The sequence below is a fragment of the Colletes latitarsis genome, chromosome 1 (genome assembly GCF_051014445.1).
Source record: "Colletes latitarsis isolate SP2378_abdomen chromosome 1, iyColLati1, whole genome shotgun sequence".
Lineage (NCBI taxonomy): Eukaryota > Metazoa > Arthropoda > Insecta > Hymenoptera > Colletidae > Colletes > Colletes latitarsis.
Genome location: NC_135134.1, coordinates 15,274,820 through 15,563,177, shown reverse-complemented (window position 1 = coordinate 15,563,177; position 288,358 = coordinate 15,274,820).

Below are 288,358 nucleotides of genomic sequence, written 5' to 3'. Positions count from 1 at the left end.
CAGAATGAAACAGTCAATTAAAGCTGGATTCGATGAATATTTTAGAGGATCACACCGGTTAGGTTTGTGTTAGGTCTTGTATTTGCTATGATCTGCCTGATACTTTCGCATTCTTCGCATACCTGTTGGCCTAATCCTGGGCTTTTTCCGGTTTGGATCACGCAGCAATGTGGTACCAGAATGAAGCAGTCAATTAATCCTGGATTCGATCAATATTTTGGATGATTGGACCGTTTAGGTTTGTGTTAGGTTTGGTATTTACAATCATCTGGCTCATACTTTCGCATTCTTCGCACACTTGTTGGCCCAATCCAGGACATTTTCTCATTTGGATCTCGTAGTAATGTGGTTCCACACTGAAACAGTCAATTCAACTTGGTTTCGATCAATATTTTAGAGGATAGCACCGTTTAGGTTTGTGCTAGGTCTTGTATTTGCTATCATCTGGCTTATACCTTCGCATTTCTCGCATGCTTGTTGGCCAGGTCCTGTGCTTTTTCTGGTTTGTATCACATAGTAATGCGGTTCCACACTGAAGCAGCCACTTGATCCTGATTTCCATTAACAGTTTAAGGGATAACTCCGGTTGGGTACCTCGCCTAGGACTGGTATATGCAATCATCTGGCTCATACTTTCGCATTTTTCGCATACTTCTTGGCCAGATCCTGGGCTTTTTCTGGTATGGATCACGTAGTAATATGGTACCTGAATGAAACAGTCAATTGAAGCTGGTTTCGATGAATATTTTAGAGGATCACACCGTTTAGGTTAGTGTTAGGTCTGGTATTTGCAATCATCTGGATCATACTTTCGCATTCTTCCCATACTTGTTGGCCAGGTCCTGTCTTTCTTTCTGGTTTGGGTCACGCAGTAATGCGGTAACAGGCTGAAACAGTCAATTAAACCTGGATTCGATCAATATTTTAGAGGATCACACCGTTTAGGTTTGTGTTAGGCCTGGAATTTGCAATCATCTGGCTCATACTTTCGCACTCTTCGCATACTTGTTGGCCAGATCCTGTGTTTTTTTCTGGTTGGAATGACGTAGTAATATGGTACCGGAATGAAACAGTCAACTAAACCTGGATTCGATCAATATTTTAGAGGATCACACCGGTTAGGCTAGTGTTGGGCCTGGTATTTGCAATCATCTGGCTCATACTTTCGCACTCTTCGCATACTTGTTTGCCAGATCCTGTGTTTTTTTCTGGTTGGGATCACGTAGTAATGTGGTACCAGACTGAAACAGTCAATTCAACTTGGTTTCGATCAATACTTTAGTGGATAACACCGTTTAGGTTTGTGTTAGGTCTGGTATTTGCAATCATCTGGCTCATACTTTCTCATTTCTCGCATGCTTGTTGGCCAAATCCTGGGCTCTTTCTGGTTGGGATTGTGTAGTAATGTGGTGCCACACTAAACAGTCAATTAACCTCTTAGGCAGGGCTGAATTTTGCGCGGAGCTGTTACTGTGTACGTCAGAGTTCAACGCGAATTACGTGTAAATGATACAGCACTGCAATATGTGACGGATAATGCTGTTCTTTACACGAGTACATTGGAATGAAGTGTTTGATGATTAAATTATAGTTTTTCTTAAAGATATGATACACGCATTTTAACTTTAACAATTTGTTCTAATAATTAATAATACAATTCAGTATGATACGTCTTAAAACACGGTACAACACAAAGGCCAACATCACAGTCTTCACATTCGTAGCGCGATCGTCGTCTTTTATCGTTTTTTGAACATACGACACAATTTCGTAGCATCTTTTTAGATTTCTTAGACTTACAGTAGGATGGGAAATGTTTGTCGGTTAGTCTAAACGGGTAATCAACCGTAGATTTCCTGCAGATAATGTTATTGTTCATGTCCCTGTACTTTTTAAAAATTTCTTTTAGCAATTTAAGATGAAAGGCTCGCATTGTAACGTCCGGTTTTTTTCAAACCTGTACAAACAGTATGCATTCCAAATAGCGACATCAAGCAAATGAAAAAAAAATTTCTTATACCATTGGATGCTCTTTCGGATAGACTGCACACTAGATATTACTTTATCTCTATTGTCGACTGCTCCCATATTGGTAGTGTAATCGACAATGCAAGATGGTTTTTGTACTCTTTCTCCTGTCCGATAATTTATTTTTTTCGTAGTTATGTAATCCGCGGAGTGGCAAGTTGATAATACGTATACATCGCGTTTGTCTTTCCATTTGACGGCGAGAATATTGGACGACGATCGGAAAGATAACTCACCACTTTCTAATTTTTCACTCATAACGGGCATATCTTTTCTTCGCGGTTTTACGGTGCCGCACGCGTTCGTTTTGTTATTATACAAGTAACTAAATAAGGTTGGGCTGGTATACCAGTTATCGACAAATAATGTATGCCCCTTTCCTAAATAAGACTTAAGTAATGTCAGTACCACCTCAGCCGATTTTCCTAAATATCTATCGTCCATTTTTGTGATATCGGAATCACTTCCGGCATATACAACAAAATTTAACACAAATCCCGTCTTGCAGTCACATAATACAAAGGATTTTATACCAAACCTATTGCGTTTGGATAGGATATATTGCTTGAGTGAGAGACGTCCTTTGTATAACAATAAGCTTTCGTCGATGCATAAATTGCGAAACGGAGTAAAACAATTTGTAAACGAACTGCAAAGCTTATCGCAAAGTTCTCTAATTTTTGTCAATCTATTGGATTTTTCTGACTGAACTTCAGTAAAATAAAGGTTGCGTAACAAAAACGCGTATCTATCTCTACTCATTATTTTGCCGAAAACATCAGTTCGAAGAAATTTATCTTTTGTCCAATACGCTGAAAAATGTAGTTTCTTTATCCGCGACATTAACAAACGAATTACAAACAAATTATACATTTCACTTAATGTGACTTTTCCTTCGTGAGCTTTTATAAAAGAGCGCCTGGAAGTGTTCTTCTTGAACTTCCTATATTCATTAGTTTTTTCCACAATAAATAAAACCAAATCTTCTGAGAAGAATAGCTGGAAATAATCGATCGGTGTTGCCGATCGATTGAGCCGAGTCCTCATGCCAGAATTTCGGGAATCAAATACATGTACTTGCGGCTCCAAATTTTCCTGTGACCAGATTATTCTTCTGACGGTTTCCCTTCTGGGCACATCGAAATCATCTGAGTCGGAAGAACTGGGTATTCTAAATCTTTTTATATTTTTCCTGCCACGCATGTTCTAGTTCATATTATTTTCTATTTGCGAGTCGCTTCCTGAATTGTAATAAATTGATCTTCGTTTTCTACCTTGAACCGGTATTTTAAGGTTATAGATTCTAACAAATCATAAGGATGTGTTAAAAAGGCATAATAAAAGGAGAATCAGCTATATTAAGATCAAATGGTATATTTATTTAAATAAAAAGCAACAATTCATACTTGACACGGGTAGATAAAGAACAGGCTGTATATTGTGAAAACAATTAACAATCGATATGAATGCAAAACAATATGTAAAAATGATTACTTTATTCAAACGGTGAGCGAGTGTGCCAGTAGAGTGCGCCACTATAGTGGCGCGTCGTACAGACAGATGACATCCGCGAAAGCCACTATAGAGGCGCGCCGTACAGAAAGATGATATCCGCGAAAGCCACTATAGTGACGCATAGAGCCTAAGAGGTTAAACCTGACCTCGATCAATATTTTAAAGAATAACGCCGATTGGTTCACGTTTAGGTCTGGGATTTGCCTTCATCTGTCTTATACTTTCGCATTCTTCGCATACCTGTTGGCCTGATGCTGGGCTTTTTCTGGTATGGATCACGCAGTAATGTGGTACCAGAATGAAACAGTCAATTAAACCTGGATTCCATCAATATTTTGGAGGATAACACCGTTTTGGTTTGTGTTAAGTCTGGTACTTGCAATCATATGGCTCATACTTTCGCATCCTTCGCATACTTGTTGGCCAGATCCTGGGCTTTTTCTGGTTTGGATCACGTAGTAATGTGGTACCAGAATGAAACGGTCAATTAAACCTGGATTCGATCAATATTTTAGAGGATCACAACGGTTAGGTATGTGTTAGGCCTCGTATTTGCAATCATCTGGCTCATACTTTCGCATTCTTCGCATACTTGTTGGCCAGATCCTGTATTTCGATCTGGTTTGGATCACGTAGTAATATGGTACCAGACTGAAACAGTCAATTCAACTTGGTTTCGATCAATACTTTAGTGGATAACACCGTTTAGGTTTGTGTTAGGTTTGGTATTTGCAATCATCTGGCTCATACTTTCGCATTTTTCGCATACTTGTTGGCCAGATCCTGGGCTTTTTCTGGTTTGGATCACGTAGTAAAGTGGTACAAGAATGAAACGGTCAATTAAACCTGGATTCGATCAATATTTTAGAGAATCGCTACGGTTAGGCTTGTGTTAGGCCTGGTATTTGCAACCATCTGGCCCATACTTTCGCACTCTTCGCATACTTGTTTGCCAGATCCTGTGTTTTTTTCTGGTTGGGATCACGTAGTAATGTGGTACCAGAATGAAACTGTCAATTAAACCTGGATTCGATCAATATTTTAGAGGATCACACCGGTTAGGTTTGTGTTCGGCCTGGTGTTTCCAATCATCTGGGTCATAGTTTCGCGTTCATCGCACACTTGTTGGCCAGATCCTGGTCTTTTTCTGATTTGGATCACGTAGTAGTGTTGTACCAGACTGAAACAGCCAATTCAACTTGGTTTCGATCAATTTATAAGAGGATAACACCGTTTAGGTTTGTGTTAGGTCTGGTATTTGCAATCATCTGGCTCATACTTTCGCATTTCTCGCATGCTTGTTGGCCAGATCCTGGGCCCTTTCTGGTTGGGATTGTGTAATAATGTGGTGCCACACTAAACAGTCAATTAAATCTGACCTCGATCAATATTTTAAAGACTAACGCCGATTGGTTCACGTTTAGGTCTGGTATTTGCAATCATCTGGCTCGTACTTTCGCATTTTTCACATACTTGTTGGCCAGATCCGGCGCTTTTTCTGGTTTGGATCACGCAGTAACGCGGTAACAGGCTGAAACAGCCAATTCAACTCGGTTTCTATCAAGATTTAAGAGGATAACAACGTTTAGGTTTGTGCTCGGTCTGGTATTTGCTATCATCTGGCTCATGCTTTCGCATTTCTCGCATGCTTGTTGGCCAGATCCTGGGCTTTTTTTGGTTTATATCACGTAGTAATATGGTACCAGAATGAAACAGTCAACTAAACCTGGATTCCATCAATATTTTAGAGGATCACACCGTTTAGGTTTGTGATAGGCCTGGTAGTTGCAATCATCTGGCTCATACTTCCGCATTCTTCCCATACTTGTTGGCCAGATCCTGTGTTTCTTTCTGGTTTGGGTCACGCAGTAATGTGGCTCCAGACTGAAAAAGTCAATTCAACTTGGTTTCTATCAATATTTAAGAGGATAACAACGTTTAGGTTTGTGCTCGGTTTGGTATTTGCTATCATCAGGCTCATACTTTCGCATTTCTCGCATGCTTGTTGGTCAGATCCTGGGCTATTTGTGGTTGGGATCTCGTAGTAATGTGGTACCAGAATGAAACGATCAATTAAACCTGGATTCGATCAATATTTTAGAGGATCACAACGGTTAGGTATGTGTTAGGCCTCGTATTTGCAATCATCTGGCTCATACTTTCGCATTCTTCGCATACTTGTTGGCCAGATCCTGTATTTCGATCTGGTTTGGATCACGTAGTAATATGGTACCAGACTGAAACAGTCAATTCAACTTGGTTTCGATCAATACTTTAGTGGATAACACCGTTTAGGTTTGTGTTAGGTTTGGTATTTGCAATCATCTGGCTCATACTTTCGCATTTTTCGCATACTTGTTGGCCAGATCCTGGGCTTTTTCTGGTTTGGATCACGTAGTAATGTGGTACAAGAATGAAACGGTCAATTAAACCTGGATTCGATCAATATTTTAGAGGATCGCTACGGTTAGGTTTGTGTTAGGCCTGGTATTTGCAATCATCTGGCTCATACTATCGCATTTTTCGCATGCTTGTTGGTCAGATTCTGGGCTTTTTCTGGTTTGGATCACGTAGTAATGTGGTACCAGAAAAAAAACTGTCAATTAAACCTGGATTCGATCAATATTTTAGAGGATCACACCGGTTAGGTTTGTGTTAGGCCTGGTGTTTGCAATCATCTGGGTCATGCTTTCCTGTTCATCGCACACTTGTTTGCCAGAACCTGGACTTTTTCTGGTTGGGTATCGTAGTAATGGGGTACCATACTGAAACAGTCAATTAAACGTGGCCTCGATCATTATTTTGAAGGATAACTCCGGTTGGGTCTCGTCAAGGTCTGGTGTTTACACGCATCTGGCTCATACATTCGCATTCTTCGCATACTTGTTGGCCAGATCCTGTGTTTCTTTCTGGTTTGGATCACGTAGTAATGTGGCTCCAGACTGAAAAAGTCAATTCAACTTGGTTTCTATCAATATTTAAGAGGATAACAACGTTTAGGTTTATGCTCGGTTTGGTATTTGCTATCATCTGGCTCATACTTTCGCATTTCTCGCATGCTTGTTGGTCAGATCCTGGGCTTTTTCTGGTTTGGATCACGTAGTAATGTGGTACCAGAAAAAAACTGTCAATTAAACCTGGATTCGATCAATATTTTAGAGGATCACACCGGTTAGGTTTGTGTTAGGCCTGGTGTTTGCAATCATCTGGGTCATGCTTTCGCGTTCATCGCACACTTGTTTGCCAGATCCTGGACTTTTTCTGGTTGGGTATCGTAGTAATGGGGTACCATACTGAAACAGTCAATTAAACGTGGCCTCGATCATTATTTTGAAGGATAACTCCGGTTGGGTCTCGTCTAGGTCTGGTATTTACCCGCATCTGGCTCATACATTCGCATTCTTCGCATACTTGTTGGCCAGATCCTGTGTTTCTTTCTGGTTTGGATCACGCAGTAATGTGGCTCCAGACTGAAAAAGTCAATTCAACTTGGTTTCTATCAATATTTAAGAGGATAACAACGTTTAGGTTTGTGCTCGGTTTGGTATTTGCTATCATCTGGCTCATACTTTCGCATTTCTCGCATGCTTGTTGGTCAGATCCTGGGCTATTTGTGGTTGGGATCTCGTAGTAATGTGGTACCAGAATGAAACGATCAATTAATCCTGGATTCGGTCAATATTTTAGAGGATCACACGGGTTAGGTTTGTGTTAGCCTGGTATTTGCAATCATCTGGCTCATACTATCGCATTTTTCGCATACTTGTTGGCCAGATCCTGGGCTTTTTCTGGTTTGTATCACGTAGTAATGTGGTACCAGAATGAAACGGTCAATTCAACTTGGATTCGATGAATATTTTAGAGGCTAACACCGTTTAGGTTTGTGTAGGTCTGGTATTTGCAACCATCTGGCTCATACTTTCGCACTCTTCGCACACTTGTTTGCCAGATCCTGTGTTTTTTTCTGGTTTGGATCACGTAGTAATGTGGTACCAGAATGAAACTGTCAATCCAACTTGGTTTCGATCAATACTTTAGTGGATAACACCGTTTAGGTTTGTGTTAGGTCTGGTATTTGCAATCATCTGGCTCATACTTTCGCATTTTTCGCATACTTGTTGGCCAGATCCTGGGATTTTTTGGTTTGTATCACGTAGTAATGTGATACCAGAATGAAACTGTCAATTATACCTGGATTCGATCAATATTTTAGAGGATCACACCGATTAGGTTTGCGTTAGGCCTGGTATTAGCAATCATCTGGCTCATACTTTCGCACTCTTCGCCTACTTGTTGGCCAGATCCTGTATTTTTTTCTGGTTGGGATCACGTAGTATTGTGGTACCAGACTGAAACAGTCAATTCAACTTGGCTTCGATCAATATTTAAGAGGATAACACCGTTTAGGTTTGCAATCATCTGGATCATACTTTCGCATTCTTCCCATACTTGTTGGCCAGATACTGTCTTTCTTTCTGGTTTGGGTCACGCAGTAATGCGGTAACAGTCTGAAACAGTCAATTAAGCCTGGATTCGATCAATATTTTAGAGTATCACACCGTTTAGGTTGGTGGTAGGTCTGGTATTTGCAATCATCTGCCTCATACTTTCGCATTTTTCGCATACCTGTCGGCCAGAACCTGGTCTTTTTCTGGTTTGTATCACGCAGTAATGTGGTACCAGAATAAAACAGTCAATTAAACCTGGATTCGATCAATATTTTAGAGGATCACACCGTTTAGGTTTGTGTTAGGCCTGGAATTTGCAATCATCTGGCTCATACTTTCGCACTCTTCGCATACTTGTTGGCCAGATCCTGTGTTTTTTTCTGGTTGGGATCACGTAGTAATATGGTACCGTAATGAAACAGTCAACTAAACCTGGATTCGATCAATATTTTAGAGGATCACACCGGTTAGGCTAGTGTTGGGCCTGGTATTTGCAATCATCTGGCTCATACTTTCGCACTCTTCGCATACTTGTTTGCCAGATCCTGTGTTTTTTTCTGGTTGGGATCACGTAGTAATGTGGTACCAGACTGAAACAGTCAATTCAACTTGGTTTCGATCAATACTTTAGTGGATAACACCGTTTAGGTTTGTGTTAGGTCTGGTATTTGCAATCATCTGGCTCATACTTTCTCATTTCTCGCATGCTTGTTGGCCAAATCCTGGGCTCTTTCTGGTTGGGATTGTGTAGTAATGTGGTGCCACACTAAACAGTCAATTAACCTCTTAGGCAGGGCTGAATTTTGCGCGGAGCTGTTACTGTGTACGTCAGAGTTCAACGCGAATTACGTGTAAATGATACAGCACTGCAATATGTGACGGATAATGCTGTTCTTTACACGAGTACATTGGAATGAAGTGTTTGATGATTAAATTATAGTTTTTCTTAAAGATATGATACACGCATTTTAACTTTAACAATTTGTTCTAATAATTAATAATACAATTCAGTATGATACGTCTTAAAACACGGTACAACACAAAGGCCAACATCACAGTCTTCACATTCGTAGCGCGATCGTCGTCTTTTATCGTTTTTTGAACATACGACACAATTTCGTAGCATCTTTTTAGATTTCTTAGACTTACAGTAGGATGGGAAATGTTTGTCGGTTAGTCTAAACGGGTAATCAACCGTAGATTTCCTGCAGATAATGTTATTGTTCATGTCCCTGTACTTTTTAAAAATTTCTTTTAGCAATTTAAGATGAAAGGCTCGCATTGTAACGTCCGGTTTTTTTCAAACCTGTACAAACAGTATGCATTCCAAATAGCGACATCAAGCAAATGAAAAAAAAATTTCTTATACCATTGGATGCTCTTTCGGATAGACTGCACACTAGATATTACTTTATCTCTATTGTCGACTGCTCCCATATTGGTAGTGTAATCGACAATGCAAGATGGTTTTTGTACTCTTTCTCCTGTCCGATAATTTATTTTTTTCGTAGTTATGTAATCCGCGGAGTGGCAAGTTGATAATACGTATACATCGCGTTTGTCTTTCCATTTGACGGCGAGAATATTGGACGACGATCGGAAAGATAACTCACCACTTTCTAATTTTTCACTCATAACGGGCATATCTTTTCTTCGCGGTTTTACGGTGCCGCACGCGTTCGTTTTGTTATTATACAAGTAACTAAATAAGGTTGGGCTGGTATACCAGTTATCGACAAATAATGTATGCCCCTTTCCTAAATAAGACTTAAGTAATGTCAGTACCACCTCAGCCGATTTTCCTAAATATCTATCGTCCATTTTTGTGATATCGGAATCACTTCCGGCATATACAACAAAATTTAACACAAATCCCGTCTTGCAGTCACATAATACAAAGGATTTTATACCAAACCTATTGCGTTTGGATAGGATATATTGCTTGAGTGAGAGACGTCCTTTGTATAACAATAAGCTTTCGTCGATGCATAAATTGCGAAACGGAGTAAAACAATTTGTAAACGAACTGCAAAGCTTATCGCAAAGTTCTCTAATTTTTGTCAATCTATTGGATTTTTCTGACTGAACTTCAGTAAAATAAAGGTTGCGTAACAAAAACGCGTATCTATCTCTACTCATTATTTTGCCGAAAACATCAGTTCGAAGAAATTTATCTTTTGTCCAATACGCTGAAAAATGTAGTTTCTTTATCCGCGACATTAACAAACGAATTACAAACAAATTATACATTTCACTTAATGTGACTTTTCCTTCGTGAGCTTTTATAAAAGAGCGCCTGGAAGTGTTCTTCTTGAACTTCCTATATTCATTAGTTTTTTCCACAATAAATAAAACCAAATCTTCTGAGAAGAATAGCTGGAAATAATCGATCGGTGTTGCCGATCGATTGAGCCGAGTCCTCATGCCAGAATTTCGGGAATCAAATACATGTACTTGCGGCTCCAAATTTTCCTGTGACCAGATTATTCTTCTGACGGTTTCCCTTCTGGGCACATCGAAATCATCTGAGTCGGAAGAACTGGGTATTCTAAATCTTTTTATATTTTTCCTGCCACGCATGTTCTAGTTCATATTATTTTCTATTTGCGAGTCGCTTCCTGAATTGTAATAAATTGATCTTCGTTTTCTACCTTGAACCGGTATTTTAAGGTTATAGATTCTAACAAATCATAAGGATGTGTTAAAAAGGCATAATAAAAGGAGAATCAGCTATATTAAGATCAAATGGTATATTTATTTAAATAAAAAGCAACAATTCATACTTGACACGGGTAGATAAAGAACAGGCTGTATATTGTGAAAACAATTAACAATCGATATGAATGCAAAACAATATGTAAAAATGATTACTTTATTCAAACGGTGAGCGAGTGTGCCAGTAGAGTGCGCCACTATAGTGGCGCGTCGTACAGACAGATGACATCCGCGAAAGCCACTATAGAGGCGCGCCGTACAGAAAGATGATATCCGCGAAAGCCACTATAGTGACGCATAGAGCCTAAGAGGTTAAACCTGACCTCGATCAATATTTTAAAGAATAACGCCGATTGGTTCACGTTTAGGTCTGGGATTTGCCTTCATCTGTCTTATACTTTCGCATTCTTCGCATACCTGTTGGCCTGATGCTGGGCTTTTTCTGGTATGGATCACGCAGTAATGTGGTACCAGAATGAAACAGTCAATTAAACCTGGATTCCATCAATATTTTGGAGGATAACACCGTTTTGGTTTGTGTTAAGTCTGGTACTTGCAATCATATGGCTCATACTTTCGCATCCTTCGCATACTTGTTGGCCAGATCCTGGGCTTTTTCTGGTTTGGATCACGTAGTAATGTGGTACCAGAATGAAACGGTCAATTAAACCTGGATTCGATCAATATTTTAGAGGATCACAACGGTTAGGTATGTGTTAGGCCTCGTATTTGCAATCATCTGGCTCATACTTTCGCATTCTTCGCATACTTGTTGGCCAGATCCTGTATTTCGATCTGGTTTGGATCACGTAGTAATATGGTACCAGACTGAAACAGTCAATTCAACTTGGTTTCGATCAATACTTTAGTGGATAACACCGTTTAGGTTTGTGTTAGGTTTGGTATTTGCAATCATCTGGCTCATACTTTCGCATTTTTCGCATACTTGTTGGCCAGATCCTGGGCTTTTTCTGGTTTGGATCACGTAGTAAAGTGGTACAAGAATGAAACGGTCAATTAAACCTGGATTCGATCAATATTTTAGAGAATCGCTACGGTTAGGCTTGTGTTAGGCCTGGTATTTGCAACCATCTGGCCCATACTTTCGCACTCTTCGCATACTTGTTTGCCAGATCCTGTGTTTTTTTCTGGTTGGGATCACGTAGTAATGTGGTACCAGAATGAAACTGTCAATTAAACCTGGATTCGATCAATATTTTAGAGGATCACACCGGTTAGGTTTGTGTTCGGCCTGGTGTTTCCAATCATCTGGGTCATAGTTTCGCGTTCATCGCACACTTGTTGGCCAGATCCTGGTCTTTTTCTGATTTGGATCACGTAGTAGTGTTGTACCAGACTGAAACAGCCAATTCAACTTGGTTTCGATCAATTTATAAGAGGATAACACCGTTTAGGTTTGTGTTAGGTCTGGTATTTGCAATCATCTGGCTCATACTTTCGCATTTCTCGCATGCTTGTTGGCCAGATCCTGGGCCCTTTCTGGTTGGGATTGTGTAATAATGTGGTGCCACACTAAACAGTCAATTAAATCTGACCTCGATCAATATTTTAAAGACTAACGCCGATTGGTTCACGTTTAGGTCTGGTATTTGCAATCATCTGGCTCGTACTTTCGCATTTTTCACATACTTGTTGGCCAGATCCGGCGCTTTTTCTGGTTTGGATCACGCAGTAACGCGGTAACAGGCTGAAACAGCCAATTCAACTCGGTTTCTATCAAGATTTAAGAGGATAACAACGTTTAGGTTTGTGCTCGGTCTGGTATTTGCTATCATCTGGCTCATGCTTTCGCATTTCTCGCATGCTTGTTGGCCAGATCCTGGGCTTTTTTTGGTTTATATCACGTAGTAATATGGTACCAGAATGAAACAGTCAACTAAACCTGGATTCCATCAATATTTTAGAGGATCACACCGTTTAGGTTTGTGATAGGCCTGGTAGTTGCAATCATCTGGCTCATACTTCCGCATTCTTCCCATACTTGTTGGCCAGATCCTGTGTTTCTTTCTGGTTTGGGTCACGCAGTAATGTGGCTCCAGACTGAAAAAGTCAATTCAACTTGGTTTCTATCAATATTTAAGAGGATAACAACGTTTAGGTTTGTGCTCGGTTTGGTATTTGCTATCATCAGGCTCATACTTTCGCATTTCTCGCATGCTTGTTGGTCAGATCCTGGGCTATTTGTGGTTGGGATCTCGTAGTAATGTGGTACCAGAATGAAACGATCAATTAAACCTGGATTCGATCAATATTTTAGAGGATCACAACGGTTAGGTATGTGTTAGGCCTCGTATTTGCAATCATCTGGCTCATACTTTCGCATTCTTCGCATACTTGTTGGCCAGATCCTGTATTTCGATCTGGTTTGGATCACGTAGTAATATGGTACCAGACTGAAACAGTCAATTCAACTTGGTTTCGATCAATACTTTAGTGGATAACACCGTTTAGGTTTGTGTTAGGTTTGGTATTTGCAATCATCTGGCTCATACTTTCGCATTTTTCGCATACTTGTTGGCCAGATCCTGGGCTTTTTCTGGTTTGGATCACGTAGTAATGTGGTACAAGAATGAAACGGTCAATTAAACCTGGATTCGATCAATATTTTAGAGGATCGCTACGGTTAGGTTTGTGTTAGGCCTGGTATTTGCAATCATCTGGCTCATACTATCGCATTTTTCGCATGCTTGTTGGTCAGATTCTGGGCTTTTTCTGGTTTGGATCACGTAGTAATGTGGTACCAGAAAAAAAACTGTCAATTAAACCTGGATTCGATCAATATTTTAGAGGATCACACCGGTTAGGTTTGTGTTAGGCCTGGTGTTTGCAATCATCTGGGTCATGCTTTCCTGTTCATCGCACACTTGTTTGCCAGAACCTGGACTTTTTCTGGTTGGGTATCGTAGTAATGGGGTACCATACTGAAACAGTCAATTAAACGTGGCCTCGATCATTATTTTGAAGGATAACTCCGGTTGGGTCTCGTCAAGGTCTGGTGTTTACACGCATCTGGCTCATACATTCGCATTCTTCGCATACTTGTTGGCCAGATCCTGTGTTTCTTTCTGGTTTGGATCACGTAGTAATGTGGCTCCAGACTGAAAAAGTCAATTCAACTTGGTTTCTATCAATATTTAAGAGGATAACAACGTTTAGGTTTATGCTCGGTTTGGTATTTGCTATCATCTGGCTCATACCTTCGCATTTCTCGCATGCTTGTTGGTCAGATCCTGGGCTTTTTCTGGTTTGGATCACGTAGTAATGTGGTACCAGAAAAAAACTGTCAATTAAACCTGGATTCGATCAATATTTTAGAGGATCACACCGGTTAGGTTTGTGTTAGGCCTGGTGTTTGCAATCATCTGGGTCATGCTTTCGCGTTCATCGCACACTTGTTTGCCAGATCCTGGACTTTTTCTGGTTGGGTATCGTAGTAATGGGGTACCATACTGAAACAGTCAATTAAACGTGGCCTCGATCATTATTTTGAAGGATAACTCCGGTTGGGTCTCGTCTAGGTCTGGTATTTACCCGCATCTGGCTCATACATTCGCATTCTTCGCATACTTGTTGGCCAGATCCTGTGTTTCTTTCTGGTTTGGATCACGCAGTAATGTGGCTCCAGACTGAAAAAGTCAATTCAACTTGGTTTCTATCAATATTTAAGAGGATAACAACGTTTAGGTTTGTGCTCGGTTTGGTATTTGCTATCATCTGGCTCATACTTTCGCATTTCTCGCATGCTTGTTGGTCAGATCCTGGGCTATTTGTGGTTGGGATCTCGTAGTAATGTGGTACCAGAATGAAACGATCAATTAATCCTGGATTCGGTCAATATTTTAGAGGATCACACGGGTTAGGTTTGTGTTAGCCTGGTATTTGCAATCATCTGGCTCATACTATCGCATTTTTCGCATACTTGTTGGCCAGATCCTGGGCTTTTTCTGGTTTGTATCACGTAGTAATGTGGTACCAGAATGAAACGGTCAATTCAACTTGGATTCGATGAATATTTTAGAGGCTAACACCGTTTAGGTTTGTGTAGGTCTGGTATTTGCAACCATCTGGCTCATACTTTCGCACTCTTCGCACACTTGTTTGCCAGATCCTGTGTTTTTTTCTGGTTTGGATCACGTAGTAATGTGGTACCAGAATGAAACTGTCAATCCAACTTGGTTTCGATCAATACTTTAGTGGATAACACCGTTTAGGTTTGTGTTAGGTCTGGTATTTGCAATCATCTGGCTCATACTTTCGCATTTTTCGCATACTTGTTGGCCAGATCCTGGGATTTTTTGGTTTGTATCACGTAGTAATGTGATACCAGAATGAAACTGTCAATTATACCTGGATTCGATCAATATTTTAGAGGATCACACCGATTAGGTTTGCGTTAGGCCTGGTATTAGCAATCATCTGGCTCATACTTTCGCACTCTTCGCCTACTTGTTGGCCAGATCCTGTATTTTTTTCTGGTTGGGATCACGTAGTATTGTGGTACCAGACTGAAACAGTCAATTCAACTTGGCTTCGATCAATATTTAAGAGGATAACACCGTTTAGGTTTGCAATCATCTGGATCATACTTTCGCATTCTTCCCATACTTGTTGGCCAGATACTGTCTTTCTTTCTGGTTTGGGTCACGCAGTAATGCGGTAACAGTCTGAAACAGTCAATTAAGCCTGGATTCGATCAATATTTTAGAGTATCACACCGTTTAGGTTGGTGGTAGGTCTGGTATTTGCAATCATCTGCCTCATACTTTCGCATTTTTCGCATACCTGTCGGCCAGAACCTGGTCTTTTTCTGGTTTGTATCACGCAGTAATGTGGTACCAGAATAAAACAGTCAATTAAACCTGGATTCGATCAATATTTTAGAGGATCACACCGTTTAGGTTTGTGTTAGGCCTGGAATTTGCAATCATCTGGCTCATACTTTCGCACTCTTCGCATACTTGTTGGCCAGATCCTGTGTTTTTTTCTGGTTGGGATCACGTAGTAATATGGTACCGTAATGAAACAGTCAACTAAACCTGGATTCGATCAATATTTTAGAGGATCACACCGGTTAGGCTAGTGTTGGGCCTGGTATTTGCAATCATCTGGCTCATACTTTCGCACTCTTCGCATACTTGTTTGCCAGATCCTGTGTTTTTTTCTGGTTGGGATCACGTAGTAATGTGGTACCAGACTGAAACAGTCAATTCAACTTGGTTTCGATCAATACTTTAGTGGATAACACCGTTTAGGTTTGTGTTAGGTCTGGTATTTGCAATCATCTGGCTCATACTTTCTCATTTCTCGCATGCTTGTTGGCCAAATCCTGGGCTCTTTCTGGTTGGGATTGTGTAGTAATGTGGTGCCACACTAAACAGTCAATTAACCTCTTAGGCAGGGCTGAATTTTGCGCGGAGCTGTTACTGTGTACGTCAGAGTTCAACGCGAATTACGTGTAAGTGATACAGCACTGCAATATGTGACGGATAATGCTGTTCTTTACACGAGTACATTGGAATGAAGTGTTTGATGATTAAATTATAGTTTTTCTTAAAGATATGATACACGCATTTTAACTTTAACAATTTATTCTAATAATTAATAATACAATTCAGTATGATACGTCTTAAAACACGGTACAACACAAAGGCCAACATCACAGTCTTCACATTCGTAGCGCGATCGTCGTCTTTTATCGTTTTTTGAACATACGACACAATTTCGTAGCATCTTTTTAGATTTCTTAGACTTACAGTAGGATGGGAAATGTTTGTCGGTTAGTCTAAACGGGTAATCAACCGTAGATTTCCTGCAGATAATGTTATTGTTCATGTCCCTGTACTTTTTAAAAATTTCTTTTAGCAATTTAAGATGAAAGGCTCGCATTGTAACGTCCGGTTTTTTTCAAACCTGTACAAACAGTATGCATTCCAAATAGCGACATCAAGCAAATGAAAAAAAAATTTCTTATACCATTGGATGCTCTTTCGGATAGACTGCACACTAGATATTACTTTATCTCTATTGTCGACTGCTCCCATATTGGTAGTGTAATCGACAATGCAAGATGGTTTTTGTACTCTTTCTCCTGTCCGATAATTTATTTTTTTCGTAGTTATGTAATCCGCGGAGTGGCAAGTTGATAATACGTATACATCGCGTTTGTCTTTCCATTTGACGGCGAGAATATTGGACGACGATCGGAAAGATAACTCACCACTTTCTAATTTTTCACTCATAACGGGCATATCTTTTCTTCGCGGTTTTACGGTGCCGCACGCGTTCGTTTTGTTATTATACAAGTAACTAAATAAGGTTGGGCTGGTATACCAGTTATCGACAAATAATGTATGCCCCTTTCCTAAATAAGACTTAAGTAATGTCAGTACCACCTCAGCCGATTTTCCTAAATATCTATCGTCCATTTTTGTGATATCGGAATCACTTCCGGCATATACAACAAAATTTAACACAAATCCCGTCTTGCAGTCACATAATACAAAGGATTTTATACCAAACCTATTGCGTTTGGATGGGATATATTGCTTGACTGAGAGACGTCCTTTGTATAACAATAAGCTTTCGTCGATGCATAAATTGCGAAACGGAGTAAAACAATTTGCAAACGAACTGCAAAGCTTATCGCAAAGTTCTCTAATTTTTGTCAATCTATTGGATTTTTCTGACTGAACTTCAGTAAAATAAAGGTTGCGTAACAAAAACGCGTATCTATCTCTACTCATTATTTTGCCGAAAACATCAGTTCGAAGAAATTTATCTTTTGTCCAATACGCTGAAAAATGTAGTTTCTTTATCCGCGACATTAACAAACGAATTACAAACAAATTATACATTTCACTTAATGTGACTTTTCCTTCGTGAGCTTTTATAAAAGAGCGCCTGGAAGTGTTCTTCTTGAACTTCCTATATTCATTAGTTTTTTCCACAATAAATAAAACCAAATCTTCTGAGAAGAATAGCTGGAAATAATCGATCGGTGTTGCCGATCGATTGAGCCGAGTCCTCATGCCAGAATTTCGGGAATCAAATACATGTACTTGCGGCTCCAAATTTTCGTGTGACCAGATTATTCTTCTGACGGTTTCCCTTCTGGGCACATCGAAATCATCTGAGTCGGAAGAACTGGGTATTCTAAATCTTTTTATATTTTTCCTGCCACGCATGTTCTAGTTCATATTATTTTCTATTTGCGAGTCGCTTCCTGAATTGTAATAAATTGATCTTCGTTTTCTACCTTGAAGCGGCATTTTAAGGTTATAGATTCTAACAAATCATAAGGATGTGTTAAAAAGGCATAATAAAAGGAGAATCAGCTATATTAAGATCAAATGGTATATTTATTTAAATAAAAAGCAACAATTCATACTTGACACGGGTAGATAAAGAACAGGCTGTATATTGTGAAAACAATTAACAATCGATATGAATGCAAAACAATATGTAAAAATGATTACTTTATTCAAACGGTGAGCGAGTGTGCCAGTAGAGTGCGCCACTATAGTGGCGCGTCGTACAGACAGATGACATCCGCGAAAGCCACTATAGAGGCGCGCCGTACAGAAAGATGATATCCGCGAAAGCCACTATAGTGACGCATAGAGCCTAAGAGGTTAAACCTGACCTCGATCAATATTTTAAAGAATAACGCCGATTGGTTCACGTTTAGGTCTGGGATTTGCCTTCATCTGTCTTATACTTTCGCATTCTTCGCATACCTGTTGGCCTGATGCTGGGCTTTTTCTGGTATGGATCACGCAGTAATGTGGTACCAGAATGAAACAGTCAATTAAACCTGGATTCCATCAATATTTTGGAGGATAACACCGTTTTGGTTTGTGTTAAGTCTGGTACTTGCAATCATATGGCTCATACTTTCGCATCCTTCGCATACTTGTTGGCCAGATCCTGGGCTTTTTCTGGTTTGGATCACGTAGTAATGTGGTACCAGAATGAAACGGTCAATTAAACCTGGATTCGATCAATATTTTAGAGGATCACAACGGTTAGGTATGTGTTAGGCCTCGTATTTGCAATCATCTGGCTCATACTTTCGCATTCTTCGCATACTTGTTGGCCAGATCCTGTATTTCGATCTGGTTTGGATCACGTAGTAATATGGTACCAGACTGAAACAGTCAATTCAACTTGGTTTCGATCAATACTTTAGTGGATAACACCGTTTAGGTTTGTGTTAGGTTTGGTATTTGCAATCATCTGGCTCATACTTTCGCATTTTTCGCATACTTGTTGGCCAGATCCTGGGCTTTTTCTGGTTTTGATCACGTAGTAATGTGGTACAAGAATGAAACGGTCAATTAAACCTGGATTCGATCAATATTTTAGAGGATCGCTACGGTTAGGTTTGTGTTAGGCCTGGTATTTGCAACCATCTGGCCCATACTTTCGCACTCTTCGCATACTTGTTTGCCAGATCCTGTGTTTTTTTCTGGTTGGGATCACGTAGTAATGTGGTACCAGAATGAAACTGTCAATTAAACCTGGATTCGATCAATATTTTAGAGGATCACACCGGTAGGTTTGTGTTAGGCTTGGTGTTTGCAATCATCTGGGTCATACTTTCGCGTTCATCGCACACTTGTTGGCCAGATCCTGGACTTTTTCTGGTTTGGATCTCGTAGTAATGCGGTACCATACTGATGCAGTCAATTAAACGTGGCCTCGATCAATATTTTAAAGGATAACTCCGGTTGCGTCTCGTTTAGGTCTGGTATTTACCCGCATCAGGCTCATACATTCGCATTCTTCGCATACTTGTTGGCCAGATCCTGAGTTTTTTTCTGGTTGGGATCACGTAGTAATGTGGTACCAGAATGAGACTGTCAATGAAACCTGGATTCGGTCAATATTTAAGAGGATAACACCGTTTAGGTTCGTGTTAGGCCTGGTATTTGCAATCATCTGGCTCATACTTTAGCATTCTTCCCATACTTGATGGCCAGATCCTGTGTTTCTTTCTGGTTTGTGCCACGCAGTAATGCGGTAACAGGCTGAAACAGCCAATTCAACTCGGTTTCTATCAATATTTAAGAGGGTAACAACGTTTAGGTTTGTGCTCAGTCTGGTATTCGCTATCATCTGGCTCATACTTTCGCATTTCTCGCATGCTTGTTGGCCAGATCCTGGGCTTTTCCTGGTTGGGATCTCGTAGTAATGTGGTACCAGAATGAAACTGTAAATTAAACCTGTATTCGATCAATATTTAAGAAAATAACACCGTTTAGGTTTGTGTTAGGCCTGGTATTTGCAATCATCTGGCTCATACTTTAGCATTCTTCCCATACTTGTTGGTCAGATCCTGTGTTTCTTTCTGGTTTGTGTCACGCAGTAATGCGGTAACAGGCTGAAGCAGCCAATTCAACTCGGTTTCTATGAGTATATAAGAGGATAACAACGTTTAGGTTTGTGCTCGGTCTGGTATTCGCTATCATCTGGCTCATACTTTCGCATTTCTCGCATGCTTGTTGGCCAGATCCTGGGCTTTTTCTGGTTGGGATCTCGTAGTAATGTGGTACCAGAATGAAACGGTTAATTAATCCTGGATTCGGTCAATATTTTAGAGGATCACACCGGTTAGGTTTGTGTTAGCCTGGTATTTGCAATCATCTGGCTCATACTATCGCGTTTTTCGCATACTTGTTGGCCAGATCCTGAGCTTTTTCTGGTTGGGATCTCGTAGTAATGTGGTACCAGAATGAAACTGTAAATTAAACCTGTATTCGATCAATATTTAAGAGAATAACACCGTTTAGGTTTGTGTTAGGCCTGGTGTTTGGAATCACCTGGGTCATACTTTCGCGTTCATCGCACACTTGTTGGCCAGATCCCGGACTTTTTCTAGTTTGGATCTCGTAGTAATGCGGTACCATACTGAAACAGTCAATTAAACGTGGCCTCGATCAATATTTTAAAGGATAACTCCGGTTGCGTCTCGTTTAGGTCTGTTATTTACCCGCATCGAGCTCATACATACGCATTCTTCGCATACCTGTTGGCCAGGACTGTGTTTCTTTCTGGTTTGGATCACGTAGTAATGTGATACCAGACTGAAAAAGTCAATTCAACTTGGATTCGCTCAATATTTTAGAGGCTAACACCGTTTAGGTTTGTGTTAGGTCTGGTATTTGCAATCATCTGCCTCATACTTTCGCATTATTCGCATACATGTTGGCCAGATCCTGGGCTTTTCTGACTTGGATCACGTAGTAATGTGGTACCACACCGAAACAGTCAATTAAACCTGGATTCGATCAACACTTTAGAGGATAACGCCGGTTATATCTGGGTTAGATCTGGTATTTGCAACCATCTGCCTCATACTTTTGCATTTACGCATACCTGTTGGCCAGATCCTGGGTTTTTTCTGGGGTGGGTCACGTAGTAATGTGATACCACACCGAAACTGTCAACTAAATCTGGTTACGATTAATATTTTAGAGGACAACGCTGGTTATGTCTGGGTTAGGTCTGGTATTTGCCATCATCTAGCTCATACTTTCGCATTTTTCGCATACTTCAATGGCCAGTTCCTGGGTTTTTTTTCTGATTAGGATCACGTATTAATGTGGCACCACACTGAAATAGTCAATAAAACCTGGTTCCGATTAATATTTTAGTGGAGCACGCAAGCTATGCCTGGGTTAGGTCTGGTATTTGCCATCATCTAGGTCATACTTTCGCATTTTTCGCATACTTGTTGGCCAGATCCTGAGCTTTTTCTGGTTGGGATCACGTAGTAATGCGGTACCACACAGAAATAGTCCATTCAACCTGGATTCGATGAATATTTTAGAGGATAACACCGTTTATGTCTGGGTTACGTCTGGTATTTGCAATCATCTTGCTCATACATTCGCATTCTTCCCATACTTGTTGGCCAGATCCTGTGTTTCTTTCTGGTTTGTGTCACGCAGTAATGCGGTAACAGGCTGAAGCAGCCAATTCAACTCGGTTTCTATCAATATTTAAGAGGATAACAACGTTTAGGTTTGTGCTCGGTCTGGTATTCGCTATCATCTGGCTCATACTTTCGCATTTCTCGCATGCTTGTTGGCCAGATCCTGGGCTTTTTCTGGTTGGGATCTCGTAGTAATGTGGTACCAGAATGAAACGGTCAATTAATCCTGGATTCGATCAATATTTAAGAGGATAACACCGTTTAGGTTTGTGTTAGGCCTGGTGTTTGCAATCATCTTCCTCACACTTTCGCATTTTTCGCATACTTGTAGGCCAGATCCTGGGCTTTTTCTGATTTGGATCACGTAGTAATGTGGTACCACACCGAAACAGTCAATTAAATCTGAATTCGATCAATATTTTGGAGGAGAACGCCGGTTATGTCTGGGTTAGGTCTAGTATTTGCCATCATCTAGCTCATACTTTCGCATTTTTCGCATACTTGAATGGTCAGATCCTGGGCTTTTTCTGGTTTGTATCACGTAGTAATGTGGTACCAGAATGAAACTGTAAATTAAACCTGTATTCGATGAATATTTAATAGGATAACACCGTTTAGGTTTGTGTTAGGCCTGGTGTTTGCAATCATCTTCCTCATACTTTCGCATTTTTCGCATACTTGTAGGCCAGATCCCGGGCTTTTTCTGATTTGGATCACGTAGTAATGTGGTACCACACCGAAACAGTCAATTAAATCTGAATTCGATCAATATTTTGGAGGAGAACGCCGGTTATGGCTGGGTTAGGTCTAGTATTTGCCATCATCTAGCTCATACTTTCGCATTTTTCGCATACTTGAATGGTCAGATCCTGGGCTTTTTCTGGTTTGTATCACGTAGTAATGTGGTACCAGAATGAAACTGTAAATTAAACCTGTATTCGATCAATATTTAAGAGGATAACACCGTTTAGGCTTGTGTTAGGCCTGGTGTTTGCAATCATCTTCCTCATACTTTCGCATTTCTCGCATGCTTGTTGGCCAGATCCTGGGCTTTTTCTGGTTGGGATCTCGTAGTAGTGTGGTACCAGAATGAAACGGTCAATTAATCCTGGATTCGATCAATATTTAAGAGGATAACACCGTTTAGGTTTGTGTTAGCCTGGTATTTGCAATCATCTGGCTCATACTATCGCATTTTTCGTATACTTGTTGGCCAGATCCTGGGCTTTTTCTGGTTTGTATCACGTAGTAATGTGGTACCAGAATGAAACTGTAAATTAAACCTGTATTCGATCAATATTTAAGAGGATAACACCATTTAGGTATGTGTTAGGCCTGGTGTTTGCAATCATCTTCCTCATACTTTCGCATTTTTCGCATACTTGTAGGCCAGATCCTGGGCTTTTTCTGATTTGGATCACGTAGTAATGTGGTACCACACCGAAACAGTCAATTACATCTGAATTCGATCAATATTTTGGAGGAGAACGCCGGTTATGTCTGGGTTAGGTCTAGTATTTGCCATCATCTAGCTCATACTTTCGCATTTTTCGCATACTTGAATGGCCAGATCCTGGGCTTTTTCTGGTATGAATCACGTAGTAATGTGGTGCCACACTGAAATAATCAATTAAAGCTGCTTTCGATCAATATTTTATAGGATAACACCGGTTATGTCTGGGTTACGTTTGGTATTCGCAATCATCTGGCTCGTACTTTCGCATATTACGCATTCTTCTTGGCCAGATCCTGGGTTTTTATCTGGTTCGGATCCCGTATTAATGTGGTGCCACACAGAAAGAGTCCATTCAACCTGGATTCGATCAATATTTTGGAGGATGACATCGGTTAGGTCGGGGTAGCGTCTGGTATTTGCGATCATCTAGGTCATACTTTTGCATTTTTCGCATACTTCTAGGCCAGATCCTGGGCTTTTTCTGATTCGGATCACGTACTAATGTGCTACCACACCAAAACAGTCACTTAAACCTGGATTCGATCAACACTTTAGAGGATAACACCGGTTAGGTTTGTGTTAGGTCTGGTATTTGCAATCATCTGCCTCATACTTTCGCATGTTTTGCATTCTTGTTGGCCAGATCCTGGCTCTTTTCAGGTTAGGATCACGTATTAATGTGGTACCACACCGAAACAGTCAATTAAACTTGGTTGCGATATATATTTTAGAGTATCACGCCGGTTATGTCTGGGTTAGTTCAGATATTTGCAATCATCTGGCCCATACTTTCGCATTTTTCACATACGTGTTGGCGAGATCCTGCGTTTTTTCTGGTTTGGATCACGTAGTAATGTGGTACCAAACCGAAACAGTCAATTAAACCTGGTTGCGAATAATATTTTAGAGGATAACGCCGGTTATGCCTGGGTGAGGCCTGGTATTTACAATCATCTGCCTCATACTTTCGGATTTTTCGCATACCTATAGGGCAGATCCTGGGCTTATTCTGATTTGGATCACGTAGTAATGCGGTACCACACCGAAACAGTCAATTATACCTGGTTGCCATTAATATTTTAGAGGATAACGCCAGTTATGTCTGTGTTACGTCTGGTGTTTGCAATCATCTTCCTCATACTTTCGCATTTTTCGCACACTAGTTGGCCAGGTCCTGCGTTTTTTCTGGTTTGGATCACGTAGTAATGTGGTACCACACTCTAACAGTCAACTAAATCTGGTTCCGACTAATATTTTAGAGGATAACGCCGGTTAAGTCTGGGTATGTTCTGGTATTTGCAATCATCTGCCTCATACTTTCGCATCTTTCGCATACTTGTTGGCCAGATCCTGGGCTTTTTCTGGTTTGGATCACGCAGTAATGTGGTACCAGAATGAAACTGTCAATTAAACCTGGATTCGATCAATATTTTAGAGGACCACACCGTTTAGGTTCGTGCTCGGTCTGGTATTTGCTATCATCTAGCTCATACTTTCGCATTTCTCGCATGCTTGATGGCCAGATCCTGGGCTTTTTCTGGTTGGGATTGTGTAGGAATGTGGTACAGCAATAAACAGTCAATTAAACCTGACCTCGATCAATATTTTAAAGACTAACACCGGTTGGTTCACGTTTAGGTCTGGGTTTTGCCCGCATCTGTCTCATACTTTCGCACTTTTCGCATACTTGTTGGCCAGATCCTGGACTTTTTCAGGTTTGGATCTCGTAGTAATGTGGTACCACACTGACACAGTCAATTCTACTTGGTTTCGATCAATATTTTAGAGGCTAACACCGTTTAGGTTTGTGTTAGCCTGGTATTTGCAATCATCTGGCTCATACTATCGCATTTTTCGCATACTTGTTGGCCAGATCCTAGGCTTTTTCTGGTTGGGGTCTCGTAGTAATGTGGTACCAGAATGAAACTGTCAATTAAACCTGGATTCGATCAATATTTTAGAGGATCACACCGGTTAGGTTTGTGTTAGGCCTGGTGTTTGGAATCACCTGGGTCATACTTTCGCGTTCATCGCACACTTGGCCAGATCCTGGACTTTTTCTGGTTTGGCTCTCGTAGTAATGCGGTACCATACTGGAACGGTCAATTAAACGTGGCCTCGATCAATATTTTAAAGGATAACACTGGTTGCGTCTCGTTTAGGTCTGGTATTTACGCACATCTGGCTCATACATTCGCATTCTTCGCATACCTGTTGGCCAGGTCCTGTGTTTCTTTCTGGTTTGGATCACGTAGTAATGTGATACCAGACTGAAAAAGTCAATTGAACTTGGATTCGATCAATATTTTAGAGGCTAACACCGTTTAGGTTTGTGTTGGGTCTGGTATTTGCACTCATCTACCTCATACTTTCGCATTATTCGCATACTTGTTGGCCAGATCCTGCGTTTTTTCTGGTTTGTATCACGTAGTAATGTGGTACCAGAATGAAACTGTAAATTAAACCTGTATTCGATCAATATTTAGAGGATAACACCGTTTAGGTTTGTGTTAGGCCTGGTATTTGCAATCACCTGGCTCATACTTTCGCATTCTTCGCATACTTGTTGGCCAGATCCTGTGTTTCTTTCTGGTATGGATCACGTAGTAATGTGGTACCAGAATGAAACTGTCAATTAAACCTGGATTCGATGAATATTTTAGAGGATCACACCGGTTAGGTTTGTGTTAGCCTGGTATTTGCAATCATCTGGCTCACACCATCACATTTTTCGCATACTTGTTGGCCAGATCCTGGGCTGTTTCTGGTTTGTATCACGTAGTAATGTGTTACCAGAATGAAACTGTCAATTAAACCTGGATTCGATCAATAGTTTAGAGGATCACACCGGTTAGGTTTGTGTTAGGCCTGGTGTTTGGAATCACCTGGGTCATACTTTCGCGTTCATCGCACACTTGTTGGCCAGATCCCGGACTTTTTCTGGTTTGGATCTCGTAGTAATGCGGTACCATACTGAAACAGTCAATTAAACGTGGCTTCGATCAATATTTTAAAGGATAACTACGATTGCGTCTCGTTTAGGTCTGTTATTTACCCACATCGGGCTCATACATACGCATTCTTCGCATACCTGTTGGCCAGGTCCTGTGTATCATTCTGGTTTGGATCACGTAGTAATGTGATACCAGACTGAAAAAGTCAATTCAACTTGGATTCGCTCAATATTTTAGAGGCTATCACCGTTTAGGTTTGTGTTAGGTCTGGTATTTGCAATCATCTGCCTCATACTTTCGCATTATTCGCATACGTGTTGGCCAGATCCGGGGCTTTTTCTGGTTCGTATCACGTAGAAATGTGGTACCAGAATGAAACGGTCAATTAAACCTGTATTCGGACAATATTTTAGAGGATGATACCGGTTAGGTCTGGGTTGCGTCTGGTATTTGCAATCATCTGCCTCATACTTTTGCATTTTTCGCATACTTGTAGGCCAGATCCTGGGCTTTTTCTGGTTTGGGTCACGTAGTAATGTGATTCCACACCGAAACTGTCAATTAAATCTGGTTACGATTAATATTTTAGAGGACAACGCTGGTTATGTCTGGGGTAGGTCTGGTATTTGCCATCATCTAGCTCATACATTCGCATTTTTCGCATACTTGAATGGCCAGTTCCTAGGTTTTTTTCTGATTAGGATCACGGATTAATGTGGCACCACACTGAAATAGTCAATAAAACCTGGTTCCGATTAATATTTTAGAGGAGCACGCAAGTTATGCCTGGGTTAGGTCTGGTATTTGCCATCATCTAGGTCATACTTTCGCATTTTTCGCTTACTTGAATGGCCAGATCCTGGGCTTTTTCTGGTATGGATCACGTAGCAATGTGGTGCCACACTGAAATAATCAATGAAAGCTGCTTTCGATCAATATTTTATAGGATAACACCGGTTAGGTTTGTGTTAGGTCTGGTATTTGCAATCATCTGCCTCATACTTTCGCATGTTTTGCATTCTTGTTGGCCAGATCCTGGCTTTTTTCAGGTTTGGATCACGTAGTAATGTGGTACCAAAACGAAACACTCAATTAAACCTGGTTGCGAATAATATTTTAGAGGATAACGCCGGTTATGCCTGGGTGAGGTCTGGTATTTGCAATCATCTGCCTCATACTTTCGGACTTTTCGCATACCTATAGGGCAGATCCTGGGCTTATTCTGATTTGGATCACGTAGTAATGTGGTACCACACAGAAACAGTCAATTAAACCTGGTTGCGAATAATATTTTAGAGGATAACGCCGGTTATTTCTGGGTTAGGTCTGGTATTTGCAATCATCTGGCTCATACTTTTGCATTTTTCCCATACTTGTTGGCAAAATCCTGGGTTTTCCTCTGGTTAGGATCGCGTATTAATGTGGTGCCACACTGAAATAATCAATTAGAGCTGCTTTCGATCAATATTTAATAGGATAACAAACGTTAGGTTTGTGTTAGTTCTGGTACTTGTAATCATCTGCCTCATACTTTCGCATGTTTTGCATTCTTGTTGGCCAGATCCAGCGTTTTTTCTGGTTTGGATCACGTTGTAATGTGGTACCACACCGAAACAGTCAATTAAACCTGGTTGCGAATAATATTTTAGAGGATAACGCCGGTTATTTCTGGGTTAGGTCTGGTATTTGCAATCATCTGGCTCATACTTTTGCATTTTTCGCATACTTGTTGGCAAAATCCTGGGTTTTTCTCTGGTTCGGATCCCGTATTAATGTGGTGCCACACAGAAAGAGTCCATTCAACCTGGATTCGATCAATATTTTGGAGGATGACATCGGTTAGGTCGGGGTAGCGTCTGGTATTTGCGATCATCTAGGTCATACTTTTGCATTTTTCGCATACTTCTAGGCCAGATCCTGGGCTTTTTCTGATTCGGATCACGTACTAATGTGCTACCACACCAAAACAGTCACTTAAACCTGGATTCGATCAACACTTTAGAGGATAACACCGGTTAGGTTTGTGTTAGGTCTGGTATTTGCAATCATCTGCCTCATACTTTCGCATGTTTTGCATTCTTGTTGGCCAGATCCTGGCTCTTTTCAGGTTAGGATCACGTATTAATGTGGTACCACACCGAAACAGTCAATTAAACTTGGTTGCGATATATATTTTAGAGTATCACGCCGGTTATGTCTGGGTTAGTTCAGATATTTGCAATCATCTGGCCCATACTTTCGCATTTTTCACATACGTGTTGGCGAGATCCTGCGTTTTTTCTGGTTTGGATCACGTAGTAATGTGGTACCAAACCGAAACAGTCAATTAAACCTGGTTGCGAATAATATTTTAGAGGATAACGCCGGTTATGCCTGGGTGAGGCCTGGTATTTACAATCATCTGCCTCATACTTTCGGATTTTTCGCATACCTATAGGGCAGATCCTGGGCTTATTCTGATTTGGATCACGTAGTAATGCGGTACCACACCGAAACAGTCAATTATACCTGGTTGCCATTAATATTTTAGAGGATAACGCCAGTTATGTCTGTGTTACGTCTGGTGTTTGCAATCATCTTCCTCATACTTTCGCATTTTTCGCACACTAGTTGGCCAGGTCCTGCGTTTTTTCTGGTTTGGATCACGTAGTAATGTGGTACCACACTCTAACAGTCAACTAAATCTGGTTCCGACTAATATTTTAGAGGATAACGCCGGTTAAGTCTGGGTATGTTCTGGTATTTGCAATCATCTGCCTCATACTTTCGCATCTTTCGCATACTTGTTGGCCAGATCCTGGGCTTTTTCTGGTTTGGATCACGCAGTAATGTGGTACCAGAATGAAACTGTCAATTAAACCTGGATTCGATCAATATTTTAGAGGACCACACCGTTTAGGTTCGTGCTCGGTCTGGTATTTGCTATCATCTAGCTCATACTTTCGCATTTCTCGCATGCTTGATGGCCAGATCCTGGGCTTTTTCTGGTTGGGATTGTGTAGGAATGTGGTACAGCAATAAACAGTCAATTAAACCTGACCTCGATCAATATTTTAAAGACTAACACCGGTTGGTTCACGTTTAGGTCTGGGTTTTGCCCGCATCTGTCTCATACTTTCGCACTTTTCGCATACTTGTTGGCCAGATCCTGGACTTTTTCAGGTTTGGATCTCGTAGTAATGTGGTACCACACTGACACAGTCAATTCTACTTGGTTTCGATCAATATTTTAGAGGCTAACACCGTTTAGGTTTGTGTTAGCCTGGTATTTGCAATCATCTGGCTCATACTATCGCATTTTTCGCATACTTGTTGGCCAGATCCTAGGCTTTTTCTGGTTGGGGTCTCGTAGTAATGTGGTACCAGAATGAAACTGTCAATTAAACCTGGATTCGATCAATATTTTAGAGGATCACACCGGTTAGGTTTGTGTTAGGCCTGGTGTTTGGAATCACCTGGGTCATACTTTCGCGTTCATCGCACACTTGGCCAGATCCTGGACTTTTTCTGGTTTGGCTCTCGTAGTAATGCGGTACCATACTGGAACGGTCAATTAAACGTGGCCTCGATCAATATTTTAAAGGATAACACTGGTTGCGTCTCGTTTAGGTCTGGTATTTACGCACATCTGGCTCATACATTCGCATTCTTCGCATACCTGTTGGCCAGGTCCTGTGTTTCTTTCTGGTTTGGATCACGTAGTAATGTGATACCAGACTGAAAAAGTCAATTGAACTTGGATTCGATCAATATTTTAGAGGCTAACACCGTTTAGGTTTGTGTTGGGTCTGGTATTTGCACTCATCTACCTCATACTTTCGCATTATTCGCATACTTGTTGGCCAGATCCTGCGTTTTTTCTGGTTTGTATCACGTAGTAATGTGGTACCAGAATGAAACTGTAAATTAAACCTGTATTCGATCAATATTTAGAGGATAACACCGTTTAGGTTTGTGTTAGGCCTGGTATTTGCAATCACCTGGCTCATACTTTCGCATTCTTCGCATACTTGTTGGCCAGATCCTGTGTTTCTTTCTGGTATGGATCACGTAGTAATGTGGTACCAGAATGAAACTGTCAATTAAACCTGGATTCGATGAATATTTTAGAGGATCACACCGGTTAGGTTTGTGTTAGCCTGGTATTTGCAATCATCTGGCTCACACCATCACATTTTTCGCATACTTGTTGGCCAGATCCTGGGCTGTTTCTGGTTTGTATCACGTAGTAATGTGTTACCAGAATGAAACTGTCAATTAAACCTGGATTCGATCAATAGTTTAGAGGATCACACCGGTTAGGTTTGTGTTAGGCCTGGTGTTTGGAATCACCTGGGTCATACTTTCGCGTTCATCGCACACTTGTTGGCCAGATCCCGGACTTTTTCTGGTTTGGATCTCGTAGTAATGCGGTACCATACTGAAACAGTCAATTAAACGTGGCTTCGATCAATATTTTAAAGGATAACTACGATTGCGTCTCGTTTAGGTCTGTTATTTACCCACATCGGGCTCATACATACGCATTCTTCGCATACCTGTTGGCCAGGTCCTGTGTATCATTCTGGTTTGGATCACGTAGTAATGTGATACCAGACTGAAAAAGTCAATTCAACTTGGATTCGCTCAATATTTTAGAGGCTATCACCGTTTAGGTTTGTGTTAGGTCTGGTATTTGCAATCATCTGCCTCATACTTTCGCATTATTCGCATACGTGTTGGCCAGATCCGGGGCTTTTTCTGGTTCGTATCACGTAGAAATGTGGTACCAGAATGAAACGGTCAATTAAACCTGTATTCGGACAATATTTTAGAGGATGATACCGGTTAGGTCTGGGTTGCGTCTGGTATTTGCAATCATCTGCCTCATACTTTTGCATTTTTCGCATACTTGTAGGCCAGATCCTGGGCTTTTTCTGGTTTGGGTCACGTAGTAATGTGATTCCACACCGAAACTGTCAATTAAATCTGGTTACGATTAATATTTTAGAGGACAACGCTGGTTATGTCTGGGGTAGGTCTGGTATTTGCCATCATCTAGCTCATACATTCGCATTTTTCGCATACTTGAATGGCCAGTTCCTAGGTTTTTTTCTGATTAGGATCACGGATTAATGTGGCACCACACTGAAATAGTCAATAAAACCTGGTTCCGATTAATATTTTAGAGGAGCACGCAAGTTATGCCTGGGTTAGGTCTGGTATTTGCCATCATCTAGGTCATACTTTCGCATTTTTCGCTTACTTGAATGGCCAGATCCTGGGCTTTTTCTGGTATGGATCACGTAGCAATGTGGTGCCACACTGAAATAATCAATGAAAGCTGCTTTCGATCAATATTTTATAGGATAACACCGGTTAGGTTTGTGTTAGGTCTGGTATTTGCAATCATCTGCCTCATACTTTCGCATGTTTTGCATTCTTGTTGGCCAGATCCTGGCTTTTTTCAGGTTTGGATCACGTAGTAATGTGGTACCAAAACGAAACACTCAATTAAACCTGGTTGCGAATAATATTTTAGAGGATAACGCCGGTTATGCCTGGGTGAGGTCTGGTATTTGCAATCATCTGCCTCATACTTTCGGACTTTTCGCATACCTATAGGGCAGATCCTGGGCTTATTCTGATTTGGATCACGTAGTAATGTGGTACCACACAGAAACAGTCAATTAAACCTGGTTGCGAATAATATTTTAGAGGATAACGCCGGTTATTTCTGGGTTAGGTCTGGTATTTGCAATCATCTGGCTCATACTTTTGCATTTTTCCCATACTTGTTGGCAAAATCCTGGGTTTTCCTCTGGTTAGGATCGCGTATTAATGTGGTGCCACACTGAAATAATCAATTAGAGCTGCTTTCGATCAATATTTAATAGGATAACAAACGTTAGGTTTGTGTTAGTTCTGGTACTTGTAATCATCTGCCTCATACTTTCGCATGTTTTGCATTCTTGTTGGCCAGATCCAGCGTTTTTTCTGGTTTGGATCACGTTGTAATGTGGTACCACACCGAAACAGTCAATTAAACCTGGTTGCGAATAATATTTTAGAGGATAACGCCGGTTATTTCTGGGTTAGGTCTGGTATTTGCAATCATCTGGCTCATACTTTTGCATTTTTCGCATACTTGTTGGCAAAATCCTGGGTTTTTCTCTGGTTAGGATAGCGTATTAATGTGGTGCCACACTGAAATAATCAATTAAAGCTGCTTTCGATCAATATTTTATAGGATAACACCGGTTAGGTTCCAGTTAGGTCTGGTATTTGCAATCATCTGCCTCATACTTTCGCATGTTTTGCATTCTTGTTGGCCAGATCCTGGCCTTTTTCTAGCTTGGACCACGTAGTAATGCGGTACCACACCGAAACAGTCAATTATACCTGGTTGCCATTAATATTTTAGAGGATAACGCCAGTTATGTCTGGGTTACGTCTGGTGTTTGCAATCATCTTCCTCATACTTTCGCATTTTTCGCATACTAGTTGGCCAGATCCTGCGTTTTTTCTGGTTTGGATCACGTAGTAATGTGGTACCACACTGTAACAGTCAATTATATTTGGTTCCGACTATTACATTAGAGGATAACGCCGGTTAAGTCTGGGTATGTTCTGGTATTTGCAATCATCTGCCTCATACTTTCGCATCTTTCGCATACTTGTTGGCCAGATCCTGGGCTTTTTCTGGTTTGGATCACGCAGTAATGTGGTACCAGAATGAAACTGTCAATTAAACCTGGATTCGATCAATATTTTAGCGGATCACACCGGTTAGGTTTGTGTTTGGCCTGGTGTTTGCAATCATCTGGGTCATACTTTCGCGTTCATCGCACACTTGTTGGCCATATCCTGGGCTTTTTCTGGTTCTAATGACGTAGAAATGTGGTACCAGAATGAAACGGTCAATTAAACCTGTATTCGGACAATATTTTAGAGGATCACACCGGTTAGGTTTGTGTTAGGTCTGGTATTTCCAATCATCTGGCTCATACTTTCGCATTTTTCGCATACTTGTTGGCCAGATCCTGGGCTTTTTCTGGTTGGGGTCTCGTAGTAATGTGGTACCAGAATGAAACTGTAAATTAAACCTGTATTCGATCAATATTTTGGAGGAGAACGCCGGTTATGTCTGGGTTAAGTCTAGTATTTGCCATCATCTAGCTCATACTTTCGCATTTTTCGCATACTTGAATGGTCAGATCCTGGCCTTTTCCTGGCTTGGACCAGGTAGTAATGTGATACCACACCGAAACTGTCAATTCTACTTGGTTTCGATCAATATTTTAGAGGCTAACACCGTTTAGGTTTGTGTTAGCCTGGTATTTGCAATCATCTGGCTCATACTATCGCATTTTTCGCATACTTGTTGGCCAGATCCTGGGCTTTTTCTGGTTGGGGTCCCGTAGTAATGTGGTACCAGAATGAAACTGTAAATTAAACCTGTATTCGATCAATATTTTGGAGGAGAACGCCGGTTATGTCTGGGTTAGGTCGAGTATTTGCCATCATCTAGCTCATACTTTCGCATTTTTCGCATACTTGAATGGTCAGATCCTGGCCTTTTCCTGGCTTGGACCAGGTAGTAATGCGGTACCACACCGAAACAGTCAATTATACCTGGTTGCCACTAATATTTTAGAGGATAACGCCGGTTATGTCTGGGTTACGTCTGGTGTTTGCAATCATCTTCCACATACTTTCGCATTTTTCGCATACTAGTTGGCCAGATCCTGCGTTTTTTCTGGTTTGTATTACGTAGTAATGTGGTACCAGAATGAAACTGTCAATTAAACCTGGATTCGATCAATATTTTAGAGGATCACACCGGTTAGGTTTGTGTTAGGCCTGGTGTTTGGAATCACCTGGGTCATACTTTCGCGCTCATCGCACACTTGTTGGCCAGATCCTGGACTTTTTCTGGTTTGGCTCTCGTAGTAATGCGGTACCAAACTGGAACGGTCAATTAAACGTGGCCTCGATCAATATTTTAAAGGATAACACTGGTTGCGTCTCGTTTAGGTCTGGTATTTACGCACATCTGGCTCATACATTCGCATTCTTCGCATACCTGTTGGCCAGGTCCTGTGTTTCTTTCTGGTTTGGATCACGTAGTAATGTGATACCAGACTGAAAAAGTCAATTCAACTTGGATTCGATCAATATTTTAGAGGCTAACACCGTTTAGGTTTGTGTTGGGTCTGGTATTTGCACTCATCTGCCTCATACTTTCGCATTATTCGCATACTTGTTGGCCAGATCCTGCGTTTTTTCTGGTTTGGATCACGTAGTAATGTGGTACCACACTGTAACAGTCAATTATATCTGGTTCCGACTATTACATTAGAGGATAACGCCGGTTAAGTCTGGGTATGTTCTGGTATTTGCAATCATCTGCCTCATACTTTCGCATTATTCGCATACTTGTTGGCCAGATCCTGGGCTTTTTCTGGTTTGGATCACGCAGTAATGTGGTACCAGAATGAAACTGTCAATTAAACCTGGATTCGATCAATATTTTAGCGGATCACACCGGTTAGGTTTGTGTTAGGTCTGGTATTTCCAATCATCTGGCTCATACTTTCGCATTTTTCGCATACTTGTTGGCCAGATCCAGGGCTTTTTCTGGTTTGGATCACGTAGTAATGTGATACCACACCGAAACTGTCATTTAAATCTGGTTACGATCAACACTTTAGAGGATAACGCCGGTTATGTCAGGGTTAGATCTGGTATTTGCAACCATCTGCCTCATACTTTTGCATTTTTCGCATATCAGTTGGCCAGATCCTGGGTTTTTTCTGGTTTGCGTCACGTAGTAATGTGATACCACACCGAAACAGTCAATTAAACCTGGATTCGATCAACACTTTAGAGGATAACGCCGGTTATGTCTGGGTTAGATCTGGTATTTGCAACCATCTGCCTCATACTTTTGCATTTTTCGCATACCTGTTGGACAGATCCTGGGTTTTTTCTGGTTTGCGTCACGTAGTAATGTGATACCACACCGAAACAGTCAATTAAACCTGGATTCGATCAACACTTTAGAGGATAACGCCGGTTATGTCGGGGTTAGTTCTGGAATTTGCATTCATCTGGCTCATACTTTCGAATTTTTCGCAAACTTGTTGGCCAGATCCTGGGTTTTTTATGGTTTGGATCACGTAGTAATGTGGTACCACACTGTAACAGTCAATTAAACATGGTTGCGATTAATGTTTTAGAGGATAACGCCGGTTATGTCTGGTTTAGGCCTGGTATTAGCAACCATCTGGCTCATACTTTCGCATTTTTCGCATATCAGTTGGCCAGATCCTGGGTTTTTTCTGGTTTGCGTCACGTAGTAATGTGATACCACACCGAAACAGTCAATTAAACCTGGATTCGATCAACACTTTAGAGGATAACGCCGGTTATGTCTGGGTTAGATCTGGTATTTGCAACCATCTGCCTCATACTTTTGCATTTTTCGCATACCTGTTGGACAGATCCTGGGTTTTTCTCTGGTTAGGATCACGTATTAATGTGGTGCCACACTGGAATAATCAATTAAAGCAGCTTTCGATCAATATTTTATAGGATAACACCGGTTATGTCAGGGTTACTTCTGGTATTCGCAATCATCTGGCTCCTACTTTCGCATATTTCGCATTCTTCATGGTCAGATCCTGGGTTTTTATCTGGTTCGGATCACGTATTAATGTGGTGCCCCACAGAAATAGTCCATTCAACCTGGATTCGATCAATAATTTAGAGGATGACACCGGTTAGGTCGGGGTTGCGTCTGGAATTCGCAATCATCTGGCTCATACTTTCGCATTTTTCGCATACTTGATGGTCAGATCCTGTATTTCTTTCTGGTTAGGGTCATGTATTAATGTGGTGCCACACTGAAACAGTCAATGAAACCTGGTTTCGATCAATATTTTGGATGATAACGCCGGTTGTGTCAGGGTTAGTTCTGGTATTTGCAATCATCTGCCTCATACTTTCGCATTTTTCGCATACTTGTTGGCCAGATCCTGGGTTGATTCTGGTTTGGATCAGGTAGTAATGTGGTACCGCACCGGAACAGTCAATTAAACCTGGTTCCGACTAATATTTTAGAGGATAACGCCGGTTAAGTCTGGGTATGGTCTGGTATTTGCAATCATCCGGCTCATACTTTCGCATGTTTTGCATTCTTGTTGGCCAGATGCTGGCTTTTTTCAGGATAGCATCACGTATTAATGTGGTATCACACCGAAACAGTCAATTAAACTTGGTTGCGATATATATTTTAGAGTATCACGCCGGTTATGTCTGGGTTAGTTCAGGTATATGCAATCATCTGGCCCATACCTTCGCATTTTTCACATACTTGTTGGCGAGATCCTGCTTTTTTTCTGGTTTGGATCACGTAGTAGTGTGGTGCCACACTGAAATAGTCCATTCAACCTGGATTCGATCAATATTTTAGAGGATGACACCGGTTAGGTCGGGGTTGCGTCTGGTATTTGCGATCATCTGCCTCATACTTTCGCATTTTTCGCATTCTTGTTGGCCAGATGCTGGCTTTTTTCAGGATAGCATCACGTATTAATGTGGTACCACACCGAAACAGTCAATTAAACTTGGTTGCGATATATATTTTAGAGTATCACGCCGGTTATGTCTGTGTTAGTTCAGGTATATGCAATCATCTGCCTCATACTTTCGCATTTTTCGTATTCTTGTTTGCCAGATCCTGGGATTTTTCTTGTTTGGATCACGTAGTAATGTGGTACCACACTGTAACAGTCAATTAAACCTGGTTCCGATTAATATTATGGGGGATAACGCCGGTTATGTCTGGGTGAGGTCTGGTATTTGCAATCATCTGCCTCATACTTTCGCATTTTTCGCATAGTTGTAGGCCAGATCCTGGGCTTTTTCTGGTTTGTGTCACGCAGTAATGCGGTACCACACCGAGACAGTTAATTAAACCTGGTTGCGATTAATATTTTAAAGGACAACGCCGGTTATGTCTGGGGTAGGTCTGGTATTTGCCCTCATCTGGCTCGTACGTTCACGTTTTTCGCATACTTGTTCGCCAGATCCTGGGTTTTTTCTGGTTTGGATCACGTAGTAATGTGGTACCACACTGTAACAGTCAATTAAACCTGGTTCCGATTAATATTATGGGGGATAACGCCGGTTATGTCTGGGTGAGGTCTGGTATATGCCCTCATCTGGCTCATACTTTCGCATTTTTCGCATACTTGTTGGCCAGATCCGGGGTTGTTTCTTGTTTGGATCCCGTAGTAATGTGGTTCCTGAACGGAACAGTCAATTAAACCTGGTGCGATTAATATTTTAGAGGATAACGCCGGTTATGTCTGTGTTAGGTCTGGTATTTGCCCTCATATGGCTCGTACTTTCGCATTTTTCGCATTCTTCTTGGCCAGATCCTGGCTTTTTTCACGTTAGGATCACGTGTTAATGTGGTACCACACCGAAACAGACAATTAAACTTGGTTGCGATATATATTTTAGAGTATCACGCCGGTTATGTCTGGGTTAGTTCTGGTATTTCCAATCATCTGGCCCATACTTTCGCATTTTTCGCATACTTGTTCGAGAGATCCTGCGTTTTCTCTGGTTTGTATCACGTAGTAATGTCGTACCACACCGAAACAGTCAATTTAACCTGGTTGCGGTTAATATTTTAGAGGATAACGCCGGTTATGTCTGGGTGAGGTCTGGTATTTGCCCTCATATGGCTCGTACTTTCGCATTTTTCGCATTCTTGTTGGCCAGGTCCTGGCTTATTTCAGGTTAGGATCCCGTAGTAATGTGGTTCCACACCGAAATAGTCAATTTAACCTGGTTGCGGTTAACATTTTAGAGGATAACGCCGGTTATGTCTGGGTTAGGTCTGGTACTTGCCCGCATCTGGCTCGTACTTTCGCATTTTTCACATACTTGTTGGCCAGATCCGGGGCTTTTTCTGGTTTGGATCACGTAGTAATGCGGTACCACACCTAAACAGTCAATTAAACCTGGTTGCGAATAATATTCTAGAGGATAACGCTGGATATGTCTCGGTTATGTCTGGTATTTGCCCTCATATGGCTCGTACTTTCGCATTTTTCGCATTCTTGTTGGCCAGATCCCGGCTTTTTTCAGGTTAGGATCCCGTAGTAATGTGGTCCCACACCGAAATAGTCAATTAAACCTGGTTGCGATTAATATTTTAGAGGATAACGCCGGTTATGTCTCGGTTAGGTGTTGTATTTGCCCTCATCTGGCTCGTATTTTCGCATTTTTCGCATACTTGTTGGCAAGATCCTGGGCTTTTTCTGGTTTGTGTCACGCAGTAATGCGGTACCACACCGAAACAGTCAATTAAACCTGGTTGCGAATAATATTTTAGAGGATAACGCCGGTTATGTTTGGGTTAGTTCTGGTAATTGCAATCATCTGGCTCGTACTTTCGCATTTTTCTCACACTTGTTGGACAGAGCCTGGCCTTTTTCTGGTTTGGATCACGCAGTAATGTGGTTCCACACCGGAAGAGTCAATTAAACCTGGTTGCGATTAATATTTTAGAGGATAACGCCGGTTATGTCTGGGTTAGTTCAGGTATTTGCAATCGTCTGGCTCATACTTTCGCGTTTTTCGCATACTTGTTGGCCAGATCCTGGGTTTTTTCTGGTTTGGATCCCGTAGTATTGTGACTCCACTGAAACAGTCAATTAAACCTGGTTGCGAATAATATTTTAGAGGATAACGCCGGTTATGTATCGGTCAGGACTGGTATTTGCCCTCATATGGCTCGTACTTTCGCATTTTTGGCATTCTTGTTGGCCAGATCCCGGCTTTTTTCAGGTTAGGATCCCGTAGTAATGTGGTCCCACACCGAAATAGTCAATTTAACCTGGTTGCGGTTAATATTTTAGAGGATAACGCCGGTTATGTCTGGGTTAGGTCTGGTACTTGCCCGCATCTGGCTCGTACTTTCGCATTTTTCACATACTTGTTGGCCAGATCCAGGGCTTTTTCTGGTTTGGATCACGTAGTAATGCGGTGCCACACCAAAACTGTCAATTAAACCTTGTTGCGATTAATATTTTAGAGGATTACGCCGGTTATGTCTCGGTTAGGTCTGGTATTTGCCCTCATCTGGCTCGTAGTTTCGCATTTTTCGCATATTTGTTGGCCGGATCCAGGGCCAATACTGGTTTGGATCACGTTGTAATGCGGTACCACACCTAAACAGTCAATTAAACCTGGTTGCGAATAATATTCTAGAGGATAACGCTGGATATGTCTCGGTTATGTCTGGTATTTCCAATCATCTGGCTCATACTTTCGAGTTTTTCGCATACTTGATGGCCAGATCCTGGGTTTTTTCTGGTTTGGAGCCCGTAGTAATGTGACTCCACACTGAAACAGTCAATTAAACCTGGTGCGGTTAATATTTTAGAGGATAACGCCGGCTATGTCTGGGTTAGGTCTGGTATTTGCCCTCATCTGTCTCGTACTTTCGCATTTTTTGCATACTTGTTGGCAAGATCCTGGGTTTCTTCTGGTTTGGATCACGTAGTAATGTGGTACCACACTGAAACGGTCAATGAATGCTGGTTCCGATTAGTATTTAAGAGGATAACGCTGGTTATGTTTGGGTTAGTTCTGGTATTTGCAATCATCTGGCTCGGACAATCGCATTTTTCGCATACTTCTTGGCCAGATCTTGGCCTTCTTCCGCTTTGGATCACGTAGTAATGCGGTACCACTCCGAAACAGTCAATTAAACATGGTTGCGATTAATATTTTAGAGGATAACGCCGGTTATGTCTCGGTTAGGTGTTGTATTTGCCCTCATCTGGCTCGTATTTTCGCATTTTTCGCATACTTGTTGGCAAGATCCTGGGCTTTTTCTGGTTTGGATCCCGTAGTAATGTGGTTCCACACCGAAACAGACAACTAAACATGGTTGCGATAAATATTTTGGACGATAACGCTGGTTATGTTTGGGTTAGTTCTGGTATTTGCAATCATCTGGCACATACTTTCGCATTTTTCGCATACTTGTTGGCCAGAGCCTGGACTTTTTCTGGTTTGGATCACGTAGTAATGCGGTACCACACAGAAACAGTCAATTAAACCTGGTTGCGATTAATATTTTTGAGGATAACGCCGGTTATGTCTGGGTTAGTTCTGGTATTTGCAATCATCTGACTCATACTTTCGCGTTTGTCGCATACTAGTTGGCCAGATCCAGGGTTTTTTTCTGTTTGGATCCCGTAGTAATGTGGTTCCACACCGAAACGGACAATTAAACCTGGTTGCGATTAATATTTTGGACGATAACGCTGGTTATGTTTGGGTTAGTTCTGGTATTAGCAATCATCTGGCACATACTTTCGCATTTTTCTCATACTTGTTGGACAGATCCTGGGCTTGTTCTGATTTGGATCACGTAGTAATGTAGTACCACACAGAAACAGTCAATTAAACCTGTTTCCGATTAATATTTTAGGAGGGTAACACCAGGTAGGTCTGGGTTATGTCTGGTATTTGCAATCATCTGGCACATACTTTCGCATTTTTCGCATTCTTGAATGGCCAGATCCTGGACGTTTTCAGTTTTGGATGACGTCGTGATGTGGTTCCACACTGAAACAGTCAGTTAAACCTGGATTTGATCAATACTTTAGAGGATAACACAGGTTAGGTACCTGTGCGGTCTGGTATTTGCAATCATCTGCCACATACTTTCGCATTTTTCGCATACTTGAATGGCCAGATCCTGGGCTTTTTCTGGTTCGGATCACGTAGTAATGTGGTGCCACACAGAAGCAGTCAATTCAACCTGGATTCGATCAATATTTTAGAGGATAACACCGGTTATGTCTGGGATACGTCTGGAATTCGCAATCATCTGGCTCATACTTTCGCATTTTTCGCATACTTGATGGTCATATCCTGGATTTGTTTCTGGTTTGTGTCACGCAGTAATGCGGTACCACACCGAGACAGTTAATTAAACCTGGTTGCGATTAATATTTTAAAGGACAACGCCGGTTATGTCTGGGGTAGGTCTGGTATTTGCCCTCATCTGGCTCGTACGTTCACGTTTTTCGCATACTTGTTCGCCAGATCCTGGGTTTTTTCTGGTTTGGATCACGTAGTAATGTGGTACCACACTGTAACAGTCAATTAAACCTGGTGCGATTAATATTTTAGAGGATAACGCCGGTTATGTCTGTGTTAGGTCTGGTATTTGCCCTCATATGGCTCGTACTTTCGCATTTTTCGCATTCTTCTTGGCCAGATCCTGGCTTTTTTCAGGTTAGGATCACGTGTTAATGTGGTACCACACCGAAACAGACAATTAAACTTGGTTGCGATATATATTTTAGAGTATCACGCCGGTTATGTCTGGGTTAGTTCTGGTATTTCCAATCATCTGGCCCATACTTTCGCATTTTTCGCATACTTGTTCGAGAGATCCTGCGTTTTCTCTGGTTTGTATCACGTAGTAATGTCGTACCACACCGAAACAGTCAATTTAACCTGGTTGCGGTTAATATTTTAGAGGATAACGCCGGTTATGTCTGGGTGAGGTCTGGTATTTGCCCTCATATGGCTCGTACTTTCGCATTTTTCGCATTCTTGTTGGCCAGGTCCTGGCTTATTTCAGGTTAGGATCCCGTAGTAATGTGGTTCCACACCGAAATAGTCAATTTAACCTGGTTGCGGTTAACATTTTAGAGGATAACGCCGGTTATGTCTGGGTTAGGTCTGGTACTTGCCCGCATCTGGCTCGTACTTTCGCATTTTTCACATACTTGTTGGCCAGATCCGGGGCTTTTTCTGGTTTGGATCACGTAGTAATGCGGTACCACACCTAAACAGTCAATTAAACCTGGTTGCGAATAATATTCTAGAGGATAACGCTGGATATGTCTCGGTTATGTCTGGTATTTGCCCTCATATGGCTCGTACTTTCGCATTTTTCGCATTCTTGTTGGCCAGATCCCGGCTTTTTTCAGGTTAGGATCCCGTAGTAATGTGGTCCCACACCGAAATAGTCAATTAAACCTGGTTGCGATTAATATTTTAGAGGATAACGCCGGTTATGTCTCGGTTAGGTGTTGTATTTGCCCTCATCTGGCTCGTATTTTCGCATTTTTCGCATACTTGTTGGCAAGATCCTGGGCTTTTTCTGGTTTGTGTCACGCAGTAATGCGGTACCACACCGAAACAGTCAATTAAACCTGGTTGCGATTAATATTTTAGAGGATAACGCCGGTTATGTCTGGGTTAGTTCAGGTATTTGCAATCGTCTGGCTCATACTTTCGCGTTTGTCGCATACTTGTTGGCCAGATCCTGGGTTTTTTCTGGTTTGGATCCCGTAGTAATGTGACTCCACTGAAACAGTCAATTAAACCTGGTTGCGAATAATATTTTAGAGGATAACGCCGGTTATGTATCGGTCAGGTCTGGTATTTGCCCTCATATGGCTCGTACTTTCGCATTTTTGGCATTCTTGTTGGCCAGATCCCGGCTTTTTTCAGGTTAGGATCCCGTAGTAATGTGGTCCCACACCGAAATAGTCAATTTAACCTGGTTGCGGTTAATATTTTAGAGGATAACGCCGGTTATGTCTGGGTTAGGTCTGGTACTTGCCCGCATCTGGCTCGTACTTTCGCATTTTTCACATACTTGTTGGCCAGATCCAGGGCTTTTTCTGGTTTGGATCACGTAGTAATGCGGTGCCACACCAAAACTGTCAATTAAACCTTGTTGCGATTAATATTTTAGAGGATTACGCCGGTTATGTCTCGGTTAGGTCTGGTATTTGCCCTCATCTGGCTCGTAGTTTCGCATTTTTCGCATATTTGTTGGCCGGATCCAGGGCCAATACTGGTTTGGATCACGTTGTAATGCGGTACCACACCTAAACAGTCAATTAAACCTGGTTGCGAATAATATTCTAGAGGATAACGCTGGATATGTCTCGGTTATGTCTGGTATTTCCAATCATCTGGCTCATACTTTCGAGTTTTTCGCATACTTGATGGCCAGATCCTGGGTTTTTTCTGGTTTGGAGCCCGTAGTAATGTGACTCCACACTGAAACAGTCAATTAAACCTGGTGCGGTTAATATTTTAGAGGATAACGCCGGCTATGTCTGGGTTAGGTCTGGTATTTGCCCTCATCTGTCTCGTACTTTCGCATTTTTCGCATACTTGTTGGCAAGATCCTGGGTTTCTTCTGGTTTGGATCACGTAGTAATGTGGTACCACACTGAAACAGTCAATGAAAGCTGGTTCCGATTAGTATTTAAGAGGATAACGCTGGATATGTCTGGGCTAGTTCTGGTATTTGCAATCATCTGGCTCGTACTTTTGCATTTTTCCCATACTTGTTGGCCAGATCCTGGGTCTTTTCTGGTTTGGATCACGTAGTAATGCGGTACCACACCGACACAGTTAATTAAACCTGGTTGCGATTAATATTTTAAAGGATAACGCCGGTTATGTCTGGGTTAGGTCTGGTATTTGCCCTCATCTGACTCGTACGTTCACGTTTTTCGCATACTTGTTCGCCAGATCCTGCGTTTTTTCTGGTTTGGATCACGCAGTAGTGTGGTACCACAGCGAAACAGCCAATTAAACCTGGTTGCGAATAATATTTTAGAGGATAACGCCGGTTATGTCTCGGTTATGTCTGGGATTTGCCCTCATCTGGCTCGTACATTTGCATTTTTCACATACTCGTTGGCCAGATCCTGGGTGGTTTCTGGTTTGGATCACGTATTAATGTGGTACCACACTGAAATAGTCAATTAAACCTGGTTGCGAATAATATTCTAGAGTATAACGCTGGATATGTCTCGGTTATGTCTGGTATTTGCAATCATCTGGCTCATACTTTCGAGTTTTTCGCATACTTGCTGGCCAGATCCTGGGTTTTTTCTGGTTTGGATCCCGTAGTAACGTGACTCCACACTGAAACAGTCAATTAAACCTGGTTGCGATTAATATTTTAGAGAATAACGCCGGCTATGTCTGGGTTAGGTCTGATATTTGCCCTCATCTGTCTCGTACTTTCGCATTTTTTGCATACTTGTTGGCAAGATCCTGGGTTTCTTCTGGTTTGGATCACGTAGTAATGTGGTACCACACTGAAACGGTCAATGAATGCTGGTTCCGATTAGTATTTAAGAGGATAACGCTGGTTATGTTTGGGTTAGTTCTGGTATTTGCAATCATCTGGCTCGGACAATCGCATTTTTCGCATACTTCTTGGCCAGATCTTGGCCTTTTTCCGCTTTGGATCACGTGGTAATGCGGTACCACTCCGAAACAGTCAATTAAACATGGTTGCGATTAATATTTTAGAGGATAACGCCGGTTATGTCTCGGTTAGGTGTTGTATTTGCCCTCATCTGGCTCGTATTTTCGCATTTTTCGCATACTTGTTGGCAAGATCCTGGGCTTTTTCTGGTTTGGATCCCGTAGTAATGTGGTTCCACACCGAAACAGACAACTAAACATGGTTGCGATTAATATTTTGGACGATAACGCTGGTTATGTTTGGGTTAGTTCTGGTATTTGCAATCATCTGGCACATACTTTCGCATTTTTCGCATACTTGTTGGCCAGAGCCTGGCCTTTTTCTGGTTTGGATCACGTAGTAATGCGGTACCACACAGAAACAGTCAATTAAACCTGGTTGCGATTAATATTTTAGAGGATAACGCCGGTTATGTCTGGGTTAGTTCTGGTATTTGCAATCATCTGACTCATACTTTCGCGTTTGTCGCATACTAGTTGGCCAGATCCAGGGTTTTTTTCTGTTTGGATCCCGTAGTAATGTGGTTCCACACCGAAACGGACAATTAAACCTGGTTGCGATTAATATTTTGGACGATAACGCTGGTTATGTTTGGGTTAGTTCTGGTATTAGCAATCATCTGGCACATACTTTCGCATTTTTCTCATACTTGTTAGACAGATCCTGGGCTTGTTCTGATTTGGATCACGTAGTAATGTAGTACCACACAGAAACAGTCAATTAAACCTGTTTCCGATTAATATTTTGGAGGGTAACACCAGGTAGGTCTGGGTTATGTCTGGTATTTGCAATCATCTGGCACATACTTTCGCATTTTTCGCATTCTTGAATGGCCAGATCCTGGACGTTTTCAGTTTTGGATGACGTCGTGATGTGGTTCCACACTGAAACAGTCAGTTAAACCTGGATTTGATCAATACTTTAGAGGATAACACAGGTTAGGTACCTGTGCGGTCTGGTATTTGCAATCATCTGCCACATGCTTTCGCATTTTTCGCATACTTGAATGGCCAGATCCTGGGCTTTTTCTGGTTCGGATCACGTAGTAATGTGGTGCCACACAGAAGCAGTCAATTCAACCTGGATTCGATCAATATTTTAGAGGATAACACCGGTTATGTCTGGGATACGTCTGGAATTCGCAATCATCTGCCACATACTTTCGCATTTTTCGCATACTTGAATGGCCAGATCCTGGGCTTTTTCTGGTTCGGATCACGTAGTAATGTGGTGCCACACAGAAGCAGTCAATTCAACCTGGATTCGATCAATATTTTAGAGGATAACACCGGTTATGTCTGGGATACGTCTGGAATTCGCAATCATCTGGCTCATACTTTCGCATTTTTCGCATACTTGATGGTCAGATCCTGGATTTGTTTCTGGTTAGGGTCACGTATTAATGTGGTGACACACTGAAACAGTCAATGAAACCTGGTGTCGATCAATATTTTGGATGATAACGCCGGTTATGTCAGGGTTAGTTCTGGTATTTACAATCATCTGGCTCATACTTTCGCATTTTTCGCATACTAGTTGGCCAGATCCTAGGTTTTTTCTGGTTTGGATCACGGAGTAACGTGGTACCACACCGAAACAGCCAAACAAACCTGGTTGCGATTAATGTTTTAGAAGATAACGCCGGTTATGTCTGCGTTAGGCCTGGTACTTGCGATCATCTGGCTCATACTTTTTTTTTTTTTTTTTTTTTTTTGTCGTGGGGAAAATCTTCGAAAGACTCCCTTCCACCTCCTTGGGGAGAGGTGGGAGGGGTGTGTGGGATTCCCCGCGCCCGTACAACGACAGGCGCGGGACCTACCCACTAAAAACCCCACGGTGACCCTTCGGCACGCTTTGGGAGGATACCGGGAATCGCTCGAAGCATTCTTCCGGTATCCTCCCCGTGCCCGCGCTTTCGCGCCCATCCCCCGGGGGGACAATCGGTCCCCCCAGTAGACACACTGCCTCATAGCGGCGGGACGGGGCCACTCCATCCCGCCGCTATCCGTCCCGGGGCCGCGTTTAGTGGCGGCTGCGAGCCCCAACTCGCAACCGCCCGCGACCCCGTTTCCACCCCTCGGCGGCCGGGCGTTCATTGCCGCACCAGACCGCCGAGGGTGCCTCCCCTTGCGTCGGACCGGTAGGGGGAGGCACTCCTACCCCCAACCGGTCCGACCCGGCGCCGCCTGGCGGGAGGAGGGTCCCCTCAGGACCCCCCTCCCAGCCTAGGTCATCCGCCACGCCGAGGCGGCCGTCCGCGACGCCTCGCGACCGGGCGACGACCACGGGCCACCGCACGAGCGCGAGCTTCAGCGCGCCGCTGAAGCTCGCGCTCCCTCCCCGCGGCCTCCTTCTGCAACATTACGTTCTCGCAGAAGGAGGCCACGGCCCTCCACTTCTCCTCGCTGCCGAGCATGGCGCGCACCACGCCCGGCAGCGAGACATCCCGCCCGACGACGCCGACCAGGACACGGCGCTCCCCCTCCCACGCGGGGCATACCTCCAGGGTATGATCCGCCGTGTCCTGCTCAGCGTCGCAGTGGCAGCAACGCGCCGTCGGCTCCTTCCCTATCCGGCACAGGTATCTTCCGAAGCTGCCATGCCCGGAAAATACCTGTGCCAGCCGGTAGGTGAGGCTGCCATGGTCTCTGTCCAGCCACTCCTTCAGGAGTGGCCGAACAGCCCCGACAGTCCGGTGCCCCGCGGTTGGCAGAGCCAGCCTCTCCTGCCACGCGAGCAACACGGACTGCCGGGCCTGGCGCTTCAAATCGCCCCAAGCAGGTTCCTGCCCGCCCGGGACCGCCCCCACCCCCGCGCGACGGTCGACGCGGTGCCGGTACATCACCGCGTGCGACCGCGCGAGCAGGTCCATGGCCGGCATCCCCGCTAGAACCGTCGCCGCCTCATGTGACATGGTCCGATACCCGCGGACGACCCTGAGCGCCATGCGCCTCTGCACCCGACGCAGCATAGTCATGCTGCGCCGGGAGGCAGCCAGGTCGTCCGCCCAGACGGGGGCCCCGTATAGGGCCACCGACTGGACCATTGCCACATAGAGGCGACGAACTCGGCCCGCCGGGCCCCCCAGGTTGGGCAGGATCCGGCCCAGAGCCGCAACCATCCTTTCCAACCGGGGGACCAGGCAGCGGAAATGCTTCTCGAAACGCCAGTGGCTATCGAGGATCAGCCCCAGATACCTGATCTGGGGCTTCACCTCGATGTCAGCCCCACCCACCCGAATCAGAGGGGGTGGCGGATCCTGCCGAGGTGAATGAAACGCAATCACCTCGGTCTTATGGACCGCCACCGTCATCCCCATCCCCCTGATCCGGTCGACGACGCGTTGCGACCCCTCCTCCGCGCGACGCATGGCCCTCCACCAGTGCGCCCCGACGGACAGCACCAGTGTGTCATCCGCATAACACACCGTGCTGACGCCGTCGGGGAGGCCGGCCCGCAACACCGAGTCGTACGCGATGTTCCACAGGAGTGGCCCGAGGACCGACCCCTGCGGAACACCGCAGTACACCTCCCTCCGCATATCACCATCCCGGCCCGGATACTCGATCCACCTGCCGCGGAGATAATCCCCGACGACCGCCCTGAGACAAGGGGGGACTCGATGATATTCGAGTCCCCTCCTTATCTCTTCCCAGGGGAGGGTGTTAAAGGCATTGGCAATATCCAAGGATATTGCCAATGCCACCCCTCCCCGGGAGACGGCCGCCTCCGAGAGGGCCCTCACACGACCTATCGCGTCGATAGTCGATCGGCCCCCCCCGGAAACCGAACTGGCGGTCGGCCAGACCGGGATCACCCCGCGACAGGTGCTCGACGAGGCGGGCAGCAATCACACGCTCGAAGAGCTTGCCCACCTCGTCGAGGAGACAAATGGGCCGGTATGCGGAGGGAGACTCCGCGGGCCGACCCTCCTTCCGGAGGAGGACCATCCTCGCCACCTTCCAACTGGGGGGGAATCGCCCGTCCCTCAGGCAGCGGTCGAACAACCGCCTGAGGTCGGCCCCAAGGACGCCCTGGGTCAAGACCCAAACCCGGCCGGGCACACCATCCGGACCCGGGGCCGTGTTACGAACCCCGAGCCGTCTGATGGCCGCTGCCAGCTCCTCCTGCGTGACCCCCAGCTCGGCCGTCCACTCCACTGGGACAGCCGCCGCCGCCGGAGGACGCGGTCCCCTCTCCCCAATTGGGAAGAGTGTATTGACCACGTCCTCCAGCAGCCGGGGGTCAAGACCCTCGGTGACGGGGGGCGCCCACGGGCGGAGCTTATTCAGCACCACCTTATATGGGCGCCCCCATGGATCGTCATCAAGGGTCTGGAGGAGCTCCTTCCATGCCTGGGTCTTGGCCCGTTTGATGGCGACCTGCAGAGCAACCCGCGCCACGCGGTATGCTCCATACAGGTCATCAGCTGCCCTCGCTCGCGCCACGCCGTCGCCTGTACGTTGACGACGGCGCGCGCGGGTGTACTGGCGTCGGGCGCGGACAGTCGCGACTCGCAACTCCGCGATCGCGTCCGACCACCAGTACACCGCCCGGCGAGGAGAAGCCCGCCCGACCCGAGGCATCGCCGCGTCGCAAATACCCGCGACCAATGCTCCGAGCCGGGCGACCTCCTCCTCTATGCTCGGCAACTCGGCCGCTCCCTGCGGCCAAGTTGCAGCGAGGGCAGCTGCCATCAGGGCGTCCTTGTCCAGGCGCCGAAGCGCCCAGCGGCGTGGTGGGGTGCCACGCAGGCGGCCGTGTCGGGATGCACCCGCGGCGGCAGAGACCTCCATCCGGATGTACCGGTGATCGGAGAGTGTCTCTGCCCCCGCGACCACGTGCCAACCCGACACCATGCGCACGGCGTTGGGGGTCGCGAATCCAACATCCACGATGGACCCCCCATATCGCCGCACGCATGTGTGCTCCGACCCCCGGTTCAATACCCGGAGGTCGAGCCCCGCCGCCCAATCGCCCAGGATCCCGCCGCGAACGGAGGTCCTGGGGGATCCCCAAGCCACCGACTTGGCATTAAAATCCCCCAGGACCAGCACCGGCCGGGCCGCGTAGCGCTGCACGCATGCCGCGACCTCGACCAAGTACAGCTCGAACGCAGCGTGACCGCTACGGGGCGAAATATAGCACCCCACCACAGCGACTCCCCCCCAGTCCATGGCGACGAATCCCCGACCGCGCTCCAACAAGGAGAACGGTGGGGACCCGTCGCCCCCTCCCCATACCGTCGCCACCAAGCCGTCCGCGTCGCCCACCCAATGAGGGTGATCAGGGACGCGGTACGGCTCGGCGGCGACCGCCAGGCCAACCCCCCACTCCGCGAGGACTTGGGACATCAAGTCCTGTGCCGCGCGGCAGTGGTTGAGGTTGGCCTGGAGGAGGAGGCGGGGCGGCATTAATTAATGGCCGCGCCAGCCTCCTCCCGGCCGTCCGTCCCCGTAGCACCGTCCACCTCCATGGAGGACGATGCCACCGCCCTCGGCACCGGAGCCGGTGCAGCCCGCCTCTTCCTCTCCTTCCGGGAGGGGGGGGGAGCACTTCTTGCTCCCCACCCTGTGATCGGCTGGCTTCCCCATGTCCGCACACAGCGGGCAGTGGGGGGCCGCCGAGCACTGGCTATCTGGCTCATACTTTCGCATTTTTCGCATACCTGTTGGCCAGATCCTGGGTTTTTTCTGGTTTGGATCACGTAGTAATGTGGTACTACACTGAAATAGTCGATTAAACCTGGTTCCGATTAATATTTTGGAGGATAACGCCGGTTATGTCTGGGTTAGTTCTAGTATTTGCAATCATCTGGCTCATACTTTCGCATTTTTCGCATACTTGTTGGCCAGATCCTGGGTTTTTCCTGGTTTGGATCCCGTATTAATGTGGTTCCACACCGAAATAGTCAATTTGACCTGGTTGCGGTTAATATTTTAGAGGATAACGCCGGTTATGTTTGGGTTAGTTCTGGTATTTGCAATCATCTGGCACATACTTTCGCATTTTTCTCATACTTGTTGGACAGAGCCTGGCCTTTTTCTGGTTTGGATCACGTAGTAATGTGGTTCCACACCGAAACAGTCAATTAAACCTGGCCGCGATTATTATTTTAGAGGATGACGCCGGTTATGTCTCGGTCAGGTCTGGTATTTGCCTTCATATGGCTCGTAATTTCGCATTTTTCGCATTCTTGTTGGCCAGATCCTGGCTTTTTTCAGGTTAGGATCACGTATTAATGTGGTACCACACCGAAACAGTCAATTAAACTTGGTTGCGATCTATATTTTAGAGTATCACGCCAGTTATGTCTGGGTTAGTTCTGCTATTTGCAATCATCTGGCCCGTACTTTCGCATTTTTCCATACTAGTTGGCGAGATCCTGCGTTTTTTCTTGTTTGGATCACGTAGTAATGTCGTACCACACCGAAACAGTCAATTAAACCTGGTTGCGAATAATATTCTAGAGGATAACGCTGGATATGTCTCGGTTATGTCAGGTATTTGCAATCATCTGGCTCATACTTTCGCGTTTTTCGCATACTTGTTGGCCATATCCAGGCTTTTTTTTGGTTTGGATCCCGTAGTAATGTGGTTCCACACCGAAACAGACAACTAAACCTGGTTGCGATTAATATTTTGGAGGATAACGCTGGTTACGTATGGGCTAGTTCTGGTATTTGCAATTATCTGGCACATACTTTCGCATTTGCTCATACTTGTTGGACAGAGCCTGGCCTTTTTCTGGTTTGGATCACGTAGTAATGCGGTACCACTCCGAAACAGTCAATTAAGCCTGGTTGCGATTAATATTTTAGAGGATAACGCCGGTTATGTCTCGGTTAGGTCTGGGATTTGCTCTCATGTGGCTGGTACTTTCGCATTTTTCGCATATTTGTTGGCCGGATCCAGGGCCAATCCTGGTTTGGATCACGTAGTAATGCGGTACCACACCGAAACAGTCAATTAAACCTGGTTGCGAATAATATTCTAGAGGATAACGCTGGATATGTCTCGGTTATGTCTGGTATTTGCAATCATCTGGCTCATACTTTCGAGTTTTTCGCATACTTGTTGGCCAGATCCTGGGTTTTTTCTGGTTTGGATCCCGTAGTAATGTGACTCCACACTGAAACAGTCAATTAAACCTGGTTGCGATTAATATTTTAGAGGATAACGCCGGCTATGTCTGGGTTAGGTCTGGTATTTGCCCTCATCTGTCTCGTACTTTCGCATTTTTCGCATACTTGTTGGCAAGATCCTGGGTTTCTTCTGGTTTGGATCACGTAGTAATGTGGTACCACACTGAAGCAGTCAATGAAACCTGGTTCCGATTAGTATTTAAGAGGATAACGCTGGATATGTCTGGGTTAGTTCTGGTATTTGCAATCATCTGGCTCATACTTTCGCGTTTTTCGCATACTTGTTGGCCATATCCAGGGTTTTTTTTGGTTTGGATCCCGTAGTAATGTGGTTCCACACCGAAACAGACAATTAAACCTGGTTGCGATTAATATTTTGGAGGATAACGCTGGTTACGTATGGGTTAGTTCTGGTATTTGCAATTATCTGGCACATACTTTCGCATTTGCTCATACTTGTGGGACAGAGCCTGGCCTTTTTCTGGTTTGGATCACGTAGTAATGCGGTACCACACCGATACGGTCAATTAAACCTGGTTGCGAATAATATTCTAGAGGATAACGCTGGATACGTCTCGGTTATGTCTGGTATTTGCAATCATCTGGCTCATACTTTCGAGTTTTTCGCATACTTGTTGGCCAGATCCTGGGTTTTTTCTGGTTTGGATCCCGTAGTAATGTGACTCCACACTGAAACAGTCAATTAAACCTGGTTGCGATTAATATTTTAGAGGATAACGCCGGCTATGTCTGGGTTAGGTCTGGTATTTGCCCTTATCTGGATCGTATGTTCACGTTTTTCGCACACCTGTTGTCCAGATCCTGGGTTTTTTCTCGTTTGGATCACGTAGTAATGTGGTTCCACACCGAAACAGTCAATTAAACCTGGTTGCGATTAATATTTCAGAGGATAACACCGGTTTTGTCTGGGTTAGGTCTGCTATTTGCCCTCATCTGGCTCGGACTTTCGCGCTTTCGCATACTTGTTGGCCAGATCTTGGCCACTTTCTGGTTTGGATCACGTAGTAATGCGGTACCACTCCGAAACAGTCAACTAAACCTGGTTGCGATTAATATTGTAGAGGATAACGCTGGTTATGTCTCGGTTAGGTCTGGGATTAGCTCTCATGTGGCTCGTACTTTCGCGTTTTTCTCATACTTTTTGGCAAGATCCTAGGCTTTTTCTGGTTTGGATCACGCAGTAATGCAGTACCACACCGAGATAGTCAATTAAACCTGGTGCGGTTAATATTTTAAAGGATAACACTGGTTATGGCTGGGTTAGGTCTGGTATTTGCCCTTATCTGGAACGTATTTTCGCATTTTTCGCATACTTGTTGGCAAGATCCTGGGCTTTTTCTGGTTTGCATCACGCAGTAATGCAGTACCACACCGAGACAGTCAATTAAACCTGTTGCGATAAATATTTTAAAGGATAACGCCGGTTATGTCTGGGTTAGGTCTGGTATTTGCCCTTATCTGGCTCGTATGTTCACGTTTTTCGCACTCTTGTTGGCCAGATCCTGGGTTTTTTCTGGCTTGGATCACGTAGTAATGCGGTACCACACTGAAACAGTCCATAAAAGCTGGTTCCGAATAGTATTTTAGAGGATAACGCTGGTTATGGCTGGGTTAGTTCTGGTATTTGCAATCATCTGGCTCATACTTTCGCGTTTTTCGCACACTTGTTGGCCAGATCCTGGGTTTTTCCTGGTTTGGATCCCGTAGTAATGTGGTGCCACACCGAAACAGTCAACTTAACCTGGTTGCGGTTAATATTTTAGAGGATAACGCCGGTTATGTCTGGGTTAGGTCTGGTACTTGCCCGCATCTGGCTCGTACTTTCGCATTTTTCACATACTTGTTGGCCAGATCCAGGGATTTTCTGGTTTGGATCACGTAGTAATGCGGTACCACACCGAAACTGTCAATTAAACCTTGTTGCGATTAATATTTTAGAGGATAACGCCGGTTATGTCTCGGTTAGGTCTGGTATTTGCCCTCATCTGGCTCGTACATTCGCATTTTTCGCATACTAGTTGGCCAGATCCTGGGATATTTCTGCTTTGGGTCACGTAGTAATGCGGTACCACACCGATAGAGTCAATTAAACCTGTTTGCGATTAATATTTTCGAGGATAACGCCGGTTATGTCTCGGTTAGGTCTGGTATTTGCAATCATCTGGCTCATACTTTCTCGTTTCTCGCATACTTGTTGGCCAGATCCCGGGTTTTTTCTGGTTTGGATCCCGTAGTAATGTGGTACCACACTGAAACAGTCAATGAAAGCTTGTTCCGATTAGTATTTAAGAGGATAACGCTGGTTATGTCTGGGTTAGTTCTGGTAATTGCAATCATCAGGCTCATACTTTCGCGTTTTTCGCATACTTGTTGGCCAGATCCAGGGTTTTTTTTGGTTTGGATCCCGTAGTAATGTGGTTCCACACCGAAACAGACAATTATACCTGGTTGCGTTTAATAGTTTGGAGGATAACGCTGGTTATGTCTGGGTTAGGTCTGGTATTTGCCCTCATCTGGCTCGTACTTTCGCATTCTTCTCATACTTGTGGGACAGAGCCTGGCCTTTTTCTGGTTTGGATCACGTAGTCATGCGGTACCACACCGAAACAGTCAATTAAACCTGGTTCCGATTAATATTTTAGAGGATAACGTCAGGTATGTCTCGGTTGGGTCTGGTATTTGCCCCCATCTGGCTCGCACCTTCGCATTTTTCGCATACTTGTTGGCCAGATCCATGGCTTTGGCCGGTTTGGATCACGTAGTCATGCGGTACCACACCGAAACAGTCAATTAAACCTGGTTCCGATTAATATTTTAGAGGATAACGCCAGTTTTGTCTGGGTTAGGTCTGGTATTTGCCCTCATCTGGCTCGGACTTTCGCATTTTTCTCGTACTTGTTGGCCAGAGCCTGGCCTTTTTCTGGTTTGGAACACGTAGTAGTGCGGTACCACACCGAAACTGTCAATTAAACCTGGTTGCGATTAATATTTTAGAGGATAACGCCGGTTATGTCTCGGTTAGGTCTGGGATTTGCCCTCATCAGGCTCGTACTTTCGCATTTTTCGCATACTTGTTGGCCAGACCCAGGGGTTTTATTGGTTTGGATTACGTAGTGGTGCGGTACCACAGCGAAACAGTCAATTAAACCTGGTTGCGGTTAATATTTTAGAGGATAACGCCGGTTATGTCTGGGTTAGGTGTTGTATTTGCCCTCATCTGGCTCGTACTTTCGCATTTTTCGCATATTTGTTGGCCAGATACTGGGATATTTCAGGTTTGGATCACGTAGTAATGTGGCACCACACTGAAACATTCAATATAAGCTGGTTCCGATTAATATTTCAGAGGATAACGCCGGTTATGTCTGGGTTAGATCTGGTATTTGCACTCATCTGGCTCGTACTTTCGCATTTTTCGCATACTTGTTTGCCAGATCCTGGCCTTTTCCTGGCTTGGACCACGTAGTAATGTGGTACCACACTGAAACAGTCATTTAAACCTGGTTGCGATTAATATTTTAGAGGATAACGCCGGGTATGTCTCGGTCAGGACTGGGATTTGCCCTCATCTGGCTCGTACTTTCGCATTTTTCGCATACTTGAATGGTCAGATCCTTGCCTTTTTCCGGGTTGGACCACGTAGTAATGCGGTACCACGCCGAAACAGTCAACTAAACCTGGTTGCGATTAACATTTTAGAGGATAGGGCCGGTTATGTCTGGTTTGGGTCTGGTATTTGCCATCATCTAGCTCATACTTTCACATTTTTCGCATACTTGTTGGCCATATCCTGGGTTTTTTTCTGGTTAGGATCACGTACTAATGTGGTACCACACTGTAACAGTCAATTAAACCTGGTTGCGAGAAATATTTTACAGGATAACTCCGGTTATGTCTGGGTTGGGTCTGGTATTTGCCATCATCTAGCTCATACCTTCACATTTTTCGCATACTTGTTGGCCAGATCCTGGGTTTTTTTCTGGTTAGGATCACGTAGTAATGTGGTACCACACTCAAACAGTCAATAAAACCTGGATGCGCTTAATATTTTAGAGGATAACGTCAGTTATGTCTCGGTTGGGTCTGGTATTTGCCCTCATCTGTCTCGTACTTTCGCATTTTTCGCATATTTGTTGTCCAGATCCCGGCCTTTTTATGGTTTGGATCACGTAGTAATGCGGTACCACACCGAAAGAGTCAATTAAACCTGCTTCCGATTAATATTTTAGAGGATAACGCTGGTTATGTCTGGGTTAGTTCTGGTATTTGCAAGCATCTGACTCATACTCTCGCATTTTTCGCATACTTGATGGCCAGATACTTGCCCTTTTCTGGCTTGGATCACGTAGTAATACGGTACCACACCGAAACAGTCATTTAAACCTGGTTGCGATTAATATTTTAGGGGATAACGCCGGTTATGTCTCGGTTAGGTCTGGGATTTGAGCTCATCTGTCTCGTACTTTCGCATTTTTCGCATACTTGTTGGCCAGTTCCAGGGCTTTTTCTGGTTTGGGTCACGTAGTAATGCGGTACCACAGCGAAATAGTCAATTAAACCTGGTTGCGATTTATATTTTAGAGGATAACGCCGGATAGGTCTCGGTTAGGCCTGGGATTTGCCCTCATCTGGCTCGTACTTTCGCATTTTTCGCATACTTGAATGGTCAGGTCCTTGCCTTTTTCCGGGTTGGACCACGTAGTAATGTGGTACGACACCGAAACAGTCAATTAAACCTGGTTGCGATTAATATTTTACAGGATAACGTCAGTTATGTCTCGGTTGGGTCTGGTATTTGCCCTCATCTGGCTCGTACTTTCGCATTTTTCGCATACTTGTTGACCAGATCCAGGGCTTTTTCTGGTTTGGATCACGTAGTAATGCGGTACCACACCGAAACAGTCAATTGAAACATGTTGTGATTAATATTTTGGAGGATAATGCCGGTTATGTCTCGGTTAGGTCTGGGATTTACCCTCATCTGTCTCGTACTTTCGCATTTTTCGCATACTTGTTGGCAAGATCCTGGGTTTCTTCTGGTTTGGATCACGTAGTAATGTGGTACCACACTGAAGCAGTCAATGAAACCTGGTTCCGATTAGTATTTAAGAGGATAACGCTGGATATGTCTGGGTTAGTTCTGGTATTTGCAATCATCTGGCTCATACTTTCGCGTTTTTCGCATACTTGTTGGCCATATCCAGGGTTTTTTTTGGTTTGGATCCCGTAGTAATGTGGTTCCACACCGAAACAGACAATTAAACCTGGTTGCGATTAATATTTTGGAGGATAACGCTGGTTACGTATGGGTTAGTTCTGGTATTTGCAATTATCTGGCACATACTTTCGCATTTGCTCATACTTGTGGGACAGAGCCTGGCCTTTTTCTGGTTTGGATCACGTAGTAATGCGGTACCACACCGATACAGTCAATTAAACCTGGTTGCGAATAATATTCTAGAGGATAACGCTGGATATGTCTCGGTTATGTCTGGTATTTGCAATCATCTGGCTCATACTTTCGAGTTTTTCGCATACTTGTTGGCCAGATCCTGGGTTTTTTCTGGTTTGGATCCCGTAGTAATGTGACTCCACACTGAAACAGTCAATTAAACCTGGTTGCGATTAATATTTTAGAGGATAACGCCGGCTATGTCTGGGTTAGGTCTGGTATTTGCCCTTATCTGGATCGTATGTTCACGTTTTTCGCACACTTGTTGGCCAGATCCTGGGTTTTTTCTGGTTTGGATCACGTAGTAATGTGGTTCCACACCGAAACAGTCAATTAAACCTGGTTGCGATTAATATTTCAGAGGATAACACCGGTTTTGTCTGGGTTAGGTCTGCTATTTGCCCTCATCTGGCTCGGACTTTCGCGCTTTCGCATACTTGTTGGCCAGATCTTGGCCACTTTCTGGTTTGGATCACGTAGTAATGCGGTACCACTCCGAAACAGTCAACTAAACCTGGTTGCGATTAATATTGTAGAGGATAACGCTGGTTATGTCTCGGTTAGGTCTGGGATTAGCTCTCATGTGGCTCGTACTTTCGCGTTTTTCTCATACTTTTTGGCAAGATCCTAGGCTTTTTCTGGTTTGGATCACGCAGTAATGCAGTACCACACCGAGATAGTCAATTAAACCTGGTGCGGTTAATATTTTAAAGGATAACACTGGTTATGGCTGGGTTAGGTCTGGTATTTGCCCTTATCTGGAACGTATTTTCGCATTTTTCGCATACTTGTTGGCAAGATCCTGGGCTTTTTCTGGTTTGCATCACGCAGTAATGCAGTACCACACCGAGACAGTCAACTAAACCTGTTGCGATAAATATTTTAAAGGATAACGCCGGTTATGTCTGGGTTAGGTCTGGTATTTGCCCTTATCTGGCTCGTATGTTCACGTTTTTCGCACTCTTGTTGGCCAGATCCTGGGTTTTTTCTGGTTTGGATCACGTAGTAATGCGGTACCACACTGAAACAGTCCATAAAAGCTGGTTCCGAATAGTATTTTAGAGGATAACGCTGGTTATGGCTGGGTTAGTTCTGGTATTTGCAATCATCTGGCTCATACTTTCGCGTTTTTCGCACACTTGTTGGCCAGATCCTGGGTTTTTCCTGGTTTGGATCCCGTAGTAATGTGGTGCCACACCGAAACAGTCAACTTAACCTGGTTGCGGTTAATATTTTAGAGGATAACGCCGGTTATGTCTGGGTTAGGTCTGGTACTTGCCCGCATCTGGCTCGTACTTTCGCATTTTTCACATACTTGTTGGCCAGATCCAGCGATTTTCTGGTTTGGATCACGTAGTAATGCGGTACCACACCGAAACTGTCAATTAAACCTTGTTGCGATTAATATTTTAGAGGATAACGCCGGTTATGTCTCGGTTAGGTCTGGTATTTGCCCTCATCTGGCTCGTACATTCGCATTTTTCGCATACTAGTTGGCCAGATCCTGGGATATTTCTGCTTTGGGTCACGTAGTAATGCGGTACCACACCGATAGAGTCAATTAAACCTGTTTGCGATTAATATTTTCGAGGATAACGCCGGTTATGTCTCGGTTAGGTCTGGTATTTGCAATCATCTGGCTCATACTTTCTCGTTTCTCGCATACTTGTTGGCCAGATCCCGGGTCTTTTCTGGTTTGGATCCCGTAGTAATGTGGTACCACACTGAAACAGTCAATGAAAGCTTGTTCCGATTAGTATTTAAGAGGATAACGCTGGTTATGTCTGGGTTAGTTCTGGTAATTGCAATCATCAGGCTCATACTTTCGCGTTTTTCGCATACTTGTTGGCCAGATCCAGGGTTTTTTTTGGTTTGGATCCCGTAGTAATGTGGTTCCACACCGAAACAGACAATTATACCTGGTTGCGTTTAATAGTTTGGAGGATAACGCTGGTTATGTCTGGGTTAGGTCTGGTATTTGCCCTCATCTGGCTCGTACTTTCGCATTTTTCTCATACTTGTTGGCAAGATCCTGGGCTTTTTCAGGTTTGGATCACGTAGTCATGCGGTACCACACCGAAACAGTCAATTAAACCTCGTTCCGATTAATATTTTAGAGGATAACGTCAGGTATGTCTCGGTTGGGTCTGGTATTTGCCCCCATCTGGCTCGCACCTTCGCATTTTTCGCATACTTGTTGGCCAGATCCATGGCTTTGGCCGGTTTGGATCACGTAGTCATGCGGTACCACACCGAAACAGTCAATTAAACCTGGTTCCGATTAATATTTTAGAGGATAACGCCAGTTTTGTCTGGGTTAGGTCTGGTATTTGCCCTCATCTGGCTCGGACTTTCGCATTTTTCTCGTACTTGTTGGCCAGAGCCTGGCCTTTTTCTGGTTTGGAACACGTAGTAGTGCGGTACCACACCGAAACTGTCAATTAAACCTGGTTGCGATTAATATTTTAGAGGATAACGCCGGTTATGTCTCGGTTAGGTCTGGGATTTGCCCTCATCAGGCTCGTACTTTCGCATTTTTCGCATACTTGTTGGCCAGACCCAGGGGTTTTATTGGTTTGGATTACGTAGTGGTGCGGTACCACAGCGAAACAGTCAATTAAACCTGGTTGCGGTTAATATTTTAGAGGATAACGCCGGTTATGTCTGGGTTAGGTGTTGTATTTGCCCTCATCTGGCTCGTACTTTCGCATTTTTCGCATATTTGTTGGCCAGATACTGGGATATTTCAGGTTTGGATCACGTAGTAATGTGGCACCACACTGAAACATTCAATATAAGCTGGTTCCGATTAATATTTCAGAGGATAACGCCGGTTATGTCTGGGTTAGATCTGGTATTTGCACTCATCTGGCTCGTACTTTCGCATTTTTCGCATACTTGTTTGCCAGATCCTGGCCTTTTCCTGGCTTGGACCACGTAGTAATGTGGTACCACACTGAAACAGTCATTTAAACCTGGTTGCGATTAATATTTTAGAGGATAACGCCGGGTATGTCTCGGTCAGGACTGGGATTTGCCCTCATCTGGCTCGTACTTTCGCATTTTTCGCATACTTGAATGGTCAGATCCTTGCCTTTTTCCGGGTTGGACCACGTCGTAATGCGGTACCACGCCGAAACAGTCAACTAAACCTGGTTGCGATTAACATTTTAGAGCATAGGGCCGGTTATGTCTGGTTTGGGTCTGGTATTTGCCATCATCTAGCTCATACTTTCACATTTTTCGCATACTTGTTGGCCATATCCTGGGTTTTTTTCTGGTTAGGATCACGTACTAATGTGGTACCACACTGTAACAGTCAATTAAACCTGGTTGCGAGAAATATTTTACAGGATAACTCCGGTTATGTCTGGGTTGGGTCTGGTATTTGCCATCATCTAGCTCATACCTTCACATTTTTCGCATACTTGTTGGCCAGATCCTGGGTTTTTTTCTGGTTAGGATCACGTAGTAATGTGGTACCACACTCAAACAGTCAATAAAACCTGGATGCGCTTAATATTTTAGAGGATAACGTCAGTTATGTCTCGGTTGGGTCTGGTATTTGCCCTCATCTGTCTCGTACTTTCGCATTTTTCGCATATTTGTTGTCCAGATCCCGGCCTTTTTATGGTTTGGATCACGTAGTAATGCGGTACCACACCGAAACAGTCAATTAAACCTGCTTCCGATTAATATTTTAGAGGATAACGCTGGTTATGTCTGGGTTAGTTCTGGTATTTGCAAGCATCTGACTCATACTCTCGCATTTTTCGCATACTTGATGGCCAGATACTTGCCCTTTTCTGGCTTGGATCACGTAGTAATACGGTACCACACCGAAACAGTCATTTAAACCTGGTTGCGATTAATATTTTAGGGGATAACGCCGGTTATGTCTCGGTTAGGTCTGGGATTTGATCTCATCTGTCTCGTACTTTCGCATTTTTCGCATACTTGTTGGCCAGTTCCAGGGCTTTTTCTGGTTTGGGTCACGTAGTAATGCGGTACCACAGCGAAATAGTCAATTAAACCTGGTTGCGATTTATATTTTAGAGGATAACGCCGGATAGGTCTCGGTTAGGCCTGGGATTTGCCCTCATCTGGCTCGTACTTTCGCATTTTTCGCATACTTGAATGGTCAGATCCTTGCCTTTTTCCGGGTTGGACCACGTAGTAATGTGGTACGACACCGAAACAGTCAATTAAACCTGGTTGCGATTAATATTTTACAGGATAACGTCAGTTATGTCTCGGTTGGGTCTGGTATTTGCCCTCATCTGGCTCGTACTTTCGCATTTTTCGCATACTTGTTGACCAGATCCAGGGCTTTTTCTGGTTTGGATAACGTAGTAATGCGGTACCACACCGAAACAGTCAATTGAAACATGTTGTGATTAATATTTTAGAGGATAATGCCGGTTATGTCTCGGTTAGGTCTGGGATTTACCCTCATCTGGCTCGTACTTTCGCATTTTTTGCATACTTGTTGGCCAGATCCTGGATTTCTTCTGGGTTGGGTCACGTAGTGCGGTACCACACCGAAACAGTCAATTAAACCTGGATGCGCTTGATATTTTAGAGGATAACGTCAGTTATGTCTCGGTTGGGTCTGGTATTTGCCCGCATCTGTCTCGTACTTTCGCATTTTTCGCATATTTGTTGTCCAGATCCCGACCTTTTTATGGCTTGGATCACGTAGTAATGCGGTACCACACCGAAACAGTCAATTAAACCTGCTTCCGATTAATATTTTAGAGGATAACGCTGGTTATGTCTGGGTTAGTTCTGGTATTTGCAAGCATCTGACTCATACTCTCGCATTTTTCGCATACTTGATGGCCAGATACTTGCCCTTTTCTGGCTTGGATCACGTAGTAATACGGTACCACACCGAAACAGTCATTTAAACCTGGTTGCGATTAATATTTTAGGGGATAACGCCGGTTATGTCTCGGTTAGGTCTGGGATTTGAGCTCATCTGTCTCGTACTTTCGCATTTTTCGCATACTTGTTGGCCAGTTCCAGGGCTTTTTCTGGTTTGGGTCACGTAGTAATGCGGTACCACAGCGTAATAGTCAATTAAACCTGGTTGCGAGTAATATTTTACAGGATAACGCCGGTTATGTCTGGGTTGGGTCTGGTATTTGCCATCATCTAGCTCATACCTTCACATTTTTCGCATACTTGTTGGCCAGATCCTGGGTTTTTTTCTGGTTAGGATCACGTAGTAATGTGGTACCACACTCAAACAGTCAATAAAACCTGGTTCCGATTAATATTTTGGAGGAGAACGCCAGTTATGCCTGGGATAGGTCTGGTATTTGGCATCATCTAGCACATACTGTCGCATTTTTCGCATACTTGAATGGCCAGATCCTGGCTTTCTTCTGGGTTGGGTCACGTAGTGCGGTACCACACCGAAACAGTCAATTAAACCTGGATGCGCTTAATATTTTAGAGGATAACGCCGGTTATGTCTCGGTTAGGTCTGGTATTTGCCCCCATCTGGCTCGTACTTTCGCATTTTTCGCATACTTGTTGACCAGATCCAGGGCTTTTTCTGGTTTGGATCACGTAGTAATGCGGTACCACACCGAAACAGTCAATTGAAACTTGTTGCGATTAATATTTTAGAGGATAATGCCGGTTATGTCTCGGTTAGGTCTGGGATTTACCCTCATCTGGCTCGTACTTTCGCATTTTTTGCATACTTGTTGGCCAGATCCTGGATTTCTTCTGGGTTGGGTCACGTAGTGCGGTACCACACCGAAACAGTCAATTAAACCTGGATGCGCTTGATATTTTAGAGGATAACGTCAGTTATGTCTCGGTTGGGTCTGGTATTTGCCCGCAACTGTCTCGTACTTTCGCATTTTTCGCATATTTGTTGTCCAGATCCCGACCTTTTTATGGTTTGGATCACGTAGTAATGCGGTACCACACCGAAACTGTCAATTAAACCTGCTTCCGATTAATATTTTAGAGGATAACGCTGGTTATGTCTGGGTTAGTTCTGGTATTTGCAAGCATCTGACTCATACTCTCGCATTTTTCGCATACTTGATGGCCAGATACTTGCCCTTTTCTGGGTTGGATCACGTAGTAATACGGTACCACACCGAAACAGTCATTTAAACCTGGTTGCGATTAATATTTTAGGGGATAACGCCGGTTATGTCTCGGTTAGGTCTGGGATTTGAGCTTATCTGTCTCGTATTTTCGCATTTTTCGCATACTTGTTGGCCAGTTCCAGGGCTTTTTCTGGTTTGGGTCACGTAGTAATGCGGTACCACAGCGTAATAGTCAATTAAACCTGGTTGCGAGTAATATTTTACAGGATAACGCCGGTTATGTCTGGGTTGGGTCTGGTATTTGCCATCATCTAGCTCATACCTTCACATTTTTCGCATACTTGTTGGCCAGATCCTGGGTTTTTTTCTGGTTAGGATCACGTAGTAATGTGGTACCACACTCAAACAGTCAATAAAACCTGGTTCCGATTAATATTTTGGAGGAGAACGCCAGTTATGCCTGGGATAGGTCTGGTATTTGGCATCATCTAGCACATACTGTCGCATTTTTCGCATACTTGAATGGCCAGATCCTGGCTTTCTTCTGGGTTGGGTCACGTAGTGCGGTACCACACCGAAACCGTCAATTAAACCTGGATGCGCTTAATATTTTAAAGGATAACGCCGGTTATGTCTCGGTTAGGTCTGGGATTTGAGCTCATCTGTCTCGTACTTTCGCATTTTTCGCATATTTGTTGTCCAGATACCGGCCTTTTTATGGTTTGGATCACGTAGTAATGCGGTACCACACCGAAACAGTCAATTAAACCTGGTTCCGTTTAATATTTTAGAGGATAACGCCGGTTATGTCTTGGTTAGGTCTGGGACTTCCCCCCATCTGGCTCGTACTTTCGCATTTTTCGCATACCTGTTGGCCAGATCCAGGGCTTTTTCTGGTTTGGATCACGTAGTAATGCGGTACCACAGCGAAATAGTCAATTAAACCTGGTTCCGATTAATATTTTAGAGGATAACGCTGGTATGTCTGGGTTAGATCTGGTATTTGCAATCATCTGGCTCGTACCTTCGCATTTTTCGCATACTTGTTGGCAAGATCCTGGGCTTTTCCTGGTTTGGATCACGTAGTAATGTGGTACCACACCGAAACAGTCAATCAAACCTGGTTGTGATTAATATTTTAGAGGATAGTCGCCGGTTATGTCTCGGTTATGTCTGGGATTTGCCGTCATCTGGCTCGTACTTTCGCATTTTTCGCATACTTGTTGGCCAGATCCAGGGCTTTTTCTGGTTTGGATCACGTAGTAATGTGGTACCACACTGAAACAGTCAATAAAAGCTGGTACCGATTCGTATTTTAGAGGATAACGCTGGATATGTCTGGGTCAGTTCTGGTATTTGCAATCATCTGGCTCATACTATCGCATTTTTCGCATACTTGTTGCCCAGAACCAGGTGGATATTCTGACTCGGATCACGTACTAATGTGGTACCACACCGAAACAGTCAATTAAACCTGGTTGCGATTAATATTTTAGAGGATAACGCCGGTTATGTCTGGGTTACGTCTGGTATTTGCAATCATCTTCCTCATACTTTTGCATTCTTCGGATACTTGAATGGCCAGATCTTGGGCTTTTTCTGGTTTGGATCACATAGTCATGCGGTACCACACCGAAACAGTCAATTAAACCGGGTTGCGATTAATATTTTAGAGGATAATGCCAATTATGTCTCGGTTGGGTCTGGTATTTGCCGTCATCTGACTCGTACTTTAGCATTTTTCGCATACTTGTTGGCCAGATCCTGGGCTTTTTCTGGTTTGGATCACGTAGTAATGTGGTACCACAATGAAACATTCAATAAAAGCTGGTTCCGATTAATATTTTAGATGATAACGCTGGTTATGTCTGGGTTAGTTCTGGTATTCCCAATCATCTGGCTCATTCTTTCGCATTTTTCGCATACTTGTTGACCAGATCCAGGACTTTTTCTGGTTTGGATCACGTAGTAATGCGGTACCACACCGAAACAGTCAATTGAAACTTGTTGTGATTAATATTTTAGAGGATAATGCCGGTTATGTCTCGGTTAGGTCTGGGATTTACCCTCATCTGGCTCGTACTTTCGCATTTTTTGCATACTTGTTGGCCAGATCCAGGATTTCTTCTTGGTTGGGTCACGTAGTGCGGTACCACACCGAAACAGTCAATTAAACCTGGATGCGCTTGATATTTTAGAGGATAACGTCAGTTATGTCTCGGTTGGGTCTGGTATTTGACCGCATCTGTCTCGTACTTTCGCATTTTTCGCATATTTGCTGTCCAGAACCCGACCTTTTTATGGTTTGGATCACGTAGTAATGCGGTACCACACCGAAACAGTCAATTAAACCTGCTTCCGATTAATATTTTAGAGGATAACGCTGGTTATGTCTGGGTTAGTTCTGGTATTTGCAAGCATCTGACTCATACTCTCGCATTTTTCGCATACTTGATGGCCAGATACTTGCCCTTTTCTGGGTTGAATCACGTAGTAATACGGTACCACACCGAAACAGTCATTTAAACCTGGTTGCGATTAATATTTTAGGGGATAACGCCGGTTATGTCTCGGTTAGGTCTGGGATTTGAGCTCATCTGTCTCGTACTTTCGCATTTTTCGCATACTTGTTGGCCAGTTCCAGGGCTTTTTCTGGTTTGGGTCACGTAGTAATGCGGTACCACAGCGTAATAGTCAATTAAACCTGGTTGCGTGTAATATTTTACAGGATAACGCCGGTTATGTCTGGGTTGGGTCTGGTATTTGCCATCATCTAGCTCATACCTTCACATTTTTCGCATACTTGTTGGCCAGATCCTGGGTTTTTTTCTGGTTAGGATCACGTAGTAATGTGGTACCACACTCAAACAGTCAATAGAACCTGGTTCCGATTAATATTTTGGAGGAGAACGCCAGTTATGCCTGGGATAGGTCTGGTATTTGGCATCATCTAGCACATACTGTCGCATTTTTCGCATACTTGAATGGCCAGATCCTGGCTTTCTTCTGGGTTGGGTCACGTAGTGCGGTACCACACCGAAACAGTCAATTAAACCTGGATGCGCTTAATATTTTAGAGGATAACGTCGGTTATGTCTCGGTTAGGTCTGGGATTTGAGCTCATCTGTCTCGTACTTTCGCATTTTTCGCATATTTGTTGTCCAGATACCGGCCTTTTTATGGTTTGGATCACGTAGTAATGCGGTACCACACCGAAGCAGTCAATTAAACCTGGTTCCGTTTAATATTTTAGAGGATAACGCCGGTTATGTCTTGGTTAGGTCTGGGACTTCCCCCCATCTGGCTCGTACTTTCGCATTTTTCGCATACCTGTTGGCCAGATCCAGGGCTTTTTCTGGTTTGGATCACGTAGTCATGCGGTACCACAGAGTAATAGTCAATTAAACCTGGTTCCGATTAATATTTTAGAGGATAACGCTGGTTATGTCTGGGTTAGATCTGGTATTTGCAATCATCTGGCTCGTACCTTCGCATTTTTCGCATACTTGTTGGCAAGATCCTGGGCTTTTCCTGGTTTGGATCACGTAGTAATGTGGTACCACACTGAAACATTCAATAAAAGCAAGTTCCGATTAATATTTTAGAGGATAACGCTGGTATGACTGGGTTAGATCTGGTATTTGCAATCATCTGGCTCGTACCTTCGCATTCTTCGCATACTTGTTGGCAAGATCCTGGGCTTTTCCTGGTTTGGATCACGTAGTAATGTGGTACCACACTCAAACAGTCAATAAAACCTGGTTCCGATTAATATTTTGGAGGAGAACGCCAGTTATGCCTGGGATAGGTCTGGTATTTGGCATCATCTAGCACATACTGTCGCATTTTTCGCATACTTGAATGGCCAGATCCTGGCTTTCTTCTGGGTTGGGTCACGTAGTGCGGTACCACACCGAAACAGTCAATTAAACCTGGATGCGCTTAATATTTTAGAGGATAACGTCGGTTATGTCTCGGTTAGGTCTGGGATTTGAGCTCATCTGTTTCGTACTTTCCCATTTTTCGCATATTTGTTGTCCAGATACCGGCCTTTTTATGGTTTGGATCACGTAGTAATGCGGTACCACACCGAAGCAGTCAATTAAACCTGGTTCCGTTTAACATTTTAGAGGATAACGCCGGTTATGTCTTGGTTAGGTCTGGGACTTCACCCCATCTGGCTCGTACTTTCGCATTTTTCGCATACCTGTTGGCCAGATCCAGGGCTTTTTCTGGTTTGGATCACGTAGTAATGCGGTACCACAGCGTAATAGTCAATTAAACCTGGTTCCGATTAATATTTTAGAGGATAACGCTGGTTATGTCTGGGTTAGATCTGGTATTTGTAATCATCTGGCTCGTACCTTCGCATTTTTCGCATACTTGTTGGCAAGATCCTGGGCTTTTCCTGGTTTGGATCACGTAGTAATGTGGTACCACACTGAAACATTCAATAAAAGCAAGTTCCGATTAATATTTTAGAGGATAACGCTGGTATGTCTGGGTTAGATCTGGTATTTGCAATCATCTGGCTCGTACCTTCGCATTTTTCGCATACTTGTTGGCAAGATCCTGGGCTTTTCCTGGTTTGGATCACGTAGTAATGTGGTACCACACCGAAACAGTCAATCAAACCTGGTTGTGATTAATATTTTAGAGGATAGTCGCCGGTTATGTCTCGGTTATGTCTGGGATTTGCCGTCATCTGGCTCGTACTTTCGCATTTTTCGCATACTTGTTGGCCAGATCCAGGGCTTTTTCTGGTTTGGATCACGTAGTAATGTGGTACCACACTGAAACAGTCAATAAAAGCTGGTACCGATTGGTATTTTAGAGGATAACGCTGGATATGTCTGGGTCAGTTCTGGTATTTGCAATCATCTGGCTCATACTATCGCATTTTTCGCATACTTGTTGCCCAGAACCCGGTGGATATTCTGACTCGGATCACGTACTAATGTGGTACCACACCGAAACAGTCAATTAAACCTGGTTGCGATTAATATTTTAGAGGATAACGCCGGTTATGTCTGGGTTACGTCTGGTATTTGCAATCATCTTCCTCATACTTTTGCATTCTTCGGATACTTGAATGGCCAGATCTTGGGCGTTTTCTGGTTTGGATCACATAGTCATGCGGTACCACACCGAAACAGTCAATTAAACCGGGTTGCGATTAATATTTTAGAGGATAATGCCAATTATGTCTCGGTTGGGTCTGGTATTTGCCGTCATCTGACTCGTACTTTAGCATTTTTCGCATACTTGTTGGCCAGATCCTGGGCTTTTTCTCGTTTGGATCACGTAGTAATGTGGTACCACAATGAAACATTCAATAAAAGCTGGTTCCGATTAATATTTTAGATGATAACGCTGGTTATGTCTGGGTTAGTTCTGGTATTCCCAATCATCTGGCTCATTCTTTCGCATTTTTCGCATACTTGTTGCCCAGAACCCGGTGGCTCTTCTGACTCGGATCACGTACTAATGTGGTACCACACCGAAACAGTCAATTAAACCTGGTTGCGATTAATATTTTAGAGGATAACGCCGGTTATGTCTGGGTTACGTCTGGTATTTGCAATCATCTTCCTCATACTTTTGCATTCTTCGGATACTTGAATGGCCAGATCTTGGGCTTTTTCTGGTTTGGATCACGTAGTAGAGTGGTACCACACTGAAACAGTCAATTAAACCTGGATTCGATCAATAGTTTAGAGGATGAAACCGGTTAGGTCTGGGTTGCGTCTGGTATTTGCCGTCATCTGACTCGTACTTTAGCATTTTTCGCATACTTGTTGGCCAGATACTGGGTTTTTTTCTGGTTAGGATCACGTAGTAATGTGGTACCACACTCAAACAGTCAATAAAACCTGGTTCCGATTAATATTTTGGAGGAGAACGCCAGTTATGCCTGGGATAGGTCTGGTATTTGGCATCATCTAGCACATACTGTCGCATTTTTCGCATTCTTGAATGGCCAGATCCTGGCTTTCTTCTGGGTTGGGTCACGTAGTGCGGTACCACACCGAAACAGTCAATTAAACCTGGATGCGCTTAATATTTTAGAGGATAACGCCGGTTATGTCTCGGTTAGGTCTGGGATTTGAGCTCATCTGTCTCGTACTTTCGCATTTTTCGCATATTTGTTGTCCAGATACCGGCCTTTTTATGGTTTGGATCACGTAGTAATGCGGTACCACACCGAAACAGTCAATTAAACCTGGTTCCGTTTAATATTTTAGAGGATAACGCCGGTTATGTCTTGGTTAGGTCTGCGACTTCCCCCCATCTGGCTCGTACTTTCGCATTTTTTGCATACCTGTTGGCCAGATCCAGGGCTTTTTCTGGTTTGGATCACGTAGTAATGTGGTACCACACTGAAACATTCAATAAAAGCAAGTTCCGATTAATATTTTAGAGGATAACGCTGGTATGTCTGGGTTAGATCTGGTATTTGCAATCATCTGGCTCGTACCTTCGCATTTTTCGCATACTTGTTGGCAAGATCCTGGGCTTTTCCTGGTTTGGATCACGTAGTAATGTGGTACCACACCGAAACAGTCAATCAAACCTGGTTGCGATTAATATTTTAGAGGATAATGCCAATTATGTCTCGGTTGGGTCTGGTATTTGCCGTCATCTGACTCGTACTTTAGCATTTTTCGCATACTTGTTGGCCAGATCCTGGGCTTTTTCTGGTTTGGATCACGTAGTAATGTGGTACCACAATGAAACATTCAATAAAAGCTGGTTCCGATTAATATTTTAGATGATAACGCTGGTTATGTCTGGGTTAGTTCTGGTATTCCCAATCATCTGGCTCATTCTTTCGCATTTTTCGCATACTTGTTGCCCAGAACCCGGTGGCTATTCTGACTCGGATCACGTACTAATGTGGTACCACACCGAAACAGTCAATTAAACCTGGTTGCGATTAATATTTTAGAGGATAACGCCGGTTATGTCTGGGTTACGTCTGGTATTTGCAATCATCTTCCTCATACTTTTGCATTCTTCGGATACTTGAATGGCCAGCTCTTGGGCTTTTTCTGGTTTGGATCACGTAGTAGAGTGGTACCACACTGAAACAGTCAATTAAACCTGGATTCGATCAATAGTTTAGAGGATGAAACCGGTTAGGTCTGGGTTGCGTCTGGTATTTGCCGTCATCTGACTCGTACTTTAGCATTTTTCGCATACTTGTTGGCCAGATCCTGGGCTTTTTCTGGTTTGGGTCACGTAGTAATGTGGGACCACACTGAAACAGTCAATTAAACCGGGTTGCGATTAATATTTTAGAGGATAACGCCGGTTATGTCTCGGTTTGGTCTGGGATTTGGCCTCATCTGCCTCGAAATTTCGCATTTTGCGCACATTTGTTGGCCAGATCCTGGCCTTTTTCTCGCTTGGATCACGTAGTAGAGTGGTACCACACTGAAACAGTCAATTAAACCTGGATTCGATCAATAGTTTAGAGGATGAAACCGGTTAGGTCTGGGTTGCGTCTGGTATTTGCCGTCATCTGACTCGTACTTTAGCATTTTTTGCATACTTGTTGGCCAGATCCAGGGCTTTTTCTGGTTTGGGTCACGTAGTAATGCGGTACCACAGCGTAATAGTCAATTAAACCTGCTTCCGATTAATATTTTAGAGGATAACGCTGGTTATGTCTGGGTTAGTTCTGGTATTTGCAAGCATCTGACTCATACTCTCGCATTTTTCGCATACTTGATGGCCAGATACTTGCCCTTTTCTGGGTTGGATCACGTAGTAATACGGTACCACACCGAAACAGTCATTTAAACCTGGTTGCGATTAATATTTTAGGGGATAACGCCGGTTATGTCTCGGTTAGGTCTGGGATTTGAGCTCATCTGTCTCGTACTTTCGCATTTTTCGCATACTTGTTGGCCAGTTCCAGGGCTTTTTCTGGTTTGGGTCACGTAGTAATGCGGTACCACAGCGTAATAGTCAATTAAACCTGGTTGCGAGTAATATTTTACAGGATAACGCCGGTTATGTCTGGGTTGGGTCTGGTATTTGCCATCATCTAGCTCATACCTTCACATTTTTCGCATACTTGTTGGCCAGATCCTGGGTTTTTTTCTGGTTAGGATCACGTAGTAATGTGGTACCACACTCAAACAGTCAATAAAACCTGGTTCCGATTAATATTTTGGAGGAGAACGCCAGTTATGCCTGGGATAGGTCTGGTATTTGGCATCATCTAGCACATACTGTCGCATTTTTCGCATACTTGAATGGCCAGATCCTGGCTTTCTTCTGGGTTGGGTCACGTAGTGCGGTACCACACCGAAACAGTCAATTAAACCTGGATGCGCTTAATATTTTAGAGCATAACGTCGGTTATGTCTCGGTTAGGTCAGGGATTTGAGCTCATCTGTCTCGTACTTTCGCATTTTTCGCATATTTGTTGTCCAGATACCGGCCTTTTTATGGTTTGGATCACGTAGTAATGCAGTACCACACCGAAACAGTCAACTAAACCTGGTTCCGTTTAATATTTTAGAGGATAACGCCGGTTATGTCTTGGTTAGGTCTGGGACTTCCCCCCATCTGGCTCGTACTTTCGCATTTTTCGCATACCTGTTGGCCAGATCCAGGGCTTTTTCTGGTTTGGATCACGTAGTAATGCGGTACCACAGCGTAATAGTCAATTAAACCTGGTTCCGATTAATATTTTAGAGGATAACGCTGGTTATGTCTGGGTTAGATCTGGTATTTGCAATCATCTGGCTCGTACCTTCGCATTTTTCGCATACTTGTTGGCAAGATCCTGGGCTTTTCCTGGTTTGGATCACGTAGTAATGTGGTACCACACTGAAACATTCAATAAAAGCAAGTTCCGATTAATATTTTAGAGGATAACGCTGGTATGTCTGGGTTAGATCTGGTATTTGCAATCATCTGGCTCGTACCTTCGCATTTTTCGCATACTTGTTGGCAAGATCCTGGGCTTTTCCTGGTTTGGATCACGTAGTAATGTGGTACCACACCGAAACAGTCAATCAAACCTGGTTGTGATTAATATTTTAGAGGATAGTCGCCGGTTATGTCTCGGTTATGTCTGGGATTTGCCGTCATCTGGCTCGTACTTTCGCATTTTTCGCATACTTGTTGGCCAGATCCAGGGCTTTTTCTGGTTTGGATCAGGTAGTAATGTGGTACCACACTGAAACAGTCAATAAAAGCTGGTACCGATTCGTATTTTAGAGGATAACGCTGGATATGTCTGGGTCAGTTCTGGTATTTGCAACCATCTGGCTCATACTATCGCATTTTTCGCATACTTGTTGCCCAGAACCCGGTGGATATTCTGACTCGGATCACGTACTAATGTGGTACCACACCGAAACAGTCAATTAAACCTGGTTGCGATTAATATTTTAGAGGATAACGCCGGTTATGTCTGGGTTACGTCTGGTATTTGCAATCATCTTCCTCATACTTTTGCATTCTTCGGATACTTGAATGGCCAGATCTTGGGCTTTTTCTGGTTTGGATCACATAGTCATGCGGTACCACACCGAAACAGTCAATTAAACCGGGTTGCGATTAATATTTTAGAGGATAATGCCAATTATGTCTCGGTTGGGTCTGGTATTTGCCGTCATCTGACTCGTACTTTAGCATTTTTCGCATACTTGTTGGCCAGATCCTGGGCTTTTTCAGGTTTGGATCACGTAGTAATGTGGTACCACAATGAAACATTCAATAAAAGCTGGTTCCGATTAATATTTTAGATGATAACGCTGGTTATGTCTGGGTTAGTTCTGGTATTCCCAATCATCTGGCTCATTCTTTCGCATTTTTCGCATACTTGTTGCCCAGAACCCGGTGGCTATTCTGACTCGGATCACGTACAAATGTGGTACCACACCGAAACAGTCAATTAAACCTGGTTGCGATTAATATTTTAGAGGATAACGCCGGTTATGTCTGGGTTACGTCTGGTATTTGCAATCATCTTCCTCATACTTTTGCATTCTTCGGATACTTGAATGGCCAGATCTTGGGCTTTTTCTGGTTTGGATCACGTAGTAGAGTGGTACCACACTGAAACAGTCAATTAAACCTGGATTCGATCAATAGCTTAGAGGATGAAACCGGTTAGGTCTGGGTTGCGTCTGGTATTTGCCGTCATCTGACTCGTACTTTAGCATTTTTCGCATACTTGTTGGCCAGATCCTGGGTTTTTTTCTGGTTAGGATCACGTAGTAATGTGGTACCACACTCAAACAGTCAATAAAACCTGGTTCCGATTAATATTTTGGAGGAGAACGCCAGTTATGCCTGGGATAGGTCTGGTATTTGGCATCATCTAGCACATACTGTCGCATTTTTCGCATACTTGAATGGCCAGATCCTGGCTTTCTTCTGGGTTGGGTCACGTAGTGCGGTACCACGCCGAAACAGTCAATTAAACCTGGATGCGCTTAATATTTCAGAGGATAACGCCGGTTATGTCTCGGTTAGGTCTGGGATTTGAGCTCATCTGTCTCGTACTTTCGCATTTTTCGCATATTTGTTGTCCAGATACCGGCCTTTTTATGGTTTGGATCACGTAGTAATGCGGTACCACACCGAAACAGTCAATTAAACCTGGTTCCGTTTAATATTTTAGAGGATAACGCCGGTTTTGTCTTGGTTAGGTCTGGGACTTCCCCCCATCTGGCTCGTACCTTCGCATTTTTCGCATACTTGTTGGCAAGATCCTGGGCTTTTCCTGGTTTGGATCACGTAGTAATGTGGTACCACACCGAAACAGTCAATCAAACCTGGTTGTGATTAATATTTTAGAGGATAGTCGCCGGTTATGTCTCGGTTATGTCTGGGATTTGCCGTCATCTGGCTCGTACTTTCGCATTTTTCGCATACTTGTTGGCCAGATCCAGGGCTTTTTCTGGTTTGGATCACGTAGTAATGTGGTACCACACTGAAACAGTCAATAAAAGCTGGTACCGATTCGTATTTTAGAGGATAACGCTGGATATGTCTGGGTCAGTTCTGGTATTTGCAATCATCTGGCTCATACTATCGCATTTTTCGCATACTTGTTGCCCAGAACCCGGTGGATATTCTGACTCGGATCACGTACTAATGTGGTACCACACCGAAACAGTCAATTAAACCTGGTTGCGATTAATATTTTAGAGGATAACGCCGGTTATGTCTGGGTTACGTCTGGTATTTGCAATCATCTTCCTCATACTTTTGCATTCTTCGGATACTTGAATGGACAGATCTTGGGCTTTTTCTGGTTTGGATCACGTAGTAGAGTGGTACCACACTGAAACAGTCAATTAAACCTGGATTCGATCAATAGTTTAGAGGATGAAACCGGTTAGGTCTGGGTTGCGTCTGGTATTTGCCGTCATCTGACTCGTACTTTAGCATTTTTCGCATACTTGTTGGCCAGATCCTGGGCTTTTTCTGGTTTGGGTCACGTAGTAATGTGGGACCACACTGAAACAGTCAATTAAACCGGGTTGCGATTAATATTTTAGAGGTTAACGCCGGTTATGTCTCGGTTTGGTCTGGGATTTGGCCTCATCTGCCTCGAAATTTCGCATTTTGCGCACATTTGTTGGCCAGATCCTGGCCTTTTTCTCGCTTGGACCACGTAGTAATGTGGGACCACACTGAAACAGTCAATTAAACCGGGTTGCGATTAATATTTTAGAGGATAATGCCGGTTAAGTCTCGGTTGGTTCTGGTATTTGCCCTCATCTGGCTCGTACTTTCGCATTTTTTGCATACTTGTTGGCCAGATCCTGGCTTTCTTCTGGGTTGGGTCACGTAGTGCGGTACCACACCGAAACAGTCAATTAAACCTGGATGCGCTTGATATTTTAGAGGATAACGTCAGTTATGTCTCGGTTGGGTCTGGTATTTGCCCTCATCTGGCTCGTACTTTCGCATTTTTCGCATACTTGAATGGTCAGATCCTTGCCTTTTTCCGGGTTGGACCACGTAGTAATGTGGTACGACACCGAAACAGTCAATTAAACCTGGTTGCGATTAATATTTTACAGGATAACGTCAGTTATGTCTCGGTTGGGTCTGGTATTTGCCCTCATCTGGCTCGTACTTTCGCATTTCTCGCATACTTGTTGACCAGATCCAGGGCTTTTTCTGGTTTGGATCACGTAGTAATGCGGTACCACACCGAAACAGTCAATTGAAACTTGTTGTGATTAATATTTTAGAGGATAATGCCGGTTATGTCTCGGTTAGGTCTGGGATTTACCCTCATCTGTCTCGTACTTTCGCATTTTTCGCATATTTGTTGTCCAGATCCCGACCTTTTTATGGTTTGGATCACGTAGTAATGCGGTACCACACCGAAACAGTCAATTAAACCTGCTTCCGATTAATATTTTAGAGGATAACGCTGGTTATGTCTGGGTTAGTTCTGGTATTTGCAAGCATCTGACTCATACTCTCGCATTTTTCGCATACTTGATGGCCAGATACTTGCCCTTTTCTGGGTTGGATCACGTAGTAATACGGTACCACACCGAAACAGTCATTTAAACCTGGTTGCGATTAATATTTTAGGGGATAATGCCGGTTATGTCTCGGTTAGGTCTGGGATTTGAGCTCATCTGTCTCGTACTTTCGCATTTTGCGCACATTTGTTGGCCAGATCCTGGGTTTTTTTCTGGTTAGGATCACGTAGTAATGTGGTACCACACTCAAACAGTCAATAAAACCTGGTGGCGATTAATATTTTAGAGGATAACGCCGGTTATGTCTCGGTTTGGTCCGGGATTTGGCCTCATCTGCCTCGAAATTTCGCATTTTGCGCACATTTGTTGGCCAGATCCTGGCCTTTTTCTCGCTTGGACCACGTAGTAATGTGGTACCACACCGAAACAGTCAATTAAACCTGGTTGCGATTAATATTTTAGAGGATAACGCCGGTTACGTCTCGGTTAGGTCTGGGATTTGCCCTCATCTGGCTCGTACGTTCGCATTTTTCGCATACTTGAATGGTCAGATCCTTGCCTTTTTCTGAGTTGGACCACGTAGTAATGCGGTAACACGCCGAAACAGTCAATTAAACCTGGTTGCGGTTAATATTTTAGAGGATAATGCCGGTTAAGTCTCGGTTAGGTCTGGTATTTGCCATCATCTGGCTCGTACTTTCGCATTTTTCGCATACTTGTTGCCAGATCCTGGGATATTTCTGGTTTGGATCACGTAGTAATGTGGTACCACAATGAAACATTCAACAAGAGCTGGTTCCGATTAATATTTTAGAGGATAACGCTGGTTACATCTGGTGTAGATCTGTTATTTGCAATCATCTGGCTCATACTGTCGCATTTTTCGCATACCTGTTGGCCAGATCATGGGTTTTTTCTGGCTTGGACCCCGTAGTAATGCGGTACCACACCGAAACAGTCAATTAAACCTGGTTGCGATTAATATTTTAGAGGATAACGCCGGTTATGTCTCGGTTAGGCCTGGTATTTGCCCTCATTTGGCTTGTACCATCGCATTTTTCGCATACTTGTTGGCCAGATTCTGGCCTTTTTCTGTTTTGGATCACGTAGTAATGCAGTAACACGCCGAAACAGTCAATTGAACCTGGTTGCGATTAATATTTTAGAGGGTAATGCCGGTTGTGTCTCGGTTAGGTCTGGTATTTGCCCTCATCTGGCCCGTACTTTCGCATTTTTCGCATACTTGTTGGACAGTTCATGGGTTTTTTCTGGCTTGGACCCCGTAGTAATGCGGTACGACACCGAAACAGTCAATTAAACCTGGTTGCGATTAATATTTTAGAGGATAACGCCGGTTATGTCTCGGTTAGGTCTGGTATTTGCCCTCATCTGGATCGTACTTTCGCATTTTTCGCATACTTGTTGGCCTGATCCTGGCCTTTTTCTGTTTTGGATCACGTAGTAATGCAGTAACACGCCGAAACAGTCAATTGAACCTGGTTGCGATTAATATTTTAGAGGGTAATGCCGGTTGTGTCTCGGTTAGGTCTGGTATTTGCCCTCATCTGGCCCGTACTTTCGCATTTTTCGCATACTTGTTGCAGATTCCTGGGATATTTCTGGTTTGGATCACGTAGTAATGTGGTACCACAATGAAACATTCAATAAAAGCTGGTTCCGATTAATATGTTAGAGGTGAACGCTGGTTATGTCTGGGTTAGGTCTTTTATTTGCCATCATCTGGCTCATACTATCGCATTTTTCGCATACTTGTTGCCCAGAACCCGGTGGCTATTCTGACTCGGATCACGTACTAATGTCGTACCACACCGAAACAGTCAATTAAACCTGGTTCCGAGTAATATTTTGGAGGATAACGCCGGTTATGTCTGGGTTAGGTCTGGTATTTGCTATCATCTAGCACATACTTTCGCACTTTTCGCATACTTGATTGGCCAGATCCTGGCTTTTTTCTGGCTTGGACCACGTAGTAATGTGGTACCACACCGAAACAGTCAATTAAACCTGGTTGCGATTAATATTTTAGAGGATAACGCCGGTTACGTCTCCGTTAGGTCTGGGATTTGCCCTCATCTGGCTCGTACTTTCGCATTTTTCGCATACTTGAATGGTCAGATCCTTGCCTTTTTCTGAGTTGGACCACGTAGTAATGCGGTAACACGCCGAAACAGTCAATTAAACCTGTTTGCGATTAATATTTTAGAGGATAATGCCGGTTAAATCTCGGTTAGGTCTGGTATTTGCCATCATCTGGCTCGTACTTTCGCATTTTTCGCATACTTGTTGCCAGATCCTGGGATATTTCTGGTTTGGATCACGTAGTAATGTGGTACCACAATGAAACATTCAACAAGAGCTGGTTCCGATTAATATTTTAGAGGATAACGCTGGTTATATCTGGGGTAGATCTGGTATTTGCAATCATCTGGCTCATACTGTCGCATTTTTCGCATACCTGTTGGCCAGATCATGGGTTTTTTCTGGCTTGGACCCCGTAGTAATGCGGTACCACACCGAAACAGTCAATTAAACGTGGTTGCGATTAATATTTTAGAGGATAACGCCGGTTATGTCTCGGTTAGGTCTGGTATTTGCCCTCATCTGGCTTGTACCATCGCATTTTTCGCATACTTGTTGGCCAGATTCTGGCCTTTTTCTGTTTTGGATCACGTAGTAATGCAGTAACACGCCAAAACAGTAAATTGAACCTGGTTGCGATTAATATTTTAGAGGGTAATGCCGGTTGTGTCTCGGTTAGGTCTGGTATTTGCCCTCATCTGGCCCGTACTTTCGCATTTTTCGCATACTTGATTGGCCAGATCCTGGCCTTTTTCTGGCTTGGACCACGTAGTAATGTGGTACCACACCGAAACAGTCAATTACACCTGGTTGCGATTAATATTTTAGAGGATAACGCCGGTTACGACTCGGTTAGGCCAGGTATTTGCCCTCATCTGGCTCGTACTTTCGTATTTTTCGAATACTTGTTGGCCAGATCATGGGTTTTTTCTGGCTTGGACCCCGTAGTAATGCGGTACCACACCGAAACAGTCAATTAAACGTGGCTGCGATTAATATTTTAGAGGATAACGCCGGTTATGTCTCGGTTAGGTCTGGTATTTGCCCTCATCTGGCTCGTACTTTCGCATTTTTCGAATACTTGTTGGCCAGATCCTGGCCTTTTTCTGGTTTGGATCACGTACTAATGTGGTACTACACCGAAACAGTCAATTGAACCTGGTTGCGATTAACATTTTAGAGGGTAATGCCGGTTGTGTCTCGGTTAGGTCTGGTATTTGCCCCCATCTGGCCCGTACTTTCGCATTTTTCGCATACTTGTTGCAGATTCCTGGGATATTTCTGGTTTGGATCACGTAGTAATGTGGTACCACAATGAAACATTCAATAAAAGCTGGTTCCGATTAATATTTTAGAGGTGAACGCTGGTTATGTCTGGGTTAGGTCTTTTATTTGCCATCATCTAGCACATACTTTCGCATTTTTCGCATACTTGTTGGCCAGATCTTGGCCATTTTCTGGTTTGGATCACGTAGTAATGCGGTACCACACCGAAACAGTCAATTAAACCTGGATGCGCTTGATATTTTAGAGGATAACGTCAGTTATGTCTCGGTTGGGTCTGGTATTTGCCCTCATCTGGCTCGTACTTTCGCATTTTTCGCATACTTGAATGGTCAGATCCTTGCCTTTTTCCGGGTTGGACCACGTAGTAATGTGGTACGACACCGAAACAGTCAATTAAACCTGGTTGCGATTAATATTTTACAGGATAACGTCAGTTATGTCTCGGTTGGGTCTGGTATTTGCCCTCATCTGGCTCGTACTTTCGCATTTTTCGCATACTTGAATGGTCAGATCCTTGCCTTTTTCCGGGTTGGACCACGTAGTAATGTGGTACGACACCGAAACAGTCAATTAAACCTGGTTGCGATTAATATTTTACAGGATAACGTCAGTTATGTCTCGGTTAGGTCTGGGATTTACCCTCATCTGGCTCGTACTTTCGCATTTTTTGCATACTTGTTGGCCAGATCCTGGATTTCTTCTGGGTTGGGTCACGTAGTGCGGTACCACACCGAAACAGTCAATTAAACCTGGATGCGCTTGATATTTTAGAGGATAACGTCAGTTATGTCTCGGTTGGGTCTGGTATTTGCCCGCATCTGTCTCGTACTTTCGCATTTTTCGCATATTTGTTGTCCAGATCCCGACCTTTTTATGGTTTGGATCACGTAGTAATGCGGTACCACACCGAAACAGTCAGTTAAACCTGCTTCCGATTAATATTTTAGAGGATAACGCTGGTTATGTCTGGGTTAGTTCTGGTATTTGCAAGCATCTGACTCATACTCTCGCATTTTTCGCATACTTGATGGCCAGATACTTGCCCTTTTCTGGGTTGGATCACGTAGTAATACGGTACCACACCGAAACAGTCATTTAAACCTGGTTGCGATTAATATTTTAGGGGATAATGCCGGTTATGTCTCGGTTAGGTCTGGGATTTGAGCTCATCTGTCTCGTACTTTCGCATTTTTCGCATACTTGTTGGCCAGTTCCAGGGCTTTTTCTGGTTTGGGTCACGTAGTAATGCGGTACCACAGCGTAATAGTCAATTAAACCTGGTTGGGAGTAATATTTTACAGGATAACGCCGGTTATGTCTGGGTTGGGTCTGGTATTTGCCATCATCTAGCTCATACCTTCACATTTTTCGCATACTTGTTGGCCAGATCCTGGGTTTTTTTCTGGTTAGGATCACGTAGTAATGTGGTACCACACTCAAACAGTCAATAAAACCTTGTTGCGATTAATATTTTAGAGGATAACGCCGGTTATGTCTCGGTTTGGTCCGGGATTTGGCCTCATCTGCCTCGAAATTTCGCATTTTGCGCACATTTGTTGGCCAGATCCTGGCCTTTTTCTCGCTTGGACCACGTAGTAATGTGGTACCACACCGAAACAGTCAATTAAACCTGGTTGCGATTAATATTTTAGAGGATAACGCCGGTTACGTCTCGGTTAGGTCTGGGATTTGCCCTCATCTGGCTCGTACGTTCGCATTTTTCGCATACTTGAATGGTCAGATCCTTGCCTTTTTCTGAGTTGGACCACGTAGTAATGCGGTAACACGCCGAAACAGTCAATTAAACCTGGTTGCGATTAATATTTTAGAGGATAATGCCGGTTAAGTCTCGGTTAGGTCTGGTATTTGCCCCCATCTGGCTCGTACTTTCGCATTTTTCGCATACTTGTTGCCAGATCCTGGGATATTTCTGGTTTGGATCACGTAGCAATGTGGTACCACAATGAAACGTTCAATAAAAGCTGGTTCCGATTAATATTTTAGAGGATAACGCTGGTTATATCTGGGTTAGATCTGGTATTTGCAATCATCTGGCTCATACTGTCGCATTTTTCGAATACTTGTTGGCCAGATCATGGGTTTTTTCTGGCTTGGACCCCGTAGTAATGCGGTACCACACCGAAACAGTCAATTAAACCTGGTTGCGATTAATATTTTAGAGGATAACGCCGGTTATGTCTCGGTTAGGTCTGGTATTTGCCCTCATATGGATCGTACTTTCGCATTTTTCGCATACCTGTTGGCCAGATCGTGGGCTTTTTCTGGTTTGGGTCACGTAGTAATGCGGTACCACACTGAAACATTCAATAAAAGCTGGTACCGATTCGTATTTTAGAGGATAACGCTGGATATGTCTGGGTCAGTTCTGGTATTTGCAATCATCTGGCTCATACTATCGCATTTTTCGCATACTTGTTGCCCAGAACCCGGTGGATATTCTGACTCGGATCACGTACTAATGTGGTACCACACCGAAACAGTCAATTAAACCTGGTTGCGATTAATATTTTAGAGGATAACGCCGGTTATGTCTGGGTTACGTCTGGTATTTGCAATCATCTTCCTCATACTTTTGCATTATTCGGATACTTGAATGGCCAGATCTTGGGCTTTTTCTGGTTTGGATCACATAGTCATGCGGTACCACACCGAAACAGTCAATTAAACCGGGTTGCGATTAATATTTTAGAGGATAACGCCAATTATGTCTCGGTTGGGTCTGGTATTTGCCGTCATCTGACTCGTACTTTAGCATTTTTCGCATACTTGTTGGCCAGATCCTGGGCTTTTTCTGGTTTGGATCACGTAGTAATGTGGTACCACAATGAAACATTCAATAAAAGCTGGTTCCGATTAATATTTTAGATGATAACGCTGGTTATGTCTGGGTTAGTTCTGGTATTCCCGATCATCTGGCTCATTCTTTCGCATTTTTCGCTTACTTGTTGCCCAGAACCCGGTGGCTATTCTGACTCGGATCACGTACTAATGTGGTACCACACCGAAACAGTCAAATAAACCTGGTTGCGATTAATATTTTAGAGGATAACGCCGGTTATGTCTGGGTTACGTCTGGTATTTGCAATCATCTTCCTCATACTTTTGCGTTCTTCGGATACTTGAATGGCCACATCTTGGGCTTTTTCTGGTTTGGATCACGTAGTAGAGTGGTACCACACTGAAACAGTCAATTAAACCTGGATTCGATCAATAGTTTAGAGGATGAAACCGGTTAGGTCTGGGTTGCGTCTGGTATTTGCCGTCATCTGACTCGTACTTTAGCATTTTTCGCATACTTGTTGGCCAGATCCTGGCCTTTTTCTGGTTTGGGTCACGTAGTAATGTGGGACCACACTGAAACAGTCAATTAAACCTGGTTGCGATTAATATTTTAGAGGGTAATGCCGGTTGTGTCTCGGTTAGGTCTGGTATTTGCCCTCATCTGGCCCGTACTTTCGCATTTTTCGCATACTTGTTGCAGATTCCGGGGATATTTCTAGTTTGGATCACGTAGTAATGTGGTACCACAATGAAACATTCAATAAAAGCTGGTTCTGATTAATATTCTAGAGGTTAACGCTGGTTATGTCTGGGTTAGATCTGGTATTTGCAATCATCTGGCCCATACTGTCGCATTTTTCGCATACTTGTTGGCCAGATCATGGGTTTTTTCTGGCTTGCACCCCGTAGTAATGCGGTACCACACCGAAACAGTCAATCAAACCTGGTTGCGATTAATATTTTAGAGGATAACTCCGGTTATGTCTCGGTTAGGTCTGGGATTTGCCCTCATCTGCCTCGAAATTTCGCATTTTGCGCACATTTGTTGGCCAGATCCTGGCCTTTTTCTGGCTTGGACCACGTAGTAATGTGGTACCACACCGAAACAGTCAATTAAACCTGGTTGCGATTAATATTTCAGAGGATAACGCCGGTTACGTCTCGGTTAGGTCTGGGATTTGCCCTCATCTGGCTCGTACTTTCGCATTTTTCGCATACTTGAATGGTCAGATCCTTGCCTTTTTCTGGGTTGGTCCACGTAGTAATGCGGTAACACGCCGAAACAGTCAATTAAACCTGGTTGCGATTAATATTTTACAGGATAATGCCGGTCATGTCTCGGTTAGGTCTGGTATTTGCCCTCATCTGGCTCGTAATTTCGCATTTTTCGCATACTTGTTGCCAGATCCTGGGATATTTCTGGTTTGGATCACGTAGTAATGTGGTACCACAATGAAACATTCAATAAAAGCTGGTTCCGATTAATATTTTAGAGGATAACGCAGGTTATATCTGGGTTAGATCTGGTATTTGCAATCATCTGGCTCATTCTTTCGCATTTTTCGCATACTTGTTGCCCAGAACCCGGTGGCTATTCTGACTCGGATCACGTACTAATGTGGTACCACACCGAAACAGTCAATTAAACATGGTTGCGATTAATATTTTAGAGGATAACAACCGGTTATGTCTGGGTTACGTCTGGTATTTGCAATCATCTTCCTCATACTTTTGCATTCTTCGGATACTTGAATGGCCAGATCTTGGGCTTTTTCTGGTTTGGATCACGTAGTAGAGTGGTACCACACTGAAACAGTTAATTAAACCTGGATTCGATCAATATTTTAGAGGATGAAACCGGTTATGTCTCGGTTAGGTCTGGGATTTGAGCTCATCTGGCTCGTACTTTCGCATTTTTCGCATACTTGAATGGTCAGATCCTTGCCTTTTTCTGAGTTGGACCACGTAGTAATGCGGTAACACGCCGAAACGGTCAATTAAACCTGGTTGCGATTAATATTTTAGAGGATAATGCCGGTTAAGTCTCGGTTAGGTCTGGTATTTGCCATCATCTGGCTCGTACTTTCGCATTTTTCGCATACTTGTTGCCAGATCCTGGGATATTTCTGGTTTGGATCACGTAGTAATGTGGTACCACAATGAAACATTCAACAAGAGCTGGTTCCGATTAATATTTTAGAGGATAACGCTGGTTACATCTGGTGTAGATCTGTTATTTGCAATCATCTGGCTCATACTGTCGCATTTTTCGCATACCTGTTGGCCAGATCATGGGTTTTTTCTGGCTTGGACCCCGTAGTAATGCGGTACCACACCGAAACAGTCAATTAAACCTGGTTGCGATTAATATTTTAGAGGATAACGCCGGTTATGTCTCGGTTAGGTCTGGTATTTGCCCTCATTTGGCTTGTACCATCGCATTTTTCACATACTTGTTGCAGATTCCTGGGATATTTCTAGTTTGGATCACGTATTAATGTGGTACCACAATGAAACATTCAATAAAAGCTGGTTCCGATTAATATTTTAGAGGATAATGCCGGTTAAGTCTCGGTTAGGTCTGGTATTTGCCATCATCTAGCTCGTACTTTCGCATTTTTCGCATACTTGTTGCCAGATCCTGGGATATTTCTGGTTTGGATCACGTAGTAATGTGGTACCAAAATGAAACATTCAACAAGGGGTGGTTCCGATTAATATTTTAGAGGATAACGCTGGTTACATCTGGGGTAGATCTGGTATTTGCAATCATCTGGCTCATACTGTCGCATTTTTCGCATACCTGTTGGCCAGATCATGGGTTTTTTCTGGCTTGGACCCCGTAGTAATGCGGTACCACACCGAAACAGTCAATTAAACGTGGTTGCGATTAATATTTTAGAGGATAACGCCGGTTATGTCTCGGTTAGGTCTGGTATTTGCCCTCATCTGGCTTGTACCATCGCATTTTTCGCATACTTGTTGGCCAGATTCTGGCCTTTTTCTGTTTTGGATCACGTAGTAATGCAGTAACACGCCAAAACAGTAAATTGAACCTGGTTGCGATTAATATTTTAGAGGGTAATGCCGGTTGTGTCTCGGTTAGGTCTGGTATTTGCCCTCATCTGGCCCGTACTTTCGCATTTTTCGCATACTTGTTGCAGATTCCTGGGATATTTCTGGTTTGGATCACGTAGTAATGTGGTACCACAATGAAACATTCAATAAAAGCTGGCTCCGATTAATATTTTAGAGGTGAACGCTGGTTATGTCTGGGTTAGGTCTTTTATTTGCCATCATCTAGCACATACTTTCGCATTTTTCGCATACTTGTTGGCCAGATCTTGGCCATTTTCTGGTTTGGATCACGTAGTAATGCGGTACCACACCGAAACAGTCAATTAAACCTGGTTGCGATTAATACCATAGATGATAACGCCGGTTATGTCTCGGTTAGGTCTGGGATTTGAGCTCATCTGGCTCGTACTTTTGCATTTTTCGCATACTTGTAGGCCAGATCCTGGGCTTTTTCTGGTTTGGATCACGTACTAATGTGGTACTACACCGAAACACTCAATTAAACCTGGTTCCGAGTAATATTTTGGAGGATAACGCCGGCTGTGTCTGGGTTAGTTCTGGTATTTGCAATCATCTAGCACATACTTTCGCACTTTTCGCGTACTTGATTGGTCAGATCCTGGCCTTTTTCTGGCTTGGCCCACGTAGTAATGTGGTACCACACTGAAACTGTCAATTAAACCAGTTACCGAATGATATTTTAGAGGATAACGCCAGTTATGTCTGGGTAAGTTCTGGTATTTGCAGACATCTGCCTCATACTTTCATATTTTTCGCATACTTCTTGGCCAGACCCTGGCCTTTTTCTGGTTTGGATCACGTAGTAATGCGGTACCACATCGCAACAGTCAATTAAACCCGGTTCGGATTAATATTTTAGAGGATAACGCCGGTTATGTCTCGGTTAGGTCTGGTATTTGCCCTCATCTGGCTCGTACTTTCGCATTTTTCGCATACTAGTTGCCAGATCCTGGGATATTTCTGGTTTGGATCACGTACTAATGTGGTACTACACCGAAACACTCAATTAAACCTGGTTCCGAGTAATATTTTGGAGGATAACGCCGGTTGTGTCTGGCTTAGGTCTGGTATATGTCCTCATCTGGCTCGTACTTTCGCATTTTTCGCATACTTGTTGGCCATATCCTGGCCTTTTTCTGATTTCGATCACGTAGTAATGCAGTAACACGCCGAAACAGTCAATTAAACCCGGTTCGGATTAATATTTTAGAGGATAACGCCGGTTATGTCTCGGTTAGGTCTGGGATTTGAGCTCATCTGGCTCGTACTTTTGCATTTTTCGCATACTTCTTGGCCAGACCCTGGCCTTTTTCTGGTTTGGATCACGTAGTAATGCGGTACCACATCGCAACAGTCAATTAAACCCGGTTCGGATTAATATTTTAGAGGATAACGCCGGTTAGGTCTCGGTTTGGTCTGGGATTTGCCCTCATCTGCCTCGAAGTTTCGCATTTTGCGCACACTTGTTGGCCAGATCCTGGCCTTTTTCTGGCTTGGACCACGTAGTAATGTGGTACCACACCGAAAAAGTCAATTACACCTGGTTGCGATTAATATTTTAGAGGATAACGCCGGTTACGTCTCGGTTAGGCCTGGGATTTGCACTCATCTGGCTCGTACTTTCGCATTTTTCGCATACTTGAATGGTCAGATCCTTGCCTTTTTCTGGCTTGGCCCACGTAGTAATGTGGTACCACACTGAAACTGTCAATTAAACCAGTTACCGAATGATATTTTAGAGGATAACGCCAGTTATGTCTGGGTAAGTTCTGGTATTTGCAGACATCTGCCTCATACTTTCACATTTTTCGCATACTTCTTGGCCAGACCCTGGCCTTTTTCTGGTTTGGATCACGTAGTCATGCGGTACCACATCGCAACAGTCAATTAAACCCGGTTCGGATTAATATTTTAGAGGATTACGCCGGTTATGTCTCGGTTAGGTCTGGGATTTGCCCTCATCTGCCTCGAACTTTCGCATTTTGCGCATACTTGAATGGTCAGATCCTTGCCTTTTTCTGGGTTGGTCCACGTAGTAATGCGGTAGCACGCCGAAACAGTCAATTAAACCTGGTTGCGATTAATATTTTAGAGGATAATGCCGGTTATGTCTCGGTTAGGTCTGGTATTTGCCCTCATCTGGCTTGTACTTTCGCATTTTTCGCTTACTAGTTGCCAGATCCTGGGATATTTCTGGTTTGGATCACGTAGTAATGTGGTACCACAATGAAACATTCAATAAAAGCTGGTTCCGATTAATATTTTAGAGGATAACGCTGGTTATATCTGGGTTAGATCTGGTATTTTCAATCATCTGGCTCATACTGTCGCATTTTTCGCGTACTTGTTGGCCATATCATGGGTTTTTTCTGGCTTGGACCCCGTAGTAATGCGGTACCCCACTGAAACTGTCAATTAAACCTGGTACCGATTGATATTTTAGATGATAACACCAGTTATGTCTGGGTAAGTTCTGGTATTTGCCATCATCTAGCTCATACTTTCACATTTTTCGCATACTTGTTGGCCAGATCCTGGGTTTTTTCTGGTTAGGATCACGTATTAATGTGGCACCACACTGAAACAGTCAATAAAACCTGGTTCCGATTAATATTTTCGAGGAGAACGGCGGTTATGCCTGGGATAGGTCTGGTATTTTGCATCATCTAGCACATACTTTCGCACTTATCGCATACATGAATGGTCAGATCCTGTCCTTTTTCTGGCTTGGATCACGTAGTAATGCGGTACCACACCGCAACAGTCAATAAAACCTGGTTGCAACTAATATTTCAGAGGATAACGCCGGATATGTCTCGGTTATGTCTGGGATTTGCCCTCATCTGGCTCGTACTTTCGCATTTTTCGCATACTAGTTGGCCATATCCTGGCCTCTTTCTGGCTTGGACAACGTTGCAATGTGGTACCACACCGAAACAGTCAATTAAACCTGGTTGCGATTAATATTTTAGAGGATAACGCCGGTTATGTCTCGGTTAGGTCTGGGATTTGCCCTCATCTGGCACATACTATCGCATTTTTCGCATACTTCAATGGCCAGATCCCGGAATTTCTCTGGCTTGGATCACGTAGTATTGCGGTATCACACCGAAACAGTCAATTGAACCTGGTTGCGACTAATATTTCAGAGGATAACGCCGGATATGTCTCGGTTATGTCTGGGATTTGCCCTCATCTGGCTCGTACTTTCGCATTTTTCGCATAATTGTTGGCCAGATCCTGGGCTTTTTCTGGTTTGGATCACGTATTAATGCGGTACCACACCGCAACAGTCAATTAAGCCTGGTTGCGACTAATATTTTAGAGGATAACGCCGGTTATTTCTCTGTTAGTTCTGGGATTTGCCCTCATCTGGCACATACTTTCGCATTTTTCGCATACTTGAATGGCCAGATCCCGGACTTTTTCTGGCTTGGCTCACGTAGTAATGCGGTACCACACCGAAACAGTCAATTAAACCTGGTAGCGATTAATATTTTAGGGGATAACTCCGGTTATGTCTCGGTTATGTCTGGGATTTGCCCTCATCAGGCTCGTACTTTCGCATTTTTCGCATACTTGTTGGCCAGATCCTGGCCTTTTTCTGTTTTCGATCACGTAGTAATGCAGTAACACGCCGAAACAGTCAATTAAACCCGGTTCGGATTAATATTTTAGAGGATTACGCCGGTTATGTCTCGGTTAGGTCTGGGATTTGAGCTCATCTGGCTCGTACTTTTGCATTTTTCGCATACTTCTTGGCCAGACCCTGGCCTTTTTCTGGTTTGTATCACGTACTAATGTGGTACTACACCGAAACACTCAATTAAACCTGGTTCCGAGTAATATTTTGGAGGATAACGCCGGTTGTGTCTGGGTTAGGTCTGGTATTTGCAATCATCTTGCACATACTTTCGCACTTTTCGCGTACTTGATTGGTCAGATCCTGGCCTTTTTCTGGCTTGGCCCACGCAGTAATGTGGTACCACACTGAAACTGTCAATTAAACCTGGTACCGATTGATATTTTAGAGGATAACGCCAGTTATGTCTGGGTAAGTTCTGGTATTTGCAGACATCTGCCTCATACTTTCATATTTTTCGCATACTTCTTGGCCAGACCCTGGCCTTTTTCTGGTTTGGATCACGTAGTAATGCGGTACCACATCGCAACAGTCAATTAAACCCGGTTCGGATTAATATTTTAGAGGATAACGCCGGTTAGGTCTCGGTTTGGTCTGGGATTTGCCCTCATCTGCCTCGAAGTTTCGCATTTTGCGCACACTTGTTGGCCAGATCCTGGCCTTTTTCTGGCTTGGACCACGTAGTAATGTGGTACCACACCGAAACAGTCAATTACACCTGGTTGCGATTAATATTTTAGAGGATAACGCCGGTTACGTCTCGGTTAGGCCTGGGATTTGCACTCATCTGGCTCGTACTTTCGCATTTTTCGCATACTTGAATGGTCAGATCCTTGCCTTTTTCTGGGTTGGTCCACGTAGTAATGCGGTAACACGCCGAAACAGTCAATTAAACCTGGTTGCGATTAATATTTTACAGGATAATGCCGGTTATGTCTCGGTTAGGTCTGGTATTTGCCCTCATCTGGCTCGTACTTTCGCATTTTTCGAATACTTGTTGGCCAGATCATGGGTTTTTTCTGGCTTGGACCCCGTAGTAATGCGGTACCACACCGAAAGAGTCAATTAAACCTGGTTGCGGTTAATATTTTAGAGGATAACGCCGGTTATGTCTCGGTTAGGTCTGGTATTTGCCCTCATCTGGCTCGTATTTTCGCATTTTTCGCATACTAGTTGCCAGATCCTGGGATATTTCTGGTTTGGATCACGTACTAATGTGGTACTACACTGAAACACTCAAGTAAACCTGGTTCCGAGTAATATTTTGGAGGATAACGCCGGTTGTGTCTGGGTTAGGTCTGGTATTTGCCCTCATCTGGCTCGTACTTTCGCATTTTTCGCAAACTTGTTGGCCAGATCCTGGCCTTTTTCTGTTTTGGATCACGGAGTAATGCAGTAACACGCCGAAACAGTCAATTGAACCTGGTACCGATTGATATTTTAGAGGATAACGCCAGTTATGTCTGGGTAAGTTCTGGTATTTGCAGACATCTGCCTCATACTTTCACATTTTTCGCATACTTCTTGGCCAGACCCTGGCCTTTTTCTGGTTTGGATCACGTAGTCATGCGGTACCACATCGCAACAGTCAATTAAACCCGGTTCGGATTAATATTTTAGAGGATTACGCCGGTTATGTCTCGGTTAGGTCTGGGATTTGCCCTCATCTGCCTCGAACTTTCGCATTTTGCGCATACTTGAATGGTCAGATCCTTGCCTTTTTCTGGGTTGGTCCACGTAGTAATGCGGTAGCACGCCGAAACAGTCAATTAAACCTGGTTGCGATTAATATTTTAGAGGATAATGCCGGTTATGTCTCGGTTAGGTCTGGTATTTGCCCTCATCTGGCTTGTACTTTCGCATTTTTCGCTTACTAGTTGCCAGATCCTGGGATATTTCTGGTTTGGATCACGTAGTAATGTGGTACCACAATGAAACATTCAATAAAAGCTGGTTCCGATTAATATTTTAGAGGATAACGCTGGTTATATCTGGGTTAGATCTGGTATTTTCAATCATCTGGCTCATACTGTCGCATTTTTCGCGTACTTGTTGGCCATATCATGGGTTTTTTCTGGCTTGGACCCCGTAGTAATGCGGTACCCCACTGAAACTGTCAATTAAACCTGGTACCGATTGATATTTTAGATGATAACACCAGTTATGTCTGGGTAAGTTCTGGTATTTGCCATCATCTAGCTCATACTTTCACATTTTTCGCATACTTGTTGGCCAGATCCTGGGTTTTTTCTGGTTAGGATCACGTATTAATGTGGCACCACACTGAAACAGTCAATAAAACCTGGTTCCGATTAATATTTTCGAGGAGAACGCCGGTTATGCCTGGGATAGGTCTGGTATTTTGCATCATCTAGCACATACTTTCGCACTTTTCGCATACATGAATGGTCAGATCCTGTCCTTTTTCTGGCTTGGATCACGTAGTAATGCGGTACCACACCGCAACAGTCAATAAAACCTGGTTGCAACTAATATTTCAGAGGATAACGCCGGATATGTCTCGGTTATGTCTGGGATTTGCCCTCATCTGGCTCGTACTTTCGCATTTTTCGCATACTAGTTGGCCATATCCTGGCCTCTTTCTGGCTTGGACAACGTTGCAATGTGGTACCACACCGAAACAGTCAATTAAACCTGGTTGCGATTAATATTTTAGAGGATAACGCCGGTTATGTCTCGGTTAGGTCTGGGATTTGCCCTCATCTGGCACATACTATCGCATTTTTCGCATACTTCAATGGCCAGATCCCGGAATTTCTCTGGCTTGGATCACGTAGTATTGCGGTATCACACCGAAACAGTCAATTGAACCTGGTTGCGACTAATATTTCAGAGGATAACGCCGGATATGTCTCGGTTATGTCTGGGATTTGCCCTCATCTGGCTCGTACTTTCGCATTTTTCGCATAATTGTTGGCCAGATCCTGGGCTTTTTCTGGTTTGGATCACGTATTAATGCGGTACCACACCGCAACAGTCAATTAAGCCTGGTTGCGACTAATATTTTAGAGGATAACGCCCGTTATTTCTCTGTTAGTTCTGGGATTTGCCCTCATCTGGCACATACTTTCGCATTTTTCGCATACTTGAATGGCCAGATCCCGGACTTTTTCTGGCTTGGCTCACGTAGTAATGCGGTACCACACCGAAACAGTCAATTAAACCTGGTAGCGATTAATATTTTAGGGGATAACTCCGGTTATGTCTCGGTTATGTCTGGGATTTGCCCTCATCAGGCTCGTACTTTCGCATTTTTCGCATACTTGTTGGCCAGACCCTGGCCTTTTCTGGTTTCGATCACGTAGTAATGTACCACACCGAAACAGTCAATTAAACCTGGATCCGAGTAATATCTTGGAGGATAACGCCGGTTATGTGTCGGTTGGGTCTGGGATTTGCCCCCATCTGGCTCGTACTTTCGCAGTTCTCGCATACTTGCTGCTCAGATCCTGGGCTTTTTCTGATTTGGATCACGTATTCAAGTGGTACCACACTGAAACATTGAATAAAAGCTGGTTCCGATTACTTCTTTAGAGGATAACGCTCGTTATGTCTGGGTTAGGTCTGTATTTGCAATCATGTAGCACATACTTTCGCACTTTTCGCATACTTGATTGGTCAGATCCTGGCCTTTTTCTGGCTTGGCCCACGTAGTAATGTGGTACCACACTGAAACTGTCAATTAAACCTGGTACCGATTGATATTTTAGATGATAACACCAGTTATGTCTGGGTAAGTTCTGGTATTTGCCATCATCTAGCTCATACTTTCACATTTTTCGCATACTTGTTGGCCAGATCCTGGGTTTTTTCTGGTTAGGATCACGTATTAATGTGGCACCACGCTGAAACAGTCAATAAAACCTGGTTCCGATTAATATTTTCGAGTAGAACGCCGGTTATGCCTGGGATAGGTCTGGTATTTTGCATCATCTAGCACATGCTTTCGCACTTTTCGCATACATGAATGGTCAGATCCTGTCCTTTTTCTGGCTTGGATCACGTAGTAATGCGGTACCACACCGCAACAGTCAATAAAACCTGGTTGCAACTAATATTTCAGAGGATAACGCCGGATATGTCTCGGTTATGTCTGGGATTTGCCCTCATCTGGCTCGTACTTTCGCATTTTTCGCATACTAGTTGGCCAGATCCCGGAATTTCTCTGGCTTGGATCACGTAGTATTGCGGTATCACACCGAAACAGTCAATTGAACCTGGTTGCGACTAATATTTCAGAGGATAACGCCGGATATGTCTCGGTTATGTCTGGGATTTGCACTCATCTGGCTCGTACTTTCGCATTTTTCGCATATTTGTTGTCCAGATCCCGACCTTTTTATGGTTTGGATCACGTAGTAATGCGGTACCACACTGAAACAGTCCATTAAACTTGGTTTCGATCAATGTTTTAGAGGATAACGCATGTTAGGTCTAGGTTAGGCCTTGGATTTGCCCTCATGAGACTCATACTTTCGCATTCTTCACATACTTGTTGAACAGATCCCGGGTTTTTTCTGGTTTGGGTCACGTGGTAATGTGTTACCCCACTGAAACAGTCGACTAATCCTGGTCTCGGCCAATATTTTAGAGGATAACGCATGTTAGGTCTAGGTTAGGTCTGGGATTTGCTCTCATCAGGCTCATACATTCGCATATTTCTCATACTTGATGGCCAGATCCTGGGCTTTTTCGGGTATGGGTCACGTAGTAATGTGGTACCACACTGAAACAGTCGACTAATCCTGGTCTCGGTCAATATTTTAGAGGATAACGCATGTTAGGTCTAGGTTAGGTCTGGGATTTGCACTCATCAGGCTCATACTTTCGCATATTTCTCATACTTGATGGCCAGATTCAGGGCCTTTTTTGGTTTCGATCACGTAGTAATGCAGTACCACGCTGAAACAGACCATTAAACCTGGTTTCGATAAATATCTTAGAGGATAACGCATGTTAGGTCTAGGTTAGGTCTGGGATTTGCACTCATCAGGCTCATACTTTCGCATATATCTCATACTTGTTGGCCAGATTCTGGGCTTTTTTTGGCAAGGATCACATAGTAATGTGGTACCACACTGAAACTGTCCACTAAACCTGGTTTCGATCAATATTTTAGAGGATAACACATGTTAGGTCTATGTTAGGTCTGGGATTTGCTCTCATCAGGCTCAAACATTCGCATATTTCTCATACTCGATGGCCAGATACTGGGCTTTTTCTGGTTTGGATCACGTAGTAATGTGGTACGACACGGAAACAGTCGACTAAACCTGGTCTCGATCAATATTCTAGAGGATAACGCATGTTAGGTCTGGGTTAGGTCTGGGATTTGCCCTCTTCAGTCTCATACTTTCGCATTCTTCACATCCTTGTTGGCCAGATCCTGGGCTTTTTCTGGTTTGGATCACGTAGTTATGTGGTACCACACAGAAACAGTCGACTAAACCTGGTCTCGGTCAATATTTTAGAGGATTACTCATGTTAGGTCTAGATTAGGTCTGGGATTTGCTCTCATCAGGCTCATGCTTTCGCATGTATCTCATACATGATGGCCAGATTCTGGGCTTTTTCTGGTTTGGATCAGGTAGTAATGTGGTACGACACGGAAACAGTCGATTAAACCTGGTCTCGATCAATATTCTAGAGGATAACGCATGTTAGGACTGGGTTAGGTCTGGGATTTGCCCTCTTCAGTCTCATACTTTCGCATTCTTCACATCCTTGTTGGCCAGATCCTGGGCTTTTTCTGGTTTGGATCACGTAGTTATGTGGTACCACACAGAAACAGTCGACTAAACCTGGTCACGATCAATATTTTAGAGGATAACGCAAGTTAGGTCTAGGTTAGGGCTGGGATTAGCTCTCATCAGGCGCATACATTCGCATATTTCTCATACTTGATGGCCTGATCCTGGGCTTTTTCTGGTTTGGATCACGTAGTAATGTGGTACCACACTGAAACTGTCGACTAATCCTGGTCTCGGTCAATATTTTAGAGGATAACGCATGTTAGGTCTATGTTAGGTCCGGGATTTGCTCTCATCAGGCTCATACTTTCGCATATTTCTCTTACTTGTTAGCCAAATCCTTTGCTTTTTCTGGTTTGGATCAAACAGTAATGTGGTACCACACTGAAACAGTCGATTAAACCTAGTTTCGATCGATATGTTAGAGGATAACGCCTGTTAGGTCTAGGTTAGGCCTTGGATTTGCCCCCACCAGACTCATAGTTTCGCATTCTTCACATACTTGTTGTACAGATTCCGGGTTTTGTCTGGTTTGGGTCACGTGGTAATGTGTTACCCCACTGAAACAGTCGACTAATCCTTGTCTCGGTCAATATTTTAGAGGATAACGCATGTTAGGTCTAGGTTAGGTCTGGGATTTGCTCTCATCAGGCTCATACATTCGCATATTTCTCATACTTGATGGCCAGATCCTGGGCTTTTTCCGGTTTGGATCACGTAGTAATGTGGTACCACACTGAAACAGTCGACTAATCCTGGTCTCGGCCAATATTTTAGAGGATAACGCATGTTAGGTCTAGGTTAGGTCTGGGATTTGCACTCATCAGGCTCATACCTTCGCATATTTCTCATACTTGTTGGCCAGATTCTGGGCTTTTTTTGGCATGGATCACGTAGTAATGTGGTACCACACTGAAACCGTCCACTAAACCTGGTTTCGATCAATATTTTAGAGGATAACGCATGTTAGGTCTATGTTAGTTCTGGGATATGCTCTCATCAGGCTCAAACATTCGCATATTTCTCATACTTGATGGCCAGATCCTGGGCGTTTTCTGGTTTGGATCTGGTAGTAATGTGGTACCACACTGAAACAGTCGACTAATCCTGGTCTCGGTCAATATGTTAGAGGATAACGCATGTTAGGTCTAGGTTAGGTCTGGGATTTGCACTCATCAGGCTCATACTTTCGCATATTTCTCATACTTGATGGCCGGATTCTTGGCCTTTCATGGTTTAGATCACGTAGTAATGCGGTACCACACTGAAACAGTCCATTAAACCTGGTTCCGATCAATATTTTTGAGGATAACGCATGCTATTGTCTCGGTTAGGTCTAGGATTTGCCCCTCATCAGGCTCATGATTTCGCATATTTCTCATACTTGTTGGCCAGATTCTGGGCTTTCACTGCTTTGGACCACGTACCAATGTGGTACCACATTGAAACAGTCCAGTAAACCTGGTTTTGATCAATAATTTAGAAGATAACTCATGTTATGTCTAGGCCAGGCCTGGAATTTGCCCACATCAGACTCATACTTCCGCATTCTTCAAATACTTGTGGAACAGATCCTGGGTTTTATATGGTTTCGATCACATAGTAATGTGGTACCACACTGAAACAGTCGACTAAACCTGGTCACGATCAATATTTTAGAGGATAACGCAAGTTAGGTCTAGGTTAGGGCTCTGATTTGCTCTCATCAGGCGCATACATTCGCATATTTCTCATACTTTATGGCCAGTTCCTGGGCTTTTTCTGGTTTGGATCACGTAATAATGTGGTACCACACTGAAACTGTCGACTAATCCTGGTCTCGGTCAATATTTTAGAGGATAACGCATGTTAGGTCTAGGTTAGGTCTGGGATTTGCACTCATTAGGCTCATACTTTCGCATATTTCTCATACTTGTTGGCCAGATTTTGGGCTTTTTTTGGCTTGCATCACGTAGTAATGTGGTACCACACTGAAACTGTCCATTAAACCTGGTTTCGATCAATATTTTAGAGGATAACGCATGTTAGGTCTATGTTAGGTCTGGGATTAGCTCTCATCAGGCTCATACATTCAGATTTTCCGCATACTTGATGGCCAGATCCTGGGCTTTTTCTGGTTTGGATCAAGTGGTAATGTGGTACCACACTGAAACAGTCCATTAAACCTGGTTTCGATCAATATTTTACAGGGTAACGCATGTTAGGTCTTGGTTCGGCCTTGGATTTGCCCTCATCAGGCTCACACGTTCGCATATTTCTCATACTTGATGGCCAGATCCTGGGCTTCTTCCGGTTTGGATCACGTAGTAATGTGGTACCACACTGAAACAGTCGACTGAACCTGGTCATGATCAATATTTTAGAGGATAACGCTTGTTAGGTCGAGGTTAGGTCTGGGATTTGCACTCATCAGGCTCATACTTTCGCATATTTCTCATACTTGATGGCCAGATTCTGGGCTTTTTTTGGCTTGCATCACGTAGTAATGTGGTACCACACTGAAACTGTCCATTAAACCTGGTTTCGATCAATATTTTAGAGGATAACGCATGTTAGGTCTATGATAGGTCTGGGATTTGCTCTCATCAGGCTCAAACATTCGCATATTTCTCATACTTGATTGCGAGATTCTGGCCTTTTTCTGGTTTCGATCACGCAGTAATGCGGTACCACACTGAAACAGTCCATTAAACCTGGTTTCGATGAATGTTTTAGAGGATAACGCCTGTCAGGTCTAGGTTAGGCCTTGGATTTGCCCTCATCAGACTCATACTTTCGCATTCTTCACATACTTGTTGTACAGATTCCGGATTTTGTCTGGTTTGGGTCACGTGGTAATGTGTTACCCTACTGAAACAGTCGACTAATCCTTGTCTCGGTCAATATTTTAGAGGATAACGCATGTTAGGTCTGGGTTAGGTCTGGGATTTGCTATCATCAGGCTCATACATTCACATTTTCCGCATACTTGTTGGCCAGATCCTGGGCTTTTTTTGGCTTGCATCACGTAGTAATGTGGTACCACACTGAAACTGTCCATTAAACCTGGTTTCGATCAATATTTTAGAGGATAACGCATGTTAGGTCTAGGTTAGGTCTGGGATTAGCTCTCATCAGGCTCATACATTCAGATTTTCCGCATACTTGATGGCCAGATCCTGGGCTTTTTCTGGTTTGGATCACGTAGTAATGTGGTACCACACTGAAACTGTCGACTAATCCTGGTCTCGGTCAATAGTTTAGAGGATAACGCATGTTAGGTCTAGGTTAGGTCTGGGATTTGCACTCATTAGGCTCATACATTCAGATTTTCCGCATACTTGATGGCCAGATCCTGGGCTTTTTCTGGTTTGGATCAAGTGGTAATGTGGTACCACACTGAAACAGTCCATTAAACCTGGCTTCGATCAATATTTTAGAGGGTAACGCATGTTAGGTCTTGGTTCGGCCTCGGATTTGCCCTCATCAGGCTCACACGTTCGCATTCTTCACATACCTGGTGAACAGATCCTGGGCTTTTTCTGGTTTGGATTAAGTGGTAATGTGGTACCACACTGAAACAGGCCATTAAACCTGGTTACGATCAATATTTTAGAGGATAACACATGTTAGGTCTAGGTGAGGCCTTGGATTTGCACTCAGCAGGGTCACACTTTAGCATTCTTCACATACCTGTTGAACAGATCCAGGGTTTTTTCCGGTTTGGATCACGTGGTAATGTGGTACCACACTGAAACAGTCCATTAAACCTAGTCTGGGTCAACATTTCAAAGGATAACTCATGTGAGGTCCAGGTTAGGTCTGGGATTTGCACTCATCAGGCTCATACAATCGCATATTTCTCATACTTGATGAACAGAACCCGGGTTTTTTCTGGTTTGGATCACGTAGCAATGTGGTACCACACTGAAACAGTCCATTAAGCCTGCTTTCGATCCATATTTTAGAGGATAACGCATGTTAGGTCTATGTTAGGTCTGGGATTTGCTCTCATCAGGCTCGTACATTCGCATATTTCTCATACTTGATGGCCAGATCCTGGGCTTATTCTGGTTTGGATCACGTAGTAATGTGGTACCACACTGAAACAGTCGACTAATCCTGGTCTCGGTCAATATTTTAGAGGATAACGCATGTTAGGTCTAGGTTAGGTCTGGGATTTGCACCCATCAGGCTCATACTTTCGCATATTTCTCATACTTGATGGCCAGATCCTGGGCTTTTTTTGGCTTGGATCACGTAGTAATGTGGTACCACACTGAAACAGTCGACTAATCCTGGTCTCGGTCAATATTTTAGAGGATAACGCATGTTAGGTCTAGGTTAGGTCTGGGATTTGCACTCATCAGGCTCATACATTCGCATATTTCTGATACTTGACTGCCAGATTCTGGTCTTTTTCTGGTTTCGATCACGTAGTAATGCGGTACCACATTGAAACAGTCCATTAAACCTGGTTTCGATGAATGTTTTAGAGGATAACGCCTGTTAGGTCTAGGTTAGGCCTTGGATTTGCCCCCATCAGACTCATACTTTCGCATTCTTCACATAATTGTTGTACAGATTCCGGGTTTTGTCTGGTTTGGGTCACGTGGTAATGTGTTACCCCACTGAAACAGTCGACTAATCCTTGTCTCGGTCAATATTTTAGAGGATAACGCATGTTAGGTCTAGGTTAGGTCTGGGATTTGCTCTCAACAGGCTCATACATTCGCATATTTCTCATACTTGATGGCCAGATCCTGGGCTTTTTCTGGTTTGGATCACGTAGTAATGTGGTACCACACTGAAACAGTCGACTGAACCTGGTCATGATCAATATTTTAGAGGATAACGCCTGTCAGGTCTAGGTTAGGCCTTGGATTTGCCCTCATCAGACTCATACTTTCGCATTCTTCACATACTTGTTGTACAGATTCCGGGTTTTGTCTGGTTTGGGTCACGTGGTAATGTGTTACCCCCCTGAAACAGTCGACTAATCCTTGTCTCGGTCAATATTTTACAGGATAACGCATGTTAGGTCTAGGTTAGGTCTGGGATTTGCACTCATCAGGCTCATACATTCGCATATTTCTCATACTTGTTGGCCAGATTCTGGGCTTTTTTTGGCTTGCATCACGTAGTAATGTGGTACCACACTGAAACTGTCCATTAAACCTGATTTCGATCAATATTTTAGAGGATAACGCATGTTAGGTCTATGTTAGGTCTGGGATTAGCTCTCATCAGGCTCATACATTCAGATTTTCCGCATACTTGATGGCCAGATCCTGGGCTTTTTCTGGTTTGGATCAAGTGGTAATGTGGTACCACACTGAAACAGTCCATTAAACCAGGTTTCGATCAATATTTTAGAGGGTAACGCATGTTAGGTCTTGGTTCGGCCTTGGATTTGCCCTCATCAGGCTCACACGTTCGCATTCTTCACATACCTGGTGAACAGATCCTGGGCTTTTTCTGGTTTGGATCAAGTGGTAATGTGGTACCACACTGAAACAGGCCATTAAACCTGGTTACGATCAATATTTTAGAGGATAACACATGTTAGGTCTAGGTGAGGCCTTGGATTTGCACTCAGCAGGGTCACACTTTAGCATTCTTCACATACCTGTTGAACAGATCCAGGGTTTTTTCTGGTTTGGATCACGTGGTAATGTGGTACCACACTGAAACAGTCCATTAAACCTAGTCTGGGTCAACATTTCAAAGGATAACTCATGTTAGGTCCAGGTTAGGTCTGGGATTTGCACTCATCAGGCTCATACATTCGCATATTTCTCATACTTGATGGTCAGATCCTGGGCTTCTCCTGGTTTGGATCACGTAGTAATGTGGTACCACACTGAGACAGTCGACTGAACCTGGTCATGATCAATATTTTAGAGGATAACGCATGTTAGGTCTAGGTTAGGTCTGGGATTTGCACTCATCAGGCTCATACTTTCGCATATTTCTCATACTTGTTGGCCAGATTCTGGGCTTTTTTTGGCATGGATCACGTAGTAATGTGGTACCACACTGAAACTGTCCACTAAACCTGGTTTCGATCAATATTTTAGAGGATAACGCATGTTAGGTCTATGTTAGTTCTGGGATATGCTCTCATCAGGCTCAAACATTCGCATATTTCTCATACTTGATGGCCAGATCCTGGGCGTTTTCAGGTTTGGATCACGTAGTAAAGTGGTACCACACTGAAACAGTCCATAAAACCTGGTTTCGATCAATATTTTAGAGGGTAACGCATGTTAGGTCTTGGTTCGGCCTTGGATTTGCCCTCATCAGGCACACACGTTCGCACTCTTCGCATACCTGGTGAACAGATCCTGGGCTTTTTCTGGTTTGGATCAAGTGGTAATGTGGTACCACACTGAAACAGGCCATTAAACCTGGTTACGATCAATATTTTAGAGGATAACACATGTTAGGTCTAGGTGAGGCCTTGGATTTGCCCTCATCAGACTCATACTTTCGCATTCTTCACATACTTGCTGTACAGATTCCGGGTTTTGTCTGGTTTGGGTCACGTGGTAATGTGTTACCCCACTGAAACAGTCGACTAATCCTTGTCTCGGTCAATATTTTACAGGATAACGCATGTTAGGTCTAGGTTAGGTCTGGGATTTGCACTCATCAGGCTCATACATTCGCATATTTCTCATACTTGTTGGCCAGATTCTGGGCTTTTTTTGGCTTGCATCACGTAGTAATGTGGTACCACACTGAAACAGTCGACTGAACCTGGTCATGATCAATATTTTAGAGGATAACGCATGTTAGGTCTAGGTTAGGTCTGGGATTTGCACTCATCAGGCTCATACTTTCGCATATTTCTCATACTTGATGGCCAGATCCTGGGCTTTTTTTGGCTTGGATCACGCAGTAATGTGGTACCACACTGAAACAGTCGACTAATCCTGGTCTCGGTCAATATTTTAGAGGATAACGCATGTTAGGCCTAGGTTAGGTCTGGGATTTGCACTCATCAGGCTCATACATTCGCATATTTCTGATACTTGATTGCCAGATTCTGGTCTTTTTCTGGTTTCGATCACGTAGTAATGCGGTACCACACCGAAACAGTCCATTAAACCTGGTTTCGATGAATGTTTTAGAGGAAAACGCCTGTCAGGTCTAGGTTAGGCCTTGGATTTGCCCTCATCAGACTCATACTTTCGCATTCTTCACATACTTGTTGTACAGATTCCGGGTTTTGTCTGGTTTGGGTCACGTGGTAATGTGTTACCCCACTGACACAGTCGACTAATCCTTGTCTCGGTCAATATTTTTGAGGATAACGCAAGTTAGGTCTAGGTTAGGGCTGGGATTTGCTCTCATCAGGCTCATACTTTCGCATATTTCTGATACTTGAATGCCAGATTCTGGTCTTTTTCTGGTTTCGATCACGTAGTAATGCGGTACCACACTGAAACGGTCCATTAAACCTAGTCTGGGTCAACATTTCAAAGGATAACTCATGTTAGGTCCAGGTTAGGTCTGGGATTTGCACTCATCAGGCTCATACTTTCGCATATTTCTCATACTTGATGGCCAGATCCTGGGCTTTTTTTGGCTTGGATCACGTAGTAATGTGGTACCACACTGAAACAGTCGACTGAACCTGGTCATGATCAATATTTTAGAGGATAACGCATGTTAGGTCTAGGTTAGGTCTGGGATTTGCTCTCATCAGGCTCATACATTCGCATATTTCTCATACTTGATGGCCAGATCCGGGGCTTTTTCTGGTTTGGATCACGTAGTAATGTAGTACCACACTGAAACTGTCGACTAATCCTGGTCTCGGTCAATATTTTAGAGGATAACGCATGTTAGGTCTAGGTTAGGTCTGGGATTAGCTCTCATCAGGCTCATACATTCAGATTTTCCGCATACGTGATGGCCAGATCCTGGGCTTTTTCTGGTTTGGATCAAGTGGTAATGTGGTACCACACTAAAACAGTCCATTAAACCTGGTTTCGATCAATATTTTAGAGGATAACGCATGTTAGGTCTATGTTAGGTCTGGGATTAGCTCTCATCAGGCTCATACATTCAGATTTTCCGCATACTTGATGGCCAGATCCTGGGCTTTTTCTGGTTTGGATCACGTGGTAATGTGGTACCACACTGAAACAGTCCATTAAATCTGGTTTCGATCAATATTTTAGAGGGTAACGCATGTTAGGTCTTGGTTCGGCCTTGGGTTTGCCCTCATCAGGCTCACACGTTCGCATTCTTCACATACCTGGTGAACAGGCCCTGGGCTTTTTCTGGTTTGGATCAAGTGGTAATGTGGTACCACACTGAAACAGGCCGTTAAACCTGGTTACGATCAATATTTTAGAGGATAACACATGTTAGGTCTAGGTGAGGCCTTGGATTTGCACTCATCAGGGTCACACTTTAGCATTCTTCACATACCTGTTGAACAGATCCAGGGTTTTTTCTGGTTTGGATCACGTGGTAATGTGGTACCACACTGAAACAGTCCATTAAACCTAGTCTGGGTCAACATTTCAAAGGATAACTCATGTTAGGTCCCGGTTAGGTCTGGGATTTGCACTCATCAGGCTCATACATTCGCATATTTCTCATACTTGATTGCCAGATCCTGGGCTTCTTCTGGTTTGGATAACGTAGTAATGTGGTAGCACACTGAAACTGTCGACTGAACCTGGACATGATCAATATTTTAGAGGATAACGCATGTTAGGTCTAGGTTAGGGCCGGGATTTGCCCTCATCAGGCTCACACTTTCGCATTCTTCACACACCTGTTGAACAGATCCAGGGTTTTTTCTGGTTTGGATCACGTGGTAATGTGGCACCACACTGAAACAGTCCATTAAACCTAGTCTGGGTCAACATTTCAAAGGATAACTCACGTTAGGTATAGGATAGGTCTCGGATTTGCTCTCATCAGGCTCATACATTCGCATATTTCTGATACTTGATGGCCAGATCCTGGGCTTTTTCTGGCTTGGATCACGTAGTTATGTGGTACCACACTGAAACTGCCCATTAAACCTGGTTTCGATCAATATATTAGAGGATAACGCATGTTAGGTCTATGTTAGGTCTGGGATTTGCACTCATCAGGCTCATACATTCGCATATTTCTCATACTTGATGGCCAGATCCTGGGCTTTTTTTGGCTTGGATCACGCAGTAATGTGGTACCACACTGAAACAGTCGACTAATCCTGGTCTCGGTCAATATTTTAGAGGATAACGCATGTTAGGTCTAGGTTAGGTCTGGGATTTGCACTCATCAGGCTCATACATTCGCATATTTCTGATACTTGATTGCCAGATTCTGGTCTTTTTCTGGTTTCGATCACGTAGTAATGCGGTACCACACCGAAACAGTCCATTAAACCTGGTTTCGATCAATATTTTAGAGGATAACGCATGTTAGGTCTATGTTAGGTCTGGGATTAGCTCTCATCAGGCTCATACATTCAGATTTTCCGCATACTTGATGGCCAGATCCTGGGCTTTTTCTGGTTTGGATCACGTGGTAATGTGGTACCACACTGAAACAGTCCATTAAATCTGGTTTCGATCAATATTTTAGAGGGTAACGCATGTTAGGTCTTGGTTCGGCCTTGGGTTTGCCCTCATCAGGCTCACACGTTCGCATTCTTCACATACCTGGTGAACAGGCCCTGGGCTTTTTCTGGTTTGGATCAAGTGGTAATGTGGTACCACACTGAAACAGGCCGTTAAACCTGGTTACGATCAATATTTTAGAGGATAACACATGTTAGGTCTAGGTGAGGCCTTGGATTTGCACTCATCAGGGTCACACTTTAGCATTCTTCACATACCTGTTGAACAGATCCAGGGTTTTTTCTGGTTTGGATCACGTGGTAATGTGGTACCACACTGAAACAGTCCATTAAACCTAGTCTGGGTCAACATTTCAAAGGATAACTCATGTTAGGTCCCGGTTAGGTCTGGGATTTGCACTCATCAGGCTCATACATTCGCATATTTCTCATACTTGATTGCCAGATCCTGGGCTTCTTCTGGTTTGGATCACGTGGTAATGTGGTACCACACTGAAACAGTCCATTAAATCTGGTTTCGATCAATATTTTAGAGGGTAACGCATGTTAGGTCTTGGTTCGGCCTTGGGTTTGCCCTCATCAGGCTCACACGTTCACATTCTTCACATACCTGGTGAACAGGCCCTGGGCTTTTTCTGGTTTGGATCAAGTGGTAATGTGGTACCACACTGAAACAGGCCGTTAAACCTGGTTACGATCAATATTTTAGAGGATAACACATGTTAGGTCTAGGTTAGGGCCGGGATTTGCCCTCATCAGGCTCACACTTTCGCATTCTTCACACACCTGTTGAACAGATCCAGGGTTTTTTCTGGTTTGGATCACGTGGTTATGTGGCACCACACTGAAACAGTCCATTAAACCTAGTCTGGGTCAACATTTCAAAGGATAACTCACGTTAGGTATAGGATAGGTCTCGGATTTGCTCTCATCAGGCTCATACATTCGCATATTTCTGATACTTGATGGCCAGATCCTGGGCTTTTTCTGGCTTGGATCACGTAGTTATGTGGTACCACACTGAAACTGCCCATTAAACCTGGTTTCGATCAATATATTAGAGGATAACGCATGTTAGGTCTATGTTAGGTCTGGGATTAGCTCTCATCAGGCTCATACATTCAGATTTTCCGCATACTTGATGGCCAGATCCTGGGCTTTTTCTGGTTTGGATCAAGTGGTAATGTGGTACCACACTGAAACAGTCCATTAAACCTGGTTTCGATCAATATTTTAGAGGGTAACGCATGTTAGGTCTTGGTTCGGCCTTGGATTTGCCCTCATCAGGCACACACGTTCGCACTCTTCGCATACCTGGTGAACAGATCCTGGGCTTTTTCTGGTTTGGATCAAGTGGTAATGTGGTACCACACTGAAACAGGCCATTAAACCTGGTTACGATCAATATTTTAGAGGATAACACATGTTAGGTCTAGGTGAGGCCTTGGATTTGCCCTCATCAGACTCATACTTTCGCATTCTTCACATACTTGCTGTACAGATTCCGGGTTTTGTCTGGTTTGGGTCACGTGGTAATGTGTTACCCCACTGAAACAGTCGACTAATCCTTGTCTCGGTCAATATTTTACAGGATAACGCATGTTAGGTCTAGGTTAGGTCTGGGATTTGCACTCATCAGGCTCATACATTCGCATATTTCTCATACTTGTTGGCCAGATTCTGGGCTTTTTTTGGCTTGCATCACGTAGTAATGTGGTACCACACTGAAACAGTCGACTGAACCTGGTCATGATCAATATTTTAGAGGATAACGCATGTTAGGTCTAGGTTAGGTCTGGGATTTGCACTCATCAGGCTCATACTTTCGCATATTTCTCATACTTGATGGCCAGATCCTGGGCTTTTTTTGGCTTGGATCACGCAGTAATGTGGTACCACACTGAAACAGTCGACTAATCCTGGTCTCGGTCAATATTTTAGAGGATAACGCATGTTAGGTCTAGGTTAGGTCTGGGATTTGCACTCATCAGGCTCATACATTCGCATATTTCTGATACTTGATTGCCAGATTCTGGTCTTTTGCTGGTTTCGATCACGTAGTAATGCGGTACCACACCGAAACAGTCCATTAAACCTGGTTTCGATGAATGTTTTAGAGGAAAACGCCTGTCAGGTCTAGGTTAGGCCTTGGATTTGCCCTCATCAGACTCATACTTTCGCATTCTTCACATACTTGTTGTACAGATTCCGGGTTTTGTCTGGTTTGGGTCACGTGATAATGTGTTACCCCACTGAAACAGTCGACTAATCCTTGTCTCGGTCAATATTTTAGAGGATAACGCATGTTAGGTCTAGGTTAGGTCTGGGATTTGCTCTCATCAGGCTCATACATTCGCATATTTCTCATACTTGATGGCCAGATCCTGGGCTTTTTCTGGTTTGGATCACGTAGTAATGTGGTACCACACTGAAACAGTCAACTAATCCTGGTCTCGGTCAATATTTTAGAGGATAACGCATGTTAGGTCTAGGTTAGGTCTGGGATTTGCACTCATCAGGCTCATACTTTCGCATATTTCTCATACTTGTTGGCCAGATTCTGGGCTTTCACTGCTTTGGACCACGTAGCAATGTGGTACCACACTGAAACAGTCCAGTAAACCTGGTTTTGATCAATAATTTAGATGATAACTCATGTTATGTCTAGGCCAGGCCTGGGATTTGCCCACATCAGACTCATACTTCCGCATTCTTCAAATACTTGTGGAACAGATCCTGGGTTTTATCTGGTTTCGATCACATAGTAATGTGGTACCACACTGCAATAGTCGACTAAACCTGGTCACGATCAATATTTTAGAGGATAACGCAAGTTAGGTCTAGGTTAGGGCTGGGATTTGCTCCCATCAGGCTCATACTTTCGCATATTTCTGATACTTGATGGCCAGATTCGGGTCTTTTTCTGGTTTCGATCACGTAGTAATGCGGTACCACACTGAAACAGTCCATTAAACCTGGTTTCGATCTATGTTTTAGAGGATAACGCATGTTAGGTCTAGGTTAGGCCTTGGATTTGCCCTCATCAGGCTCATACTTGCGCATTCTTCACATACTTGTTGAACAGATCCCGGGTTTGTTCTGGTTTGGGTCACGTGCTAATGTGTTACCCCACTGAAACAGTCGACTAATCCTGGTCTCGGTCAATATTTTAGGGGTTAACTCATGTTAGGTCTAGGTTAGGTCTGGGATTTGCTCTCATCAGGCTCATACATTCGCATATTTCTCATACTTGATGGCCAGATCCTGGTATTTTTCTGGTTTGGATCACGTAGTAATGTGGTACCACACTGAAACTGTCGACTAATCCTGGTCTCGGTCAATATTTTAGAGGATAACGCATGTTAGGTCTAGTTTAGGTCTGGGATTTGCACTTATCAGGCTCATACTTTCGCATATTTCTCATACTTGTTGGCCAGATTCTGGGCTTTTTTTGGCTTGCATCACGTAGTAATGTGGTACCACACTGAAACTGTCCTCTAAACCTGGTTTCGATCAATATGTTAGAGGATAACGCATGTTAGGTCTATGTTAGGTCTGGCATTAGCTCTCATCAGGCTCATACATTCAGATATTCCGCATACTTGTTGGCCAGATCCTGGGCTTTTTCTGGTTTGGATCAAGTGGTAATGTGGTACCACACTGAAACAGTCCATTAAACCTGGTTTCGATCAATATTTTAGAGGGTAACGCATGTTAGGTCTTGGTTCGGCCTTGGATTTGCCCTCATCAGGCTCACACGTTCGCATTCTTCACATACCTGGTGAACAGATCCTGGGCTTTTTCTGGTTTGGATCAAGCGGTAATGTGGTACCACACTGAAACAGGCCATTAAACCTGGTTACGATCAATATTTTAGAGGATAACACATGTTAGGTCTAGGTGAGGCCTTGTATTTGCACTCATCAGGGTCACACTTTAGCATTCTTCACATACCTGTTGAACAGATCCCGGGTTTGTTCTGGTTTGGATCACGTGGTAATGTGGTACCACACTGAAACAGTCCATTAAACCTAGTCTGGGTCAACATTTCAAAGGATAACGCATGTTAGGTCTAGGTTAGGCCTTGGATTTGCCCTCATCAGGCTCATACTTGCGCATTCTTCACATACTTGTTGAACAGATCCCGGGTTTGTTCTGGTTTGTGTCACGTGCTAATGTGTTACCCCACTGAAACAGTCGACTAATCCTGGTCTCGGTCAATATTTTAGGGGTTAACTCATGTTAGGTCTAGGTTAGGTCTGGCATTTGCACTCATCAGGCTCATACTTTCGCATATTTCTCATACTTGTTGGCTAGATTCTGGGCTTTTTTTGGCTTGGATCACGTAGTAATGTGGTACCACACTGAAACTGTCCATTAAACCTGGTTTCGATCAATATCTTAGAGGATAACGCATGTTAGGTCTATGTTAGGTCTGGGATTTGCTCTCATCAGGCTCATACATTCGCAAGTTTCTCATACTTGATGGCCAGATTCTGGGCTTTTTTTAGTTTGGATCACGCAGTAATGTGGTACCACACTGAAACAGACCATTAAACCTGGTTTCGATCAATATTTTAGAGCATAACACATGTTAGGTGTAGGTTAGGTCTGGGATTTGCTCTCATCAGGCTCATACTATCGCATACTTCTCATACTTGATGGCCAGATTCAGGGCTTTTTTCTGGTTTGGATCACGTGGTAATGTGGTAACACTCTGAAACAGTCAATTAAACCTAGTCGGGGTCAATATTTCAAAGGATCACTCATGTTAGGTCTAGGTTAGGTCTGGGATTTGCTCTCATCAGGCTCATACATTCGCATATTTCACATAATTGATTGCCAGATCCTGGGCTTTTTCTGGTTTGGATCACGTGGAAATGTGGTACCACACTGAAACAGTCGATTAAACCTGGTCATGATCAATATTTAAGAGGATAACGCATGTTAGGTCTAGGTTAGGTCTGGGATTTGCACTCATCAGGCTCATACTTTCGCACATTTCTCATACTTGTTGGCCAGATTCTGGGCTTTTTTTGGCATGGATCACGTAGTAATGTGGTACCACACTGAAACTGTCCACTAAACCTGGTTTCGATCAATATTTTAGAGGATAACGCATGTTAGGTCTATGTTAGTTCTGGGATTTACTCTCATCAGGCTCAAACATTCGCATATTTCTCATACTTGATGGCCAGATCCTGGGCGTTTTCTGGTTTGGATCACGTAGTAATGTGGTACCACACTGAAACAGTCGACTAATCCTGGTCTCGGTCAATATTTTAGAGGATGACGCATGGTAGGTCTAGGTTAGGACTGGGATTTGCACTCATCAGGCTCATACTTTCGCATATTTCTTATACTTGATGGCCGGATTCTTGGCCTTTTATGGTTTAGATCACGTAGTAATGTGGTACCACACTGAAACAGTCGACTAATCCTGGTCTCGGTCAATATTTTAGAGGATAACGCATGGTAGGTCTAGGTTAGGTCTGGGATTTGCACTCATCAGGCTCATACTTTCGCACATTTCTCATACTTGTTGGCCAGATTCTGGGCTTTTTTTGGCATGGATCACGTAGTAATGTGGTACCACACTGAAACTGTCCACTAAACCTGGTTTCGATCAATATTTTTGAGGATAACGCATGTTATGGTCTCGGTTAGGTCTAGGATTTGCCCCTCATCAGGCTCATGATTTCGCAAATTTCTCATACTTGTTGGCCAGATTCTGTGCTTTCACTGCTTCGGATAACGTAGCAATGTGCTACCACACTGAAACAGTCCAGTAAACCTGGTTTTAATCAATAATTTAGAAGATAACCCATGTTATGTCTAGGCCAGGCCTGGGATTTGCCCACATCAGACTCATACTTCCGCATTCTTCAAATACTTGTGGAACAGATCCTGGGTTTTTTCTGGTTTCGATCACATAGTAATGTGGTACCACACTGAAACAGTCGACTAAACCTGGTCACGATCAATATTTTAGAGGATAACGCAAGTTAGGTCTAGGTTAGGTCTGGGATTTGCTCTCATCAGGCTCATACATTCGCATATTTCTCATACTTGATGGCCAGATCCTGGGCTTTTTCTGGTTTGGATCACGTAGTAATGTGGTACCACACTGAAACAGTCGACTAATCCTGGTCTCGGTCAATATTTTAGAGGATAGCGCATGTTAGGTCTAGGTTAGGTCTGGCATTTGCACTCATCAGGCTCATACTTTCGCATATTTCTCATACTTGTTGGCCAGATTCTGGGCTTTTTTTGGCTTGGATCACGTAGTAATGTGGTACCACACTGAAACTGTCCATTAAACCTGGTTTCGATCAATATCTTAGAGGATAACGCATGTTAGGTCTATGTTAGGTCTGGGATTTGCTCTCATCAGGCTCATACATTCGCATACTTCTCATACTTGATGGCCAGATTCAGGGCTTTTTTCTGGTTTGGATCACGTGGTAATGTGGTACCACTCTGAAACAGTCAATTAAACCTAGTCGGGGTCAATATTTCAAAGGATCACTCATGTTAGGTCTAGGTTAGGTCTGGGATTTGCTCTCACCAGGCTCATACATTCGCACATTTCTCATAATTGATTGCCAGATCCTGGGCTTTTTCTGGTTTGGATCACGTGGAAATGTGGTACCACACTGAAACAGTCGATTAAACCTGGTCATGATCAATATTTAAGAGGATAACGCATGTAAGGTCTAGGTTAGGTCTGGGATTTGCACTCATCAGGCTCATACTTTCGCATATTTCTCATACTTGTTGGCCAGATTCTGGGCTTTTTTTGGCTTGGATCACGTAGTAATGTGGTACCACACTGAAACAGTCCACTAATCCTGGTCTCGGTCAATATTTTAGAGGATAACGCATGTTAGGTCTAGGTTAGGTCTGGGATTTGCACTCATCAGGCTCATACTTTCGCACATTTCTCATACTTGTTGGCCAGATTCTGGGCTTTTTTTGGCATGGATCACGTAGTAATGTGGTACCACACTGAAACTGTCCACTAAACCTGGTTTCGATCAATATTTTAGAGGATAACGCATGTTAGGTCTATGTTAGTTCTGGGATTTACTCTCATCAGGCTCAAACATTCGCATATTTCTCATACATGATGGCCAGATCCTGGGCGTTTTCTGGTTTGGATCACGTAGTAATGTGGTACCACACTGAAACAGTCGACTAATCCTGGTCTCGGTCAATATTTTAGAGGATGACGCATGTTAGGTCTAGGTTAGGACTGGGATTTGCACTCATCAGGCTCATACTTTCGCATATTTGTTATACTTGATGGCCGGATTCTTGGCCTTTTATGGTTTAGATCACGTAGTAAAGTGGTACCACACTGAAACAGTCGACTAATCCTGGTCTCGGTCAATATTTTAGAGGATAACGCATGTTAGGTCTAGGTTAGGTCTGGGATTTGCACTCATCAGGCTCATACTTTCGCACATTTCTGATACTTGTTGGCCAGATTCTGGGCTTTTTTTGGCATGGATCACGTAGTAATGTGGTACCACACTGAAACTGTCCACTAAACCTGGTTTCGATCAATATTTTTGAGGATAACGCATGTTATGGTCTCGGTTAGGTCTAGGATTTGCCCCTCATCAGGCTCATGATTTCGCAAATTTCTCATACTTGTTGGCCAGATTCTGGGCTTTCACTGCTTCGGATAACGTAGCAATGTGCTACCACACTGAAACAGTCCAGTAAACCTGGTTTTAATCAATAATTTACAAGATAACCCATGTTATGTCTAGGCCAGGCCTGGGATTTGCCCACATCAGACTCATACTTCCGCATTCTTCAAATACTTGTGGAACAGATCCTGGGTTTTTTCTGGTTTCGATCACATAGTAATGTGGTACCACACTGAAACAGTCGACTAAACCTGGTCACGATCAATATTTTAGAGGATAACGCAAGTTAGGTCTAGGTTAGGTCTGGGATTTGCTCTCATCAGGCTCATACATTCGCATATTTCTCATACTTGATGGCCAGATCCTGGGTTTTTTCTGGTTTGGATCACGTAGTAATGTGGTACCACACTGAAACAGTCGACTAATCCTGGTCTCGGTCAATATTTTAGAGGATAGCGCATGTTAGGTCTAGGTTAGGTCTGGGATTTGCACTCATCAGGCTCATACATTCGCATATTTCTCATACTTGATGGCCAGATCCTGGGCTTCTTCAGGCTTGGATAACGTAGTAATGTGGTACCTCACTGAAACAGTCGACTGAACCTGGTCATGATCAATATTTTAGAGGATAACGCATGTTAGGTCTAGGTTAGGTCTGGCATTTGCACTCATCAGGCTCATACTTTCGCATATTTCTCATACTTGTTGGCCAGATTCTGGGCTTTTTTTGGCTTGGATCACGTAGTAATGTGGTACCACACTGAAACTGTCCATTAAACCTGGTTTCGATCAATATCTTAGAGGATAACGCATGTTAGGTCTATGTTAGGTCTGGGATTTGCTCTCATCAGGCTCATACATTCGCATACTTCTCATACTTGATGGCCAGATTCAGGGCTTTTTTCTGGTTTGGATCACGTGGTAATGTGGTACCACTCTGAAACAGTCAATTAAACCTAGTCGGGGTCAATATTTCAAAGGATCACTCATGTTAGGTCTAGGTTAGGTCTGGGATTTGCTCTCACCAGGCTCATACATTCGCACATTTCTCATAATTGATTGCCAGATCCTGGGCTTTTTCTGGTTTGGATCACGTGGAAATGTGGTACCACACTGAAACAGTCGATTAAACCTGGTCATGATCAATATTTAAGAGGATAACGCATGTAAGGTCTAGGTTAGGTCTGGGATTTGCACTCATCAGGCTCATACTTTCGCATATTTCTCATACTTGTTGGCCAGATTCTGGGCTTTTTTTGGCTTGGATCACGTAGTAATGTGGTACCACACTGAAACTGTCCATTAAACCTGGTTTCGATCAATATTTTAGAGGATAACGCATGTTAGGTCTAGGTTAGGTCTGGGATTTGCACTCATCAGGCTCATACTTTCGCATATTTCTCATACTTGTTGGCCAGATTCTGGGCTTTCACTGCTTTGGACCACGTAGCAATGTGGTACCACACTGAAACAGTCCAGTAAACCTGGTTTTGATCAATAATTTAGATGATAACTCATGTTATGTCTAGGCCAGGCCTGGGATTTGCCCACATCAGACTCATACTTCCGCATTCTTCAAATACTTGTGGAACAGATCCTGGGTTTTATCTGGTTTCGATCACATAGTAATGTGGTACCACACTGCAATAGTCGACTAAACCTGGTCACGATCAATATTTTAGAGGATAACGCAAGTTAGGTCTAGGTTAGGGCTGGGATTTGCTCCCATCAGGCTCATACTTTCGCATATTTCTGATACTTGATGGCCAGATTCGGGTCTTTTTCTGGTTTCGATCACGTAGTAATGCGGTACCACACTGAAACAGTCCATTAAACCTGGTTTCGATCTATGTTTTAGAGGATAACGCATGTTAGGTCTAGGTTAGGCCTTGGATTTGCCCTCATCAGGCTCATACTTGCGCATTCTTCACATACTTGTTGAACAGATCCCGGGTTTGTTCTGGTTTGGGTCACGTGCTAATGTGTTACCCCACTGAAACAGTCGACTAATCCTGGTCTCGGTCAATATTTTAGGGGTTAACTCATGTTAGGTCTAGGTTAGGTCTGGGATTTGCTCTCATCAGGCTCATACATTCGCATATTTCTCATACTTGATGGCCAGATCCTGGTATTTTTCTGGTTTGGATCACGTAGTAATGTGGTACCACACTGAAACTGTCGACTAATCCTGGTCTCGGTCAATATTTTAGAGGATAACGCATGTTAGGTCTAGGTTAGGTCTGGGATTTGCACTTATCAGGCTCATACTTTCGCATATTTCTCATACTTGTTGGCCAGATTCTGGGCTTTTTTTGGCTTGCATCACGTAGTAATGTGGTACCACACTGAAACTGTCCTCTAAACCTGGTTTCGATCAATATGTTAGAGGATAACGCATGTTAGGTCTATGTTAGGTCTGGCATTAGCTCTCATCAGGCTCATACATTCAGATATTCCGCATACTTGTTGGCCAGATCCTGGGCTTTTTCTGGTTTGGATCAAGTGGTAATGTGGTACCACACTGAAACAGTCCATTAAACCTGGTTTCGATCAATATTTTAGAGGGTAACGCATGTTAGGTCTTGGTTCGGCCTTGGATTTGCCCTCATCAGGCTCACACGTTCGCATTCTTCACATACCTGGTGAACAGATCCTGGGCTTTTTCTGGTTTGGATCAAGCGGTAATGTGGTACCACACTGAAACAGGCCATTAAACCTGGTTACGATCAATATTTTAGAGGATAACACATGTTAGGTCTAGGTGAGGCCTTGTATTTGCACTCATCAGGGTCACACTTTAGCATTCTTCACATACCTGTTGAACAGATCCCGGGTTTGTTCTGGTTTGGATCACGTGGTAATGTGGTACCACACTGAAACAGTCCATTAAACCTAGTCTGGGTCAACATTTCAAAGGATAACGCATGTTAGGTCTAGGTTAGGCCTTGGATTTGCCCTCATCAGGCTCATACTTGCGCATTCTTCACATACTTGTTGAACAGATCCCGGGTTTGTTCTGGTTTGTGTCACGTGCTAATGTGTTACCCCACTGAAACAGTCGACTAATCCTGGTCTCGGTCAATATTTTAGGGGTTAACTCATGTTAGGTCTAGGTTAGGTCTGGCATTTGCACTCATCAGGCTCATACTTTCGCATATTTCTCATACTTGTTGGCCAGATTCTGGGCTTTTTTTGGCTTGGATCACGTAGTAATGTGGTACCACACTGAAACTGTCCATTAAACCTGGTTTCGATCAATATCTTAGAGGATAACGCATGTTAGGTCTATGTTAGGTCTGGGATTTGCTCTCATCAGGCTCATACATTCGCAAGTTTCTCATACTTGATGGCCAGATTCTGGGCTTTTTTTAGTTTGGATCACGCAGTAATGTGGTACCACACTGAAACAGACCATTAAACCTGGTTTCGATCAATATTTTAGAGCATAACACATGTTAGGTGTAGGTTAGGTCTGGGATTTGCTCTCATCAGGCTCATACTATCGCATACTTCTCATACTTGATGGCCAGATTCAGGGCTTTTTTCTGGTTTGGATCACGTGGTAATGTGGTACCACTCTGAAACAGTCAATTAAACCTAGTCGGGGTCAATATTTCAAAGGATCACTCATGTTAGGTCTAGGTTAGGTCTGGGATTTGCTCTCATCAGGCTCATACATTCGCATATTTCACATAATTGATTGCCAGATCCTGGGCTTTTTCTGGTTTGGATCACGTGGAAATGTGGTACCACACTGAAACAGTCGATTAAACCTGGTCATGATCAATATTTAAGAGGATAACCCATGTTATGTCTAGGCCAGGCCTGGGATTTGCCCACATCTGACTCATACTTCCGCATTCTTCAAATACTTGTGGAACAGATCCTGGGTTTTTTCTGGTTTCGATCACATAGTAATGTGGTACCACACTGAAACAGTCGACTGAACCTGGTCACGATCAACATTTTAGAGGATAACGCAAGTTAGGTCTAGCTTAGGTCTGGGATTTGCTCTCATCAGGCTCATACATTCGCATATTTCTCATACTTGATGGCCAGATCCTGGGCTTTTTCTGGTTTGGATCACGTAGTAATGTGGTACCACACTGAAACAGTCGACTAATCCTGGTCTCGGTCAATATTTTAGAGGATAGCGCATGTTAGGTCTAGGTTAGGTCTGGGATTTGCACTCATCAGGCTCATACATTCGCATATTTCTCATACTTGATGGCCAGATCCTGGGCTTCTTCAGGTTTGGATCACGTAGTAATGTGGCACCTCACTGAAACAGTCGACTGAACCTGGTCATGATCAATATTTTAGAGGATAACGCATGTTAGGTCTAGGTTAGGTCTGGCATTTGCACTCATCAGGCTCATACTTTCGCATATTTCTCATACTTGTTGGCCAGATTCTGTGCTTTTTTTGGCTTGGATCACGTAGTAATGTGGTACCACACTGAAACTGTCCATTAAACCTGGTTTCGATCAATATCTTAGAGGATAACGCATGTTAGGTCTATGTTAGGTCTGGGATTTGCTCTCATCAGGCTCATACATTCGCAAGTTTCTCATACTTGATGGCCAGATTCTGGGCTTTTTTTAGTTTGGATCACGCAGTAATGTGGTACCACACTGAAACAGACCATTAAACCTGGTTTCGATCAATATTTTAGAGCATAACACATGTTAGGTGTAGGTTAGGTCTGGGATTTGCTCTCATCAGAGTCATACTATCGCATACTTCTCATACTTGATGGCCAGATTCAGGGCTTTTTTCTGGTTTGGATCACGTGGTAATGTGGTACCACTCTGAAACAGTCAATTAAACCTAGTCGGGGTCAATATTTCAAAGGATCACTCATGTTAGGTCTAGGTTAGGTCTGGGATTTGCTCTCATCAGGCTCATACATTCGCACATTTCTCATAATTGATTGCCAGATCCTGGGCTTTTTCTGGTTTGGATCACGTGGAAATGTGGTACCACACTGAAACAGTCGATTAAACCTGGTCATGATCAATATTTAAGAGGATAACGCATGTTAGGTCTAGGTTAGGTCTGGGATTTGCACTCATCAGGCTCATACTTTCGCACATTTCTCATACTTGTTGGCCAGATTCTGGGCTTTTTTTGGCATGGATCACGTAGTAATGTGGTACCACACTGAAACTGTCCACTAAACCTGGTTTCGATCAATATTTTAGAGGATAACGCATGTTAGGTCTATGTTAGTTCTGGGATTTACTCTCATCAGGCTCAAACATTCGCATATTTCTCATACATGATGGCCAGATCCTGGGCGTTTTCTGGTTTGGATCACGTAGTAATGTGGTACCACACTGAAACAGTCGACTAATCCTGGTCTCGGTCAATATTTTAGAGGATGACGCATGTTAGGTCTAGGTTAGGACTGGGATTTGCACTCATCAGGCTCATACTTTCGCATATTTGTTATACTTGATGGCCGGATTCTTGGCCTTTTATGGTTTAGATCACGTAGTAATGTGGTACCACACTGAAACAGTCGACTAATCCTGGTCTCGGTCAATATTTTAGAGGATAACGCATGTTAGGTCTAGGTTAGGTCTGGGATTTGCACTCATCAGGCTCATACTTTCGCACATTTCTCATACTTGTTGGCCAGATTCTGGGCTTTTTTTGGCATGGATCACGTAGTAATGTGGTACCACACTGAAACTGTCCACTAAACCTGGTTTCGATCAATATTTTTGAGGATAACGCATGTTATGGTCTCGGTTAGGTCTAGGATTTGCCCCTCATCAGGCCCATGATTTCGCAAATTTCTCATACTTGTTGGCCAGATTCTGGGCTTTCACTGCTTCGGATAACGTAGCAATGTGCTACCACACTGAAACAGTCCAGTAAACCTGGTTTTAATCAATAATTTAGAAGATAACCCATGTTATGTCTAGGCCAGGCCTGGGATTTGCCCACATCAGACTCATACTTCCGCATTCTTCAAATACTTGTGGAACAGATCCTGGGTTTTTTCTGGTTTCGATCACATAGTAATGTGGTACCACACTGAAACAGTCGACTAAACCTGGTCACGATCAATATTTTAGAGGATAACGCAAGTTAGGTCTAGCTTAGGTCTGGGATTTGCTCTCATCAGGCTCATACATTCGCATATTTCTCATACTTGATGGCCAGATCCCGGGCTTTTTCTGGTTTGGATCACGTAGTAATGTGGTACCACACTGAAACAGTCGACTAATCCTGGTCTCGGTCAATATTTTAGAGGATAGCGCATGTTAGGTCTAGGTTAGGTCTGGGATTTGCACTCATCAGGCTCATACATTCCCATATTTCTCATACTTGATGGCCAGATCCTGGGCTTCTTCAGGTTTGGATCACGTAGTAATGTGGTACCTCACTGAAACAGTCGACTGAACCTGGTCATGATCAATATTTTAGAGGATAACGCATGTTAGGTCTAGGTTAGGTCTGGCATTTGCACCCATCAGGCTCATACTTTCGCATATTTCTCATACTTGTTGGCCAGATTCTGGGCTTTTTTTGGCTTGGATCACGTAGTAATGTGGTACCACACTGAAACTGTCCATTAAACCTGGTTTCGATCAATATCTTAGAGGATAACGCATGTTAGGTCTATGTTAGGTCTGGGATTTGCTCTCATCAGGCTCATACATTCGCAAGTTTCTCATACTTGATGGCCAGATTCTGGGCTTTTGTTAGTTTGGATCACGCAGTAATGTGGTACCACACTGAAACAGACCATTAAACCTGGTTTCGATCAATATTTTAGAGCATAACACATGTTAGGTGTAGGTTAGGTCTGGGATTTGCTCTCATCAGGCTCACACTATCGCATACTTCTCATACTTGATGGCCAGATTCAGGGCTTTTTTCTGGTTTGGATCACGTGGTAATTTGTACCACTCTGAATCAGTCAATTAAACCTAGTCGGGGTCAATATTTCAAAGGATCACTCATGTTAGGTCTAGGTTAGGTCTGGGATTTGCTCTCATCAGGCTCATACATTCGCATATTTCTCATAATTGATTGCCAGATCCTGGGCTTTTTCTGGTTTGATCACGTGGAAATGTGGTACCACACTGAAACAGTCGATTAAACCTGGTTTCGATCGATATTTTAGAGGATAACGCATGTTAGGTCTAGGTTAGGTCTGGGATTTGCACTCATCAGGCTCATACTTTCGCATATTTCACATACTTGATGGCCAGATTCAGGGCTTTCTCTGGTTTGGATCACGTGGTAATGTGGTACCACACTGAAACAGTCAATTAGACCTAGTCTGGGTCAACATTTCGAAGGATAACTCATGTTAGGTCTAGGTTAGTTCTGGGATTTGCTCTCATCATGGTCATACTTTCGCATATTTCTGATACTTGTTGGCCAGATCCTGGGCTTTTTCTGGTTTGGATCACGTAGTAATGTGGTACCACACTGAAACAGTCGGCTAAACCTGGTCTCGGTCAATATTTTAGAGGATAGCGCATGTTAGGACTGGGTTAGGTCTCGGATTTGCACTCATCAGGCTCATACTTTCGCATATTTCTCATACTTGATGGCCAGATCCTGGCCTTTTTCTGGTTTGGATCACGTAGTAATGCGGTACCACACTGAAACAGTCGGCTAAACCTGGTCTCGGTCAATATTTTAGAGGATAACGCATGTTAGGTCTAGGTTAGGTCTGGGATTTGCTCTCAACAGGCTCATACTTTCGCTTATTTCTCGTACTTGTTGGCCATATCCTGCGCCTTTCTGGTTTGGATCACGTAGTAATGTGGTACCACACTGAAACTGTCAATTAAACCTAGTCTGGGTCAACATTTCAAAGGTTAACTCATGTTAGGTCTAGGTTAGGTCTGGGATTTGCTCTCATCAGGCTCATACTTTCGCATGTTTCTCATACTTGATGGCCAGATTCTGGGCTTTTTTTAGTTTGGATCACGCAGTAATGTGGTACCGCACTGAAACTGACCATTAAACCTGGTTTCGATCAATATTTTAGAGGATAACACATGTTAGGTCTAGGTTAGGTCTGGGATTTGCACGCTTCAGGCTCATACTTTCGCATATTTCTCATACTTGATGGCCAGATTCAGGGCTTTTTCTGGTTTGGATCACGTGGAAATGTGGTACCACACTGAAACAGTCAATTAAACCTAGTCTGGGTCAACATTTCAAAGGATAACTCATGTTAGGTCTAGGTTAGGTCTGGGATTTGCTCTCATCAGGCTCATACATTCGCATATTTCTCATACTTGATGGCCAGATCCTGGGCTTTTTCTGGTTTGGATCACGTAGTAGTGTGGTACCACACTGAAACAGTTTGACTAATCCTGGTCTGGGTCAGTATTTTAGAAGATAACGCATGTTAGGTCTAGGTTAGGTCTGGGATTTGCACTCATCGGGCTCATACTTTCGCACATTTCTCATACTTGATGGCCAGATCCTGGGCTTTTTCTGGTTTGGATCACGTAGTAATGTGGGACACACTGAAACAGTCGATTAAACCTGGTCTCGGTCAATATTTTAGAGGATAACGCATGTTAGGTCTGGGTTAGGTCTGGGATTTGCTCTCATCAGGCTCATACTTTCGCATATTTCTCATACTTCTTGTCCAGATTCTGGACTTTTTTTGGCTTGGATCACGTAGTAATGTGGTACCACACTGAGACTGTCCATTAAACCTGGTTTCGATCAATATTTTAGAGGATAACGCATGTTAGGTCTATGTCAGGTCTGGGATTTGCTCTCATCAGGCTCATACTGTCGCATATTTCTCATACTTGATGGCCAGATCCTGGGCTTTCTCTGGTTTGGATCACGTAGTAATGTGGGACCACACTGAAACAGTCGATTAAACCTGGTCTCGATCAGTATTTTAGAGGATAACGCATGTTAGGTCTGGGTTAGGTCTGGGATTTGCCCTCTTCAGTCTCCTACTTTCGGATTCTTCACATCCTTGTTGGCCAGATCCTGGTTTTTTTCTGGTTTGGATCACATAGTAGTGTGGTACCACACTGAAACAGTCGACTAAGCCTGGTCACGATCAATATTTTAGAGGATAACGCATGTTAGGTCTAGGTTAGGGCTGGGATTTGGTCTCATCAGGCTCATACATTCGCATATTTCTCATACTTGATGGCCAGATCCTGGGCTTTTTCTGGTCTGGATCACGTAGTAATGTGGTACCACAGTGAAACTGTCGACTAATGCTGGTCTCGGTCAATATCTTAGAGGATAACGCATGTTTGGTGTAGGTTAGGTCTGCGATTTGCATTCATCTGGCTCATACTATCGCATATTTCTCATACTTGTTGGCCAGATTCTGGGCTTTTTTTGGCTTCGATCACGTAGTAATGTGGTACCACACTGAAACTGTCCATTAAACCTGGTTTCGATCAATATTTTAGAGCATAACACATGTTAGGTCTAGGTTAGGTCTGGGATTTACACTCATCAGGCTCATACTTTCGTATATTTCTCATACTTGTTGGCCAGATTCTTTGCTTTTTTTGGCTTGGATCACGTAGTAATGTGGTACCACACCGAAACAGTCCATTAAACCTGGTTCCGATCAATATTTTTGAGGATAACGCATGTTATGGTCTCGGTTAGGTCTAGAATTTGCCCCTCATCAGGCTGATGATTTCGCATATTTCTCATACTTGTTGGCCAGATCCTGGGCTTTTTTTGGCTTGGATCACGTAGTAATGTGGTACCACACTGAAACAGTCGACTAATCCTGGTCTCGGTCAATATTATAGAGGATAACGCATGTTAGGTCTAGGTTAGGTCTCGGATTTGCACTCATCAGGCTCATACTTTCGCATATTTCTCATACTTCATGGCCAGATTCTGGGCTTTTTTTAGTTTGGATCACGTGGTAATGTGGTACCACACTGAAACAGTCAATTAAACCTAGTCTGGGTCAACATTTCAAAGGATAACTCATGTTAGGGCTAGATTAGGTCTGGGATTTGCTCTCATCAGGCTCATACTTTCGCATGTTTCTCATACTTGATGGCCAGATTCTGGGCTTTTTTTAGTTGGATCACGCAGTAGTGTGGTACCACACTGAAACAGACCATTAAACCTGGTTTCGATCAATATTTTAGAGCATAACACATGTTAGGTCTAGGTTAGGTCTGGGATTTGCACACATCAGGCTCATACTTTCGCATATTTCTCATACTTGATGGCCAGATTCAGGGCTTTTTCTGGTTTGGATCACGTGGTAATGTGGTACCACACTGAAACAGTCAATCAAACCTAGTCTGGGTCAACATTTCAAAGGATAACTCATGTTAGGTCTAGGTTAGGTCTGGGATTTGCTCTCATCAGGCTCATACTTTCGCGTGTTTCTCGTACTTGATGGCCAGATTCTGGGCTTTTTTTAGTTTGGATCACGTAGTAATGTGGTACCACACTGAAACAGTCGACTAATCCTGGTCTCGATCAATATTTTAGAGGACAACGCATGTTAGGTCTGGGTTAGGTCTGGGATTTGCCCTCTTCAGTCTCATACTTTCGCATTCTTCACATCCTTGTTGGCCAGATCCTGGGTTTTTTCTGGTTGGATCACATAGTAATGTGGTACCACACTGAAACAGTCGACTAAACCTGGTCTCGATCAGTATTTTAGAGGATAACACACGTTAGGTCTAGGTTAGGTCTGGGATTTGCACTCATCAGGCTCATACTTTCGCATATTTCGCATACTTGATGGCCAGATTCAGGGCTTTTTCTGGTTTGGATCACGTGGTAATGTGGTACCACACTGAAACAGTCAATTAAACCTAGTCTGGGTCAACATTTCAAAGGCTGACTCATGTTAGGTCTAGGTTAGGTCTGGGATTTGCGCTCATCAGGCTCATACATTCACATTTTCCGCAAACTTCTTGGCCAGATCCTGGGCTTTTTCTGGTTTGGATCAAGTGGTAATGTGGCACCACACTGAAACAGTCCATTAAACCTGGTTTCGATCAATATTTTAGAGGAAAACGCATGTTATTGTCTCGGTTAGGTCTAGGATTTGCCCCTCATCAGGCTCATGATTTCGCAAATTTCTCATACTTGTTGGCCAGATTCTGGGCTTTCACTGCTTTGGACCACGTACCAATGTGGTACCACATTGAAACAGTCCAGTAAACCTGGTTTTGATCAATAATTTAGAAGATAACTCATGTTATGTCTAGGCCAGGCCTGGAATTTGCCCACATCAGACTCATACTTCCGCATTCTTCAAATACTTGTGGAACAGATCCTGGGTTTTATCTGGTTTCGATCACATAGTAATGTGGTACCACACTGAAACAGTCGACTAAACCTGGTCACGATCAATATTTTAGAGGATAACGCAAGTTAGGTCTAGGTTAGGCCTGGGATTTGCTCTCATCGGGCTCATACTTTCGCATATTTCTGATACTTGATGCCCAGATTCTGGTCTTTTTCTGGTTTCGATCACGTAGTAATGCGGTACCACACTGAAACAGTCCATTAAACCTGGTTTCGATCAATGTTTTAGAGGATAACGCATGTTAGGTCTAGGTGAGGCCTTGGATTTGCCCTCATCAGACTCATACTTTCGCATTCTTCACATACTTGTTGAACAAATCCCGGGTTTTTTCTGGTTTGGATCACACAGTAATGTTGTACCACACTGAAACAGTCGACTAAGCCTGGTCACGATCAATATTTTAGAGGATAACGCATGTTAGGTCTAGGTTAGGGCTGGGCTTTGGTCTCATCAGGCTCATACATTCGCATATTTCTCATACTTGATGGCCAGATCCTGGGCTTTTTCTGGTCTGGATCACGTAGTAATGTGGTACCACAGTGAAACTGTCGACTAATGCTGGTCTCGGTCAATATTTTAGAGGATAACGCATGTTTGGTCTAGGTTAGGTCTGGGATTTGCATTCATCTGGCTCATACATTCGCATATTTCTCATACTTGATGGCCAGATCCTGGGCTTTTTCTGGTCTGAATCACGTAGTAATGTGGTACCACAGTGAAACTGTCGACTAATGCTGGTCTCGGTCAATATTTTAGAGGATAACGCATGTTTGGTCTAGGTTAGGTCTGGGATTTGCATTCATCTGGCTCATACTTTCGCATATTTCTCATACTTGTTGGCCAGATTCTGGGCTTTTTTTGGATTGGATCACGTAGTAATGTGGTACCACACTGAAACTGTCCATTAAACCTGGTTTCGATCAATATTTTAGAGGGTAACGCATGTTAGGTCTGGATTAGGTCTGGGATTTGTTCTCATCAGGCTCATACATTCGCATATTTCTCGTACTTGATGGCCAGATCCTGGGCTTTTTCTGGTTTGGATCACGTAGTAATGTGGTACCACACTGAAACAGTCGACTAATCCTGGTCTCGGTCAATATTTTAGAGGATAACGCATGTTAGGTCTAGGTAAGGTCTGGGATTTGCACTCATCAGGCTCATGATTTCGCATATTTCTCATACTTGTTGGCCAGATCCTGGGCTTTTTTTGGCTTAGATCACGTAGTAATGTGGTACCACACTGAAACAGTCGACTAATCCTGGTCTCGGTCAATATTTTAGAGGATAACGCATGTGAGGTCTAGGTTAGGTCTCGGATTTGCACTCATCAGGCTCATACTTTCGCATATTTCTCATACTTGATGGCCAGATCCTGGGCTTTTTTTGGCTTGGGTCACGTAGTAATGTGGTACCACACTGAAACAGTCGACTAATCCTGGTCTCGGTCAATATTTTAGAGGATAACGCATGTTAGGTCTGGGATTTGCCCTCTTCAGTCTCATACTTTCGCATTCTTCACATCCTTGTTGGCCAGATCCTGGGTTTTTTCTGGTTTGGATCACATAGTAATGTGGTACTACACTGAAACAGTCGACTGAACCTGGTCATGATCAATATTTTAGAGGATAACGCATGTTAGGTCTAGGTTAGGTCTGGGATTTGCACTCATCAGGCTCATACTTTCGCATATTTCTCATACGTGATTGCCAGATTCAGGGTTTTTTCTCGTTTGGATCACGTGGTAATGTGGTACCACACTGAAACTGTCAATTAAACCTAGTCTGGGTCAACATTTCAAAGGAAAACTCATGTTAGGTCTAGGTTAGGTCTGGGATTTGCTCTCATCAGGCTCATACATTCGCATGTTTCTCATACTTGATGACCAGATTCTGGGCTTTTTTAGTTTGGATCACGCAGTAGTGTGGTACCACACTGAAACAGACCATTAAACCTTGTTTCGATCAATATTTTAGAGCATAACACATGTTACGTCTAGGTTAGGTCTGGGAATTGCACTCATCAGGCTCATACTTTCGCATATTTCTCATACTTGATGGCCAGATTCAGGGCTTTTTCTGGTTTGGATCACGTGGTAATGTGGTACCACACTGAAACAGTCAATTAAACCTAGTCGGGATCAATATTTCATAGGATAACGCATGTTAGGTCTAGGTGAGGCCTTGGATTTGCCCTCATCAGACTCATACTTTCGCATTCTTCACATACTTGTTGAACAGATCCCGGGTTTTTTCTGGTTTGGATCACATAGTAATGTGGTACCACACTGAAACAGTCGACTAAGCCTGGTCACGATCAATATTTTAGAGGATAACGCATGTTAGGTCTAGGTTAGGGCTGGGATTTGGTCTCATCAGTCTCATACTTTCGCATTCTTCACATCCTTGTTGGCCAGATCCTGGGTTTTTTCTGGTTTGGATCACATAGTAATGTGGTACCACACTGAAACAGTCGACTAAACCTGGTCTCGATCAGTATTTTAGAAGATAGCGCATGTTAGGTCTAGGTTAGGTCTGGGATTTGCACTCATCAGGCTCATACATTCGCATATTTCTCATACTTGATGGCCAGATCCTGGGCTTCTTCAGGTTTGGATCACGTAGTAATGTGGTACCTCACTGAAACAGTCGACTGAACCTGGTCATGATCAATATTTTAGAGGATAACGCATGTTAGGTCTAGGTTAGGTCTGGCATTTGCACTCATCAGGCTCATACTTTCGCATATTTCTCATACTTGTTGGCCAGATTCTGGGCTTTTTTTGGCTTGGATCACGTAGTAATGTGGTACCACACTGAAACTGTCCATTAAACCTGGTTTCGATCAATATCTTAGAGGATAACGCATGTTAGGTCTATGTTAGGTCTGGGATTTGCTCTCATCAGGCTCATACATTCGCAAGTTTCTCATACTTGATGGCCAGATTCTGGGCTTTTTTTAGTTTGGATCACGCAGTAATGTGGTACCACACTGAAACAGACCATTAAACCTGGTTTCGATCAATATTTTAGAGCATAACACATGTTAGGTGTAGGTTAGGTCTGGGATTTGCACTCATCAGGCTCATACTATCGCATACTTCTCATACTTGATGGCCAGATTCAGGGCTTTTTTCTGGTTTGGATCACGTGGTAATGTGGTACCACTCTGAAACAGTCAATTAAACCTAGTCGGGGTCAATATTTCAAAGGATCACTCATGTTAGGTCTAGGTTAGGTCTGGGATTTGCTCTCATCAGGCTCATACATTCGCACATTTCTCATAATTGATTGCCAGATCCTGGGCTTTTTCTGGTTTGGATCACGTGGAAATGTGGTACCACACTGAAACAGTCGACTAAACCTGGTCATGATCAATATTTAAGAGGATAACGCATGTAAGGTCTAGGTTAGGTCTGGGATTTGCACTCATCAGGCTCATACTTTCGCATATTTCTCATACTTGTTGGCCAGATTCTGGGCTTTTTTTGGCTTGGATCACGTAGTAATGTGGTACCACACTGAAACAGTCGACTAATCCTGATCTCGGTCAATATTTTAGAGGATAACGCATGTTAGGTCTAGGTTAGGTCTGGGATTTGCACTCATCAGGCTCATACTTTCGCACATTTCTCATACTTGTTGGCCAGATTCTGGGCTTTTTTTGGCATGGATCACGTAGTAATGTGGTACCACACTGAAACTGTCCACTAAACCTGGTTTCGATCAATATTTTAGAGGATAACGCATGTTAGGTCTATGTTAGTTCTGGGATTTACTCTCATCAGGCTCAAACATTCGCATATTTCTCATACATGATGGCCAGATCCTGGGCGTTTTCTGGTTTGGATCACGTAGTAATGTGGTACCACACTGAAACAGTCGACTAATCCTGGTCTCGGTCAATATTTTAGAGGATGACGCATGTTAGGTCTAGGTTAGGACTGGGATTTGCACTCATCAGGCTCATACTTTCGCATATTTGTTATACTTGATGGCCGGATTCTTGGCCTTTTATGGTTTAGATCACGTAGTAATGTGGTACCACACTGAAACAGTCGACTAATCCTGGTCTCGGTCAATATTTTAGAGGATAACGCATGTTAGGTCTAGGTTAGGTCTGGGATTTGCACTCATCAGGCTCATACTTTCGCACATTTCTCATACTTGTTGGCCAGATTCTGGGCTTTTTTTGGCATGGATCACGTAGTAATGTGGTACCACACTGAAACTGTCCACTAAACCTGGTTTCGATCAATATTTTTGAGGATAACGCATGTTATGGTCTCGGTTAGGTCTAGGATTTGCCCCTCATCAGGCTCATGATTTCGCAAATTTCTCATACTTGTTGGCCAGATTCTGGGCTTTCACTGCTTCGGATAACGTAGCAATGTGCTACCACACTGAAACAGTCCAGTAAACCTGGTTTTAATCAATAATTTAGAAGATAACCCATGTTATGTCTAGGCCAGGCCTGGGATTTGCCCACATCAGACTCATACTTCCGCATTCTTCAAATACTTGTGGAACAGATCCTGGGTTTTTTCTGGTTTCGATCACATAGTAATGTGGTACCACACTGAAACAGTCGACTAAACCTGGTCACGATCAATATTTTAGAGGATAACGCAAGTTAGGTCTAGCTTAGGTCTAGGATTTGCTCTCATCAGGCTCATACATTCGCATATTTCTCATACTTGATGGCCAGATACTGGGCTTTTTCTGGTTTGGATCACGTAGTAATGTGGTTCACACTGAAACAGTCGACTAATCCTGGTCTCGGTCAATATTTTAGAGGATAGCGCATGTTAGGTCTAGGTTAGGTCTGGGATTTGCACTCATCAGGCTCATACATTCGCATATTTCTCATACTTGATGGCCAGATCCTGGGCTTCTTCAGGTTTGGATCACGTAGTAATGTGGTACCTCACTGAAACAGTCGACTGAACCTGGTCATGATCAATATTTTAGAGGATAACGCATGTTAGGTCTAGGTTAGGTCTGGCATTTGCACCCATCAGGCTCATACTTTCGCATATTTCTCATACTTGTTGGCCAGATTCTGGGCTTTTTTTGGCTTGGATCACGTAGTAATGTGGTACCACACTGAAACTGTCCATTAAACCTGGTTTCGATCAATATCTTAGAGGATAACGCATGTTAGGTCTATGTTAGGTCTGGGATTTGCTCTCATCAGGCTCATACATTCGCAAGTTTCTCATACTTGATGGCCAGATTCTGGGCTTTTTTTAGTTTGGATCACGCAGTAATGTGGTACCACACTGAAACAGACCATTAAACCTGGTTTCGATCAATATTTTAGCGCATAACACATGTTAGGTGTAGGTTAGGTCTGGGATTTGCTCTCATCAGGCTCATACTATCGCATACTTCTCATACTTGATGGCCAGATTCAGGGCTTTTTTCTGGTTTGGATCACGTGGTAATGTGGTACCACTCTGAAACAGTCAATTAAACCTAGTCGGGGTCAATATTTCAAAGGATCACTCATGTTAGGTCTAGGTTAGGTCTGGGATTTGCTCTCATCAGGCTCATACATTCGCATATTTCTCATAATTGATTGCCAGATCCTGGGCTTTTTCTGGTTTGATCACGTGGAAATGTGGTACCACACTGAAACAGTCGATTAAACCTGGTTTCGATCGATATTTTAGAGGATAACGCATGTTAGGTCTAGGTTAGGTCTGGGATTTGCACTCATCAGGCTCATACTTTCGCATATTTCACATACTTGATGGCCAGATTCAGGGCTTTCTCTGGTTTGGATCACGTGGTAATGTGGTACCACACTGAAACAGTCAATTAAACCTAGTCTGGGTCAACATTTCAAAGGATAACTCATGTTAGGTCTAGGTTAGTTCTGGGATTTGCTCTCATCATGGTCATACTTTCGCATATTTCTGATACTTGTTGGCCAGATCCTGGGCTTTTTCTGGTTTGGATCACGTAGTAATGTGGTACCACACTGAAACAGTCGGCTAAACCTGGTCTCGGTCAATATTTTAGAGGATAACTCATGTTAGGTCTAGGTTAGGTCTGGGATTTGCTCTCATCAGGCTCATACTTTCGCATGTTTCTCATACTTGATGGCCAGATTCTGGGCTTTTTTTAGTTTGGATCACGCAGTAATGTGGTACCACACTGAAACTGACCATTAAACCTGGTTTCGATCAATATTTTAGAGGATAACGCATGTTAGGTCTAGGTTAGGTCTGGGATTTGCACGCTTCAGGCTCATACTTTCGCATATTTCTCATACTTGATGGCCAGATTCAGGGCTTTTTCTGGTTTGGATCACGTGGAAATGTGGTACCACACTGAAACAGTCAATTAAACCTAGTCTGGGTCAACATTTCAAAGGATAACTCATGTTAGGTCTAGGTTAGGTCTGGGATTTGCTCTCATCAGGCTCATACATTCGCATATTTCTCATACTTGATGGCCAGATCCTGGGCTTTTTCTGGTTTGGATCACGTAGTAGTGTGGTACCACACTGAAACAGTCGACTAATCCTGGTCTGGGTCAGTATTTTAGAAGATAACGCATGTTAGGTCTGGGTTAGGTCTGGGATTTGCTCTCATCAGGCTCATACTTTCGCATATTTCTCATACTTCTTGTCCAGATTCTGGACTTTTTTTGGCTTGGATCACGTAGTAATGTGGTACCACACTGAGACTGTCCACTAAACCTGGTTTCGATCAATATTTTAGAGGATAACGCATGTTAGGTCTATGTCAGGTCTGGGATTTGCTCTCATCAGGCTCATACTGTCGCATATTTCTCATACTTGATGGCCAGATCCTGGGCTTTCTCTGGTTTGGATCACGTAGTAATGTGGGACCACACTGAAACAGTCGATTAAACCTGGTCTCGATCAATATTTTAGAGGATAACGCATGTTAGGTCTGGGTTAGGTCTGGGATTTGCCCTCTTCAGTCTCCTACTTTCGGATTCTTCACATCCTTGTTGGCCAGATCCTGGTTTTTTTCTGGTTTGGATCACATAGTAGTGTGGTACCACACTGAAACAGTCGACTAAGCCTGGTCACGATCAATATTTTAGAGGATAACGCATGTTAGGTCTAGGTTAGGGCTGGGATTTGGTCTCATCAGGCTCATACATTCGCATATTTCTCATACTTGATGGCCAGATCCTGGGCTTTTTCTGGTCTGGATCACGTAGTAATGTGGTACCACAGTGAAACTGTCGACTAATGCTGGTCTCGGTCAATATGTTAGAGGATAACGCATGTTTGGTCTAGGTTAGGTCTGGGATTTGCATTCATCTGGCTCATACATTCGCATATTTCTCATACTTGATGGCCAGATCCTGGGCTTTTTCTGGTCTGGATCACGTAGTAATGTGGTACCACAGTGAAACTGTCGACTAATGCTGGTCTCGGTCAATATTTTAGAGGATGACGCATGTTAGGTCTAGGTTAGGACTGGGATTTGCACTCATCAGGCTCATACTTTCGCATATTTGTTATACTTGATGGCCGGATTCTTGGCCTTTTATGGTTTAGATCACGTAGTAATGTGGTACCACACTGAAACAGTCGACTAATCCTGGTCTCGGTCAATATTTTAGAGGATAACGCATGTTAGGTCTAGGTTAGGTCTGGGATTTGCACTCATCAGGCTCATACTTTCGCACATTTCTCATACTTGTTGGCCAGATTCTGGGCTTTTTTTGGCACGGATCACGTAGTAATGTGGTACCACACTGAAACTGTCCACTAAACCTGGTTTCGATCAATATTTTTGAGGATAACGCATGTTATGGTCTCGGTTAGGTCTAGGATTTGCCCCTCATCAGGCTCATGATTTCGCAAATTTCTCATACTTGTTGGCCAGATTCTGGGCTTTCACTGCTTCGGATAACGTAGCAATGTGCTACCACACTGAAACAGTCCAGTAAACCTGGTTTTAATCAATAATTTAGAAGATAACCCATGTTATGTCTAGGCCAGGCCTGGGATTTGCCCACATCAGACTCATACTTCCGCATTCTTCAAATACTTGTGGAACAGATCCTGGGTTTTTTCTGGTTTCGATCACATAGTAATGTGGTACCACACTGAAACAGTCGACTAAACCTGGTCACGATCAATATTTTAGAGGATAACGCAAGTTAGGTCTAGCTTAGGTCTGGGATTTGCTCTCATCAGGCTCATACATTCGCATATTTCTCATACTTGATGGCCAGATCCTGGGCTTTTTCTGGTTTGGATCACGTAGTAATGTGGTTCACACTGAAACAGTCGACTAATCCTGGTCTCGGTCAATATTTTAGAGGATAGCGCATGTTAGGTCTAGGTTAGGTCTGGGATTTGCACTCATCAGGCTCATACATTCGCATATTTCTCATACTTGATGGCCAGATCCTGGGCTTCTTCAGGTTTGGATCACGTAGTAATGTGGTACCTCACTGAAACAGTCGACTGAACCTGGTCATGATCAATATTTTAGAGGATAACGCATGTTAGATCTAGGTTAGGTCTGGCATTTGCACCCATCAGGCTCATACTTTCGCATATTTCTCATACTTGTTGGCCAGATTCTGGGCTTTTTTTGGCTTGGATCACGTAGTAATGTGGTACCACACTGAAACTGTCCATTAAACCTGGTTTCGATCAATATCTTAGAGGATAACGCATGTTAGGTCTATGTTAGGTCTGGGATTTGCTCTCATCAGGCTCATACATTCGCAAGTTTCTCATACTTGATGGCCAGATTCTGGGCTTTTTTTAGTTTGGATCACGCAGTAATGTGGTACCACACTGAAACAGACCATTAAACCTGGTTTCGATCAATATTTTAGAGCATAACACATGTTAGGTGTAGGTTAGGTCTGGGATTTGCTCTCATCAGGCTCATACTATCGCATACTTCTCATACTTGATGGCCAGATTCAGGGCTTTTTTCTGGTTTGGATCACGTGGTAATGTGGTACCACTCTGAAACAGTCAATTAAACCTAGTCGGGGTCAATATTTCAAAGGATCACTCATGTTAGGTCTAGGTTAGGTCTGGGATTTGCTCTCATCAGGCTCATACATTCGCATATTTCTCATAATTGATTGCCAGATCCTGGGCTTTTTCTGGTTTGATCACGTGGAAATGTGGTACCACACTGAAACAGTCGATTAAACCTGGTTTCGATCGATATTTTAGAGGATAACGCATGTTAGGTCTAGGTTAGGTCTGGGATTTGCACTCATCAGGCTCATACTTTCGCATATTTCACATACTTGATGGCCAGATTCAGGGCTTTCTCTGGTTTGGATCACGTGGTAATGTGGTACCACACTGAAACAGTCAATTAAACCTAGTCTGGGTCAACATTTCAAAGGATAACTCATGTTAGGTCTAGGTTAGTTCTGGGATTTGCTCTCATCATGGTCATACTTTCGCATATTTCTGATACTTGTTGGCCAGATCCTGGGCTTTTTCTGGTTTGGATCACGTAGTAATGTGGTACCACACTGAAACAGTCGGCTAAACCTGGTCTCGGTCAATATTTTAGAGGATAACGCATGTTAGGACTGGGTTAGGTCTCGGATTTGCACTCATCAGGCTCATACTTTCGCATATTTCTCATACTTGATGGCCAGATCCTGGCCTTTTTCTGGTTTGGATCACGTAGTAATGCGGTACCACACTGAAACAGTCGGCTAAACCTGGTCTCGGTCAATATTTTAGAGGATAACGCATGTTAGGTCTAGGTTAGGTCTGGGATTTGCTCTCAACAGGCTCCTACTTTCGCTTATTTCTCGTACTTGTTGGCCATATCCTGCGCCTTTCTGGTTTGGATCACGTAGTAATGTGGTACCACACTGAAACTGTCAATTAAACCTAGTCTGGGTCAACATTTCAAAGGTTAACTCATGTTAGGTCTAGGTTAGGTCTGGGATTTGCTCTCATCAGGCTCATACTTTCGCATGTTTCTCATACTTGATGGCCAGATTCTGGGCTTTTTTTAGTTTGGATCACGCAGTAATGTGGTACCACACTGAAACTGACCATTAAACCTGGTTTCGATCAATATTTTAGAAGATAACACATGTTAGGTCTAGGTTAGGTCTGGGATTTGCACGCTTCAGGCTCATACTTTCGCATATTTCTCATACTTGATGGCCAGATTCAGGGCTTTTTCTGGTTTGGATCACGTGGAAATGTGGTACCACACTGAAACAGTCAATTAAACCTAGTCTGGGTCAACATTTCAAAGGATAACTCATGTTAGGTCTAGGTTAGGTCTGGGATTTGCTCTCATCAGGCTCATACATTCGCATATTTCTCATACTTGATGGCCAGATCCTGGGCTTTTTCTGGTTTGGATCACGTAGTAGTGTGGTACCACACTGAAACAGTCGACTAATCCTGGTCTGGGTCAGTATTTTAGAAGATAACGCATGTTAGGTCTGGGTTAGGTCTGGGATTTGCTCTCATCAGGCTCATACTTTCGCATATTTCTCATACTTCTTGTCCAGATTCTGGACTTTTTTTGGCTTGGATCACGTAGTAATGTGGTACCACACTGAGACTGTCCATTAAACCTGGTTTCGATCAATATTTTAGAGGATAACGCATGTTAGGTCTATGTCAGGTCTGGGATTTGCTCTCATCAGGCTCATACTGTCGCATATTTCTCATACTTGATGGCCAGATCCTGGGCTTTCTCTGGTTTGGATCACGTAGTAATGTGGGACCACACTGAAACAGTCGATTAAACCTGGTCTCGATCAGTATTTTAGAGGATAACGCATGTTAGGTCTGGGTTAGGTCTGGGATTTGCCCTCTTCAGTCTCCTACTTTCGGATTCTTCACATCCTTGTTGGCCAGATCCTGGTTTTTTTCTGGTTTGGATCACATAGTAGTGTGGTACCACACTGAAACAGTCGACTAAGCCTGGTCACGATCAATATTTTAGAGGATAACGCATGTTAGGTCTAGGTTAGGGCTGGGATTTGGTCTCATCAGGCTCATACATTCGCATATTTCTCATACTTGATGGCCAGATCCTGGGCTTTTTCTGGTCTGGATCACGTAGTAATGTGGTACCACAGTGAAACTGTCGACTAATGCTGGTCTCGGTCAATATCTTAGAGGATAACGCATGTTTGGTGTAGGTTAGGTCTGCGATTTGCATTCATCTGGCTCATACTTTCGCATATTTCTCATACTTGTTGGCCAGATTCTGGGCTTTTTTTGGCTTCGATCACGTAGTAATGTGGTACCACACTGAAACTGTCCATTAAACCTGGTTTCGATCAATATTTTAGAGCATAACACATGTTAGGTCTAGGTTAGGTCTGGGATTTGCACTCATCAGGCTCATACTTTCGTATATTTCTCATACTTGTTGGCCAGATTCTTTGCTTTTTTTGGCTTGGATCACGTAGTAATGTGGTACCACACCGAAACAGTCCATTAAACCTGGTTCCGATCAATATTTTTGAGGATAACGCATGTTATGGTCTCGGTTAGGTCTAGAATTTGCCCCTCATCAGGCTGATGATTTCGCATATTTCTCATACTTGTTGGCCAGATCCTGGGCTTTTTTTGGCTTGGACCACGTAGTAATGTGGTACCACACTGAAACAGTCGACTAATCCTGGTCTCGGTCAATATTATAGAGGATAACGCATGTTAGGTCTAGGTTAGGTCTCGGATTTGCACTCATCAGGCTCATACTTTCGCATATTTCTCATACTTCATGGCCAGATTCTGGGCTTTTTTTAGTTTGGATCACGTGGTATTGTGGTACCACACTGAAACAGTCAATTAAACCTAGTCTGGGTCAACATTTCAAAGGATAGCTCATGTTAGGGCTAGGTTAGGTCTGGGATTTGCTCTCATCAGGCTCATACTTTCGCATGTTTCTCATACTTGATGGCCAGATTCTGGGCTTTTTTTAGTTGGATCACGCAGTAGTGTGGTACCACACTGAAACAGACCATTAAACCTGGTTTCGATCAATATTTTAGAGCATAACACATGTTAGGTCTAGGTTAGGTCTGGGATTTGCACACATCAGGCTCATACTTTCGCATATTTCTCATACTTGATGGCCAGATTCAGGGCTTTTTCTGGTTTGGATCACGTGGTAATGTGGTACCACACTGAAACAGTCAATCAAACCTAGTCTGGGTCAACATTTCAAAGGATAACTCATGTTAGGTCTAGGTTAGGTCTGGGATTTGCTCTCATCAGGCTCATACTTTCGCGTGTTTCTCGTACTTGATGGCCAGATTCTGGGCTTTTTTTAGTTTGGATCACGTAGTAATGTGGTACCACACTGAAACAGTCGACTAATCCTGGTCTCGATCAATATTTTAGAGGATAACGCATGTTAGGTCTGGGTTAGGTCTGGGATTTGCCCTCTTCAGTCTCATACTTTCGCATTCCTCACATCCTTGTTGGCCAGATCCTGGGTTTTTTCTGGTTGGATCACATAGTAATGTGGTACCACACTGAAACAGTCGACTAAACCTGGTCTCGATCAGTATTTTAGAGGATAACACATGTTAGGTCTAGGTTAGGTCTGGGATTTGCACTCATCAGGCTCATACTTTCGCATATTTCGCATACTTGATGGCCAGATTCAGGGCTTTTTCTGGTTTGGATCACGTGGTAATGTGGTACCACACTGAAACAGTCAATTAAACCTAGTCTGGGTCAACATTTCAAAGGCTAACTCATGTTAGGTCTGGGTTAGGTCTGGGATTTGTTCTCATCAGGCTCATACTTTCGCATATTTCTGATACTTGATGCCCAGATTCTGGTCTTTTTCTGGTTTCGATCACGTAGTAATGCGGTACCACACTGAAACAGTCCATTAAACCTGGTTTCGATCAATGTTTTAGAGGATAACGCATGTTAGGTCTAGGTGAGGCCTTGGATTTGTCCTCATCAGACTCATACTTTCGCATCCTTCACATACTTGTTGAACAAATCCCGGGATTTTCTGGTTTGGATCACACAGTAATGTTGTACCACACTGAAACAGTCGACTAAGCCTGGTCACGATCAATATTTTAGAGGATAACGCATGTTATTGTCTCGGTTAGGTCTAGGATTTGCCCCTCATCAGGCTCATGATTTCGCATATTTCTCATACTTGTTGGCCAGATTCTGGGCTTTCACTGCTTTGGACCACGTACCAATGTGGTACCACATTGAAACAGTCCAGTAAACCTGGTTTTGATCAATAATTTAGAAGATAACTCATGTTATGTCTAGGCCAGGCCTGGAATTTGCCCACATCAGACTCATACTTCCGCATTCTTCAAATACTTGCGGAACAGATCCTGGGTTTTATTTGGTTTCGATCACATAGTAATGTGGTACCACACTGAAACAGTCGACTAAACCTGGTCACGATCAATATTTTAGAGGATAACGCAAGTTAGGTCTAGCTTAGGTCTAGGATTTGCTCTCATCAGGCTCATACATTCGCATATTTCTCATACTTGATGGCCAGATACTGGGCTTTTTCTGGTTTGGATCACGTAGTAATGTGGTTCACACTGAAACAGTCGACTGAACCTGGTCATGATCAATATTTTAGAGGATAACGCATGTTAGGTCTAGGTTAGGTCTGGCATTTGCACCCATCAGGCTCATACTTTCGCATATTTCTCATACTTGTTGGCCAGATTCTGGGCTTTTTTTGGCTTGGATCACGTAGTAATGTGGTACCACACTGAAACTGTCCATTAAACCTGGTTTCGATCAATATCTTAGAGGATAACGCATGTTAGGTCTATGTTAGGTCTGGGATTTGCTCTCATCAGGCTCATACATTCGCAAGTTTCTCATACTTGATGGCCAGATTCTGGGCTTTTTTTAGTTTGGATCACGCAGTAATGTGGTACCACACTGAAACAGACCATTAAACCTGGTTTCGATCAATATTTTAGCGCATAACACATGTTAGGTGTAGGTTAGGTCTGGGATTTGCTCTCATCAGGCTCATACTATCGCATACTTCTCATACTTGATGGCCAGATTCAGGGCTTTTTTCTGGTTTGGATCACGTGGTAATGTGGTACCACTCTGAAACAGTCAATTAAACCTAGTCGGGGTCAATATTTCAAAGGATCACTCATGTTAGGTCTAGGTTAGGTCTGGGATTTGCTCTCATCAGGCTCATACATTCGCATATTTCTCATAATTGATTGCCAGATCCTGGGCTTTTTCTGGTTTGATCACGTGGAAATGTGGTACCACACTGAAACAGTCGATTAAACCTGGTTTCGATCGATATTTTAGAGGATAACGCATGTTAGGTCTAGGTTAGGTCTGGGATTTGCACTCATCAGGCTCATACTTTCGCATATTTCACATACTTGATGGCCAGATTCAGGGCTTTCTCTGGTTTGGATCACGTGGTAATGTGGTACCACACTGAAACAGTCAATTAAACCTAGTCTGGGTCAACATTTCAAAGGATAACTCATGTTAGGTCTAGGTTAGTTCTGGGATTTGCTCTCATCATGGTCATACTTTCGCATATTTCTGATACTTGTTGGCCAGATCCTGGGCTTTTTCTGGTTTGGATCACGTAGTAATGTGGTACCACACTGAAACAGTCGGCTAAACCTGGTCTCGGTCAATATTTTAGAGGATAACTCATGTTAGGTCTAGGTTAGGTCTGGGATTTGCTCTCATCAGGCTCATACTTTCGCATGTTTCTCATACTTGATGGCCAGATTCTGGGCTTTTTTTAGTTTGGATCACGCAGTAATGTGGTACCACACTGAAACTGACCATTAAACCTGGTTTCGATCAATATTTTAGAGGATAACGCATGTTAGGTCTAGGTTAGGTCTGGGATTTGCACGCTTCAGGCTCATACTTTCGCATATTTCTCATACTTGATGGCCAGATTCAGGGCTTTTTCTGGTTTGGATCACGTGGAAATGTGGTACCACACTGAAACAGTCAATTAAACCTAGTCTGGGTCAACATTTCAAAGGATAACTCATGTTAGGTCTAGGTTAGGTCTGGGATTTGCTCTCATCAGGCTCATACATTCGCATATTTCTCATACTTGATGGCCAGATCCTGGGCTTTTTCTGGTTTGGATCACGTAGTAGTGTGGTACCACACTGAAACAGTCGACTAATCCTGGTCTGGGTCAGTATTTTAGAAGATAACGCATGTTAGGTCTGGGTTAGGTCTGGGATTTGCTCTCATCAGGCTCATACTTTCGCATATTTCTCATACTTCTTGTCCAGATTCTGGACTTTTTTTGGCTTGGATCACGTAGTAATGTGGTACCACACTGAGACTGTCCACTAAACCTGGTTTCGATCAATATTTTAGAGGATAACGCATGTTAGGTCTATGTCAGGTCTGGGATTTGCTCTCATCAGGCTCATACTGTCGCATATTTCTCATACTTGATGGCCAGATCCTGGGCTTTCTCTGGTTTGGATCACGTAGTAATGTGGGACCACACTGAAACAGTCGATTAAACCTGGTCTCGATCAATATTTTAGAGGATAACGCATGTTAGGTCTGGGTTAGGTCTGGGATTTGCCCTCTTCAGTCTCCTACTTTCGGATTCTTCACATCCTTGTTGGCCAGATCCTGGTTTTTTTCTGGTTTGGATCACATAGTAGTGTGGTACCACACTGAAACAGTCGACTAAGCCTGGTCACGATCAATATTTTAGAGGATAACGCATGTTAGGTCTAGGTTAGGGCTGGGATTTGGTCTCATCAGGCTCATACATTCGCATATTTCTCATACTTGATGGCCAGATCCTGGGCTTTTTCTGGTCTGGATCACGTAGTAATGTGGTACCACAGTGAAACTGTCGACTAATGCTGGTCTCGGTCAATATGTTAGAGGATAACGCATGTTTGGTCTAGGTTAGGTCTGGGATTTGCATTCATCTGGCTCATACATTCGCATATTTCTCATACTTGATGGCCAGATCCTGGGCTTTTTCTGGTCTGGATCACGTAGTAATGTGGTACCACAGTGAAACTGTCGACTAATGCTGGTCTCGGTCAATATTTTAGAGGATGACGCATGTTAGGTCTAGGTTAGGACTGGGATTTGCACTCATCAGGCTCATACTTTCGCATATTTGTTATACTTGATGGCCGGATTCTTGGCCTTTTATGGTTTAGATCACGTAGTAATGTGGTACCACACTGAAACAGTCGACTAATCCTGGTCTCGGTCAATATTTTAGAGGATAACGCATGTTAGGTCTAGGTTAGGTCTGGGATTTGCACTCATCAGGCTCATACTTTCGCACATTTCTCATACTTGTTGGCCAGATTCTGGGCTTTTTTTGGCACGGATCACGTAGTAATGTGGTACCACACTGAAACTGTCCACTAAACCTGGTTTCGATCAATATTTTTGAGGATAACGCATGTTATGGTCTCGGTTAGGTCTAGGATTTGCCCCTCATCAGGCTCATGATTTCGCAAATTTCTCATACTTGTTGGCCAGATTCTGGGCTTTCACTGCTTCGGATAACGTAGCAATGTGCTACCACACTGAAACAGTCCAGTAAACCTGGTTTTAATCAATAATTTAGAAGATAACCCATGTTATGTCTAGGCCAGGCCTGGGATTTGCCCACATCAGACTCATACTTCCGCATTCTTCAAATACTTGTGGAACAGATCCTGGGTTTTTTCTGGTTTCGATCACATAGTAATGTGGTACCACACTGAAACAGTCGACTAAACCTGGTCACGATCAATATTTTAGAGGATAACGCAAGTTAGGTCTAGCTTAGGTCTGGGATTTGCTCTCATCAGGCTCATACATTCGCATATTTCTCATACTTGATGGCCAGATCCTGGGCTTTTTCTGGTTTGGATCACGTAGTAATGTGGTTCACACTGAAACAGTCGACTAATCCTGGTCTCGGTCAATATTTTAGAGGATAGCGCATGTTAGGTCTAGGTTAGGTCTGGGATTTGCACTCATCAGGCTCATACATTCGCATATTTCTCATACTTGATGGCCAGATCCTGGGCTTCTTCAGGTTTGGATCACGTAGTAATGTGGTACCTCACTGAAACAGTCGACTGAACCTGGTCATGATCAATATTTTAGAGGATAACGCATGTTAGATCTAGGTTAGGTCTGGCATTTGCACCCATCAGGCTCATACTTTCGCATATTTCTCATACTTGTTGGCCAGATTCTGGGCTTTTTTTGGCTTGGATCACGTAGTAATGTGGTACCACACTGAAACTGTCCATTAAACCTGGTTTCGATCAATATCTTAGAGGATAACGCATGTTAGGTCTATGTTAGGTCTGGGATTTGCTCTCATCAGGCTCATACATTCGCAAGTTTCTCATACTTGATGGCCAGATTCTGGGCTTTTTTTAGTTTGGATCACGCAGTAATGTGGTACCACACTGAAACAGACCATTAAACCTGGTTTCGATCAATATTTTAGAGCATAACACATGTTAGGTGTAGGTTAGGTCTGGGATTTGCTCTCATCAGGCTCATACTATCGCATACTTCTCATACTTGATGGCCAGATTCAGGGCTTTTTTCTGGTTTGGATCACGTGGTAATGTGGTACCACTCTGAAACAGTCAATTAAACCTAGTCGGGGTCAATATTTCAAAGGATCACTCATGTTAGGTCTAGGTTAGGTCTGGGATTTGCTCTCATCAGGCTCATACATTCGCATATTTCTCATAATTGATTGCCAGATCCTGGGCTTTTTCTGGTTTGATCACGTGGAAATGTGGTACCACACTGAAACAGTCGATTAAACCTGGTTTCGATCGATATTTTAGAGGATAACGCATGTTAGGTCTAGGTTAGGTCTGGGATTTGCACTCATCAGGCTCATACTTTCGCATATTTCACATACTTGATGGCCAGATTCAGGGCTTTCTCTGGTTTGGATCACGTGGTAATGTGGTACCACACTGAAACAGTCAATTAAACCTAGTCTGGGTCAACATTTCAAAGGATAACTCATGTTAGGTCTAGGTTAGTTCTGGGATTTGCTCTCATCATGGTCATACTTTCGCATATTTCTGATACTTGTTGGCCAGATCCTGGGCTTTTTCTGGTTTGGATCACGTAGTAATGTGGTACCACACTGAAACAGTCGGCTAAACCTGGTCTCGGTCAATATTTTAGAGGATAACGCATGTTAGGACTGGGTTAGGTCTCGGATTTGCACTCATCAGGCTCATACTTTCGCATATTTCTCATACTTGATGGCCAGATCCTGGCCTTTTTCTGGTTTGGATCACGTAGTAATGCGGTACCACACTGAAACAGTCGGCTAAACCTGGTCTCGGTCAATATTTTAGAGGATAACGCATGTTAGGTCTAGGTTAGGTCTGGGATTTGCTCTCAACAGGCTCCTACTTTCGCTTATTTCTCGTACTTGTTGGCCATATCCTGCGCCTTTCTGGTTTGGATCACGTAGTAATGTGGTACCACACTGAAACTGTCAATTAAACCTAGTCTGGGTCAACATTTCAAAGGTTAACTCATGTTAGGTCTAGGTTAGGTCTGGGATTTGCTCTCATCAGGCTCATACTTTCGCATGTTTCTCATACTTGATGGCCAGATTCTGGGCTTTTTTTAGTTTGGATCACGCAGTAATGTGGTACCACACTGAAACTGACCATTAAACCTGGTTTCGATCAATATTTTAGAAGATAACACATGTTAGGTCTAGGTTAGGTCTGGGATTTGCACGCTTCAGGCTCATACTTTCGCATATTTCTCATACTTGATGGCCAGATTCAGGGCTTTTTCTGGTTTGGATCACGTGGAAATGTGGTACCACACTGAAACAGTCAATTAAACCTAGTCTGGGTCAACATTTCAAAGGATAACTCATGTTAGGTCTAGGTTAGGTCTGGGATTTGCTCTCATCAGGCTCATACATTCGCATATTTCTCATACTTGATGGCCAGATCCTGGGCTTTTTCTGGTTTGGATCACGTAGTAGTGTGGTACCACACTGAAACAGTCGACTAATCCTGGTCTGGGTCAGTATTTTAGAAGATAACGCATGTTAGGTCTGGGTTAGGTCTGGGATTTGCTCTCATCAGGCTCATACTTTCGCATATTTCTCATACTTCTTGTCCAGATTCTGGACTTTTTTTGGCTTGGATCACGTAGTAATGTGGTACCACACTGAGACTGTCCATTAAACCTGGTTTCGATCAATATTTTAGAGGATAACGCATGTTAGGTCTATGTCAGGTCTGGGATTTGCTCTCATCAGGCTCATACTGTCGCATATTTCTCATACTTGATGGCCAGATCCTGGGCTTTCTCTGGTTTGGATCACGTAGTAATGTGGGACCACACTGAAACAGTCGATTAAACCTGGTCTCGATCAGTATTTTAGAGGATAACGCATGTTAGGTCTGGGTTAGGTCTGGGATTTGCCCTCTTCAGTCTCCTACTTTCGGATTCTTCACATCCTTGTTGGCCAGATCCTGGTTTTTTTCTGGTTTGGATCACATAGTAGTGTGGTACCACACTGAAACAGTCGACTAAGCCTGGTCACGATCAATATTTTAGAGGATAACGCATGTTAGGTCTAGGTTAGGGCTGGGATTTGGTCTCATCAGGCTCATACATTCGCATATTTCTCATACTTGATGGCCAGATCCTGGGCTTTTTCTGGTCTGGATCACGTAGTAATGTGGTACCACAGTGAAACTGTCGACTAATGCTGGTCTCGGTCAATATCTTAGAGGATAACGCATGTTTGGTGTAGGTTAGGTCTGCGATTTGCATTCATCTGGCTCATACTTTCGCATATTTCTCATACTTGTTGGCCAGATTCTGGGCTTTTTTTGGCTTCGATCACGTAGTAATGTGGTACCACACTGAAACTGTCCATTAAACCTGGTTTCGATCAATATTTTAGAGCATAACACATGTTAGGTCTAGGTTAGGTCTGGGATTTGCACTCATCAGGCTCATACTTTCGTATATTTCTCATACTTGTTGGCCAGATTCTTTGCTTTTTTTGGCTTGGATCACGTAGTAATGTGGTACCACACCGAAACAGTCCATTAAACCTGGTTCCGATCAATATTTTTGAGGATAACGCATGTTATGGTCTCGGTTAGGTCTAGAATTTGCCCCTCATCAGGCTGATGATTTCGCATATTTCTCATACTTGTTGGCCAGATCCTGGGCTTTTTTTGGCTTGGACCACGTAGTAATGTGGTACCACACTGAAACAGTCGACTAATCCTGGTCTCGGTCAATATTATAGAGGATAACGCATGTTAGGTCTAGGTTAGGTCTCGGATTTGCACTCATCAGGCTCATACTTTCGCATATTTCTCATACTTCATGGCCAGATTCTGGGCTTTTTTTAGTTTGGATCACGTGGTATTGTGGTACCACACTGAAACAGTCAATTAAACCTAGTCTGGGTCAACATTTCAAAGGATAGCTCATGTTAGGGCTAGGTTAGGTCTGGGATTTGCTCTCATCAGGCTCATACTTTCGCATGTTTCTCATACTTGATGGCCAGATTCTGGGCTTTTTTTAGTTGGATCACGCAGTAGTGTGGTACCACACTGAAACAGACCATTAAACCTGGTTTCGATCAATATTTTAGAGCATAACACATGTTAGGTCTAGGTTAGGTCTGGGATTTGCACACATCAGGCTCATACTTTCGCATATTTCTCATACTTGATGGCCAGATTCAGGGCTTTTTCTGGTTTGGATCACGTGGTAATGTGGTACCACACTGAAACAGTCAATCAAACCTAGTCTGGGTCAACATTTCAAAGGATAACTCATGTTAGGTCTAGGTTAGGTCTGGGATTTGCTCTCATCAGGCTCATACTTTCGCGTGTTTCTCGTACTTGATGGCCAGATTCTGGGCTTTTTTTAGTTTGGATCACGTAGTAATGTGGTACCACACTGAAACAGTCGACTAATCCTGGTCTCGATCAATATTTTAGAGGATAACGCATGTTAGGTCTGGGTTAGGTCTGGGATTTGCCCTCTTCAGTCTCATACTTTCGCATTCCTCACATCCTTGTTGGCCAGATCCTGGGTTTTTTCTGGTTGGATCACATAGTAATGTGGTACCACACTGAAACAGTCGACTAAACCTGGTCTCGATCAGTATTTTAGAGGATAACACATGTTAGGTCTAGGTTAGGTCTGGGATTTGCACTCATCAGGCTCATACTTTCGCATATTTCGCATACTTGATGGCCAGATTCAGGGCTTTTTCTGGTTTGGATCACGTGGTAATGTGGTACCACACTGAAACAGTCAATTAAACCTAGTCTGGGTCAACATTTCAAAGGCTAACTCATGTTAGGTCTGGGTTAGGTCTGGGATTTGTTCTCATCAGGCTCATACTTTCGCATATTTCTGATACTTGATGCCCAGATTCTGGTCTTTTTCTGGTTTCGATCACGTAGTAATGCGGTACCACACTGAAACAGTCCATTAAACCTGGTTTCGATCAATGTTTTAGAGGATAACGCATGTTAGGTCTAGGTGAGGCCTTGGATTTGTCCTCATCAGACTCATACTTTCGCATCCTTCACATACTTGTTGAACAAATCCCGGGATTTTCTGGTTTGGATCACACAGTAATGTTGTACCACACTGAAACAGTCGACTAAGCCTGGTCACGATCAATATTTTAGAGGATAACGCATGTTATTGTCTCGGTTAGGTCTAGGATTTGCCCCTCATCAGGCTCATGATTTCGCATATTTCTCATACTTGTTGGCCAGATTCTGGGCTTTCACTGCTTTGGACCACGTACCAATGTGGTACCACATTGAAACAGTCCAGTAAACCTGGTTTTGATCAATAATTTAGAAGATAACTCATGTTATGTCTAGGCCAGGCCTGGAATTTGCCCACATCAGACTCATACTTCCGCATTCTTCAAATACTTGCGGAACAGATCCTGGGTTTTATTTGGTTTCGATCACATAGTAATGTGGTACCACACTGAAACAGTCGACTAAACCTGGTCACGATCAATATTTTAGAGGATAACGCAAGTTAGGTCTAGGTTAGGGCTGGGATTTGCTCTCATCGGGCTCATACTTTCGCATATTTCTGATACTTGATGCCCAGATTCTGGTCTTTTTCTGGTTTCGATCACGTAGTAATGCGGTACCACACTGAAACAGTCCATTAAACCTGGTTTCGATCAATGTTTTAGAGGATAACGCATGTTAGGTCTAGGTGAGGCCTTGGATTTGTCCTCATCAGACTCATACTTTCGCATCCTTCACATACTTGTTGAACAAATCCCGGGATTTTCTGGTTTGGATCACACAGTAATGTTGTACCACACTGAAACAGTCGACTAAGCCTGGTCACGATCAATATTTTAGAGGATAACGCATGTTTGGTCTAGGTTAGGTCTGGGATTTGCATTCATCTGGCTCATACTTTCGCATATTTCTCATACTTGTTGGCCAGATTCTGGGCTTTTTTTGGATTGGATCACGTAGTAATGTGGTACCACACTGAAACTGTCCATTAAACCTGGTTTCGATCAATATTTTAGAGGGTAACGCATGTTAGGTCTGGATTAGGTCTGGGATTTGTTCTCATCAGGTTCATACATTCGCATATTTCTCATACTTGATGGCCAGATCCTGGGCTTTTTCTGGTTTGGATCACGTAGTAATGTGGTACCACACTGAAACAGTCGACTAATCCTGGTCTCGGTCAATATTTTAGAGGATAACGCATGTTAGGTCTAGGTAAGGTCTGGGATTTGCACTCATCAGGCTCATGATTTCGCATATTTCTCATACTTGTTGGCCAGATCCTGGGCTTTTTTTGGCATAGATCACGTAGTAATGTGGTACCACACTGAAACAGTCGACTAATCCTGGTCTCGGTCAATATTTTAGAGGATAACGCATGTGAGGTCTAGGTTAGGTCTCGGATTTGCACTCATCAGGCTCATACTTTCGCATATTTCTCATACTTGATGGCCAGATCCTGGGCTTTTTTTGGCTTGGGTCACGTAGTAATGTGGTACCACACTGAAACAGTCGACTAATCCTGGTCTCGGTCAATATTTTAGAGGATAACGCATGTTAGGTCTGGGATTTGCCCTCTTCAGTCTCATACTTTCGCATTCTTCACATCCTTGTTGGCCAGATCCTGGGTTTTTTCTGGTTTGGATCACATAGTAATGTGGTACTACACTGAAACAGTCGACTGAACCTGGTCTCGGTCAATATTTTAGAGGATAACTCATGTTAGGTCTAGGATAGGTCTGGGATTTGCTCTCATCAGGCTCATACATTCGCATATTTCTCATAATTGATTGCCAGATCCTGGGCTTTTTCTGGTTTGGATCACGTAGTAATGTGCTGCCACACAGAAACAGTCGACTAAACCTGGTATCGGTCAATATTTTAGAGGATAACGCATGTTAGGTCTAGGTTAGGTCTGGGATTTGCACTCATGAGGCTCATACATTCGCATATTTCTCATACTTGATGGCCAGATCCTGGGCTTCTTCTGGTTTGGATCACGTAGTAATGTGCACCACACTGAAACAGTCGACTGAACCTGGTCATGATCAATATTTTAGAGGATAACGCATGTTAGGTCTAGGTTAGGTCTGGGATTTGCACTCATCAGGCTCATACTTTCGCATATTTCTCATACGTGATGGCCAGATTCAGGGCTTTTTCTGGTTTGGATCACGTGGTAATGTGGTACCACACTGAAACTGTCAATTATACCTAGTCCGGGTCAACATTTCAAAGGATAACTCATGTTAGGTCTAGGTTAGGTCTGGGATTTGCTCTCATCAGGCTCATACTTTCGCATGTTTCTCATACTTGATGGCCAGATTCTGGGCTTTTTTTAGTTTGGATCACGCAGTAGTGTGGTACCACACTGAAACAGTCGACTGAACCTGGTCAAGATCAATATTTTAGAGGATAACGCATGTTAGGTCTAGGTTAGGTCTGGGATTTGCACTCATCAGGCCCATACTTTCGCATATTTCTCATACGTGATGGCCAGATTCAGGGCTTTTTCTGGTTTGGATCACGTGGTAATGTGGTACCACACTGAAACAGTCAATTAAGCCTAGTCGGGGTCAATACTTCATAGGATAACATATGTTAGGTCTAGGTTAGGTCAGGGATTTGCTCTCATCATGGTCATACTTTCGCATATTTCTCATTCTTGTTGGCCAGATCCTGGGCTTTCACTGGTTTGGATCACGTAGTTATGTGGTACCACACTGAAACAGTCAAATTAAACCTGGTCTCGATCAGTATTTTAGAGGATAACACATGTTAGGTCTAGGTTAGGTCTGGGATCTGCACTCATCAGGCTCATACTTCCGCATTCTTCAAATACTTGTGGAACAGATCCTGGGTTTTATCTGGTTTCGATCACATAGTAATGTGGTACCACACTGAAACAGTCGACTAAACCTGGTCACGATCAATATTTTAGAGGATAACGCAAGTTAGGTCTAGGTTAGGGCTGGGATTTGCTCTCATCAGGCTCATACTTTCGCATATTTCTGATACTTGATGGCCAGATTCTGGTCTTTTTCTGGTTTCGATCACGTAGTAATGCGGTACCACACTCAAACAGTCCATTAAACCTGGTTTCGATCAATGTTTTGGAGGATAACGCATGTTAGGTCTAGGTTAGGCCTTGGATTTGCCCTCATCAGACTCATACTTTCGCATTCTTCACATACTTGTTGAACAGATCCCGGATTTTTTCTGGTTTGGGTCACGTGGTAATGTGTTACCCCACTGAAACAGTCGACTAATCCTGGTCTCGGTCAATATTTTAGGGGTTAACTCATGTTAGGTCTAGGTTAGGTCTGGGATTTGCTCTCATCAGGCTAATACATTCGCATATTTCTCATACTTGATGGCCAGATCCTGGGCTTTTTCTGGTTTGGATCACGTAGTAATGTGGTACCGCACTGAAACTGTCCATTAAACCTGGTTTCGATCAATATTTTAGAGGATAACGCATGTTAGGTCTATGTTAGGTCTGGGATTAGCTCTCATCAGGCTCATACATTCAGATTTTCCGCATACTTGTTGGCCAGATCCTGGGCTTTTTCTGGTTTGGATCAAGTGGTAATGTGGTACCACACTGAAACAGTCCATTAAACCTGGTTTCGATCAATATTTTAGAGGGTAACGCATGTTAGGTCTTGGTTCGGCCTTGGATTTGCCCTCATCAGGCTCATACTTCCGCATTCTTCAAATACTTGTGGAACAGATCCTGGGTTTTATCTGGTTTCGATCACATAGTAATGTGGTACCACACTGAAACAGTCCATTAAACCTGGTTTCGATCAATGTTTTAGAGGATAACGCATGTTAGGTCTAGGTTAGGCCTTGGATTTGCCCTCATCAGACTCATACTTTCGCATTCTTCACATACTTGTTGAACAGATCCCGGGGTTTTTCTGGTTTGGGTCACGTGCTAATGTGTTACCCCACTCAAACAGTCGACTAATCCTGGTCTCGGTCAATATTTTAGGGGTTAACTCATGTTAGGTCTAGGTTAGGTCTGGGATTTGCTCTCATCAGGCTCATACATTCGCATATTTCTCATACTTGATGGCCAGATCCTGGGCGTTTTCTGGTTTGGATCACGTAGTAATGTGGTACCACACTGAAACAGTCGACTAATCCTGGTCTCGGTCATTATTTTAGAGGATAACGCATGTTAGGTCTAGGTTAGGTCTGGGATGTGCACTCATCAGGCTCATACTTTCGCATATTTCTCATACTTGATGGCCGGATTCTTGGCCTTTTATGGTTTAGATCACGTAGTAATGCGGTACCACACCGAAACAGTCCATTAAACCTGGTTTCGATCAATATTTTTGAGGATAACGCATGTTATGGTCTCGGTTAGGTCTAGGATTTGCCCCTCATCAGGCTCATGATTTCGCATATTTCTCATACTTGTTGGCCAGATTCTGGGCTTTCACTGCTTCGGATAACGTAGCAATGTGGTACCACACTGAAACAGTCCAGTGAACCTGGTTTTAATCAATAATTTAGAAGATAACCCATGTTATGTCTAGGCCAGGCCTGGGATTTGCCCACATCAGACTCATACTTCCGCATTCTTCAAATACTTGTGGAACAGATCCTGGGTTTTTTCTGGTTTCGATCACATAGTAATGTGGTACCACACTGAAACAGTCGACTAAACCTGGTCTCGATCAATATTTTAGAGGATAACGCAAGTTAGGTCTAGGTTAGGGCTGGGATTTGCTCTCATCAGGCTCATACTTTCGCATATTTCTGATACTTGATGACCAGATTCTGGTCTTTTTCTGGTTTCGATCACGTAGTAATGTGGTACCACACGGAAACAGTCGACTAATCCTGGTCTCGGTCAATATTTTAGAGGACAGCGCATGTTAGGTCTAGGTTAGGTCTGGGATTTGCACTCATCAGGCTCATACATTCGCATATTTCTCATACTTGATGGCCAGATCCTGGGCTTCTTCTGGTATGGAACACGTAGTAATGTGGTACCTCACTGAAACAGTCGACTGAACCTGGCCATGATCAATATTTTAGAGGATAACGCATGTTAGGTCTAGGTTAGGTCTGGGATTTGCACTCATCAGGCTCATACTTTCGCATATTTCTCATACTTGTTGGCCAGATTCTGGGCTTTTTTTGGCTTGGATCACGTAGTAATGTGGTACCACACTGAAACTGCCCATTAAACCTGGTTTCGATCAATATCTTAGAGGATAACGCATGTTAGGTCTATGTTAGGTCTGGGATTTGCTCTCATCAGGCTCATACATTCGCATGTTTCTCATACTTGATGGCCAGATTCTGGGCTTTTTTTAGTTTGGATCACGCAGTAATGTGGTACCACACTGAAACAGACCATTAAACCGGGTTTCGATCAATATTTTAGAGCATAACACATGTTAGGTGTAGGTTAGGTCTGGGATTTGCTCTCATCAGGCTCATACTTTCGCATATTTCGCATACTTGATGGCCAGATTCAGGGCTTTTTCTGGTTTGGATCACGTGGTAATGTAGTACCACTCTGAAACAGTCAATTAAACCTAGTCGGGGTCAATATTTCAAAGGATAACTCATGTTAGGTCTAGGTTAGGTCTGGGATTTGCTCTCATCAGGCTCATACATTCGCATATTTCTCATAATTGTTTGCCAGATCCTGGGCTTTTTCTGGTTTGGATCACGTAGTAATGTGCTGCCACACAGAAACAGTCGACAAAACCTGGTCTCGGTCAATATTTTAGAGGATAACGCATGTTAGGTCTATGTGAGGTCTGGGATTTGTTCTCATCAAGCTCATGCATTCACATTTTCCGCATACTTGTTGGCCAGAACCTGGGCTTTTTCTGGTTTGGATCAAGTGGTAATGTGGCACCACACTGAAACAGTCCATTAAACCTGGTTTCTATCAATATTTTAGAGGATAACGCATGTTAGGTCTTGGTTCGGCCTTGGATTTGCCCTCATCTGGCTCACATGATCGCATTCTTCACATACCTGGTGAACAGAAACTGGGTTTTTTCTAGTTTGGATCACGTGGTAATGTGGTACCACACTGAAACAGTCGATTAAACCTGGTTTCGATCGATATTTTAGAGGATAACGCATGTTAGGTCTAGGTTAGGTCTGGGATTTGCACTCATCAGGCTCATACTTTCACATATTTCACATACTTGATGGCCAGATTCAGGGCTTTCTCTGGTTTGGATCACGTGGTAATGTGGTACCACACTGAAACAGTCAATTAAACCTAGTCTGGGTCAACATTTAAAGGATAACTCATGTTAGGTCTAGGTTAGTTCTGGGATTTGCTCTCATCATGGTCATACATTCACATTTTCCGCAAACTTGTTGGCCATATCCTGGGCTTTTTCTGGTTTGGATCAAGTGGTAATGTGGCACCACACTGAAACGGTCCATTAAACCTGGTTTCGATCAATATTTTAGAGGATAACGCATGTTAGGTCTAGGTTAGGTCTGGGATTTGCACTCATCAGGCTCATACTTTCACATATTTCACATACTTGACGGCCAGATTCAGGGCTTTCACTGCTTTGGACCACGTATCAATGTGGTACCACACTGAAACAGTCCAGTAAACCTGGTTTTGATCAATAATTTAGAAGATAACTCATGTTATGTCTAGGCCAGGCCTGGGATTTGCCCACATCAGACTCATACTTCCGCATTCTTCAAATACTTGTGGAACAGATCCTGGGTTTTATCTGGTTACGATCACATAGTAATGTGGTACCACACTGAAACAGTCCATTAAACCTGGTTTCGATCAATATTTTAGAGGATAACACATGTTAGGTCTAGGTTAGGTCTGGGATTTGCACGCATCAGGCTCATACTTTCGCATATTTCTCATACTTGATGGCCAGATCCTGGTCTTTTTCTGGTTTGGATCACGTAGTAATGTGGTACCACACTGAAACAGTCGACTAATCCTGGTCTCGGTCAGTATTTTAGAAGATAACGCATGTTAGGTCTAGGTTAGGTCTGGGATTTGCACTCATCAGGCTCATACTTTCGCATATTTCTCATACTTGTTGGCCAGATTCTGGCCTTTTTTTGGCTTGGATCACGTAGTAATGTGGTACCACACTGAAACTGCCCATTAAACCTAGTCTGGGTCAACATTTAAAGGATAACTCATGTTAGGTCTAGGTTAGTTCTGGGATTTGCTCTCATCATGGTCATACATTCACATTTTCCGCAAACTTGTTGGCCATATCCTGGGCTTTTTCTGGTTTGGATCAAGTGGTAATGTGGCACCACACTGAAACGGTCCATTAAACCTGGTCAAGATCAATATTTTAGAGGATAACGCATGTTAGGTCTAGGTTAGGTCTGGGATTTGCACTCATCAGGCCCATACTTTCGCATATTTCTCATACGTGATGGCCAGATTCAGGGCTTTTTCTGGTTTGGATCACGTGGTAATGTGGTACCACACTGAAACAGTCAATTAAGCCTAGTCGGGGTCAATACTTCATAGGATAACATATGTTAGGTCTAGGTTAGGTCAGGGATTTGCTCTCATCATGGTCATACTTTCGCATATTTCTCATTCTTGTTGGCCAGATCCTGGGCTTTCACTGGTTTGGATCACGTAGTTATGTGGTACCACACTGAAACAGTCAATTAAATCTAGTCTGGGTCAACATTTCAAAGGATATCTCATGTTAGGTCTAGGTTAGGTCTGGGATTTGGTCTCATCAGGCTCATACTTTCGCGTGTTTCTCGTACTTGATGCCCAGATTCTGGGCTTTTTTTAGTTTGGATCACGTAGTAATGCTGTACCACACTGAAGCATTCGACTAATCCTGGTCTCGGTCAATATTTTAGAGGATAACTCATGTTAGGTCAAGGATAGGTCTGGGATTTGCTCTCATCAGGCTCATACATTCGCATATTTCTCATAATTGATTGCCAGATCCTGGGCTTTTTCTGGTTTGGATCACGTAGTAATGTGCTGCCACACAGAAACAGTCGACAAAACCTGGTCTCGGTCAATATTTTAGAGGATAACGCATGTTAGGTCTATGTGAGGTCTGGGATTTGTTCTCATCAAGCTCATGCATTCACATTTTCCGCATACTTGTTGGCCAGAACCTGGGCTTTTTCTGGTTTGGATCAAGTGGTAATGTGGCACCACACTGAAACAGTCCATTAAACCTGGTTTCTATCAATATTTTAGAGGATAACGCATGTTAGGTCTTGGTTCGGCCTTGGATTTGCCCTCATCTGGCTCACATGATCGCATTCTTCACATACCTGGTGAACAGAACCTGGGTTTTTTCTAGTTTGGATCACGTGGTAATGTGGTACCACACTGAAACAGTCGATTAAACCTGGTTTCGATCGATATTTTAGAGGATAACGCATGTTAGGTCTAGGTTAGGTCTGGGATTTGCACTCATCAGGCTCATACTTTCACATATTTCACATACTTGATGGCCAGATTCAGGGCTTTCTCTGGTTTGGATCACGTGGTAATGTGGTACCACACTGAAACAGTCAATTAAACCTAGTCTGGGTCAACATTTAAAGGATAACTCATGTTAGGTCTAGGTTAGTTCTGGGATTTGCTCTCATCATGGTCATACATTCACATTTTCCGCAAACTTGTTGGCCATATCCTGGGCTTTTTCTGGTTTGGATCAAGTGGTAATGTGGCACCACACTGAAACGGTCCATTAAACCTGGTCAAGATCAATATTTTAGAGGATAACGCATGTTAGGTCTAGGTTAGGTCTGGGATTTGCACTCATCAGGCCCATACTTTCGCATATTTCTCATACGTGATGGCCAGATTCAGGGCTTTTTCTGGTTTGGATCACGTGGTAATGTGGTACCACACTGAAACAGTCAATTAAGCCTAGTCGGGGTCAATACTTCATAGGATAACATATGTTAGGTCTAGGTTAGGTCAGGGATTTGCTCTCATCATGGTCATACTTTCGCATATTTCTCATTCTTGTTGGCCAGATCCTGGGCTTTCACTGGTTTGGATCACGTAGTTATGTGGTACCACACTGAAACAGTCAAATTAAACCTGGTCTCGATCAGTATTTTAGAGGATAACGCAAGTTAGGTCTAGGTTAGGTCTGGGATCTGCACTCATCAGGCTCATACTTCCGCATTCTTCAAATACTTGTGGAACAGATCCTGGGTTTTATCTGGTTTCGATCACATAGTAATGTGGTACCACACTGAAACAGTCGACTAAACCTGGTCACGATCAATATTTTAGAGGATAACGCAAGTTAGGTCTAGGTTAGGGCTGGGATTTGCTCTCATCAGGCTCATACTTTCGCATATTTCTGATACTTGATGGCCAGATTCTGGTCTTTTTCTGGTTTCGATCACGTAGTAATGCGGTACCACACTCAAACAGTCCATTAAACCTGGATTCGATCAATGTTTTGGAGGATAACGCATGTTAGGTCTAGGTTAGGCCTTGGATTTGCCCTCATCAGACTCATACTTTCGCATTCTTCACATACTTGTTGAACAGATCCCGGATTTTTTCTGGTTTGGGTCACGTGGTAATGTGTTACCCCACTGAAACAGTCGACTAATCCTGGTCTCGGTCAATATTTTAGGGGTTAACTCATGTTAGGTCTAGGTTAGGTCTGGGATTTGCTCTCATCAGGCTAATACATTCGCATATTTCTCATACTTGATGGCCAGATCCTGGGCTTTTTCTGGTTTGGATCACGTAGTAATGTGGTACCGCACTGAAACTGTCCATTAAACCTGGTTTCGATCAATATTTTAGAGGATAACGCATGTTAGGTCTATGTTAGGTCTGGGATTAGCTCTCATCAGGCTCATACATTCAGATTTTCCGCATACTTGTTGGCCAGATCCTGGGCTTTTTCTGGTTTTGATCAAGTGGTAATGTGGTACCACACTGAAACAGTCCATTAAACCTGGTTTCGATCAATATTTTAGAGGGTAACGCATGTTAGGTCTTGGTTCGGCCTTGGATTTGCCCTCATCAGGCTCGTACTTCCGCATTCTTCAAATACTTGTGGAACAGATCCTGGGTTTTATCTGGTTTCGATCACATAGTAATGTGGTACCACACTGAAACAGTCCATTAAACCTGGTTTCGATCAATGTTTTAGAGGATAACGCATGTTAGGTCTAGGTTAGGCCTTGGATTTGCCCTCATCAGACTCACACTTTCGCATTCTTCACATACTTGTTGAACAGATCCCGGGGTTTTTCTGGTTTGGGTCACGTGCTAATGTGTTACCCCACTCAAACAGTCGACTAATCCTGGTCTCGGTCAATATTTTAGGGGTTAACTCATGTTAGGTCTAGGTTAGGTCTGGGATTTGCTCTCATCAGGCTCATACATTCGCATATTTCTCATACTTGATGGCCAGATCCTGGGCGTTTTCTGGTTTGGATCACGTAGTAATGTGGTACCACACTGAAACAGTCGACTAATCCTGGTCTCGGTCAATATTTTAGAGGATAACGCATGTTAGGTCTAGGTTAGGGCTGGGATTTGCTCTCATCAGGCTCATACTTTCGCATATTTCTGATACTTGATGACCAGATTCTGGTCTTTTTCTGGTTTCGATCACGTAGTAATGTGGTACCACACGGAAGCAGTCGACTAATCCTGGTCTCGGTCAATATTTTAGAGGACAGCGCATGTTAGGTCTAGGTTAGGTCTGGGATTTGCACTCATCAGGCTCATACATTCGCATATTTCTCATACTTGATGGCCAGATCCTGGGCTTCTTCTGGTTTGGAACACGTAGTAATGTGGTACCTCACTGAAACAGTCGACTGAACCTGGTCATGATCAATATTTTAGAGGATAACGCATGTTAGGTCTAGGTTAGGTCTGGGATTTGCACTCATCAGGCTCATACTTTCGCATATTTCTCATACTTGTTGGCCGGATTCTGGGCTTTTTTTGGCTTGGATCACGTAGTAATGTGGTACCACACTGAAACTGCCCATTAAACCTGGTTTCGATCAATATCTTAGAGGATAACGCATGTTAGGTCTATGTTAGGTCTGGGATTTGCTCTCATCAGGCTCATACATTCGCATGTTTCTCATACTTGATGGCCAGATTCTGGGCTTTTTTTAGTTTGGATCACGCAGTAATGTGGTACCACACTGAAACAGACCATTAAACCTGGTTTCGATCAATATTTTAGAGCATAACACATGTTAGGTGTAGGTTAGGTCTGGGATTTGCTCTCATCAGGCTCATACTTTCGCATATTTCTCATACTTGATGGCCAGATTCAGGGCTTTTTCTGGTTTGGATCACGTGGTAATGTGGTACCACTCTGAAACAGTCAATTAAACCTAGTCGGGGTCAATATTTCAAAGGATAACTCATGTTAGGTCTAGGTTAGGTCTGGGATTTGCTCTCATCAGGCTCATACATTCGCATATTTCTCATAATTGTTTGCCAGATCCTGGGCTTTTTCTGGTTTGGATCACGTAGTAATGTGCTGCCACACAGAAACAGTCGACAAAACCTGGTCTCGGTCAATATTTTAGAGGATAACGCATGTTAGGTCTATGTGAGGTCTGGGATTTGTTCTCATCAAGCTCATGCATTCACATTTTCCGCATACTTGTTGGCCAGAACCTGGGCTTTTTCTGGTTTGGATCAAGTGGTAATGTGGCACCACACTGAAACAGTCCATTAAACCTGGTTTCTATCAATATTTTAAAGGATAACTCATGTTAGGTCTAGGTTAGTTCTGGGATTTGCTCTCATCATGGCCATACATTCACATTTTCCGCAAACTTGTTGGCCATATCCTGGGCTTTTTCTGGTTTGGATCAAGTGGTAATGTTGCACCACACTGAAACGGTCCATTAAACCTGGTTTCGATCAATATTTTAGAGGATAACGCATGTTAGGTCTAGGTTAGGTCTGGGATTTGCACTCATCAGGCTCATACTTTCACATATTTCACATACTTGATGGCCAGATTCAGGGCTTTCACTGCTTTGGACCACGTATCAATGTGGTACCACACTGAAACAGTCCAGTAAACCTGGTTTTGATCAATAATTTAGAAGATAACTCATGTTATGTCTAGGCCAGGCCTGGGATTTGCCCACATCAGACTCATACTTCCGCATTCTTCAAATACTTGTGGAACAGATCCTGGGTTTTATCTGGTTACGATCACATAGTAATGTGGTACCACACTGAAACAGTCCATTAAACCTGGTTTCGATCAATATTTTAGAGGATAACACATGTTAGGTCTAGGTTAGGTCTGGGATTTGCACGCATCAGGCTCATACTTTCGCATATTTCTCATACTTGATGGCCAGATCCTGGTCTTTTTCTGGTTTGGATCACGTAGTAATGTGGTACCACACTGAAACAGTCGACTAATCCTGGTCTCGGTCAGTATTTTAGAAGATAACGCATGTTAGGTCTAGGTTAGGTCTGGGATTTGCACTCATCGGGCTCATACTTTCGCATATTTCTCATACTTGATGGCCAGATCCTGGGCTTTTTCTGGTTTGGATCACGTAGTAATGTGGGACCACACTGAAACAGTCAATTAAATCTAGTCTGGGTCAACATTTCAAAGGATAACTCATGTTAGGTCTAGGTTAGGTCTGGGATTTGGTCTCATCAGGCTCATACTTTCGCGTGTTTCTCGTACTTGATGCCCAGATTCTGGGCTTTTTTTAGTTTGGATCACGTAGTAATGTTGTACCACACTGAAGCATTCGACTAATCCAGGTCTTGATCAATATTTTAGAGGATAACGCATGTTAGGTCTGGGTTAGGTCTGGGATTTGCCCTCTTCAGTCTCATACTTTCGCATTCTTCACACCCTTGTTGGCCAGATCCTGGGTTTTTTCTGGTTTGGATCACATAGTAATGTGATACCACACTGAAACAGTCGACTAAACCTGGTCTCGATCAGTATTTTAGAGGATAACACATGTTAGGTCTAGGTTAGGTCTGGGATTTGCTCTCATCAGGCTCATACATTCGCATATTTCTCATACTTGATGGCCAGATTCAGGGCTTTTTCTGGTTTGGATCACGTGGTAATGTGGTACCACACTGAAGCAGTCCATTAAACCTAGTCTGGGTCAACATTTCAAAGGATAACTCATGTTAGGTCTAGGTTAGGTCTGGGATTTGCTCTCATCAGGCTCATACATTCACATTTTCCGCAAACTTGTTGGCCAGATCCTGGGCTTTTTCTGGTTTGGGTCACGTGGTAATGTGTTACCCCACTGAAACAGTCGACTAATCCTGGTCTCGGTCAATATTTTAGGGGATAACTCATGTTAGGTCTAGGTTAGGTCTGGGATTTGCTCTCATCAGGCTCATACATTCGCATATTACTCATACAAGATGGCCAGATCCTGGGCTTTTTCTGGTTTGGATCACGTAGTAATGTGGTACCACACTGAAACTGTCGACTAATCCTGGTCTCGGTCAATATTTTAGAGGATAACGCATGTTAGGTCTAGGTTAGGTCTGGGATTTGCACTCATCAGGCTCATACTTTCGCATATTTCTCATACTTGTTGGCCAGATTCTGGGCTTTTTTTGGCTTGCATCACGTAGTAATGTGGTACCACACTGAAACTGTCCATTAAACCTGGTTTCGATCAATATTTTAGAGGATAACGCATGTTGGGTCTATGTTAGGTCTGGGATTAGCTCTCATCAGGCTCATACATTCAGATTTTCCGCATACTTGTTGGCCAGATCCTGGGCTTTTTCTGGTTTGGATCACGTAGTAATGTGGTACCACACTGAAACAGTCCATTAAACCTAGTCTGGGTCAACATTTCAAAGGATAACTCATGTTAGGTCCAGGTTAGGTCTGGGATTTGCACTCATCAGGCTCATACATTCGCATATTTCTCATACTTGATGGCCAGATCCTGGGCTTCTTCTGGTTTGGATCACGTAGTAATGTGGTACCACACTGAAACTGTCCACTAAACCTGGTTTCGATCAATATTTTAGAGGATAACGCATGTTGGGTCTATGTTAGGTCTGGGATTAGCTCTCATCAGGCTCATACATTCAGATTTTCCGCATACTTGTTGGCCAGATCCTGGGCTTTTTCTGGTTTGGATCACGTAGTAATGTGGTACCACACTGAAACAGTCCATTAAACCTAGTCTGGGTCAACATTTCAAAGGATAACTCATGTTAGGTCCAGGTTAGGTCTGGGATTTGCACTCATCAGGCTCATACATTCGCATATTTCTCATACTTGATGGCCAGATCCTGGGCTTCTTCTGGTTTGGATCACGTAGTAATGTGGTACCACACTGAAACAGTCGACTGAACCTGGTCATGATCAATATTTTAGAGGATAACGCATGTTAGGTCTAGGTTAGGTCTGGGATTTGCACTCATCAGGCTCATACTTTCGCATATTTCTCATACTTGTTGGCCAGATTCTGGGCTTTTTTTGGCTTGGATCACGTAGTAATGTGGTACCACACCGAAACAGTCGACTAATCCTGGTCTCGGTCAATATTTTAGAGGATAACGCATGTTAGGTCTAGGTTAGGTCTGGGATTTGCACTCATCAGGCTCATACTTTCGCATATTTCTCATACTTGATGGCCGGATTCTTGGCCTTTTATGGTTTAAATCACGTAGTAATGCGGTACCACACTGAAACAGTCCATTAAACCTGGTTTCGATCAATATTTTTGAGGATAACGCATGTTATGGTCTCGGTTAGGTCTAGGATTTGCGCCTCATCAGGCTCATGATTTCGCATATTTCTCATACTTGTTGGCCAGATTCTGGACTTTCACTGCTTTGGATAACGTAGCAATGTGGTACCACACTGAAACAGTCCAGTAAACCTGGTTTTAATCAATAATTTAGAAGATAACCCATGTTATGTCTAGGCCAGGCCTGGGATTTGCTCACATCAGACTCATACTTCCGCATTCTTCAAATACTTGTGGAACAGATCCTGGGTTTTTTCTGGTTTGGGTCACGTGGTAATGTGTTACCCCACTGAAACAGTCGACTAATCCTGGTCTCGGTCAATATTTTAGAGGATAACTCATGTTAGGTCTAGGTTAGGTCTGGGATTTGCTCTCATCAGGCTCATACATTCGCATATTTCTCATACTTGATGGCCAGATCCTGGGCTTTTTCTGGTTTGGATCACGTAGTAATGTGGTACCACACTGAAACAGTCGACTGAACCTGGTCATGATCAATATTTTAGAGGATAACGCATGTTAGGTCTAGGTCAGGTCTGGGATTTGCACTCATCAGGCTCATACTTTCGCATATTTCTCATACTTGTTGGCCAGATTCTGGGCTTTTTTTGGCTTGGATCACGTAGTAATGTGGTACCACACTGAAACAGTCGACTGAACCTGGTCATGATCAATAGTTTAGAGGATAACGCATGTTAGGTCTAGGTTAGGTCTGGGAATTGCACTCATCAGGCTCATACATTCGCATATTTCTCATACTTGATGGCCAGATCCTGGGCTTCTTCTGGTTTGGATCACGTAGTAATGTGGTACCACACTGAAACAGTCGACTGAACCTGGTCATGATCAATATTTTAGAGGATAACGCATGTTAGGTCTAGGTCAGGTCTGGGATTTGCACTCATCAGGCTCATACTTTCGCATATTTCTCATACTTGTTGGCCAGATTCTGGGCTTTTTTTGGCTTGGATCACGTAGTAATGTGGTACCACACTGAAACTGTCCATTAAACCTGGTTTCGATCAATATCTTAGAGGATAACGCATGTTAGGTCTATGTTAGGTCTGGGATTTGCTCTCATCAGGCTCATACTTTTGCATATTTCTCATACTTGTTGGCCAGATTCTGGGCTTTTTTTGGCTTGGATCACGTAGTAATGTGGTACCACACTGAAACAGACCATTAAACCTGGTTTCGATCAATATTTTAAAGCATAACACATGTTAGGTGTAGGTTAGGTCTGGGATTTGCTCTCATCAGGCTCATACTTGATGGCCAGATTCAGGGCTTTTTCTGGTTTGGATCAAGTGGTAATGTGGCACCACACTGAAACAGTCAATTAAACCTAGTCGGGGTCAATATTTCAAAGGATAACTCATGTTAGGTCTAGGTTAGGTCTGGGATTTGCTCTCATCAGGCTCATACATTCGCATATTTCTCATAATTGATTGTCAGATCCTGGGCTTTCACTGGTTTGGATCACGTAGTTATGTGGTACCACACTGAAACAGTCAAATTAAACCTGGTCTCGATCAGTATTTTAGAGGATAACACATTTAAGGTATAGGTTAGGTCTGGGATTTGCACTCATCAGGCTCATACTTTCGCATATTTCACATACTTGATGGCCAGATTCAGGGCTTTTTCTGGTTTGGATCACGTGGTAATGTGGTACCACACTGAAACAGTCAATTAAACCTAGTCTGGGTCAACATTTCAAAGGATAACTCATGTTAGGTCTAGGTTAGGTCTGGCATTTGCACTCATCAGGCTCATACTTTCGCATATTTCTCATACTTTATGGCCAGATTCTGTGCCTTTTTTGGTTTCGATCACGTAGTGATGCGGTACCACCGTGAAAGAGACCATTAAACCTGGTTTCGACCAATATTTTAGAGGCTAACGCATGTTAGGTCTATGCTAGGTCCGGGATTTGCCCTCATCAGGCTCACACTTTCGCATTCATCACATACCTGTTGAACAGATCCAGGGTTTTTTCTGGTTTGGATCACGTGGTAATGTGGTACCACACTGAAACAGTCCATTAAACCTAGTCTGGGTCAACATTTCAAAGGATAACTCACGTTAGGTCTAGGTTAGGTCTGGGATTTGCTCTCATCAGGCTCATACATTCGCATATTTCTCATACTTGATGGCCAGATCCTGGGCTTTTTCTTGTTTGGATCACGTAGTAATGTGGTACCACAGTGAAACTGTCGACTAATGCTGGTCTCGGTCAATATTTTAGAGGATAACGCATGTTAGGTCTAGGTAAGGTCTGGGATTTGCACTCATCAGGCTCATACTTTCGCATATTTCTCATACTTGATGGCCAGATTCTTGGCCTTTTATGGTTTAGATCACGTAGTAATGCGGTACCACACTGAAACAGTCCATTAAACCTGGTTCCGATCAATATTTTTGAGGATAACGCATGTTATGGTCTCGGTTAGGTCTAGGATTTGCCCCTCATCAGGCTCATGATTTCGCATATTTCTCATACTTGTTGGCCAGATCCTGGACTTTTTTTGGCTTGGATCACGTAGTAATGTGGTACCACACTGAAACAGTCGACTAATCCTGGTCTCGGTCAATATTTTAGAGGATAACGCATGTTAGGTCTAGGTTAGGTCTCGGATTTGCACTCATCAGGCTCATACTTTCGCATATTTCTCATACTTGATGGCCAGATCCTGGGCTTTTTTTGGCTTGGGTCACGTAGTAATGTGGTACCACACTGAAACAGTCGACTAATCCTGGTCTCGGTCAATATTTTAGAGGATAACGCATGTTAGGTCTAGGTTAGGTCTGGGATTTGCACTCATCAGGCTCATACATTCGCATATTTCTCATACTTGATGGCCAGATCCTGGGCTTCTTCTGGTTTGGATCACGTAGTAATGTGCACCACACTGAAACAGTCGACTGAACCTGGTCATGATCAATATTTTAGAGGATAACGCATGTTAGGTCTAGGTTAGGTCTGGGATTTGCACTCATCAGGCTCATACTTTCGCATATTTCACATACTTGATGGCCAGATTCTGGGCTTTTTTTAGTTTGGATCACGTAGTAATGTGGTACCACACTGAAACAGTCGACTAATCCTGGTCTCGATCAATATTTTAGAGGATAACTCATGTTAGGTCTAGGTTAGGTCTGGGATTTGCACTCATCAGGCTCATACTTTCGCATATTTCACATACTTGATGGCCAGATTCAGGGCTTTTTCTGGTTTGGATCACGTGGTAATGTAGTACCACACTGAAACAGTCAATTAAACCTAGTCTGGGTCAACATTTCAAAGGATAACTCATGTTAGGTCTAGGTTAGGTCTGGGATTTGCTCTCATCAGGCTCATACTTTCGCGTGTTTCTCGTACTTGATGGCCAGATTCTGGGCTTTTTTTAGTTTGGGTCACGTAGTAATGTGGTACCACACTGAAACAGTCGACTAATCCTGGTCTCGATCAATATTTTAGAGGATAACGCATGTTAGGTCTGGGTTAGGTCTGGGATTTGCCCTCTTCAGTCTCATACTTTCGCATTCTTCACACCCTTGTTGGCCAGATCCTGGGTTTTTTCTGGTTTGGATCACATAGTAATGTGGTACCACACAGAAACAGTCGACTAAACCTGGTCTCGATCAGTATTTTAGAAGATAACACATGTTAGGTCTAGGTTAGGTCTGGGATTTGCACTCATCAGGCTCATACTTTCGCATATTTCACATACTTGATGGCCAGATTCAGGGCTTTTTCTGGTTTGGATCACGTGGTAATGTGGTACCACACTGAAACAGTCAATTAAACCTAGTCTGGGTCAACATTTCAAAGGATAACTCATGTTAGGTCTAGGTTAGGTCAGGGATTTGCTCTCATCAGGCTCATACATTCACATTTTCCGCAAACTTGTTGGCCAGATCCTGGGCTTTTTCTGGTTTGGATCAAGTGGTAATGTGGCACCACACTGAAACAGTCCATTAAACCTGGTTTCGATCAATATTTTAGAGGAGAACGCATGTTAGGTCTTGGTTCGGCCTTGGATTTGCCCTCATCAGGCTCACACGATCGCATTCTTCACATACCTGGTGAACAGAACCTGGGTTTTTTCTAGTTTGGATCACGTGGTAATGTGGTACCACACTGAAACAGTCGACTAAACCTGGTTCCGATCAATATTTTTGAGGATAACGCATGTTATTGTCTCGGTTAGGTCTAGGATTTGCCCCTCATCAGGCTCATGATTTCGCATATTTCTCATACTTGTTGGCCAGATTCTGGGCTTTCACTGCTTTGGACCACGTAGCAATGTGGTACCACATTGAAACAGTCCATTAAACCTGGTTTTGATCAATAATTTAGAAGATAACTCATGTTATGTCTAGGCCAGGCCTGGGATTTGCCCACATCAGACTCATACTTCCCCATTCTTCAAATACTTGTGGAACAGATCCTGGGTTTTATCTGGTTTCGATCACATAGTAATGTGGTACCACACTGAAACAGTCGACTAAACCTGGTCACGATCAATATTTTAGAGGATAACGCAAGTTAGGTCTAGGTTAGGGCTGGGATTTGCTCTCATCAGGCTCATACTTTCGCATATTTCTGATACTTGATGGCCAGATTCTGGTCTTTTTCTGGTTTCGATCACGTAGTAATGCGGTACCACACTGAAACAGTCCATTAAACCTGGTTTCGATCAATGTTTTAGAGGATAACGCATGTTAGGTCTAGGTTAGGCCTTGGATTTGCCCTCATTAGACTCATACTTTCGCATTCTTCACATACTTGTTGAACAGATCCCGGGTTTTATCTGGTTTGGGTCACGTGGTAATGTGTTACCCCACTGAAACAGTCGACTAATCCTGGTCTCGGTCAATATTTTAGGGGTTAACTCATGTTAGGTCTAGGTTAGGTCTGGGATTTGCTCTCATCAGGCTCATACATTCGCATATTTCTCATACTTGATGGCCAGATTCTTGGCCTTTTATGGTTTAGATCACGTAGTAATGCGGTACCACACTGAAACAGTCCATTAAACCTGGTTCCGATCAATATTTTTGAGGATAACGCATGTTATGGTCTCGGTTAGGTCTAGGATTTGCCCCTCATCAGGCTCATGATTTCGCATATTTCTCATACTTGTTGGCCAGATCCTGGGCTTTCACTGATTTGGATCACGTAGTTATGTGGTACCACACTGAAACAGTCAAATTAAACCTGGTCTCGATCAATATTTTAGAGGATAACACATGTTAGGTCTAGGTTAGGTCTGGGATTTGCACTCATCAGGCTCATACTTTCGCATATTTCACATACTTGATGGCCAGATTCAGGGCTTTTTCTGCTTTGGATCACGTGGTAATGTGGTACCACACTGAAACAGTCAATTAAACCTAGTCTGGGTCAACATTTCAAAGGATAACTCATGTTAGGTCTAGGTTAGGTCTGGGAATTGCTCTCATCAGGCTCATACTTTCGCGTGTTTCTCGTACTTGATGGCCAGATTCTGGGCTTTTTTTAGTTTGGATCACGTAGTAATGTGGTACCACACTGAAACAGTCGACTAATCCTGGTCTCGATCAATATTTTAGAGGATAACGCATGTTAGGTCTGGGTTAGGTCTGGGATTTGCCCTCTTCAGTCTCATACTTTCGCATATTTCTCATACTTGATGGCCAGATCCTGGGCTTTTTTTGGCTTGGGTCACGTAGTAATGTGGTACCACACTGAAACAGTCGACTAATCCTGGTCTCGGTCAATATTTTAGAGGATAACGCATGTTAGGTCTAGGTTAGGTCTCGGATTTGCACTCATCAGGCTCATACTTTCGCATATTTCTCATACTTGATGGCCAGATTCTTGGCCTTTTATGGTTTAGATCACGTAGTAATGCGGTACCACACTGAAACAGTCCATTAAACCTGGTTCCGATCAATATTTTTGAGGATGACGCATGTTAGGTCTGGGTTAGGTCTGGGATTTGCCCTCTTCAGTCTCATACTTTCGCATATTTCTCATACTTGATGGCCAGATCCTGGGCTTTTTTTGGCTTGGGTCACGTAGTAATGTGGTACCACACTGAAACAGTCGACTAATCCTGGTCTCGGTCAATATTTTAGAGGATAACGCATGTTAGGTCTAGGTTAGGTCTCGGATTTGCACTCATCAGGCTCATACTTTCGCATATTTCTCATACGTGATGGCCAGATTCAGGGCTTTTTCTGGTTTGGATCACGTGGTAATGTGGTACCACACTGAAACTGTCAATTAAACCTAGTCTGGGTCAACATTTCAAAGGATAACTCATGTTAGGTCTAGGTTAGGTCTAGGATTTGCTCTCATCAGGCTCATACTTTCGCATGTTTCTCATACTTGATGGCCAGATTCTGGGCTTTTCTTAGTTTGGATCACGTAGTAGTGTGGTACCACACTGAAACAGACCATTAAACCTGGTTTCGATCAATATTTTGGAGCATAACACATGTTAGGTCTAGGTTAGGTCTGGGATTTGCACTCATCAGGCTCATACTTTCGCATATTTCTCATACTTGATGGCCAGATTCAGGGCTTTTTCTGGTTTGGATCACGTAGTAATGCGGTACCACACTGAAACAGTCAATTAAACCTAGTCGGGGTCAATATTTCATAGGATAACTCATGTTAGGTCTAGGTTAGGCCAGGGATTTGCTCTCATCATGGTCATACTTTCGCATATTTCTCATTCTTGTTGGCCAGATCCTGGGCTTTCACTGGTTTGGATCACGTAGTTATGTGGTACCACACTGAAACAGTCAAATTAAACCTGGTCTCGATCAGTATTTTAGAGGATAACACATGTTAGGTCTAGGTTAGGTCTGGGATTTGCACTCATCAGGCTCATACTTTCGCATATTTCACATACTTGATGGCCAGATTCAGGGCTTTTTCTGGTTTGGATCACGTGGTAATGTGGTACCACACTGAAACAGTCCATTAAACCTAGTCTGGGTCAGCATTTCAAAGGATAACTCATGTTAGGTCAAGGTTAGGTCTGGGATTTGCTCTCATCAGGCTCATACTTTCGCGTGTTTCTCGTACTTGATGGCCAGATTCTGGGCTTTTTTTAGTTTGGATCACGTAGTAATGTGGTACCACACTGAAACAGTCGACTAATCCTGGTCTCGATCAATATTTTAGAGGATAACGCGAGTTAGGTCTGGGTTAGGTCTGGGATTTGCCCTCTTCAGTCTCATACTTTCGCATTCTTCACACCCTTGTTGGCCAGATCCTGGGTTTTGTCTGGTTTGTATCACATAGTAATGTGGTACCACACTGAAACAGTTGACTAAACCTGGTCTCGATCAGTATTTTAGAGGATAACACATGTTAGGTCTAGGTTAGGTCTGGGATTTGCACTCATCAGGCTCATACTTTCGCATGTTTCACATACTTGAGAGCCAGATTCAGGGCTTTTTCTGGTTTGGATCACGTAGTAATGTGGTACCACACTGAAACAGTCAATTAAACCTAGTCTGGGTCAACATTTCTAAGGATAACTCATGTTAGGTCTAGGTTAGGTCTGGGATTTGCTCTCATCAGGCTCATACATTCTCATTTTCCGCAAACTTGTTGGCCAGATCCTGGGCTTTTTCTGCTTTGGATCAAGTGGTAATGTGGCACCACACTGAAACAGTCCATTAAACCTGGTTCCGATCAATATTTTTGAGGATGACGCATGTTATGGTCTCGGCTAGGTCTAGGATTTGCCCCTCATCAGGCTCATGATTTCGCATATTTCTCATACTTGTTGGCCAGATCCTGGACTTTTTTTTGGCTTGGATCACGTAGTAATGTGGTACCACACTGAAACAGTCGACTAATCCTGGTCTCGGTCAATATTTTAGAGGATAACGCATGTTAGGTCTAGAGTAGGTCTCGGATTTGCACTCATCAGGCTCATACTTTCGCATATTTCTCATACTTGATGGCCAGATCCTGGGCTTTTTTTGGCTTGGGTCACGTAGTAATGTGGTACCACACTGAAACAGTCGACTAATCCTGGTCTCGGTCAATATTTTAGAGGATAACGCATGTTAGGTCTAAGTTAGGTCTGGGATTTGCATTCATCAGGCTCATACATTCGCATATCTCTCATACTTGATGGCCAGATCCTGGGCTTCTTCTGGTTTGGATCACGTAGTAATGTGCACCACACTGAAACAGTCGACTGAACCTGGTCATGATCAATATTTTAGAGGATAACGCATGTTAGGTCTAGGTTAGGTCTGGGATTTGCACTCATCAGGCTCATACTTTCGCATATTTCTCATACGTGATGGCCAGATTCAGGGCTTTTTCTGGTTTGGATCACGTGGTAATGTGGTACCACACTGAAACTGTCAATTAAACCTAGTCTGGGTCAACATTTCAAAGGATAACTCATGTTAGGTCTAGGTTAGGTCTGGGATTTGCTCTCATCAGGCTCATACTTTCGCATGTTTCTCACACTTGATGGCCAGATTCTGGGCTTTTTTTAGTTTGGATCACGCAGTAGTGTGGTACCACACTGAAACAGACCATTAAACCTGGTTTCGATCAATATTTTAGAGCATAACACATGTTAGGTCTAGGTTAGGTCTGGGATTTGCACTCATCAGGCTCATACTTTCGCATATTTCTCATACTTGATGGCCAGATTCAGGGCTTTTTCTGGTTTGGATCACGTAGTAATGCGGTACCACACTGAAACAGTCAATTAAACCTAGTCGGGGTCAATATTTCATAGGATAACTCATGTTAGGTCACGGTTAGGCCAGGGATTTGCTCTCATCATGGTCATACTTTCGCATATTTCTCATTCTTGTTGGCCAGATCCTGGGCTTTCACTGGTTTGGATCACGTAGTTATGTGGTACCACACTGAAACAGTCAATTAAACCTAGTCTGGGCCAACATTTCTAAGGATAACTCATGTTAGGTCTAGGTTAGGTCTGGGATTTGCTCTCATCAGGCTCATACTTTCGCGTGTTTCTCGTACTTGATGGCCAGATTCTGGGCTTTTTCTGGGTTGGATCACGTGGTAATGTGGTACCACACTGAAACAGTCAATTAAACCTAGTCTGGGTCAACATTTCAAAGGATAACTCATGTTAGGTCTACGTTAGGTCTGGGATTTGCTCTCATCAGGCTCATACATTCACATTTTCCGCAAACTTGTTGGCCAGATCCTGGGCTTTTTCTGGTTTGGATCAAGTGGTAATGTGGCACCACACTGAAACAGTCCATTAAACCTGGTTTCGATCAATATTTTAGAGGATAGCGCATGTTAGGTCTTGGTTCGGCCTTGGATTTGCCCTCATCAGGCACACACGATCGTATTCTTCACATACCTGGTGAACAGAACCTGGGTTCTTACAAGTTTGGATCACGTGCTAATGTGGTACCACACTGAAACAGTCGATTAAACCTGGTTCCGATCAATATTTTTGAGGATAACGCATGTTATTGTCTCGGTTAGGTCTAGGATTTGCCCCTCATCAGGCTCATGATTTCGCATAGTTCTCATACTTGTTGGCCAGATTCTGGGCTTTCACTGCTTTGGAACACGTAGCAATGTGGTACCACATTGAAACAGTCCATTAAACCTGGTTTTGATCAATAATTTAGAAGATAACTCATGTTATGTCTAGGCCAGGCCTGGGATTTGCCCACATCAGACTCATACTTGCGCATTCTTCAAATACTTGTGGAACAGATCCTGGGTTTTATCTGGTTTCGATCACATAGTAATGTGGTACCACACTGAAACAGTCGACTAAACCTGGTCACGATCAATATTTTAGAGGATAACGCAAGTTAGGTCTAGGTTAGGGCTGGGATTTGCTCTCATCAGGCTCATACTTTCGCTTATTTCTGATACTTGATGGCCAGATTCTGGTCTTTTTCTGGTTTCGATCACGTAGTAATGCGGTACCACACTGAAACAGTCCATTAAACCTGGTTTCGATCAATGTTTTAGAGGATAACGCATGTTAGGTCTAGGTTAGGCCTTGGATTTGCCCTCATCAGACTAATACTTTCGCATTCTTCACATACTTCTTGAACAGATCCCGGGTTTTCTCTGGCTTGGATCACGTAGTAATGTGGTACCACACTGAAACTGTCCATTAAACCTGGTTTCGATCAATATCTTAGAGGATAACGCATGTTAGGTCTATGTTAGGTCTGGGATTTGCTCTCATCAGGCTCATACATTCGCATGTTTCTCATACTTGATGGCCAGATTCTGGGCTTTTTTTAGTTTGGATCACGCAGTAATGTGGTACCACACTGAAACAGACCATTAAACCTGGTTTCGATCAATATTTTAGAGCATAACACATGTTAGGTGTAGGTTAGGTCTGGGATTTGCTCTCATCAGGCTCATACTTTCGCATATTTCTCATACTTGATGGCCAGATTCCGGGCTTTTTTTGGCTTGGATCACGTAGTAATGTGGTACCACACTGAAACTGTCCACTAAACCTGGTTTCGATCAATATTTTAGAGGATAACGCATGTTAGGTCTATGTTAGTTCTGGGATTTGCTCTCATCAGGCTCAAACATTCGCATATTTCTCATACTTGATGGCCAGATCCTGCGCGTTTTCTGGTTTGGATCACGTAGTAATGTGGTACCACACTGAAACAGTCGACTAATCCTGGTCTCGGTCAATATTTTAGAGGATAACGCATGTTAGGTCTAGGTTAGGTCTGGGATTTGCACTCATCAGGCTCATACTTTCGCATATTTCTCATACTTGATGGCCGGATTCTTGGCCTTTTATGGTCTAGATCACGTAGTAATGCGGTACCACACTGAAACAGTCGACTGAACCTGGTCATGATCAATATTTTAGAGGATAACGCATGTTAGGTCTAGGTCAGGTCTGGGATTTGCACTCATCAGGCTCATACTTTCGCATATTTCTCATACTTGTTGGCCAGATTCTGGGCTTTTTTTGGCTTGGATCACGTAGTAATATGGTACCACACTGAAACTGTCCATTAAACCTGGTTTCGATCAATATCTTAGAGGATAACGCATGTTAGGTCTATGTTAGGTCTGGGATATGCTCTCATCAGGCTCATACATTCGCATATTTCTCATACTTGATGGCCAGATTCTGGGCTTTTTTTAGTTTGGATCACGCAGTAATGTGGTACCACACTGAAACAGACTATTAAACCTGGTTTCGATCAATATTTTAGTGCATAACACATGTTAGGTGTAGGTTAGGTCTGGGATTTGCTCTCATCAGGCTCATACTTTCGCATATTTCTCATACTTGATGGCCAGATTCAGGGCTTTTTCTGGTTTGGATCACGTGGTAATGTGGTACCACTCTGAAACAGTCAATTAAACCTAGTCGCGGTCAATATTTCAAAGGATAACTCATGTTAGGTCTAGGTTAGGTCTGGGATTTGCTCTCATCAGGCTCATACATTCGCATATTTCTCATAATTGATTGCCAGATCCTGGGCTTTTTCTGGTTTGGATCACGTAGTAATGTGCTGCCACACAGAAACAGTCGACTAAACCTGGTCTCGGTCAATATTTTAAAGGATAACGCATGTTAGGTCTATGTCAGGTCTGGGATTTGCCCTCATCAGGCTCACACGATCGCATTCTTCACATACGTGGTGAACAGAACCTGGGTTTTTTCTAGTTTGGATCACGTGCTAATGTGGTACCACACTGAAACAGTCGATTAAACCTGGTTTTGATCGATATTTTAGAGGATAACGCATGTTAGGTCTAGGTTAGGTCTGGGATTTGCACTCATCAGGCTCATACTTTCGCATATTTCTCATACTTTATGGTCAGATTCTGGGCCTTTTTTGGTTTCGATCACGTAGTAATGCGGTGCCACCGTGAAAGAGACCATTAAACCTGGTTTCGACCAATATTTTAGAGGCTAACGCATGTTAGGTCTATGCTAGGTCCGGGATTTGCCCTCATCAGGCTCACACTTTCGCATTCTTCACATACCTGTTGAACAGATCCAGGGTTTTTTCTGGTTTGGATCACGTGGTAATGTGGTACCACACTGAAACAGTCAATTAAACCTAGTCTGGGTCAACATTTCAAAGGATAACTCATGTTAGGTCTAGGTTAGTTCTGGGATTTGCTCTCATCAGGCTCATACTTTTGCGTGTTTCTCATACTTGATGGCCAGATTCTGGGCTTTTTTTTGTTTGGATCACGTAGTAATGTGGTACCACACTGAAACAGTCGACTAAACCTGGTCTCGGTCAATATTTTAGAGGATAGCGCATGTTAGGTCTAGGTTAGGTCTGGGATTTGCACTCATCAGGCTCATACTTTCGCATATTTCTCATACTTTATGGTCAGATTCTGGGCCTTTTTTGGTTTCGATCACGTAGTAATGCGGTGCCACCGTGAAAGAGACCATTAAACCTGGTTTCGACCAATATTTTAGAGGCTAACGCATGTTAGGTCTATGCTAGGTCCGGGATTTGCCCTCATCAGGCTCACACTTTCGCATTCTTCACATACCTGTTGAACAGATCCAGGGTTTTTTCTGGTTTGGATCACGTGGTAATGTGGTACCACACTGAAACAGTCAATTAAACCTAGTCTGGGTCAACATTTCAAAGGATAACTCATGTTAGGTCTAGGTTAGTTCTGGGATTTGCTCTCATCAGGCTCATACTTTTGCGTGTTTCTCATACTTGATGGCCAGATCCTGGGCTTTTTTTGGCTTGGATCACGTAGTAATGTGGGACCACACTGAAACAGTCGACTAATCCTGGTCTCGATCAATATTTTAGAGGATAACGCATGTTAGGTCTGGGTTAGGTCTGGGATTTGCCCTCTTCAGTCTCATACTTTCGCATTCTTCACATCCTTGTTGGCCAGATCCTGGGTTTTTTCTGGTTTGGATCACACAGTAATGTGGTACCACACTGAAACAGTCGACTAAACCTGGTCACGATCAATATTTTAGTGGATAACGGATGTTAGGTCTGGGTTAGGTCTGGGATTTGCTCTCATCAGGCTCATACATTCGCATATTTCTCATACTTGATGGCCAGATCCTGGGCTTTTTCTGGTTTGGATCACGTAGTAATGTGGTACCACACTGAAACAGTCGACTAATCCTTGTCTCGGCCAATATTTTTGAGGATAACGCATGTTTGGTCTAGGTTAGGTCTGGGATTTGCACTCATCAGTCTCATACTTTCGCATATTCCTCATACTTGTTGGCCAGATTCTGTGCTTTTTTTGGCTTGGATCACGTAGTAATGTGGGACCACACTGAAACAGTCGACTAATCCTGGTCTCGATCAATATTTTAGAGGATAACGCATGTTAGGTCTGGGTTAGGACTGGGATTTGCCCTCTTCAGTCTCATACTTTCGCATTCTTCACATCCTTGTTGGCCAGATCCTGGGTTTTTTCTGGTTTGGATCACATAGTAATGTGGTACCACACTGAAACAGTCGACTAAACCTGGTCACGATCAATATTTTAGAGGATAACGCATGTTAGGTCTAGGTTAGGGCTGGGATTTGGTCTCATCAGGCTCATACATTCGCATATTTCTAATACTTGATGGCCAGATCCTGGGCTCTTTCTGGTTTGGATCACGTAGTAATGTGGTACCACACTGAAACTGTCGACTAATGCTGCTCTCGGTCAATATTTCAGAGGATAACGCATGTTAGGTCTAGGTTAGGTCTGGGATCTGCATTCATCTGGCTCATAGTTTCGCTTATTTCTGATACTTGTTGGCCAGATTCTGGGCTTTGTTTGGCTTGGATCACGTAGTAATGTGGTACTACACTGAAACTGTCCATTAAACCTGGTTTCGATCAATATTTTAGTGGATAACGCATGTTAGGTCTGGGTTAGGTCTGGGATTTGCTCTCATCAGGCTCATACTTTCGCATATTTCTCATACTTGATGGCCAGATCCTGGGCTTTTTCTGGTTTGGATCACGTAGTAATGTGGGACCACACTGAAACTGTCGATTAAACCTGGTCTCGGTCAATATTTAAGAGGATAACGCATGTTAGGTCTGGGTTAGGTCTGGGATTTGCTCTCATCAGGCTCATACTTTCGCATATTTCTCGTACTTGTTGGCCATATCCTGCGCCTTTCTGGTTTGGATCATGTAGTAATGTGGTACCACACTGAAACTGTCAATTAAACCTAGTCTGGGTCAACATTTCAAAGGTTAACTCATGTTAGGTCTAGGTTAGGTCTGGGATTTGCTCTCATCAGGCTCATACTTTCGCATATTTCTCATACGTGATGGCCAGATCCTGGGCTTTTTCTGGTTTGGATCACGTAGTAATGTGGGACCACACTGAAACTGTCGATTAAACCTGGTCTCGGTCAATATTTTAGAGGATAACGCATGTTAGGTCTGGGTTAGGTCTGGGATTTGCTCTCATCAGGCTCATACTTTCGCATATTTCTCGTACTTGTTGGCCATATCCTGCGCCTTTCTGGTTTGGATCACGTAGTAATGTGGTACCACACTGAAACTGTCAATTAAACCTAGTCTGGGTCAACATTTCAAAGGTTAACTCATGTTAGGTCTAGGTTAGGTCTGGGATTTGCTCTCATCAGGCTCATACTTTCGCATATTTCTCATACTTGATGGCCAGATCCTGGGCTTTTTCTGGTTTGGATCACGTAGTAATGTGGGACCACACTGAAACTGTCGATTAAACCTGGTCTCGGTCAATATTTAAGAGGATAACGCATGTTAGGTCTGGGTTAGGTCTGGGATTTGCTCTCATCAGGCTCATACTTTCGCATATTTCTCGTACTTGTTGGCCATATCCTGCGCCATTCTGGTTTGGATCACGTAGTAATGTGGTACCACACTGAAACTGTCAATTAAACCTAGTCTGGGTCAACATTTCAAAGGTTAACTCATGTTAGGTCTAGGTTAGGTCTGGGATTTGCTCTCATCAGGCTCATACTTTCGCATATTTCTGATACTTGTTGGCCAGATTCTGGGCTTTTTCTGGTTTGGATCACGTAGTAATGTGGTACCACACTGAAACAGCCGACTAATCCTGGTCTCGGCCAATATTTTTGAGGATAACACATGTTTGGTCTAGGTTAGGTCTAGGATTTGCACTCATCAGTCTCATACTTTCGCATATTCCTCATACTTGTTGGCCAGATTCTGGGCTTTTTTTGGCTTGGATCACGTAGTAATGTGGGACCACACTGAAACAGTCGACTAATCCTGGTCTCGATCAATATTTTAGAGGATAACGCATGTTAGGTCTGGGATTTGCCCTCTTCAGTCTCATACTTTCGCATTCTTCACATCATAGTTGGCCAGATCCTGGGTTTCTTCTGGTTTGGATCACATGGTAATGTGGTACCACACTGAAACAGTCGACTAAACCTGGTCACGATCAATATTTTAGAGGATAACGCATGTTAGGTCTAGGTTAGGGCTGGGATTTGGTCTCATCAGGCTCATACATTCGCATATTTCTAATACTTGATGGCCAGATCCTGGGCTCTTTCTGGTTTGGATCACGTAGTAATGTGGTACCACACTGAAACTGTCGACTAATGCTGCTCTCGGTCAATATTTCAGAGGATAACGCATGTTAGGTCTAGGTTAGGTCTGGGATTTGCATTCATCTGGCTCATAGTTTCGCATATTTCTGATACTTGTTGGCCAGATTCTGGGCTTTTTTTGGCTTGGATCACGTAGTAATGTGGTACTACACTGAAACTGTCCATTAAACCTGGTTTCGATTAATATTTTAGTGGATAACGCATGTTAGGTCTGGGTTAGGTCTGGGATTTGCTCTCATCAGGCTCATACTTTCGCATATTTCTCATACTTGATGGCCAGATCCTGGGCTTTTTCTGGTTTGGATCACGTAGTAATGTGGGACCACACTGAAACTGTCGATTAAACCTGGTCTCGGTCAATATTTAAGAGGATAACGCATGTTAGGTCTGGGTTAGGTCTGGGATTTGCTCTCATCAGGCTCATACTTTCGCATATTTCTCATCCTTCTTGTCCAGATTCTGGGCTTTTTTTGGCTTGGATCACGTAGTAATGTGGTACCACACAGAAACTGTCCATTAAACCTAGTTTCGATCAATATTTTAGAGGATAACGCATGTTAGGTCTATGTCAGGTCTGGGATTTGCTCTCATCAGGCTCATACTGTCGCATACTTCACATACTTGATGGCCAGATTCAGGGCTTTTTCTGGTTTGGATCACGTGGTAATGTGGTACCACACTGAAACTGTCAATTAAACCTAGTCTGGGTCAACATTTCAAAGGATAACTCATGTTAGGTCTAGGTTAGGCCTGGGATTTGCTCTCATCATGGTCATACTTTCGCATATTTCTCATTCTTGTTGGCCAGATCCTGGGCTTTCACTGGTTTGGATCACGTAGTTATGTGGTACCACACTGAAACAGTCAAATTAAACCTGGTCTCGATCAGTATTTTAGAGGATAACACATGTTAGGTCTAGGTTAGGTCTGGGATTTGCACTCATCAGGCTCATACTTTCGCATATTTCACATACTTTATGGCCAGATTCTGGGCTTTTTCTGGTTTGGATCTCGTAGTAATATGGGACCACACTGAAACAGTCGACTAATCCTGGTCTCGATCAATATTTTAGAGGATAACGCATGTTAGGTCTGGGTTAGGTCTGGGATTTGCCCTCTTCAGGCTCATACATTCGCATATTTCTCATACTTGATGGCCAGATCCTGGGCTTTTTCTGGTTTGGATCACGTAGTAATGTGGTACCACACTGAAACTGTCGACTAATGCTGCTCTCGGTCAATATTTTAGAGGATAACGCATGTTAGGTCTAGGTTTGGTCTGGGATTTGCATTCATCTGGCTCGTACTTTCGCATATTCCTCATACTTGTTGGCCAGATTCTGGGCTTTTTTTGGCTTGGATCACGTAGTAATGTGGGACCACACTGAAACAGTCGACTAATCCTGGTCTCGATCAATATTTTAGAGGATAACGCATGTTAGGTCTGGGATTTGCCCTCTTCAGTCTCATACTTTCGCATTCTTCACATCATAGTTGGCCAGATCCTGGGTTTCTTCTGGTTCGGATCACATGGTAATGTGGTACCACACTGAAACAGTCGACTAAACCTGGTCACGATCAATATTTTAGAGGATAACGCATGTTAGGTCTAGGTTAGGGCTGGGATTTGGTCTCATCAGGCTCATACATTCGCATATTTCTAATACTTGATGGCCAGATCCTGGGCTCTTTCTGGTTTGGATCACGTAGTAATGTGGTACCACACTGAAACTGTCGACTAATGCTGCTCTCGGTCAATATTTCAGAGGATAACGCATGTTAGGTCTGGGTTAGGTCTGGGATTTGCTCTCATCAGGCTCATACTTTCGCATATTTCTCATACTTGATGGCCAGATCCTGGGCTTTTTCTGGTTTGGATCACGTAGTAATGTGGGACCACACTGAAACTGTCGATTAAACCTGGTCTCGGTCAATATTTAAGAGGATAACGCATGTTAGGTCTGGGTTAGGTCTGGGATTTGCTCTCATCAGGCCCATACTTTCGCATATTTCTCATCCTTCTTGTCCAGATTCTGGGCTTTTTTTGGCTTGGATCACGTGGTAATGTGGTACCACACAGAAACTGTCCATTAAACCTAGTTTCGATCAATATTTTAGAGGATAACGCATGTTAGGTCTATGTCAGGTCTGGGATTTGCTCTCATCAGGCTCATACTGTCGCATACTTCACATACTTGATGGCCAGATTCAGGGCTTTTTCTGGTTTGGATCACGTGGTAATGTGGTACCACACTGAAACTGTCAATTAAACCTAGTCTGGGTCAACATTTCAAAGGATAACTCATGTTAGGTCTAGGTTAGGCCTGGGATTTGCTCTCATCATGGTCATACTTTCGCATATTTCTCATTCTTGTTGGCCAGATCCTGGGCTTTCACTGGTTTGGATCACGTAGTTATGTGGTACCACACTGAAACAGTCAAATTAAACCTGGTCTCGATCAGTATTTTAGAGGATAACACATGTTAGGTCTAGGTTAGGTCTGGGATTTGCACTCATCAGGCTCATACTTTCGCATATTTCACATACTTTATGGCCAGATTCTGGGCTTTTTCTGGTTTGGATCTCGTAGTAATGTGGGACCACACTGAAACAGTCGACTAATCCTGGTCTCGATCAATATTTTAGAGGATAACGCATGTTAGGTCTGGGTTAGGTCTGGGATTTGCCCTCTTCAGGCTCATACATTCGCATATTTCTCATACTTGATGGCCAGATCCTGGGCTTTTTCTGGTTTGGATCACGTAGTAATGTGGTACCACACTGAAACTGTCGACTAATGCTGCTCTCGGTCAATATTTTAGAGGATAACGCATGTTAGGTCTAGGTTTGGTCTGGGATTTGCATTCATCTGGCTCGTACTTTCGCATATTTCTGATACTTGTTGGCCAGATTCTGGGCTTTTTTTGGCTTGGATCACGTAGTAATGTGGTACCACACTGAAACTGTCCATTAAACCAGGTTTCGATCAATATTTTAGTGGATAACGCATGTTAGGTCTGGGTTAGGTCTGGGATTTGCCCTCTTCAGGCTCATACATTCGCATATTTCTCATACTTGATGGCCAGATCCTGGGCTTTTTCTGGTTTGGATCACGTAGTAATGTGGTACCACACTGAAACAGTGGACTAATCCTGGTCTCGGCCAATATTTTTGAGGATAACGCATGTTTGGTCTAGGTTAGGTCTGGGATTTGCACTCATCAGTCTCATACTTTCGCATATTCCTCATACTTGTTGGCCAGATTCTGGGCTTTTTTTGGCTTGGATCACGTAGTAATGTGGGACCACACTGAAACAGTCGACTAATCCTGGTCTCGATCAATATTTTAGAGGATAACGCATGTTAGGTCTGGGTTAGGTCTGGGATTTGCTCTCATCAGGCTCATACTTTCGCATATTTCTCATACTTGATGGCCAGATCCTGGGCTTTTTCTGGTTTGGATCACGTAGTAATGTGGGACCACACTGAAACTGTCGATTAAACCTGGTCTCGGTCAATATTTAAGAGGATAACGCATGTTAGGTCTGGGTTAGGTCTGGGATTTGCTCTCATCAGGCTCATACTTTCGCATATTTCTCATCCTTCTTGTCCAGATTCTGGGCTTTTTTTGGCTTGGATCACGTAGTAATGTGGTACCACACAGAAACTGTCCATTAAACCTAGTTTCGATCAATATTTTAGAGGATAACGCATGTTAGGTCTATGTCAGGTCTGGGATTTGCTCTCATCAGGCTCATACTGTCGCATACTTCACATACTTGATGGCCAGATTCAGGGCTTTTTCTGGTTTGGATCACGTGGTAATGTGGTACCACACTGAAACTGTCAATTAAACCTAGTCTGGGTCAACATTTCAAAGGATAACTCATGTTAGGTCTAGGTTAGGCCTGGGATTTGCTCTCATCATGGTCATACTTTCGCATATTTCTCATTCTTGTTGGCCAGATCCTGGGCTTTCACTGGTTTGGATCACGTAGTTATGTGGTACCACACTGAAACAGTCAAATTAAACCTGGTCTCGATCAGTATTTTAGAGGATAACACATGTTAGGTCTAGGTTAGGTCTGGGATTTGCACTCATCAGGCTCATACTTTCGCATATTTCACATACTTTATGGCCAGATTCTGGGCTTTTTCTGGCTTGGATCTCGTAGTAATGTGGGACCACACTGAAACAGTCGACTAATCCTGGTCTCGATCAATATTTTAGAGGATAACGCATGTTAGGTCTGGGTTAGGTCTGGGATTTGCCCTCTTCAGGCTCATACATTCGCATATTTCTCATACTTGATGGCCAGATCCTGGGCTTTTTCTGGTTTGGATCACGTAGTAATGTGGTACCACACTGAAACTGTCGACTAATGCTGCTCTCGGTCAATATTTTAGAGGATAACGCATGTTAGGTCTAGGTTTGGTCTGGGATTTGCATTCATCTGGCTCGTACTTTCGCATATTTCTGATACTTGTTGGCCAGATTCTGGGCTTTTTTTGGCTTGGATCACGTAGTAATGTGGTACCACACTGAAACTGTCCATTAAACCAGGTTTCGATCAATATTTTTGTGGATAACGCATGTTAGGTCTGGGTTAGGTCTGGGATTTGCCCTCTTCAGGCTCATACATTCGCATATTTCTCATACTTGATGGCCAGATCCTGGGCTTTTTCTGGTTTGGATCACGTAGTAATGTGGTACCACACTGAAACAGTCGACTAATCCTGGTCTCGATCAATATTTTAGAGGATAACGCATGTTAGGTCTGGGTTAGGTCTTTGGATTTGCACTCATCAGGCTCATACTTTCGCATGTTTCTTATACTTGATGGCCAGATCCTGGCCTTTTTCTGGTTTGGATCACGTAGTAATGTGGGACCACACTGAAACTGTCGATTAAACCTGGTCTCGGTCAATATTTAAGAGGATAACGCATGTTAGGTCTGGGTTAGGTCTGGGATTTGCTCTCATCAGGCTCATACTTTCGCATATTTCTCATCCTTCTTGTCCAGATTCTGGGCTTTTTTTGGCTTGGATCACGTAGTAATGTGGTACCACACAGAAACTGTCCATTAAACCTAGTTTCGATCAATATTTTAGAGGATAACGCATGTTAGGTCTATGTCAGGTCTGGGATTTGCTCTCATCAGGCTCATACTGTCGCATACTTCACATACTTGATGGCCAGATTCAGGGCTTTTTCTGGTTTGGATCACGTGGTAATGTGGTACCACACTGAAACTGTCAATTAAACCTAGTCTGGGTCAACATTTCAAAGGATAACTCATGTTAGGTCTAGGTTAGGCCTGGGATTTGCTCTCATCATGGTCATACTTTCGCATATTTCTCATTCTTGTTGGCCAGATCCTGGGCTTTCACTGGTTTGGATCACGTAGTTATGTGGTACCACACTGAAACTGTCGACTAATGCTGCTCTCGGTCAATATTTCAAAGGATAACGCATGTTAGGTCTAGGTTAGGTCTGGGATTTGCATTCATCTGGCTCATACTTTCGCATATTCCTCATACTTGTTGGCCAGATTCTGGGCTTTTTCTGGTTTGGATCTCGTAGTAATGTGGGACCACACTGAAACAGTCGACTAATCCTGGTCTCGATCAATATTTTAGAGGATAACGCATGTTAGGTCTGGGTTAGGTCTGGGATTTGCCCTCTTCAGGCTCATACATTCGCATATTTCTCATACTTGATGGCCAGATCCTGGGCTTTTTCTGGTTTGGATCACGTAGTAATGTGGTACCACACTGAAACTGTCGACTAATGCTGCTCTCGGTCAATATTTTAGAGGATAACGCATGTTAGGTCTAGGTTTGGTCTGGGATTTGGTCTCATCAAGCTCATACATTCGCATATTTCTAATACTTGATGGCCAGATCCTGGGCTTTTTCTGGTTTGGATCACGTAGTAATGTGGTACCACACTGAAACTGTCGACTAATGCTGCTCTCGGTCAATATTTTAGAGGATAACGCATGTTAGGTCTAGGTTAGGTCTGGGATTTGCATTCATCTGGCTCATACTTTCGCATATTTCTGATACTTGTTGGCCAGATTCTGGGCTTTTTTTGTCTTGGATCACGTAGTAATGTGGTACCACACTGAAACTGTCCATTAAACCAGGTTTCGATCAATATTTTTGAGGATAACGCATGTTTGGTCTAGGTTAGGTCTGGGATTTGCACTCATCAGTCTCATACTTTCGCATATTCCTCATACTTGTTGGCCAGATTCTGGGCTTTTTTTGGCTTGGATCACGTAGTAATGTGGGACCACACTGAAACAGTCGACTAATCCTGGTCTCGATCAATATTTTAGAGGATAACGCATGTTAGGTCTGGGTTAGGTCTGGGATTTGCCCTCTTCAGTCTCATACTTTCGCATTCTTCACATCCTTGTTGGCCAGATCCTGGGTTTTTTCTGGTTTGGATCACATAGTAATGTTGTACCACACTGAAACAGTCGACTAAACCTGGTCACGATCAATATCTTAGAGGATAACGCATGTTAGGTCTAGGTTAGGGCTGGGATTTGGTCTCATTAGGCTCAGACATTCGCATATTTCTAATACTTGATGGCCAGATCCTGGGCTCTTTCTGGTTTGGATCACGTAGTAGTGTGGTACCACACTGAAACTGTCGACTAATGCTGCTCTCGGTCAATATTTCAAAGGATAACGCATGTTAGGTCTAGGTTAGGTCTGGGATTTGCATTCATCTGGCTCATAGTTTCGCTTATCTCTGATACTTGTTGGCCAGGTTCTGGGCTTTTTTTGGCTTGGATCACGTAGTAATGTGGTACCACACTGAAACTGTCCATTAAACCTAGTTTCGATCAATATTTTAGAGGATAACGCATGTTAGGTCTATGTCAGGTCTGGGATTTGCACTCATCAGGCTCATACTTTCGCATATTCCTCATACTTCTTGGCCAGATTCTGGGCTTTTTTTGGCTTGGATCACGTAGTAATGTGGGACCACACTGAAACAGTCGACTAACCCTGGTCTCGATCAATATTTTAGAGGATAACGCATGTTAGGTCTGGGTTAGGTCTGGGATTTGCCCTCTTCAGTCTCATACTTTCGCATTCTTCACATCCTTGTTGGCCAGATCCTGGGTTTTTTCTGGTTTGGATCACATAGTAATGTGGTACCACACTGAAACAGTCGACTAAACCTGGTCACGATCAATATTTTAGAGGATAACGTATGTTAGGTCTAGGTTAGGGCTGGGATTTGGTCTCATCAGGCTCATACATTCGCATATTTCTAATACTTGATGGCCAGATCCTGGGCTCTTTCTGGTTTGGATCACGTAGTAATGTGGTACCACACTGAAACTGTCGACTAATGCTGCTCTCGGTCAATATTTCAAAGGATAACGCATGTTAGGTCTAGGTTAGGTCTGGGATTTGCATTCATCTGGCTCATAGTTTCGCTTATTTCTGATACTTGTTGGCCAGATTCTGGGCTTTTTTTGGCTTGGATCACGTAGCAATGTGGTACTACACTGAAACTGTCCATTAAACCTGGCTTCGATCAATATTTTAGTGGATAACGCATGTTAGGTCTGGGTTAGGTCTGGGATTTGCTCTCATCAGGCTCATACTTTCGCATATTTCTCATACTTGATGGCCAGATCCTGGCCTTTTTCTGGTTTGGATCACGTAGTAATGTGGTACCACACTGAAACAGTCGGCTAAACCTGGTCTCGGTCAATATTTTAGAGGATAACGCATGTTAGGTTTAGGTTAGGTCTGGGATTTGCTCTCATCAGGCTCATACTTTCGCATATTTCTCGTACTTGTTGGCCATATCCTGCGCCTTTCTGGTTTGGATCACGTAGTAATGTGGTACTACACTGAAACTGTCAATTAAACCTAGTCTGGGTCAACATTTCAAAGGTTAACTCATGTTAGGTCTAGGTTAGGTCTGGGATTTGCTCACATCAGGCTCATACTTTCGCATATTTCTCATACTTGATGGCCAGATCCAGGGCTTTTTCTGGTTTGGATCACGTAGTAATGTGGGTCCACACTGAAACTGTCGATTAAACCTGGTCTCGGTCAATATTTTACAGGATAACGCATGTTAGGTCTGGGTTAGGTCTGGGATTTGCTCTCATCAGGCTCATACTTTCGCATATTTCTCATACTTCTTGTCCAGATTCTGGGCTTTTTTTGGCTTGGATCACGTAGTAATGTGGTACCACACTGAAACTGTCGACTAATGCTGCTCTCGGTCAATATTTTAGAGGATAACGCATGTTAGGTCTAGGTTAGGTCTGGGATTTGCATTCATCTGGCTCATACTTTCGCATATTTCTGATACTTGTTGGCCAGATTCTGGGCTTTTTTCGGCTTGGATCACGTAGTAATGTGGTACCACACTGAAACTGTCCATTAAACCAGGTTTCGATCAATATTTTAGTGGATAACGGATGTTAGGTCTGGGTTAGGTCTGAGATTTGCTCTCATCAGGCTCATACATTCGCATATTTCTCATACTTGATGGCCAGATCCTGGGCTTTTTCTGGTTTGGATCACGTAGTAATGTGGTACCACACTGAAACAGTCGACTAATCCTGGTCTCGGCCAATATTTTTGAGGATAACGCATGTTTGGTCTAGGTTAGGCCTAGGATTTGCACTCATCAGTCTCATACTTTCGCATATTCCTCATACTTGTTGGCCAGATTCTGGGCTTTTTTTGGCTTGGATCACGTAGTAATGTGGGACCACACTGAAACAGTCGACTAATCCTTGTCTCGATCAATATTTTAGAGGATAACGCATGTTGGGTCTGGGTTAGGTCTGGGATTTGCCCTCTTCAGTCTCATACTTTCGCATTCTTCACATCCTTGTTGGCCAGATCCTGGGTTTTTTCTGGTTTGGATCACGTGGTAATGTGGTACCACACTGAAACAGTCAATTAAACGTAGTCTGGGTCAACATTTCAAAGGATAACTCATGTTAGGTCTAGGTTAGTTCTGGGATTTGCTCTCATCAGGCTCATACTTTTGCGTGTTTCTCATACTTGATGGCCAGATCCTGGGCTTTTTTTGGCTTGGATCACGTAGTAATGTGGGACCACACTGAAACAGTCGACTAATCCTGGTCTCGATCAATATTTTAGAGGATAACGCATGTTAGGTCTGGGTTAGGTCTGGGATTTGCCCTCTTCAGTCTCATACTTTCGCATTCTTCACATCCTTGTTGGCCAGATCCTGGGTTTTTTCTGGTTTGGATCACACAGTAATGTGATACCACACTGAAACAGTCCATTAAACCAGGTTTCGATCAATATTTTTGAGGATAACGCATGTTTGGTCTAGGTTAGGTCTGGGATTTGCACTCATCAGTCTCATACTTTCGCATATTCCTCATACTTGTTGGCCAGATTCTGGGCTTTTTTTGGCTTGGATCACGTAGTAATGTGGGACCACACTGAAACAGTCGACTAATCCTGGTCTCGATCAATATTTTAGAGGATAACGCATGTTAGGTCTGGGTTAGGTCTGGGATTTGCCCTCTTCAGTCTCATACTTTCGCATTCTTCACATCCTTGTTGGCCAGATCCTGGGTTTTTTTATTTTGGATCACATAGTAATGTTGTACCACACTGAAACAGTCGACTAAACCTGGTCACGATCAATATTTTAGAGGATAACGCATGTTAGGTCTAGGTTAGGGCTGGGATTTGGTCTCATCAGGCTCAGACATTCGCATATTTCTAATACTTGATGGCCAGATCCTGGGCTCTTTCTGGTTTGGATCACGTAGTAGTGTGGTACCACACTGAAACTGTCGACTAATGCTGCTCTCGGTCAATATTTCAAAGGATAACGCATGTTAGGTCTAGGTTAGGTCTGGGATTTGCATTCATCTGGCTCATAGTTTCGCTTATCTCTGATACTTGTTGGCCAGGTTCTGGGCTTTTTTTGGCTTGGATCACGTAGTAATGTGGTACTACACTGAAACTGTTCATTAAACCTGGTTTCGATCAATATTTTAGTGGATAACGCATGTTAGGTCTGGGTTAGGTCTGGGATTTGCTCTCATCAGGCTCATACTTTCGCATATTTCTCATACTTGATGGCCAGATCCTGGCCTTTTTCTGGTTTGGATCACGTAGTAATGTGGTACCACACTGAAACAGTCGGCTAAACCTGGTCTCGGTCAATATTTTAGAGGATAACGCATGTTAGGTTTAGGTTAGGTCTGGGATTTGCTCTCATCAGGCTCATACTTTCGCATATTTCTCGTACTTGTTGGCCATATCCTGCGCCTTTCTGGTTTGGATCACGTAGTAATGTGGTACCACACTGAAACTGTCAATTAAACCTAGTCTGGGTCTACATTTCAAAGGTTAACTCATGTTAGGTCTAGGTTAGGTCTGGGATTTGCTCACATCAGGCTCATACTTTCGCATATTTCTCATACTTGATGGCCAGATCCTGGACTTCTTCTGGTTTGGATCACGTAGTAATGTGGGACCACACTGAAACTGTCGATTAAACCTGGTCTAGGTCAATATTTTAGAGGATAACGCATGTTAGGTCTGGGTTAGGTCTGGGATTTGCTCTCATCAGGCTCATACTTTCGCATATTTCTCATACTTCTTGTCCAGATTCTGGGCTTTTTTTGGCTTGGATCACGTAGTAATGTGGTACCACACTGAAACTGTCCATTAAACCTAGTTTCGATCAATATTTTAGAGGATAACGCATGTTAGGTCTATGTCAGGTCTGGGATTTGCACTCATCAGGCTCATACTTTCGCATATTCCTCATACTTCTTGGCCAGATTCTGGGCTTTTTTTGGCTTGGATCACGTAGTAATGTGGGACCACACTGAAACAGTCGACTAACCCTGGTCTCGATCAATATTTTAGAGGATAACGCATGTTAGGTCTGGGTTAGGTCTGGGATTTGCCCTCTTCAGTCTCATACTTTCGCATTCTTCACATCCTTTTTGGCCAGATCCTGGGTTTTTTCTGGTTTGGATCACACAGTAATGTGGTACCACACTGAAACAGTCGACTAAACCTGGTCACGATCAATATTTTAGAGGATAACGCATGTTAGGTCTAGGTTAGGGCTGGGATTTGGTCTCATCAGGCTCATACATTCGCATATTTCTAATACTTGATGGCCAGATCCTGGGCTTTTTCTGGTTTGGATCACGTAGTAATGTGGTACCACACTGAAACTGTCGACTAATGCTGCTCTCGGTCAATATTTCAAAGGATAACGCATGTTAGGTCTAGGTTAGGTCTGGGATTTGCATTCATCTGGCTCATACTTTCGCATATTCCTCATACTTGTTGGCCAGATTCTGGGCTTTTTTTGGCTTGGATCACGTAGTAATGTGGGACCACACTGAAACAGTCGACTAATCCTTGTCTCGATCAATATTTTAGAGGATAACGCATGTTGGGTCTGGGTTAGGTCTGGGATTTGCCCTCTTCAGTCTCATACTTTCGCATTCTTCACATCCTTGTTGGCCAGATCCTGGGTTTTTTCTGGTTTGGATCACGTGGTAATGTGGTACCACACTGAAACAGTCAATTAAACCTAGTCTGGGTCAACATTTCAAAGGATAACTCATGTTAGGTCTAGGTTAGTTCTGGGATTTGCTCTCATCAGGCTCATACTTTTGCGTGTTTCTCATACTTGATGGCCAGATCCTGGGCTTTTTTTGGCTTGGATCACGTAGTAATGTGGGACCACACTGAAACAGTCGACTAATCCTGGTCTCGATCAATATTTTAGAGGATAACGCATGTTAGGTCTGGGTTAGGTCTGGGATTTGCCCTCTTCAGTCTCATACTTTCGCATTCTTCACATCCTTGTTGGCCAGATCCTGGGTTTTTTCTGGTTTGGATCACACAGTAATGTGATACCACACTGAAACAGTCCATTAAACCAGGTTTCGATCAATATTTTTGAGGATAACGCATGTTTGGTCTAGGTTAGGTCTGGGATTTGCACTCATCAGTCTCATACTTTCGCATATTCCTCATACTTGTTGGCCAGATTCTGGGCTTTTTTTGGCTTGGATCACGTAGTAATGTGGGACCACACTGAAACAGTCGACTAATCCTGGTCTCGATCAATATTTTAGAGGATAACGCATGTTAGGTCTGGGTTAGGTCTGGGATTTGCCCTCTTCAGTCTCATACTTTCGCATTCTTCACATCCTTGTTGGCCAGATCCTGGGTTTTTTTATTTTGGATCACATAGTAATGTTGTACCACACTGAAACAGTCGACTAAACCTGGTCACGATCAATATTTTAGAGGATAACGCATGTTAGGTCTAGGTTAGGGCTGGGATTTGGTCTCATCAGGCTCAGACATTCGCATATTTCTAATACTTGATGGCCAGATCCTGGGCTCTTTCTGGTTTTGATCACGTAGTAATGTGGTACCACACTGAAACTGTCGACTAATGCTGCTCTCGGTCAATATTTCAGAGGATAACGCATGTTAGGTCTAAGTTAGGTCTGGGATTTGCATTCATCTGGCTCATAGTTTCGCATATTTCTGATACTTGTTGGCCAGATTCTGGGCTTTTTTTGGCTTGGATCACGTAGTAATGTGGTACTACACTGGAACTGTCCATTAAACCTGGTTTCGATCAATATTTTAGTGGATAATGCATGTTAGGTCTGGGTTAGGTCTGGGATTTGCTCTCATCAGGCTCATACTTTCGCATATTTCTCATTCTTGTTGGCCAGATCCTGGGCTTTCACTGGTTTGGATCACGTAGTTATGTGGTACCACACTGAAACAGTCAAATTAAACCTGGTGTCGATCAGTATTTTAGAGGATAACACATGTTAGGTCTAGGTTAGGTCTGGGATTTGCACTCATCAGGCTCATACTTTCGCATATTTCACATACTTGATGGCAAGATTCAGGGCTTTTTCTGGTTTGGATCACGTGGTAATGTGGTACCACACTGAAACAGTCAATAAAACCTAGTCTGGGTCAACATTTCAAAGGATAACTCATGTCAGGTCTAGGTTAGGTCTGGGATTTGCTCTCATCATGGTCATACTTTCGCATATTTCTCATTCTTGTTGGCCAGATTCTGGGCTTTTTTTGGCTTGCATCACGTAGTAATGTGGTACCACACTGAAACTGTCCATTAAACCTGGTTTCGATCAATATCTTAGAGGATAACGCATGTTAGGTCTATGTTAGGTCTGGGATTTGCTCTCATCAGGCTCATACATTCGCATGTTTCTCATACTTGATGGCCAGATTCTGGGCTTTTTTTAGTTTGGATCACGCAGTAATGTGGTACCACACTGAAACAGACCATTAAACCTGGTTTCGATCAATATTTTAGTGCATAACACATGTTAGGTGTAGGTTAGGTCTGGGATTTGCTCTCATCAGGCTCATACTTTCGCATATTTCTCATACTTCATGGCCAGATTCAGGGCTTTTTCTGGTTTGGATCACGTGGTAATGTGGTACCACTCTCAAACAGTCAATTAAACCTAGTCGGGGTCAATATTTCAAAGGATAACTCATGTTAGGTCTAGGTTAGGTCTGGGATTTGCTCTCATCAGGCTCATACATTCGCATATTTCTCATAATTGATTGCCAGATCCTGGGCTTTTTCTGGTTTGGATCACGTAGTAATGTGCTGCCACACAGAAACAGTCGACTAAACCTGGTCTCGGTCAATATTTTAGAGGATAACGCATGTTAGGTCTATGTCAGGTCTGGGATTTGCCCTCATCAGGCTCACACGATCGCATGCTTCACATACGTGGTGAACAGAACCTGGGTTTTTTCCAGTTTGGATCACGTGCTAATGTGGTACCACACTGAAACAGTCGATTAAACCTGGTTTCGATCGATATTTTAGAGGATAACGCATGTTAGGTCTAGGTTAGGTCTGGGATTTGCACTCATCAGGCTCATACTTTCGCTTATTTCACATACTTAATGGCCAGATTCAGGGCTTTTTCTGGTTTGGATCACGTGGTAATGTGGTACCACACTGAAACAGTCAATTAAACCTAGTCTGGGTCAACATTTCAAAGGATAACTCATGTTAGGTCTAGGTTAGTTCCGGGATTTGCTCTCATCATGGTCATACTTTCGCATATTTCTCATTCTTGTCGGCCAGATCCTGGGCTTTCACTGGTTTGGATCACGTAGTTATGTGGTACCACACTGAAACAGTCAAATTAAACCTGGTCTCGATCAGTATTTTAGAGGATAATAAATTTAAGGTCTAGGTTAGGTCTGGGATTTGCACTCATCAGGCTCATACTTTCGCATATTTCACATACTTGATGGCCAGATTCAGGGCTTTTTCTGGTTTGGATCACGTGGTAATGTGGTACCACACTGAAACAGTCAATTAAACCTAGTCTGGGTCAACATTTCAAAGGATAACTCATGTTAGGTCTAGGTTAGTTCTGGGATTTGCTCTCATCAGGCTCATACTTTTGCGTGTTTCTCATACTTGATGGCCAGATTCTGGGCTTCTTTTAGTTTGGATCACGTAGTAATGTGGTACCACACTGAAACAGTCGACTAAACCTGGTCTCGGTCAATATTTTAGAGGATAGCGCATGTTAGGTCTAGGTTAGTTCTGGGGTTTGCACTCATCAGGCTCATACTTTCGCATATTTCTCATACTTTATGGTCAGATTCTGGGCCTTTTTTGGTTTCGATCACGTAGTAATGCGGTACCACCGTGAAAGAGACCATTAAACCTGGTTTCGACCAATATTTTAGAGGCTAACGCTTGTTTGGTCTATGCTAGGTCCGGGATTTGCCCTCATCAGGCTCACACTTTCGCATTCTTCACATACCTGTTGAACAGATCCAGGGTTTTTTCTGGTTTGGATCACGTGGTAATGTGGTACCACACTGAAACAGTCAATTAAACCTAGTCTGGGTCAACATTTCAAAGGATAACTCATGTTAGGTCTAGGTTAGTTCTGGGATTTGCTCTCATCAGGCTCATACTTTTGCGTGTTTCTCATACTTGATGGCCAGATCCTGGGCTTTTTTTGGCTTGGATCACGTAGTAATGTGGGACCACACTGAAACAGTCGACTAATCCTGGTCTCGATCAATATTTTAGACGATAACGCATGTTAGGTCTGGGTTAGGTCTGGGATTTGCCCTCTTCAGTCTCATACCTTCGCATTCTTCACATCCTTGTTGGCCAGATCCTGGGTTTTTTCTGGTTTGGATGATACAGTAATGTGGTACCACACTGAAACAGTCGACTAAACCTGGTCACGATCAATATTTTAGAGGATAACGCACGTTAGGTCTAGGTTAGGGCTGGGATTTGGTCTCATCAGGCTCATACATTCGCATATTTCTAATACTTGATGGCCAGATCCTGGGCTTTTTCTGGTTTGGATCACGTAGTAATGTGGTACCACACTGAAACTGTCCATTAAACCAGGTTTCGATCAATATTTTAGTGGATAACGGATGTTAGGTCTGGGTTAGGTCTGGGATTTGCTCTCATCAGGCTCATACATTCGCATATTTCTCATACTTGATGGCCAGATCCTGGGCTTTTTCTGGTTTGGATCACGCAGTAATGTGGTACCACACTGAAACAGAGCATTAAACCTAGTTTCGATCAATATTTTAGAGGATAACACATGTTAGGTCTAGGTTAGGTCTGGGATTTGCACTCATCAGGCTCATACTTTCGCATATTTCACATACTTGATGGCCAGATTCAGGGCTATTTCTGGTTTGGATCACGTGGTAATGTGGTACCACACTGAAACAGTCAATTAAACCTAGTCTGGGTCAACATTTCAAAGGATAACTCATGTCAGGTCTAGGTTAGGTCTGGGATTTGCTCTCATCAGGCTCATACTTTCGCGTGTTTCTCATACTTGATGGCCAGATCCTGGGCTCTTTCTGGTTTGGATCACGTAGTAATGTGGTACCACACTGAAACTGTCGACTAATGCTGCTCTCGGTCAATATTTCAGAGGATAACGCATGTTAGGTCTAGGTTAGGTCTGGGATTTGCATTCATCTGGCTCATAGTTTCGCATATTTCTGATACTTGTTGGCCAGATTCTGGGCTTTTTTTGGCTTGGATCACGTAGTAATGTGGTACTACACTGAAACTGTCCATTAAACCTGGTTTCGATCAATATTTTAGTGGATAACGCATGTTAGGTCTGGGATTTACTCTCATCAGGCTCATACTTTCGCATATTTCTCATACTTGATGGCCAGATCCTGGGCTTTTTCTGGTTTGGATCACGTAGTAATGTGGGACCACACTGAAACTGTCGATTAAACCTGGTCTCGGTCAATATTTTAGAGGATAACGCATGTTAGGTCTGGGTTAGGTCTGGGATTTGCTCTCATCAGGCTCATACTTTCGCATATTTCTCATACTTCTTGTCCAGATTCTGGGCTTTTTTTGGCTTGGATCACGTAGTAATGTGGTACCACACTGAAACTGTCCATTAAACCTAGTTTCGATCAATATCTTAGAGGATAACGCATGTTAGGTCTATGTCAGGTCTGGGATTTGCTCTCATCAGGCTCATACTGTCGCATATTTCACATACTTGATGGCCAGATTCAGGGCTTTTTCTGGTTTGGATCACGTGGTAATGTGGTACCACACTGAAACTGTCAATTAAACCTAGTCTGGGTCAACATTTCAAAGGATAACTCATGTTATGTCTAGGTTAGGTCTGGGATTTGCTCTCATCAGGCTCATACATTCGCATATTTCTCATACTTGATGGCCAGATCCTGGGCTTCTTCTGGTTTGGATCACGTAGTAATGGGGTACCACAATGAAACTGTCGACTAATCCTGGTCTCGGTCAATATTTTAGAGGATAACGCATGTTAGGTCTAGGGTAGGTCTGGGATTTGCAATCATCAGGCTCATACTTTCGCATATTTCTCATTCTTGTTGGCCAGATTCTGGGCTTTTTTTGGCTTGCATCACGTAGTAATGTGGTACCACACTGAAACTGTCCATTAAACCTGGTTTCGATCAATATTTTAGAGGATAACGCATGTTAGGTCTGTGTTAGGTCTGGGATTTGCTCTCATCAGGCTCATACATTCAGATTTTCCGCATACTTGTTGGCCAGATCCTGGGCTTTTTCTGGTTTGGATCAAGTGGTAATGTGGTACCACACTGACACAGTCCATTAAACCTGGTTTCGATCAATATTTTAGAGGATAACGCATGTTAGGTCTTGGTTCGGCCTTGGATTCGCCCTCATGAGGCTCACACGTTCGCATTCTTCACATACCTGGTGAACAGATCCTGGGCTTTTTCTGGTTTGGATCAAGTGGTAATGTGGTACCACACTGAAACAGACCATTAAACCTGGTTACGATCAATATTTTAGAGGATAACACATGTTAGGTCTAGGTGAGGCTTTGGATTTGCACTCATCAGGGTCACACTTTAGCATTCTTCACATACCTGTTGAACAGATCCAGGGTTTTTTCTGGTTTGGATCACGTGGTAATGTGTTACCCCACTGAAACAGTCGACTAATCCTGGTCTCGGTCAATATTTTAGAGGTTAACTCATGTTAGGTCTAGGTTAGGTCTGGGATTTGCTCCCATCAGGCTCATACATTCGCATATTTCTCATACTTGATGGCCGGATCCTGGGCTTTTTCTGGTTTGGATCACGTAGTAATGTGGTACCACACTGAAACAGTCGACTAATCCTGGTCTCGGTCAATATTTTAGAGGATAACGCATGTTAGGTCTTGGTTCGGCCTTGGATTTGCCCTCATCAGGCTTACACGATCGCATTCTTCACATACCTTGTGAACAGAACCTGGGTTTTTTCTAGTTTGGATCACGTAGTAATGTGGGACCACACTGAAACTGTCGATTAAACCTGGTCTCGGCCAATATTTTAGAGGATAACGCATGTTAGGTCTGGGTTAGGTCTGGGATTTGCTCTCATCAGGCTCATACTTTCGCATATTTCTCATACTTCTTGTCCAGATTCTGGGCTTTTTCTGGTTTGGATCACGTGGTAATGTGGTACCACACTGAAACTGTCAATTAAACCTAGTCTGGGTCAACATTTCAAAGGATAACTCATGTTAGGTCTAGGTTAGGTCTGGGATTTGCTCTCATCATGGTCATACTTTCGCATATTTCTCATTCTTGTTGGCCAGATCCTGGGCTTTCACTGGTATGGATCACGTAGTTATGTGGTACCACACTGAAACAGTCAAATTAAACCTGGTCTCGATCAGTATTTTAGAGGATAACACATGTTAGGTCTAGGTTAGGTCTGGGATTTGCACTCATCAGGCTCATACTTTCGAATATTTCACATACTTGATGGCCAGATTCAGGGCTTTTTCTGGTTTGCATCACGTGGTAATGTGGTACCACACTGAAACAGTCAATTAAACCTAGTCTGGGTCAACATTTCAAAGGATAACTCATGTCAGGTCTAGGTTAGGTCCGGGATTTGCTCTCATCAGGCTCATACTTTCGCGTGTTTCTCATACTTGATGGCCAGATTCTGGGCTTTTTTTAGTTTGGATCACGTAGTAATGTGGTACCACACTGAAACAGTCGACTAAACCTGGTCACGGTCAATATTTTAGAGGATAACGCATGTTAGGTCTAGGTTAGGTCTGGGATTTGCACTCATCAGGCTCATACTTTCGCATATTTCTCATACTTGTTGGCCAGATTCTGGGCTTTTTTTGGCTTGGATCACGTAGTAATGTGGTACCACACTGAAACTGTCCATTAAACCTGGTTTCGATCAATATCTTAGAGGATAACGCATGTTAGGTGTAGGTTAGGTCTGGGATTTGCTCTCATCAGGCTCATACTTTCGCATATTTCTCATACTTGATGGCCAGATTCAGGGCTTTTTCTGGTTTGGATCACGTGGTAATGTGGTACCACTCTGAAACAGTCAATTAAACCTAGTCGGGGTCAATATTTCAAAGGATAACTCATGTTAGGTCTAGGTTAGGTCTGGGATTTGCTCTCATCAGGCTCATACATACGCATATTTCTCATAATTGATTGCCAGATCCTGGGCTTTTTCTGGTTTGGAGCACGTAGTAATGTGGTACCACACTGAAACAGTCAATTAAACCTAGTCTGGGTCAACATTTCAAAGGATAGCTCATGTTAGGTCTAGGTTAGTTCTGGGATTTGCTCTCATCAGGCTCATACTTTTGCGTGTTTCTCAGACTTGATGGCCAGATTCTGGGCTTTTTTTAGTTTGGATCACGTAGTAATGTGGTACCACACTGAAACAGTCAATTAAACCTAGTCTGGGTCAACATTTCAAAGGATAACTCATGTTAGGTCTAGGTGAGTTCTGGGATTTGCTCTCATCAGGCTCATACTTTTGCGTGTTTCTCATACTTGATGGCCAGATTCTGGGCTTTTTTCAGTTTGGATCACGTAGTAATGTGGTACCACACTGAAACAGTCGACTAAACCTGGTCTCGGTCAATATTTTAGAGGATAGCGCATGTTAGGTCTAGGTTAGGTCTGGGATTTGCACTCATCAGGCTCATACTTTCGCATATTTCTCATACTTTATGGTCAGATTCTGGGCCTTTTTTGGTTTCGATCACGTAGTAATGCGGTACCACCGTGAAAGAGACCATTAAACCTGGTTTCGACCAATATTTTAGAGGCTAACGCATGTTAGGTGTATGCTAGGTCCGGGATTTGCCCTCATCAGGCTCACACTTTCGCATTCTTCACATACCTGTTGAACAGATCCAGGGTTTTTTCTGGTTTGGATCACGTGGTAATGTGGTACCACACTGAAACTGTCGACTAATGCTGCTCTCGGTCAATATTTTAGAGGATAACGCATGTTAGGTTTAGGTTAGGTCTGGGATTTGCTCTCATCAGGCTCATACTTTCGCATATTTCTCGTACTTGTTGGCCATATCCTGCGCCTTTCTGGTTTGGATCACGTAGTAATGTGGTACCACACTGAAACTGTCAATTAAACCTAGTCTGGGTCAACATTTCAAAGGTTAACTCATGTTAGGTCTAGGTTAGGTCTGGGATTTGCTCTCATCAGGCTCATACTTTCGCATGTTTCTCATACTTGATGGCCAGATTCTGGGCTTTTTTTAGTTTGGATCACGCAGTAATGTGGTACCACACAGAAACAGACCATTAAACCTAGTTTCGATCAATATTTTAGAGGATAACACATGTTAGGTCTAGGTTAGGTCTGGGATTCGCCCTCATCAGGCTCACACGTTCGCATTCTTCACATACCTGGTGAACAGATCCTGGGCTTTTTCTGGTTTGGATCACGTACTAATGTGGTACCACACTGAAACAGTCGATTAAACCAGGTTTCGATCAATATTTTAGAGGATAACGCATGTCAGGTCTAGGTTAGGTCTGGGATTTGCTCTCATCAGGCTCATACATTCGCATATTTCTCATACTTGATGGCCAGATCCTGGGCTTTTTCTGGTTTGGATCACGTAGTAATGTGGTACCACACTGAAACAGTCGACTAATCCTGGTCTCGGCCAATATTTTAGAGGATAACGCATGTTAGGTCTAGGTTAGGTCTGGGATTTGCACTCATCAGGCTCATACTTTCGCATATCTCTCATACTTGTTGGCCAGATTCTGGGCTTTTTTTGGCTTGGATCACGTAGTAATGTGGGACCACACTGAAACAGTCGACTAATCCTGGTCTCGATCAATATTTTAGAGGATAACGCATGTTAGGTCTGGGTTAGGTCTGGGATTTGCCCTCTTCAGTCTCATACTTTCGCATTCTTCACATCCTTGTTGGCCAGATCCTGTGTTTTTTCTGGTTTGGATCACATAGTAATGTGGTACCACACTGAAACAGTCGATTAAACCTGGTTTCGATCAATATTTTAGAGGATAACGCATGTCAGGTCTAGGTTAGGTCTGGTATTTGCTCTCATCAGGCTCATACATTCGCATATTACTCATACTTGATGGCCAGATTCTGGGCTTTTTTTAGTTTGGATCACGCAGTAATGTGGTACCACACTGAAACAGACCATTAAACCTAGTTTCGATCAATATTTTAGAGGATAACACATGTTAGGTCTAGGTTAGGCCTTGGATTTGCCCTCATCAGACTCATACTTTCGCATTCTTCACATCCTTGTTGAACAGATCCCGGGTTTTTTCTGGTTTGGGTCACGTGGTAATGTGTTACCCCACTGAAACAGTCGACTAATCCTGGTCTCGGTCAATATTTTAGAGGTTAACTCATGTTAGGTCTAGGTTAGGTCTGGGATTTGCTCTCACCAGGCTCATACATTCGCATATTTCTCATACTTGATGGCCAGATCCTGGGCTTTTTCTGGCTTGGATCACGTAGTAATGTGGTACCACACTGAAACTGTCGACTAATCCTGGTCTCGGTCAATATTTTAGAGGATAACGCATGATAGGTCTGTGTTAGGTCTGGGATTTGCTCTCATCAGGCTCATACATTCAGATTTTCCGCATACTTATTGGCCAGATCCTGGGCTTTTTCTGGTTTGGATCAAGTGGTAATGTGGTACCACACTGAAACAGTCCATTAAACCTGGTTTCGATCAATATTTTAGAGGATAACGCATGTTAGGTCTTGGTTCGGCCTTGGATTCGCCCTCATCAGGCTCACACGTTCGCATTCTTCACATACCTGGTGAACAGATCCTGGGCTTTTTCTGGTTTGGATCAAGTGGTAATGTGGTACCACACTGAAACAGACCATTAAACCTGGTTACGATCAATATTTTAGAGGATAACACATGTTAGGTCTAGGTGAGGCCTTGGATTTGCACTCATCAGGGTCACACTTTAGCATTCTTCACATACCTGTTGAACAGATCCAGGGTTTTTTATGGTTTGGATCACGTGGTAATGTGTTACCCCACTGAAACAGTCGACTAATCCTGGTCTCGGTCAATATTTTAGAGGTTAACTCATGTTAGGTCTAGGTTAGGTCTGGGATTTGCTCTCATCAGGCTCATACATTCGCATATTTCTCATACTTGATGGCCAGATCCTGGGCTTTTTCTGGTTTGGATCACGTAGTAATGTGGTACCACACTGAAACAGTCGACTAATCCTGGTCTCGGTCAATATTTTAGAGGATAACGCATGTTAGGTCTTGGTTTGGCCTTGGATTTGCCCACATCAGGCTTACACGATCGCATTCTTCAGATACCTTGTGAACAGAACCTGGGTTTTTTCTAGTTTGGATCAAGTGGTAATGTGGTACCACACTGAAACAGTCGATTAAACCTGGTTTCGATCGATATTTTAGAGGATAACGCATGTTAGGTCTAGGTTAGGTCTGGGATTTGCACTCATCAGGCTCATACTTTCGCATATCTCTCATACTTGTTGGCCAGATTCTGGGCTTTTTTTGGCTTGGATCACGTAGTAATGTGGGACCACACTGAAACAGTCGACTAATCCTGGTCTCGATCAATATTTTAGAGGATAACGCATGTTAGGTCTGGGTTAGGTCTGGGATTTGCCCTCTTCAGTCTCATACTTTCGCATTCTTCACATCCTTGTTGGCCAGATCCTGGGTTTTTTCTGGTTTGGATCACATAGTAATGTGGTATCACACTGAAACAGTCGACTAAACCTGGTCACGATCAATATTTTAGAGGATAACGCATGTTAGGTCTAGGTTAGGTCTGGGATTTGGTCTCATCAGGCTCATACATTCGCATATTTCTCATACTTGATGGCCAGATCCTGGGCTTTTTCTGGTTTGGATCACGTAGTAATGTGGTACCACACTGAAACTGTCGACTAATGCTGCTCTCGGTCAATATTTTAGAGGATAACGCATGTTAGGTCCGTGTTAGGTCTGGGATTTGCACTCATCAGGCTCATACATTCGCATATTTCTCATACTTGATGGCCAGATCCTGGGCTTTTTCTGGTTTGGATCACGTAGTAATGCGGTACCACCGTGAAAGAGACCATTAAACCTGGTTTCGACCAATATTTTGGAGGATAACGCATGTTAGGTCTTTGTTAGGTCCGGGATTTGCCCTCATCAGGCTCACACTTTCGCATTATTCACATACCTGTTGAACAGATCCAGGGTTTTTTCTGGTTTGGATCACGTGGTAATGTGGTACCACACTGAAACAGTCCATTAAACCTAGTCTGGGTCAACATTTCAAAGGATAGCTCACGTTAGGTCTAGGTTAGGTCTGGGATTTGCTCTCATCAGGCTCATACATTCGCATATTACTCATACTTGATGGCCAGATTCTGGGCTTTTTTTAGTTTGGATCACGCAGTAATGTGGTACCACACTGAAACAGACCATTAAACCTAGTTTCGATCAATATTTTAGAGGATAACACATGTTAGGTCTAGGTTAGGCCTTGGATTTGCCCTCATCAGACTCATACTTTCGCATTCTTCACATCCTTGTTGAACAGATCCCGGGTTTTTTCTGGTTTGGGTCACGTGGTAATGTGTTACCCCACTGAAACAGTCGACTAATCCTGGTCTCGGTCAATATTTTAGAGGTTAACTCATGTTAGGTCTAGGTTAGGTCTGGGATTTGCTCTCACCAGGCTCATACATTCGCATATTTCTCATACTTGATGGCCAGATCCTGGGCTTTTTCTGGTTTGGATCACGTAGTAATGTGGTACCACACTGAAACTGTCGACTAATCCTGGTCTCGGTCAATATTTTAGAGGATAACGCATGTTAGGTCTGTGTTAGGTCTGGGATTTGCTCTCATCAGGCTCATACATTCAGATTTTCCGCATACTTGTTGGCCAGATCCTGGGCTTTTTCTGGTTTGGATCAAGTGGTAATGTGGTACCACACTGAAACAGTCCATTAAACCTGGTTTCGATCAATATTTTAGAGGATAACGCACGTTAGGTCTTGGTTCGGCCTTGGATTCGCCCTCATCAGGCTCACACGTTCGCATTCTTCACATACCTGGTGAACAGATCCTGGGCTTTTTCTGGTTTGGATCAAGTGGCAATGTGGTACCACACTGAAACAGACCATTAAACCTGGTTACGATCAATATTTTAGAGGATAACACATGTTAGGTCTAGGTGAGGCCTTGGATTTGCACTCATCAGGGTCACACTTTAGCATTCTTCACATACCTGTTGAACAGATCCAGGGTTTTTTATGGTTTGGATCACGTGGTAATGTGTTACCCCACTGAAACAGTCGACTAATCCTGGTCTCGGTCAATATTTTAGAGGTTAACTCATGTTAGGTCTAGGTTAGGTCTGGGATTTGCTCTCATCAGGCTCATACATTCGCATATTTCTCATACTTGATGGCCAGATCCTGGGCTTTTTCTGGTTTGGATCACGTAGTAATGTGGTACCACACTGAAACAGTCGACTAATCCTGGTCTCGGTCAATATTTTAGAGGATAACGCATGTTAGGTCTTGGTTCGGCCTTGGATTTGCCCTCATCAGGCTTACACGATCGCATTCTTCAGATACCTTGTGAACAGAACCTGGGTTTTTTCTAGTTTGGATCAAGTGGTAATGTGGTACCACACTGAAACAGTCGATTAAATCTGGTTTCGATCGATATTTTAGAGGATAACGCATGTTAGGTCTAGGTTAGGTCTGGGATTTGCACTCATCAGGCTCATACTTTCGCATATTTCACATACTTGATGGCCAGATTCAGGGCTTTTTCTGGTTTGGATCACGTGGTAATGTGGTACCACACTGAAACAGTCGTCTAAACCTGGTCTCGGTCAACATTTCAAAGGATAACTCATGTTAGGTCTAGGTTAGGTCTGGGATTTGCTCTCATCAGGCTCATACTTTCGCGTGTTTCTCATACTTGATGGCCAGATTCTGGGCTTTTTCTAGTTTGGATCACGTAGTAATGTGGTACCACACTGAAACAGTCGACTAAACTTGGTCTCGGTCAATATTTTAGAGGATAACGCATGTTAGGTCTAGGTTAGGTCTGGGATTTGCACTCATCAGGCTCATACTTTCGCATATTTCTCATACTTGATGGCCAGATTCTGGGCCTTTTTTGGTTTCGATCACGTAGTAATGCGGTACCACCGTGAAAGAGACCATTAAACCTGGTTTCGACCAATATTTTAGAGGCTAACGCATGTTAGGTCTTTGTTAGGTCCGGGATTTGCCCTCATCAGGCTCACACTTTCGCATTATTCACATACCTGTTGAACAGATCCAGGGTTTTTTCTGGTTTGGATCACGTGGTAATGGGGTACCACACTGAAGCAGTCCATTAAACCTAGTCTGGGTCATCATTTCAAAGGATAACTCACGTTAGGTCTAGGTTAGGTCTGGGATTTGCTCTCATCAGGCTCATACATTCGCATATTACTCATACTTGATGGCCAGATTCTGGGCTTTTTTTAGTTTGGATCACGCAGTAATGTGGTACCACACTGAAACAGACCATTAAACCTAGTTTCGATCAATATTTTAGAGGATAACACATGTTAGGTCTAGGTTAGGTCTGGGATTTGCACTCATCAGGCTCATACTTTCGCGTATTTCTCATACTTGATGGCCAGATTCAGGGCTTTTTCTGGTTTGGATCACGTGGAAATGTAGTACCACACTGTAACAGTCAATTAAACCTAGTCTGGGTCAACATTTCAAAGGATAACTCATGTTAGGTCTAGGTTAGGTCTGGGATTTGCTCTCATCAGGCTCATACATTCGCATATTACTCATACTTGTTGGCCAGATTCTGGGCTTTTTTTGGCTTGGATCACGTAGTAATGTGGGACCACACTGAAACAGTCGATTAAACCTGGTCTCGATCAATATTTTAGAGGATAACGCAAGTTAGGTCTAGGTTAGGGCTGGGATTTGCTCTCATCAGGCTCATACTTTCGCATATTTCTGATACTTGATGGCCAGATTCTGGTCTTTTTCTGGTTTCGATCACGTAGTAATGCGGTACCACACTGAAACAGTCCATTAAACCAGGTTTCGATCAATGTTTTAGAGGATAACGCATGTGAGGTCTAGGCCAGGCCTGGGATTTGCCCACATCAGGATCATACTTTCGCATATCTCACATACTTGTTGGCCAGATTCTGGGCTTTTTTTGGCTTGGATCTCGTAGTAATGTGGGACCACACTGAAACAGTCGACTAATCCTGGTCTCGATCAATATTTTAGAGGATAACGCATGTTAGGTCTGGGTTCGGTCTGGGATTTGCCCTCTTCAGTCTCATACTTTCGCATTCTTCACATCCTTGTTGGCCAGATCCTGGGTTTTTTCTGGTTTGGATCACATAGTAATGTGGTACCACACTGAAACAGTCGACTAAACCTGGTCACGATCAATATTTTAGAGGATAACGCATGTTAGGTCTAGGTAAGGTCTGGGATTTGGTCTCATCAGGCTCATACATTCGCATATTTCTCATACTTGATGGCCAGATCCTGGGCTTTTTCTGGTTTGGATCACGTAGTAATGTGGTACCACACTGAAACGGTCGACTAATCCTGGTCTCGATCAATATTTTAGAGGATAACGCATGTTAGGTCTGGGTTAGGTCTTTGGATTTGCACTCATCAGGCTCATACTTTCGCATGTTTCTCATACTTGATGGCCAGATCCTGGCCTTTTTCTGGTTTGGATCACGTAGTAATGTGGTACCACACTGAAACTGTCAATTAAACCTAGTCTGGGTCAACATTTCAAAGGTTAACACATGTTAGGTCTAGGTTAGGTCTGGGATTTGCTCTCATCAGGCTCATACTTTCGCATGTTTCTCATACTTGATGGCCAGATTCTGGGCTTTTTTTAGTTTGGATCACGCAGTAATGTGGTACCACACAGAAACAGACCATTAAACCTAGTTTCGATCAATATTTTAGAGGATAACACATGTTAGGTCTAGGTTAGGTCTGGGATTTGCTCTCATCAGGCTCATACTTTCGCATATTTCTCATACTTGATGGCCAGATCCTGGGCTTTTTCTGGTTTGGATCACGTAGTAATGTGGTACCACACTGAAACAGTCGATTAAGCCTGGTTTCGATCAATATTTTAGAGGATAACGCATGTCAGGTCTATGTTAGGTCTGGGATTTGCTCTCATCAGGCTCATACTTTCGCATATTTCTCATACTTGATGGCCAGATCCTGGGCTTTTTCTGGTTTGGATCACGTAATAATGTGGTACCACACTGAAACAGTCCATTAAACCTGGTTGCGATCAATGTTTTAGAGGATAACGCATCTAAGGTCTGTGTTAGGTCTGGGATTTGCTCTCATCAGGCTCATACATTCAGATTTTCCGCATACTTATTGGCCAGATCCTGGGCTTTTTCTGGTTTGGATCAAGTGGTAATGTGGTACCACACTGAAACAGTCCATTATACCTGGTTTCGATCAATATTTTAGAGGATAACGCATGTTAGGTCTTGGTTCGGCCTTGGATTCGCCCTCATCAGGCTCACACGTTCGCATTCTTCACATACCTGGAGAACAGATCCTGGGCTTTTTCTGGTTTGGATCAAGTGGTAATGTGGTACCACACTGAAACAGACCATTAAACCTGGTTACGATCAATATTTTAGAGGATAGCACATGTTAGGTCTAGGTGAGGCCTTGGATTTGCACTCATCAGGGTCACACTTTAGCATTCTTCACATACCTGTTGAACAGATCCAGGGTTTTTTCTGGTTTGGATCACGTGGTAATGTGGTACCACACTGAAACAGTCCATTAAACCTAGTCTGGGTCAACATATCAAAGGATAACTCACGTTAGGTCTAGGTTAGGTCTGGGATTTGCTCTCATCAGGCTCATACAATCGCATATTTCTCATACTTGATGGCCAGATCCTGGGCTTTTTCTGGTTTGGATCACGTAGTAATGTGGTACCACACTGAAACAGTCGACTAATCCTGGTCTCGATCAATATTTTAGAGGATAACGCATGTTAGGTCTGGGTTAGGTCTTTGGATTTGCACTCATCAGGCTCATACTTTCGCATGTTTCTCATACTTGATGGCCAGATCCTTGCCTTTTTCTGGTTTGGATCACGTAGTAATGTGGTACCACACTGAAACTGTCAATTAAACCTAGTCTGGGTCAACATTTCAAAGGTTAACACATGTTAGGTCTAGGTTAGGTCTGGGATTTGCTCTCATCAGGCTCATACTTTCGCATGTTTCTCATACTTGATGGCCAGATTCTGGGCTTTTTTTAGTTTGGATCACGCAGTAATGTGGTACCACACAGAAACAGACCATTAAACCTAGTTTCGATCAATATTTTAGAGGATAACACATGTTAGGTCTAGGTTAGGTCTGGGATTTGCTCTCATCAGGCTCATACTTTCGCATATTTCTCATACTTGATGGCCAGATCCTGGGCTTTTTCTGGTTTGGATCACGTAGTAATGTGGTACCACACTGAAACAGTCGATTAAGCCTGGTTTCGATCAATATTTTAGAGGATAACGCATGTCAGGTCTATGTTAGGTCTGGGATTTGCTCTCATCAGGCTCATACTTTCGCATATTTCTCATACTTGATGGCCAGATCCTGGGCTTTTTCTGGTTTGGATCACGTAATAATGTGGTACCACACTGAAACAGTCCATTAAACCTGGTTGCGATCAATGTTTTAGAGGATAACGCATCTAAGGTCTGTGTTAGGTCTGGGATTTGCTCTCATCAGGCTCATACATTCAGATTTTCCGCATACTTGTTGGCCAGATCCTGGGCTTTTTCTGGTTTGGATCAAGTGGTAATGTGGTACCACACTGAAACAGTCCATTATACCTGGTTTCGATCAATATTTTAGAGGATAACGCATGTTAGGTCTTGGTTCGGCCTTGGATTCGCCCTCATCAGGCTCACACGTTCGCATTCTTCACATACCTGGAGAACAGATCCTGGGCTTTTTCTGGTTTGGATCAAGTGGTAATGTGGTACCACACTGAAACAGACCATTAAACCTGGTTACGATCAATATTTTAGAGGATAACACATGTTAGGTCTAGGTGAGGCCTTGGATTTGCACTCATCAGGGTCACACTTTAGCATTCTTCACATACCTGTTGAACAGATCCAGGGTTTTGTCTGGTTTGGATCACGTGGTAATGTGGTACCACACTGAAACAGTCCATTAAACCTAGTCTGGGTCAACATATCAAAGGATAACTCACGTTAGGTCTAGGTTAGGTCTGGGATTTGCTCTCATCAGGCTCATACAATCGCATATTTCTCATACTTGATGGCCAGATCCTGGGCTTTTTGTGGTTTGGATCACGTAGTAATGTGGTACCACACTGAAACAGTCGACTAATCCTGGTCTCGATCAATATTTTAGAGGATAACGCATGTTAGGTCTGGGTTAGGTCTGGGATTTGCCCTCTTCAGTCTCATACTTTCGCATTCTTCACATCCTTGTTGGCCAGATCCTGGGTTTTTTCTGGTTTGGATCACATAGTAATGTGGTACCACACTGAAACAGTTGACTAAACCTGGTCACGATCAATATTTTAGAGGATAACGCATGTTAGGTCTAGGTAAGGTCTGGGATTTGGTATCATCAGGCTCATACATTCGCATATTTCTCATACTTGATGGCCAGATCCTGGGCTTTTTCTGGTTTTGATCACGTAGTAATGTGGCACCACACTGAAACTGTCGACTAATGCTGCTCTCGGTCAATATTTTAGAGGATAACGCATGTTAGGTCTAGGTTAGGTCTGGGATTTGCATTCATCTGGCTCATACTTTCGCATATTTCTCATACTTGTTGGCCAGATTCTGGGCTTTTTTTGGCTTGGATCACGTAGTAATGTGGTCCCACACTGAAACTGTCCATTAAACCTGGTTTCGATCAATATTTTAGTGGATAACGCATGTTAGGTCTGGGTTATGTCTGGGATTTGCTCTCATCAGGCTCATACATTCGCATATTTCTCATACTTGATGGCCAGATCCTGGGCTTTTTCTGGTTTGGATCACGTAGTAATGTGGTACCACACTGAAACAGTCGACTAAACCTGGTCTCGGTCAATATTTTAGAGGATAACGCATGTTAGATCTAGGTTAGGTCTGGGATTTGCACTCATCAGGCTCACACTTTCGCATTATTCACATACCTGTTGAACAGATCCTGGGTTTTTTCTGGTTTGGATCACGTGGTAATGTGGTACCACACTGAAACAGTCCATTAAACCTAGTCTGGGTCAACATTTCAAAGGATAACTCACGTTAGGTCTAGGTTAGGTCTGGGATTTGCTCTCATCAGGCTCATACATTCGCATATGACTCATACTTGATGGCCAGATTCTGGGCTTTTTTTAGTTTGGATCACGCAGTAATGTGGTACCACACTGAAACAAACCATTAAACCTAGTTTCGATCAATATTTTAGAGGATAACACATGTTAGGTCTAGGTTAGGCCTTGGATTTGCCCTCATCAGACTCATACTTTCGCCTTCTTCACATCCTTGTTGAACAGATCCCGGGTTTTTTCTGGTTTGGGTCACGTGGTAATGTGTTACCCCACTGAAACAGTCGACTAATCCTGGTCTCGGTCAATATTTTAGAGGTTAACTCATGTTGGGTCTAGGTTAGGTCTGGGATTTGCTCTCACCAGGCTCATACATTCGCATATTTCTCATACTTGATGGCCAGATCCTGGGCTTTTTCTGGTTTGGATCACGTAGTAATGTGGTACCACACTGAAACTGTCGACTAATCCTGGTCTCGGTCAATATTTTAGAGGATAACGCATGTTAGGTCTGTGTTAGGTCTGGGATTTGCTCTCATCAGGCTCATACATTCAGATTTTCCGCATACTTGTTGGCCAGATCCTGGGCTTTTTCTGGTTTGGATCAAGTGGTAATGTGGTACCACACTGAAACAGTCCATTAAACCTGGTTTCGATCAATATTTTAGAGGATAACGCATGTTAGGTGTTGGTTCGGCCTTGGATTCGCCCTCATCAGGCTCACACGTTCGCATTCTTCGCATACCTGGTGAACAGATCCTGGGCTTTTTCTGGTTTGGATCAAGTGGTAATGTGGTACCACACTGAAACAGACCATTAAACCTGGTTACGATCAATATTTTAGAGGATAACACATGTTAGGTCTAGGTGAGGCCTTGGATTTGCACTCATCAGGGTCACACTTTAGCATTCTTCACATACCTGTTGAACAGATCCCGGGTTTTTTCTGGTTTGGGTCACGTGGTAATGTGTTACCCCACTGAAACAGTCGACTAATCCTGGTCTCGATCAATATTTTAGAGGATAACGCATGTTAGGTCTGGGTTAGGTCTGGGATTTGCCCTCTTCAGTCTCATACTTTCGCATTCTTCACATCCTTGTTGGCCAGATCCTGGGTTTTTTCTGGTTTGGATCACATAGTAATGTGGTACCACACTGAAACAGTCGACTAAACCTGGTCACGATCAATATTTTAGAGGATAACGCATGTTAGGTCTAGGTAAGGTCTGGGATTTGGTATCATCAGGCTCATACATTCGCATATTTCTCATACTTGATGGCCAGATCCTGGGCTTTTTCTGGTTTGGATCACGTAGTAATGTGGTACCACACTGAAACTGTCGACTAATCCTGGTCTCGGTCAATATTTTAGAGGTTAACTCATGTTAGGTCTAGGTTAGGTCTGGGATTTGCTCTCACCAGGCTCATACATTCGCATATTTCTCATACTTGATGGCCAGATCCTGGGCTTCTTCTGGTTTGGATCACGTAGTAATGTGGTACCACACTGAAACAGTCGATTAAACCTGGTCTCGATCAATATGTTAGAGGATAACGCATGTTAGGTCTGGGTTACGTCTGGGATTTGCCCTCTTCAGTCTCATACTTTCGCATTCTTCACATCCTTGTTGGCCAGATCCTGGGCTTTTTCTGGTTTGGATCACATAGTAATGTGGTACCACACTGAAACTGTCCATTAAACCTGGTCTCGGCCAATATTTTAGAGGATAACGCATGTTAGGTCTAGGTTAGGTCTGGGATTTGCCCTCATCAGGCTCACACTTTCGCATTCTTCACATACCTGTTGAACAGATCCAGGGTTTTTTCTGGTTTGGATCACGTGGTAATGTGGTACCACACTGAAACAGTCGACTAATCCTGGTCTCGGCCAATATTTTAGAGGATAACGCATGTTAGGTCTAGGTTAGGTCTGGGATTTGCACTCATCAGGCTCATACTTTCGCATCTTTCTCATACTTGATGGCCAGATTCTGGGCCTTTTTTGGTTTCGATCACGTAGTAATGCGGTACCACCGTGAAAGAGACCATTAAACCTGGTTTCGACCAATATTTTAGAGGCTAACGCATGTTAGGTCTTTGTTAGGTCCGGGATTTGCCCTCATCAGGCTCACACTTTCGCATTCTTCACATACCTGTTGAACAGATCCAGGGTTTTTTCTGGTTTGGATCACGTGGTAATGTGGTACCACACTGAAACAGTCCATTAAACCTAGTCTGAGTCAACATTTCAAAGGATAACTCACGTTAGGTCTAGGTTAGGTCTGGGATTTGCTCTCATCAGGCTCATACATTCCCATATTACTCATACTTGATGGCCAGATCCTGGGCTTTTTCTGGTTTGGATCACGTGGTAATGTGGTACCACACTGAAACAGTCGACTAATCCTGGTCTCGGCCAATATTTTAGAGGATAACGCATGTTAGGTCTAGGTTAGGTCTGGGATTTGCTCTCATCAGGCTCATACTTTCGCATGTTTCTCATGCTTGATGGCCAGATTCTGGGCTTTTTTTAGTTTGGATCACGCAGTAATGTGGTACCACACTGAAACAGACCATTTAACCTGGTTTCGATCAATATTTTAGAGGATAACACATGTTAGGTCTAGGTTAGGTCTGGGATTTGCACTCATCAGGCTCATACTTTCGCATATTTCTCATACTTGATGGCCAGATTCAGGGCTTTTTCTGGTTTGGATCACGTGGGAATGTAGTACCACTCTGAAACAGTCAATTAAACCTAGTCTGGGTCAACATTTCAAAGGATAACTCATGTTAGGTCTAGGTTAGGTCTGGGATTTGCTCTCATCAGGCTCATACATTCGCATATTACTCATACTTGATGGCCAGATCCTGGGCTTTTTCTGGTTTGGATCACGTAGTAATGTGGGACCACACTGAAACAGTCGATTAAACCTGGTCTCGGTCAATATTTTAGAGGATAACGCATGTTAGGTCTGGGTTAGGTCTGGGATTTGCTCTCATCAGGCTCATACTTTCGCATATTTCTCATACTTGTTGGCCAGATTCTGGGCTTCTTTTGGCTTGGATCACGTAGTAATGTGGTACCACACTGAAACTGTCCATTAAACCTGGTTTCGATCAATATTTTAGAGGATAACGCATGTTAGGTCTATGTCAGGTCTGGGATTTGCTCTCATCAGGCTCATACTGTCGCATATTTCTCATACTTGATGGCCAGATCCTGGGCTTTTTCTGGTTTGGATCACGTAGTAATGTGGGACCACACTGAAACAGTCGATTAAACCTGGTCTCGATCAATATTTTAGAGGATAACGCATGTTAGGTCTGGGTTACGTCTGGGATTTGCCCTCTTCAGTCTCATACTTTCGCATTCTTCACATCCTTGTTGGCCAGATCCTGGGTTTTTTCTGGTTTGGATCACATAGTAATGTGGTACCACACTGAAACTGTCCATTAAACCTGGTTTCGATCAATATCTTAGAGGATAACGCATGTTAGGTCTGGGTTAGGTCTGGGATTTGCTCTCATGAGGCTCATATATTCGCATATTTCTCATACTTGATGGCCAGATCCTGGGCTTTTTCTGGTTTGGATCACGTAGTAATGTGGTACCACACTGAAACAGTCGACTAATCCTGGTCTCGGCCAATATTTTAGAGGATAACGCATGTTAGGTCTAGGTTAGGTCTGGGATTTGCACTCATCAGGCTCATACTTTCGCATATTTCTCATACTTGTTGGCCAGATTCTGGGCTTTTTTTCGCTTGGATCACGTAGTAATGTGGGACCACACTGAAACAGTCGATTAAACCTGGTCTCGATCAATATTTTAGAGGATAACGAATGTTAGGTCTGGGTTAGGTCTGGGATTTGCCCTCTTCAGTCTCATACTTTCGCATTCTTCACATCCTTGTTGGCCAGATCCTGGGCTTTTTCTGGTTTGGATCAAGTGGTAATGTGGTACCACACTGAAACAGTCCATTAAACCTGGTTTCGATAAATATTTTAGAGGATAACGCATGTTAGGTCTTGGTTCGGCCTTGGATTTGCCCTCATCAGGCTCACACGTTCGCATTCTTCACATACCTGGTGAACAGATCCTGAGCTTTTTCTGGTTTGGATCAAGTGGTAATGTGGTACCACACTGAAACAGACCATTAAACCTGGTTACGATCAATATTTTAGAGGATAACACATGTTAGGTCTAGGTGAGGCCTTGGATTTGCACTCATCAGGCTCATACATTCGCATATTTCTCATACTTGATGGCCAGATCCTGGGCTTCTTCTGGTTTGGATCACGTAGTAATGTGGAACCACACTGAAACAGTCGACTGAACCTGGTCATGATCAATATTTTAGAGGATAACGCATGTTAGGTCTGGGTTAGGTCTGGGATTTGCACTCATCAGGCTCATACTTTCGCATATTTCTCATACTCGTTGGCCAGATCCTGGGCTTCTTCTGGTTTGGATCACGTAGTAATGTGGAACCACACTGAAACAGTCGACTGAACCTGGTCATGATCAATATTTTAGAGGATAACGCATGTTAGGTCTAGGTTAGGTCTGGGATTTGCTCTCATCAGGCTCAAACATTCGCATATTTCTCATACTTGATGGCCAGATCCTGGGCGTTTTCTGGTTTGGATCACGTAGTAATGTGGTACCACACTGAAACAGTCGACTAATCCTGGTCTCGGTCAATATTTTAGAGGATAACGCATGTTAGGTCTAGGCTAGGTCTGGGATTTGCACTCATCAGGCTCATACTTTCGCATATTTCTCATACTTGACGGTCGGATTCTTGGCCTTTTATGGTTTAGATCACGTAGTAATGCGGTACCACACTGAAACTGTCCATTAAACCTGGTTCCGATCAATATTTTTGAGGATAACGCATGTTATGGTCTCGGTTAGCTCTAGGATTTGCCCCTCATCAGGCTCATGATTTCGCATATTTCTCATACTTGTTGGCCAGATTCTGGGCTTTCACTGCTTTGGATAACGTAGCAATGTGGTACCGCAATGAAACAGTCCAGTAAACCTGGTGTTGATCAATAATTTGGAAGATAACTCATGTTATGTCTAGGCCAGGCCTGGGATTTGCCCACATCAGACTCATACTTCCGCATTCTTCAAATACTTGTGGAACAGATCCTGGGTTTTTTCTGGTTTCGATCACATAGTAATGTGGTACCACACTGAAACAATCGACTAAACCAGGTCACGATCAATATTTTAGAGGATGACGCATGTTTGGTCTAGGTTAGGGCTGGGATTTGGTCTCACCAGGCTCATACATTCGCATATTTCTCATACTTGATGGCCAGATCCTGGGCTTTTTCTGGTTTGGATCACGTAGTAATGTGGTACCACACTGAAACTGTCTACTAATGCTGGTCTCGGTCAACATTTTAGAGGATAACGCATGTTAGGTCTAGGTTAGGTCTGGGATTTGCATTCATCTGGCTCATACTTTCGCATATTTCTCATACTTGTTGGCCAGATTCTAGGCTTTTTTTGGCTTGGATCACGTAGTAATGTGGTACCACACTGAAACTGTCCATTAAACCTGGTTTCGATCAATATCTTAGAGGATAACGCATGTTAGGTCTATGTTAGGTCTGGGATTTGCTCTCATCAGGCTCATACATTCGCATATTTCTCATACTTGTTGGCCAGATTCTGGGGTTTTTTTGGCTTGGATCACGTAGTAATGTGGTACCACACTGAAACTGTCCATTAAACCTGGTTTCGATCAATATCTTAGAGGATAACGCATGTTAGGTCTATGTTAGGTCTGGGATTTGCTCTCATCAGGCTCATACATTCGCATGTTTCTCATACTTGATGGCCAGATTCTGGGCTTTTTTTAGTTTGGATCACGTGGTAATGTGGTACCACACTGAAACAGTCAATTAAACCTAGTCTGGGTCAACATTTCAAAAGATAACTCATGTTAGGTCTAGGTTAGGTCTGGGATTTGCTCTCATCAGGCTCATACATTCACATTTTCCGCATACTTGTTGGCCAGATCCTGGGCGTTTTCTGGTTTGGATCAAGTGGTAATGTGGCACCACACTGAAACAGTCCATTAAACCTGGTTTCGATCAATATTTTACAGGATAACGCATGTTAGGTCTTGGTTCGTCCATGGATTTGCCCTCATCAGGCTCACACGATCGCATTCTTCACATACCTGGTGAACAGAACCAGGGTTTTTTCTAGTTTGGATCACGTGGTAATGTGGTACCACACTGAAACAGTCGATTAAACCTGGTTTCGATCGATATTTTAGAGGATAACGCATGTTAGGTCTAGGTTAGGTCTGGGATTTGCACTCATCAGGCTCATACTTTCGCATATTTCACATACTTGATGGCCAGATTCAGAGCTTTTTCTGGTTTGGATCACGTGGTAATGTGGCACCACACTGAAACTGTCCATTAAACCTAGTCCGGGTCAACATTTCAAAGGATAACTCATGTTAGGTCTAGGTTAGGTCTGGGATTTGCTCATATCATGGTCATACTTTCGCATATTTCTCATTCTTGTTGGCCAGATCCTGGGCTTTCACTGGTTTGGATCACGTAGTTATGTGGTACCACACTGAAACAGTCAAATTAAACCTGGTCTCGATCAGTATTTTAGAGGATAACACATGTTAGGTCTAGGTTAGGTCTGGGATTTGCACTCATCAGGCTCATACTTTCGCATATTTCACATACTTGATGGCCAGATTCAGGGCTTTTTCTGGTTTGGATCACGTGGTAATGTGGTACCACACTGAAACAGTCAATTAAACCTAGTCTGGGTCAACATTTCAAAGGATAACTCATGTCAGGTCTAGGTTAGGTCTGGGATTTGCTCTCATCAGGCTCATACTTTCGCGTGTTTCTCATACTTGATGGCCAGATTCTGGGCTTTTTTTAGTTTGGATCACGTAGTAATGTGGTACCACACTGAAACAGTCGACTAAACCTGGTCTCGGCCAATATTTTAGAGGATAACGCATGTTAGGTCTAGGTTAGGTCTGGGATTTGCACTCATCAGGCTCATGCTTTCGCATATTTCTCATACTTTATGGCCAGATTCTGGGCCTTTTTTGGTTTCGATCACGTAGTAATGCGGTACCACCGTGAAAGAGACGATTAAACCTGGTTTCGACCAATATTTTACAGGATAACGCATGTTAGGTCTTGGTTCGTCCATGGATTTGCCCTCATCAGGCTCACACTTTCGCATTCTTCACATACATGTTGAACAGATCCAGGGTTTTTTCTGGTTTGGATCACGTGGTAATGTGGTACCACACTGAAACAGTCCATTAAACCTAGTCTGGGTCAACATATCAAAGGATAACTCACGTTAGGTCTAGGTTAGGTCTGGGATTTGCTCTCATCAGGCTCATACATTCGCATATTTCTCATACTTGATGGCCAGATCCTGGGCTTTTTCTGGTTTGGATCACGTAGTAATGTGGTACCACACTGAAACAGTCGACTAATCCTGGTCTCGGCCAATATTTTAGAGGATAACGCATGTTAGGTCTAGGTTAGGTCTGGGATTTGGTCTCATCAGGCTCATACATTCGCATATTTCTCATACTTAATGGCCAGATCCTGGGCTTTTTCTGGTTTGGATCACGTAGTAATGTGGTACCACACTGAAACTGTCGACTGATGCTGCTCTCGGTCAATATTTTAGAGGATAACGCATGTTAGGTCTAGGTTAGGTCTGGGATTTGCATTCATCTGGCTCATACGTTCGCATATTTCTCATACTTGTTGGCCAGATTCTGGGCTTTTTTTGGCTTGGATCACGTAGTAATGTGGTCCCACACTGAAACTGTCCATTAAACCTGGTTTCGATCAATATTTTAGAGGATAACGCATGTTAGGTCTGGGTTAGGTCTGGGATTTGCTCTCATCAGGCTCATACATTCGCATATTTCTCATACTTGATGGCCAGATCCTGGGCTTTTCCTGGTTTGGATCACGTAGTAATGTGGTACCACACTGAAACTGTCGACTAATGCTGGTCTCGGTCAATATTTTAGAGGAATACGCATGTTTGGTCTAGGTTAGGTCTGGGATTTGCATTCATCTGGCTCATGATTTCGCATATTTCTCATACTTGTTGGCCAGATCCTGGGCTTTTTTTGGCTTGGATCACGTAGTAATGTGGTACCACACTGAAACAGTCGACTAATCCTGGTCTCGGTCAATATTTTAGAGGATAACGCATGTTAGGTCTAGGTTAGGTCTCGGATTTGCACTCATCAGGCTCATACTTTCGCATATTTCTCATACTTGATGGCCAGATCCTGGGCTTTTTTTGGCTTGGATCACGTAGTAATGTGGTACCACACTGAAACAGTCGACTAATCCTGGTCTCGGTCAATATTTTAGAGGATAACGCATATTAGGTCTAGGTTAGGTCTGGGATTTGCACTCATCAGGCTCATACATTCACATATTTCTCATACTTGATGGCCAGATCCTGGGCTTCTTCTGGTTTGGATCACGTAGTAATGTGGTACCACACTGAAACAGTCGACTGAACCTGGTCATGATCAATATTTTAGAGGATAACGCATGTTAGGTCTAGGTTAGGTCTGGGATCTGCACTCATCAGGCTCATACTTTCGCATATTTCTCATACTTGTCGGCCAGATTCTGGGGTTTTTTTGGCTTGGATCACGTAGTAATGTGGTACCACACTGAAACTGTCCATTAAACCTGGTTTCGATCAATATCTTAGAGGATAACGCATGTTAGGTCTATGTTAGGTCTGGGATTTGCTCTCATCAGGCTCATACATTCGCATATTTCTCATACTTGTTGGCCAGATTCTGGGGTTTTTTTGGCTTGGATCACGTAGTAATGTGGTACCACACTGAAACTGTCCATTAAACCTGGTTTCGATCAATATCTTAGAGGATAACGCATGTTAAGTCTATGTTAGCTCTAGGATTTGCCCCTCATCAGGCTCATGATTTCGCATATTTCTCATACTTGTTGGCCAGATTCTGGGCTTTCACTGCTTTGGATAACGTAGCAATGTGGTACCGCAATGAAACAGTCCAGTAAACCTGGTGTTGATCAATAATTTGGAAGATAACTCATGTTATGTCTAGGCCAGGCCTGGGATTTGCCCACATCAGACTCATACTTCCGCATTCTTCAAATACTTGTGGAACAGATCCTGGGTTTTTTCTGGTTTCGATCACATAGTAATGTGGTACCACACTGAAACAATCGACTAAACCAGGTCACGATCAATATTTTAGAGGATGACGCATGTTTGGTCTAGGTTAGGGCTGGGATTTGGTCTCACCAGGCTCATACATTCGCATATTTCTCATACTTGATGGCCAGATCCTGGGCTTTTTCTGGTTTGGATCACGTAGTAATGTGGTACCACACTGAAACTGTCTACTAATGCTGGTCTCGGTCAACATTTTAGAGGATAACGCATGTTAGGTCTAGGTTAGGTCTGGGATTTGCATTCATCTGGCTCATACTTTCGCATATTTCTCATACTTGTTGGCCAGATTCTAGGCTTTTTTTGGCTTGGATCACGTAGTAATGTGGTACCACACTGAAACTGTCCATTAAACCTGGTTTCGATCAATATCTTAGAGGATAACGCATGTTAGGTCTATGTTAGGTCTGGGATTTGCTCTCATCAGGCTCATACATTCGCATATTTCTCATACTTGTTGGCCAGATTCTGGGGTTTTTTTGGCTTGGATCACGTAGTAATGTGGTACCACACTGAAACTGTCCATTAAACCTGGTTTCGATCAATATCTTAGAGGATAACGCATGTTAGGTCTATGTTAGGTCTGGGATTTGCTCTCATCAGGCTCATACATTCGCATGTTTCTCATACTTGATGGCCAGATTCTGGGCTTTTTTTAGTTTGGATCACGTGGTAATGTGGTACCACACTGAAACAGTCAATTAAACCTAGTCTAGGTCAACATTTCAAAAGATAACTCATGTTAGGTCTAGGTTAGGTCTGGGATTTGCTCTCATCAGACTCATACATTCACATTTTCCGCATACTTGTTGGCCAGATCCTGGGCGTTTTCTGGTTTGGATCAAGTGGTAATGTGGCACCACACTGAAACAGTCCATTAAACCTGGTTTCGATCAATATTTTACAGGATAACGCATGTTAGGTCTTGGTTCGTCCATGGATTTGCCCTCATCAGGCTCACACGATCGCATTCTTCACATACCTGGTGAACAGAACCAGGGTTTTTTCTAGTTTGGATCACGTGGTAATGTGGTACCACACTGAAACAGTCGATTAAACCTGGTTTCGATCGATATTTTAGAGGATAACGCATGTTAGGTCTAGGTTAGGTCTGGGATTTGCACTCATCAGGCTCATACTTTCGCATATTTCACATACTTGATGGCCAGATTCAGAGCTTTTTCTGGTTTGGATCACGTGGTAATGTGGCACCACACTGAAACTGTCCATTAAACCTAGTCCGGGTCAACATTTCAAAGGATAACTCATGTTAGGTCTAGGTTAGGTCTGGGATTTGCTCATATCATGGTCATACTTTCGCATATTTCTCATTCTTGTTGGCCAGATCCTGGGCTTTCACTGGTTTGGATCACGTAGTTATGTGGTACCACACTGAAACAGTCAAATTAAACCTGGTCTCGATCAGTATTTTAGAGGATAACACATGTTAGGTCTAGGTTAGGTCTGGGATTTGCACTCATCAGGCTCATACTTTCGCATATTTCACATACTTGATGGCCAGATTCAGGGCTTTTTCTGGTTTGGATCACGTGGTAATGTGGTACCACACTGAAACAGTCAATTAAACCTAGTCTGGGTCAACATTTCAAAGGATAACTCATGTCAGGTCTAGGTTAGGTCTGGGATTTGCTCTCATCAGGCTCATACTTTCGCGTGTTTCTCATACTTGATGGCCAGATTCTGGGCTTTTTTTAGTTTGGATCACGTAGTAATGTGGTACCACACTGAAACAGTCGACTAAACCTGGTCTCGGCCAATATTTTAGAGGATAACGCATGTTAGGTCTAGGTTAGGTCTGGGATTTGCACTCATCAGGCTCATGCTTTCGCATATTTCTCATACTTTATGGCCAGATTCTGGGCCTTTTTTGGTTTCGATCACGTAGTAATGCGGTACCACCGTGAAAGAGACCATTAAACCTGGTTTCGACCAATATTTTCGAGGCTAACGCATGTTAGGTCTATGCTAGGTCCGGGATTTGCCCTCATCAGGCTCACACTTTCGCATTCTTCACATACCTGTCGAACAGATCCAGGGTTTTTTCTGGTTTGGATCACGTGGTAATGTGGTACCACACTGAAACAGTCCATTAAACCTAGTCTGGGTCAACATATCAAAGGATAACTCACGTTAGGTCTAGGTTAGGTCTGGGATTTGCTCTCATCAGGCTCATACATTCGCATATTTCTCATACTTGATGGCCAGATCCTGGGCTTTTTCTGGTTTGGATCACGTAGTAATGTGGTACCACACTGAAACAGTCGACTAATCCTGGTCTCGGTCAATATTTTAGAGGATAACGCATGTTAGGTCTAGGTTAGGTCTGGGATTTGCACTCATCAGGCTCATACTTTCGCATATCTCTCATACTTGTTGGCCAGATTCTGGGCTTTTTTTGGCTTGGATCACGTAGTAATGTGGGACCACACTGAAACAGTCGACTAATCCTGGTCTCGATCAATATTTTAGAGGATAACGCATGTTAGGTCTGGGTTAGGTCTGGGATTTGCCCTCTTCAGTCTCATACTTTCGCATTCTTCACATCCTTGTTGGCCAGATCCTGGGTTTTTTCTGGTTTGGATCACATAGTAATGTGGTACCACACTGAAACAGTCGACTAAACCTGGTCACGATCAATATTTTAGAGGATAACGCATGTTAGGTCTAGGTAAGGTCTGGGATTTGGTCTCATCAGGCTCATACATTCGCATATTTCTCATACTTGATGGCCAGATCCTGGGCTTTTTCTGGTTTGGATCACGTAGTAATGTGGTACCACACTGAAACTGTCGACTAATGCTGCTCTCGGTCAATATTTTAGAGGATAACGCATGTTAGGTCTAGGTTAGGTCTGGGATTTGCATTCATCTGGCTCATACTTTCGCATATTTCTCATACTTGTTGGCCAGATTCTGGGCTTTTTTTGGCTTGGATCACGTAGTAATGTGGTCCCACGCTGAAACTGTCCATTAAACCTGGTTTCGATCAATATTTTAGTGGATAACGCATGTTAGGTCTGGGTTAGGTCTTTGGATTTGCACTCATCAGGCTCATACTTTCGCATATTTCTCATACTTGATGGCCAGATCCTGGCCTTTTTCTGGTTTGGATCACGTAGTAATGTGGTACCACACTGAAACAGTCGACTAAACCTGGTCTCGGTCAATATTTTAGAGGATAACGCATGTTAGGTCTAGGTTAGGTCTGGGATTTGCTCTCATCAGGCTCATACTTTCGCATGTTTCTCATACTTGATGGCCAGATTCTGGGCTTTTTTTAGTTTGGATCACGCAGTAATGTGGTACCACACTGAAACAGACCATTAAACCTAGTTTCGATCAATATTTTAGAGGATAACACATGTTAGGTCTGGGTTAGGTCTGGGATATGCTCTCATCAGGCTCATACTTTCGCATATTTCTCATACTTGATGGCCAGATCCTGGGCTTTTTCTGGTTTGGATCACGTAGTAATGCGGTACCACACTGAAACAGTCCATTAAACCTGGTTTCGATCAATGTTTTAGAGGATAACGCATGTTAGGTCTAGGCCAGGCCTGGGATTTGCCCACATCAGACTCATACTTCCGCATTCTTCAAATTCTTGTGGAACAGATCCTGGGCTTTTTCTGGTTTCGATCACATAGTAATGTGGTACCACACTGAAACAGTCGACTAAACCTGGTCACGATCAATATTTTAGAGGATAACGCAAGTTAGGTCTAGGTTAGGGCTGGGATTTGCTCTCATCAGGCTCATACTTTCGCATATTTCTGATACTTGATGGCCAGATTCTGGTCTTTTTCTGGTTTCGATCACGTAGTAATGCGGTACCACACTGAAACAGTCCATTAAACCTGGTTTCGATCAATGTTTTAGAGGATAACGCATGTTAGGTCTAGGTTAGGCCTTGGATATGCCCTCATCAGACTCATACTTTCGCATTCTTCACATACTTGTTGAACAGATCCCGGGTTTTTTCTGGTTTGGGTCACGTGGTAATGTGTTACCCCACTGAAACAGTCGACTAATCCTGGTCTCGGTCAATATTTTAGAGGTTAACTCATGTTAGGTCTAGGTTAGGTCTGGGATTTGCTCTCATCAGGCTCATACATTCGCATATTTCTCATACTTGATGGCCAGATCCTGGGCTTTTTCTGGTTTGGATCACGTAGTAATGTGGTACCGCACTGAAACTGTCGACTAATCCTGGTCTCGGTCAATATTTTAGAGGATAACGCATGTTAGGTCTAGGGTAGGTCTGGGATTTGCACTCATCAGGCTCATACTTTCGCATATTTCTCATACTTGTTGGCCAGATTCTGGGCTTTTCTTGGCTTGCATCACGCAGTAATGTGGTACCACACTGAAACTGTCCATTAAACCTGGTTTCGATCAATATTTTAGAGGATAACGCATGTTAGGTCTTGGTTCGGCCTTGGATTCGCCCTCATCAGGCTCACACGTTCGCATTCTTCACATACCTGGTGAACAGATCCTGGGCTTTTTCTGGTTTGGATCAAGTGGTAATGTGGTACCACACTGAAACAGACCATTAAACCTGGTTACGATCAATATTTTAGAGGATAACACATGTTAGGTCTAGGTGAGGCCTTGGATTTGCACTCATCAGGGTCACACTTTAGCATTCTTCACATACCTGTTGAACAGATCCAGGGTTTTTTCTGGTTTGGATCACGTGGTAATGTGTTACCCCACTGAAACAGTCGACTAATCCTGGACTCGGTAAATATTTTAGAGGTTAACTCATGTTAGGTCTAGGTTAGGTCTGGGATTTGCTCTCATCAGGCTCATACATTCGCATATTTCTCATACTTGATGGCCAGATCCTGGGCTTTTTCTGGTTCGGCTCACGTAACAATGTGGTACCACACTGAAACAGTCGACTAATCCTGGTCTCGGTCAATATTTTAGAGGATAACGCATGTTAGGTCTTGGTTCGGCCTTGATTTGCCCTCATCAGGCTTACACGATCGCATTCTTCACATACCTTGTGAACAGAACCTGGGTATTTGTAGTTTGGGTCAAGTGGTAATGTGGTACCACACTGAAACAGTCGATTAAACCTGGTTTCGATCGATATTTTAGAGGATAACGCATGTTAGGTCTAGGTTAGGTCTGGGATTTGCTCTCATCAGGCTCATACTTTCGCATATTTCTCATACTTGATGGCCAGATCCTGGGCTTTTTCTGGTTTGGATCACGTAGTAATGTGGTACCACACTGAAACAGTCGATTAAACCTGGTTTCGATCAATATTTTAGAGGATAACGCATGTCAGGTCTATGCCAGGTCTGGGATTTGCACTCATCAGGCTCATACTTTCGCATATTTCTCATACTTGATGGCAAGATCCTGGGCTTTTTCTGGTTTGGATCACGTAGTAATGTGGGACCACACTGAAACAGTCGATTAAACCTGGTCTCGGTCAATATTTTAGAGTATAACGCATGTTAGGTCTGGGTTAGGTCTGGGATTTGCTCCCATCAGGCTCATACTTTCGCATATTTCTGATACTTGATGGCCAGATTCTGGTCTTTTTCTGGTTTCGATCACGTAGTAATGCGGTACCACACTGAAACAGTCCATTAAACCTGGTTTCGATCAATGTTTTAGAGGATAACGCATGTTAGGTCTAGGCCAGGCCTGGGATTTTCCCACATCAGACTCATACTTCCGCATTCTTCAAATTCTTGTGGAACAGATCCTGGGCTTTTTCTGGTTTCGATCACATAGTAATGTGGTACCACACTGAAACAGTCGACTAAACCTGGTCACGATCAATATTTTAGAGGATAACGCAAGTTAGGTCTAGGTTAGGGCTGGGATTTGCTCTCATCAGGCTCATACTTTCGCATATTTCTGATACTTGATGGCCAGATTCTGGTCTTTTTCTGGTTTCGATTACATAGTAATGCGGTACCACACTGAAACAGTCCATTAAACCTGGTTTCGATCAATGTTTTAGAGGATAACGCATGTTAGGTCTAGGTTAGGCCTTGGATTTGCCCTCATCAGACTCATACTTTAGCATTCTTCACATACTTGTTGAACAGATCCCGGGTTTTTTCTGGTTTGGGTCACGTGGTAATGTGTTACCCCACTGAAACAGTCGACTAATCCTGGACTCGGTAAATATTTTAGAGGTTAACTCATGTTAGGTCTAGGTTAGGTCTGGGATTTGCTCTTATCAGGCTCATACATTCGCATATTTCTCATACTTGATGGCCAGATCCTGGGCTTTTTCTGGTTTGGATCACGTAGTAATGCGGTACCACACTGAAACAGTCCATTAAACCTGGTTTCGATCAATGTTTTAGAGGATAACGCATGTTAGGTCTAGGCCAGGCCTGGGTTTGCCCACATCAGACTCATACTTCCGCATTCTTCAAATTCTTGTGGAACAGATCCTGGGCTTTTTCTGGTTTCGATCACATAGTAATGTGGTACCACACTGAAACAGTCGATTAAACCTGGTCTCGGTCAATATTTTAGAGGATAACGCATGTTAGGTCAAGGTTAGGTCTGGGATTTGCTCTCATCAGGCTCATACTTTCGCATGTTTCTCATACTTGATGGCCAGATTCTGGGCTTTTTTTAGTTTGGATCACGCAGTAATGTGGTACCACACTGAAACAGACCATTAAACCTAGTTTCGATCAATATTTTAGAGGATAACACATGTTAGGTCTAGGTTAGGTCTGGGATATGCTCTCATCAGGCTCATACTTTCGCATATTTCTCATACTTGATGGCCAGATCCTGGGCTTTTTCTGGTTTGGATCACGTTGTAATGCGGTACCACACTGAAACAGTCCATTAAACCTGGTTTCGATCAATGTTTTAGAGGATAACGCATGTTAGGTCTAGGCCAGGCCTGGGATTTGCCCACATCAGACTCATACTTCCGCATTCTTCAAATTCTTGTGGAACAGATCCTGGGCTTTTTCTGGTTTCGATCACATAGTAATGTGGTACCACACTGAAACAGTCGACTAAACCTGGTCACGATCAATATTTTAGAGGTTAACTCATGTTAGGTCTAGGTTAGGTCTGGGATTTGCTCTCATCAGGGTCATACATTCGCATATTTCTCATACTTGATGGCCAGATCCTGGGCTTTTTCTGGTTTCGATCACGTAGTAATGCGGTACCACACTAAAACAGTCCATTAAACCTGGTTTCGATCAATGTTTTAGAGGATAACGCATGTTAGGTCTAGGCCAGGCCTGGGATTTGCCCACATCAGACTCATACTTCCGCATTCTTCAAATTCTTGTGGAACAGATCCTGGGCTTTTTCTGGTTTCGATCACATAGTAATGTTGTACCACACTGAAACAGTCGACTAAACCTGGTCACGATCAATATTTTACAGGATAACGCAAGTGAGGTCTAGGTTAGGGCTGGGATTTGCTCTCATCAGGCTCATACTTTCGCATATTTCTGATACTTGATGGCCAGATTCTGGTCTTTTTCTGGTTTCGATTACGTAGTAATGCGGTACCACACTGAAACAGTCCATTAAACCTGGTTTCGGTCAATGTTTTAGAGGATAACGCATGTTAGGTCTAGGTTAGGCCTTGGATTTGCCCTCATCAGACTCATACTTTCGCATTCTTCACATACTTGTTGAACAAATCCCGGGTTTTTTCTGGTTTGGGTCACGTGGTAATGTGTTACCCCACTGAAACAGTCGACTAATCCTGGTCTCGGTCAATATTTTAGAGGTTAACTCATGTTAGGTCTAGGTTACGTCTGGGATTTGCTCTCATCAGGCTCATACATTCGCATATTTCTCATACTTGATGGCCAGATCCTGGGCTTTTTCTGGTTTGGATCACGTAGTAATGTGGTACCGCACTGAAACTGTCGACTAATCCTGGTCTCGGTCAATATTTTAGAGGATAACGCATGTTAGGTCTAGGGTAGGTCTGGGATTTGCACTCATCAGGCTCATACTTTCGCATATTTCTCATATTTGTTGGCCAGATTCTGGGCTTTTTTTGGCTTGCATCACGCAGTAATGTGGTACCACACTGAAACTGTCCATTAAACCTGGTTTCGATCAATATTTTAGAGGATAACGCATGTTAGGTCTGTGTTAGGTCTGGGATTTGCTCTCATCAGGCTCATACATTCAGATTTTCCGCATACTTGTTGGCCAGATCCTGGGCTTTTTCTGGTTTGGATCAAGTGGTATTGTGGTACCACACTGAAACAGTCCATTAAACCTGGTTTCGATCAATATTTTAGAGGATAACGCATGTTAGGTCTTGGTTCGGCCTTGGATTCGCCCTCATCAGGCTCACACGTTCGCATTCTTCACATACCTGGTGAACAGATCCTGGGCTTTTTCTGGTTTGGATCAAGTGGTAATGTGGTACCACACTGAAACAGACCATTAAACCTGGTTACGATCAATATTTTAGAGGATAACACATGTTAGGTCTAGGTGAGGCCTTGGATTTGCACTCATCAGGGTCACACTTTAGCATTCTTCACATACCTGTTGAACAGATCCAGGGTTTTTTCTGGTTTGGATCACGTGGTAATGTGTTACCCCACTGAAACAGTCGACTAATCCTGGACTCGGTAAATATTTTAGAGGTTAACTCATGTTAGGTCTAGGTTAGGTCTGGGATTTGCTCTCATCAGGCTCATACATTCGCATATTTCTCATACTTGATGGCCAGATCCTGGGCTTTTTCTGGTTTGGATCACGTAGTAATGTGGTACCACACTGAAACAGTCGACTAATCCTGATCGCGGTCAATATTTTAGAGGATAACGCATGTTAGGTCTTGGTTCGGCCTTGGATTTGCCCTCATCAGGCTTACACGATCGCATTCTTCACATACCTTGTGAACAGAACCTGGGTTTTTTGTAGTTTGGGTCAAGTGGTAATGTGGTACCACACTGAAACAGTCGATTAAACCTGGTTTCGATCGATATTTTAGAGGATAACGGATGTTAGGTCTAGGTAAGGTCTGGGATTTGCACTCATCAGGCTCATACTTTCGCATATTTCACATACTTGATGGCCAGATTCAGGGCTTTTTCTGGTTTGGATCACGTGGTAATGTGGTACCACACTGAAACAGTCGACTAAACCTGGTCTCGGTCAACATTTCAAAGGATAACTCATGTTAGGTCTAGGTTAGGTCTGGGATTTGCTCTCATCAGGCTCATACTTTCGCGTGTTTCTGATACTTGATGGCCAGATTCTGGGCTTTTTTTAGTTTGGATCACGTAGTAATGTGGTATCACACTGAAACAGTCGACTAAACCTGGTCTCGGTCAATATTTTAGAGGATAACGCATGTTAGGTCTAGGTTAGGTCTGGGATTTGCACTCATCAGGCTCATACTTTCGCATATTTCTCATACTTGATGGCCAGATTCTGGGCCTTTTTTGGTTTCGATCACGTAGTAATGCGGTACCACCGTGAAAGAGACCATTAAACCTGGTTTCGACCAATATTTTAGAGGCTAACGCATGTTAGGTCTAGGTTAGGTCTGGGATTTGCTCTCATCAGGCTCATACATTCGCATATTACTCATACTTGATGGCCAGATTCTGGGCTTTTTTTAGTTTGGATCACGCAGTAATGTGGTACCACACTGAAACAGACCATTAAACCTGGTTTCGATCAATATTTAAGAGGATAACACATGTTAGGTCTAGGTTAGGTCTGGGATTTGCACTCATCAGGCTCATACTTTCGCATATTTCTCATACTTGATGGCCAGATTCAGGGCTTTTTCTGGTTTGGATCACGTGGTAATGTGGTACCACACTGAAACAGTCGACTAAACCTGGTCTCGGTCAACATTTCAAAGGATAACTCATGTTAGGTCTAGGTTAGGTCTGGGATTTGCTCTCATCAGGCTCATACTTTCGCGTGTAGCTCATATTTGATGGCCAGATCCTGGGCTTTTTCTGGTTTGGATCATGTAGTAATGTGGTACCACACTGAAACTGTCCATTAAACCTGGTTTCGATCAATATTTTAGAGGATAACGCATGTTAGGTCTATGTCAGGTCTGGGATTTGCTCTCATCAGGCTCATACTGTCGCATATTTCTCATACTTGATGGCCAGATCCTGGGCTTTTTCTGGTTTGGATCACGTAGTAATGTGGGACCACACTGAAACAGTCGATTAAACCTGGTCTCGATCAATATCTTAGAGGAAAACGCATGTTAGGTCTGGGTTAGGTCTGGGATTTGCTCTCATCAGGCTCATACATTCGCATATTTCTCATACTTGATGGCCAGATCCTGGGCTTTTTCTGGTTTGGATCACGTAGTAATGTGGTACCACACTGAAACAGTCGACTAATCCTGGTCTCGGCCAATATTTTAGAGGATAACGCATGTTAGGTCTAGGTTAGGTCTGGGATTTGCACTCATCAGGCTCATACTTTCTCATATTTCTCATACTTGTTGGCCTGATTCTCGGCTTTTTTTGGCTTGGATCACGTAGTAATGTGGGACCACACTGAAACAGTCGACTAAACCTGGTCACGATCAATATTTTAGAGGATAACGCAAGTTAGGTCTAGGTTAGGGCTGGGATTTGCTCTCATCAGGCTCATACTTTCGCATGTTTCTGATACTTGATGGCCAGATTCTGGTCTTTTTCTGGTTTGGATCACGTAGTAATGCGGTACCACACTGAAGCAGTCCATTAAACCTGGTTTCGATCAATGTTTTAGAGGATAACGCATGTTAGGTCTAGGTTAGGCCTTGGATTTGCCCTCATCAGAATCATACTTTCGCATTCTTCACATACTTGTTGAACAGATCCCGGGTTTTTTCTGGTTTGGGTCACGTGGTAATGTGTTACCCCACTGAATCAGTCGACTAATCCTGGTCTCGGTCAATATTTTAGAGGTTAACTCATGTTAGGTCTAGGTTAGGTCTGGGATTTGCTCTCATCAGGCTCATACATTCGCATATTTCTCATACTTGATGGCCAGATCCTGGGCTTTTTCTGGTTTGGATCACGTAGTAATGTGGTACCGCACTGAAACTGTCGAATAATCCTGGTCTCGGTCAATATTTTAGAGGATAACGCATGTTAGGTCTAGGGTAGGTCTGGGATTTGCACTCATCAGGCTCATACTTTCGCATATTTCTCATACTTGTTGGCCAGATTCTGGGCTTTTTTTGGCTTGCATCACGTAGTAATGTGGTACCACACTGAAACTGTCCATTAAACCTGGTTTCGATCAATATTTTAGAGGATAACGCATGTTAGGTCTGTGTTAGGTCTGGGATTTGCTCTCATCAGGCTCATACATTCAGATTTTCCGCATACTTGTTGGCCAGATCCTGGTCTTTTTCTGGTTTCGATTACGTAGTAATGCGGTACCACACTGAAACTGTCCATTAAACCTGGTTTCGGTCAATGTTTTAGAGGATAACGCATGTTAGGTCTAGGTTAGGCCTTGGATTTGCCCTCATCAGACTCATACTTTCGCATTCTTCACATACTTGTTGAACAGATCCCGGGTTTTTTCTGGTTTGGGTCACGTGGTAATGCGTTACCCCACGGAAACAGTCGACTAATCCTGGTCTCGGTCAATATTTTAGAGGATAACGCATGTTAGGTCTGTGTTAGGTCTGGGATTTGCTCTCATCAGGCTCATACATTCAGATTTTCCACATACCTGTTGGCCAGATCCTGGGCTTTTTCTGGTTTGGATCAAGTGGTATTGTGGTACCACACTGAAACAGTCGACTAATCCTGGTCTCGGTCAATATTTTAGAGGATAACGCATGTTAGGTCTTGGTTCGGCCTTGGATTTGCCCTCATCAGGCTTACACGATCGCATTCTTCACATACCTTGTGAACAGAACCTGGGTTCTTTGTAGTTTGGGTCAAGTGGTAATGTGGTACCACACTGAAACAGTCGATTAAACCTGGTTTCGATCGATATTTTAGAGGATAACGCATGTTAGGTCTAGGTTAGGTCTGGGATTTGCTCTCATCAGGCTCATACTTTCGCATATTTCTCATACTTGATGGCCAGATCCTGGGCTTTTTCTGGTTTGGATCACGTAGTAATGTGGTACCACACTGAAACAGTCGATTAAACCTGGTTTCGATCAATATTTTAGAGGATAACGCATGTCAGGTCTATGTCAGGTCTGGGATTTGCACTCATCAGGCTCGTACTTTCGCATATTTCTCACACTTGATGGCAAGATCCTGGGCTTTTTCTGGTTTGGATCACGTAGTAATGTGGGACCACACTGAAACAGTCGATTAAACCTGGTCTCGGTCAATATTTTAGAGTATAACGCATGTTAGGTCTGGGTTAGGTCTGGGATTTGCTCCCATCAGGCTCATACTTTCGCATATTTCTGATACTTGATGGCCAGATTCTGGTCTTTTTCTGGTTTCGATCACGTAGTAATGCGGTACCACACTAAAACAGTCCATTAAACCTGGTTTCGATCAATGTTTTAGAGGATAACGCATGTTAGGTCTAGGCCAGGCCTGGGATTTGCCCACATCAGACTCATACTTCCGCGTTCTTCAAATTCTTGTGGAACAGATCCTGGGCTTTTTCTGGTTTCCATCACATAGTAATGTGGTACCACACTGAAACAGTCGACTAAACCTGGTCACGATCAATATTTTAGAGGATAACGCAAGTTAGGTCTAGGTTAGGGCTGGGATTTGCTCTCATCAGGCTCATACTTTCGCATATTTCTGATACTTGATGGCCAGATTCTGGTCTTTTTCTGGTTTCGATTACGTAGTAATGCGGTACCACACTGAAACTGTCCATTAAACCTGGTTTCGGTCAATGTTTTAGAGGATAACGCATGTTAGGTCTAGGTTAGGCCTTGGATTTGCCCTCATCAGACTCATACTTTCGCATTCTTCACATACTTGTTGAACAGATCCCGGGTTTTTTCTGGTTTGGGTCACGTGGTAATGCGTTACCCCACGGAAACAGTCGACTAATCCTGGTCTCGGTCAATATTTTAGAGGATAACGCATGTTAGGTCTGTGTTAGGTCTGGGATTTGCTCTCATCAGGCTCATACATTCAGATTTTCCACATACCTGTTGGCCAGATCCTGGGCTTTTTCTGGTTTGGATCAAGTGGTATTGTGGTACCACACTGAAACAGTCCATTAAACCTGGTTTCGATGAATAATTTAGAGGATAACGCATGTTAGGTCTTGGTTCGCCCTTGGATTCGCCCTCATCAGGCTCACACGTTCGCATTCTTCACATACCTGGTGAAAAGATCCTGGGCTTTTTCTGGTTTGGATCAAGTGGTAATGTGGTACCACACTGAAACAGACCATTAAACCTGGTTACGATCAATATTTTAGAGGATAACACATGTTAGGTCTAGGTGAGGCCTTGGATTTGCACTCATCAGGGTCACACTTTAGCATTCTTCACATACCTGTTGAACAGATCCAGGGTTTTTTCTGGTTTGGATCACGTGGTAATGTGTACCCCACTGAAACAGTCGACTAATCCTGGACTCGGTAAATATTTTAGAGGTTAACTCATGTTAGGTCTAGGTTAGGTCTGGGATTTGCTCTCATCAGGCTCATACATTCGCATATTTCTCATACTTGATGGCCAGATCCTGGGCTTTTTCTGGTTTGGATCACGTAGTAATGTGGTACCACACTGAAACAGTCGACTAATCCTGATCTCGGTCAATATTTTAGAGGATAACGCATGTTTGGTCTTGGTTCGGCCTTGGATTTGCCCTCATCAGGCTTACACGATCGCATTCTTCACATACCTTGTGAACAGAACCTGGGTTTTTTGTAGTTTGGGTCAAGTGGTAATGTGGTACCACACTGAAACAGTCGATTAAACCTGGTTTCGATCGATATTTTAGAGGATAACGCATGTTAGGTCTAGGTAAGGTCTGGGATTTGCACTCATCAGGCTCATACTTTCGCATATTTCACATACTTGATGGCCAGATTCAGGGCTTTTTCTGGTTTGGATCACGTGGTAATGTGGTACCACACTGAAACAGTCGACTAAACCTGGTCTCGGTCAACATTTCAAAGGATAACTCATGTTAGGTCTAGGTTAGGTCTGGGATTTGCTCTCATCAGGCTCATACTTTCGCGTGTTTCTGATACTTGATGGCCAGATTCTGGGCTTTTTTTAGTTTGGACCACGTAGTAATGTGGTATCACACTGAAACAGTCGACTAAACCTGGTCTCGGTCAATATTTTAGAGGATAACGCATGTTAGGTCTAGGTTAGGTCTGGGATTTGCACTCATCAGGCTCATACTTTCGCATATTTCTCATACTTGATGGCCAGATTCTGGGCCTTTTTTGGTTTCGATCACGTAGTAATGCGGTACCACCGTGAAAGAGACCATTAAACCTGGTTTCGACCAATATTTTAGAGGCTAACGCATGTTAGGTCTTTGTTAGGTCCGGGATTTGCCCTCATCAGGCTCACACTTTCGCATTCTTCACATACCTGTTGAACAGATCCAGGGTTTTTCCTGGTTTGGATCACGTGGTAATGTGGTACCACACTGAAACAGTCCATTAAACCTAGTCTGGGTCAACATTTCAAAGGATAACTCACGTTAGGTCTAGGTTAGGTCTGGGATTTGCTCTCATCAGGCTCATACATTCGCATATTACTCATACTTGATGGCCAGATTCTGGGCTTTTTTAGTTTGGATCACGCAGTAATGTGGTACCACACTGAAACAGACCATTAAACCTGGTTTCGATCAATATTTTAGAGGATAACACATGTTAGGTCTAGGTTAGGTCTGGGATTTGCCCTCTTCAGTCTCATACTTTCGCATTTTTCACATCCTTGTTGGCCAGATACTGGGTTTTTTCTGGTTTGGATCTCATAGTAATGTGGTACCACACTGAAACTGTCCATTAAACCTGGTTTCGATCAATATCTTAGAGGAAAACGCATGTTAGGTCTGGGTTAGGTCTGGGATTTGCTCTCATCAGGCTCATACATTCGCATATTTCTCATACTTGATGGCCAGATCCTGGGCTTTTTCTGGTTTGGATCACGTAGCAATGTGGTACCACACTGAAACAGTCGACTGATCCTGATCTCGGTCAATATTTTAGAGGATAACGCATGTTAGGTCTTGGTTCGGCCTTGGATTTGCCCTCATCAGGCTTACACGATCGCATTCTTCACATACCTTGTGAACAGAACCTGGGTTTTTTGTAGTTTGGGTCAAGTGGTAATGTGGTACCACACTGAAACAGTCGATTAAACCTGGTTTCGATCGATATTTTAGAGGATAACGCATGTTAGGTCTAGGTAAGGTCTGGGATTTGCACTCATCAGGCTCATACTTTCGCATATTTCACATACTTGATGGCCAGATTCAGGGCTTTTTCTGGTTTGGATCACGCGGTAATGTGGTACCACACTGAAACAGTCGACTAAACCTGGTCTCGGTCAACATTTCAAAGGATAACTCATGTTAGGTCTAGGTTAGGTCTGGGATTTGCTCTCATCAGGCTCATACTTTCGCGTGTTTCTGATACTTGATGGCCAGATTCTGGGCTTTTTTTAGTTTGGATCACGTAGTAATGTGGTATCACACTGAAACAGTCGACTAAACCTGGACTCGGTCAATATTTTAGAGGATAACGCATGTTAGGTCTAGGTTAGGTCTGGGATTTGCACTCATCAGGCTCAGACTTTCGCATATTTCTCATACTTGATGGCCAGATTCTGGGCCTTTTTTGGTTTCGATCACGTAGTAATGCGGTACCACCGTGAAAGAGACCATTAAACCTGGTTTCGACCAATATTTTAGAGGCTAACGCATGTTAGGTCTTTGTTAGGTCCGGGATTTGCCCTCATCAGGCTCACACTTTCGCATTCTTCACATACCTGTTGAACAGATCCAGTTTTTTTTCTGGTTTGGATCACGTGGTAATGTGGTACCACACTGAAACAGTCCATTAAACCTAGTCTGGGTCAACATTTCAAAGGATAACTCACGTTAGGTCTAGGTTAGGTCTGGGATTTGCACTCATCAGGCTCATACATTCGCATATTACTCATACTTGATGGCCAGATTCTGGGCTTTTTTTAGTTTGGATCACGCAGTAATGTGGTACCACACTGAAACAGACCATTAAACCTGGTTTCGATCAATATTTTAGAGGATAACACATGTTAGGTCTAGGTTAGGTCTGGGATTTGCACTCATCAGGCTCATACTTTCGCATATTTCTCATACTTGATGGCCAGATTCAGGGCTTTTTCTGGTTTGGATCACGTGGTAATGTGGTACCACACTGAAACAGTCGACTAAACCTGGTCTCGGTCAACATTTCAAAGGATAACTCATGTTAGGTCTAGGTTAGGTCTGGGATTTGCTCTCATCAGGCTCATACTTTCGCGTGTATCTCATATTTGATAGCCAGATCCAGGGCTTTTTCTGGTTTGGATCACGTAGTAATGTGGTACCACACTGAAACTGTCCATTAAACCTGGTTTCGATCAATATTTTAGAGGATAACGCATGTTAGGTCTATGTCAGGTCTGGGATTTGCTCTCATCAGTCTCATACTTTCGCATTTTTTACATCCTTGTTGGCCAGATCCTGGGTTTTTTCTGGTTTGGATCACATAGTAATGTGGTACCACACTGAAACTGTCCATTAAACCTGGTTTCGATCAATATCTTAGAGGAAAACGCATGTTAGGTCTGGGTTAGGTCTGGGATTTGCTCTCATCAGGCTCATACATTCGCATATTTCTCATACTTGATGGCCAGATCCTGGGCTTTTTCTGGTTTGGATCACGTAGTAATGTGGTACCACACTGAAACAGTCGACTAATCCTGGTCTCGGCCAATATTTTAGAGGATAACGCATGTTAGGTCTAGGTTAGGTCTGGGATTTGCACTCATCAGGCTCATACTTTCGCATATTTCTCATACTTGTTGGCCTGATTCTCGGCTTTTTTTGGCTTGGATCACGTAGTAATGTGGGACCACACTGAAACAGTCGATTAAACCTGGTCTCGATCAATATTTTAGAGGATAACGCATGTTAGGTCTGTGTTAGGTCTGGGATTTGCTCTCATCAGGCTCATACATTCGCATATTTCTCATACTTGATGGCCAGATCCTGGGCTTTTTCTGGTTTGGATCACGTAGTAATGTGGTACCGCACTGAAACTGTCGACTAATCCTGGTCTCGGCCAATATTTTAGAGGATAACGCATGTTAGGTCTAGGGTAGGTCTGGGATTTGCACTCATCAGGCTCATACTTTCGCATATTTCTCATACTTGTTGGCCAGATTCTGGGCTTTTTTTGGCTTGCATCACGTAGTAATGTGGGACCACACTGAAACAGTCGATTAAACCTGGTCTCGATCAATATTTTAGAGGATAACGCATGTTAGGTCTGTGTTAGGTCTGGGATTTGCTCTCATCAGTCTCATACTTTCGCATTTTTTACATCCTTGTTGGCCAGATCCTGGGTTTTTTCTGGTTTGGATCACATAGTAATGGGGTACCACACTGAAACTGTCCATTAAACCTGGTTTCGATCAATATCTTAGAGGAAAACGCATGTTAGGTCTGGGTTAGGTCTGGGATTTGCTCTCATCAGGCCCATACATTCGCATATTTCTCATACTTGATGGCCAGATCCTGGGCTTTTTCTGGTTTGGATCACGTAGTAATGTGGTACCACACTGAAACAGTCGATTAAACCTGGTTTCGATCAATATTTTAGAGGATAACGCATGTCAGGTCTATGTCAGGTCTGGGATTTGCACTCATCAGGCTCATACTTTCGCATATTTCTCATACTTGATGGCAAGATCCTGGGCTTTTTTTGGTTTGGATCAGGTAGTAATGTGGGACCACACTGAAACAGTCGATTAAACCTGGTCTCGGTCAATATTTTAGAGTATAACGCATGTTAGGTCTGGGTTAGGTCTGGGATTTGCTCCCATCAGGCTCATACTTTCGCATATTTCTGATACTTGATGGCCAGATTCTGGTCTTTTTCTGGTTTCGATCACGTAGTAATGCGGTACCACACTGAAACAGTCCATTAAACCTGGTTTCGATCAATATTTTAGAGGATAACGCATGTTAGGTCTTGGTTCGGCCTTGGATTCGCCCTCATCAGGCTCACACGTTCGCATTCTTCACATACCTGGTGAACAGATCCTGGGCTTTTTCTGGTTTGGATCAAGTGGTAATGTGGTACCACACTGAAACAGACCATTAAACCTGGTTACGATCAATATTTTAGAGGATAACACATGTTAGGTCTAGGTGAGGCCTTGGATTTGCACTCATCAGGGTCACACTTTAGCATTCTTCACATACTTGTTGAACAGATCTCGGGTTTTTTCTGGTTTGGGTCACGTGGTAATGTGTTACCCCACTGAAACAGTCGACTAATCCTGGTCTCGGTCAATATTTTAGAGGTTAACTCATGTTAGGTCTAGGTTAGGACTGGGATTTGCTCTCATCAGGCTCATACATTCGCATATTTCTCATACTTGGTGGCCAGGTCCTGGGCTTTTTCTGGTTTGGATCACGTAGTAATGTGGTACCACACTGAAACAGTCGACTAATCCTGGTCTCGGTCAATATTTTAGAGGATAACGCATGTTAGGTCTTGGTTCGGCCTTGGATTTGCCCTCATCAGGCTCACACGATCGCATTCTTCACATACCTTGTGAACAGAACCTGGGTTTTTTCTAGTTTGGATCAAGTGGTAATGTGGTACCACACTGAAACAGTCGATTAAACCTGGTTTCGATCGATATTTTAGAGGATAACGCATGTTAGGTCTAGGTTAGGTCTGGGATTTGCACTCATCAGGCTCATACTTTCGCATATTTCACATACTTGATGGCCAGATTCCGGGCTTTTTCTGGTTTGGATCACGTGGTAATGTGGTACCACACTGAAACAGTCGACTAAACCTGGTCTCGGTCAACATTTCAAAGGATAACTCATGTTAGGTCTAGGTTAGGTCTGGGATTTGCTCTTATCAGGCTCATACTTTCGCGTGTTTCTCATACTTGATGGCCAGATTCTGGGCTTTTTTTAGTTTGGATCACGTAGTAATGTGGTACCACACTGACACAGTCGACTAAACCTGGTCTCGCTCAATATTTTAGAGGATAACGCATGTTAGGTCTAGGTTAGGTCTGGGATTTGCACTCATCAGGCTCATACTTTCGCATATTTCTCATACTTGATGGCCAGATTCTGGGCCTTTTTTGGTTTCGATCAAGTAGTAATGCGGCACCACCGTGAAAGAGACCATTAAACCTGGTTTCGACCAATATTTTAGAGGCTAACGCATGTTAGGTCTTTGTTAGGTCCGGGATTTGCCCTCATCAGGCTCACACTTTCGCATTCTTCACATACCTGTTGAACAGATCCAGGGTTTTTTCTGGTTTGGATCACGTGGTAATGTGGTACCACACTGAAACAGTCCATTAAACCTAGTCTGGGTCAACATTTCAAAGGATAACTCACGTTAGGTCTAGGTTAGGTCTGGGATTTGCTCTCATCAGGCTCATACATTCGCATATTACTCATACTTGATGGCCAGATCCTGGGCTTTTTCTGGTTTGGATCACGTGGTAATGTGGTACCACACTGAAACAGTCGACTAATCCAGGTCTCGGCCAATATTTTAGAGGATAACGCATGTTAGGTCTAGGTTAGGTCTGGGATTTGCTCTCATCAGGCTCATACTTTCGCATGTTTCTCATGCTTGATGGCCAGATTCTGGGCTTTTTTTAGTTTGGATCACGCAGTAATGTGGTACCACACTGAAACAGACCATTAAACCTGGTTTCGATCAATATTTTAGAGGATAACACATGTTAGGTCTAGGTTAGGTCTGGGATTTGCACTCATCAGGCTCATACTTTCGCATATTTCTCATACTTGATGGCCAGATTCAGGGCTTTTTCTGGTTTGGATCACGTGGAAATGTAGTACCACACTGAAACAGTCAATTAAACCTAGTCTGGGTCAACATTTCAAAGGATAACTCATGTTAGGTCTACGTTAGGTCTGGGATTTGCTCTCATCAGGCTCATACATTCGCATATTACTCATACTTGATGGCCAGATCCTGGGCTTTTTCTGGTTTGGATCACGTAGTAATGTGGGACCACACTGAAACAGTCGATTAAACCTGGTCTCGGTCAATATTTTAGAGGATAACGCATGTTAGGTCTGGGTTAGGTCTGGGATTTGCTCTCATCAGGCTCATACTTTCGCATATTTCTCATACTTGTTGGCCAGATTCTGGGCTTTTTTTGGCTTGGATCACGTAGTAATGTGGTACCACACTGAAACAGTCGACTAAACCTGGTCACGATCAATATTTTAGAGGATAACGCATGTTAGGTCTATGTTAAGTCTGGGATTTGCTCTCATCAGGCTCATACATTCAGATTTTCCGCATACTTGTTGGCCAGATCCTGGGCTTTTTCAGGTTTGGATCAAGTGGTAATGTGGTACCACACTGAAACAGTCCACTAAACCTGGTTTCGATAAATATTTTAGAGGATAACGCATGTTAGGTCTTGGTTCGGCCTTGGATTTGCCCTCATCAGGCTCACACGTTCGCATTCTTCACATACCTGGTGAACAGATCCTGAGGTTTTCCTGGTTTGGATCACGTGGTAATGTGGTACCACACTGAAACAGCCCATTAAACCTGGTTACGATCAATATTTTAGAGGATAACACATGTTAGGTCTAGGTGAGGCCTTGGATTTGCACTCATCAGGGTCACACTTTAGCATTCTTCACATACCTGTTGAACAGATCCAGGGTTTTTTCTGGTTTGGATCACGTGGAAATGTGGTACCACACTGAAACCGTCCATTAAACCTAGTCTGGGTCAACATTTCAAAGGATAACTCATGTTAGGCCCAGGTTAGGTCTGGGATTTGCACTCATCAGACTCATACATTCGCATATTTCTCATACTTGACGGCCAGATCCTGGGCTTCTTCTGGTTTGGATCACGTAGTAATGTGGTACCACACTGAAACTGGCCACTAAACCTGGTCATGATCAATATTTTAGAGGATAACGCATGTTAGGTCTAGGTTAGGTCTGGGATTTGCACTCATCAGGCTCAAACATTCGCATATTTCTCATACTTGATGGCCAGATACTGGGCGTTTTCTGGTTTGGATCACGTAGTAATGTGGTACCACACTGAAACTGTCGACTAATCCTGGTCTCGGTCAATATTTTAGAGGATAACGCATGTTAGGTCTAGGTTAGGTCTGGGATTTGCACTCATCAGGCTCATACTTTTGCATATTTCTCATACTGGACGGCCGGATTCTGGCTTTCACTGCTTTGGATAACGTAGCAATGTGGTACCGCACTGAAACTGTCCAGTAAACCTGGTTTTGATCAATAATTTGGAAGATAACTCATGTTATGTCTAGGCCAGGCCTGGGATTTGCCCACATCAGACTCATACTTCCGCATTCTTCAAATACTTGTGGAACAGATCCTGGGTTTTTTCTGGTTTCGATCACATGGTAATGTGGTACCACACTGAAACAGACGACAAAAACCTGGTCACGATCAATATTTTAGAGGATAACGCAAGTTAGGTCTAGTTTGGGGCTGGGATTTGCTCTCATCAGGCTCATACTTTCGCATATTTCTGATACTTGATGGCCAGATTCTAGTCTTTTTCTGGTTTCGATCACGTAGTAATGCGGTACCACGCTGAAACTGTCGACTGAACCTGGTCATGATCAATATTTTAGAGGATAACTCATGTTAGGTCTAGGTTAGGCCTTGGATTTGCACTCATCAGGCTCATACTTTCGCATTCTTCACATACCTGGTGAACAGATCCGGGGCTTTTTCTGGTTTGGATCAAGTGGTAATGTGGTACCACACTGAAACAGACCATTAAACCTAGTCGGGGTCAACATTTCAAAGGATAACTCATGTTAGGTCCAGGTTAGGTCTGGGATTTGCACTCATCAGGCTCATACTTTCGCATATTTCTCATACTTGTTAGCCAGATTCTGGGCTTTTTTTGGCTTGGATCACGTAGTAATGTGGGACCACACTGAAACAGTTGATTAAACCTGGTCTCGATCAATATTTTAGAGGATAACGCATGTTAGGTCTGGGTTAGGTCTGGGATTTGCCCTCTTCAGTCTCATACTTTCGCATTCTTCACATCCTTGTTGGCCAGATCCTGGGTTTTTTCTGGTTTGGATCACATAGTAATGTGGTACCACACTGAAACAATCGACTAAACCTGGTCACGATCAATATTTTAGAGGATAACGCATGTTTGGTCTAGGTTAGGGCTGGGATTTGGTCTCATCAGGCTCATACATTCGCATATTTCTCATACTTGATGGCCAGATCCTTGGCTTTTTCTGGTTTGGATCACGTAGTAATGTGGTACCACACTGAAACTGTCTACTAATGCTGGTCTCGGTCAATATTTTAGAGGATAACGCATGTTAGGTCTCGGTTAGGTCTGGGATTTGCATTCATCTGGCTCATACTATCGCATATTTCTCATACTTGTTGGCCAGATTCTGGGCTTTTTTTGGCTTGGAACACGTAGTAATGTGGTACCACACTGAAACTGTCCATTAAACCTGGTTTCGATCAATATTTTTGAGGATATCGCATGTTAGGTCTGGGTTAGGTATGGGATTTGCTCTCATCAGGCTCATACATTCGCATATTTCTCATACTTGTTGACCAGATCCTGGGCTTTTTCTGGTTTGGATCACGTAGTAATGTGGTACCACACTGAAACAGTCGACTAATCCTGGTCTCGATCAATATTTTAGAGGATAACGCATGTTAGGTCTGGGTTAGGTCTCGGATTTGCACTCATCAGGCTCATACTTTCGCATATTTCTCATACTTGATGGCCAGATCCTGGGCTTTTTCTGGTATGGATCACGTAGTAATGTGGTACCACACTGAAACAGTCGACTAATCCTGGTCTCGATCAATATTTTTGAGGATATCGCATGTTAGGTCTGGGTTAGGTCTGGGATTTGCTCTCATCAGGCTCATACATTCGCATATTTCTCATACTTGTTGACCAGATCCTGGGCTTTTTCTGGTTTGGATCACGTAGTAATGTGGTACCACACTGAAACAGTCGACTAATCCTGGTCTCGATCAATATTTTAGAGGATAACGCATGTTAGGTCTGGGTTAGGTCTCGGATTTGCACTCATCAGGCTCATACTTTCGCATATTTCTCATACTTGATGGCCAGATCCTGGGCTTTTTCTGGTTTGGATCACGTAGTAATGTGGTACCATACTGAAACAGTCGACTAATCCTGGTCTCGGCCAATATTTTAGAGGATAACGCATGTTAGGTCTAGGTTAGGTCTGGGATTTGCTCCCATCAGGCTCATACATTCGCATATTTCTCGTACATGTTGGCCATATCCTGCGCCTTTCTGTTTTGGATCACGTAGTAATGTGGTACCACACTGAAACTGTCCATTAAACCTGGTTTCGATCAATATTTTAGAGGATAACGCATGTTAGGTCTATGTCAGGTCTGGGATTTGCTCTCATCAGGCTCATACTGTCGCATATTTCTCATACTTGATGGCCAGATCCTGGGCTTTTTCAGGTTTGGATCACGTAGTAATGTGGGACCACACTGAAACAGTCGATTAGACCTGGTCTCGATCAAAATTTCAGAGGATAACGCATGTTAGGTCTGGGTTAGGTCTGGGATTTGCCCTCTTCAGTCTCATACTTTCGCATTCTTCACATCCTTGTTGGCCAGATCCTGGGTTTTTTCTGGTTAGGATCACATAGTAATGTGGTACCACACTGAAACAGTCGACTAAACCTGGTCACGATCAATATTTTAGAGGATAACGCATGTTAGGTCTAGGATAGGGCTGGGATTTGGTCTCATCAGGCTCATACATTCGCATGTTTCTCATACTTGATGGCCAGATCCTGGGCTTTTTCTGGTTTGGATCACGTAGTAATGTGGTACCACACTGAAACTGTCGACTAATGCTGGTCTCGGTCTATATTTTAGAGGATAACGCATGTTAGGTCTAGGTTAGGTCTGGGATTTGCATTCATCTGGCTCATACTTTCGCATATTTCTCATACTTGTTGGCCAGATTCTGGGCTTTTTTTTTACTTGGATCACGTAGTAATGTGGTACCACACTGAAACTGTCCATTAAACCTGGTTTCGATCAATATTTTAGAGGATAACGCATGTTAGGTCTAGGTTAGGTCTGGGATTTTTACTCATCAGGCTCATACTTTCGCATATTTCTCATACTTGTTGGCCAGATTCTGGGCTTTTTTTAGTTTGGATCACGCAGTAATGTGGTACCACACTGAAACAGACCATTAAACCTGGTTTCGATCAATATTTTAGAGGATAACACATGTTAGGTCTAGGTTAGGTCTGGAATTTGCACTCATCAGGCTCATACTTTCGCATGTTTCTCATACTTGATGGCCAGATTCAGGGCTTTTTCTGTTTTGGATCACGTGGAAATGTGGTACCACACTGAAACAGTCAATTAGACCTAGTCTGGGTCAACATTTCAAAAGATAACTCATGTTAGGTCTGGGTTAGGTCTGGGATTTGCTCTCATCAGGCTCATACTTTCGCATATTTCTCATACTTGTTGGCCAGATTCTGGGCTTTTTTTGTCTTGGATCACGTAGTAATGTGGGACCACACTGAAACAGTCGACTAAACCTGGTCACGATCAATATTTTAGAGGATTACGCATGTTAGGTCTAGGATAGGGCTGGGATTTGGTCTCATCAGGCTCATACATTCGCATATTTCTCATAGTTGATGGCCAGATCCTGGGCTTTTTCTGGTTTGTATCACGTAGTAATGTGGTACCACACTGAAACTGTCGACTAATGCTGGTCTCGGTCTATATTTTAGAGGATAACGCATGTTAGGTCTAGGTTAGGTCTGGGATTTGCACTCATCAGCCTCATACTTTCGCATATTTCTCATACTTGTTGGCCAGATTCTGGGCTTTTTTTGTCTTGGATCACGTAGTAATGTGGGACCACACTGAAACAGTCGACTAAACCTGGTCACGATCAATATTTTAGAGGATAACGCATATTAGGTCTAGGTTAGGTCTGGGATTTGCATTCATCTGGCTCATACTTTCGCATATTTCTCATACTTGTTGGCCAGATTCTGGGCTTTTATTTTGGGTTGGATCACGTAGTAATGTGGTACCACACTGAAACTGTCCATTAAACCTGGTTTCGATCAATATTTTAGAGGATAACGCATGTTAGGTCTGGGTTAGGTCTGGGATTTGCTCTCATCAGGCTCATACTTTCGCATATTTCTCGTACTTGTTGGCCATATCCTGCGCCTTTCTAGATTGGATCACGTAGAAATGTGGTACCACACTGAAATAGTCAATTAAACCTAGTGTGGGTCAACATTTCAAAGGATAACTCATGTTAGGTCTAGGTTAGGTCTGGGATTTGCTCTCATCAGGCTCATACATTCGCATGTTTCTCGTACTTGATGGCCAGATCCTGGGCTTTTTCTGGTTTGGATCACGTAGTAATGTGGTACCACACTGAAACAGTTGACTAAACCTGGTCTCGGTCAATATTTTAGAGGACAACGCATGTTAGGTCTATGTTAGTTCTGGGATTTGCTCTCATCAGGCTCAAACATTCGCATATTTCTGATACTTGATGGCCAGATTCTGGTCTTTTTCTGGTTTCGATCACGTAGTAATGCGGTACCACACTGAAACTGTCGACTGAACCTGGTCTCGGCCAATATTTTAGAGGATAACGCATGTTAGGTCTAGGTTTGGTCTGGGATTTGGTCTCATCAGGCTCATACATTCGCATATTTCACATACTTGATGGCCAGATCCCGGGCTATTTCTGGTTTGGATCACCTAGTAATGTGGTACCACACTGAAACAGTCCATTAAACCTGGTTTCGATCAATGTTTTAGAGGATAACGCATGTTAGGTCTAGGTTAGGCCTTGGATTTGCCCTCATCAGACTCATTCTTTCGCATTCTTCACATACTTGTTGAACAGATCCCGGGTTTTTTCTGGTTTGGGTCACGTGGTAATGTGTTACCCCACTGAAACAGTCCATTAAGCCAAGTCTGGGTCAACATTTCAAAGGATAACTCATGTTAGGTCCAGGTTAGGTCTGGCATTTGCACTCATCAGGCTCATACATTCGCATATTTCTCATACTTGATGGCCAGATCCTGGGCTTCTTCTGGATTGGATCACGTAGTAATGTGGTACCACACTGAAACAGTCGACTAATCCTGGTCTCGGTCAGTATTTTAGAGGATAACGCATGTTAGGTCTAGGTTAGGTCTGGGATTTGCACTCATCAGGCTCATACTTTCGCATATTTCTGATACTTGATGGCCAGATTGTGGTCTTATTCAGGTTTCGATCACGTAGTAATGCGGTACCACACTGAAACAGTCCATTAAACCTGGTTTCGATCAATGTTTTAGAGGATAACGCATGTTAGGTCTAGGTTAGGCCTTGGATTTGCCCTCGTCAGACTCATACTTTCGCATTCTTCACATACTTGTTGAACAGATCCCGGGTTTTTTCTGGTTTGGGTCACGTGGTAATGTGTTACCCCACTGAAACAGTCGACTAATCCTGGTCTCGGTCAATATTTTAGAGGTTAACTCATGTTAGGTCTAGGTTAGGTCTGGGATTTGCTCTCATCAGGCTCATACATTCGCATATTTCTCATACTTGATGGCCAGATCCTGGGCTTTTTCTGGTTTGGATCACGTAGTAATGTGGTACCGCACTGAAACTGTCGAATAATCCTGGTCTCGGTCAATATTTTAGAGGATAACGCATGTTAGGTCTAGGGTAGGTCTGGGATTTGCACTCATCAGGCTCATACTTTCGCATATTTCTCATACTTGTTGGCCAGATTCTGGGCTTTTTTTGGCTTGCATCACGTAGTAATGTGGTACCACACTGAAACTGTCCATTAAACCTGGTTTCGATCAATATTTTAGAGGATAACGCATGTTAGGTCTGTGTTAGGTCTGGGATTTGCTCTCATCAGGCTCATACATTCAGATTTTCCGCATACTTGTTGGCCAGATCCTGGGCTTTTTCTGGTTTGGATCAAGTGGTAATGTGGTACCACACTGAAACAGACCATTAAACCTGGTTACGATCAATATTTTAGAGGATAACACATGTTAGGTCTAGGTGAGGCCTTGGATTTGCACTCATCAGGGTCACACTTTAGCATTCTTCACATACCTGTTGAACAGATCCAGGGTTTTTTCTGGTTTGGATCACGTGGTAACGTGTTACCCCACTGAAACAGTCGACTAATCCTGGACTCGGTCAATATTTTAGAGGTTAACTCATGTTAGGTCTAGGTTAGGTCTGGGATTTGCTCTCATCAGGCTCATACATTCGCATATTTCTCATACTTGATGGCCAGATCATGGGCTTTTTCTGGTTTGGATCACGTAGTAATGTGGTACCACACTGAAAGAGTCGACTAATCCTGGTCTCGGTCAATATTTTAGAGGATAACGCATGTTAGGTCTTGGTTCGGCCTTGGATTTGCCCTCATCAGGCTTACTCGATCGCATTCTTCACATACCTTGTGAACAGAACCTGGGTTCTTTGTAGTTTGGGTCAAGTGGTAATGTGGTACCACACTGAAACAGTCGATTAAACCTGGTTTCGATCGATATTTTAGAGGATAACGCATGTTAGGTCTAGGTTAGGTCTGGGATTTGCTCTCATCAGGCTCATACTTTCGCATATTTCTCATACTTGATGGCCAGATCCTGGGCTTTTTCTGGTTTGGATCACGTAGTAATGTGGTACCACACTGAAACAGTCGATTAAACCTGGTCTCGGTCAATATTTTAGAGTATAACGCATGTTAGGTCTGGGTTAGGTCTGGGATTTGCTCCCATCAGGCTCATACTTTCGCATATTTCTGATACTTGATGGCCAGATTCTGGTCTTTTTCTGGTTTCGATCACGTAGTAATGCGGTACCACACTAAAACAGTCCATTAAACCTGGTTTCGATCAATGTTTTACAGGATAACGCATGTTAGGTCTAGGCCAGGCCTGGGATTTGCCCACATCAGACTCATACTTCCGCATTCTTCAAATTCTTGTGGAACAGATCCTGGGCTTTTTCTGGTTTCCATCACATAGTAATGTGGTACCACACTGAAACAGTCGACTAAACCTGGTCACGATCAATATTTTAGAGGATAACGCAAGTTAGGTCTAGGTTAGGGCTGGGATTTGCTCTCATCAGGCTCATACTTTCGCATATTTCTGATACTTGATGGCCAGATTCTGGTCTTTTTCTGGTTTCGATTACGTAGTAATGCGGTACCACACTGAAACTGTCCATTAAACCTGGTTTCGGTCAATGTTTTAGAGGATAACGCATGTTAGGTCTAGGTTAGGCCTTGGATTTGCCCTCATCAGACTCATACTTTCGCATTCTTCACATACTTGTTGAACAGATCCCGGGTTTTTTCTGGTTTGGGTCACGTGGTAATGCGTTACCCCACTGAAACAGTCGACTAATCCTGGTCTCGGTCAATATTTTAGAGGATAACGCATGTTAGGTCTGTGTTAGGTCTGGGATTTGCTCTCATCAGGCTCATACATTCAGATTTTCCACATACCTGTTGGCCAGATCCTGGGCTTTTTCTGGTTTGGATCAAGTGGTAATGTGGTACCACACTGAAACAGACCATTAAACCTGGTTACGATCAATATTTTAGAGGATAACACATGTTAGGTCTAGGTGAGGCCTTGGATTTGCACTCATCAGGGTCACACTTTAGCATTCTTCACATACCTGTTGAACAGATCCAGGGTTTTTTCTGGTTTGGATCACGTGGTAATGTGTACCCCACTGAAACAGTCGACTAATCCTGGACACGGTAAATATTTTAGAGGTTAACTCATGTTAGGTCTAGGTTAGGTCTGGGATTTGCTCTCATCAGGCTCATACATTCGCATATTTCTCATACTTGATGGCCAGATCCTGGGCTTTTTCTGGTTTGGATCGCGTAGTAATGTGATACCACACTGAAACAGTCGACTAATCCTGATCTCGGTCAATATTTTAGAGGATAACGCATGTTAGGTCTTGGTTCGGCCTTGGATTTGCCCTCATCAGGCTTACACGATCGCATTCTTCACATACCTTGTGAACAGAACCTGGGTTTTTTGTAGTTTGGGTCAAGTGGTAATGTGGTACCACACTGAAACAGTCGATTAAACCTGGTTTCGATCGATATTTTAGAGGATAACGCATGTTAGGTCTAGGTAAGGTCTGGGATTTGCACTCATCAGGCTCATACTTTCGCATATTTCACATACTTGATGGCCAGATTCAGGGCTTTTTCTGGTTTGGATCACGTGGTAATGTGGTACCACACTGAAACAGTCGACTAAACCTGGTCTCGGTCAACATTTCAAAGGATAACTCATGTTAGGTCTAGGTTAGGTCTGGGATTTGCTCTCATCAGGCTCATACTTTCGCATATTTCTGATACTTGATGGCCAGATTCTGGGCTTTTTTTAGTTTGGACCACGTAGTAATGTGGTATCACACTGAAACAGTCGACTAAACCTGGTCTCGGTCAATATTTTAGAGGATAACGCATGTTAGGTCTAGGTTAGGTCTGGGATTTGCACTCATCAGGCTCATACTTTCGCATATTTCTCATACTTGATGGCCAGATTCTGGGCCTTTTTTGGTTTCGATCACGTAGTAATGCGGTACCACCGTGAAAGAGACCATTAAACCTGGTTTCGACCAATATTTTAGAGGCTAACGCATGTTAGGTCTTTGTTAGGTCCGGGATTTGCCCTCATCAGGCTCACACTTTCGCATTCTTCACATACCTGTTGAACAGATCCAGGGTTTTTCCTGGTTTGGATCACGTGGTAATGTGGTACCACACTGAAACAGTCATTAAACCTAGTCTGGGTCAACATTTCAAAGGATAACTCACGTTAGGTCTAGGTTAGGTCTGGGATTTGCTCTCATCAGGCTCATACATTCGCATATTACTCATACTTGATGGCCTGATTCTGGGCTTTTTTAGTTTGGATCACGCAGTAATGTGGTACCACACTGAAACAGACCATTAAACCTGGTTTCGATCAATATTTTAGAGGATAACACATGTTAGGTCTAGGTTAGGTCTGGGATTTGCTCTCATCAGGCTCATACATTCGCATATTTCTCATACTTGATGGCCAGATCCTGGGCTTTTTCTGGTTTGGATCACGTAGTAATGTGGTACCACACTGAAACAGTCGACTAATCCTGGTCTCGGCCAATATTTTAGAGGATAACGCATGTTAGGTCTAGGTTAGGTCTGGGATTTGCACTCATCAGGCTCATACTTTCGCATATTTCTCATACTTGTTGGCCTGATTCTCGGCTTTTTTTGGCTTGGATCACGTAGTAATGTGGGACCACACTGAAACAGTCGATTAAACCTGGTTTCGATCAATATTTTAGAGGATAACGCAAGTTAGGTCTAGGTTAGGGCTGGGATTTACTCTCATCAGGCTCATACTTTCGCATATTTCTGATACTTGATGGCCAGATTCTGGTCTTTTTCTGGTTTCGATCACGTAGTAATGGGGTACCACACTGAAACAGTCCATTAAACCTGGTTTCGATCAATGTTTTAGAGGATAACGCATGATAGGTCTAGGCCAGGCCTGGGATTTGCCCACATCAGACTCATACTTCCGCATTCTTCAAATTCTTGTGGAACAGATCCTGGGCTTTTTCTGGTTTCGATCACATAGTAATGTGGTACCACACTGAAACAGTCGACTAAACCTGGTCACGATCAATATTTTAGAGGATAACGCAAGTTAGGTCTAGGTTAGGGCTGGGATTTGCTCTCATCAGGCTCATACTTTCGCATATTTCTGATACTTGATGGCCAGATTCTGGTCTTTTTCTGGTCTCGACCACGTAGTAATGCGGTACCACACTGAAACAGTCCATTAAACCTGGTTTCGATCAATGTTTTAGAGGATAACGCATGTTAGGTCTAGGCCAGGCCTGGGATTTGCCCACATCAGACTCATACTTCCGCATTCTTCAAATTCTTGTGGAACAGATCCTGGGCTTTTTCTGGTTTCGATCACATAGTAATGTGGTACCACACTGAAACAGTCGACTAAACCTGGTCACGATCAATATTTTAGAGGATAACGCAAGTTAGGTCTAGGTTAGGGCTGGGATTTGCTCTCATCAGGCTCATACTTTCGCAAACTTCACATACTTGTTGAACAGATCCCGGGTTTTTTCTGGTTTGGGTCACGTGGTAATGTGTTACCCCACTGAAACAGTCGACTAATCCTGGTCTCGGTCAATATTTTAGAGGTTAACTCATGTTAGGTCTAGGTTAGGTCTGGGATTTGCTCTCATCAGGCTCATACATGCGCATATTTCTGATACTTGATGGCCAGATTCTGGTCTTTTTCTGGTTTCGATTACGTAGTAATGCGGTACCACACTGAAACAGTCCATTAAACCTGGTTTCGGTCAATGTTTTAGAGGATAACGCATGTTAGGTCTAGGTTAGGCCTTGGATTTGCCCTCATCAGACTCATACTTTCGCATACTTCACATACTTGTTGAACAGATCTCGGGTTTTTTCTGGTTTGGGTCACGTGGTAATGTGTTACCCCACTGAATCAGTCGACTAATCCTGGTCTCGGTCAATATTTTAGAGGTTAACTCATGTTAGGTCTAGGTTAGGTCTGGGATTTGCTCTCATCAGGCTCATACATTCGCATATTTCTCATACTTGATGGCCAGATCCTGGGCTTTTTCTGGTTTGGATCACGTAGTAATGTGGTACCGCACTGAAACTGTCGACTAATCCTCGTCTCGGTCAATATTTTAGAGGATAACGCATGTTAGGTCTAGGGTAGGTCTGGGATTTGCACTCATCAGGCTCATACTTTCGCATATTTCTCATACTTGTTGGCCAGATTCTGGGCTTTTTTTGGCTTGCATCACGTAGTAATGTGGTATCACACTGAAACTGTCCATTAAACCTGGTTTCGATCAATATTTTAGAGGATAACGCATGTTAGGTCTGTGTTAGGTCTGGGATTTGCTCTCATCAGGCTCATACATTCAGATTTTCCGCATACTTGTTGGCCAGATCCTGGGCTTTTTCTGGTTTGGATCAAGTGGTATTGTGGTACCACACTGAAACAGTCCATTAAACCTGGTTTCGATCAATATTTTAGAGGATAACGCATGTTAGGTCTTGGTTCGGCCTTGGATTCGCCCTCATCAGGCTCACACGTTCGCATTCTTCACATACCTGGTGAACAGATCCTGGGCCTTTTCTGGTTTGGATCAAGTGGTAATGTGGTACCACACTGAAACAGACCATTAAACCTGGTTACGATCAATATTTTAGAGGATAACACATGTTAGGTCTAGGTGAGGCCTTGGATTTGCACTCATCAGGGTCACACTTTAGCATTCTTCACATACCTGTTGAACAGATCCAGGGTTTTTTCTGGTTTGGATCACGTGGTTATGTGTTACCACACTGAAACAGTCGACTAATCCTGGACTCGGTAAATATTTTAGAGTTAACTCATGTTAGGTCTAGGTTAGGTCTGGGATTTGCTCTCATCAGGCTCATACATTCGCATATTTCTCATACTTGATGGCCAGATCCTGGGCTTTTTCTGGTTTGGATCACGTAGCAATGTGGTACCACACTGAAACAGTCGACTGATCCTGATCTCGGTCAATATTTTAGAGGATAACGCATGTTAGGTCTTGGTTCGGCCTTGGATTTGCCCTCATCAGGCTTACACGATCGCATTCTTCACATACCTTGTGAACAGAACCTGGGTTTTTTGTAGTTTGGGTCAAGTGGTAATGTGGTACCACACTGAAACAGTCGATTAAACCTGGTTTCGATCGATATTTTAGAGGATAACGCATGTTAGGTCTAGGTAAGGTCTGGGATTTGCACACATCAGGCTCATACTTTCGCATATTTCACATACTTGATGGCCAGATTCAGGGCTTTTTCTGGTTTGGATCACGCGGTAATGTGGTACCACACTGAAACAGTCGACTAAACCTGGTCTCGGTCAACATTTCAAAGGATAACTCATGTTAGGTCTAGGTTAGGTCTGGGATTTGCTCTCATCAGGCTCATACTTTCGCGTGTTTCTGATACTTGATGGCCAGATTCTGGGCTTTTTTTAGTTTGGATCACGTAGTAATGTGGTATCACACTGAAACAGTCGACTAAACCTGGACTCGGTCAATATTTTAGAGGATAACGCATGTTAGGTCTAGGTTAGGTCTGGGATTTGCACTCATCAGGCTCAGACTTTCGCATATTTCTCATACTTGATGGCCAGATTCTGGGCCTTTTTTGGTTTCGATCACGTAGTAATGCGGTACCACCGTGAAAGAGACCATTAAACCTGGTTTCGACCAATATTTTAGAGGCTAACGCATGTTTGGTCTTTGTTAGGTCCGGGATTTGCCCTCATCAGGCTCACACTTTCGCATTCTTCACATACCTGTTGAACAGATCCAGGGTTTTTTCTGGTTTGGATCACGTGGTAATGTGGTACCACACTGAAACAGTCCATTAAACCTAGTCTGGGTCAACATTTCAAAGGATAACTCACGTTAGGTCTAGGTTAGGTCTGGGATTTGCACTCATCAGGCTCATACATTCGCATATTACTCATACTTGATGGCCAGATTCTGGGCTTTTTTTAGTTTGGATCACGCAGTAATGTGGTACCACACTGAAACAGACCATTAAACCTGGTTTCGATCAATATTTTAGAGGATAACACATGTTAGGTCTAGGTTAGGTCTGGGATTTGCACTCATCAGGCTCATACTTTCGCATATTTCTCATACTTGATGGCCAGATTCAGGGCTTTTTCTGGTTTGGATCACGTGGTAATGTGGTACCACACTGAAACAGTCGACTAAACCTGGTCTCGGTCAACATTTCAAAGGATAACTCATGTTAGGTCTAGGTTAGGTCTGGGATTTGCTCTCATCAGGCTCATACTTTCGCGTGTATCTCATATTTGATAGCCAGATCCAGGGCTTTTTCTGGTTTGGATCACGTAGTAATGTGGTACCACACTGAAACTGTCCATTAAACCTGGTTTCGAACAATATTTTAGAGGATAACGCATGTTAGGTCTATGTCAGGTCTGGGATTTGCTCTCATCAGTCTCATACTTTCGCATTTTTTACATCCTTGTTGGCCAGATCCTGGGTTTTTTCTGGTTTGGATCACATAGTAATGGGGTACCACACTGAAACTGTCCATTAAACCTGGTTTCGATCAATATCTTAGAGGAAAACGCATGTTAGGTCTGGGTTAGGTCTGGGATTTGCTCTCATCAGGCCCATACATTCGCATATTTCTCATACTTGATGGCCAGATCCTGGGCTTTTTCTGGTTTGGATCACGTAGTAATGTGGTACCACACTGAAACAGTCGACTAATCCTGGTCTCGGCCAATATTTTAGAGGATAACGCATGTTAGGTCTAGGTTAGGTCTGGGATTTGCACTCATCAGGCTCATACTTTCGCATATTTCTCATACTTGTTGGCCTGATTCTCGGCTTTTTTTGGCTTGGATCACGTAGTAATGTGGGACCACACTGAAACAGTCGATTAAACCTGGTCTCGATCAATATTTTAGAGGATAACGCAAGTTAGGTCTAGGTTAGGGCTGGGATTTGCTCTCATCAGGCTCATACTTTCGCATATTTCTGATACTTGATGGCCAGATTCTGGTCTTTTTCTGGTCTCGATCACGTAGTAATGCGGTACCACACTGAAACAGTCCATTAAACCTGGTTTCGATCAATGTTTTAGAGGATAACGCATGTTAGGTCTAGGTTAGGCCTTGGATTTGCCCTCATCAGACTCATACTTTCGCATTCTTCAAATTCTTGTGGAACAGATCCTGGGCTTTTTCTGGTTTCGATCACATAGTAATGTGGTACCACACTGAAACAGTCGACTAAACCTGGTCACGATCAATATTTTAGAGGATAACGCAAGTTAGGTCGAGGTTAGGGCTGGGATTTGCTCTCATCAGGCTCATACTTTCGCATATTTCTGATACTTGATGGCCAGATTCTGGTCTTTTTCTGGTCTCGATCACGTAGTAATGCGGTACCACACTGAAACAGTCCATTAAACCTGGTTTCGATCAATGTTTTAGAGGATAACGCATGTTAGGTCTAGGTTAGGCCTTGGATTTGCCCTCATCAGACTCATACTTTCGCATTCTTCACATACTTGTTGAACAGATCCCGGGTTTTTTCTGGTTTGGGTCACGTGGTAATGTGTTACCCCACTGAAACAGTCGACTAATCCTGGTCTCGGTCAATATTTTAGAGGTTAACTCATGTTAGGTCTAGGTTAGGTCTGGGATTTGCTCTCATCAGGCTCATACATTCGCATATTTCTCATACTTGATGGCCAGATCCTGGGCTTTTTCTGGTTTGGATCACGTAGTAATGTGGTACCACACTGAAACAGTCGACTAATCCTGGTCTCGGTCAATATTTTAGAGGATAACGCATGTTAGGTCTTGGTTCGGCCTTGGATTTGCCCTCATCAGGCTTACACGATCGCATATTTCTCATACTTGATGGCAAGATCCTGGGCTTTTTTTGGTTTGGATCACGTAGTAATGTGGGACCACACTGAAACAGTCGATTAAACCTGGTCTCGGTCAATATTTTAGAGTATAACGCATGTTAGGTCTGGGTTAGGTCTGGGATTTGCTCCCATCAGGCTCATACTTTCGCATATTTCTGATACTTGATGGCCAGATTCTGGTCTTTTTCTGGTTTCGATCACGTAGTAATGCGGTACCACACTGAAACAGTCCATTAAACCTGGTTTCGATCAATATTTTAGAGGATAACGCATGTTAGGTCTTGGTTCGGCCTTGGATTCGCCCTCATCAGGCTCACACGTTCGCATTCTTCACATACCTGGTGAACAGATCCTGGGCTTTTCTGGTTTGGATCAAGTGGTAATGTGGTACCACACTGAAACAGACCATTAAACCTGGTTACGATCAATATTTTAGAGGATAACACATGTTAGGTCTAGGTGAGGCCTTGGATTTGCACTCATCAGGGTCACACTTTAGCATTCTTCACATACCTGTTGAACAGATCCAGGGTTTTTTCTGGTTTGGATCACGTGGTAATGTGTTACCCCACTGAAACAGTCCATTAAACCTAGTCTGGGTCAACATTTCAAAGGATAACTCACGTTTGGTCTAGGTTAGGTCTGGGATTTGCACTCATCAGGCTCATACATTCGCATATTACTCATACTTGATGGCCAGATTCTGGGCTTTTTTTAGTTTGGATCACGCAGTAATGCGGTACCACACTGAAACAGACCATTAAACCTGGTTTCGATCAATATTTTAGAGGATAACACATGTTAGGTCTAGGTTAGGTCTGGGATTTGCACTCATCAGGCTCATACTTTCGCATATTTCTCATACTTGATGGCCAGATTCAGGGCTTTTTCTGGTTTGGATCACGTAGTAATCTGGGACCACACTGAAACAGTCGATTAAACCTGGTCTCGATCAATATTTTAGAGGATAACGCATGTTAGGTCTGCGTTATGTCTGGGATTTGCCCTCTTCAGTCTCATACTTTCGCATTTTTTACATCCTTGTTGGCCAGATCCTGGGTTTTTTCTGGTTTGGATCACATAGTAATGTGGTACCACACTGAAACTGTCCATTAAACCTGGTTTCGATCAATATCTTAGAGGAAAACGCATGTTAGGTCTGGGTTAGGTCTGGGATTTGCTCTCATCAGGCTCATACATTCGCATATTTCTCATACTTGATGGCCAGATCCTGGGCTTTTTCTGGTTTGGATCACGTAGTAATGTGGTACCACACTGAAACAGTCGACTAATCCTGGACTCGGCCAATATTTTAGAGGATAACGCATGTTAGGTCTAGGTTAGGTCTGGGATTTGCACTCATCAGGCTCATACTTTCGTATATTTCTCATACTTGTTGGCCTGATTCTCGGCTTTTTTTGGCTTGGATCACGTAGTAATGTGGGACCACACTGAAACAGTCGATTAATCCTGGTCTCGATCAATATTTTAGAGGATAACGCAAGTTAGGTCTAGGTTAGGGCTGGGATTTGCTCTCATCAGGCTCATACTTTCGCATATTTCTGATACTTGATGGCCAGATTCTGGTCTTTTTCTGGTTTCGATCACGTAGTAATGGGGTACCACACTGAAACAGTCCATTAAACCTGGTTTCGATCAATGTTTTAGAGGATAACGCATGATAGGTCTAGGCCAGGCCTGGGATTTGCCCACATCAGACTCATACTTCCGCATTCTTCAAATTCTTGTGGAACAGATCCTGGGCTTTTTCTGGTTTCGATCACATAGTAATGTGGTACCACACTGAAACAGTCGACTAAACCTGGTCACGATCAATATTTTAGAGGATAACGCAAGTTAGGTCTAGGTTAGGGCTGGGATTTGCTCTCATCAGGCTCATACTTTCGCATATTTCTGATACTTGATGGCCAGATTCTGGTCTTTTTCTGGTCTCGATCACGTAGTAATGCGGTACCACACTGAAACAGTCCATTAAACCTGGTTTCGATCAATGTTTTAGAGGATAACGCATGTTAGGTCTAGGTTAGGCCTTGGATTTGCCCTCATCAGACTCATTCTTTCGCATTCTTCACATACTTGTTGAACAGATCCCGGGTTTTTTCTGGTTTGGGTCACGTGGTAATGTGTTACCCCACTGAAACAGTCCATTAAGCCAAGTCTGGGTCAACATTTCAAAGGATAACTCATGTTAGGTCCAGGTTAGGTCTGGCATTTGCACTCATCAGGCTCATACATTCGCATATTTCTCATACTTGATGGCCAGATCCTGGGCTTCTTCTGGTTTGGATCACGTAGTAATGTGGTACCACACTGAAACAGTCGACTAATCCTGGTCTCGGTCAGTATTTTAGAGGATAACGCATGTTAGGTCTAGGTTAGGTCTGGGATTTGCACTCATCAGGCTCATACTTTCGCATATTTCTGATACTTGATGGCCAGATTCTGGTCTTTTTCTGGTTTCGATCACGTAGTAATGCGGTACCACACTGAAACAGTCCATTATACCTGGTTTCGATCAATGTTTTAGAGGATAACGCATGTTAGGTCTAGGTTAGGCCTTGGATTTGCCCTCATCAGACTCATACTTTCGCATTCTTCACATACTTGTTGAACAGATCTCGGGTTTTTGCTGGTTTGGGTCACGTGGTAATGTGTTACCCCACTGAAACAGTCGACTAATCCTGGTCTCGGTCAATATTTTAGAGGTTAACTCATGTTAGGTCTAGGTTAGGACTGGGATTTGCTCTCATCAGGCTCATACATTCGCATATTTCTCATACTTGGTGGCCAGGTCCTGGGCTTTTTCTGGTTTGGATCACGTAGTAATGTGGTACCACACTGAAACAGTCGACTAATCCTGGTCTCGGTCAATATTTTAGAGGATAACGCATGTTAGGTCTGTGTTAGGTCTGGGATTTGCTCTCATCAGGCTCATACATTCGCATATTTCTCATACTTGATGGCCAGATCCTGGCCTTTTTCTGGTTTGGATCACGTAGTAATGTGGTACCACACTGAAACAGTCCATTAAACCTAGTCTGGGTCAACATTTCAAAGGATAACTCACGTTAGGTCTAGGTCAGGTCTGGGATTTGCTCTCATCAGGCTCATACATTCGCATATTACTCATACTTGATGGCCAGATCCTGGGCTTTTTCTGGTTTGGATCACGTGGTAATGTGGTACCACACTGAAACAGTCGACTAATCCAGGTCTCGGCCAATATTTTAGAGGATAACGCATGTTAGGTCTAGGTTAGGTCTGGGATTTGCTCTCATCAGGCTCATACTTTCGCATGTTTCTCATGCTTGATGGCCAGATTCTGGGCTTTTTTTAGTTTGGATCACGCAGTAATGTGGTACCACACTGAAACAGACCATTAAACCTGGTTTCGATCAATATTTTAGAGGATAACACATGTTAGGTCTAGGTTAGGTCTGGGATTTGCACTCATCAGGCTCATACTTTCGCATATTTCTCATACTTGATGGCCAGATTCAGGGCTTTTTCTGGTTTGGATCACGTGGAAATGTAGTACCACACTGAAACAGTCAATTAAACCTAGTCTGGGTCAACATTTCAAAGGATAACTCATGTTAGGTCTACGTTAGGTCTGGGATTTGCTCTCATCAGGCTCATACATTCGCATATTACTCATACTTGATGGCCAGATCCTGGGCTTTTTCTGGTTTGGATCACGTAGTAATGTGGGACCACACTGAAACAGTCGATTAAACCTGGTCTCGGTCAATATTTTAGAGGATAACGCATGTTAGGTCTGGGTTAGGTCTGGGATTTGCTCTCATCAGGCTCATACTTTCGCATATTTCTCATACTTGTTGGCCAGATTCTGGGCTTTTTTTGGCTTGGATCACGTAGTAATGTGGTACCACACTGAAACAGTCGACTAAACCTGGTCACGATCAATATTTTAGAGGATAACGCATGTTAGGTCTATGTTAAGTCTGGGATTTGCTCTCATCAGGCTCATACATTCAGATTTTCCGCATACTTGTTGGCCAGATCCTGGGCTTTTTCAGGTTTGGATCAAGTGGTAATGTGGTACCACACTGAAACAGTCCACTAAACCTGGTTTCGATAAATATTTTAGAGGATAACGCATGTTAGGTCTTGGTTCGGCCTTGGATTTGCCCTCATCAGGCTCACACGTTCGCATTCTTCACATACCTGGTGAACAGATCCTGAGGTTTTCCTGGTTTGGATCACGTGGTAATGTGGTACCACACTGAAACAGCCCATTAAACCTGGTTACGATCAATATTTTAGAGGATAACACATGTTAGGTCTAGGTGAGGCCTTGGATTTGCACTCATCAGGGTCACACTTTAGCATTCTTCACATACCTGTTGAACAGATCCAGGGTTTTTTCTGGTTTGGATCACGTGGAAATGTGGTACCACACTGAAACCGTCCATTAAACCTAGTCTGGGTCAACATTTCAAAGGATAACTCATGTTAGGCCCAGGTTAGGTCTGGGATTTGCACTCATCAGGCTCATACATTCGCATATTTCTCATACTTGACGGCCAGATCCTGGGCTTCTTCTGGTTTGGATCACGTAGTAATGTGGTACCACACTGAAACTGGCCACTAAACCTGGTCATGATCAATATTTTAGAGGATAACGCATGTTAGGTCTAGGTTAGGTCTGGGATTTGCACTCATCAGGCTCAAACATTCGCATATTTCTCATACTTGATGGCCAGATACTGGGCGTTTTCTGGTTTGGATCACGTAGTAATGTGGTACCACACTGAAACTGTCGACTAATCCTGGTCTCGGTCAATATTTTAGAGGATAACGCATGTTAGGTCTAGGTTAGGTCTGGGATTTGCACTCATCAGGCTCATACTTTTGCATATTTCTCATACTGGACGGCCGGATTCTGGCTTTCACTGCTTTGGATAACGTAGCAATGTGGTACCGCACTGAAACTGTCCAGTAAACCTGGTTTTGATCAATAATTTGGAAGATAACTCATGTTATGTCTAGGCCAGGCCTGGGATTTGCCCACATCAGACTCATACTTCCGCATTCTTCAAATACTTGTGGAACAGATCCTGGGTTTTTTCTGGTTTCGATCACATGGTAATGTGGTACCACACTGAAACAGACGACAAAAACCTGGTCACGATCAATATTTTAGAGGATAACGCAAGTTAGGTCTAGTTTGGGGCTGGGATTTGCTCTCATCAGGCTCATACTTTCGCATATTTCTGATACTTGATGGCCAGATTCTAGTCTTTTTCTGGTTTCGATCACGTAGTAATGCGGTACGACGCTGAAACTGTCGACAGAACCTGGTCATGATCAATATTTTAGAGGATAACTCATGTTAGGTCTAGGTTAGGCCTTGGATTTGCACTCATCAGGCTCATACTTTCGCATTCTTCACATACCTGGTGAACAGATCCGGGGCTTTTTCTGGTTTGGATCAAGTGGTAATGTGGTACCACACTGAAACAGACCATTAAACCTAGTCGGGGTCAACATTTCAAAGGATAACTCATGTTAGGTCCAGGTTAGGTCTGGGATTTGCACTCATCAGGCTCATACTTTCGCATATATCTCATACTTGTTAGCCAGATTCTGGGCTTTTTTTGGCTTGGATCACGTAGTAATGTGGGACCACACTGAAACAGTCGATTAAACCTGGTCTCGATCAATATTTTAGAGGATAACGCATGTTAGGTCTGGGTTAGGTCTGGGATTTGCCCTCTTCAGTCTCATACTTTCGCATTCTTCACATCCTTGTTGGCCAGATCCTGGGTTTTTTCTGGTTTGGATCACATAGTAATGTGGTACCACACTGAAACAATCGACTAGACCTGGTCACGATCAATATTTTAGAGGATAACGCATGTTTGGTCTAGGTTAGGGCTGGGATTTGGTCTCATCAGGCTCATACATTCGCATATTTCTCATACTTGATGGCCAGATCCTTGGCTTTTTCTGGTTTGGATCACGTAGTAATGTGGTACCACACTGAAACTGTCTACTAATGCTGGTCTCGGTCAATATTTTAGAGGATAACGCATGTTAGGTCTCGGTTAGGTCTGGGATTTGCATTCATCTGGCTCATACTATCACATATTTCTCATACTTGTTGGCCAGATTCTGGGCTTTTTTTGGCTTGGATCACGTAGTAATGTGGTACCACACTGAAACTGTCCATTAAACCTGGTTTCGATCAATATTTTTGAGGATATCGCATGTTAGGTCTGGGTTAGGTCTGGGATTTGCTCTCATCAGGCTCATACATTCGCATATTTCTCATACTTGTTGACCAGATCCTGGGCTTTTTCTGGTTTGGATCACGTAGTAATGTGGTACCACACTGAAACAGTCGACTAATCCTGGTCTCGATCAATATTTTAGAGGATAACGCATGTTAGGTCTGGGTTAGGTCTCGGATTTGCACTCATCAGGCTCATACTTTCGCATATTTCTCATACTTGATGGCCAGATCCTGGGCTTTTTCTGGTTTGGATCACGTAGTAATGTGGTACCACACTGAAACAGTCGACTAATCCTGGTCTCGATCAATATTTTTGAGGATATCGCATGTTAGGTCTGGGTTAGGTCTGGGATTTGCTCTCATCAGGCTCATACATTCGCATATTTCTCATACTTGTTGACCAGATCATGGGCTTTTTCTGGTTTGGATCACGTAGTAATGTGGTACCACACTGAAACAGTCGACTAATCCTGGTCTCGATCAATATTTTAGAGGATAACTCATGTTAGGTCTAGGCTAGGTCTCGGATTTGCACTCATCAGGCTCATACTTTCGCATATTTCTCATACTTGATGGCCAGATCCTGGGCTTTTTCTGGTTTGGATCACGTAGTAATGTGGTACCACACTGAAACAGTCGACTAATCCTGGTCTCGATCAATATTTTAGAGGATAACGCAAGTTAGGTCTAGGTTAGGGCTGGGATTTGCTCTCATCAGGCTCATACTTTCGCATATTTCTGATACTTGATGGCCAGATTCTAGTCTTTTTCTGGTTTCGATCACGTAGTAATGCGGTACCACGCTGAAACTGTCGACTGAACCTGGTCATGATCAATATTTTAGAGGATAACTCATGTTAGGTCTAGGTTAGGCCTTGGATTTGCACTCATCAGGCTCATACTTTCGCATTCTTCACATACCTGGTGAACAGATCCGGGGCTTTTTCTGGTTTGGATCAAGTGGTAATGTGGTACCACACTGAAACAGACCATTAAACCTAGTCGGGGTCAACATTTCAAAGGATAACTCATGTTAGGTCCAGGTTAGGTCTGGGATTTGCACTCATCAGGCTTTTACTTTCGCATATTTCTCATACTTGTTAGCCAGATTCTGGGCTTTTTTTGGCTTGGATCACGTAGTAATGTGGGACCACACTGAAACAGTCGATTAAACCTGGTCTCGATCAATATTTTAGAGGATAACGCATGTTAGGTCTGGGTTAGGTCTGGGATTTGCCCTCTTCAGTCTCATACTTTCGCATTCTTCACATCCTTGTTGGCCAGATCCTGGGTTTTTTCTGGTTTGGATCACATAGTAATGTGGTACCACACTCAAACAATCGACTAAACCTGGTCACGATCAATATTTTACAGGATAACGCATGTTTGGTCTAGGTTAGGGCTGGGATTTGATCTCATCAGGCTCATACATTCGCATATTTCTCATACTTGATGGCCAGATCCTTGGCTTTTTCTGGTTTGGATCACGTAGTAATGTGGTACCACACTGAAACTGTCTACTAATGCTGGTCTCGGTCAATATTTTAGAGGATAACGCATGTTAGGTCTCGGTTAGGTCTGGGATTTGCATTCATCTGGCTCATACTATCGCATATTTCTCATACTTGTTGGCCAGATTCTGGGCTTTTTTTGGCTTGGATCACGTAGTAATGTGGTACCACACTGAAACTGTCCATTAAACCTGGTTTCGATCAATATTTTTGAGGATATCGCATGTTAGGTCTGGGTTAGGTCTGGGATTTGCTCTCATCAGGCTCATACATTCGCATATTTCTCATACTTGTTGACCAGATCCTGGGCTTTTTCTGGTTTGGATCACGTAGTAATGTGGTACCACACTGAAACAGTCGACTAATCCTGGTCTCGATCAATATTTTAGAGGATAACGCATGTTAGGTCTGGGTTAGGTCTCGGATTTGCACTCATCAGGCTCATACTTTCGCATATTTCTCATACTTGATGGCCAGATCCTGGGCTTTTTCTGGTTTGGATCACGTAGTAATGTGGTACCACACTGAAACAGTCGACTAATCCTGGTCTCGGCCAATATTTTAGAGGATAACGCATGTTAGGTCTAGGTTAGGTCTGGGATTTGCATTCATCTGGCTCATACTATCGCATATTTCTCATACTTGTTGGCCAGATTCTGGGCTTTTTTTGGCTTGGATCACGTAGTAATGTGGTACCACACTGAAACTGTCCATTAAACCTGGTTTCGATCAATATTTTTGAGGATATCGCATGTTAGGTCTGGGTTAGGTCTGGGATTTGCTCTCATCAGGCTCATACATTCGCATATTTCTCATACTTGTTGACCAGATCCTGGGCTTTTTCTGGTTTGGATCACGTAGTAATGTGGTACCACACTGAAACAGTCGACTAATCCTGGTCTCGATCAATATTTTAGAGGATAACGCATGTTAGGTCTGGGTTAGGTCTCGGATTTGCACTCATCAGGCTCATACTTTCGCATATTTCTCATACTTGATGGCCAGATCCTGGGCTTTTTCTGGTTTGGATCACGTAGTAATGTGGTACCATACTGAAACAGTCGACTAATCCTGGTCTCGGCCAATATTTTAGAGGATAACGCATGTTAGGTCTAGGTTAGGTCTGGGATTTGCTCCCATCAGGCTCATACATTCGCATATTTCTCGTACATGTTGGCCATATCCTGCGCCTTTCTGTTTTGGATCACGTAGTAATGTGGTACCACACTGAAACTGTCCATTAAACCTGGTTTCGATCAATATCTTAGAGGATAACGCATGTTAGGTCTATGTCAGGTCTGGGATTTGCTCTCATCAGGCTCATACTGTCGCATATTTCTCATACTTGATGGCCAGATCCTGGGCTTTTTCAGGTTTGGATCACGTAGTAATGTGGGACCACACTGAAACAGTCGATTAGACCTGGTCTCGATCAAAATTTCAGAGGATAACGCATGTTAGGTCTGGGTTAGGTCTGGGATTTGCCCTCTTCAGTCTCATACTTTCGCATTCTTCACATCCTTGTTGGCCAGATCCTGGGTTTTTTCTGGTTTGGATCACATAGTAATGTGGTACCACACTGAAACAGTCGACTAAACCTGGTCACGATCAATATTTTAGAGGATAACGCATGTTAGGTCTAGGTTAGGGCTGGGATTTGCTCTCATCAGGCTCATACTTTCGCATATTTCTGATACTTGATGGCCAGATTCTAGTCTTTTTCTGGTTTCGATCACGTAGTAATGCGGTACCACGCTGAAACTGTCGACTGAACCTGGTCATGATCAATATTTTAGAGGATAACTCATGTTAGGTCTAGGTTAGGCCTTGGATTTGCACTCATCAGGCTCATACTTTCGCATTCTTCACATACCTGGTGAACAGATCCGGGGCTTTTTCTGGTTTGGATCAAGTGGTAATGTGGTACCACACTGAAACAGACCATTAAACCTAGTCGGGGTCAACATTTCAAAGGATAACTCATGTTAGGTCCAGGTTAGGTCTGGGATTTGCACTCATCAGGCTTTTACTTTCGCATATTTCTCATACTTGTTAGCCAGATTCTGGGCTTTTTTTGGCTTGGATCACGTAGTAATGTGGGACCACACTGAAACAGTCGATTAAACCTGGTCTCGATCAATATTTTAGAGGATAACGCATGTTAGGTCTGGGTTAGGTCTGGGATTTGCCCTCTTCAGTCTCATACTTTCGCATTCTTCACATCCTTGTTGGCCAGATCCTGGGTTTTTTCTGGTTTGGATCACATAGTAATGTGGTACCACACTGAAACAATCGACTAAACCTGGTCACGATCAATATTTTAGAGGATAACGCATGTTTGGTCTAGGTTAGGGCTGGGATTTGATCTCATCAGGCTCATACATTCGCATATTTCTCATACTTGATGGCCAGATCCTTGGCTTTTTCTGGTTTGGATCACGTAGTAATGTGGTACCACACTGAAACTGTCTACTAATGCTGGTCTCGGTCACTATTTTAGAGGATAACGCATGTTAGGTCTCGGTTAGGTCTGGGATTTGCATTCATCTGGCTCATACTATCGCATATTTCTCATACTTGTTGGCCAGATTCTGGGCTTTTTTTGGCTTGGATCACGTAGTAATGTGGTACCACACTGAAACTGTCCATTAAACCTGGTTTCGATCAATATTTTTGAGGATATCGCATGTTAGGTCTGGGTTAGGTCTGGGATTTGCTCTCATCAGGCTCATACATTCGCATATTTCTCATACTTGTTGACCAGATCCTGGGCTTTTTCTGGTTTGGATCACGTAGTAATGTGGTACCACACTGAAACAGTCGACTAATCCTGGTCTCGATCAATATTTTAGAGGATAACGCATGTTAGGTCTGGGTTAGGTCTCGGATTTGCACTCATCAGGCTCATACTTTCGCATATTTCTCATACTTGATGGCCAGATCCTGGGCTTTTTCTGGTTTGGATCACGTAGTAATGTGGTACCATACTGAAACAGTCGACTAATCCTGGTCTCGGCCAATATTTTAGAGGATAACGCATGTTAGGTCTAGGTTAGGTCTGGGATTTGCTCCCATCAGGCTCATACATTCGCATATTTCTCGCACATGTTGGCCATATCCTGCGCCTTTCTGTTTTGGATCACGTAGTAATGTGGTACCACACTGAAACTGTCCATTAAACCTGGTTTCGATCAATATCTTAGAGGATAACGCATGTTAGGTCTATGTCAGGTCTGGGATTTGCTCTCATCAGGCTCATACTGTCGCATATTTCTCATACTTGATGGCCAGATCCTGGGCTTTTTCAGGTTTGGATCACGTAGTAATGTGGGACCACACTGAAACAGTCGATTAGACCTGGTCTCGATCAAAATTTCAGAGGATAACGCATGTTAGGTCTGGGTTAGGTCTGGGATTTGCCCTCTTCAGTCTCATACTTTCGCATTCTTCACATCCTTGTTGGCCAGATCCTGGGTTTTTTCTGGTTTGGATCACATAGTAATGTGGTACCACACTGAAACAGTCGACTAAACCTGGTCACGATCAATATTTTAGAGGATAACGCATGTTAGGTCTAGGATAGGGCTGGGATTTGGTCTCATCAGGCTCATACATTCGCATATTTCTCATACTTGATGGCCAGATCCTGGGCTTTTTCTGGTTTGGATCACGTAGTAATGTGGTACCACACTGAAACTGTCGACTAATGCTGGTCTCGGTCTATATTTTAGAGGATAACGCATGTTAGGTCTAGGTTAGGTCTGGGATTTGCATTCATCTGGCTCATACTTTCGCATATTTCTCATACTTGTTGGCCAGATTCTGGGCTTTTTTTTTACTTGGATCACGTAGTAATGTGGTACCACACTGAAACTGTCCATTAAACCTGGTTTCGATCAATATTTTAGAGGATAACGCATGTTAGGTCTAGGTTAGGTCTGGGATTTTTACTCATCAGGCTCATACTTTCGCATATTTCTCATACTTGTTGGCCAGATTCTGGGCTTTTTTTAGTTTGGATCATGCAGTAATGTGGTACCACACTGAAACAGACCATTAAACCTGGTTTCGATCAATATTTTAGAGGATAACACATGTTAGGTCTAGGTTAGGTCTGGGATTTGCAATCTTCAGTCTCATACTTTCGCATATTTCTCGTACTTGTTGGCCATATACTGCGCCTTTCTGGTTTGGATCACGTAGTAATGTGGTACCACACTGAAACTGTCAATTAAACCTAGTCTGGGTCAACATTTGAAAGGTTAACTCATGTTAGGTCTAGGTTAGGTCTGGGATTTGCTCTCATCAGGCTCATACTTTCGCATGTTTCTCATACTTGATGGCCAGATTCTGGGCTTTTTTTAGTTTGGATCACGCAGTAATGTGGTACCACACTGAAACAGACCATTAAACCTGGTTTCGATCAATATTTTAGAGGATAACACATGTTAGGTCTAGGTTAGGTCTGGAATTTGCACTCATCAGGCTCATACTTTCGCATGTTTCTCATACTTGATGGCCAGATTCAGGGCTTTTTCTGGTTTGGATCACGTGGAAATGTGGTACCACGCTGAAACAGTCAATTAGACCTAGTCTGGGTCAACATTTCAAAAGATAACTCATGTTAGGTCTGGGTTAGGTCTGGGATTTGCTCTCATCAGGCTCATACTTTCGCATATTTCTCATACTTGTTGGCCAGATTCTGGGCTTTTTTTGGCTTGGATCACCTAGTAATGTGGTACCACACTGAAACAGACCATTAAACCTGGTTTCGATCAATATTTTAGAGCATAACACATGATAGGTCTAGGTTAGGTCTGGGATTTGGTCTCATCAGGCTCATACATTCGCATATTTCTCATACTTGATGGCCAGATCCCGGGCTATTTCTGGTTTGGATCACGTAGTAATGTGGTACCACACTGAAACAGTCGACTAATCCTGGTCTCGGCCAATATTTTAGAGGATAACGCATGTTAGGTCTAGGTTAGGTCTGGGATTTGCACTCATCAGCCTCATACTTTCGCATATTTCTCATACTTGTTGGCCAGATTCTGGGCTTTTTTTGTCTTGGATCACGTAGTAATGTGGGACCACACTGAAACAGTCGACTAAACCTGGTCACGATCAATATTTTAGAGGATAACGCATGTTAGGTCTAGGATAGGGCTGGGATTTGGTCTCATCAGGCTCATACATTCGCATATTTCTCATAGTTGATGGCCAGATCCTGGGCTTTTTCTGGTTTGGATCACGTAGTAATGTGGTACCACACTGAAACTGTCGACTAATGCTGGTCTCGGTCTATATTTTAGAGGATAACGCATGTTAGGTCTAGGTTAGGTCTGGGATTTGCACTCATCAGCCTCATACTTTCGCATATTCCTCATACTTGTTGGCCAGATTCTGGGCTTTTTTTGGCTTGGATCACCTAGTAATGTGGTACCACACTGAAACAGACCATTAAACCTGGTTTCGATCAATATTTTAGAGGATAACGCATGTTAGGTCTAGGTTAGGTCTGGGATTTGCATTCATCTGGCTCATACTTTCGCATATTTCTCATACTTGTTGGCCAGATTCTGGGCTTTTTTTTTGGCTTCGATCACGTAGTAATGTGGTACCACACTGAAACTGTCCATTAAACCTGGTTTCGATCAATATTTTAGAGGATAACGCATGTTAGGTCTGGGTTAGGTCTGGGATTTGCTCTCATCAGGCTCATACTTTCCCATATTTCTCGTACTTGTTGGCCATATCCTGCGCCTTTCTGGATTGGATCACGTAGTAATGTGGTACCACACTGAAATAGTCAATTAAACCTAGTGTGGGTCAACATTTCAAAGGATAACTCATGTTAGGTCTAGGTTAGGTCTGGGATTTGCTCTCATCAGGCTCATACATTCGCATGTTTCTCGTACTTGATGGCCAGATCCTGGGCTTTTTCTGGTTTGGATCACGTAGTAATGTGGTACCACACTGAAACAGTTGACTAAACCTGGTCTCGGTCAATATTTTAGAGGATAACGCATGTTAGGTCTAGGTTAGGTCTGGGATTTGCACTCATCAGGCTCATACTTTCGCATATTTCTCATACTTGTTGACCAGATTCTGGGCTTTTTTTGGCTTGCATCACGTAGTAATGTGGTACCACACTGAAACTGTCCATTAAACCTGGTTTCGATCAATATTTTAGAGGATAACGCATGTTAGGTCTTGGTTCGGCCTTGGATTTGCCCTCATCAGGCTCACACGTTCGCATTCTTCACATACCTGGTGAACAGATCCGGGGCTTTTTCTGGTTTGGATCAAGTGGTAATGTGGTACCACACTGAAACATACCATTAAACCTAGTCGGGGTCAACATTTCAAAGGATAACTCATGTTAGGTCCAGGTTAGGTCTGGGATTTGCACTCATCAGCCTCATACTTTCGCATATTTCTCATACTTGTTGGCCAGATTCTGGGCTTTTTTTGTCTTGGATCACGTAGTAATGTGGGACCACACTGAAACAGTCGACTAAACCTGGTCACGATCAATATTTTAGAGGATAACGCATGTTAGGTCTAGGTTAGGTCTGGGATTTGCATTCATCTGGCTCATACTTTCGCATATTTCTCATACTTGTTGGCCAGATTCTGGGCTTTTTTTTTGGGTTGGATCACGTAGTAATGTGGTACCACACTGAAACTGTCCATTAAACCTGGTTTCGATCAATATTTTAGAGGATAACGCATGTTAGGTCTGGGTTAGGTCTGGGATTTGCTCTCATCAGGCTCATACTTTCGCATATTTCTCGTACTTGTTGGCCATATCCTGCGCCTTTCTAGATTGGATCACGTAGTAATGTGGTACCACACTGAAATAGTCAATTAAACCTAGTGTGGGTCAACATTTCAAAGGATAACTCATGTTAGGTCTAGGTTAGGTCTGGGATTTGCTCTCATCAGGCTCATACATTCGCATGTTTCTCGTACTTGATGGCCAGATCCTGGGCTTTTTCTGGTTTGGATCACGTAGTAATGTGGTACCACACTGAAACAGTTGACTAAACCTGGTCTCGGTCAATATTTTAGAGGACAACGCATGTTAGGTCTATGTTAGTTCTGGGATTTGCTCTCATCAGGCTCAAACATTCGCATATTTCTGATACTTGATGGCCAGATTCTGGTCTTTTTCTGGTTTCGATCACGTAGTAATGCGGTACCACACTGAAACTGTCGACTGAACCTGGTCTCGGCCAATATTTTAGAGGATAACGCATGTTAGGTCTAGGTTTGGTCTGGGATTTGGTCTCATCAGGCTCATACATTCGCATATTTCACATACTTGATGGCCAGATCCCGGGCTATTTCTGGTTTGGATCACCTAGTAATGTGGTACCACACTGAAACAGACCATTAAACCTGGTTTCGATCAATATTTTACAGCATAACACATGTTAGGTCTAGGTTAGGTCTGGGATTTGGTCTCATCAGGCTCATACATTCGCATATTTCTCATACTTGATGGCCAGATCCCGGGCTATTTCTTGTTTGGATCACGTAGTAATGTGGTACCACACTGAAACAGTCGACTAATCCTGGTCTCGGCCAATATTTTAGAGGATAACGCATGTTAGGTCTAGGTTAGGTCTGGGATTTGCACTCATCAGCCTCATACTTCCGCATATTTCTCATACTTGTTGGCCAGATTCTGGGCTTTTTTTGTCTTGGATCACGTAGTAATGTGGGACCACACTGAAACAGTCGACTAAACCTGGTCACGATCAATATTTTAGAGGATAACGCATGTTAGGTCTAGGATAGGGCTGGGATCTGGTCTCATCAGGCTCATACATTCGCATATTTCTCATACTTGATGGCCAGATCCTGGGCTTTTTCTGGTTTGGATCACGTAGTAATGTGGTACCACACTGAAACTGTCGACTAATGCTGGTCTCGGTCTATATTTTAGAGGATAACGCATGTTAGGTCTAGGTTAGGTCTGGGGTTTGCACCCATCAGCCTCATACTTTCGCATATTTCTCATACTTGTTGGCCAGATTCTGGGCTTTTTTTGGCTTGGATCACCTAGTAATGTGGTACCACACTGAAACAGACCATTAAACCTGGTTTCGATCAATATTTTAGAGGATAACGCATGTTAGGTCTAGGTTAGGTCTGGGATTTGCATTCATCTGGCTCATACTTTCGCATATTTCTCATACCTGTTGGCCAGATTCTGGGCTTTTTTTTTGGCTTCGATCACGTAGTAATGTGGTACCACACTGAAACTGTCCATTAAACCTGGTTTCGATCAATATTTTAGAGGATAACGCATGTTAGGTCTGGGTTAGGTCTGGGATTTGCTCTCATCAGGCTCATACTTTCGCATATTTCTCGTACTTGTTGGCCATATCCTGCGCCTTTCTGGATTGGATCACGTAGTAATGTGGTACCACACTGAAATAGTCAATTAAACCTAGTGTGGGTCAACATTTCAAAGGATAACTCATGTTAGGTCTAGGTTAGGTCTGGGATTTGCTCTCATCAGGCTCATACATTCGCATGTTTCTCGTACTTGATGGCCAGATCCTGGGCTTTTTCTGGTTTGGATCACGTAGTAATGTGGTACCACACTGAAACAGTTGACTAAACCTGGTCTCGGTCAATATTTTACAGGACAACGCATGTTAGGTCTATGTTAGTTCTGGGATTTGCTCTCATCAGGTTCAAACATTCGCATATTTCTCATACTTGATGGCCAGATCCTGGGCGTTTTCTGGTTTGGATCACGTAGTAATGTGGTACCACACTGAAACAGTCGACTAATCCTGGTCTCGGTCAATATTTTAGAGGATAACGCATGTTAGGTCTAGGTTAGGTCTGGGATTTGCACTCATCAGGCTCATACTTTCGCATATTTCTCATACTTGATGGCCGGATTCTTGGCCTTTTATGGTTTAGATCACGTAGTAATGCGGTACCACACTGAAACTGTCCATTAAACCTGGTTCCGATCAATATTTTTGAGGATAACGCATGTTATGGTCTCGGTTAGGTCTAGGATTTGCCCCACATCAGACTCATACTTCCGCATTCTTCAAATACTTGTGGAACAGATCCTGGGTTTTTTCTGGTTTCGATCACATAGTAATGTGGTACCACACTGAAACAGTCGACAAAAACCTGGTCACGATCAATATTTTAGAAGATAACGCAAGTTAGGTCTAGGTTAGGGCTGGGATTTGCTCTCATCAGGCTCATACTTTCGCATATTTCTGATACATGATGGCCAGATTCTGCTCTTTTTCTGGTTTCGATCACGTAGTAATGCGGTACCACACTGAAACTGTCGACTGAACCTGGTCATGATCAATGTTTTAGAGGATAACGCATGTTAGGTCTAGGTTAGGCATTTGGATTTGCACTCATCAGGCTCATACTTTCGCATTCTTCACATACTTGTTGAACAGATCCCGGGTTTCTTCTACTTTGGGTCACGTGGTAATGCGTTACCCCACTGAAACAGTCGACTAATCCTGGTCTCGGTCAATATTTTAGAGGATAACTCATGTTAGGTCTAGGTTAGGTCTGGGATTTGCTCTCATCAGGCTCATACATTCGCATATTTCTCATACTTGATGGCCAGATCCTGGGCTTCTTCTGGTTTGGATCACGTAGTAATGTAGTACCACACTGAAACAGCCGACTAATCCTGGTCTCGGTCAATATTTTAGAGGATAACGCATGTTAGGTCTAGGTTAGGTCTGGGATTTGCACTCATCAGGCTCATACTTTCGCATATTTCTCATACTTGTTGACCAGATTCTGGGCTTTTTTTGGCTTGCATCACGTAGTAATGTGGTACCACACTGAAACTGTCCATTAAACCTGGTTTCGATCAATATTTTAGAGGATAACGCATGTTAGGTCTTGGTTCGGCCTTGGATTTGCCCTCATCAGGCTCACACGTTCGCATTCTTCACATACCTGGTGAACAGATCCGGGGCTTTTTCTGGTTTGGATCAAGTGGTAATGTGGTACCACACTGAAAGAGACCATTGAACCTAGTCGGCGTCAACATTTCAAAGGATAACTCATGTTAGGTCCAAGTTAGGTCTGGGATTTGCACTCATCAGGCTCATACTTTCGCATATTTCTCATACTTGTTAGCCAGATTCTGGGCTTTTTTGGCTTGGATCACGTAGTAATGTGGGACCACACTGAAACAGTCGATTAAACCTGGTCTCGATCAATATTTTAGAGGATAACGCATGTTAGGTCTGGGTTAGGTCTGGGATTTGCCCTCTTCAGTCTCATACTTTCGCATTCTTCACATCCTTGTTGGCCAGATCCTGGGTTTTTTCCGGTTTGGATCACATAGTAATGTGGTACCACACTGAAACAGTCGACTAAACCTGGTCACGATCAATATTTTAGAGGATAACGCATGTTAGGTCTAGGTTAGGGCTGGGATTTGCTCTCATCAGGCTCATACATTAGCATATTTCTCATACTTGTTGACCAGATCCTGGGCTTTTTCTGGTTTGGATCACGTAGTAATGTGGTACCACACTGAAACAGTCGACTAATCCTGGTCTCGATCAATATTTTAGAGGATAACGCATGTTAGGTCTGGGTTAGGTCTCGGATTTGCATTCACCAGGCTCATACTTTCGCATATTTCTCATACTTGATGGCCAGATCCTGGGCTTTTTCTGGTTTGGATCACGTAGTAATGTGGTACCACACTGAAACAGTCGACTAATCCTGGTCTCGGCCAATATTTTAGAGTATAACGCATGTTAGGTCTAGGTTTGGTCTGGGATTTGGTCTCATCAGGCTCATACATTCGCATATTTCACATACTTGATGGCCAGATCCCGGGCTATTTCTGGTTTGGATCACGTAGTAATCTGGTACCACACTGAAACAGTCGACTAATCCTGGTCTCGGCCAATATTTTAGAGGATAACGCATGTTAGGTCTAGGTTAGGTCTGGGATTTGCACTCATCAGCCTCATACTTTCGCATATTTCTCATACTTGTTGGCCAGATTCTGGGCTTTTTTTGTCTTGGATCACGTAGTAATGTGGGACCACACTGAAACAGTCGACTAAACCTAGTCACGATCAATATTTTAGAGGATAACGCATGTTAGGTCTAGGTTAGGGCTGGGATTTGGTCTCATCAGGCTCATACATTCGCATATTTCTCATACTTGATGGCCAGATCCTGGGCTTTTTCTGTTTTGGAACACGTAGTAATGTGGTACCACACTGAAACTGTCGACTAATGCTGGCCTCGGTCAATATTTTAGAGGATAACGCATGTTAGGTCTAGGTTAGGTCTGGGCTTTGCATTCATCTGGCTCATACTTTCGCATATTTCTCATACTTGTTGGCCAGATTCTGGGCTTTTTTTTTGGCTTGGATCACGTAGTAATGTGGTACCACACTGAAACTGTCCATTAAACCTGGTTTCGATCAATATTTTAGAGGATAACGCATGTTAGGTCTGGGTTAGGTCTGGGATTTGCTCTCATCAGGCTCATACTTTCGCATATTTCTCGTACTTGTTGGCCATATCCTGCGCCTTTCTAGATTGGATCACGTAGTAATGTGGTACCACACTGAAATAGTCAATTAAACCTAGTGTGGGTCAACATTTCAAAGGATAACTCATGTTAGGTCTAGGATAGGTCTGGGATTTGCTCTCATCAGGCTCATACATTCGCATGTTTCTCGTACTTGATGGCCAGATCCTGGGCTTTTTCTGGTTTGGATCACGTAGTAATGTGGTACCACACTGAAACAGTTGACTAAACCTGGTCTCGGTCAATATTTTAGAGGACAACGCATGTTAGGTCTATGTTAGTTCTGGGATTTGCTCTCATCAGCCTCAAACATTCGCATATTTCTGATACTTGATAGCCAGATTCTGGTCTTTTTCTGGTTTCGATCACGTAGTAATGCGGTACCACACTGAAACTGTCGACTGAACCTGGTCATGATCAATGTTTTAGAGGATAACGCATGCCTTGGATTTGCACTCATCAGGCTCATACTTTCGCATTCTTCACATACTTGTTGAACAGATCCCGGGTTTCTTCTAGTTTGGGTCACGTGGTAATGCGTTACCCCACTGAAACAGTCGACTAATCCTGGTCTCGGTCAATATTTTAGAGGATAACGCATGTTAGGTCTAGGTTAGGTCTGGGATTTGCTCTCATCAGGCTCATACATTCGCATGTTTCTCGTACTTGATGGCCAGATCCTGGGCTTTTTCTGGTTTGGATCACGTAGTAATGTGGTACCACACTGAAACAGTTGACTAAACCTGGTCTCGGTCAATATTTTAGAGGACAACGCATGTTAGGTCTATGTTAGTTCTGGGATTTGCTCTCATCAGGCTCAAACATTCGCATATTTCTGATACTTGATGGCCAGATTCTGGTCTTTTTCTGGTTTCGATCACGTAGTAATGCGGTACCACACTGAAACTGTCGACTGAACCTGGTCATGATCAATGTTTTAGAGGATAACGCATGTTAGGTCTAGGTTAGCCTTGGATTTGCACTCATCAGGCTCATACTTTCGCATTCTTCACATACTTGTTGAACAGATCCCGGGTTTCTTCTAGTTTGGGTCACGTGGTAATGCGTTACCCCACTGAAACAGTCGACTAATCCTGGTCTCGGTCAATATTTTAGAGGATAACGCATGTTAGGTCTGGGTTAGGTCTGGGATTTGCCCTCTTCAGTCTCATACATTCGCATATTTCTCATACTTGATGGCCAGATCCTGGGCTTTTTCTGGTTTGCATCACGTAGTAATGTGGTACCACACTGAAACTGTCGACTAATGCTGGTCTCGGTCTATATTTTAGAGGATAACGCATGTTAGGTCTAGGTTAGGTCTGCGATTTGCACTCATCAGGCTCATACTTTCGCATATTTCTCATACTTGTTGGCCAGATTCTGGGCTTTTTTTAGTTTGGATCACGCAGTAATGTGGTACCACACTGAAACAGACCATTAAACCTGGTTTCGATCAATATTTTAGAGGATAACACATGTTAGGTCTAGGTTAGGTCTGGGATTTGCACTCTTCAGTCTCATACTTTCGAATATTTCTCGTACTTGTTGGCCATATCCTGCGCCTTTCTGCTTTGGATCACGTAGTAATGTGGTACCACACTGAAACTGTCAATTAAACCTAGTCTGGGTCAACATTTCAAAGGTTAACTCATGTTAGGTCTAGGTTAGGTCTGGGATTTGCTCTCATCAGGCTCATACTTTCGCATGTTTCTCATACTTGATGGCCAGATTCTGGGCTTTTTTTAGTTTGGATCACGCAGTAATGTGGTACCACACTGAAACAGACCATTAAACCTGGTTTCGATCAATATTTTAGAGGATAACACATGTTAGGTCTAGGTTAGGTCTGGGATTTGCACTCATCAGGCTCATACTTTCGCATATTTCTCATACTTCATGGCCAGATTCAGGGCTTTTTCTGGTTTGGATCACGTGGAAATGTGGTACCACACTGAAACAGTCAATTAAACCTAGTCTGGGTCAACATTTCAAAGGATAACTCATGTTAGGTCTGGGTTAGGTCTGGGATTTGCTCTCATCAGGCTCATACTTTCGCATATTTCTCATACTTGTTGGCCAGATTCTGGGCTTTTTTTGGCTTGGATCACCTAGTAATGTGGTACCACACTGAAACAGACCATTAAACCTGGTTTCGATCAATATTTTAGAGCATAACACATGTTAGGCCTAGGTTAGGTCTGGGATTTGGTCTCATCAGGCTCATACATTCGCATATTTCTCATACTTGATGGCCAGATCCTGGGCTATTTCTGGTTTGGATCACGTAGTAATGTGGTACCACACTGAAACAGTCGACTAATCCTGGTCTCGGCCAATATTTTAGAGGATAACGCATGTTAGGTCTAGGTTAGGTCTGGGATTTGCACTCATCAGCCTCATACTTTCGCATATTTCTCATACTTGTTGGCCAGATTCTGGGCTTTTTTTGGCTTGGATCACGTAGTAATGTGGGACCACACTGAAACAGTCGATTAAACCTGGTCTCGATCAATATTTTAGAGGATAACGCATGTTAGGTCTGGGTTAGGTCTGGGATTTGCCCTCTTCAGTCTCATACTTTCGCATTCTTCACATCCTTGTTGGCCAGATCCTGGGTTTTTTCTGGTTTGGATCACATAGTAATGTGGTACCACACTGAAACAGTCGACTAAACCTGGTCACGATCAATATTTTAGAGGATAACGCATGTTAGGGCTAGGTTAGGGCTGGGATTTGGTCTCATCAGGGTCATACATTCGCATATTTCTCATACTTGATGGCCAGATCCTGGGCTTTTTCTGGTTTGGATCACGTAGTAATGTGGTACCACACTGAAACAGTTGACTAAACCTGGTCTCGGTCAATATTTTAGAGGATAACGCATGTTAGTTCTAGGTTAGGTCTGGGATTTGCTCTCATCAGGCTCATACTTTCGCATATTTCTCGTACTTGTTGTCCATATCCTGCGTCTTTCTGGATTGGATCACGTAGTAATGTGGTACCACACTGAAACTGTCCATTAAACCTGGTTTCGATCAATATTTTAGAGGATAACGCATGTTAGGTCTAGGTTAGGTCTGGGATTTGCCCTCATCAGGCTCATACATTCGCATATTTCTCATACTTGATGGCCAGATCCTGGGCTTTTTCTGGTTTGGATCACGTAGTAACGTGGTACCACACTGAAACAGTCGACCTGGTCTCGGTCAATATTTTAGAGGATAACGCATGTTAGGTCTAGGTTAGGTCTGGGATTTGCACTCATCAGGCTCATACTTTCGCATATTTCTCATTCTTGATGGCCAGATCCTGGGCTTTTTCTGGTTTGGATCACGGAGTAATGTGGGACCACACTGAAACAATCGATTAAACCTGGTCTCGATCAATATCTTAGAGGATAACGCATGTTAGGTCAGGGTTAGGTCTGGGATTTGCCCTCTTCAGTCTCATACTTTCGCATTCATCACATCCTTGTTGGCCAGATCCTGGGTTTTTTCTGGTTTGGATCACATAGTAATGTGGTACCACACTGAAACAGTCGACTAAACCTGGTCACGATCAATATTTTAGAGGATAACGCATGTTAGGTCTAGGTTAGGGCTGGGATTTGGTCTCATCAGGCTCATACATTCGCATATTTCTCATACTTGTTGGCCAGATTCTGAGCTTTTTTTGGCTTGGATCACGTAGTAATGTGGTACCACACTGAAACAGTCGATTAAACCTGGTCTCGGTCAATATTTTAGAGGATAACGCATGTTAGGTCTAGATTAGGTCTGGGATTTGCACTCATCAGGCTCATACTTTCGCATATTTCTCATACTTGATGGCCAGATTCTGGGCCTTTTTTGGTTTCGATCACGTAGTAATGCGGTACCACCGTGAAAGAGACCATTAAACCTGGTTTCGACCAATATTTTAGAGGCTAACGCATGTTAGGTCTATGTTAGGTCCGGGATTTGCCCTCATCAGGCTCACACTTTCGCAATCTTCACATACCTGTTGAACAGATCCAGGGTTTTTTCTTGTTTGGATCACGTGGTAATGTGGTACCACTCTGAAACAGTCCATGAAACCTAGTCTGGGTCAACATTTCAAAGGATAACTCACGTTAGGTCTAGGTTAGGTCTGGGATTTGCTCTCATCAGGCTCATACATTCGCATATTTCGCATACTTGATGGCCAGATCCTGGGCTTTTTCTGCTTTGGATCACGTAGTATTGTGGTACCACACTGAAACAGTCGACTAATCCTGGTCTCGGCCAATATTTTAGTGGATAACGCATGTTAGGTCTAGGTTAGGTCTGGGATTTGCACTCATCAGCCTCATACTTTCGCATATTTCTCATTCTTGTTGGCCAGATTCTGGGCTTTTTTTGGCTTGGATCACGTAGTAATGTGGGACCACACTGAAACAGTCGATTAAACCTGGTCTCGATCAATATTTTAGAGGATAACGCATGTTAGGTCTGGGTTAGGTCTGGGATTTGCCCTCTTCAGTCTCATACTTTCGCATTCTTCACATCCTTGTTGGCCAGATCCTGGGTTTTTTCTGGTTTGGATCACATAGTAATGTGGTACCACACTGAAACAGTCGACTAAACCTGGTCACGATCAATATTTTAGAGGATAACGCATGTTAGGTCTAGGTTAGGGCTGGGATTTGGTCTCATCAGGGTCATACATTCGCATATTTCACATACTTGATGGCCAGATCCTGGGCTTTTTCTGGTTTGGATCACGTAGTAATGTGGTACCACACTGAAACAGTTGACTAAACCTGGTCTCGGTCAATATTTTAGAGGATAACGCATGTTAGTTCTAGGTTAGGTCTGGGATTTGCTCTCATCAGGCTCATACTTTCGCATATTTCTCGTACTTGTTGTCCATATCCTGCGTCTTTCTGGATTGGATCACGTAGTAATGTGGTACCACACTGAAACTGTCCATTAAACCTGGTTTCGATCAATATTTTAGAGGATAATGCATGTTAGGTCTAGGTTAGGTCTGGGATTTGCTCTCATCAGGCTCATACATTCGCATATTTCTCATACTTGATGGCTAGATCCTGGGCTTTTTCTGGTTTGGATCACGTAGTAATGTGGGACCACACTGAAACAATCGATTAAACCTGGTCTCGATCAATATCTTAGAGGATAACGCATGTTAGGTCAGGGTTAGGTCTGGGATTTGCACTCATCAGGCTCATACTTTCGCATATTTCTGATACTTGATGGCCAGATTCTTGGCCTTTTATGGTTTAGATCACGTAGTAATGCGGTACCACACTGAAACAGTCCATTAAACCTGGTTCCGATCAATATTTTTGAGGATAACGCATGTTATGGTCTCGGTTAGGTCTAGGATTTGCCCCTCATCAGGCTCATGATTTCGCATATTTCTCATACTTGTTGGCCAGATCCTGGGCTTTTTTTGGCTTGGATCAGGCAGTAGTGTGGTACCACACTGAAACAGTCGACTAATCCTGGTCTCGGTCAATATTTTAGAGGATAACGCATGTTAGGTCTAGGTTAGGTCTGGGATTTGCACTCATCAGGCACATACTTTCGCATATTTCTCATACTTGATGGCCAGATCCTGGGCTTTTTCTGGTTTGGATCACGTAGTAATGTGGGACCACACTGAAACAGTCGATTCAACCTGGTCTCGATCAATATTTTAGAGGATAACGCATGTCAGGTCTATGTTAGGTCTGGGATTTGCTCTCATCAGGCTCATACTTTCGCATATCTCTCATACTTGTTGGCCAGATCCTGGGCTTTCACTGGTTTGGTTCACGTAGTAATGTGGGACCACACTGAAACAATCGATTAAACCTGGTCTCGATCAATATTTTAGAGGATAACGCATGTTAGGTCTGGGTTAGGTCTGGGATTTGCCCTCTTCAGTCTCATACTTTCGCATTCTTCACATCCTTGTTGGCCAGATCCTGGGTTTTTTCTGGTTTGGATCACATAGTAATGTGGTACCACACTGAAACTGTCCATTAAACCTGGTTTCGATCAATATTTTAGAGGATAACGCATGTTAGGTCTGGGTTAGGTCTGGGATTTGCCCTCATCAGATTCATACATTCGCTTATTTCTCATACTTGATGGCAGAACCAGGGCTTTTTCTGGTTTGGATCACGTGGTAATGTGGTACCACACTGAAACAGTCGACCAAACCTGGTCACGATCAATATTTTAGACGATAACGCATGTTAGGTCTAGGTTAGGGCTGGGATTTGCTCCCATCAGGCTCATACTTTCGCATATTTCTGATACTTGATGGCCAGATTCTGGTCTTTTTATAGTTTCGATCACGTAGTAATGCGGTACCACACTGAAACAGTCCATTAAACCTGGTTTCGATCAAAATTTTAGAGGATAACGCATGTTAGGTCTAGGTTAGGCCTGGGATTTGCCCTCATCAGACTCATACATTCGCTTATTTCTCATACTTGATGGCAGATCCAGGGCTTTTCCTGGTTTGGATCACGTGGTAATGTGGTACCACACTGAAACAGTCGACTAATCCTGGTCTCGGTCAATATTTTAGAGGATAACGCATGTTAGGTCTAGGTTAGGTCTCGGATTTGCACTCGTCAGGCTCATACTTTCGAATATTTCTCGTACTTGTTGGCCATATCCTGCGCCTTTCTGCTTTGGATCACGTAATAATGTGGTACCACACTGAAACTGTCAATTAAACCTAGTCTGGGTCAACATTTCAAAGGTTAACTCATGTTAGGTCTAGGTTAGGTCTGGGATTTGCTCTCATCAGGCTCATACTTTCGCATGTTTCTCATACTTGATGGCCAGATTCTGGGCTTTTTTTAGTTTGGATCACGCAGTAATGTGGTACCACACTGAAACAGACCATTAAACCTGGTTTCGATCAATATTTTAGAGGATAACACATGTTAGGTCTAGATTAGGTCTGGGATTTGCACTCATCAGGCTCATACTTTCGCATATTTCTCATACTTGATGCCCAGATTCTGGGCTTTTTTTGGCTTCGATCACGTAGTATTGTGGGACCACACTGAATCAGTCGATTAAACCTGGTCTCGATCAATATTTTAGAGGATAGCACATGTTAGGTCTAGGTTAGGTCTGGGATTTGCACTCATCAGGCTCATACTTTCGCATTCATCACATCCTTGGTGGCCAGGACCTGGGTTTTTTCTGGTTTGGATCACATAGTAATGTGGTACCACACTGAAACTGTCCATTAAACCTGGTTTCGATCAATATTTTAGAGGATAACGCATGTTAGGTCTTAGTTAGGTCTGGGATTTGCTCTCATCAGGCTCATACATTCGCATATTTCTCATACTTGATGGCCAGATCCTGGGCTTTTTCTGGTTTGGATCACGTAGTAATGTGGTACCATACTGAATCAGTCGACTAATCCTGGTCTCGGTCAATATTTTAGAGGATAACGCATGTTAGGTCTAGGTTAGGTCTGGGATTTGCACTCATCAGGCTCATACTTTCGCATATTTCTGATACTTGATGGCCAGATTCTTGGCCTTTTATGGTTTAGATCACGTAGTAATGCGGTACCACACTGAAACAGTCCATTAAACTTGGTTCCGATCAATATTTTTGAGGATAACGCATGTTATGGTCTCGGTTAGGTCTAGTATTTGCCCCTCATCAAGCTCATGATTTCGCATATTTCTCATACTTGTTGGCCAGATCCTGGGCTTTTTTTGGCTTGGATCAGGCAGTAGTGTGGTACCACACTGAAACAGTCGACTAATCCTGGTCTCGGTCAATATTTTAGAGGATAACGCAAGTTAGGTCTAGGTTAGGTCTGGGATTTGCACTCATCAGGCACATACTTTCGCATATTTCTCATACTTGATGGCCAGATCCTGGGCTTTTTCTGGTTTGGATCACGTAGTAATGTGGGACCACACTGAAACAGTCGATTAAACCTGGTCTCGATCAATATTTTAGAGGATAACGCATGTCAGGTCTATGTTAGGTCTGGGATTTGCTCTCATCAGGCTCATACTTACGCATATCTCTCATACTTGTTGGCCAGATCCTGGGCTTTCACTGGTTTGGTTCACGTAGTAATGTGGGACCACACTGAAACAATCGATTAAACCTGGTCTCGATCAATATTTTAGAGGATAACGCATGTTAGGTCTGGGTTAGGTCTGGGATTTGCCCTCTTCAGTCTCATACTTTCGCATTCTTCACATCCTTGTTGGCCAGATCCTGGGTTTTTTCTGGTTTGGATCACATAGTAATGTGGTACCACACTGAAACTGTCCATTAAACCTGGTTTCGATCAATATTTTAGAGGATAACGCATGTTAGGTCTTAGTTAGGTCTGGGATTTGCTCTCATCAGGCTCATACATTCGCATATTTCTCATACTTGATGGCCAGATCCTGGGCTTTTTCTGGTTTGGATCACGTAGTAATGTGGTACCATACTGAAACAGTCGACTAATCCTGGTCTCGGTCAATATTTTAGAGGATAACGCATGTTAGGTCTAGGTTAGGTCTGGGATTTGCACTCATCAGGCTCATACTTTCGCATATTTCTGATACTTGATGGCCAAATCCTGGGCTTTTTCTGGTTTGGATCACGTAGTAATGTGGGACCACACTGAAACAGACCATTAAACCTGGTTTCGATCAATATTTTAGAGGATAACACATGTTAGGTCTAGGTTAGGTCTGGGATTTGCACTCTTCAGTCTCATACTTTCGAATATTTCTCGTACTTGTTGGCCATATCCTGCGCCTTTCTGCTTTGGATCACGTAGTAATGTGGTACCACACTGAAACTGTCAATTAAACCTAGTCTGGGTCAACATTTCAAAGGTTAACTCATGTTAGGTCTAGGTTAGGTCTGGGATTTGCTCTCATCAGGCTCATACTTTCGCATATTTCTCATACATGTTGGCCAGATTCTGGGCTTTTTTTGGCTTGGATCACCTAGTAATGTGGTACCACACTGAAACTGTCCATTAAACCTGGTTTCGATCAATATTTTAGAGGATAGCGCATGTTAGGTCTGGGTTAGGTCTGGGATTTGCTCTCATCAGGCTCATACATTCGCATATTTCTCATACTTGATGGCCAGATCCTGGGCTTTTTCTGGTTTGGATCACTTAGTAATGTGGTACCACACTGAAACAGTCGACTAATCCTGCTCTCGGCCAATATTTTAGAGGATAACACATGTTAGGTCTAGGTTAGGTCTGCGATTTGCACTCTTCAGTCTCATACTTTCGCATATTTCTCGTACTTGTTGGCCATATCCTGCGCCTTTCTGGTTTGGATCACGTAGTAATGTGGTACCACACTGAAACTGTCAATTAAACCTAGTCTGGGACAACATTTCAAAGGTGAACTCATGTTAGGTCTAGGTTAGGTCTGGGATTTGCTCTCATCAGGCTCATACTTTCGCATGTTTCTCATACTTGATGGCCAAATTCTGGGCTTTTTTTAGTTTGGATCACGCAGTAATGTGGTGCCACACTGAAACAGACCATTAAACCTGGTTTCGATCAATATTTTAGAGGATAACACATGTTAGGTCTAGGTTAGGTCTGGGATTTGGTCTCATCAGGCTCATACATTCGCATATTTCTCATACTTGATGGCCAGATCCTGGGCTATTTCTGGTTTGGATCACGTGGTAATGTGGTACCACACTGAAACAGTCGATTAAACCTGGTCTCGATCAATATTTTAGAGGATAACGCATGTTAGGTCTATGTTAGTTCTGGGATTTGCTCCCATCAGGCTCAAACATTCGCATATTTCTCATACTTGATGGCCAGATCCTGCGCTTTTTCTGGTTTGGATCACGTAGTAATGTGGTACCACACTGAAACAGTCGACCAATCCTGGCCTCGGTCAATATTCTAGAGGATAACGCATGTTAGGTCTAGGTTAGGTCTGGGATTTGCACTCATCAGGCTCATACTTTCGCATATATCTCATACTAGATGGCCGGATTCTTGGCCTTTTATGGTTTAGATCACATAGTATTGTGGGACCACACTGAAACAGTCGATTAAACCTGGTCTCGATCAATATTTTAGAGGATAACGCATGTTAGGTCTAGGTTAGGTCTGGGATTTGCTCTCATCAGGCTCAAACTTTCGCATATCTCTCATACTTGCTGGCCAGATCCTGGGCTCTCACTGGTTTGGTTCACGTAGTAATGTGGTACCACACTGAAACTGTCCATTAAAACAGGTTTCGATCAATATTTTAGAGGATAACGCATGTTAGGTCCATGTTAGTTCTGGGATTTGCTCCCATCAGGCTCAAACATTCGCATATTTCTCATACTTGATGGCCAGATCCTGGGCTTTTTCTGGTTTGGATCACGTAGTAATGTGGTACCACACTGAAACAGTCGACTAATCCTGGTCTCGGTCAATATTCTAGAGGATAACGCATGTTAGGTCTAGGTTAGGTCTGGGATTTGCACTCATCAGGCTCATACTTTCGCATATATCTCATACTTGATGGCCGGATTCTTGGCCTTTTATGGTTTAGATCACGTAGTAATGCGGTACCACACTGAAACAGTCCATTAAACCTGGTTCCGATCAATATTTTTGAGGATAAGGCATGTTAGGTCTGGGTTAGGTCTGGGATTTGCTCTCATCAGGCTCATACATTCGCATATTTCTCATACTTGATGGCCAGATCCTGGGCTTTTTCTGGTTTGGATCACGTAGTAATGTGGTACCACACTGAAACAGTCGACTAACCCTGGTCTCGGCCAATATTTTAGAGGATAACGCATGTTAGGTCTAGGTTAGGTCTGGGATTTGCACTCATCAGGCTCATACTTTCGCATATTTCTCATACTTGTTGGCCAGATTCTGGGCTTTTTTTGGCTTGGATCACGTAGTAATGTGGGACCACACTGAAACAGTCGATTAAACCTGGTCTCGATCAATATTTTAGAGGATAACGCATGTTAGGTCTGGGTTAGGTCTGGGATTTGCCCACTTCAGTCTCATACTTTCGCATTCTTCACATCCTTGTTGGCCAGATCCTGGGTTTTTTCTGGTTTGGATCACGTAGTAATGCGGTACCACACTGAAACAGTCCATTAAACCTGGTTCCGATCAATATTTTTGAGGATAACGCATGTCAGGTCTATGTTAGGTCTGGGATTTGCTCTGATCAGGCTCATACTTTCGCATATTTCTCATACTTGTTGACCAGATTCTGGGCTTTTTTTGGCTTGGATCACGTAGTAATGTGGGACCACACTGAAACAGTCGATTAAACCTGGTCTCGATCAATATTTTAGAGGATAACGCATGTTAGATCTGGGTTAGGTCTGGGATTTGCCCTCTTCAGTCTCATACTTTCGCATTCTTCACATCCTTGTTGGCCAGATCCTGGGTTTTTTCTGGTGTGGATCACATAGTAATGTGGTACCTCACTGAAACAGTCGACTAAACCTGGTCACGATCAATATTTTAGAGGATAACGCATGTTAGGTCGAGGTTAGGTCTGGGATTTGCTCTCATCAGGCTCATACTTTCGCATGTTTCTCATACTTGATGGCCAGATTCTGGGCTTTTTTTAGTTTGGATCACGCAGTAATGTAGTACCACACTGAAACAGACCATTAAACCTGGTTTCGATCAATATTCTAGAGGATAACACATGTTAGGTCTAGGTTAGGTCTGGGATTTGCACTCATCAGGCTCATACTTTCGCATATTTCTCATACTTGATGGCCAGATTCAGGGCTTTTTCTGGTTTGGATCACGTGGAAATGTGGTACCACACTGAAACAGTCGACTAATGCTGGCCTCGGTCAATATTTTAGAGGATAACGCATGTTAGGTCGAGGTTAGGTCTGGGATTTGCTCTCATCAGGCTCATACTTTCGCATGTTTCTCATACTTGATGGCCAGATTCTGGGCTTTTTTTAGTTTGGATCACGCAGTAATGTGGTACCACACTGAAACAGACCATTAAACCTGGTTTCGATCAATATTCTAGAGGATAACACATGTTAGGTCTAGGTTAGGTCTGGGATTTGCACTCATCAGGCTCATACTTTCGCATATTTCTCATACTTGATGGCCAGATTCAGGGCTTTTTCTGGTTTGGATCACGTGGAAATGTGGTACCACACTGAAACAGTCAATTAGACCTAGTCTGGGTCAACATTTCAAAAGATAGCTCATGTTAGGTCTGGGTTAGGTCTGGGATTTGCTCTCATCAGGCTCATACTTTCGCATATTTCTCATACTTGTTGGCCAGATTCTGGGCTTTTTTTGGCTTGGATCACCTAGTAATGTGGTACCACACTGAAACAGACCATTAAACCTGGTTTCGATCATTATTTTAGAGCATAACACATGTTAGGTCTAGGTTAGGTCTGGGATTTGGTCTCATCAGGCTCATACATTCGCATATTTGTCATACTTGTTGGCCAGATTCTGGGCTTTTTTTGGCTTGGATCACGTAGTAATGTGGTACCACACTGAAACTGTCCATTAAACCTGGTCTCGATCAATATTTTAGAGGATAACGCATGTTAGGTCTGGGTTAGGTCTGGGATTTGCCCTCTTCAGTCTCATACTTTCGCATTCTTCACATCCTTGTTGGCCAGATCCTGGGTTTTTTCTGGTTTGGATCACATAGTAATGTGGTACCACACTGAAACAGTCGACTAAACCTGGTCACGATCAATATTTTAGAGGATAACGCATGTTAGGTCTAGGTTAGGGCTGGGATTTGGTCTCATCAGGCTCATACAATCGCGCATTTCTCATACTTGATGGCCAGATCCTGGGCTTCTTCTGGTTTGGATCACGTAGTAATGTGGTACCACACTGAAACTGTCCATTAAACCTGGTTTCGATCAATATTTTAGAGGATAACGCATGTTAGGTCTTAGTTAGGTCTGGGATTTGCTCTCATCAGGCTCATACATTCGCATATTTCTCATACTTGATGGCCAGATCTTGGGCTTTTTCTGGTTTGGATCACGTAGTAATGTGGTACCATACTGAAACAGTCGACTAATCCTGGTCTCCGTCAATATTTTAGAGGATGACGCATGTTAGGTCTAGGTTAGGTCTGGGATTTGCACTCATCAGGCTCATACTTTCGCATATTTCTGATACTTGATGGCCAGATTCTTGGCCTTTTATGGTTTAGATCACGTAGTAATGCGGTACCACACTGAAACAGTCCATTAAACATGGTTCCGATCAATATTTTTGAGGATAACGCATGTTATGGTCTCGGTTAGCTCTAAGATTTGCCCCTCATCAGGCTCATGATTTCGCATATTTCTCATACTTGTTGGCCAGATCCTGGGCTTTTTTTGGCTTGGATCAGGTAGTAGTGTGGTACCACACTGAAACAGTCGACTAATCCTGGTCTCGGTCAATATTTTAGAGGATAACGCATGTTAGGTCTAGGTTAGGTCTGGGATTTGCACTCATCAGGCACATACTTTCGCATATTTCTCATACTTGATGGCCAGATCCTGGGCTTTTTCTGGTTTGGATCACGTAGTAATGTGGGGCCACACTGAAACAGTCGATTAAACCTGGTCTCGATCAATATTTTAGAGGATAACGCATGTCAGGTCTATGTTAGGTCTGGGATTTGCTCTCATCAGGCTCATACTTTCGCATATCTCTCATACTTGTTGGCCAGATCCTGGGCTTTCACTGGTTTGGTTCACGTAGTAATGTGGGACCACACTGAAACAATCGATTAAACCTGGTCTCGATCAATATTTTAGAGGATAACGCATGTTAGGTCTGGGTTAGGTCTGGGATTTGCCCTCTTCAGTCTCATACTTTCGCATTCTTCACATCCTTCTTGGCCAGATCCTGGGTTTTTTCTGGTTTGGATCACATAGTAATGTCGTACCACACTGAAACAGTCGACCAAACCTGGTCACGATCAATATTTTAGACGATAACGCATGTTAGGTCTAGGTTAGCGCTGGGATTTGCTCCCATCAGGCTCATACTTTTGCATATTTCTGATACTTGATGGCCAGATTCTGGTCTTTTTCTAGTTTCATTCACGTAGTAATGCGGTACCACACTGACACAGTCCATTAAACCTGGTTTCGATCAAAATTTTAGAGGATAACGCATGTTAGGTCTAGGTTAGGCCTGGGATTTGCCCTCATCAGACTCATACATTCGCATATTTCTCATACTTGATGGCAGATCCTGGGCTTTTTCTGATTTGGATCACGTGGTAATGTGGTACCACACTGAAACAGTCGACTAATCCTGGTCTCGGTCAATATTTTAGAGGATAACGCATGTTAGGTCTAGGTTAGGTCTCGGATTTGCACCCGTCAGGCTCATACTTTCGCATATTTCTCATACTTGTTGGCCAGATTCTGGGCTTTTTTTGGCTTGGATCACGTAGTAATGTGGTACCACACTGAAACTGCCCATTAAACCTGGTTTCGATCAATATTTTAGAGGATAACGCATGTTAGGTCTAGGTTAGGTCTGGGATTTGCCCTCTTCAGTCTCATACTTTCGCATTCTTCACATCCTTGTTGGCCAGATCCTGGGCTTTTCTGGTTTGGATCACATAGTAATGTGGTACCACACTGAAACCGTCGACTAAACCTGGTCACGATCAATATTTTAGAGGATAACGCATGTTAGGTCTAGGTTAGGGCTGGGATTTGGTCTCATCAGGCTCATACAATCGCGCATTTCCCATACTTGATGGCCAGATCCTGGGTTTTTTCTGGTTTGGATCACGTAGTAATGTGGTACCACACTGAAACTGTCCATTAAACCTGGTTTCGATCAATATTTTAGAGGATAACGTATGTTAGGTCTTAGTTAGGTCTGGGATTTGCTCTCATCAGGCTCATACATTCGCATATTTCTCATACTTGATGGCCAGATCCTGGGTTTTTTCTGGTTTGGATCACATAGTAATGTGGTACCACACTGAAACCGTCGACTAAACCTGGTCACGATCAATATTTTAGAGGATAACGCATGTTAGGTCTAGGTTAGGGCTGGGATTTGGTCTCATCAGGCTCATACAATCGCGCATTTGCCATACTTGATGGCCAGATCCTGGGCTTTTTCTGGTTTGGATCACGTAGTAATGTGGTACCACACTGAAATTGTCGACTAATGCTGGTCTCGGTCAATATTTTAGAGGATAACGCATGTTAGGTCTAGGTTAGGTCTGGGATTTGCTCTCATCAGGCTCATACATTCGCATATTTCTCATACTTGATGGCCAGATCCTGGGCTTCTTCTGGTTTGGATCACGTAGTAATGTGGTACCACACTGAAACAGTCGACTAACCCTGGTCTCGGCCAATATTTTAGAGGATAACGCATGTTAGGTCTAGGTTAGGTCTGGGATTTGCACTCATCAGGCTCATACTTTCGCATATTTCTCATACTTGTTGGCCAGATTCTGGGCTTTTTTTAGTTTGGATCACGCAGTAATGTGGTACCACACTGAAACAGACCATTAAACCTGGTTTCGATCAATATTTTAGAGGATAACACATGTTAGGTCTAGGTTAGGTCTGGGATTTGCACTCATCAGGCTCATACTTTCGCATATTTCTCATACTTGATGGCCAGATCCTGGGCTTTTTCTGGTTTGGATCACGTAGTAATGTGGTACCACACTGAAACTGTCGACTAATGCTGGCCTCGGTCAATATTTTAGAGGATAACGCATGTTAGGTCTAGGTTAGGTCTGGGATTTGCTCTCATCAGGCTCATACTTTCGCATATTTCTCATACTTGTTGGCCAGATTCTGGGCTTTTTTTGGCTTGGATCACCTAGTAATGTGGTACCACACTGAAACAGACCATTAAACCTGGTTTCGATCAATATTTCAGAGCATAACACATGTTAGGTCTAGGTTAGGTCTGGGATTTGGTCTCATCAGGCTCATACATTCGCATACTTCTCATACTTGATGGCCAGATCCCGGGCTATTTCTGGTTTGGATCACGTGGTAATGCGTTACCCCACTGAAACAGTCGACTAATCCTGGTCTCGGACAATATTTTAGAGGATAACTCATGTTAGGTCTAGGTTAGGTCTGGGATTTGCTCTCATCAGGCTCATACATTCGCATTCTTCACATCCTTGTTGGCCAGATCCTGGGTTTTTTCCGGTTTGGATCACGTAGTAATGTGGTACCACACTGAAACAGTCGACTAAACCTGGTCACGATCAATATTTTAGAGGATAACGCATGTTAGGTCTAGGTTAGGGCTGGGATTTGCTCTCATGAGGCTCATACATTCGCATATATCTCATACTTGTTGACCAGATCCTGGGCTTTTTCTGGTTTGGATCACGTGGTAATGTGGTACCACACTGAAACAGTCGACTAATCCTGGTCTCGGTCAATATTTTAGAGGATAACGCATGTTAGGTCTAGGTTAGGTCTGGGATTTGCTCTCATCAGGCTCATACTTTCGCATGTTTCTCATACTTGATGGCCAGATTCTGGGCTTTTTTTAGTTTGGATCACGCAGTAATGTGGTACCACACTGAAACAGACCATTAAACCTGGTTTCGATCAATATTTTAGAGGATAACACATGTTAGGTCTAGGTTAGGTCTGGGATTTGCACTCATCAGGCTCATACTTTCGCATATTTCTCATACTTGATGGCCAGATTCAGGGCTTTTTCTGGTTTGGATCACGTGGAAATGTGGTACCACACTGAAACAGCCAATTAGACCTAGTCTGGGTCAACATTTCAAAAGATAACTCATGTTAGGTCTGGGTTAGGTCTGGGATTTGCTCTCATCAGGCTCATACTTTCGCATATTTCTCATACTTGTTGGCCAGATTCTGGGCTTTTTTTGGCTTGGATCACCTAGTAATGTGGTACCACACTGAAACAGACCATTAAACCTGGTTTCGATCAATATTTCAGAGCATAACACATGTTAGGTCTAGGTTAGGTCTGGGATTTGGTCTCATCAGGCTCATACATTCGCATACTTCTCATACTTGATGGCCAGATCCAGGGCTATTTCTGGTTTGGATCACGTGGTAATGCGTTACCCCACTGAAACAGTCGACTAATCCTGGTCTCGGACAATATTTTAGAGGATAACTCATGTTAGGTCTAGGTTAGGTCTGGGATTTGCTCTCATCAGGCTCATACATTCGCATTCTTCACATCCTTGTTGGCCAGATCCTGGGTTTTTTCCGGTTTGGATCACGTAGTAATGTGGTACCACACTGAAACAGTCGACTAAACCTGGTCACGATCAATATTTTAGAGGATAACGCATGTTAGGTCTAGGTTAGGGCTGGGATTTGCTCTCATGAGGCTCATACATTCGCATATATCTCATACTTGTTGACCAGATCCTGGGCTTTTTCTGGTTTGGATCACGTGGTAATGTGGTACCACACTGAAACAGTCGACTAATCCTGGTCTCGGTCAATATTTTAGAGGATAACGCATGTTAGGTCTAGGTTAGGTCTCGGATTTGCACCCGTCAGGCTCATACTTTCGCATATTTCTCATACTTGTTGGCCAGTTTCTGGGCTTTTTTTGGCTGGGATCACGTAGTAATGTGGTACCACACTGAAACTGTCCATTAAACCTGGTTTCGATCAATATTTTAGAGGATAACGCATGTTAGGTCTAGGTTAGGGCTGGGATTTGGTCTCATCAGGCTCATACAATCGCGCATTTCCCATACTTGATGGCCAGATCCTGGGCTTTTTCTGGTTTGGATCACGTAGTAATGTGGTACCACACTGAAATTGTCGACTAATGCTGGTCTCGGTCAATATTTTAGAGGATAACGCATGTTAGGTCTAGGTTAGGTCTGGGATTTGCATTCATCTGGCTCATACTTTCGCATATTTCTCATACTTGTTGGCCAGATTCTGGGCTTTTTTTGGCTTGGATCACGTAGTAATGTGGTACCACACTGAAACTGTCCATTAAACCTGGTTTCGATCAATATTTTAGAGGATAACGCATGTTAGGTCTAGGTTAGGTCTGGGATTTGCCCCTCATCCGGCTCATGATTTTGCATATTTCTCATACTTGTTGGCCAGATCCTGGGCTTTTTTTGGCTTGGATCAGGTAGTAGTGTGGTACCACACTGAAACAGTCGACTAATCCTGGTCTCGGTCAATATTTTAGAGGATAACGCATGTTAGGTCTAGGTTAGGTCTGGGATTTGCCCTCATCAGGCACATACTTTCGCATATTTCTCATACTTGATGGCCAGATCCTGGGCTTTTTCTGGTTTGGATCACGTAGTAATGTGGGCCACACTGAAACAGTCGATTAAACCTGGTCTCGATCAATATTTTAGAGGATAACGCATGTCAGGTCTATGTTAGGTCTGGGATTTGCTCTCATCAGGCTCAAACTTTCGCATATCTCTCATACTTGTTGGCCAGATCCTGGGCTCTCACTGGTTTGGTTCACGTAGTAATGTGGGACCACACTGAAACAATCGATTAAACCTGGTCTCGATCAATATTTTAGAGGATAACGCATGTTAGGTCTGGGTTAGGTCTGGGATTTGCCCTCATCAGTCTCATACTTTCGCATTCTTCACATCCTTGTTGGCCAGATCCTGGGCTTTTTCTAGTTTCGATCACGTAGTAAAGCGGTACCACACTGAAACAGTCCATTAAACCTGGTTTCAATCAAAATTTTAGAGGATAACGCATGTTAGGTCTAGGTTAGGCCTGGGATTTGCCCTCATCAGACTCATACATTCGCATATTTCTCATACTTGATGGCCTGATCCTGGGCTTTTTCTGGTTTGGATCACGTGGTAATGTGGTAC